General features: G+C 44.1%; 4 protein-coding genes across 8 annotated transcripts in view; 1 reads left to right on the forward strand and 3 right to left on the reverse strand.

Moving 5' to 3' along the window:
- Positions 1-6,692: 6,692 nt before the first annotated feature.
- BLK (BLK proto-oncogene, Src family tyrosine kinase) lies at positions 6,693-104,615 on the reverse strand. Of its 3 annotated transcripts, none has more exons than XM_046655714.1 (15): positions 104,509-104,615; positions 97,484-97,619; positions 95,325-95,448; positions 25,513-25,621; positions 24,591-24,642; positions 22,614-22,707; positions 21,480-21,578; positions 20,183-20,286; positions 15,774-15,920; positions 15,146-15,298; positions 13,768-13,947; positions 12,550-12,626; positions 9,582-9,732; positions 8,214-8,345; positions 6,693-7,490 (listed from the first exon to the last, which is right to left on the reverse strand). In XM_046655714.1, exons 4-15 carry the CDS (start codon positions 25,618-25,620, stop codon positions 7,285-7,287), a joined length of 1,503 nt encoding a protein of 500 aa, XP_046511670.1. In that variant the 5' UTR covers position 25,621; positions 95,325-95,448; positions 97,484-97,619; positions 104,509-104,615; the 3' UTR covers positions 6,693-7,284. The 3 variants fall into 3 exon arrangements, with proteins under 3 accessions (XP_046511670.1, XP_046511668.1, XP_046511669.1); XM_046655712.1 differs by having other exon boundaries at positions 22,614-22,734; XM_046655713.1 differs by lacking the exons at positions 95,325-95,448; positions 97,484-97,619; positions 104,509-104,615 and adding an exon at positions 29,860-29,945 and having other exon boundaries at positions 22,614-22,734.
- A 2,043-nt stretch (positions 104,616-106,658) lies between these two features.
- FAM167A (family with sequence similarity 167 member A) lies at positions 106,659-147,651 on the forward strand. Its single transcript, XM_046657132.1, has 4 exons — positions 106,659-106,791; positions 112,832-112,931; positions 125,483-126,250; positions 144,488-147,651. The coding sequence occupies exons 3-4, from the start codon at positions 125,903-125,905 to the stop codon at positions 144,749-144,751; spliced, it is 612 nt and encodes a 203-aa protein (XP_046513088.1). The 5' UTR covers positions 106,659-106,791; positions 112,832-112,931; positions 125,483-125,902; the 3' UTR covers positions 144,752-147,651.
- Positions 147,652-207,545: 59,894 nt separating this feature from the next.
- Positions 207,546-222,188, reverse strand: LOC124236710 (L-threonine 3-dehydrogenase, mitochondrial). 2 transcript variants are annotated; one of them, XM_046655667.1, is made up of 10 exons: positions 221,947-222,188; positions 214,588-214,787; positions 212,720-212,762; positions 211,988-212,058; positions 210,678-210,827; positions 210,415-210,587; positions 209,527-209,617; positions 208,859-209,128; positions 208,092-208,253; positions 207,546-207,706 (listed from the first exon to the last, which is right to left on the reverse strand). In XM_046655667.1, the coding sequence occupies exons 1-9, from the start codon at positions 222,171-222,173 to the stop codon at positions 208,114-208,116; spliced, it is 1,365 nt and encodes a 454-aa protein (XP_046511623.1). In that variant the 5' UTR covers positions 222,174-222,188; the 3' UTR covers positions 207,546-207,706; positions 208,092-208,113. The 2 variants fall into 2 exon arrangements, with proteins under 2 accessions (XP_046511623.1, XP_046511622.1); XM_046655666.1 differs by lacking the exon at positions 207,546-207,706 and having other exon boundaries at positions 207,746-208,253.
- A 35,649-nt stretch (positions 222,189-257,837) lies between these two features.
- MTMR9 (myotubularin related protein 9) overlaps positions 257,838-288,358 on the reverse strand; it is a 58,672-nt gene continuing 28,151 nt past the window's right edge. For both annotated transcript variants that reach the window (XM_046656742.1, XM_046656743.1), the window contains 7 exons: positions 285,932-286,105; positions 284,156-284,373; positions 283,107-283,268; positions 280,324-280,465; positions 278,036-278,256; positions 266,078-266,229; positions 257,838-262,360 (listed from right to left, as the gene is read on the reverse strand). In XM_046656742.1, coding sequence (XP_046512698.1) covers positions 262,197-262,360; positions 266,078-266,229; positions 278,036-278,256; positions 280,324-280,465; positions 283,107-283,268; positions 284,156-284,373; positions 285,932-286,105 — 1,233 coding nt within the window. In that variant the 3' untranslated portion in view covers positions 257,838-262,196. The remainder of the gene's footprint in view (positions 262,361-266,077; positions 266,230-278,035; positions 278,257-280,323; positions 280,466-283,106; positions 283,269-284,155; positions 284,374-285,931; positions 286,106-288,358) is intronic.

Below are 288,358 nucleotides of genomic sequence, written 5' to 3' on the forward strand. Positions count from 1 at the left end.
TTGGCATCAGGCCCCTTCCCCTCTCTAGTGATGCGATGTGAGTGACTGGCTCAGCATCTCTGCCTGCCTCCTGTCCAGAAGGAAGACAAATGAAGTCGGCCACACATCTGAGAGGTTGCTGAGACGAGCACCCAGGTGACACCAAGCAGGGGAAACCCCTTTGTAAACTGTCGAGTGCTGTGCCTTTGTATGTCCCTGTTCTTACGAGTAACTGTTTTCAAATCTCTACAGTCTGTTCCATTAAATAAATAGCTATTCTGGCATGGTTAAGCAATGCGGTTTTCCAGGGAATCAACTAATCTGATTAATATAAATATAAATAAATATAAAGATTTCTATTTTTGGAAAAATCTGGAGTAAACTAACATCTGATCACTAGGAAACCCAAGTGAGTCAGGGCGGACAGAGAAAGGACATGGCCAAGCGCCTGGAGGGCTGGGCCTGGTGTGTGGACTCTGTGAGGCTGTGGGTCCTGATCCAGGCCTCAGTTTCCCATTTGTGAGGTGGAGAGGGTGGAGAGAGCATTAGACTAGAGGACTGATTTTCAAAACAATTTTAAAGCCATACTCTGTTCAAATAACCCTTGTGAGGCAGCTGAAGAAGTGAAACAGACGCGAGAGAGGCCACTGGGGTTTGAAGCAGGTGGGGACTTCTCCTGTCCCACCCCCATCCCACTGTGAGCTTCCTGCGCCTGAGACCCCGCCGGAGAGGCCCAAGGCCCAGAGGAGCACAGTTTGAAACATCTGGACCAGAATCTCTCTGGAAGAATAATCAAGAACGGTGAGTCCTCACTCTACCACTTACCGGCTGTGTGGCCTTGGGCCAATTACCCTCTCTGTGCCCCAGTCTCCTCATCTGTAAGATGAGGATCGTGGGACTACCTCTCTGGGTGGTTGTTGGCACTTTATACTCACTGAATGCTGACTGATCGTGAAGGTCCCGTTCAGCCCTCTAGGATTCTAAACATGCTATCAAGGTTGGCTCTTCTTTAACCCAGAAGAATTTAGGAGCTCAGCTTGGCCGTGGGGTGCCGACAAGCCTATGTCAGAGGTCTGCTGCTGTCTCTGATCTGCCTGTGGGTCACAGTGGCCACTGCCTTCTGCTCTCTCTCTTTGTCACCTCTGCGGCCGAGTGCTCCAAAGTGGACACCATTCTTTCCTGTGATGACTGAGATGCTATGTGTCAAGGAAATCTTTGGGAACATTTTGAGACCGAGGTCTGAGCACCTGATCTCCAGGACGCAGACCCACCTGGTGACATCTTTTGAGAGTCTTGGGCAAGTTCCAGGACACACTGAGCAGTGCCGGGGCATACACACCCAGGGGGAAAACGGAAAGGCTTCTGCCCAGGGTGGAGTTCTGCCCCCGCCCCAGGCACCTCCAGCCCGCAGGGCCCTCTCAGCCAGGCCTATGAAGCCCCTTACCCCAGTGTCCAGTGGGAAAGAGCGGAACTTCAGAGGCATCCATCAGGAGAGGGTTGTCATGAGCACCGACGGGACAAAAACCCTGGAAACTTAGACTCACCTGAAGGTATTTCAAAGAAGGCTGTGGCCCTGTTGGGCCCAAAGTTGAAGAAATGTGGGGTATTACTATTAAAAGGACACTATACCTCACACTCATTAGGATGGCTACTATCCAAAACATAGGCGACATCAGGTGTTGGCGAGCATGTGGAGGAATCAGAGCCCTTGTGCACGGTCGGTGGGAACGTGAAATAGTGCAGTTGCTCTGGAAAACAGTATGGCAGCTCCCTAAAAACGTAAAACTATAATACTATATGATTCAGCAACAGGTCTTGAAGAGATATTTGTACACCCATGTTCACGGCAGCATTATTCCCAACAGCCAAAAGATGGGAACATCCCAAATGTCCATCGACAGATGAATGGATAAACGAAACGTGATATATAAAATAAAAAATGGAATATCATTCAGCCTTAAAAAGGAAGGAAATTCTGACACGTGTTACAACATAGATGAATCTTGAAGACATTGTGCTAAGTAAAACAAGCCAGTCACCAAAGGACAGTGTACGATTCCACTTACATGAGGTTCCCAGAGTAGTCAGATTCACAGGGACAGAAAGGAGGGTGGGGGTTGCCAGGGGCTGAGGGCAAAGGGCACCAGGGAACTGTTTAATGGGCCAGAGCTTCAGTTTGAGGAGATGAAAAAGTCCTGCACATGGATGGTAGTAACGGTTGCACAACAATGTGAATGTCCTTGACACTACTGAACACTTAAAAAGTGCCTAAGATGGGGGCTGGCCCCCTGGCCGAGTGGTTAAGTTCGCGCGCTCCGCTGCAGGCGGCCCAGTGTTTCGTTGGTTCGAATCCTGGGCGCGGACATGGCACTGCTCGTCAGACCACGCTGAGGCAGCGTCCCACATGCCACAACTAGAGGAACCCACAACGAAGAATACACAACTATGTACCGGGGGGCTTTGGGGAGAAAAAGGAAAAAATAAAATCTTTAAAAAAAAAAAAAAAGTGCCTAAGATGGTAAATTTTATGCTATGCATATTTTACCACAATTTAAAAAAAACAACAGCATGAAGCCCTGGGAAACTTGAATACTACTTTTAAAGAACCTGAAGGATTATGTGGCAGGGCCTTTTATAAAACAAATTATTAGAGACAGTTTTGTCTTTTGTGTAAATCTGGATTTTCCCACGTAAGTGTGCTTAAAGCTGGTCCACCGGTGTCCCAGCTCAGTTCCGCATCATTCTTATTTGTAGATGGGAAGTTTATTCACGTCAAGTTTTCTTGTTTTTGAAACAAGAATGGACTGACCCCTGCCGTGTGCCTAGCACTGGGCAGGTACAGTGGAAGATACAGAAGAAGAAATAATTATCACGTTTAGGTGTTACTATTTGTCACGGGTTGAATTGCCTCTCCCCCAAATTCCTCTGTTGCAACTGAGAAAATTGAGGCTCAGAGGACTTGAGTTACTGACCCAAGGTCACACAGCTGAGAAGTGCTGGGGGAACCTGGGTCCTTGACTTCAAACCCCATGTGTTCTTTTGGCAGTTCTGCCCCCGGGGAGGAGGCAGTAAGAAAGTAGACAAAGAAAACTCACAGCCACAAATACAGAACAAACGCTGAGCGGACAACTAGAAACCCAAGCAGAAGACACAGCACAGAGGACACGGGAAACCCAGGTAAGAGTGTTGGAGGCTAGAGATCGGGGTCTTTGAAGGCCTTTCTTTGGGGGCTGTAATAACAATAATAAGAGCTGACACTTCTGAGCATTCACCGTAAGACAGGCGCTGTGAGAAACGCCTCACATGTACTCTTTTTCTAAACCTTGAAACAAGCCTATCATGTAGGTGTCATTAGTATGCCCATTTTACAGATGAAGAAACTGAGGCTCAGAGAAGTCAAGCAAAGTGTTCAAGGTCAAACATTCCGGAGAGGAACTGCTTAAATTCGAACCCAGGTCTATCTGACTCCAAAGATCTTGCTGTTACTCATTTTAGAGTAACACTGCAAATGTGTTCTGGCTGTGGGGAGGGAGAGCGAAGGGACAGCAGAATCGCCCTCGCAGGCAGGCAGGCAACTGGAGTCCGAGGCTGGGTGCCTGCCTCATCAGGGTTCTGGGTGAGGGGGCAGCAATTGTAGCTCCAGGGGTCTCAGGCCTGGACCACCTTTCCAGCATCCTCACACGGGCAGATTCTGGTCAGGAGAACACGCCCTCCACAGCCCTGAATAACCTCCCCTCCCACTTGGGAGACAAATGTTGCTTTTGCCCATTCATACTCTCTGTCTCTGTTTTTCTCTGTCTCTATCCCTGTGTCTCTCTGTGTCTCTGCATATCTGTGTGTCTCTGTATATCTGTCTGTCTTGCTGCGTCTCTGTCTCCATGTCCTCTCACACTTCGCTTTCTGGCTGGGAACTGGAAGGCTCCTGTCCTTTATAAACTTTACTGGCAGCAGGACCCTCCCGCTCAGCTCTGGGCACCGCTAAGGCAAGTGCGCCTCTTCGTGGGGAAAAGTCTCACTCACGGGGCCGTTAAGCTTTGGCTCCAGCCTCACCTTCCCCGGGAAACCTCCAGGGGGAGCTGGAGGTGGAGGAGGGAAAGTGCCTGCCTTGCCTGACAATGTTCCTCCGAGTGCGCCGGGTCTGGTGGGTTTCTTTTCTAGTTCCCCCAGTTGTCAGTTGCATGTCAGAACCGGGAAAGCTACAGGCATGAGCTGGTTCTGCAATTCCAGGACCTGGGTATCAGACTGGCCCCCAGGTGACTTGCGGCCAGCCTTCCTGGGAAGGGTACTTCCGAACCCCACAGAGCCTGGCAAGGAGTTCCCAGTCCTGGCTGGGGACATTTACAATGTGCTGAATTCCAGGGCCCACCTGAAATCCTGGTGCAGGTATTTTTAAACGTGCTCCCACCCCATCATCTCTCCACTTCCATCCCACCGTGATTCCAATGTGCATCCAGGGTTGAGAACCACGAGTATCACTTAGGATGCTGACAAAAGATGAAGTTTCCAGATCCTGCCTTAGACCTGTTGGATCAGAATCTCAGAGGGAGAGGTCTACAAACCTGTGTTTTAAAACCAGGAGCAGAGGTGATTTTCATGAATAGTGAGGTTGGTGAAGCACTGGGTGAGCCCTTTATCTTTACGGGAAGGCAGTGGGGTCCAGGGAAGTGATGAGCCAGCCCAGGTCTTGCAGCTCATGGGCAGCCAGGGCCCAAGTCCTGGAAACCACCTCAGAGGGGTTGTGGGAGGTGGGAGGTGGTGGCCAGGCCGGGAGTCAGGTGGCTGAGCCGGAAGGAGGCACTCATTCCTCATCCTACTGATAGCAGCTCCCTCCCCAGCCCCACCTCCACAGGCACCCTCAGGTGGTCTCAGGGCCCTTCTCAGCCATGGGCCCCACAGGCTCAGATTTCTCTCTGCCTGCTTTTCCTGGCACGGGTTTTCCAGCTTAGTTCCCACCAGCAGTGCCCCTCACCCCAGATTCTGAGCCAGGCAGCTCCAATTCCCGGAGATGTCTTTCTTCCAGCACCTGGTCTGACCAGGAGATGGGAGGAGACTGGGGGCATGGGGTGGGGGCACTAAGACCCCGGGGCAGTGGGGGAGGCGGCTGAGCTGCGTTTTTTGCCTGAGACACTCAGCAGCCAGCTCCTCCAAAGAGCCCTGAGGCCCTGGGGGAGGTCAGAGGCAACACTCTGGAGGCTCCTTGCGCCCGGATGGACCCGGTTCCCTGCCCAGGGGGCCCTCCACCCCTGCATCCTGGACCACAGGGTGGGGAGGAGATCTGCTCAAGCCCCAACTTGACCACATGCCCCCACCCCCCCCGCACCCCCAGGTTCCACCGGCGAGCCAGCCTAGCCTCCCCGTGCAGACACCCCCTGCTCCTGAGAGAGCTCTGCTCCCCATGCAGCACTTACGGCAAGGGTCTGGGGGTAAGGAGCCAGCTCAAAGCCCAGGTCCAGAACTGGCCAGTTAAGAGCTTCTGGAGAAGCCTGGGGATCTGCAATCTGCAGATTTCCTCATTCGTGGAAAAGAATGTAGGCATGAAAATAATGGCGACGCCTCCCTCCCTCCCACGGCTGTCTGAGAGCCCGAAGTACTGAATGTGCTCTGGAAACAGCAAGTGCCTACAGACCTGCGTCCCTCTCTGTCAGTCATCTCGGTTCCCCTGCAGAGACCGCTCCTCTATGAGGTTCTCCCAGCCCAGACCCCTTTCCGTGCTGCCACAGTCCGGCAGCTCTGCTGGGCCCACACCTCCATCCCCATCCTTAGGAGCAGGGAGACCTCGGGAACACCACGGAAGCCCTCTGTGCCCCGGTTTCTTCCTCGGTTCATGGGGTGGTCATATTCCTACCTCCTTGGGTCATCACAGGATCAGAGTCAAAACATGGCAAGTTGGTGGCCAGAGGTTGAGAGAGAGGGAAGGAAGGATGGCCAGGTGGAGCACAGGGGATTTTTCGGGCACTGACACTATTCTGCACGACATTGTAATGGTGGACACACGTCATTACACATTTGTCCAAACCCACAGAATGTACCACACAAAGGGTGAATCCTAATGTAAACTACGGGCTTCAGTTAACAATAATGTGTCCACAGTGGCTCATGAATTGTAATAAATGTGCACTATTGCAAGATGTTAATAATAGGGGAAATGGGGGGGGGCAGGAGTGAGGAGTAAACGGGGATTCTCTGTACCTTCCGCTTATTTTTCTGTAAACCTTACTGCTCAAAAATTTAAAATCTATTATAAACAAAACAAAACAAAAAACATGACAAATGGGGAGCCTCCACGAATGGGGAGCCTCGAATATTCCTTGGTGTTACCATCCCGTGGTCATCCGCTCACTGTTGGTGTGCCGGGTCCCCGGACACGGCGCCCAGGACGCTGTCCCTCTGCCTGCACCTGCGCCCAGCAGGCTCTCCAACATGGTCCGCTCAGGCGCCTGGTGAGCGAAGGACCCCCGGGCTCGGACCCGAGGCCGAGGATGTCTGAGGGCAGGGCGCCACCTGCTGGCCCTGCTGGAGCCTCCCCGGAAAGGTCTGCGCAGTGCCCCGGGGCTGGGGGCTTGGTCTCCCCGGGAAACCCGGTGCCATCCGCGAGTCCCTGGCGGCGCCACTCAGGCAACCGCGTACGTCAGGGATGCGATGTCCAGCCTTGTCACCAGTAACGACGCGGAAAACTCAGATCTCGTGACTTTATTACGGTAGAGTCCCAAAGTGCTGGAGCGCAGTCTAGGTCTGGGCCCCGCCCAGAGCGTCTCTGCGCGGCCGTCTCGGGGGACCCAGGCCCGCCTCGGGGGACGCGGCCCGCGCAGGTGGGAGCCGCGGGACCCCGGGCCCCTGCGGCCGACCTCTCGCTTTTGGCGCCAGCATAGGGAAGCCTTATATGATGACAAACACTTAAGAGTGTCTCTTATTTGGAACACTCTGAACATCTTACGCCGGTTAACTAATGTAATCTTCATGAAAAACATCCGAGGTAAGTACTATGATGGCTCCTCCCTGTCGTACAGATGAGGAAGCGGAGGCACAGAGAGGCGAAGTAACTTGCCCAAGGGTACTCAGCAGAGAAGAGTGGGACTGCGATTGAATCCGCTCTGGGGTCCGTGCTGTGACCAACCGGCCAGGCTGCCTCTATCTCTAGTTTTCTCATCTGAGAAATGGGCGTCCCTGTCCCTCCCTGCCTGGAACAACACCCGCGAGGTGGACATCCCTCGTGGGTTCTAAGGTCGGGCCACAGGAGTGAGCCGTCCCCGTCCGCGAGGCTTGGCCGGCTGAGCCCCGGGCGACGGAGCGCGTCCCCGAGGGGCCCTAGGGCTGCGGCTCGTACTGCCGCTCGGTGGCCGTGTAGAAGTCCCCCAGCACCGACTGCAGGAAGTCGAAGGTGGGCCGCTCCTCGGGCCGACTGCGCCAGCACTCGGCGATGACGCCGCGGTACAGCTCCGGCGGGCACGAGTCGGGCCGCGGCATGCGGTAGCCGCGCTCCAGGCTGCGCACGACCTCGGGGTTGCTCATTCCTGGGGCGGGGGGAGGGACGCAGGGCGCGGCTGAGGGGCGCAGATCCCGGAGGCACGGACCACTGTCTCCTCCCTGGCGGACGCCCTGCCCGCCCGGGCCACCTTCAAACACCCCGCGATTTGCTTTTCATTGCTCCGTGATCGGCTGTGAACGAGGCTGCAGATTTTCGCCTTAGGGCGGGGCCGTCCCTCCGTGGATGGGACTCGATCTCGCTTACCTGTGGCTGCGGGGCGTGCATCCCTGACTGGGCAGGTGCTCCGTGAAAAGGCACCAGCCCGCGGAGAGAGACCGCTAATCTGCCCAAGCCCCTTCTGACACGGTGTGTGTGTTGGGGGCGGGGGGGGGGGGGGGGGGGGAGATTACCATCAGATGGGGCTCTCCCGAGGTGTAAGGCCAAGGGAGGGACAGCCTGGCCTCAGCTGAGAACAAACCAGTTGGGAGTAAACTTGAGTTCAGACCCGGACCTTTTCTTAATTCGAGGTTTGGGGGCTCACTGATCTCTGCTGGGTAAAGGGGACACAGCCTGTTGCCAAGAGCAATGTTGAGAGGGGAGGTAGAACCACCCCGCCCCCAGAGTGGCATGCCTGCTCTCTGTCCCCACCGTGGGGGCTCCATTCTGCCACTATGCAGGCAGCGCAGGCACCGAGGATGGGATATCTGCCACCACAGCCATCTCAGGACAGCAGGGAGCCTGAGAGCCACTGCAGGAGGAAGCCACCTACCTGGGTAGGGGACACGCCCATAAGTGACGATTTCCATCAGCAGGATTCCAAATGACCACACATCTGCTTTGATAGTGAACACTCCAAAATGGATGGCCTCGGGGGCAGTCCACTTGATGGGGAACTTGGCCCCTGTGAGACAAGTCCAGAGCAGCTTTGTGAGGCCATGACTGACTGCCCCTACACCCCCCACTCCCTGCTTCCAGCTCCCTACCCCCTTTCCCTACTTGGCAGGACTTGGCGAGATGTGTCCAGGGAGTCACTAAGACCCACTAGGACACCAGACCAGGCATGTGCAGACTCTGGGGGTCCGCAGCACGAAAGAAAGGACAGTATGGACACAAATACCACGCCCGTCACCCTTTCTGGGGCTTTGCCCAGTGGGCTCCCTGGGCAACCAGCATGTGCTTCCATCTGGGGGAGAAGAGTCCTTTCCACCTCCCAGGGGCCTCGGTTAATAACAGGAACCCATGGCCTGGGCAGTCACTCTCGCTTGTCCCTGCCTCAGTTAAACCCTTCCTGCAAGAAGGAAATGATGATGCATGACTTCTGTACCTCCTAGGGTCACAGTGAGGAAGGAGTCAGACCCTGCTGCCCCCAAAGCCCTGAGGGTGGCTGCAGCCCTGCTCGGCAGACGGAGGGAGTAAAGCTCAGCCCTTGCTGACCTGCCTTGCCTGACATTCTCGGTCTCCCCAGCCAGCCTGGAGTTCCGTCAGGGAACCGGCTGCACTGATCCTTCGGTTGTATCAATGGACTATTGGGCTCAGCTAACACTGCTTGCCAGGTTGCTTGATAATGCACCTGTGCACTTCCAATCCTCCTGTGAAGAGGGTTTCCACCTCGGTTATACTAACAAAGTAAAGCAGAGCAGAAGCGCTGTGGAAACCCTAATTCAGGTATAACGTTTTGCTGCTCACGCGTTAGAACAGTATTTTCCAAAGTTTGTTCTGTGCAACTCTAGCTTGGGAGGTTAACAGAAGCTAAGTGGGAAAAGTATTTGGGGTCAAATTAGTTTGGGAGATGCCAGGTGAAGTCAATTGTACACTGTTTCTTTGCTGCAGGACTTCTCAGTGCCTTTAACGTGCTGGTGTGCATTGGGAATCTCCAAGGGGGCCTGGATGGACTATGCAGTATCTCTAAACCTACTTCATCACAAAGCCATTCCTCATGAGGCACCAGTGCTCTGCAGAGCACATTTAGGCAAATGCTGATGGAGCAGCGGGTGAGGCCAGATTTGTGGAAATAACACAGCTCCCCATCTCTTCACACACGGCTCTGCTAGGTAGTGACAAGGGGAAGTCCGAGGGGGTTGGGGAGTCGGTGAAGGTAAGGCCCATGGTCTCCCTTGTGGTTGGGGGCTCTGCTCACCCTCCTGGGCAGTGTATTCATTGTCGATGATCCGGGCCAAGCCGAAGTCAGCGATTTTGCAGCACAAGGTCTCAGAAACCAGGATGTTGGCCGCCCTCAGGTCGCGGTGGATGGAATTCATTTGCTCGATATACGCCATTCCTTCGGCAATCTGAAGGGACAGACCACACAGTGAAGGACAGCACGGGGACCTCCATGCAAGGATTGAGCCAGCCCAGCATGCCCTGCACAGCCCCTATGCGGGACAGGAAGGCCCTGCCAGCCCTTGCCGCCAGCCTGCTGTGGACACAGGCTTCCTCCTCTCCCAGCCGGGAGGGAAGGCTCGGGTTTGCTTTGTGTTTCTTTTGGTAGGTGCATGGGGGTGGGGCGGTGCTGCCGGGGAAGGAGCAGATTCTCGGGTGGAGCGGAGAGATGCTTCAGCTGCTCCTCACCTGAATAAGCTCTAAACCCCATAGAGTCCTCTAAGAGCCCAGAAAAGCAGAGACACTGTCATCAGAGCCGGGGCCACCTGTTCCCCTCACCCACCCCTCCTCTCCTCCGAGTGTCCCAGGGGAGGAAGACAGCAGAAGGAAGGCAGGAGAAAAGCAAGTCTCTCAAGAGGGGAGGAAAGGCTTTCACGTCCTTGGCAAGTTGGAAGCATTGCTCCTGGAGCAGGAAGCCCTGGATTGACGGCCCTGGCCCCTGGCATGTCGTTCAAGCTCCCTGAGGGGTCACTGTCCTGACCAGGAGCATGAGGGAAGGGGTCCCCAGGGCACGGAGTTGAGGGGAGCCTTAGATGAGACATGTGGCCAAGGGCCTAAGCCAGCACGGCTGCGTGGCGGGTGCTCAGGGAGCGTGCACAGAATCCCCATGGAACAGAGGCGGTAAAAGAAGAGGAGACCTCATTTCTGTCCCCAATCACCAGCTCTGGGCCAGGAATAGCTGTTTGTGCTGTTCTCATGCCTTTTAGCAGAGAAAACTAACCCAGGCTTTCTTCGCTGCACTCCCAGTTAATGGATGAAGAAACTGAGGCAGAGAATAGAAAGCCAGTTTACCTCCTCAGACCTGTTACGGCAAGAAGCCAGGACTGGAACTGATGCTACGTCTCCTTACATTTCCATCCTTTGGTTAATTCATGAATCCATTCACTCGTTCACTCATTTTATTTACTCCTTCGCTAAGTCATTCCATCAATATACATTTATTGGTCTGGTACTGTGGGGACTATAAAGCCGAATACCAAATATCTTATATCTGCACAGCATTTAGCCGTACTCATCCTGTTAACAAATATGTAGCAAGCAGTACTAGAAATACAGGGAAAAAAATGTTGAGTAGGACCTAGATCTGCTTTCAAGAAGAACCTACGGCACACGATGCTAATGAGGACACACGGGCCAAGTGCTCTCAAGCACTTTCCTGTCTAGGGAAAATTTAATAGAAATGACGCTTGTCTGGGGTCAGGGACGTTGATTAGGACTCTCCCAGGTGAGAAGAGAGTCCAAGGCAGAGGGGACAGCCGGGCAAAGGCTCCTAGGTGTGCAGGACATTGGAGAGCTGCAGTGTGGCTGCAGAGTAGGGCACATGGGGCTGTGGTTGGAGCGGAGCTTTGCATTTCATCCTGAGAGCAGGACGAGGGGCTCCCAGAAGGACGCTGAGAGTGTGTGCGTCGTGTGTGGGTGTGTGAGTGTGCATGCAGCGAGTTGTTAGCTTGATCAGCATGTGCTTTAGAGCTGTTCACCTGGGAGGTTCTGATTTTCCCGTTTCCTAATCCTCAGATTCTCGACCGTAATACCTAGATATAAACTCAGGTGATTTTTCACATCCTTTGCTCCTGGGTGACCCAAGATTTCTCAAGAGATTGAATAAGAGACAGAGAAGAGGGAGAGAGGGAAAAGAAAGCAAGGAAGAAAAGCAGTGGGCAGGCTCATCACTGTCAGGTGGTTTGAAACCGGTCACAGCGTTAATTTTCCGAGACCACCTCGCCAGCCTGGTCTGTGCTCACCTCAGCGGAAAAAAGTCGTCAGGACAGAGTTCCTGCACTGATACTAAGAGCAGATACGCTGGCCGAGGCGGGCAGGGGGTGTGCGGGGCGTGGGGAGGCTTCCTCTCTGCAGCCGGATGTGTGTGTGTTCCTGTGTCTCACAGGCTGACCACAAACCAGAGCTTTTCTGCTGAGAGCTCCAATTTTAACAGATATGTGTTCTTGGGGCCACCAGACATGTTTTCCTGCCAGTTAGAGCCCTCAGCTCAAATCCCTGGGGAGGAAAGCTCCCTCCTCTCCATTTTGCTCTTCGCCTCACGATGTCTCGTGAGTCACCTGCTCCAGAAGGCATTTGTGGGCACCATCTGAGGAAGAGATGAGGTTGCCTCAGAGCACTTGCCTACGTGTTAAATGGAATTCGTGTGAACCCTCTGGTTTTCCTGTCCCATCCTGTCTCCTTCTTAGTCTGTAATAGAACCTACCTAGTGCCATCATGGCTGCTCAGAAGAAAGACTACATTTCCCAAGATCCCCTGCAGCTAGGTGTGGTCAGGTGACATGATGGCTGAGGGTGTGGGGATGTAAGAGCAAGTGTGGTGGATGATTTCAGGGACAGGTCTCTAAAGAGGGGAAGGTGGGCTTTCGTCCCGCCTTACTTCTTCCTGCTGGCTGAGAAGAGGACACGGTGGTAAAGTGTGAGGAGCCATCTTGGTCAATAAGATGACATGCTAAGAGACCCTGCAAATGGCAGAAACCTGGGGCCCTGTGACTCTGAGCGGCAGACCCACCTACAGGCCCCAGACTGCCCACCTCTGGATGTTTGCACAGTGAAGCCATTATTACTTTGGGTTTTCTGTTCTTCACAGCCCAGCCTAAATCTAACAGATACCACTGCTAAATAGTTGATTCTGGTAAGCCGCAGGGCATGGACGAGAGGGCCTGGGGGCCGGGGCCTGCAGGATGGCATGGGTACTCTCGAGCCCCGTGCACTTGGCAGCTCACAAACCTGGGCCGACATGTCGATCAGTCGTGGGAGGGACAATTTGCTACCTTCGTCTGTCTTCAAGAAATCCAGCAAGCATCCTAAGGAAAGAGAAGTTGCAACTGCACTTCTGCAAAGTGACCGGACCCTGGCCTGGCAAGCCTCTCCCAAGTGTGGCTGCTCCCCACCTAGGGGCAGGGAGGAGGTGGCGCTCTCTGGTGCACAGAGAAGAACCCCACCCCCAACTGCAGAGCCTGCTGCTTTACAGATATTCCCATCTCAGTCCTCACAGCACCCCAGGAGGCAGCTAATCTGCTCCCAGCTGTTCAGAGGAAGTAAGGTTTCAGCCAGGGTCCGAGGTCGCACAGCCAGGGAGCGGGGAGCAGATCTGCTCCTCTGACGCTAAGTTGAGTGCTGTTCCAGCACGACATTCCAGAGTGTCCTCTTGCCCCTTCACCCTCTGTTGCTCTGCCTCGGAGGACCAAGGGTGCAAGAAAGTACCAGAATGGAGGGACTCATCCCCTAGGGTTTGATGCAGGGGACAAATGCAGCTCCTCCGTGGCATCTAAGAGCTGGGAGGGACACTCACATGAGGTGTGGCTAAGAGGTGAGCAGGAGAGCCGTTGTGCCCCCCTTCAAGGTGGGGCCCTCTTCATGGCGACTTTTAAGGAACTAAATTAGTATGGCACATTAGGATCCTGCAGGAAGCAGGGTCACAGGAAGAGTGAGGAGGTCAAAGGCTGAGGCCCGACCCCAGACCACACCATGGACCTCAGAGGCCACCTTGCCCAACATCTCTTTTCCTCCATGTTGTAAATATTCAGACGGCTGTGAAAGGTCCTGTGGCTTGTAAGTGGGAGAACTGGGACTGGACCCCATCTCTGGGTGCCCAGCCTACTGCTCTTTCGACTTTGCAATGCTCTGTCCTCCCCAGGGGCCCTCAAACTGTGCTGGACACAGAAGATGCACTCCAAAAATGTTGGTTGCAATGCTCCTGAACTGAAGACACAGCCCTACAAGAGCCATCTACCTGTCTTGTTTCTCACCATCCTTCCCTCCTGCCCCCTGTGCACATGGAACACCCTAGATCTGCAGGATGTCGGCTAACGGCTCCAGCCCACGGCTCAGTGACCCCCTGCCAGGCAAACCCACTGCAGCAGATGAGCTTCCTCAGCCCCCTAAACCTGGACCCCCCCCCCCGCCCCCTTCTGTCTGAGGGACCAGCCCTGCGCAGGGTACCACCTCTGGCCATGTACTCCGTCACAATGTAGATGGGCTCCTTAGTGACCACGGCGTAGAGACGGACCAGCCTCTCATGCTGCAGAGTTTTCATCAGGTTGGCCTCGCCCAGGAAGGCCTCCGGAGACATGGTTCCCTCCTTCAAGGTCTTGATGGCCACTTTCACGTTGTTTTTGTAATAACCTGAGCTCAGGGTGACGGGGAGAAAATGAAGAAGCCATTCGGAAGACCCAGAGGCTGTGGGAGGTGATCTCTTAACCAGAGTCTACATAAGCTTCCAGGAGCCTCTAGGATCCCAGAATCTCTATTCTGTAGGTGGGCCTAGGAAATGGCCCTGGGCTGCAATGGACGGCTCCTGAGAGGGGTGGACATGCCTGCTTATCTTGCAGGATGCCAGCCTGTCTCAGCCTACCCGATAGCCCGGAGCCTCAGGCAGCTGGGAAGGGTCCATTTCACCTCCTTGCCCCCACATTCGGGGGCTGGGTTGCATCCCTTTGTCCTTCATATAGCCTGCCTCCTATCCCTACATGGCAGCTTCAGTATGGAAATGAGCATCACAGCCCGTGGCATAATGGTAGAAGAGGCAGAGGTGCTCGGGGGCCTCTTACCCTCCTTTCTACGCCCTGTGATGTTCTCTTCCCAGTCCTTAAGCACCTGTGCCTCCACACTCTCCCCTGGCTCCATTAGGCCCCCCATTCACACTGAAGGGTAAAAAACGAACAATAACTCAGACTCATCCTTCTCAGGGGAGCTGAGCAGGGACCTCAGGTATCAGCCCTGGGCCCCGGGGATTCGGGAGGCAGCAGGATGCCACCTTGAACTCATGCCGCAGAGACATGGATCATTCCAGGGATAAAATGAAGCACCATCTTCTATTCTGATAGTGCCTGGTAAGCAGGGGAGTGGTCACCAACTGCAATTGAAAGGGAAGGACAGGGAAGTTAAGTGACTTAGGCAGAGTCACACAGCTGCAAGCAGTGGCCTTGGTCTGTCATCAGGCTCCTGGAGCTCCTGGTTCATCACTCACCATACTGTTTCCATCTGGTGAGCCAAAGCTAAGGAAAATTAGCAAGATGTTCAAGATCACACCTGAGTCAGTGGCAAAGCCAGCACTGGGCAAGAACGAAGGAGAGAACCGAATAAGGGTGGGGAGAGCTGGATTCTATTCCTTTCCACCACCATGATGTCATAACAACAGAGGGCAAGTCACTTCAATGTTCTGTGTCTCCACTACCTCATCTGTAAAATGAGTGAATAGCCTCTGTCCCTTCTCCCTCACTAGCCTTTATGGGGAAGCATGAGGCACTGTGCAGATCCTGAGCTTCTGTGCTCCAGGACGCAGGGCAGGGAGAGAGGGGCTCCCAGCATGCCTCATACTCACCCATCCAGACTTCGCCAAACTGTCCAGACCCGAGTTTCCTGACCAACTTGAGAGACTGCCGGGGGATTTCCCATTCATCCTGGGCCCAGGGGTTCTGAGGAGCCAGGCTCACAGAGGGTTGGGTCAGCCTCTGGCATAAACCATCCCCTTTCTCTGCATTAGGGAAGAAGAGATGGGGCTGGAGGTTACCAGAGCAGCTAGACTCACCTCTCTCCCTTGGGAGCTGCAATAATGCCCCGCTGTGCCCCCTCCCCTTCTTGCCAGGCTCACTCCCAGCCCCAAATGCATATGTGCGAGTGCACACATACACTACACACACACACTCAGCTCTTTGCATTTGTTTTGCATAAAGCAAGGCATGCTATCATTAATCTGCTCTCTCTAAGACTGAAAATACTTGTTCCTCTCCAAGTGGTCACATGCCGAGCCAGTGGAGGGGACCAGGGACACAGACTTTGAATCGTTATGTTGACAATTGTCAACTCCTTAGGTCTAGCCTTTGGATAATTCCCCCGCTTCCCCCTGCAAGACGGCAGCAACGATTCACACAATCTTGAGATCTCAGCAATAGAGAGATACAAGGGTTCCTCTGGCCTAAGAGCCCACCCTCCTTGGACACCCCTCTTACTAGAATAGTGCTGCACCAGCGCCTGGAGAGTGGGGAAGGTGATGCGGGGGGTGATATAGTAGCCTCCTTCGTCCAGGGAACGGATCTTATAGTGTTTGATCACCTCCCCTTGGGCGGTCACATCCTTCACAGACAGGGAGAGGGTACCTAGAGGTTCATAGAGACACAGGCAGGAGAAGTGAGGCAAACAGAGGGAAAATCAGGAGTGGATTTGGGCTTCATTTCAATGCCTTGCAAAACGTTCCCCAAATTCTGCTATTTTGACCACTTCCATCGTAAGTTACCTTTTCCTTCATCTCAACCTCAAGCCTCCTGGAAGCCTTCTCTATCAGCTCCATCTGACTCGGTCCTTGATGTTCTTCCCCAGATCTACCGAAACTCAGCCAGGGAATCCCAGAACTCTGGAGCAGCTGGACGTCCTCTTAGCAGTCTCACTGTCCCCCCACTCGGAACCTGGTCACTCCATTCATCATTCTGGCTGAAAGGCTGGACCTACCCACAGGCAATAGCTAATTGCAACCTCAAGCACTCCTGTCCCTGGAGGAGAACATCATAAGCCATTTCCCAGGGGTTCTGTTCCATTTCATGCACACATATATGTATTTTGTCATCTATGTTAATATCTGCAGACAAGCGGTAGCGGATGCTAAGGGTTAAGAGCAATTTAGCAGACAAGAGTTTCCAGCTGAGAAACTTCTATCTATAAACTTGATGTTTTTATAAAACGCCTCTGTCCAGCTCTCTGGGTACCATGCCCCGACTTGTTTTTGAAAGATGAGGAAGCTGAGGCCCAGAATGGAGATGTCGCTTGCCCTAGGTCAGCCCGCTAATACAGCCGCAGGCTTGGGGGCTCCGGGGTCCTCCCTGAGGCTGTGCCTACCGGGAGCAGAACCATCCTCCCCCACCAGGTGTCAGGCTCGCACCTCTTTTTCTGGATGTGGAAGCTTGATTTTCCTCGTGCTGTTTGTCTTCAGGCATCTTTCCTCTCCTGTCAGACCGTCACCCCATCTTACCCCTCTTTTCTCCTCCTATCTCCCTTAGCCACTGTGCCTCTCTCATGACCCAATTGCAAAAGGATCCTGAGAGGCCATGCACCCAGCTGGCGCGCCTTCCGCAGCCACAGCCCCAGCTGCAGGCTCCCCCGCCTCGCCCCGAGTAGGTGCCCCTGTGCTCCAGTATCTAAGGAACCAGAGAGTGGCTCTAGGGAGTTCATTCATCCTCGCACCACTGTAGTGAGGAGAAGGGCTTTTCTCCCTATTTCCTTGGCTGTACCCTGCGTAGGGTGCCTTGCAATAAGCCAGGGAGACCCTGTTCTCCACGCAGCGCTGCTGCGGAATCTCAAGATTTAGGGTCCCTCACTTGCCGGGGCTCAACTAACAGCCTATCCTTGATATCTTCTTACAATTTGGTATTCTTCTTAAAGGAGACCTCCAAATCTTATCTGCTTCAGGTTCACAAAACCTGGATCCGCTGCCCTACTGCGCACGCAGGGCTGGGCTCCCAGAGATGGAGATTTCTTAACACCGGAGGGACCACCTGCCTTCAACTATGAAACTAGTCAGCTGTCACATAGATGCCAACAAACTGAGGCTTAGACATTCAAGGATGTTCTGGAGGCCACATGGGGCTAGAGCTCGCTCCGCCTGCTTCGGAGGGCACCTTTCCTTGCCTGTCTTGTGTCCACTGGCCGTGGCTTCCAGCTGCAGACCAAGGGGTCTTTCTTTTGAGTTCAGAGGATCACGTGTGCAGGTGTGGATACTGTGTATACATATATGTGAGGGGGTGATGATGATGACAGTCCTGCAGCCCCACCTCCATCTGGCCAATTCCCAGCTCGGACTAGCTTCCCAGGGTGGGCAAGGACAGGAGGAGACACCTCCACCCCTAGAGAACCCCTACCTCCTCCCCACTGAGGTCGGGGTCCCTTTCCATCCAGAGGGCACCTTAGCAATAGGTGATGATTAAAACATCATTTCTGGGGTGAAATGATATGATATCTGGGATTTGCTTCAAAATAATAGGAGTGGGTAGGGATATACATGAAACAAGATTGGCTGAGTTGATCATTGTTGAAGCTGGGTGTTGGGTATGAGAGGTTCCGTTATATGATTCTCTGTACTTCAGAAGTACAACAAGAAAACTGTTGTCATCAGTGATTCCCACATTGTGTCTTGGACATAGGTAATCTGCTGTTAAAATGGAATAATGGCAATATCCCAATATGTGTATATATATATAATTTAATGCATCCATTGGTGCATTTCAGGAAATTCTGCACAGAGCTCCCCAACTTATCTATGCACCCCTCTGCCTCCCCAGCCTGGCCTTGCCCCTCTGAGGGGCCGTGAGGCCAAGGGTCTCCCCTGAGCCCCACAGTGTGTTATAAGCAGCTCTCTGTCCTGCTTCTGCTGCTCTGCTGTTTCCGCTCTCTGCAGTCCCCCAGCCGTGAATGGAGCTGAGGCACAAGCCCAGAGGGGTGATCTTACCAGGCAAAACCCGGCCATTCTCATTGTCTCAACCACAGGGAACCAAAGTCACAGTCCAGTCGCCCTCTCTCCTTCTCCTCCTCTGATGTCACTGTCACTACCTCCTCTCTAGTTAAAAATTGGCCACAAGGATATAACAGGTCCCTATGTACAGTGTCCTGATAAGCAAGGGCTTTCTCCACACTGCTTGGGAAACTCCCCTCCATCACCCCAGGTTAGGCCAGCCTGACACACTTTAGGGCTTATGAAGGTATTTGGAGCCTCTTAGCTGATATGGGCTCTGACATTTGTTCACTGTTGGCCTCATATGACTCACTTCTTCCCTCAGGGGCTCAGTTTCCTCATCTTTCAAATGGGGGTATTGGCCCAGTATGTCAAAGATGGAAGACTAGTGGCAAATGTGTACCAGGACATGTATATAATAGGGTTTGTAGCAGTTCAAACATTCCCATGTCCACCAAGATTAGAATGGAGAAATGGCTTATTGATAGCTTCAGTATATTCATATCCTGGGTTCTGGATAGCAATGAAACTGAACAGACTGTTGCCGTACTCGACAACATGAGCGAATCTGTTATGGGCTGACTTGTGTTCCCCTCCCCTCCAAATTCCCGTGTTGAAGTCCTAACCCTCAGTCCATCACAATGTGACTCTATTTGGAGATAGGGGCTTTAAAGAGGTGATTACGTTAAAGTGAGGTCGTGGGGGTGGGTCCCAGTCCAACCTGACTGTGTCCTTATAAGAAAAAGAGATGAGGACACAGACACACAGAGGGAAGACCATGTGAGGACACAGGAGGAAGACGGCCGTCTACAAGCCAAGGAGAGAGGCCTCTGGAGAAACCAACCCTGCCGACACCTTGATGTCAGACTTCTAACCCCTAAAATGTGAGAAAATCCATTTCTGTTCTTTAAGGCCCTCTGGTCTGTGGCATTTTGTTACAGCAGGCCTAGCAAACCAATGCAGAATCTCACCAACAATGTTGAGTGAAAGGAACAAGACCCACGAAAAATAACAATAGTATGATTCCATTTGTATAAAGCTGAGAAACAGACAAAACGTGCTGGTAAAACTATAAAGAAAAACAAGAAAGGATTTCCCTAAAGTCAGGATGGCGGTGACCTCTCTGGGGGGTGGGGAGATTGAATCAGAGTGGGGCACAGGTGGAGGAGTGGGAGGGGCTCTGGACATCTGGAATGCTCTCTCTTGTGATTGCACAGGTGTTTACTTATTATTACTCTATATTTATAATTATGCACATTTATAATTTATGCAATTTTATATGTGTTTTAGATTTTATAACACAAAGAAGTTTAAGAAGGAAAGAAGAGAAAACTAAATAAAAGAGAAACAGAAACCCCAGTGGCCTGGGGGTGGCAGCAGAAATGTTTTGCTCAGTTGGTGGGTTTGAATCTGTGAGGCCCCTACTTCTCCATAGCTGGCACCGCTTCTTTTATATCCAGCCACAGGCCATCCCCCAGACTTCTGTTAGCTTCCAGGCTCCTGTAAGGGTCCGAGCTCACAGGCTCTGGCTGAGATTATCTCTAATGATTCTTTCAGCTCCCAAATCCTTTGATTCTAAAATGTGGCTCTGGTCACACCCCCTCTTCTGACCCTGCCAGCCTCAGGGCTCCTGCTATCCTAGAGAGGATGCGTAGCCAGCCCTGGACAGCAGCAGCTCTCCAACGGCCTCTCCTACCTGTGCCCTGGGCACATTTCCAGCCTGGGCCTTGGGACAACTGTTTGCGCCTACAGCCTCAACCCCAACGTCTGGGCACTAGCCAGGCCGTCCAGGTCCGGCCTTAATTGGGAGGGAGGCCTGGGCCAGGAAGCTGCCAGGTTCTCCTCGCTGGCGTTCCCCTCCCACTCCACCCCCAGAAGCGAGGCCTCAGGAGGGAGGGAGGTCAGGCCGCCCATGCTTACCTTTGCTGGTTTCGCTCTCTCTAATCAGAAAGGAGCCCACCTTATTGACTGGGGCCAGCAGCTGCCTCTCAGCATCTTTCCGGCTAATTGATCTAAAGAACCACCTGGAAAAGGGCAAAGGCAGGCAGACTTCAGAGAGTGGCCAGGCTCTTCGGATTATTCTTACCCAAACCTCCCTCCTGAGCTATACCTCCTTCCAAGAAATAAAATATCTCGTTCTGGTGCCCAACTCAACCCTGAGCAAACGGTCCTCGCTTCCCAATGAATGAAACGCCCCTCGGCCCCTATGCTTCCTTATTCCCACTTCCCACCAGCGGATGGACTTACTGTTTTTTTGGAATGAAACAAGAATATTATTTGGGTGCCCTTTGTTAATTTTGCTCTGGGAAAATGCACCCAACCACCTTCCCTTAAAGTACAGCCTCCTGGGGGTCAGGTTTCCGAATTAGACCAATTGCTGAGACGCTCAGAGGGCAGATTCCCACCATGTTCCCCTTGATCCTGGCTGGTCAGTGTGGAAGTGCCCCATGGTCCACATGCTGTTCCAGGGAAAGGCACAGAGCTGGGAGCGCCAGACAAGGAACCCTCCCAAGGGCGATCATCGCTGGATGAAGGACACCAGGTGAGGTCGCTAACCTGGTTCCAGCACTTTGCTCATGGGTTTGACAGACTCTGAGCTCTTTCAGGGGAAGAGCCACGTCTTACTCAGTTTACATCTTCCCCAGTCCTTGGCAGAGCCCGGCTCTGGGTACCTTGTGCTCAATGCACACTGTGTGAGTGTGTTAATGACTGAAGCCCTGCCTGGCCAAGGCAGACCTTCCTGGTGCTGTGTGGAAGTGGGTTATGAGGATGCCGGGGTGCTGCTCTCCTGTAAGCCACTTCTGAAGGAGACCACCGTCTTGTGAGTGCCCGCGAGGTCCCAGGTCCAAGCCCCTGGGTCCTGCCCACTGGGGGCACTAGAGGAGGGGAAGCTGATCATAGGGCCTCACTGTAAGCTCGCAAGGTCATATGGGGTTTGGGGGTGTTTCTATCCAGGTAAGCCATGAAAGGGATGGCTCTCAGTTCACAGATGGGAAGAGTGAGGTGAGCACGGAGCAGCGACCTCCTCAGTTGTCTGGGACGGTGGATAAGCCTTTCCCAGCAGTTGCAATTCCCTGCCCCTTCTCTGCTCCCTCCGTGCTGGCCTCACACGGGCACCCTTTTTACCCACTTTCTGGCTCCGCCCTGCACAGCAGCCCACCCAGCGTAAGCAGCGAGCTCGCCTCTGTTCTGAGGGCCCTTCCGTTCATCTACCTACTTTTCCACTTCCACAGTCTCTACTCGGGCCACGAAGTTGCTGGGCACGTAGCCTTCTCTTCCTGTGACGAGAGACTTGGCCAGCCACCAGTCTCCAGCTCTAAGATGGAGAAGGGAAAAATAAAGATGGGATAGTGGCCTTTATGGGCCTCTCTCTGGGCGGCTCACAGCCCTCTGCCACATGATCTCATCTGTGGGAGGCAGAGGGTTCATGGAGGCAGACAGTCTGGCAGATGAGAGGGAGCTTGTGCAAGGTGCTCAGTGATGCGGGGGCTCTCTGGGTTATTTCTCAGTCACCGAGCATCTGACAGGCCCAGGGTTCTCCTGGTCCAGGGGAGGGAGGGAGATGACACAGCCTCCGGGGGAAGAGTTTGTCCAGACGGCCTGATCAACCCACGAGGGCCCTGTCTTCTAGTGAGTAGCTTTCCTCTTGATTAATGGGACTCATTTAGAATTCAATGTGTGAGTTGGGACCGGACAGGAAAGACAAAAACATGAGGATGGCTGTTGACGAAAGAGGAACCGGGAAGCCCACCCACGGTCAACAGGTCAGGGCTTTCATACTTTTGGCTCAAGCCCATTGCAAAACTTCCAGAACAAAAGCAGGCCTTTGGGGCTCCACAGGACAAGCCAGAGGTTTGAGAGAGAGCAGACTTTGGAGGAGTTTCTGAGAAGGAACACTGGAAATAAACAAAAGCTGATTTCATGAGTAGAATCCCATGCAAGATCTTATCTGGCAAGGGAGACAAACAAGGACACAAGTGACTCCAATACAAGCTGTGATGGAGCAGTTGGTCAAGTGACGTGAGTGTCAGGAGGGCTACATGGAGGAGAGGACATTAGAGGTGGGTTTTGAAGAAACGGTAGGATTCTGACAGTGGAGCAGGAGGTAGTGAATGGGAACCACCTCACCAGAAAGAGTTTGGGAAGATAGGTGAAGGGAGATGATTGGGTCAAGTTTAAGAAAATGCTGGGTGACTAGGCTGGGGGGCAGGGCAAGGGAGAAGATATTCTGGAGGGAGCTATGGAGGGCATGGTGGGGGTGGGCCGAGGTAGATGGACGGATGGGTGGGAGTCCTGCTGTGACAGGGAGCCGTAGAGACCTCTGACCACGGATGGCATTCCAGAAACTTACTCCTTCAGGATCTGCAGCTTCTCCCCCTTCAGCATCTGCAGGTCCCGGTCGTTCCCTGCCGTGTAGTCATACAGGGCCACCACGAAATGCTCCTCTAGAGTGAACAAGGAAGAGATGGCCACTGCTCGGCCCACTACAGTGGTAGTAGGGGCTGGAATAAGTCTGTGCTACGAGCCGTCTTCTGGGTACTAAGAGGGTCAGGAAGGGGCAGGGACGGAGGAGAAGCCATAGTGAGCCATCTCACTCACCAGTGCGGAAGAGGAAATTCCTGTCTGGCAGACTGACCTCCCTATCTGCTGCCAGGAACAGGGACCGGCTGCCCCTCAGAGCCCATCTTGTCTTCCCTTCAAGACCCCACGTAGAAGCCCTAAGGCCTGGACAGGGCTATTGTGTAAGGGAATTGATAGCCTGAAGATCTAGGGAGATTGGCTGCATGGACTTGATGGCTGCAGACCCAAGTTTGGGAACCAGTGTTGGCTGATTCCTCATCACCTCGGAGGCGCACGAGCTTCTCCTTTTCTCTCCTTCCCCACCTGCACCTTCCTGCCTCTATTCCAAAGTGGCTAGAGGTCTTGAAACATGGCAGCTATAACTTTGACCTGTAACCGTGCCCAGGCCCCATCACAGTGCTTCTGGCTGGCAGTACCCCGAGTTGCTGGTGGTCCCTGGAACGGAGGTGGAGAGAGGGCTCCTGAGCTTGGCATATCGTCTTTCAAATGATCGCTGCTAGTGATGAGGGCTTTTTTGCACAGCTCGGGAGAGCCAAGACCAACCCAGAAAAAAATTACCTAGAGACCACTTCGGTTGCCCCGGTGTAGATGATTCATTCAGCTCTGTCACTAATGCATGGCGTGACCTTGAGCTGGTCACCTCCCCTTGGCAGGAAGAGGGGATTAGAATAGATGACAGTGGCCCCGTTCGTTTCTGATTCTGGTGTGAACATAGTTTATTTCCTTCCCCTGGGCTTTCTTCCTGGAAATGTGAACCCCCCCGGCAGGAAGTGAAGGACCACCCCTGATGGTAACTAATAGTGATCCCCAGCAGGATATGGAACACCAGGTGAGGTCACTAAACTGCTTCCAGCACTTTGCTCATGAGTGTGAAAGACTGAGCTCTTTCAAGGGAGGAGCCACATCTCACTATTTGCATCTTCCCCAGTCCTTGGATGGAGCCAGGCGCTGGGTCCCATTTGCTCAATGTGTACTGTGTGAGTGAATTAATGACTGAGGCCCTGGCTGGCCGAGGCACACCTTCCTGGGTGCTGTGGGGAAGTGGGTTATGAGGATGCTGGGGGATTAAAAGGCGGAGATTCTGCTCTCCTGTAAGCCAGTTCTGAATAAGGCTGCCATCCTGTGGGTCCCCCTCAAGGTCAGCCCCCAACCCAAGAAGGCCAAGGTCATTTGTTCTGTCACCTCCACAGTCCTGCCCATCAGAGTAAAATGGAGGCTGGGGCAAGGGAGGGTGGCGCGGGTGGTTAGACGGTGGCAGGGGGACTTTTGAAAGTGGGCTGGGAAAGAGGGAGATCAGATAGTGCTCCTACACGGAACAGACTGAGGGCTGGAGGGAAGACGCAGAGCCACTGGTCCTGCCCTTTGAGGTTGGCGGTTAGAATCTTTGAAAGCCTGGGTTTCATGATGCTATCTGTATTTACGGTAACTCTTGCCTTTTGGTGCTCATTTATAGTATGTAAAGTCATTTTTTTCTAAAATCCCACCCAGGCTCAGGGACACTAAGGGAGCTGGTGCTTGGTTCCGGGAGAGGCCCCCGATGGCAGGTGAAGCCTGGGACAGAGCTGGGCCACACACCTCGCTGCTCCTCACTCAGCACCCCTAACCTTCTCCTCTCCTGCCCTATCGGGCCCGCACCCCGACTTCTCCAGGGAGCTGCTCCTGACTGAGCCCCTGTTCTAACTGCACAAAGTCGGGGCCTGGGGTAGAGGGCCATGGAGCCTCAGTTTCCAAAACAGCCCTTTCTTACCTTGGCCTGGGTGTGTGTCAGGAGGTGCAGGAGGCAGGTGGTTAAACACGACCTGGAGCAGAAACACATGCACTGTGTTAGTTCCGCACCCAGAGGCTGGGGCAGGACCAGCAGGATGTCCGAGGGCAGCTGCTCTGTGGGCACAGGTGTCGCGCAGGGAGATTCTACACATGCTGCTGCAACTCCCCGGGTACCAGCGCCACCTCGCACAACTCCAGGCCCACCTGCCGTCTTTGCCCTGCCCACACACACAGTTGGAGAAGGGCTATGTGGGGATGCCCCACCTTTGTAAAAGGCAGCTGTGCCATGCAGGGAATGCCAGGTCCCCCAGGTTACAATCCTGGCTCTGCTATTAAAAGATGAATTTGCAAAAGAGTATTTGTTCTCAAGAAAAATTATTTAAAAAGCATATTTCCCTAAGACTCAGCAAATATATTCCTAAGTGTACACTCTGTAGAGAAACCTTTGCATATGTGTATCGGGAAACATGTACAAGAATGCTCCCAACAAAATTAACAAGAATCCATAAAAATTGTCACAGCATGGAAATCACCCTTATGACCAATGACAGAAGAATAGACAAACTGCGGCACAGCCATGCCGTGAAATCCTACACAACTGTGGGAGTCAGTGAGCTATGCATCGACGTGGATGAAGCTCACAAAAGGAGAGCAGGTCTGAACCCCAAGTCTCAGAGGAACATAAGCTGTTTGATCCCGGCCATCTGGCTGCTAAACATTGAACTATACTTCCATACCGACGTGAGTTGAGGGCAGGGAGAGGGGGCTTATTTGTCGGAGCCAGGAATTATCTAGAGATGGTGCTGAGGCTGGCTGGAGACAAGCAGCAGCCCCCAGGGAGCCACACGTGCTCTGTGCTTTTCCCCTCCCCGTCCCTCTCCAGCTGGGGACAGCTCACTCACCAGGGGCGGCAGCGGTGGGGGATCTTTGCTCTGGGTGCTGACCTTCACAGGGCTCCACTGGCCCTTCTCCTTCTCTTTCACCTGCTTTTTGCTGCTCACCACTCCCATCCTGTCGGAGAGCACACAGCAGACTGGCGATGTGAGTAGGTCTTCAGAGCTTCTGTGCAGAAGAGCTCCCCCAAACCCCTTCCGGGCAGCCGATTAGAAAGGTGGGGTGGAAGTGGGGGGCAGTGAAGGTCAAAGTCAGAACACAAAGTCAGAAGGGGGTTGGACGGGCTAAGCTTGTATCCATCTTTTTTCCCAGAGTAGGAAGAGGCAGCCCAGAATGAAGAAATGACTGGGTATAGGAGAGAAAGAGATCATCTGGCCTAAGGAAACCACCAGAAACTGGTGGGGTGGCTCCCAGTCGCCTGGAGACAGGAGCCCTGGCAGTGAGGCCACATGGTGTTCTACAAAAAGTCTGACCAATGTATCTGGGTTTTAGTCTTCATTTAGTCACTGGGTGCGTCACTTGGGAAAGTCACATTTCCTCTCTCGGCCCATGCTAGAACATTCCGGGGTTTGTTCCAGCTCAGACTTGCGGGTAAGATGCTATAAATTTAGGGCACAAGATAGTACAGGCATCTAAGGCCAAGTGCAGCTTCCCAGGAATATTGGGGAATCTTTAGAGGGGAGAGAAATATGGTCAAGATTTTTCTTGGGTACTGAATTTTGGGATGACAGATGTGGGAAAGACCCTGGAGACCACGGCCACCATCACCACCACCATCATTCCACAGGGCAGCTATTTAGAGAGGGCTTCCTCTTGACTAAGAGTTTCACAAACCCTATCTCGTATCATCCTTTCAGCTCTCTAAAGAAGTCTAAGTAGGTATCATCACTGTCCAGGACTGAGGTTTGAGACATTGAATGGCTGGTTCATGGTTAAACAACTAACCAGTGCAGAGACAACCCTGACCGAAGACCACCCCACATACCTCACATCTGGCCCATCCCCAAGAGGCACACGTTTAGAAGAAAGGGCTTGAGTTCCTGCACTCGTCTGATGATCCGTGGGGCTGGTGGAGAGTTCCTGATCGCCTTTGGATGTATGCACTGTATTTCATCGATTCTAAGATGTATCTTTTTTCGCATTTCAATATCTCTGAGACTGGGATGTGTCTTACATTTGATGATGATTCATAGAGTAATTAGCAGCATCTTTTTTTCTTTTAGTGCTACATAAAATAAATGCTGGCCTTCCCCGCAGTGGTGTCTTAGATTCAGTGAGGCACAGTAATGCTTTTCTTCCAGAGAGTTGAAAGTACATGCCTCATATTATTTCTCCTTAAACTCACTTTGAGAAAAAGAAAAGACTATAATAATTTTGAATATGACAGAGTAACAAATAATCCACAAGTATTTTTTTGAATATGTCTTGCATACAGAACATGTAATACTTCACATTTGTAAAGAACAATACTTTTTGTATTTAAGTAGTTTCTTTATGTCAGTTCAGATCAACTTTAGCATCAAATGAATCATAATGCCAAAGTTACAGGCTAACATTTCAGTTTTCAGCGATTTTGGGGTATAAGAATTTTGGATAAAGGATTACAGTTTTGTATTAAGAATGGCTACTGAATTTTATCAGGTGCCTATTTACTATCTATTAATATAATAATTTTTCTTCTTTAATTTGTTGACGTACTATGTTGATAAATTTTCTGCTGTCGGGCCATGCTTGCATTCTGGAATAAAAGCTATTGGGTTACAGTGTGTTAGTCTTTTTTGTTACATGGATGGATCCTATTTGTTAATATTTTATTTAGAGTGAGAATCTACATTCCTAAGTGGAATTTGTCTATGAGGTGGTAGCATTGAGATGATGCCGGCTTCATAGCACATACCGGGGGGCTTCCCATCTTTTTTCCCATGTTCTTGAATAGTTTAATAACATTGGGACTATTTCTTCTTTAAAGACTAGATAGAACTCAGCCGTAAGAGATCTGTTCCTTGGTCCCTTTTAAATAGTCGATCTTTAAGGACATTTCCAATTTCTTCTAGTGGAATTGGTCTGTCCCCATTTTTTCCTCCTCCTTACGCCATTTTGGTGATTTATATGGTTTACAGGAGATCTTTGATTTACTCTATGTTTTCCAATTTGTTGCGGGAAAGTTTTACATTTTACTGTCTTGTAATTATTTTAATCTCTTCTCTTTCTTGATTATACTTCTTTCTTGTTCCTAATACAAATTGTGTGCTTTCAATAATAATTACAATTTTTATTAGATAAAATTATCTGAGTAAAGTTTTAACTCATCTTTAAAATTATGAAAAACAAGACTGCAATCAAAACAGCATGAAATTGGAATAGGAATAGACACGTAATCAATGGAGCAGAATGATAAGCATGCAAATAGATTCCGCTACATTTGGGAACTATGTATATGAAAAAGTTGGCATTTTAATTCAGTGGCGAACTGATGGTTTATTTTAATAAATGGTATTGGGAAAATGGCTATCTATCTAGCAGAAGATATTTTTCCCAGAAAAATTAGAACTCTACCTTACATCATATTAAAAAATAAATTCTAAGTATATTAAAAATATTTTAAAAAATTAATTGGAAAAGGATTAAGGAGACTATACAAATGACCCAGAGTTTGGAGATAACAATTAACAAAGATAGAATAGCCAGAAGCTAAGAGAGGCTAAAAAGACAAATTCATAAACATTAAAGGTATTTCATGGTAAAAGAAACCATCATGAATTCAACAGACAAGCAATAGATTGGGAGAAAGGATTTCAAAGCATACAGCAGATAAAAGCCTATTTATAATATACACAGAGTTCATGAAAATTGACAAGAAGTATGGGTCTAGCATGCAACCACTTGATAGAAAAATGAGTAATAAATAAGCAAATCATCCAACACAAATCCAAATAGCTAAATAAACATGTGAAAAATATTAAATTTACTTGCAAATTGGAAAATGCAAATTAAGATAAAGCATCACATTACATCGATAAGATTGGGAGAAAAGAAAAGGAATGATATACCAATTGTTGATAGTAAAGCCAGGGAAAATTGCATGTTCACACTCTGGTGCAAAAGCATTTATTATAGTTATTATTTCATCTGCTCTTCCCCACTCCATTTCTAGGATGAAAGCCCTATAAGGACTGGGATCTTCATTTTATTCATCGTTGAACCCAAATTGATAAAACAGTGTCTGGCACGGAGTAAGTGCTTAATAAATACTTATTGAACAAATAAAATAGAAATATGACCAATCTTTTAGAAAGCAATCTTTCAAGTTCTATTAAAATTTAAAAATACACATACCTTTTGATTTACAATCCCACTTCTGGGACTCTCACGGAGTAATAAAACATCATTATATAGGAATTTGAGAGAGATAAAAATGTTTATTGCAGCAATAGTTGTAGCAACAAAAAACAAAACAAAATGAAAGTTTGTAACTGCCCACCGATTGGGGAATTGTTGAGTAAAGCTGCACTTTAAAATTCTCTAAAATACGAAGCTATTACAAAGAACGCGTTAGATGTTTGCCAGTGAGGCTAAGAGGAATTTCTACAACATGCCATTAGGTGAGAAAAGCAAGAAGCAAAGAAGAGCATGAGGCCATCCTATATTTGGAAACACCAAAGAATGAGAAAGGAAACCCCCACGTAGGCACATGCATGTGAATTTCCATGGAGAGAGGTTGGGGAGGGTGGAGACCAAGTTGTTTACTTTGTTATTGGTGGGGGAAGAGAGACAGAAAAGAGAGGTGGAAGGTGAAAAATAAACAAAAGCAAATTAAAAATATTGTGTGTGGGTGGTGTTCATGCAAAGCAGTACCCCCAAAAGAAATTCCCTAAAATGTTAATATCGTTTCTCTCAGGTCATAGGACTTCATGTAACTTTTACCTTCTTCCTTATAATTTTATATATTCCTCGAATTCTTTCACAGTAAGCATATATTATTGGTACAAGCAGAAAACCAGAAAGAGAATGTGAATGACTTGCCCGGCAACAGAGAGGGCATACGGCCTGGTGCCAGGGCCTGCTCTCGTTCTAGAAACCGAGTGGTCAGCCAGAGCTGCCTGAGTCTCAGGCCTTTCCTGACCTCTCCCAGCCTCATGGCTCAATGAAGAGTCAGCAGGCAGCAGCTTCTAGAATTTTCCCACTTGACATCTGCTTCTGTGCCTGCCCAAATGACCAGCCCTATCTGGTTGGCCACATTGCATCAATTTTAAACTTCCTGGGCAAACAGTTACGTCAACTTAAACAACATAATTAAACATTTCAATAACTTGACAGAAAGTAAAGTTCCTAAAATTAAATCACCCGCTACTTACACTTCTTTGTCCTCAGACTCCTTAGCAGTGTGCGTGTATACAGATGATTTTCCATGGGTGTTATAAAAACATAGGTTCTCTATGGGTCCCTCCACCCCAAGGGCTCTGACTGGAGAGTAGAGTTACTCAGGAGGCCATGTGACCACCAGAGCAGCGGCTGGTGCTCGGGGGCTGCCACCTGCTGTGATATTTTTGCAGTTTCAGGCTGGGTGGAGCCAGGAAATGCAGAAGTCCGTGCAAAAGCACAGTGCAACAAGTGCGTGCCCTGGGCGGCTCCCGCGGCTCTGCTGCACCAAGACGACACTGGCCTCCTTTCCAGTGGGGAAGGGTGGATGGGAGAATGGTGTGAGTTTGAGTGTGAGTGAGTGAGTGTGTGTGTGTGTGTGTGTGTGTGTGAGAGAGAGAGAGAGAGAGAGCACGCAAGCACATGTACCCATATGCTTATGTGTCTATGTGTATGTGTGTGTATGTACGTGTGTGAGAGAGAGAGAGAGCAAGCACATGCACCCATATGCTTATGTGTGTATGTGTGTGTGTGTGTGTGTGTGTGTGTGTGTGTGTACTGGGCGGGGCTAGCAAGAGGAGGAGAAGGTGGGGGAGGGACTTCTGTTTGTTTATTGGGAATGGATTAGACCCCACACAGACTTTGACCAGAGCCGAGAGGTCAATGTTTGCCCCGGGGGAGATGCTCAAAGCCTGAAGCAGCCTCAGCCTGGGAGGGGATGTGGTGGAGGCAGCAACTAAAAATAGAGAAACTAGAAAGCCTCTATTTACACTGGTCCAGCATTGCACAGGTTGAAAAGCACTTGACATATGTGATTTATTTGGTATTCATGATAGCATCGACAGGTTGGTTACAATTATCCTCACTTTACAGTTGACCACAGAGCAGTGAGGTGGCTTGCTAAGGTCACACTGCAGGTGGCAGAGCCAGGAGCTGGAGGGTGTTTTCTGCCCCAATCCTGCCCTGACCTAAGTGCCCAAAGCAGGTGCATGGGTGGTCCTGCCTGGGGCTCCATCCGTCTTGGCCCACAGTTCGGGTGCAGGTTCAGATACCCTGTCTTTCTTTGTAGGGGCTGGGGCCACCTGCCTCCACAGCCTGCCCATCCAGAGGAGAAACCTCCAGGGGAGCCGCTGGAACAGAGGTCTGGGGGCTGGGTGTCACTCTGGAATTTCAGGCAGAGACTCAGACAGCCTGGCCCCTCCTTCCTGGTCCAGCGGGGGGAGTGAGAGGTTCAAGGAACCCTGATTCGACAAGCTACCTATTGGCTGTGTGAACTTGAACTTGGGCAAAGCACTTAATCTTTCTGAGTCTCAGTTTCCTTATTTATAAAATGGGGAGGTATGAAACCATTCCTGGTTTCCTGCGTAAAGGTTTCCTGAAAAAGCATGCTGCAGGATGAATGCTGAAAAAATGCTCAAACAACTTTCCTCTTTTGAGGAGAGGGGCAGTTCTGTTTCTGCAGAATTAAACTGCGTTATGAAAAATTCAATTCCGTCTTGCCTATTTGGCAAATCTTCACAATCTCTTTTCAGTCTTTCACAGATGCCTTTTAATTATGCGCTTATCCAGGATTATGGGCATAACTTCAATGACTGTTTGACTATTCGTGTAAAATTTGGGAAAAATGCACAGAAATATTAGAACAATTGTGCAAACACTACTACCCAGATGAAATGGTTGTCCTGCCAAGATGGAGCTGCGAGCAGGCGGAGGGCAGCCCCCGTGATGGTCAGGAATGTTCCTTCACCAGCTGACATGCTCAAGTCCAAATTCAACATATAGAAAATGTTTTGGGATATTGACACATAATGAGCAAATATGCAGGTTTTATAGAGACCAAGGACCAACAGACTGTACATAATCTACATGGTTGTCATGAGAACCAAACAAAATGAGGGTGAGAAAGAAATGAGAGCATGCAGAGTGCTAAATAAATATTAGCTAGAGGATGACTAGGGGAGCTTGGGTGACACCTTCCCTCCCTAGAGCTTGGCGATGCTCAAGGTGGCCCTGGGATCCGGTGGGATTTCCTACCTTTCCTTTGAGGCTGAGGGCCTGGTGTTGGGAGCAACGGCGTTTGGTGGTGGTGGGTGGGGAGGCAAAGGCCAATGTGGATGGCGGGCTGCTGTGTGGCTCAAGAAGCGTCGATGGCTCTGAGTCCCTCCACCTCCTCTGGCTGCTCCAGAAGCCCAAACATGTCATTTCAGAGGCAGGGGATGATTTGGTTGAAAAAGACGTCAGGTATGAAGTCAACCCTGGAATGCGTATGGCTTCTTGACAGAAAAATCAGTTTGACTCTGGTTTACGGTTTGTAATAGCAGGCATCATCATGTGTTAAGTATTTCCCATGTGCTGGACACTGAGCCAGACCCCTACGGACACTGTCCTGTTTGAGAGAGTCCACATAGCACCATAGAAAAGGATGCTGAGGTCTGAATCCTAGTTTCACTATTTTCTCCCTGTGTGTCCTCGGGTAAGTTGCTTATTAACATTTCTGTCTCTTAGACTCGGGATAATAACGCTTTCTAACTCCAAATGTTGTAAGGATTAAATTAATTATTACATGCTATTAGCACATCTTAGAACAGTGCATGGCCCTTGGTAAGTGTTTAATAAATATTTTACTATTATTCCATATATGCAAATAATAATAATTCCTTTAGTAACAGTCTGAGGTAGGCAGTATTACCTTCTCTCTACAGAGGAAACAGACTTGAGACAAGAAGCAATCCCCCAAGTCAAGCAGCTAGTAAGCTGTGGGGCTGGCCTGACATGCAGTTCTCACTGCTTCCTAATCTGTGATCCGGAAACCTCGCCATGTTATCAGCTGAAACCTTGCCTTTCTGACTTGATCTGCCAGACATGGGCGGGCAGCAAGGAGGTGGAACAGGTGAGCTTATCGGCAAAGCCGGGGTTCATCCTGGGTGTTGGCGGCCATGATGAGATGCCAGCTTCTCATTGGTGAGTTCCCTCTTCCCTCACGAACGTCTGCCAACATCCAGGCATTCCAAATCCTGCCCCTACGAATCCACTAATGCTGTGACCAATTCCTGGATGAGAAAAGTATAGCCATGGGCCTATGACTCTGGATTAAAGAAGAGGCCAAAGAACTTGAATAGAAACCCATTTTTAGAGTACCGACTTCAGGATAACTCACTTGAATGAGACCACGTCACATTTGCCCCCATATTGATGTCTCCGCTTGTGAACGTGAAATAGTCACAGTGTTGGCTGTGCTCTTTCAGTCACTGTCAACCATGGACTGTGTCAGGCATAGCAAAGACAGAGATGAAACAAGGAAGGGGTCTGCCCTCATGGTACGACGAAGAGGTGAGACGTATACCCAAATCATGACAGTTCAAGGTAGGCAGGATTACATATGAAAGAGAGGTTTTGTGAGCTCAGCAAGAATAAATCACTTCCACCTGGGAGAAAACACTAGCTGGATCTTAAACAATGGTTCACACATAATTTTTTAGATTAAAACTATTTTTAATGAAAATTTTCAAAATATAAAAAGATGAAGAGTGTAATGAACACCTAAAAATTCATCACTCAGATTCAGCAATTTCCTTTAAAAATTATTTTCTTGATTGAAGTATTTTAAGACAAATCGTTTTATAAATAAAGGATTGAAATTGAAATGGAATGAGACAAATGTCTTAAAACACACTATGCCACCTCCACATCTTTTGTGTGCATCTCTAAAATATGGCGACATTTTCTCACAGAACCCCAATGTCATTGTCACACCTAAGAAAATTAGCAATAATTCCACGGTGTTATCTAACATCCAACCCATAATCAAATTTCCCCAGTTGTCTCAAAAATGGCTTCTTACTGTTGGTTTGTCCTATTCAGGATTCAAACAAGCTTTAGACATTACATAGGATTGTTATGTCTCTTAAATCCCTTTTACTGGTGGTGCCCCTGCCCCCGACTTTGGTTTGTTTTATGCCATCGATTTGTGAAAATCAGGTTGGTGATGCTATAGAATGCTCTGCATTCTGCAGTTTGCTTCTTTGTGATGGCTCATAACTTGTGCCTCCATCTCCCTGGTTCTCGCACATGGAGTTAACTCTATAGACTCCGTTAGATTCAGGTTCACCTTTTCCCAGTAGGGAGGCCTTATTGGAGTGACACGTGCTGCTTGTCACATAATATCAGGAGGCTCACGCTGTCTGGCTGCATCACTCTAGTGATGCTAAGATAGATCTAGGTTCAGGTGATGCTGGTCTGATCACTCCGTTGGAAACCTCCTCATCAACATGGTTTCATTAGGGGTTACTAAATACTGATGCTCTCCTTCCATCATTGCTCCCACATTTGTTAGTTGGGAGTTGAGAGAGAGTAAAGGATGAGAATGAGAGAACAAAACAAAAAGTGCCGTGTGTGATTCCCCCAGGGTTGAAAAGTGTTTGGATATAGAGGAATAGCGCTTTCCCTAAGACATAGAGACAGGAACCTTGTTCAGAAAACTGAGTTTTTCCACCGGCTGGATTGTAGAGCGTATGATAAAATTATTCAAGAAACCACAGTTTGTGCCTTTTGTGATACTTTTAAATACCAGTAGAATATCCGCCCAGGACTAGCATAGGACCTGATAAAGAGTTGTAATTCCTGGCTAAGTGCGTGAGGGCCGCTGTGTACCTGTGGCCACCCCCCACCAAGGGCTGAGCAGCGGTGACGACTTGTGACTTGTGTGTGCCTTTGGTCAGAGTGGCTGCCAGCTTAGGCACAGTGAGGAGGAGACACACATGTTGCTTTTTCAGTTTTGTAAAGTGAAAATATATCCGCAGTGGAAAGTCACTCCCGCAATGGTAAAGTGGACGGAAAAGATTTTCAGGGGGTAAAAAGTTTGAGGGAGTGGAGCAAAACTTGAGAAAGGAAGACAGCATTCCGGTGAAGCTGCGTTCAGTGAAAACAGACACTTGTTTACTGAGTCACCTACGTTTGATGCTGCTGACGCGGAGAAGCTTGAAAGTTGTGAGGCAATTATGCAGAAAAGTGGCACCGTGTTGATATTTAAATTCTTGCGATAATTACTAGCCTGGGAATAAAATTACTTTATTGGGAGACATCATATAAATATATATGTATGGTTTTAAAACCCCACAACAGTGATAATTAAAACATGCTACTGAAATGTATTTTGTATTGATGGGTCTATGGACCTTAATCTGCTTTTCAGTTTCTAACAGCTCTCAAATCTCAGTTTGCATAACAACCAGCCGAGATCTGCAGATCCCTGAGGCCCAGCCCCAGCAGTTCTGAGGTCCGGGGTGGGACCCCAAGATCTGCATTTGTAACAAGTGCCCTCGATGATGCTGATGCAGACGGGTTCACCAACCCCACTTCACGAAGTCCGTTTCTTTTATTTGGCTGCGCTTCTGAAGTATAACTTGTAAAAAGGATTAAAAGACAGTCCTGCAGACATTGAGTGTTTCTTCATGTGAGTCCCTCATAAATAATGCTTGAGTCTCCCTGCTAGGGATTCTCTTGTCTTTAAATGAAATGAATTTTTTCTGTCCTCCATTCACACACTCCTTACATATTAACATATTTCTGCATGGTTTTGTTTTCTTTCCTTCATTATTTATTTTTGAATTTATTTTCGAAGAAGATTAGTCCTGAGCTGACATCTGTGCCCATCTTCCTCTACTTTATATGTGGGACATCTGCCACAGCATGGCTTGATAAGCGGTGCATAGGTCTGCGCCCAGGATCCGAACTGGCGAACCTCGGGCCACCGAAGCGGAGTGCGTGAACTGAACGGCTCAGCCACCAGGCCAGCCCTCCTGCATACTTTTTTGACACAGGGGAAGTAACTTCCCTTTCTATAATAACAAGGAGTACCTCTCTGATACTTGTCAATTCACAAAACATTTTCACACACTGCAGCTAGGGAGCCTCAAAATGACCCTGTGAACTAGACAGCGTCGTCATCAGCATCCTCATCCTCGGAGAGAACACTGAGGACAGAGAGGTGAAGAAACTGAAGTGAGGAACGGGGATTTCAGTCACATCTTCGACCTCAAAGCCTTGTTCTCTCACACTCAGGCTCACAGCTGTCTTCCCAGATAACACATCTGTTCACGACTTGAATTTCTTTAAAAAGAAATCCAGTCCTTTTGAGCCACCTCTCCAATGTTTACTAAGCACAGCTCAGAGACAGAATTTGTAAACAAGGGGAGGCCGGTGCAGAGAAGCACCTCTGCCAGGCTTGAGGGGCCTGGGGACCATTTGGATGGAAAAAGCTGGCTCTACTTTATGCTTTCAAACACGAAGCTGTAAAAGGTTAAAGACAGGAAAAAAAAGGTCTTAGGCCCCTGACGTCGTTCAGTTAACTGTGATTCTTGAGGGGATCTAGAGACAAGGATGTCCAGCTAGGGACACAGAGATTTAAGATTACCTTATAAAACCCTTTGTTGTAGGATTTGCCTCCTATCACGTGAAAACATAAACACTAATGATTGCTAGCTCAGCGCCTAGTACTCCTTCCTACTTGAGACCAGATGCTACGCTATGTTCTTTTCTAGCCCTGACAGCAGACATATTCCTTCCCATTTTACAGATGAAGAAACTGAGGCTCAGTCAGGTTTAAGGACTTGCTCAAGACCATACCTGAGTCACAGACTGATATTTAAAAACCAATTCTATCTGGCTTCAAAGTCTGGCTGATTCCACTCTGTTCCAAAGTATGTGGGGTGATGAAAATAAAACCCTGGGGATGACATCTGTGAAGAATGTGAAACTGATCAGAAAATTATTCTAAGTGATAAATAAGTAAAAATGGATTATAGCAGGATTTTAGAATAGGATGAAGGTCTTGGAGATTTTCAGGTGATTCATTTATTTATAATTACTGCTGGAATTCTCATTCTGGACCAGTTTTTTTATCCCAGGTTCAGGCAAGCTCATCTAAGTGAGCCACCTTACCGAGTGGTGCGAAACAATAGACTAACCTCACATGGAGGAAGCCCCGTGCTGTGTGCTTTAGGGCTCTGCCTTCAACCTCTCTTAGTCAATATTTTATCAGCAGTTTGTACGTGAACATAAAAAATCTTGCTGGTTAGAATTTCAGAAGATTTAAAATGAGGGGAAACTAGTAGAGCCAGGATTAAAGAAAAAAACTCCCTCAACTAACAAGTTCAATTAAAATAAGAGCAGAAAAGCTTGCAATTGAGGCTCAAAAAACCACAGTGAGGCCCCATAGCAGAGAGGTCGGACTCAACAGCGGCGTGTGAGAGTGCATCCATTACACGCATAGGTGCGATGGAGACAGTGCCTCTTGCCTTTGGGAGCTCACAGAAACGGGCTGAATCTTGGCTGTGCTGCTTAATAGCTGTTCGACAAAGATAATGTGATTTATTCACTCCAACCTCTGTTTCCTCATCTGCATGACGGAAATAGAATGCTTACCTTGCATAATTGTTATAAGAAATAAAGATAGTGTATATAACAGGCAGGCATATAGTTTATGTTTTTTAAAAGTAGTAATTTTGTCTGGAAAAGACTTAGAAGCGCCAGTGCAGCCACCATCTGTACAAATCTGGGCACAGCTACTATCACAAGCACCGTGGACAATCATGGCAGCGAACAAGACTATTGGTGGCAGGCACTACAAGTAGCATTATGCACTCTGTTTTGCTTTTTTAGAAAGCCAATCTTGTTACCTTCTGACCTCTTTCTCACACCTTCAGAAGAGCCCACAAGTCTTACACAAGATGCACGGTCTGGGAGCCAGCCCGGTGGCGCCGCAGTTAAGTTCGCATGTTCCACCTCAGCAGCCCAGGGTTCGCCAGTTCAGATCCTGGGTCCAGACCTATGCACCGCTTGTCAAGCCATGTTGTGGCATGCATCCCACATATAAGGTGGAGGAGGATGGAAATGGATGTTGGCTCAGGGCCAGTCTTCCGCAGTGAAAGGAGGAGGATTGGCATCAGAAGTTAGCTAAGGGCTAATCTTCCTCAAAAAAGAAAAAAAAAAGAGCACAGTCTGTCCTTCCACTCAGGGAAGGGGCCTGTGGGGAAACAGTCTGCACAACTGCAGAGGAAATCTATAGCAGCTATCAATACAGAACAGTGTAGTCCTCTAGCTATGAATACAAACTGTCAAGCACGTGTCATAAGAATCAGAAGAAAATGAGCAATATGAAAAACAGGATGAAAGATAAACAAACAGAATAATTCAGGAGGAAGCAGAGATAGAGCGCAGAAAATAACTTTTAATAAAACCTCTAATTAGTGTCCTCAGAGAAATACTACGGGATATTATATAAATGTAAAAGGAACGGGTTGATGCGAAAAAAGAATAATCAGAAAAAAGGGAGTTCTTGTATGGGGAAGGAGGGTGAAAGGGGCGATGAGCACACGTGCACAGCGATGGATGGTGTTAGTCTTTGGTGGTGAACAGGACATATTCTACACAGAAATCGAAACATAATGATGTACAGTTTAAATTTACATAATGTTATAAACTACCGTTACCTCAATAAAAATAAATAAATAAGTAGAACAAAAGGAATTCTTGTAAATTAAAAGTGTGATTGAAAAATGATAAGGTGGATGTAGCTGAAGTTCAAGCTCATGATCTGGAATATAAAGTCAAGAAATACCCTAGGAAATAGGATAAAAAGACTGAAATATAATATCAGGAGCAGGCAAGGATGTTCGCTGTTACCTCTCCTAATCAACGTACTGGAAGTCTTAGCTAATGCAAAAAAAAAACAAGAAAAGGAAACAAAACGTATACAGAATGGGAAGGAAGAAATAAAACCATCTTTGTTCACAGATGACATGATTGTCTACATAGAAAATCCCAGAGAATCAACAGAAAATCCTCCTGTAACTAATAAGTGGTTATAGCAGGGTTGCAGGATAAAAGGTTAATATACAGAACTCAATTGCTTTCTTATATACTGACAATAAACAATTGGAATTTAAAACACAGTACAATTGGCATTAGTACCAAACAAATGAAATACTAAGGTACAAATTGCACAAAATATGTACACGATCTATATGAGGAAATCTGCAAAACTCTGATGAAAGAAATTTTAAAAACCCTAAATTGAGAGATATTTCATGTACGTTGATAGGAAGACTCAACATTATTAAGATGTCAGTTCTTCCCAACTTGATCTACAGATTCAAAGCAATCTAAATCAAAATTCCAGCAGCTATTTTGTGGACATTGAGGAACCAGTCCTAAAATTTATTTAGAGAGGCAAAAGACCCAGGACAGCCAATGAAAAATTAAAGAAGTACAAAGTCAGAAGACTGACACTACTTGGCTTTATGACTTACTCTAAAGCTACAGTGATCAAGACGTTGTGGTATTAGTGCAAGAAGAGACAAAGAGATCCATGCAACAGAACAGAGAGCCCGGAAATAGATCCCCACAAATACAGTTAACCAATCTTTGACAAAGGAGCGAAGGCAGTTCAGTGAAGAAAGTATTGTCTCTTCAACAAACAGTGCTGGAACAGCTGGACATCTACATGCCAAAAAAAAAAAATAAAAAAAGAATCTATACACAGACCTTACACTTTTCACAAAAATTTACTAAAAGTGGATCTTAGACCTAACTGTAAAACTCAAAACTATAAAACTCCTGGAAGATAATATAGGAGAAAATCTAGTTGATCTTGAGTTTGGTGATGACTTTTTTTCTGGTTCAAATTAATGTTTTTATTTCCATCTTTAATGCTAACAGAGGAGTCCAAAACAGACTGATGGATATGGATATAATTTAAATGAAACAAAAAAAATGGAACTATGTACACCAAAGAAGGAAAAGGGATTCTTTCATATCAACTTTTTCCTTTTTTGCAGTTTCTGAATAAGTAGAAAATGAACACACATTTTCCCCAACTTAATTTAGGGTGAAATAATACAACTTTTTTGATCAACTACTTAAGTTGTCTTTAAGCATAAAACTTAAGAGACTTTGAAACGGGAGTCACCATGTATTTTAGTCAACTGAACGAATGGTCTCCCTGGCTCTTGAAGTCTGAATATCATCACAATGTTCTTTTTTAAAGATTGGCCCTGAGCTAACATCTGTTGCCAATCTTCTTCTTCTTCTTTTTTCTTGCTTCTTCTCCCCAAAGACCCCTAGTACATAGTTGTATATTCTAGTTGTAGGTCCTTCTGGTTCTTCTATGTGGGATGCTGCCTCAGCATGACCTGATGAGCAGTGCTATGTCCGTGCACAGGATACGAACTGGCAAAACCCCCAGCTGCCGAAGTGGAGCACGCAAACTTGACCACTAGGCCATGGGGCCAGCCTCTGTAAAGATCTCTTTAAGTCTTTCCGTAAAGCTCAGAAGGAACTTAACGGCAACGATGTCCATTTAGAGGGTGGACGTTCTACATATCACACTGATGAAATGAGATGCTTCTGTCCTCCTTGACACCAGGCAGAAAACTATTACTTTTATCCAAACTAACAGGAAGTGAGCCAAACAGTTTAAAAAGTCACCATGAAGAATACAATTACTCCCTTTTCACAAATAAAAGGGAACTCCTTCAGTCCCATTTAAAGTGAATTCTGTGCCGAGTCCCCGCTCCTTCAGAAGGATAAACTGAAGGTCCGTTATTGCCAGGAAAGCCAGAGGTGGCCCCTTTTCTTGAAGATGATTCACAGGAAAAATCTGTTGGTTTGACCTGAAGCCCTCTGAAGAGGCACCGGATTTTTAGATACAATACCAATAGCACAATCCATGAAAGAAAAAATTGATAAGTTGGGTTTCATTAAAATGAACAGTTTCTGCTCTGTGAAAGACGCTGTTCAGAGAATGAAATGACAAGGCACATTCTGGAAGAAAATATTTGCAAAACATACTTGATAAAGAACTAGTATTCAAAGTACCCAAAGAACTCTGAAAACTCAACAATAAGAAAACAATCCAATTTAAAAATGGGCAAAATATCTGAACAGACACCTCACCAAAAAAGATATGCAGATGATAAAAAAGCTTATGAAAGGATGTTCAACATCATATGCTGTTAGGGGATTGCAAGTTAAAACAACAATGAGATACCACTACACACCTAATGTATGCCTAATGAATGGCTAAAATCCAGAACACTCGCAACACTAAATGCTGGCAAGGATGTGGAACAAGAGGAACTCTCATTCATTGCTGGCGGGAATGCAGGTGGTACAGCCACTTTGGAAGACAGATTGGCAGTTTCTTAGAAAGCTAAAGACACTCTTACCATATGATCCAGCAAGCAAACTCTTTGGTATTTACTCAAGGGAATTAAAAACGTTTGTCCACAGAAAAACCTGCACATGCATGTTTATAACAGATTTATTCATAATTGCCCAAGCTTGAAAGCAACCAAGATGTCCGTCAGTAGGTAAATGGATAAACAAACATCCAGACAATGGAATATTCAGCACTAAAAAGAAATGAGCTCTCAAGCCGTGAAAAGACATGGAGGAATCTTGAATGTATATTACCAAGTGAAAGAACTCAATCTGAAGGGCTACATACTGTATGATTCCAACTGTAAGATTCTTGAAAAGGCAAAACTATGGAGATAGTAAAAAGATCAGTGGTGGCCAGAGGTTCAGGAGCAGAAGGGAGGGATGAATAGGTGGAGTACAGAGCATTTTTAGGGCAGTGAAACTGTTATGTATGATATTATAATGATGCATACACATTATACATTTGTCAAAACCCATAGAAGCACGACACCAAGAGTGGACCCTAATGAAAACTATAGACTTTAGATAATAATAGTGTATCAATGTTGGGTCATCAAATGTAACAAATGTATCACACTAAGGCAGGATGCTAATAATAAGGGAAAATGGGGAGAGTGAACTGTCTGTACTTTTTTTTTTGAGGAAGATTAGCCCTGAGCTAACATCCGCTGCCAACTCTCCTCTTTTTGCTGAGGAAGATTGGCTCTGAGCTAACATCTGTGCCCATCTTCCTCTATTTTATATGTAGGACACCTGCTACAGCATGGCTTGATACGTGGTGCGTAGGTCCCTGCCTGGGATCTGAACCGGCGAACCCTGGGCTGCTGAAGCAGAGCACACTAACCCAACCACTATGCTACCGGGCTGGCCCCAAGTCTCTGTACTTTCCATTCATCTTTCTGTAAACCTAAGTCTGCTCTTAAAAAAAAATCCAGTAATTAAAAAAGCTAATATATGATCACTTCATATAAGAGGAATTAAGAGATAATCATTAGGAAAATAGCACTAAGAGTTAACAGTCCATACAATGAGCATACCAGAAAAAGAAAATAAGGACCATAGAAAAAAAACCCCAATATTTTAAATAATATAAAAATTTTCCAAGAATTAAAAAAGTAAGTCTTAAAACCGAAAGTCTCTAATACCAGAACAGATTTTTAAAAAATATAAACATATTTAATAAAATTTCAGAGTTCCAAGAATACATAAGAAATCCTAAAATTTCCTATAGAAAAAAAAGTTTTCCAACAAGGGAATGTTCATTAAATGATCATTAGATTTGATGTTAGAGATGAAGCCATGTTTTAAAAGTTCCTAGTGGGTAGTATTTCAAACATAGAATTCCATAGCTAGTAAAATGATCAATCCAGTTTCAGGGGAAGGACGGTTTTGAATACACAAGAATTCAGAAAATTCACCAAGAATATGTTGCCTACCTTTTAAAAGATTTCATCCTCCATTTTTGAGTATTCAACTCTACGGGAAATGCCCTACTCACCAAAACAACCAGAAAATTGGACAGAAAACCATTTCCAGATATTGGACAACTGGCAGTACAGGACTATGATCCCTGGGAAAAGGCAAATGCATGAGATGAGCCTGTGTCACGGAAATGGCAACTGAAGTCATCATGAGATAGCCCTCCACAGACACTAGAAAAGGCTAAAATTAAAAGACTGATGATACCAAATGTTGACAAGGCTATGGAGAAACTGCAACTCTCATATAATGTAATGTTGATGGTGAGCTGAAATGGAACAGAAACTTTGGGAAACAATTTGGGAGCTTCTCATCCTATGACCCAGAGATTTCATTTCTAGTTATTTATCAAAGAGAAATGAGAACATATGGCCACAAAAAGACACATATGTACACATATGTACACATATATTCTTAGCAGCTTTACTCATCTTAGCTCCCAACTGGAAACAACCAAAACAGCCATTGACTGATGAATGGATAAAAGAATTGTGGTTGTAACAGACTACTGATATGTACAACAACATGGGTGAATCTCAAGAGCATTGTGCTAAGAGAAAGGAGCTACACGCAAAGAATACATATTGTACAATTCCATAGATATGAAATTCTGGATAAGGCAAAACCATAGTAACAGAAAGCAGGTCAGTGGTTCCCAGCAACTGGCGGATAAGGTGAGGGGATTGAATATAAAGGGCTTAAGGAAACCTTTGGGAGTGATGGAAATATTCTACATTTTGATGGTGGTGGAGGTTCATAGTGGAAATCAGTATAATTAGCCCAGAGATGTATCTAAAACAAAGGTATTTATCAAGATTGTAAAGGTAACAAAAAGGAGACTTAAAAACAAAAACTATTACCATTGCTTGCTTCTAGAAGAGGGGCTCAGGGGGTGGCAGGGGAGAGAAACTTTTATTTTTCAGTTTAGACCCTTTGGGGCTGCCCACATTTAAAAAAAATATTCATAGATAACTTTTTTTGGGGGGGGGGCAGGTGAGGAAATTGTCCCTGAGCTACCATCTGTTGCCAAACTCTCACTGTGCTTGGGGAAGATTGTCACTGACCTAACATCTGTGCCAATCCTGCTCTATTTTGTATGTGGGACACTGCCACAGCATGGCTTGATGAGTGGTGTGTAGGTCTACGCCCAGGATCCAAACCCAAGAATCCAGGCTGCCAATGCGGAGCATGGGAACTTAGACACTATGCCACTGGGCCAGCCTCTACAGATAATTTTTTAAATTAAATTTTGATTGAAGTAACATTGGTTTATAACATTATATCAATTTCAGGTGTACATTATTATATTGTGATTTCTGTGTAGACTACATTTCACCACCCAAAGTCTAGTTTCCATCCATCACTGTTCACGTATGCCCCTTTACCTCTTTCGCCCTTCTCCCACCCCCTTCCCTTCTGGTAACCACCAATGTATTCTCTGTGTCTATGTGTTTCTTCATTGTTGTTGTTTTTATCGTTTACACATGAGTGAAATCACATGGTATTTGTCTTTCTCTGTCTGATTTATTTCACTTAGCATAATACCCTCAAGGTCCATCCACGTTGTTGCAAATGGCAAGATTTCATGTTTGCCTATGGTTGAGTAGTATTCTATTGTATACGTATATCAGATCTTCTTAACTTATATAACAATAAAATCTAACTCAGTAAATGAATGGGTGGATAAACAAATTAGTAAAAGAATAAAAGTGATCTGAACCGACAAAGAAAAAAGTCTGGAATATATTACCATTAAGTAGAAAGAGTAAATTGCAGAAAGCTTGTATAATATGATCCTTGTTGCGTAAAAGAAAAAAAAGGGGGGGCCGGCCCCGTGGCCGAGTGGTTAAGTTCACACGCTCTGCTTCGGCGGCCCACGGTTCGGATCCTGGGCGCGGACATGGCACCGCTCATTAGGCCATGTTGAGGCGGCATCCCACATGCCACAACTAGAAGGATTCACAGCTAAAATATACAACTATGTACTGGGGGGAATTTGGGAAGAAAAAAGCAGGAAAAAAGAAGATTGGCAACAGTTGTTAGCTCAGGTGCCAATCTTTTAAAAAAAGAAAAGAAAAGAAAAGAAAGGAGTGTATAAATATATTTGCAAATCAAAAGAAAACGTCTGGAAGCCCTTAGTATAAATGAAGCTGCTTCCAGGGCCGCTTCTGGAGAATGAAATTTGCAAGCGAATGGACTAGAGGACTTAAGATTTTTACTTTACACACTTCTGTGCAATTTGGATTAAACACAAGGCAATACACTTAAATACGTAATACCCTTAAATACCATTTTCAAACGTGAAGTTTAAAAAAAGAAAATTTTTTAAGGTAATTGTAGAAAATTACCTAAAAAAATATGGGAACGTGTGCCCCTGAGCAACATTAGAAAGGATGAATGGGGTGACAGAGTTCTCTCCTTTGTGTGTTCAGGCCGTGCTTGGAGGCCTCGGCCTCCTCTCAAGAAACACATTAAATATACTTTCCTCTTTACATAAGTAATTTGCTTTTGTTACAGGAAATTCAGAAAGTAGAGAGGAAGATAAAAATTACCTACAACCATCACCCAGAGATAACCACTGTTGACACTCTGGTATGTAATTTTCCATTGCCAGTTTTTAAAAAGCACAACTGGGATCCTTATCTACATCCTGTCTTGTGACCTGCTTTTAAAAGAGAGTGGCATGGCCCTCCTGTCCTGTCATTACCTGTTTGCCTGCAGCATCACACGGAAGGCCGCAGGGCATTTTATCGCAAGGTTGTACCACACTTATTTACCCATTCCTTTTGTTACACATCCAAGCTGTTCCCAGCTTTTTAGTATCAGAAATAATGCTGCAAAGATGTCCTTTGCTCATGTACTTTACCCTTGTCCCCGTGGCCCATCAATCCAGAAGTGGAATTGCTGGGCCCAGGAGCATAACATGGGTAAGTCTTCCGATGCATTTTGCCAAATTGTTCTTGAGGCATTTCACACAGCATGAGGACATGAGTATGTGAGGACATGTTTCCCCTCACTGTCTCTAATAAAGGGCATTATTCTTTCTATACTTACTAAGTTAACTTATTTAAAAAGTTCTCTCTTACTTTTTAACCTAATTTTTTGTTAAGCAAGAAATACACGCATGTTGAAAATCAGAAAATTTAGATATACGCAAAGAAAAAAATAAAAATTGTTTGGAATCTCACCACACATGGAGAAACACTATGAACACTTCGGTGATGAATTTCCAGAGTTTTATATCTGCATATACACTTTAAAAAATGGGGCCAAAGTATTATACAGTGTCCTAATGTGGTTATTCCAGAAAACAGTACAGTATAAACCGTGTATAAGTAAATACAATTTTGGAACCAGTATTATTAACTGCATGCTATTGTACAGACTTAACATTAATTTATTTAACCACTATTGGACAAACATGTTATTTTCAAGAACTTGTAATAAACTTCCTTGTAAAATATGTATTTTAGTTGTTGGTCCAATATTTTTAAAGCTATATTTTTATAAGCGGAATTACTAAGTCAAGGATCTTGATCTCTGATGCTAAATTGATTTCTACGAAGGTCACACTGATTTACATTCTCACAGTGATGAAGAAGCGCATTTCCCTGGTCCTCATCAATGACTTTTATCAAGTTTTAAAAAAATCTTTGTCAATCTGCTAAATGAAAAGTGATAAACAACATAGTTTTAATTTCATTTTCTATTAATATTTATTGTGTATTTATCAACCGCTTGTGTTTCTCAAGTGATGAATTGATGGTGCATGTCGTCTACTCATTTTCAGTTTGAGGTGTTTATCATTTTCTTACTGATACATAGGACCTCTTTATATGACAGATATATTTAATTTATACATTAATTTGTCATATATGTCATAAATATTTTTCTCCATTTATCTTTTGCTTACTAATTTTGTTTATGGTATTTATCGTGCACAAAAGGTTATCATCTCTATCTAGCCAATTTATTAATCTTTCTTACCCATCTTTGCCTTGTGTTCACACTTAGAAATATCTTCCTCACCCCAAGATTATAGAAATATACAACTAGTTTAAAACTTTTTTCACTGTTAATTATGAATATATGTATAAAAAGCACAGATATTAATGTAACAGCACTCATATCAAACAGATATTACTATTTTGTCACACTCAGTTCTCTTTCTCTTCCTTCCTCTCTCCCTTTTTATGTCACAGAAAAAACTAAATCTTGATCAGTGTTTTTTCCTCTTTTTGTTTCCCAAAGTGATCATTATTTTGAAGTTAGTGGGCATTATTACCATGTATGATTTTGTACATTTATGACATATGTATAAGCAGCCACAAGAAATATGTACTTTTGCTTTGTATATTTTGCAAAAATGTCTTTATAATGCAAGTAATCTTTTTGCAATTTGCACGTTGTTTTTACCAGAAATTGTGTTTTCGAGATTTGTTCATTTTGCTACATAAATCTCTAGTTCTTCTGTTTTTTTGTTTTATCCTATTCCATTAAGTTATTCAACCTCATTTTGTTTATCCATCTATTCATTTTTTACTTAGGAGCAACTGTCTCCCCTTTTTCACAGTGACAAACTGCACCGTGATGAGCACGTGTCCTTGTGCCCATATGTGAGAATCTCTCTGAACCACGCAGCTTTACTTTAGTTTGTGGACCTACAGGGCAGTGGCGCGAGCTCCTTCAGCTCTGTTACCAATTCCCAAAATGGTCCAAAGTTACCAATTTATACTCCCACCGCAATACCTAAGAGTTCTCATTTTCCCCATATCCTCGCCAGATCTGGTGTTATCAGACATTACTTTTCACTAATTGGATGAGCGATAAATGGAATCTTTTTGTTTTAATTTATTTTTCCTTGATCACTTTTGAGATGTTTATTGGTTGTATGGGTTTTTCCCTCTGTGTATGGCCTATTCATATCCTTTGACCATTTAGAAAAATGTAGTTTTTTTTAAAAAGTACTCATTTCTAATACCAACTAAAAATAAAATTGCCTAGAAATATATCCTACAAAAATGTGTGAACTTGTATGAAGATATGAACTTTACTGAAAGACATAAAAGAAGTAGCTACACAAAAGGAGAAGCACACTGATCATGATTAGGACTCACGTCTTAAAGATGCATATTTTCCTCGCATCATTCAAAAACCAAATGTGCTTTCAATCAATATTCCAAGGGGTATTTTTGAGGAATTTTATAAGCTGGTTCTAAATTTTTACGGATGAGCAAAGGCCTAAGAACAGAAAAGATATCCCTGAAGAAAAAAATAAGATAGAGGGGAGACCCCTACGAGATCCCGACATTTATTAAAAGCTGTAGCAATTATGAGTGGAGTTGGCAAAGGAATGCACAGATAGAACAGGGAATGGCATGGGGGGTACCGAAACAGACCCTCACACATGGAAAATGGAACATTCTAGGAGAGACCCTGAAGATCACCAGGGAAATGATGCCATTCAACACATGATGCTGGGACAACTGGTTTTCCACATGGAAAAAACACGAAACTGTACCCTTACCTCACAATCACTCTCAATTATCCAATCCAAATGGATTAAAGACTTAAAGGTCAAAGGCAAAATTTAAAACCTATTGAAAAAAGTGTAAAATACCTCTAGAATAAAGAGAAATATTTATTGAATTGACAAATCAAATATTATATAATAAAATTTTTCTAAAAACTTATCTTTCTCACTGATTTGAGATGCCTCGCTTATGACGTACTGAATTCCCACATATTCATGGGCCTATTTCTCAATTCTCTAATTGTTCCCAGATAGAACCACATATATTAATTACTCCAGTTTAATAACACAGTTTAATGTCTTCTTTTCAAGACTTTCTTTCTTATTCTCTCTCACTCATTTTTCTAACATAATTTAAGAATAATTTTGACGAGTTAAAAATAACTACTTTAATTTTAATTGGTATTGCACTTAGATCCATTTATTGCTTTTGGAAAATTGGTTTGCTAATGTTATTATTGGAAAAAGAAAGCTATTGTGTGTTGTATATTTGAGTTATTTTATTAGTTCTAATAGTTTTTCAGTTACTTGTCTTAGATTTCCCAGGAAGACAAATATATCATCTGTTATGTCTTTTCCTTAAATATGTAGAAGTTTTACGAATTCTTCTTGTTACATTATACTGGCTAAAATTTCTAAAACTAAGTCAAATAATATCAGTGTTAGCAGGCATGTCTGGCTTATTTTGAACTGGCTCTTGGTTTTGATAGATATCTGGAAAGTCTCCTTTTTCCTAGGTTACAAGAAGCTTTCATAAAAATGTTGTATTCTGTTGAATGTCTTTTAAACTACCTATCAGGACAGTCAACAATTACATTTCTACTTTGAGTTTCTGATGTGACAAATTGCACTAATATTTTTCTTAATTTGAATTCTTTTATGATGGAATAAACCCTACTTAGTTACAATATATTAACTACCATGTTTGACTCAAACTGCTTTTTTTTAAAAAAATTTTTGCTTCTACATCAATAAGCCAAATTTATCTATAGTTTTGTGTGTGACAACTTATTTTTAATAAAACTCACAACTTTGTGTGAAAATAATATGTGCTCATATGGAAAAAAAATTAAATATAGGAGGTTATAAAGAAGAAGACTGCCCATGATCCCAACATCCAGCGGCAACCTCTGTTAATATTTTGGTGTATTTCTTCTTAGTCTTTTTTGGGGGCAGAATATGAACATTTAAAAAAGTTTTACAAAGCTGAAATCAGTCTGGAGCCTCGTTTAAAATGGTCTTTGGAGTGAATTGAAATCCTGACTTTATGATTTATAAACTACACCACATTCGTCAACTTCCTTGACCTCTTGAAGTCTCATTTTTCCCAGTCAGTAAAATAGTAATAATTGCCTCGAGGGGTTGTTGAGAGAATTAGGAAGTGTACGCAGAGCCCTTGGCATGGTCCCCGGCACAGATAGCCTCTAAATACACATTAGCTGTTGTTACTCCATGTGTTCTCTTTAGTATTCCTCTCATCACTTAATACTACATCATAGGCCTTTTCCATGTCATTCAGACTTATAATAAACATAATTCAAAAATTTTCCCCTACCATATGCATACACACACATACACTCGTAGCTTTATCTAATACTTGTGTATAAATTGCTACCTGCATTTCAGACTTTTTCCTCCTTTGTTTAGGCTCTCAGAAGGAAAACTGCTTAGGGCCAATATCATGGAACTGTTTCAGAATTCCTGATCCAAACTGTCAACTTGCTTCCAGAAAGGCTGTGACAGTGTGGGCTCTCGGCAGCTGCATGTGAGAGCGAGTCCCAGCTGACGCAGTGTGGTCCTCTAGCACCCTGGACAGTCCAGAACAGTCTCATTCCTCCCTGTGAGGAGCTCATTCTCCCCTCATATGTGCCTTTGAGCACAGACCCTGGGCCAGGCTGTGGGTGGGTGCTGGGCATGCAGCGGGGAACGGGACAGATCAGGTTCCCCCTCTGCAGCTCACCTGCCAATGAAGGGGAAGCTGGAGGAGAGCAAATAAGCAAAGCAAATGGCCAAGGGTTTCCAGAAGGGGTGAGTGCTGTGAAGAAAGCAGAGGACGGTGTGAGAGAATTACCGCAGAGGCACTGGGGTATTCGGATGACCGGGAAAGACCTCTCCCAGGCAGTGAGACTTTGAAGCTGGAGTCTGAATGACAAGGAGGCAGCTCTGCAGGTCTGGAAGGGCAGGGGGAACAGCAGGAGGGAAGGCCCCAAGGAGGGCATGCACTTGGCACATTCTAGGAGCAGGAGGGTCAGTGTGCTTGGAGCAGAGCGAGCAGGGAGGCGGGAGGAGCTGAGATCGAAGAAGGAAGGCAGGTGAAGGAGCTGGGCTTTTTTCCAAAACACAATGTTAAATTATGGGTTGGTTTTAGCAGGCCTCACTTACCTTCTAAAAAGATTACTGTAGCTGTTGTGTGGAGAGGATTGCGGGTGCGAGCCCGGAAGCAGGGTCACTAGGTAGAAGACCACTGCAGGCAGGATGGGGAGAGGTAGTGGGCCGAGGGGGTTCTGGGTGGAAATGGCGGAAGTGAGAGGAAATGGTGAGATGCCAACAACAAGCTGACGATGACCTTCAGACATGGGAGGGGCTGTCTGTGGAGGCGAAAGAGACACTCCTCAATCTCCCGGAAGAATTAGAATCTTCGGCCTGCACCCCTGACCCCCTGCTGTGGGGTGTCTGCATTCAGAACTAGAAAGTAGTAGTATTCCGTGTTACTGCCATGGGCTCCTTTGGGCAATGAGAACGCAGGGGCTGGAGCATGTCCCTGTTCCATGGGCATTCTTGGCGGCTCTGAGCAGAGTTCAGGTTACCACCTAGACACTGCTGTTCCTCTGCGCCTCCATGAACCTGCAGTGGAATCGTGAGCCCACCAAATGTTAGGGCTGGGGGCCACGTGGAGGTTATCCACCCAAGGCCCTCGAGACAGAGCAAAGAGGTGAAGTGACTTGCCTGAGACTGCACCACTCGAGAGGGAAGGAAGGAAGGAAAGAAGGAAGGAAGGAACAAGGATGGATGTGGTCCAGATGTCTCAGACTTGAAGATTTCATAAATATAATATAAACCCTTCGTAACCTCAGGAAGCTAAGAGGCTCATTGGAAGCCTTTTGAGGGCTTGAACAGGGTCTGGACATCTCAGGCCTGCTCTGCAGAAGTGACAGGGAAAAGCACTCCATGCTGCTGGGCCTTCGGGAGTGCACACTAGCTCTCCTCCGTGGGGAGGAGAAGTGGCTACGAACTGCCCTACAAGTATGCCCAACGGGAGACATTTTTTCTCTCTGACAGTTTTGGAGGGGAATCTATTGAAAGTGAAAGTATGGGGTGCGTGTCTAACAAAGCAGCTACCATTAGCTCCTGGTCTGTAACTTCCCTACAGTGCTGCACATGAGATGCTGTGAGCGCCTCACAGTGGCTCCCAGATGGGAAGAGGGGAGCTCAGCTAAGAAGAGGCAGAGCTATAACTTAAATGCATTCGTCGTGATTTAAAGTCCCGACTCTTCCTGTGATCCTGGCAAAAGCGCTAACAATTGTTCTGGGCCATGAGGTGAAGTGAAAAAGGCAATGGACTAAAATGAGGGGGTGGGATCTTCATCCTGACACATCGTTTGATAACCCTGGAGCTCAGTACCCTCCCCTCCAAAACCTCTCAGAGCTGTTGCAAGGACCAAATTTGATGACACATCCAATTACCGCAACAGAAATGAGGATGGACACCATGTTAGAAGGGGCGCCATCCATCCGTTCATTCAAAAATATTTGTGCACTTTTCCTAGAGGCACTAGAATTACCTCCACGGACAAAACAGAGGCCTATCCTCATGGGGCTTACCTTCCAGCCGGGTAAGACCTACTACACAAGTTAGTAAATGAATAGTGTCAGGTGGCGAGCAGGACAGTGAAGTGTCTGGGATGGGGGCACAGGGGCTGTGTTATTTTCAAAGGTCAGGGAAGGAACAATTCTCTGGTTTCTCTTGCCCTCTCAGCTCCCTCTCTGCCTTCATCACAGTCCATGAATCACCAGTCTTCATTTCTGCAGCTTTCAGCTCCATTCCCCTGCCTTTGTCATCTCCACCTCCCAGCCTATTGACACTCTCTTTGAGATTCAGGGTCCCGGTTCCTGAGCCAACCACACTGTGTCATCAGCAGCCGCAGCCAGGCCCAGGGTGTGGACGTGCCCTGGGACGCAGGCAGCTCTGCTGACCTTCAACACCAGTGGCCAATCCAGGTGGTGGGCGTGCAGGTGAGGGACTGGGTAAATTGTGATAAAGAATGAGAAAATAATTCTATCAAGGGCAAAAAATTTTGAGAGAATCTCGCTTCACCCTTTATCAATTAATTAATAATTAAATTAATTAATGAATGATTAATAATCTTTAAGAAAAGCAATTATGCTATGCTGCCCATAAAACCTTGAAAGCGAATAATCTGGACTCAACTATAAGAAGCAAGGGCAAAAAAAGCCAAAAATGCTTTTATTAAGCAAGTTCCTGAATGATTTTATGTTAAACAAGATAAAACATATAAAGTACTTAGAACAGTGCCCTAATATGTAGTAAATATTCAATACATGTCAGTTTTTATTATTATAGCATGGCACAATAATATATTATAGTAGTGACCCCAAAACAGCAAGAGACGATTATACTTATTTACTTAGAAGTCTGTGTGATTTGGGGCAAGATTTTTAAATTTCTCTGAGTCTCAATTGCCTTGTCTATAAAATGGGGTTAGGAATATATTTCCTGCTTGCCCAAAGGGTCAAAGGATGTCATTTAAGTAATTTGTAAACTATAAAGTGCCATATAACGAAGAACAAAATTATAAACCCAGAAGTGCAGAACCATTCGTCTTCCAGACCATCTACATCCCTGTCAGATAACTGACATGTCGTCAGCTGATTTCAGAGCAGTGTTTAGAACGAGAATTTTTCCATGTTAATGATGATATTGATTAGACTATGTTAATAAATGATAATAAGTTCCAGAAAAGAGCTAAAGAAACACCCAACAGGATTTTCTCGGGTGCCATTCCCTGGGTCTGATTGACGAACTAGTCTTCATTCAAGACACAGTCCAGGTATCGTCAGCTCAGGGAGCCTTTTGGGGCACCCTGGATCTATTGACTCACCCCTCCTCTGTGCCCACAGCACCAGTCACAGTGTGTTGGGCCATTTGTTTAACGTCTGCCTTCTCAAGCAGACTCCTCATGAGTGCCTCAACTGAAGCGGCTATTTTTTATTTCAATTTTTGTATCTTCAGGGCCCATCTCAGCATTGGGAACATATCAGCTATGTAGTAAATCTTCCTCTTCTTTTGAATCAATCAATCAATCAATCAATCAATCAATCCGTCAGGGAAAACCCAAACATAAGAAAATGCCTAATTATCCACCTCCCCCCAATACCCCACTGCCGAAAAGAGTAAACAGTTTAATTTACCAGGACAATGGCAGAAAGACGTCATTTATACCAAAGCCAGAGTTATTTTATATACTGATTTTTGATCATCAGTCAACACTTTGGGGCCAAGAAGGCACATGGATCTAACGTTTAACGTTGTATTTCATCTAAGGTGCCCAAGATAAAATTACAGTTTACTCTCTTTTATTGCATGATTATTTCTCATATTTCAGGAATTCTTTCCCCTTGAAGGGCTACCAATTTTGAGTAATAATAAGTGGTTAACTTAGCAGAGATTCCCAGAGGAAGCAAGGAGACATGAAATCGAATTATGCCCCATCTTCTTCACCTCCAGCTATGCACTTGAGTTTAGAGAGATTCAGGATGGGATTACTAAGAGAGAAAGGAAAGCAAAAACATTTGGGAAGCCAAAGTCGCTTACTGGTGCCAAATAGTTTGTTGTTAACAAAAACATCCATTCAAAAGGACACAAAATTCTTCAGGAAATCATGGGCTGAAGTCTCCCACCCATTGGGTTGAACTGTCAGGCTTGGTCTCTTTAATTTCAAAGTTTATTTGGCTCCATAAGCCTTGAGTGACAACATTTCAGTTTGATAAACACAGCTTACCTCCTGTGGTTCATGCTTGTAGCAGGAAAGAACGATTAACCAACCACAAATATTCCTGTGTCAGCCTGACTCCCTGGAGGGAAATGCAAGGCTTTAAACAAATGCCAAAGCATTTCCTTCAGTTAAGAACCATGGATGACCATAATCATGGCAGAATCCCTTACTTTAACACGTTAGCAATTAGCTTTGGTTAAAGAAGTAAAAATAGAGGCAACTCTCTTAACCATAAGGCACTTTAGTATAAAGGGTACGCGCACACAGACTTGGCAGCGAAACAGACCTGGGTTCAGTCCGGGGTTCCCCACATGCTGGCTGTGCGCCCTGAGAAGTACTTCTGAGCCTCAGTTTCTTCATTCTTAAAATGGGGATAATACGTTCCCCACCCCATGACTGGACGTCTATGTGTAGGCACAGGTCTTTAGGATTCTTTCATTTAAATCTCAGATTCCCAGAAGGAGTGAGGGGAAGTGGACAGGAGAAAGAGGGAGAGATCAGTTGCTTTTTGAGGCCACAACCTCCTGTGGGCCACAACGCTATCCCCCATAAATATGCTTATGCACATACACGTCAGATTTTGTGCCCAGATTCAGGAACCCTCCCCTCCAAGCCCCTACAACAATTCTTGGACCTCTGATTAAGAACCTTGGTTTAGACTATGGGACAAATGAGGCCAAAGCCTTGGGTTTTGTTTCCTTATGAGTCACTACATTTCACAAGGAGGAAAATCTGTTCTCTGGCCAAAGACCACATCAGTAACTCTGGCCGGCAAATATAGCCGCTGACAACAAGGGAGCTAGATGAGAGAGGATGCAAACCTCAGGCCACTGTCACCATGGCTTAAAATGCATTTGAAGTCCACCCCACTCCACCCCCAAAATGAGCCTTTTGTCTCCCTATGTAATTGTCGTTCCTTGGAGGGAATAGGGAAGAACAGCCTTCAGCTGCGCGATGTACTTCTGAATGGCTTTGCAAGCGGCGTGTTATTTTGTTTTTAATCATAGCTCTCTATAATGTTAAAAAAAAAAAAAGGCACAAACTAGATGTCCGGTTGAAATGGTGAAATAGAGTTAACACAATGAAATATTATGCAGCCTCAAAAATGACCATTGTGAAGATGTAACCATGGAAAGATGCTTATGTTATGAAGAAAAAAAGCAGACCCCAGAGTGCTCTGTACCTTATGATTCCAGTGATGAAAATCTGCATCCTCTGAACCAAGACAAGTAGCTCTTGGGTAGAAATGTGAGGTAGGTGGAATTATTGATGGCTCATATCTGTTTTCAATTTTTTTTGGTATTACATAATTTTTACAGTTTTAAAGAAAGGAAATAAATGACAAATCTGTACAAAATGAGCATGTCCTTCCAAATGGCTGGGGGCCTCTCCCGCTTCTAAGCAACCAGCTCTTTCTGTAATTTCCCTCCTGTGCAGGCTGAGAAGGCCGGCGGACGTCGCGGACAAGCAGACCCGGACAAGCGCTGAACGCAAGCCTGCGGCTGAAAGAGCAGTGAGAGTGCATCCATCACTCCCAGCGTCTGCCCTGGTCCCCAGCAGGCCCTGCATCCAAGTCTGGGCTGATGGGGAGACTGCTTCAAGCAAGCAGCGTGAGAGATTTTATGTCTAAATCTATGTGAGCCTCCGATTTTTAGATTCACACCATCCACAAGTAGGCCGAGCACAGAGCAGAAGTAAATGACTTCTCAAGGGTAAATGACTTATTTCTAGCGGGACAGCATTAGAGTCCCTCCCCGCCCAAGCGTGGGGCCTGGCCAGGCTTCCCGCTGCCATCTGCTGATGCTGGAGACACGGGGTCCCCACAGGGTCCCCACGTGTGCTGAGAGGTTAGCTACTCTCACAACAGCCACGAAGAGAAAATTACCGAAAAGCTTCCTCCAGTGCAACCTGCCAGCGGGGCTGCGGCTTCAGCAATCAGGGGGCTACTTGACCTTCTTAAGGGTCACGGTCAGTGCACTAGTCCTTAGCACAGAGCCTCCTAACAAAAAGCAGTGCCCACTGCAGCACAGCTCAGACCTCAAGGCCTGGCTCCTAACTGCCTCCCTCTCATCTGCGGCTGAGCCGGGGGATACAGCAGTGGGAGCAGCAATCGGTGGCACTCTGCTCTGGGGGCGTCTCCTTCCCAAAGCGCTCAGCCAAGGGCAGGGCTCCCCGAGCCCTGTGAAACCCCTCCTCCTGAAGCTCCTCCGTCAAGGCTCTTCTGGCCCCAGAGAAATGAGTGGCTCCCTCGTCCGATGGCCCCAAACCACATGGCAAGACCTCAGTGACAGCCCCATCACACACAGACTGGGGTGGGAAGGATGGGTGTACTTGTGCAATTTAACAGACTCATTTCTGAGCCCTCGGGGCCTTGCACGAGTCTGGCTGACCACATGTCACAATGAATAACAACTGACCGCTGACAATTCCAACACTATAAGGCAGGGGGAATTCTGGGAGAGGAGTGATCCCGAAGGGTAGACAGATGTAGGGAGCAATGGAGGAACGAAAGGTGCAGCAAGGAGGCTTGACCTGGTGGATAGGCAGGGGTGATGATCACCAAGAAAGGGCAAGGGAAGTTGCCAGGTACTGACCCAGCCCACAGGACAAGAGAGGCACTCCCTGGAGGGCCATGTCTTCAGGCAAGCTTGTGCCAGGTGCCTCCTAGCAGAAGAGAAGCTTCCTCAGGCAGAGGTTTCCCAGATGCTATGTGAGCACCACCCTGAGTTCCCCCGTCCTCGGCTCTCCATTTCCACTCAGTTGCTGCATGTGGCTCTGCAAGCTTTAACTTCACAGCCTGTGTTCAGCCCTCGCCTGGGTGTGGGTGATAAGCTGCTCTTGCCTTACTGTAGTGTACACAGTAGACAGTTGGTAGACTGACTACAGGAGAGTTAAGAGCACTGGTTTTGGAGTCACGCAGATCTGAGTCTGCACCTGGGCTCTGGCCTTCCAGCCCGGGGCCCTTGGCAGGTTCCTGATGACATCAGGGCTGTTGTGGGGATTAACTGAGCTCATGTGCACAAAGCACTTGGCACATTTCTTGGCACTCAAGGACTGGCAGCTCTTCCACATTTGACCAGAATGCATTACCTGCCAAATAGACCCATCAAAGGATTGACTGGAAGGAATACCCGGAGGCCGTTTAGTCCACACCCTTGTTTGGCAGAGTTGGAACCTGAAGTCCAGAGAGAGGAAGTCATCCAGTCAAGAGGGCAAGGCCAGCGCCCAGTTGTAGATATGCAGTCTTGGGAACAGAACTAGCTTGGCATGGGCTGGCACTCTTGGGCACTCTCTTCCAAGCTCTTCTGGTTTCAGGCTCCTCCTCTTGTCCCAATTTGAGGTCACCATCCTGACTTGCTAAAGCCACCTGCACCCCTATGTCTGGTTGATCTTCGGCACCCTCTCAGCTTTATCTCCACGTGGATGCTTTTATCCCCCAAGCCCAAGTCCATCCACTGGAATTCTCTGATTAGCCACTCCTGGATCCCAAGCACTTGCTGGTCTCCTTAGCTGGACCTTTTATCTTTACTGGGGTCACTAGGCTCTTGTCCTGTTAAAGTTCCTTAAGAGCATTGACTTCCTTTCCTCTGACAGCTCTCAGCAGCTGGGGTGATGTCTTCACTTCCAATCAGAGCAGCCTGCCCTCTTCAGAGGCAGTGACAGGCCCCCAGGCCCTGCAGGATACATTAGTGCCCACCCGCGTTTTGACATTCTCCCGGTGGTCCAGGTCAGACCCACCAGATCTGGGCTCATTCCGGGGGGCAGGGTCTATTGTAGGTAGGAAAGTGGAACATTCTGCTTTCTTCTTTCAAAATCCTTGTGTCCATCCTTCCCTCAACATGAACTAGTTGTCAAGCTGTCCTTCCTCCCTAATCCTGCCTCAAACCCCTTCCCCCTTCACTCTTCCCATTCCACGGCTGCTTACACAGCTCCCCAACTTTGTCGACACAGTTCATAAACAAAGTTCACATTGGTACTCTATGTTAGAAAAAATATTAAAGCAACAAGCCCAATGTTGCTTAGACTCTGCTTCTGTCAGCAGGTGGAGCAGACATGTGTTTTTTGAGATATTAATGGATGTTCTTTCTTCTACTGGTTTACCATTTTGCTCCTCACCCACATTCAAGCCATTGCCACAGGGAAGCAGAAAGTAGAAACAAGAGAACTTGCTTGGCTTAGACTAGATGACGTGGACTGACTGGGAGAAATGCTGTGAGTCAGTCTGGGTAGACGGGGGCTCAGGTGGTCTCATCGAGAGCTTGCAGCCCAGGGTGGCCCCAAGGGAGTGCTGCATGATTCCTGCAGCCTGTGATGTGGCACAGAAGTCCTGAGAGAAGGCTTGACCTGGGTCAGAGGCTGGAACGAGACATCTTAGCAGCAGATTGATAATGAAGACCAGATGGGCCACCCCCAAAGTCCTGAGCCCCATGAGCCCCCCCAGAACTTGGACCAAACCCTGGAGAAAGGGAGAGAGTTCCGAGCTCACTGGGGTTATTTTCCACCACCCAGCAGAAACTAAGATGCTCAGACCAGGTGTTCTATTTTTGCACACAGTGTGCACTGAGATTTATCCTCACCCCACATAGACCTGCTCTGTCATGACCTCCCTGAGCCTGGCAGACCCTCTTCCAGAGGTAGGAACGCCTTTGTAATTAACTTGCTCAACCCACTCTACCTTCTATGAAGCTGGTGTCATGTCAACAACTTCAAAGATTCCCCTTAGCATCATTCTTCCTGCAAACAGCACATTCTTTTGGAGCAGGGATGATAAATGAGCCAAATACGTGTTTCTGAGTGTCCCCGGGCTGTGTGACCTTGGGAAGGTAAAAGGGAATACAGCAAGGAGACAAATTCAGCACCGCGTTGTCCTCCCCTTCGGTTTGCATGTGGGACATGGGAGAGCTTCAAGGCAGTTTCAAGGACACCTTAGAGAGGAACCCCGTGGTGTGGCCAGACAGACTGAAGGGAGGAGTGTGGACCTCCAGCCCAAGTGCCAGACTGGTCACTAATTGTGTGACCTCATGCAAAGAACGCTGCTCTCTGGGTGTGCAAGTGGGGACTGGCAATACAACCAGGTTCTCTAAATGGGGAACTGGGATGGAGAGCTGTGTCCACCTGGAACAAAACCCAAGGCCCTTTCTGCTCCAGCTCCTTGCTGGGCCCAGGGGAAGAAGCCATTAGACCTGGTGGTGCCTGGGTCAGGGTGGAGAGGAAGGGCCATGAAGCCTCACGGAGGCTGAGACTTTAGGACTGGATGTTCAGGTATACACAGGAGCTCTCCTAAGGGAGATGGACACTTCAGACAGAAAGGAGGGCTCGGCAAAAGCTCTGAGATGTGATGGGCACCAGGGCATCCTCGAGGACAGGACCACTGGGCCTGGCATGCCTGGAGAAGGACGCCAGGAGAGAAGCTGGGAGAGGAGACCCAGACTGTCTGGTCTCGGGAGGCCTGGGCTCTGTTCTCAGGCACCGAGGAGTCAACAGAGATCGTACCCAGAGCATGACAGGGCCACAGCTGAGCTTTAGAAAGGTGTTGCCAGCCACGTGCAGGATGGATTAGAGTGGAAGAAGCTGACGGCGGAGACACGAGCTCGGAGGAAGCAGCAATCGTCTAGTCTACAGGTAGGGAGCACTTGGATCAAAGTGATGGGGAGCTGGGGACACATTTGAGAGAGGAGGGGACAGATGCTATCCCAGCATTGCCCTCACACAGGGACACCTGTGAGCGTTCCAGCTGTCCCCTGGCCTTTGCTAAGGCTCCTACTTCCCCAATTCAGGTTTCTTCTGCAGGGAACAAGCCTTCTCCCGGGGATGCCAGGGGAGTTAGTCTCCCTTGGCAGGAGGTCAAGGACAGGAAGGGACCCCAAAGGTTTCATACCCACCTCTTCCATGCAGAGGCCGGAAAGGGATGCCAACCCCGGGGAGAGGGGCAGACCTGGCACCTCCTCCCTCTCCCTCGTCCACTGCTCTGTGGCCCCTCCTCTGACTCTGTCCCCCCTCCCCCCGCCCTCGTGGGGACCATCACACCAGGCTGAGCTCTGTGCCGAGTGGAATAGGGGTTGGGTGCTCTCTGCCTTCTCAAGACCTGCTCAGAGTAGAAGACAGAGATTTCTTACCATTTGACATCAAAAAACTTTGCACGATAGAAAGTACAAAGAATGAGAACTTTGGGGAGGATGGTGCTCCAGTGACTAGATTTTTACAAAACGGATGAGGTGTGGGAATCTCCTTATGGGGTAGAATTTCTTCATTCACTTTTGTTGCAATGGTGTTTGTTGTGGTGAGTGGTTTTGTTGTTGTTGTTGTTTTTTGGTGAGGAAGATTGGCCCTGAGCTAACATCTGTGCCAATCTTCCTCTATTTTTTTGTATGTGTGATTCCGCCACAACATAGCTTGCTGAGCAGTGCTAGGTCCACACCTGGGATCCAAACCTGCAAACCCCGGGCCACCGTGGCAAAGCACGTGAACTTAACCGTTATGCCACCAGGCTGGCCCCTGTTGCTGTTTTTGGTGAATATATGTGTGTGTCTGTATATCCATGTGTATTATGAACCTGTGTGTCTGTGCACGTATGTTTCTGTGTGCGCTTATGTCTGTGTGTGTCCATGTGTGTGCGTGTGTGTGAGCTTATCCTCTATCAATAACCCCCTTGCCTGTAGAGATGTCCTCTTTTTTGTCTTTCTAGTTACAAAATCCTTAAAACAAAGTCCAAGATGGAGGCCTCACTCCAAACCTCGCATGCCAGAGAGCTCGGAGATACCCAGGGCTCAAACTCCAAGTGCTCCTTTCTCAGGTAATCTCATGGGGTGGGAGGTGGGGGCGCACTTGTCAGTCACTCAGACCGACCTCGAACACGAAGACCCACGTCGGAAACACTTTTTGACCACCTGCTCGGTGGAGACTGGCTCGCAGCCACTCCCACCTGCAATGAACTAAAAGTATTTAACCATGAAGAGTCATTAAAGATCTTAGATATAAAACTTATGACAACATTACAGTAGCGCCCCCCCCCCCCCACCGCCCCCTGTCCCTTATTCATGGTTTCACTTTCTGCGGTTTCAGCTAATCACGGCCAACCATGGTCCAAAAAATATTAAAGAGAAAATTCCAGAAATAAACGATACATAAATTTGAAATTGCACGCTGTTCTGATAGCATAATGAAATCTTGTGCTGCTCTGCTCTGCTCCACCTGCGATGCCACGTGGCCATCACCTCACTGCATCTCAGCGGGCAGGCGCTGTGTCACCTCACATCACCACAAGAAGAAGGGCGCGCACAGTGCAACAAGATGCTTTGGGAGAGAGCAAGCCCACATTCACAGAACTTTTATTACAGTATGTTGTTGTCATTGTTCTATTTTATTATTGTTGTTAACCTCTTACTGTGCCTAATTTATAAATTAAACTTTATCATAGATACGTATGTATAGGACAAAACATAGTATATAATGGGTTCAGTACTATCCTCAGTTTCAGATATCCGCTGGGGGTCTTGAAATGTATCCCCTGTGGGTACGGGGGACTGCTGTATACATGTGGACAAAACCAGCTCCTTAAGGCCCATATTTCGCCCCCATTCTTTTTTATGCTTTTTTCTTCACTCAGTTGTCAACGAGTTTTCAATCAATAGGAAAAGAAAGACCAAACATGGAGATGTCCATTTTCTTACATACGGGCAGTCTCTCCATGGCAGTTTCGACAGCACACAGCTAAATGAGAGGAGGGGTCTGGGGAGGAGGGCAGAAGGCGCGTCGTCAGAGAGCGGCTCTGTGCGCAGGCAGCCATCAGGGGAACCTGCTTTAACACAGAAGGCTCGGAGCACTGAGACTAATGCTGCAGAGTCATTTTGCACGCATGCAATGAATGCTGCGGGCACCCATGCAATCCATGCTCACCCTCATCAAGGGGCCTCATGGAGAAAGGTTTCAAACCCTTTTTTCTATGCCACAAAGGAGTGTGACCTTTCTGTGAGAAAACTATTATGCAAGCAAATGAGATCTTCCTAAGGGCCAGGACCCCAGCTGCGAGGGAGACATCAGTCACTGGGACTGTCCCCTGACCTCTGAGCTAGGAGCCCCTCTGGGGGTATTATTTTCGCTTCCCCTTTGCTAGTCCTCAGAGGGCACTTGTCTTGGTGACAATGTGGAGTGAAGGAGCCTGGGGAGATTCATTTGACCAGGAGGGGAGCGTGGGAGTTGGCCCCTGTCACTGAGGCGAGGCCCCTGCAGAAACATGGACCCAGTGACCCCCTTCCCTCCCCTGCACCTGTGATAGGACCACTGGGCCTGCTTGTCAAGAGAAAAGCGAGCAGATCTCCCTGCCAATCAGCCTCAGACAGTTGCCAACAGGAGCGCTCTGTACTGCACTGAGCCCTGGTCCACTCGAGGAAACATCTCTGCCTCGTTCCTCAGCTGACACGGGGGGCAAAGGCCTCCCAGGTGAGGGCTGCCCTGCGTGGTTCTTGGAGCAGGAAGAGAAGCCCACATTGACCCAGGAGCGCAAGGAAAAGCCACCTTCTGCCCTCGGGGGTAAACCAGAGGCCAATCCTTCCCATGCCAGCGCCCCAGACCTCCCTCATTTGATGGCATCTGACCAAAGCCATAAATGTTCTTTCTGCAAAAGATTGCATGTAAGTTCAGGGATCTCAGAGCCTCCATGAAACTCATCAAAAGTCCATGGTCTCCAAGAGTTAGGTTGCCAGCTCAGCAACTGGTGCAGGGTCCCTGCGACAGTAGGAAGAAGGTCTCTATCCAGGGCCGTGTATCCCCCAATCTTTCCTGCCACCGAACACACAGCAGGACCACCTGGGTACCTGGGCCTCTTCTGCCAGACTCAGGACTCAGGGAAGCCCAGGAGGCAGGTTATTCTCCACTTATCCCTGCTCAGCAAAGCCAGATACAGACAGGATGTTGATCTGCAGATTGGCATTGAAATATTCCGGCTCTTAGCAGTGCACCAGGGGGGGCTTGTCCCAATTTGTAAGAGCCAGTTGTTAAATTGGGGGGAATTTTGTGAGCCATTTTCTAAGCACATCATTATTCAAAATTAAATCATATAAAATTAACATTAAATTATATAAAATATAATTAAATGAATTATATTGAAAACAAAGGGAATAAACACTCAAAACGTCACTTCCTGGTTACTTCCCTACATTTTCCTATCATCTCTGCTCTTGAGGTTACTTACATCAATTCCACGCACGTGGTGGAAACACTATGTAATGGTGCGCTGCTGCGGGTCTTTCCCCAGCCTCACGTTCAGCCAGTCGTGTCGGCAGCTTGACAGTGGCTGGGGTGGGAGTATATACACCACAGGAATAGGCAAGTGCTACAAAGCTGGGGTTGATCTGTTTTGTGGATTTTCCAGACTTAACACAGTGATGGGGAAAATGTTGATAATGTAGGTTAAACTTAAAAATGTGTCCTGCTTGCAGCTGTAAATAGCACCCAAAAAATTGAGGAAACGTTTTCTTGAGTAATTAAAAACTGTTATCCGATTTAGCAAAGAATTGGTCACACCACTGACTAATGAGTGCAGTGCCAACATGTCCTTGTTGTCTCACTTTGGTCTTACTTCTTAACATAAATGAAAGTATCAACGAACATTCATGCCAATACCACGCTTGTGCATAGATTGCAACCCTAGCTTGACTACGGATACAAGAGTTTGGCAAAAGTCAGCAAAAGCATTCTATGGAGAATCAATTGGCTATATGGAATTTATAATACTGGACATCGTATACTTTGTTATTATTTGTAAATTATGTGTTACGTATCCTTTAAACCAGTAAACTCTATAATAAACTTACATATGTATATATGTGTACATTTATTTCTTGGAGAGCTGGTTGTGAAACATTTACCAGCACATCCCTGATTTCATTGAGAAGATACTTATCTATCTTAACCTAACACTTCCCCCACTGCACTGACGGGTGCCAGGAAGAACCTCAGACAGGCTGACAGATACCACAAAATGCAGAAGAGTGCTTTTCCATGTTAATGTGTAGGAAAAGGAGAGTTCAGCCTTTCCCATAAAGCCACCCAAATAAAACCATGAAATGGGTTTACTACCTTTTTTTTTGCTGAGGAAGATTAGCCCTGAGCTAATGTCTGTACCAGTCTTCCTCCACTTTATATGTGGGTTGCCACCACTGCATGGCTGGTGAGTGGTGTAGGTCTGCACTCAGGATCCAAACCCATGAACCTGGGCCACTGGAGCAGAGTGTGCTGAACTTAACCTCTAAGGCATGGGGCTGGCCCCTGGGTTTATTACTTTTGACCCTATCTTCAAGTGAAATACTTTAAAAAAATAAATTTATTATTTATTTACTTATTTAAAAAATCCTATTGTACTATAGAAATGGCAGGGATAAAAGGAATCTTTATATGAAATAATTATATATAATCTTTGTAAAAATACAACATAAAATATCTGTAAAAATAGTTGAAACTTAGGCTATTTTATATAACTGCAACAGACTCACAGCTGAATCTTTCACCATAAATTGGCCCCCTTGGTAAAAAATAATAATAATAAGGAATTCTATGTTTTGTACACAGAAAGGGAACAAATTCTTACTGGGCACCCACACCACGCATCAAGCTCTTTCAAAAATGCTGTCCTGTTTTTGTTTATTTGTTCATTTCCTGGTGTTTCCAAAAAGATTTGAGGCCACTTGTAAAGATAAATATGAAACAATAGGAGAGAAAAATAGACAAAGAAATCAGACCAAAGGGTAAGTGAGGGCAGCAAAGCAAATTTTGAGGGTACAGCTGGTACACAGAAATACAGACCATGAGATGGGGCTGCCCAGCTGCTGATGAATAGATGCAAATTTGGCTCTAAGGGTCCTGGAGTCCAGGGCAGCAGGGGCCCTGGAAGGCGTGCTCTCGCGGAGAGAGCGTGCCCTCGCCTGATTCAGGGATGAGACTCCTGGACACGTCCAGCACCGAGGTCCAGACACGCAGCTTTCACACCGACTCGCGTGATACAAAAGAAGACCGAAAATATCTAGATTCACATTTTTCCATCTTATTAAACTCATTTCCTCTTTTGAGAAACATAAAATCACGCTCTCCCTTTTCAAGATTTCAAAATAAATATTGTGCGTAAAAATAAGTCCAAGAAGCTACAATGTGAAATGCGCCTTTTCACGGAGAACTGAGTGGAATCTAGACGGAAATATTGTGTACTCTTCAGTTTCAACTCACCTAAGAATTAGGGCTTGGGGGTTTAATTCTTCTGCCCCTGCGATGTGCTATTATCAACAAATAAAGCCATGAGACTTGGGGTAGAAGTAATCTACCTCAGGTAGGTGAGGCTGCCAGGACAGAGTGAGGTCAAACACTTGCTGTTTCATGAAGACATTTGGTGAGCTGCCCAAGGTGGCACAGCCAGGAAGTGGCAGGACGCAACCTTGAACTCAGGCCCTCTGGTCCACAAGGCCAGGTGTCCAACCTCCATGCCACGGGAGCTCTCAGCCACAGAAGCTGCTTTACTCCTATGTCCAGGTTCTTTCCACATCCTCATATCCACAACACGCTGAGAGATAAAATTAAATTATTCTTATTAAAAATTAGATCTGGTGATTCCAAATATTTGGGGCTTGGCAGATCCTTTGGGAATCCGATGAAAGCCATAAATGCTCTTTGCAGGAGAGTGCATATGTCCACAAAAGCTTGCATACAAGCTCAGGGAGCTCATAGGCCCCATGAAACTCCTCAGGGGCCCGTGGTTTCAGAGATCAGAACTCCTGACTTAATCTGTTCAGCACAAGATCATCTCATACCTCATACCCTTGCAGACACTACCCGAACGTACACAAACACTCCCTGCACTTAAGCAAACCTGAGAGTGAGGGCCTCCTTAAATTTTGCACCCCTGGTGCCTCACTTGCCTCACCCTGGTCCTGGCCCAGCAGCCCAGGAGATGTGTAAAGAAGCCAGCAGAGAGAGGGGATGACGAGGCACCCAAGAGAACTTCCTTCCACCACATGGTCTTGGAAGCATCAGCCTTTCGGTGAGGGAGCACCCGTGAGCCACACAGTGGCCCATGGGGAGTAGGGGTCACCCAGGGGCAGCAGGGGCCACGGCAGAGCCTCTTCTACACCTCAGGATCCATGCTCCCATCGTCTTGTTCAATTTAGTTCTAACATCTGTGCTTGGAGCTGTGTGCACCTGTTCCCATTTTACAGAGAGCTCGGGCATCTGCTCACCCTCCCCCAGCTGGCAAGTGGCAGAGCCAGGTCCTAGTGCAGAACTGGCTGGCCCCAAGGCCCAGCACTGTCCCCTGGCCCACACCACCTTGTGGGGAGCAGAACACACCCATTTCCTTCTACAAGGAACCCTGTTAAAACCCCAGTGTGGTGATGGCACTGGAGCTCATTGTGGCTAAGGGTGATCTCTAAATCTTACATGCTTTTCCTTCCTCGAGCTTTCTTCCTCATGTCTTAATCTTCACTTGCATTCAAGAATTTGTCCTTCTTTCTTTTACTCAAGAGCCATTTCTTAGGGTACCCACCCTGTTCCAGGCACTATTCCGGGTGCTGGGACCCAGAGGGGAAGGGAGGGAGGGCCTGGTCCCTGTCCTGAAGGAGCTCGGGTCCAGAGGGGCAGCAGACCTGCAAACAAATAGCCCTGAACACGTGCTGGAGGATCATGGGGACGGGGGGGGGGGGGGGGGGGGGGGGGGGGGGGGGGGGGGGATTTGGGCACTGGTGACAGAAGAGAAGACATTAGCACTGGTCCTGAGAATTAGAACAAGGGGGATTTGCCTAGACGAGACAGTGGGGAAGGGATCCTGGCAAGAGGGACTGGCAGGAGCAGGGCCTGGTGCCTTCCAGGAGCAGTGCATGGCTGGAGTAGTCAAAGCGTGAGGGCCGGCAGAGGGGGGGAGCAGGAGATGTGACAGGAAGGTACATTAGGCCCAGTGATAATCGCTGCTCTTTAGTTTTGATCTTCATCTAAACAGTGTGATGTTTATCAAAGAACTGTCTTCCTACGGCTTCATAATTCTTTCTTCTTTCTCACCTGCTTCTGAGCGTTTCTCTAATCTGGCTGAGACATCACCCTTGAACAAGCACACCTGCTTTTCGGGGCCTGTGGGGTGTGTGGTGGGGGTGGGGGGTGGGTATCAAGCTTCTCCTGCCACCTATACCTCCCAAGCAAGGATGCTGGCCCCTGGTGGCCTCCTCTGGCTGTAGATTCTAGGGTAACAGAGTGGGCTCCTGGCAAGGTGGTTACTCAAGCAGGAGCTGGAGTCCCACTCTGCATCCCTCAGGCCGCAGCTTCACTCACAGGAAAGTATTTTCCGGCACAGCTCACAGCTGCTTGGCCGGCTGCCTGGCCGATTGGGGATGGTTGAGTCCAGAGGACGGCAGATTCCATTTGGTTATTCCAGGCAGGGTCTGGGTCCTCACCTGCCTCCATTCTTGGCCCTCTGCTTCCTGACCGGGGAGGGGTCAGGTTTGGGTAGCTGGGCATGCCCTTGAGGCCCAAGATCCTGAACCAGCACAGTGAGCTCTGCTGGGCAGACAGAGGGCGGGGTACTTAGCCTTAAATGCCCTGACACAGAGTAAGGGCTCAGAAAGTGCATGCTGAGTGAAAAAATAAACGAATGATGAGAAATACCATGAGCAGAGAGAAATATAGAGCTTCTCTATAAGCTGGGGGTTGAGAGAGAGAATGGTAAAAAAATGCAAAAGACCTGCTATGTTCCAGATTGTTCAGAGAGGGTGGGGACCACTGGGTCATGGATGCTAGCTGTCCCAAGCACACTCAGATTTTGACCACTTCTGCTGTAAGGTAGGATGAGTATAATTTTTTTAGCTCTTTATTTTGGAATAACTTTAGGTTTACAGGAAAATTATGCAGATAGTATACAGACTTTCCATATCCCCTCCCTCACCTTCCCCTAACGTTAACCTTACCTAATATGGTGCATTTGCCAGAACTGAGAAAATCATGTTTGTACAATGATGATAAACTCTAGACTTCATTTAGATTTCACCTATTTTTCACTAACGACTTTTTTTGGTTGTTGTTCTAGGATCCAATCCAGTCCAGGGCGTGAATTCTGGATTTAGTTGTCGTGTTTCCTTACTCTCCTCTGATGTGTGATAGTTTCCCCATCTTTCCTCGCTTTGCATATTCTGCAGACTGTCCCTCAGTTTGCGTTTGTCTGGTGACTAGCCTGGGTTATGGGTTGGGGGGAGACTAGCGCTGAGGTGAAGGGCTTTCCTCTTCGCACACTAATGAAGTTGCACAATCCTGCATGACTTACCCCTCCGGGAGTCGACCTGGTCACCTGCTGCAGGTGGAGCCCGCTGGGATTCTCCACTGTGGACTCACCGTTTCTCCCTTTCCATACACTAGCCTAAGGCCGCTCCTCACTCGAGGTGAGGGGGTGGGAGGCAAAGCTCCCTTCCAGGAAGGAGGAGCGTCTATGTGTATCACGCGGAATTCTTCCCTATAACTATGGAAGCAGCATGATAACAATCCTTTAGTTCCTTGGTAATGTGGACAGTTGAGGACGAAAGCAGTGCACAATTAGAAAATGACTAGAAAGTTGTCAAAACCCTAGAATTCAGAAAAATCTTCTCAAAATATATGATCAACTGTTCTTTCCTTTTCAAAGGTGGCCAAAATAGAGCTCTTAGCCAAAAAGATCATCGTTAAATCTATTCCGTCACCCCACCCCCAAACGTCTGAAAAATGAAAACACTTGTCCAAAAACACACAAAATAAAACAAAAGCAACACCAATCATTGAGCTTGAACCAGTCACTCCTCATCCATCCCTGCCAGCTCCACCAGCTCTGCACCACAGACGTCAGTACCCCAGCTTATGGAGAGGCTGAGGAACTTGACTGGAGCCCCACAGCTGCCACGTGTGTACCCACCCATCTCCCCACCGCACAGCCTTCTCCTGTCTTTTCTCTGTGGCACATTCACTGCCTTTTCCAGCTGAGAAAGTCCAAGAAGCAGAGTCTACCCTGGATGGATGAACTTTTATACACCAAAAATCTCTCTAAAATAGAAACAAAACAAACAACAGGACAATCTATGCACAGCTGTGGCTCAGATCATATTGTCTTCTCTCTCCGTCTATCCCATCCACGGCGATGTTCCTGCCCGCTCTCCCAACTACAGGCCTCAGAGCACTGTTGGCACAGTTTAAGGAAATGAGATGGTCAAGAAGGTGGAAGATGCAAAGTCTTACCTTGGCAATGCTCAGTGGCTTTTCACCATAGTTCTTCAAATCCCAGCACACCTGTGGTGAGGTGGCCTTCTAGCTATAACCAGCAACTTCTGATGTAACCTAAAGAAAAAGCCCATCCCAGTCGTCTCAATCAGTTCCCATAGCTCGTGGCTTCCTGCCGACAGCAAGCACCAGGCAGAGGTGGCAGGTTCCCCGGTTTGTGATCAGAGCCTCACCAGCCGCCCTCAAGGAGCCCCGCCCCTCCAGCCAAGCACTTCAAAAAGTTTCCACGGGCTCACTGGGTCCAGTGGGCACCGCTGCCCCAGAAAAGCCCCTAAGGAAGGGCTCTGAGCAGTTGGTTTTTCTCCCATCCCGGGCCACGTTAGTCGTAATGCCCCTCTGCCACCAGAAAGTTTTCTCATGGGGTTTTGGTTTAACAACACAGGTGGTGTTTTTCTTGTACTGAGCCTGGCAGGGTTAGTAAACCTCCAAGCTAACCCTGCAAGGTATTTTGCTCTGCCTGGCAGCATCTGTCTGCAACATACGAAAGAGCTTGGGCTCTGCCACCTTGTGCTGTCTGCGGGAGCCAGGGCAGCCATTCCCTCAGCCTTGTTAGTTTTGTTTTGTCTTCCAAATAGTGCTGATAATACCTAGCCCATAAAATCCTATGAGTGCAAATGACAGAATGAGCATGAGGGACAGGCACAGAATTGGCTTTCAATAAATGAATACTAATTTCCTGTTGTTTTTTTAAGGCACTCTAGCCCACTGTTGCTTCTGATCTCAGAGCTTCTTTAATGGTGCTACTTTACTTGGCTATGAAAACTCAGAAGAACAGAGAACGATAGAGGAGATGAGGAGAGGACCCTAACATCTGGAGCAGTGAGATGCTGTCCTGCACTACACCAGCCAAGGGACCAACAGGACCAAGAAGGTTGCTGAGATGACCCCGGGAGACTTATTGGTCCACCCAGACATGATGAGCCACTGGTCACCTGCTTTCTGATCCATTGATCAAAGGGAGCCACTGGGTGGGCTCCTCACCTGCCTCTAGGTCTGGGAACCTTGGGAGGGCTGGAATTCAGACAGGCCTCTTCTGCTCCTAGCCTGGGACCACAGTCCAGAATCTCAGTTTCCTCATGGAGTTTCTTTCCTCAGATTTTAGGACTAAGACAATAATTTGCTGTCAGTTCCTGAGCTTTTCCCCAGATGTTCATGGCAACAGCAGCAGCAACATAGAGTTCTCGGGATCCAAGTCTCCTTGGAAACTATGTGCTTCATTTCCCCAAAAGGTTTCTGTGAGAATAAGTGGATTAACGTACAAAAAGTATCTATTACAGTATTTAGCACATAGGAATGTCAAATAACTGGTAGCTGGTGTGAATATGTCTAATCTAAGTCCCAAATCTTATCTTTAAAATTGCTTGGTTGTCTTCTATCCTTGGTGGCAAAGGGCCCAGAACCCTGTTCAGAACCAGCTGTGCTCAGTGAATCATACCTATTATTAATTTATTATTATATACAACTCCTGACCCCTGAGAGTTGGATCTAAGCATTAAACACAAGTTGAAAAAAATCCCAAATTCCTTAAACTTACGATGTAAAAAGTTACTTATTTGAGATGAGATTATTTTCTTGTTATTTCAGTTCAACTAACACAACAAACTTTTGGGAATGTTTGCTGTGTAGTAAGCAGGCACGAGAGGCTGGGGGTGGAGATAGAAATAGGCGTGACCCTCCTTTGAGGGTCATGCGAAGGGGTCTGGTAGACAGACAATTATAATGGGGTGCAGGGTACCGTCAGTGCAGCCATGTAAGCCTCAACAAGGCACAATACGGGAACAGAGGCAGGAGCAATAACTCCATCAGGGGTCATTGGGGGAAGTTACCAAGGAGACGGCTTTGACCATGATTTGTGACTAAGAATCCTACAGAATCTCAGAGGCAGATGCTTAGGTTGAAGCTTTTACTGAACAAGGATCCAGTGATGCTGTCTGAATTACGTCTAATGCCTTTATCAGTGGGGACCACATAAGTGACTTTTGAACAACTTTTATATTCTTGGACCTGAGGCTATAGAGAATATAGTCAGGAACAGGAAATCTTTCCTAGGGAGAAAGTCCATTTTCCTCTGACTCACCCATTCAAGGTTGGAGTGAGAGGGGACATGAGAGTTTGCAAGGAGGGGAGGTTCAGGGTAAGCTGGCCTTTGTGTGGTCTGGAAAAAAACGTCACCTCTCTGTCCGCCTCCAACAGACAGGGGTCGAAAAAACAAAAACAAAAATGGCTTCCAGCAGTTACTCAGAAAAGAACAAGGAAATGACCTTGCTCTTGGGTTTCAGATGTCTGAGCAGAAGTGAAAGTTAATTTCAGCCATTTTCACCTTCACAGAGTCATAGAATCCATGAGAAAGGCGGAGCGGAGGTGGGGGAAGGACCCAGGGGAGAAGATGAGAAGCAGCCAGACGTGTGAGGTGAGGCCAGGGGTGTCCTTTTCAGACACTTGTGTCAGAGAAGCTCAGCCAGGGCCCTCAGGGCTGCACCGAGACCAGACCCCAGCGCTGAAGTGCCCAGTTCACTGTTCAGCCTCACTGGCTGCCCCTTTTATTTTTGCACATTTGAGGTGACATGCAAAATTTGGAGCTCTCCTTCCATTTGTCGACACCAGCCTCCTGACACCAGCACATTTCCGATCAAGATCAAAATCTGTGGGCAATAGGATTGCTTAAGTGGAAGAAACATTAAAATAATCCAGTTCAAAACTCACTTCGGGAATGGTGGCATGAGAAGATGGGAAATTTCCCTCTGAAGAAAAAAAGTACAAAACTAGACAAAATTGTCAAAACCAACTATTTCAGTGGACTCAAAAGATGACCAAAGGCAGACAACAAATTAAGTGTTTAATCTTGAAAAACTGCTACTGCCTCCGAATGGCCATGAGTCTGTGCTCTTCTTGCTTGGAGGGTCTACATCCCCCCACCTCCACCCCTTAGCTTGGGTGATAAGAGTCACAGCTTTACCAGTGGGAATGGGGGGGGGGCGTGGTTTGAGGGCTGATAGTGAAGACCAGCAGCTTTACCAGCCGGAAGTGACAGATTCCGTCTGGGATGGGGAGGTGAAAATCTGCAGTTTTATGGGTTAAAGTCATGGAATCAGACAAGAAGTGAAAAGCTGCAGCTTTACCAGCTTGAAGTTGTAACCTCTGTTCAGAGTGGGCAGAAGATCACCCAGAAATGTAATGGGAGAAATCCTGGAAGTAAGAGACCCATGAAAGGCCTGAGATAATAAACTTCCCATGCATCCCTGACTGACTGCTAAAATATGCATGAGTCAGGGAGACCGGAGAGAGTGCAGCAAAAAGTGAAAGCCAGGGCAGATTGAGAACTTACTGTAGACGGGAATTTGTTCCTCCAACCACACACAGCTTGGGCAGCAGAAGGTGGAAGGTTTACAGGTTCGAGGTGTCTGAACATAAACTCTGTCCAAATAATTGCCTGATCTTCCCTTGGCAAAAAAACAAAACCAAACAAAAAACCAAACCAAAACAAAAAAAACTGCACAGTGATATCAGTGGCTGCACACCATGGAGGACACCAACTTCATGATTCAAAGTCCAATTTTCAACTAGAAATTCCTGGATATGCAAATAAAAATGAAACCATGACCACACACACACACAAATCAATAGACTCTGATTCCAAATGGGCCCAGATGTTGGATTTAGCAAAGATTTCAAAACAGCTGCTATAGTTATGTTCTAGGAATTAAAGGAAAATATGCTCAAAGAATTAAAGGAATTTGTGCTAACAATGAATCAATAAAAAGAGAGTATCAACAGAGAAATGGAAATTATAAAAAAGGATCAAATGGAATTCTTAGAGCTGAAAACTACAAGAAATAATATTGAAAATTCACTAGATGTGCTCAACAGCAGATCTGAGATGGCAGAAAAAAGAAGCAGTGAATTTGAAGATAGAGCAATAAAAGTTATCAAATCTGAAGAAAGAGAGCTGAAAGAATTAAGAAAAATGAACAGAGCCTTAGAGACCTGCCAGACAATGTAAAGTGTTCAAATATAAATGTAATAGGTGTCCGAAAAGGAGAGGAAAGATAAAAAGGCACAGAAAAATTATTTGAAGAAAAAATAGCTGAAAACTCCCCAAAGTTAGTAAATGACATTGACTTAAAGAATCAATATTATGGCCTGAATATTTGCATCCCCCTAAAATTCACATGGTGAAATCTAATGCCCAATGTCATGGTATTAGGAGGTGGAGCCTTTGGGATACGATTAGGACATAAAAGTGGAACCTCATGTAAGGTGTATAGAAACAAATTCTCTCAGTTTTATTTATCTGAAAAAGAAAGAGAATTAGTGTCCTTATAAAACAGGCCTGAGAGAGCTGCTTCTTCCCTTCTACCTTGAGAGTTTTCAGTGAAAAGATGGCCATGTATGAAGCGGGTCCTCACCAGACACCAAATCTGCTGGCACCTCGATCTGGGATTCCCAGAATTCAGAACAGTGGGAAATAAATTCCTGTTCTTCATAAGCCACTCACTGTATGGTATTTTGTTATAACAGCCCAAAGGGATTAGGATAGCCAAGAAACTGAATGAACCCAACATAACATAAACACAAAGAGAATCACACCTAGACGTCATGGTCAAAACACTGAAAACCAAAGAAAACCGATGATCTTGCACAGCAAGAGAAAAAATGATGAATTGCATTTATGGTAACAATAATACAATCAATGTTTGACTTCTTATCAAAAACGAACAATGGCTGGAAGGCAGTGGAGTGACATATTTAAAGTGCTAGAGGAAAAAAAGAACTGTCACCTAAGAATTCACTATCCAATAAAATTATCCTTCAAAAATGAAGGTGAAAAAAATACTTTTTCAGATAAACAAAGCTGAGAGAATTTATCTCTATCTGCCTTACACTACAGGAAAAACTAAAGGAAGTCCTTCTGGTTGAAAGAAAATGATACCAGACAGTTACCAGTTCACAAAAAGGAATAAAAATCACTGAGAACGGCAAGCAAGTAGGTAAATAAAGCAATATATATTATAATATAAACATATATCATCTTTTATTCTCTTAACTTTTTAAAAACACCTATGTGTTTTCTGTTCAAAGCAGAAATTATAACATCATAGTGTGGGTTTATAACATATATAAATATATATGACGTTAATAGCACAGAGGAGGGAGCATGAGAAATGGAGCTATATCAGTGCAAAGTTTCTTTTTTTCACCAAAAATCAATATCAATTTAAAGCAGATTGTGATAAATTGAAGATGCACATGGTAATCCCTAGAGCAGACCCTAAGGAAAAAACTCAAAGAAATTTAGTTAAAAAGTAAAGGAGAGAGGTGATCTCAGCAAGTTAGCACAATAGGAGTCCCTTCCACAAAAAAACAACAACAGTAATGAATAAGGAACTACAAACAGATGAAAATAGCGCTGGGAGGGCTCTGGAATACAATGAAGAACTTGCAGCAACTTACTGGAGCCCAAAACCAGAGGATGGCTGCAAAGAAAACCACAGGAAGTATCTTACCTGGTTCACCCCGTCCCTCAGTCCAGCACAGCTCACTGCCGAGAGGGATTACCTTGGTATGACCTCCCGACAATTCCCATGGGGCAAAGGAAGATCAGATGGACCCCAGCAACCCTTGCCACTGCTGTGGACATCCAAAGTTTTCACACTGAAGACTCCCACAGTATTTGCTGATACTGACCCCAGCTGACGGAGCTGCCTGGAGTCCATGCTGCTGTGCCTTCCTAGAGAAGAAGCCACCGAGATGTCCCCTTCAACCCCAGGGAACCAATGCTGTGCTCCCTACCCTGAGAAGGAGCCGCCACTGCACTCCCCCAGAGCCGGAGCTGCCATGCCCCCACTCTTTTCCCCACATTAACAATTGCATGAATGCCCTGGACCCTAGCTCAGCAGCTGTTCTCTGTACACTCATGCCTCAGACCCTGGCACCACCGCCACAGCAGGCATACCTGTTTCCTGGATCCCAGAGTCACAGTCACTCCACATGTGCCTACACCTTGGACACCAGTGCCATTGCCACAGCAAGTATTCCTGCACCCCAGACCCTGGAACTACAGTTGCCCTGCATATGCCTGCTCATCAGACCTGGCCCTATAACCACTCCACTGCATCTCAGACACTGGTGCCACCACTGTTGTGAGCATACCTGCATGCCAAACCCAGAAGCAAGAGGGACCTTCTTGGCCTTGACATCCCCCTGTGGGGAATAAAGAGAACAGAAGGACCCAACAGCTTTTGCTGACAAGGACTCCAACAGCCCTCACTGACACTGTGAACACCCACAGTCTTAGCCACCAAGGACCTCCGCAATCTTCGGTGATGCTGACTTCAGCTGATGGAGATGCACAGAGACCATGCCATTGTGCCCTCCTCAGAGCTGGAGTTGAAACTGTGTCCCCCAGAGCTGGAGCAACAACACCTCACCAAGCCAGTGCCCTAGAATCCATCTCTAGGTGAAGCTCTTCTCCCATCCAAAGCCAGTTTGTAAAGTCTTGTGGAGGTTACTGCTCTCTCAAATGTGCAGACATCAACACAAGACTACATAGAAAATAAAACATTAAGGAAACATGATACCACCAAAGGAACAAAAAAATATTCCAATAACTGACCCCACAGAAATGGAGATCTATGAATTGCCAGTCAAAGAATTGAAAATAATTGATTTTAAAAAGCTTAGCAAGCTACAAGAGAACACAAATAGACAACTCAGTGAAATCAGGAAAACAATATACAAATAAAATGAGAGGTTTAACAAAGAGATAGAAATCATTACAAAGAACCAAACAGCTGAAGAATGCAATTAATAAAATTAAAAAATGCAATAGAGAGCTTCAACAGCAGACTTGATCAAGCAGAAGAAAGAATCTGTAAACTCAAAGACTTGATGATTTGAAATTATCCAGTTAGAGGAGAAAAAAGAAAGAAAAAGAGTGAAGAAAGCTTACAGGACTTATGGAATAGCATCAAATAAACCAATATATACATTATGGGGTTTCTGGAAGGAGGAGAGAGAGAGAGAAAGAACTTATTTAAAAAAATAATGGCTGAAAACTTCCCAAATCTTGGGAGGAAAAAGGACATCCAGATTCATGAAGCTCAAATGTCCCTAAAAAAGTTGACATCAAGACATGTTATAATCAAATTGTCAAGAGTCAAGGGCAAACAGAATTTTGAAAGCAGAAAGAGAAAAATAAGCATCATATATAAAGACATATCAGTGAATAAAGCTATCAGTGAATTTCACAGCAGAAACCTTACATCCAGAAGACAGTGGGACAATATGTTTAGGATACTGAAAGAAAAATCTGCCAACCAGAAATAATATAACCAGCAAAATTGTTCATTAAAAGGGTAGGCAAGAGGGGCTGGCCCCGTGGCCGAGTGGTTGGGTTTGCGCACTCTGCTGCAGGCGGCCCAGTGTTTCATTGGTTTGGATCCTAGGCGCGGACATGGCGCTGCTCATCAGGCCACGCTGAGGTGGCCTCCCACGTGCCACAACTGGAAGGACCCACAAGGAAGAATATATACAACTATGTACCAGGGGGCTTTGGGGAGAAAAAGAAAAAAAAAATAATAAAATCTTTAAAAAAACCCCCAAAACTGTAGGCAAGAGAAAGTTTTTCCCAGACAAACAAAAACTGAAACAATCCGTCGCCACTAGACATGCCTCACAAGAATGCTCAAGGGAGTTCTTCAGATCGAAACAAAACACGCTAAACAGCAACAGAAAGCACATGAAAGCATAAATCTTACTGATGAAGGTAAAAACATAGCCACATACAGATTAACATAACACTACATTGGCGGTGCATAAATTACTTTTAACCATAATATAAAAGTTAAAAGTTAAAAATTTATGAATGAATATGCAATATAAAAAGAAGGGAACTCTGACTGCAAAAACACCAAGTGTGTGTGGGAGGGGAGTAAAAGTGTAGTGTTTTTGTATGGAATTGAAGTTAAGTTGTTATCAACTTAAAATAGAAGGTTATAACTACCAAATATTTTATGCAAGCCTTGAACTAACCACAAAGAAAAAAATCTATAATATACATATGAAAAATAAAGAGAAAAGAAACAAAGCAAATCACTACAAAAAATCATCAAATGACAAAGGAAGACAGTAAGAGAAGAAGAGAGGAACAAAACAACTGTAGAACAGACAAAAAATAATCAACAAAATAGCAATAGTAAGTCCTCATCAATAATTACCTTAAAAGTAAACAGATTAAACTCAGCAATTAAAAGGCATAGAGTGGCTGGATAGATAAAAAAACAAAATGCAATGATATGTGGCCTACAAGAGACATATGTTGGATTTAAAGACACACATAGGCTGAAAGTGAAGGAATAGGAAAAGATATTTCATGCAAATGGTAATCAAAAGAAAGCAGGAGTGGTTATATTTATATCAGACAAAATAGACCTTAATTCTAAAACTCTCTCTAGAGACAAAGAAGGATAACATATAATGATAAAAGGATCAATTCAGCAGGAAGATATAACAATTATAAATATACATATGCAACCAACATCAGAGCACTTAAATACATAAAACAAACATTGACAGATCTGAAGGCAGAAATTGACAGCAACACAGTAATAGTAAGGGACTTCAATACTTCACTGACAAAAGTGGATAGACTATCCTGACAGAAAATCAATAAAGAAACAGCTGACTTGAAAAACACTATAGACCAAATGGATCTAACAGACATATATGGAACTTTCACCCAATAGCTTCTCCAACACACACACACATTTTCCATGATAGATCACAAAATGGGTCTTAAAAAATTTAAGAAGATCATCCAAGCATCTTTTCTGACCACAATGGAATGAAACTAGAAATCAGTAACAGTGAGAAAACTGGAAAATTCACAAGTAAGTGAAAACTAAACAATGCATTCTTGAACAACATTGGGTGAAAGAGGAAACTGAAAGAGAATTTAAAAAGTATCTCAAGACAAGTGAAAATGAACACACAACGTATCAAAACCCATGGGACACAGCAAAAGCAGTACTAAGCAGGAAGTTTATAATGATAAATGCCTACATTAAAAAAGAAGAAAGATCTCAAATAACTTGACTTTACATCTCAAGGAATTAGAAAAAGAAAAATATGCTCAAAGTTAGCAGAAGGAAGGAAATGATGAAGATTAGAGCAGAAATAAATCAAATAGAAAATAAAAACAACAGAAAAAATCAACAAAACTAAGAGCTAGTTTTCTGAAATAACAAACAAAATTGACAAATCCCTAGCTACATTAAGAAAAAAGAAGATTCAAATAAATCAAACCAGAAATGAAAGAGAAGACATTACAAAGGATGCCTCAGAAATGAAAAAACATCATGAGACTACAATGAACAATTATATACCAACAAACTGGATAACCTACAAGAAATGGATAAGTTCCTAGAAACAATCAAATCACCAAAACTGAATCAACAAGAAAGAGAAAGCCTAAACAGACTACCACTAACTAAGGAAATTGAATTAGTAATTTTCCAAGAAAGAAAAGCCCAGGACCAGATGGCTTCACAGGTGAATTCTACCAAACATTCAAAGAAGAATTAACACAAATCTTTCTTAAATGCTTCAAGAAAATAGACGAGAGAACACTTCTAAGCTCATTTTATGAGGCCAACATTACCTTGATATCACCAGACAAGAAGCTACAAGAAAAGAAACTACAGACCAATATCCCTGAAGAATACAGACGTAAAAATCCTCAATGCAATACCACCAAACTGGATTCAAGAGCACATTAAAAGGATCATACACCTGAGACTTATCCCTGGGATACAAGGATGGTTCAACATACGCAAATCAATCAATGATTGACACAACACATCGACAAAATGAAAGAAAAACACCACATGATCATCTCAATGGACAGAGAAAACGCATTTGACAAAGTTCAACATCCATTCATGATTAAAGCTCTCAACAAAATAGGAACTTACTTTGACACAAGAAAGGCCAGATATGAAAAGCTCACAGCTGACATAATCAATGCAGAAAACTGAAAGCTTTCCCTCTAAGATCTGGTACAAAGTAAGGATGTTCAGCTTCACCCCTTCTTTTCAACATAGTACTGGAAGTCCTAGCCAGAGCAAGTAGACAAGAAAAAGAAATAAAGGCATAAAATTGGAAAGAAAGAAGTAAAATTATCTTTGCAGATGACATGATCATATCCATAGAAAACCCCAAAGACTCCACATCAAAAAACTGTGAGAGCTAATAAACAAATGCGGTAAAGCTGCAGGATACAAAATCGACATAGAAAAATCAACCACATTTCTATATGCAAACAACAAACTATCTGAAAAGGAACTTAAGAAAACAATCCCATCCGTAATTGCAACAAAAAGAATGAAATACTCAGGGATAGATGTAACCAAAGAAATGAAAGACTTGTACACTGAAAATTACAAAACATTAACGAAGGAAATTAAAGATGACACAAATAAATGAAAAGACATCCTGTGTTCATGGATTGGAAAAATTAATATTATAAAATGTCCATACTATCTAAAGTGATCTACAGATTCAATGCAAGCCCTATCAAAATCCCAACGGCATTCTTTACAGGAACAGAAAAAAAATCCTAAAATTAACATGGAACCACAAAAGACCTCAAATAGCAAAAGCGATCTTGAGAAAGAACAAAGCAGGAGACATTACATTTCCTGATGTCAAAATATATTACAAAGCTACAGGAATCAAAACAGTATAATATTGGCATAAAAACAGACGTATAGACAAATGGAACAGAATAGAGAGCCCAGAAATAAATCTATGCATCTACAGTCAGCTGATCTTCAATAAGAATGTCAAGAACATGCAATGAGAAAGGACAGTCTTTTCAAAGAACAGTGTTGGGAAAACTGGATATTCACATGCAGAAGAACAAAATTGAACCTTTATCTCATACCATATACAATAATCAACTGAAAATGGATTAAAGAATTAAATGTAAGGCCTGAAAGCATAAAACTACTAGAAGAAACCATAACGGAAAAGTTTTTTTTCTTTTTTTTTTTTTGAGGACGGTTAGCCCTGAGCTAACTTCTGCCACCAGTCCTCCTCTTTTTGCTGAGGAAGACTGGCGCTGAGCTAATGTCCGTGCCCATCTTCCTCTATTTTATATGTGGGATACCTGCCACAGCATGGCTTGACAAGTGGTACATAGATCTGCACCCGGGATCTGAACTGGTGAACCTCAAGCCGCCAAAGCGGAATGTGTGAACCTAACCACTGCGCCACCAAGCCGGCCCCAGGGACAAGCTTCTTGACAATGATCTGTACAATGAATTTTTGGATACAACACCAAAAGCTCAGGTAACAAAAGCAAAAATAGATAAAAGGGATTGCATCAAACTAAAAAGCTTATGTACAGCAAAGGAAAAAAGTCAACGGAGCAAAAAAGCAACCTGTAGAATGGGAGAAAATATTTTTCCTCTACTTTATATGTGGCAGGTGTTCCACAAATAAAGTAGAGGAAGATGGGCATGGAAGTCAGCTCAGTGCCAGTCTTCCTCAGCAAAAAGAGGAGGATTGGCGGCAGATGGTAGCTCAGGGTTAATCTTCCTCAAAAACAAAAAAAAAACAAAAAAAAAACCCAGAAGTTTATCCCCTATGGTTTTTTTCTGGTAGTTTTATGCTTTCATATCTTATATTTAACCATGTGTCTGATAAGGTGCTAATATCCAAAATATGTAAGGAACTCGTACAACTCAATCGCAAAAAAAAAAAAAAACCAAGAGAAGAGAAAAGCGATTGAAAAATGGGCAAAGACCTGAATAGACGTTTCACAAAAGAAGGCATACAAATGGCCAATAGGTATATGAAAAGATGCTCAACTTCAATATTCATCAGGAAAATGCAAATCAAAACAGCAATGAAATATCACTTCATACCTCTTAAAATGGCTATTATCAGAAAGATAAAAAGTATTGGCAAGAATGTGGAGAAAAGGGAATCTTTGTACACTGTTGGTGAGAATGTAAACTGGTACGGCCATTATGGAAAATGGTCTGGAGGTTCCTCAAAAAATAAAAAATAAAACTACATTATAATCCCATTTCTGGGTATACAGCCAAAGGAAATGAAATCAGTATCTCAAAGCGATATCTGCACCCTCATGTTCATTTCATCATGATTCACAATAGCCATGACATGGAAACAACCTAAGTGTTTATCAAACAGATGAATTGATAAAGAAAAGAAAATATATATGTGTATACATTTATACATATATATGCATGTGTATATATACACACACACAAAATAGAATATTATTCAGCGTTTAAAAAGAAGAAAGTCCTGCCATTTGTGACAACATGGATGAACCTGGATGATATTACATTAAGTGAAACAAGCCAGATACAGAAAAACAAATACTGGGTGATCTAATTTATATGTGAAATCTAAAATATTCAAATTCGTAGGAACAAAGAGTAGAACGATGGTACCAGGGGCTGGGGGAAGAGGGAAATGGAGAAATAGTGGTCAAGAGGTACAAAGTTTCTGTTATGCAAAAAGAATGAGTTCTGAAGAACAGCTGTACAGCAATGTGACTATAGTGGACAATATCATATTGTGTATTTTAATTTCGCTAAGAGGGTAGATCTCGGGTGTTCTCACCACAAAAAGGGAAAAAGAAGGAAATGGTAAACATGTGAAGTGATGGAAATGTTGATTGGCTTGTTGGTGGTCAATATTTCACAACGTATACATGTATCAAGTCATCACTTGTACAACTTAACTCTATACAATTTTTGGTAGTCAATTATACCTAAATAAAGCTGAGGGAAAGAAGTAAAGAGGAATTAAAATGGCATACTAAAAATAGTTTTTTAATACAAAATCAGGCAATAAAGGGGAACAGAAGAACAAAAAAGAGATGAGACAAGTAGAAAACAAATAGAAAAATGGTAGATCTAAATCCAAACGTAAATAATTACATAAATATAAATAGATTAAACACTCCAATCAAAAGGTAAAGATTGACAGACTGAAAAAAAAACCAAGATCCAACTCTATATTGGCTAGAAAAGATGCACTTTAAATTCAGATTGACATTAACGCTAGACCAACAAATAGGTTGAAAGCAAAAGATAGGAAAAATATATATGATACATACGGTACAAATATAACTGGAGTGCCAACATTAACATCAGACAAAATAGACTTTAAGACAGGAAATATTACTGAGAAAAGAAGGTGATTTCATAGTAACAAAAGGGTCAATAAAGCTAGAAGATGGAAAAAATTATAAATGTGTATGTACCTAAAAGAAAAAAACTTGAAACATATGAAGAAAAATTGATGAAATTAAAAGGTGAAATTTATAATCCAACAATTACAGTTGAAGATTTTGACACTCCTCTCTCTGGAATTGATAGAACAAGCAGAAAGAAAATCGGGAGGGATAAAGAACTGAAGAATGCTGTCAATTAATTTGATTTAACTGACGTGTATAAACACTCCACGTAGCAACATCAGAATACCCGTTCTTTTCAAGTCTGCATGGAACATTGACCAGGATAGACCCTATCTTAGGCCGTAAAACAAGTCTCGATTACTGTGAAAGGAACAAAATCACACAAAGTATATTCTCCAACCACGATGAATATTACATTAGAAATCAATAATAGAAATAAATCTGATAAATCTCCAAATATGTGGAAATTAAACGACACACCTCTAAACAACCTCAAAGATGAGGAGTTAGAAGGGAAATTAGGAAATATCTTAACGTAAATCAAAATTTAAAAAAGCATATTAAATTGTATGGTAACAGCAAAAGTAGTACTTGGAGGGGAATTTATAGTTTTAAACACCAAGATTAGAAAACAAGAAAAGAAATATGTAAAATCAATGAAACAGAAGAGCAAATCAAATCTAATACAAGCAGAAGGGAGGAAATAGTAAAGATCAGAATAGGAATCAATGAAACAGAAGGCAAACAAACAAATAAAAGAGATAATCAATGAAACCAAAAGATGGTTTGATGAACCTCTAGCTAGACCAATCGATAAAGACTCAATTTCAGTAAGGACAAGAGAAGACCCCATTTTCATCACAGAATCTCCTGAAGGTTCAGGAATTAGAAATGAGGGAAAAGGTGTGTTAAAAACAAAATGATTGATGAAAGCTTACTTAGGAAGCAGTCAGACTCCACCCCCTTGCTTTTCCTCCCTACTCAGCACACCTTGCCCTTTGCCCCTCCACACCCCAGCAGAAGACTGGAGATTTGTTCTCTGTTGAGTCTATTGAGGTTACAACAGAGGGACTCTGAACTGGGAGACTCCAGGCACAATTGAGGACACAGCCCCCATCCTGAAGTCAGAGGGAATAAGTGAAAATTTGCCTACTGAAGATTGAGAACTGCCAACCGCAGCCTTCCTCCCCAATACGCATCCAAAACATAGGCATCCGGCCTTAGGCCTTCAAGCAGGAGGGTAGGAAAGTCTACTTTGGGGACTCTGACCAGCCCAGAGTCTAAAAATGCTAAGCGTTTCCATGGACACAGCCCAAGCCATATCACCCTACAGTGAGAACAGTTGACAATCCTCACCCATGGGCTCAGAATGTCAAACAATCTTTTGAGTGCACCACTCTGAAATACGAACGACCAGTCAAGAATAAGTAAGCATTTAGCATCTGATATGTCAGATAGAGACAAAACACACAGGAGGAAAAAGGAAAAGTTCGGAGGAAACAGAGTCTGCGCAGGGAAAGGACAGCTTCACAAAGACTATTATTGGTATTCTTACAGAGTTAGTAGATAATATTGAACAATGAAACAAGAAAAACAGGATGCTTAAAAAAGAAGAAACATTCAGAAACGACAAGAACAAGGAGCCTCAGGGATTAATAGAAAAATGGAAAGGTTGAAAGATAAAAAGGAAGAAATCTCAAAGAAATAGAGAAAAAGAGAAAGCAGACAGAAACAGAAGGGATAATTAAAGAACCATTAGAGAAGGTCCAACTTTTAAATAACAAAAAATTCCACAAAGAGAGAAAAGAGAAAACAGAACAGAATTATCAAAGCACTAGTTAGGAAAATTTCTTGGAGTTGAAAGAGTTAAGTTTCCAGATTGAAAAGGTCCCTTGAATGTTTAGCACAATGGATAAAAACCAACCTATCCCAAGGCACTGCATCATCAGATTTCAGAACAATGAAGCAAAGAGAATATCCACAGGCTTCCAGAATGAAAACAGGGAACAGAGGACCAATGACCAAAATAGTTTTGAATTACTCAAAGTAACCCTGGAAGCCAGAAAATAATGGAACAATGTCTTCAAAATTCTAAGGGGATGTTATTTCCAACTTAGAATTCTATCTTGAGCCTAATGATTAATTGGGAGTGGGAGTACAATAAAGACATTTTCGGGCAAGCAAAGTCTCAAAACATTGATTCCATGCCCCCTTTCTAAAGAAGAGACTCAATGATGTACACTATAAAAATGAAGAACTAAACCAAGGAAGAAAAAAACCTGGGATCCAAGAAACAGAGCAGCCAATATGAGAGAGGTGAAAGAGATCCCCAAGAAGATGGTGAAGAGAAATCTCAAGAAAACAGCTGTGAAGTGGGACATTTTGGAGCAGGTCAGTGTCCCGGGGGATTTCTTCATTAAGGCGATATTACCATATTGCCTGATGTGTTTGAATGTACTGAGAAGAGATTTACAAAACTAAGGACAACTACTTTGGCGGATTGAATTAATGACCAACACATAGATAATTAAGCAAATGAGAAATCAAGTCAATTACATCGAGGAAAAACTTAATATTGTGTTTGGAAAAAAATAAGCATAGTATAGTATATGGTTCAGCTGTGGGTAGAGTTTGTATAATCATAACAGAAACATTGAATACTTAGCGAATAAAAATTAATATATAGCTATACTGGAAAGATGGGGAGATAAGAAGAGTATGTTGGAGAGACTGAAAAAGAGCTAAATTTATCTCATAGTAAGAAGTAAAAGGATCATGTCTAAAACTGAAATATCATGAAATGGCAATCTAAGCATGTTATTTGGTGAAATGGAGGTAAATGTCACAATCATCAGTTGAAAATGCTGAAAGTGTGCATTCTGGGGAGCAGAAAACAGTAGTTGGCAGGGGCAAAGGAGCCCACGGTTTTTTCATAGCAAGCCTCTCTGAGTCTCTAAACCACATACATGTATGACCCTGATACACACTAAACTAGATTTAAAAAAAATCAAGAGAGAGAAGGAGATGACCAAGATTACGGAGAGTTGAGCTTCTGTACTCACAGGTGGAATATTGCCCGGAAACCAAGGGAGATTCTGGGAATGTGGTCCTGAGAAAAGTCTCAGAACACTGAACAGAAGAGGCAGCAACAAAATGTGATTCTTAGCAGCCATCCCAACGTTCACGAAATTAGCAGTCTTTTCTCTAATCCTTGGGAACTCCAATAGGAAATGGACTTGTTTTCTCAGAATAGCTCAGTTCAAAACTAGAGAGCGTACAGGGCCTATCATTAAGGTTGTGGATATCACAAGCCCTGGACCCTAGAGGAGATGCTTGCAGACAAAGGACAGGAAAGCACAGAGCAGTGGCTTCCAATTTTTTTTATTGTGACCCACAGTTTACACTACAACCCAGTATACACATGTGAATAACTAACGCACAGTTTCACCAAAAAATAACTATCCTCACCTTTTATACATTCTGTTGTGTTTTACCCCTCTCTCTTCTCCTTTCTTCTGTGGGCTTTATTCATTTCAGTTCTATTTCATTTTTTAAATGCTGGTTTTGACCTACTAAATTGATTTTCACTACCACTCAGCCATCAAGCCCCACAGAGCCAAAAACCCTGGTGAGAAGCATCCCAAAGGGACTGTGGCGAGCCTGGGAAGCAGCTGGAACCAGTGGGAAGAGCGCGGGCTTTACCACCACGCAGCTCAGAGTTGAAATCCCACTTTCATAATCCCGCTTACTGGCTGTGAGATTCTGGCTGTGTTACCTAATCACCTCAACTTCCTTGTCTCTAAAACTAAGATAACAAAACCCAGCTCTTCAGATTCTTGAGACAGCAGGTCTGTAAAGTGCTTGGCTCTCAAAAGGCACTCAGAAAATGTTCATTACCATTTCTTTTAAGTTGAAGGCGGAAGCCCCAAAAATGTGGGTCCTTACAAGTGAGTCCGCATGTGTCCCTGAAGTAGTTTAGTGGTTAAGACCTTGGAGTCTGGAGCAAGACTGCCTGGGTCAAGCCCTGCCGCAGAACAGCCCTGAGGACTTGGGCAAGTTGCCCAACCTAGCTGGGGTCTGTTTCCTTACCTTAGAGTGGGGATGATAATAATACCTGTCTCTCAGGGTTTTGTGAGGATTCAATGACATTTAGAACAGTTCCTGACACATGAATGTAGTGTAGACCTTTACCATCACCACTGTAATGACACATGAATACCATGTAGTTTACCACCATGACTGTAATGACTCACAAACGCCGTGTAGACATTTACCAACATCACTGTAATCGTGTCGGCTGGACACGAAACAAGTGACAGTGAGGCAGGATCCAAGGCTCCCAGGGAAGGTAGGGAGCACTAAACATTTGGCCTGTCTACACTGGCACAGCTGCAGTGGTGATTTTCAGCCAGAGACTATGCTGACTTGTCAGTGTTAAACCTTTGGAACAGCACCATACTTGTACCTCATTTTCTTAGCATTGTCCCCGTGGCACCCTCCAACTGCCCCTCCCCCGCTGCTACCAAGGAGAGAGCTAAACACGAGGTAGAATCCAATTTGGAGTAATATGCAAAGGCAGGGTTGGGCAGCAGCCTCAATGTGGTTGTTTAGAATTTTCTGAGCACTTAGAATGTCCTAGGATCTGAACTGTAGTCTGGACCGACTCCCCCATCAGATTCAGGCAAGAATTGTGTGCGAGGTGTGGAGTGCATGCAAGAAACTCATCAAAGACGTTTGCTAGGGAGAACCGAGAAGGGTTTGGAGCAAAGTTTGCCCTTGTACCTTCCTCACACCCAAGGGACAGGGATGAGGACTCCTACCCTTGCCTGACCACCAGGAGTGGGCAGCTGAGAGGGTTGGAAAATGTCATAGGATCTGTGGTTGCCTAGCTAAAATCCACTCCCCCTCCTCCTTCTAATAAAACTCAGATTTTCTTTTGGGGATGCTCTCCTCTCCCTCAAGTTCAAGTGGTTTGAGGCAATCTGGCCCAACCCTACTCCCATGAACCAATCAGCACATCCCATCCCTGAGACTGTAGTCATTGGTTCAAGGGTAGAAATTGTTCTAAGTGGGTCCAACCAGGGTAAATAAGATGGCTCTCACTTATTTTATAAGACAGGAGGGCTTGATTCAAACTTCTATTCTAAGTCCCCTGTTTCTGCAATGTGGCCTGGGAGCTCTTCATAGCTACCAAGATCATACAGGAGCAGACTTAGGATGAAGCCAACACTGCAGATGGAAGAGCAGAGAAATGGAAAGGAACTAGTCCTTGGGGATGTTGTTGACCTGCTGGATTAAACTAATGCCGAAGTCTGCCCTACTTCTAGACTTTCCAATTATAGGAAACTATAAATTCCCTTCCAAGCTGGGTTTTCAGTTATGCAGCAGAAAGGGTCCTAATTGATGAACAAAACAAGCCTAAATGTTGGGATTGTTTGGGGAATAGAGCAGGGTAAAGATGGCTGGTAAATGTTCACATGTTCATATGATATTTATTGTGAAATATATATTTGGTCTTTGTCCAGTTTTCTGACACAGAGCTCCTAAAATACTTAGAATTTCCTAAGTGCTGAGAGCAATAATGGTGTCTTTTGTTGTGTTAATGAGGTGACTTTTGGAAAGCATCTGGGTAACCCAAGGATGAGGGCTGATTGCCAAGGGAACCAACCATGTGTTTAGAGGGTTGAAACTTTCAGTCCCACTTGACTTCAGGGAGGGGAGAGGGGATAAAGAATGAGTTAAATTACCAACAGTCAATGATTTAACTGGTCATGCCTATGTCATGTAGCCTCCATAAAAACTCAGAAGGATGGGGTTCAGTGAACACATAGACATTTGGGAGAGTGGGGCTCCTGGGAGGGCATGGGAGCTCCCAGCTCTTACCCCATACCTTGCCCTTGTCCTACGCTCTCTTCCATCTCGCTGTTCCTGAGTTATATCCTTTTATAATAAACCAGTGTCTAGTTAGTAAAATGTTTCTCTGAGTTTTGTGAGCTGCTGTAGCAAATTAATGGAACCCAAAGAGGGGGTCATGGGAATCTCCGATCTATGGGTCATCTGTCAGAAGCACAGGTGACAACCTGGACTTGTGATCTGAAGTGAGGGTGGGGCATAGGCTTGTAGGACCGAGCCCTTAACCTATGGGATCTCATGCTATCTCCAGGCAGATAGTGTCAAAATTGAGTCAAATTGTTGGACACCCAGCTTGTCTCAGAGAATTGTTTAAAGAATGGTAAAAACCCCACACACATTGTAATTGGTGTTCGGAAATGTACTTCCAAATTCCCAAATCCATGCCATTCTGGTGCTTTCTACGGTGGTCATCCACACTCTCAGGCAGCAGGCCTTAGATGTGCCCAATCCAGAGATCTCCAATTGTCGGCCCAGGACACAGACCCACAGAAGTCTCTCTTTTTCCCCTTTCCATCCAGCATTAGCCCATTTATGTTAGGTTTAAAGTTTGTTGACAGCAATTAGAAACCAGGAGATAGTATTTGAAATCCCATATTCCTGTCTTATTTCGAAAAGTCCTCAGGACAGCATTCCCACAGGGTCACGATCAGGTGAGCCGGGTGGTGGCTGCTCCTCAGCTGGAGCCGTGCCACAGTCTCCCACCACTCGAGGACTTTCAGTTGACATTTATCCCTGTGCTGTATTGCTGCTTTATTTGCTACAGTTGGGCTAACAGAAAGGCAAGATTTGTCTTGTCCCCATCCTTCTATCACAAGTGTGACAGCGAATGACAGAGAGGCCATCGCTTTTGCTGGATCTGTCTCCCTCACTCAAGCCACCTTTGTGTTTTCCACTTCTTATCTAGTCCAGCCTCCTCCTGAGGAAAACTCAAGCCCAGAGAGGGAAAGAGGTTTACACAGGGTAACTCAGCACAATATGGAACCCCTAAGTCCTAATTCCTCATCCACATTTTTGTCGTATCCAGTGCCTCCCAGATAAATATCATATGTCACAGGAAACCTCTCTATGTACTTCTGAATACAGCCAGGAATCTGAGAGCATGTTGGCTTTTAAAGGTTCCATTCTTGGCTAAGGCCTTTCCCCAGATCCCTGGCCTCCACCCTGGTGGAGAGCAGAAAGAGCACGGGCTACGTCAGAAAAACTTAGCGTTGGCTCTACCACTCACTAGATGTGACCTTGGGCAAGTTACTCAAGTCCTCTGATTCTTAGGTTTCTCCTTTGCAAAATAGTGTAGCAACCTCTAGACTGAAGTAGAGCTGTTGTTAGGAATAAATGTGAACCTTTGTACGAGGGCTGGCGCACAGTCAGCAAGCCCACTCCCTCTCTGCATTCTGAGTAAGGAGCGCATTCAGAAACCAAGAGCCTCTATTATCACGACCCTCCCCTGCCTGTCCAAACGCTGAGGCATCCCTGGGTGCTGGCTTGGCTGTTTACGAAGCATGTTTGTGAGCGGGATCATACTTGGACTTCTTGACAGCCAGCCCAGTGCAAGAGGACTCCTCAGCCGCTCCTTACAGAAGAGGGCGGTGACTGCCCCAAGCCACACAGCTGAGCAGGGCAGCCCTGGGACTCTGACCACAGCTCTGTGCTCACTTATTCTGTAACTCCAGAAAAGCGGCTCTAGGACTCTGGAAAAGTGGCTGCAGGACTCCCAGCTTCACCTACGAAACGCAGGGAATGGACCTGGTGACTTCTGAAGTCCTCCTAAAGTCTCTGTGTTCTGTACGTCTCAGAATTCTGTGGCTGAATCATGTCCCCCCAAACTTTATATGTTGAAGCCCTAATGCCCCGTATCTCACAATGTGACTGGAGACAGGGTCTTTAAAGAGGGGAATAAGTTAAGGTGAGGCTTTCAGGGTGGGCCCTAGTCCAATATGACTGGTGTCCTCATAAGACGTGGAAATTTGGACACACAAAAGGGACACGAGACATGCACATGCACAGAAGAAAGGCCACGTGAGGACACAGGGGAAGGCAGCCACCTGCACACCAAGAAGAGAGGCCTCAGAAGGAACCAACCCCACTGACACCTTGATCTTGAACTTCCAACGTCCAGAACTTGAGAAAATAAATGTCTGTTGTTTAAGCTACCCAGTCTGTGGTCTTTCGTTAGGGCAGCCTGAGCAGGCTCGTCCAGAGTTCCATGTCACTCCACTATGAAGAGCCACAGGCTTGGTGCTGCTGAGGTACCCATTGAAGTAGGATGCCACTCTCTCAGACAGTACACAAAACAGTTGGGGGCAATCTGAGGGAGATTTTGGAAGTAGTTGTTTTTAGTTTTGCTTTAGTTTTTGTTTTATTTTGTTGGCTTTTTCTATCTGCCTCTCCAAATTTCCCATCCCCCTTCCTCTGTTAAGAGATGTGCTCCCTGGTCACAGGGGAGGACGATGACCCAGGGCCTGACCAGCCATAATAGCCCACCTCTCTGACAACAGGGATTGGCCCATGGAGTGGTCTTGGACGTCAGCATGGCCCGCGAGAGCCCCTCCCGGGATTGCCACAAGGATTACAGTAACAACAGCTAACTTTGACTGCATCTTACTATGGCTGCCTCCTGTTTTAAGCCCTTCATAGGTATTATCTCCTTTAATTCTCAAGCAACTCCATGAGATGGTTTCTTTTGCTGTTTCCTGAGAGGTTAAGTGACTTGTCTAAAGTCACCAGGTTAGTGAAAGGCTAAGCCAGGATGGATACCCAGAAAGTCTGGCTCCAGCACCCATGCTTTCTGCTGAGGACACTAAGCTGGAGCTGCTGGTGGATGTTTTACCCACCACACAGAGGAGGCCTGTTTGTACTCTGAGATAAAGAGGCAGGTCACTCGGGGTGATAGTGCCCAAAGAACGAGGCAGCAGACGCGCCCTCCATGGGTTAACACCAGCATCCTCTACTCCCAACTGGCCTCCTTTGGCAGCACTGGGGTGGGGCTGGCCCCTGGGTCCCAACTCAGTCCCTGAGAATGAGCTGTTCTCTGCTGGACCCTAGGGAAGTTCAGAGCACACCCGTCCGCTGCAAAGATCCCAGGTCCTGTCCTGGGGCTGAGGTAAAGATCCCAACTTGGCCGACAGCCCCAGGCCCCTCCATAACCAGCCATCCTGCCCCTCAATTGCAAATGGAGATACTAATATTTACCAGACAGTGACTGTGGGCGTTAACAATGAGCTGATATGGGAAAGGACCTCATATTGGGCAAGGAGCAGGTGCTCACTGGGGACCCTATCATTTTAGGACAACTTGGAGACAATGGAGCTCATCTCTAGAATTGCTAAGGTGGTTCTTTATCCTAGAGTTCACTGACCCTGGCTGCAATCACCAGAACACAAACCTATAATTTTCACTCCTGATGCAAAGGCAACAGCTGCCATGAGGGTCTTTGGGCACCGGTTTCCCAGGAGCCAGCATCCTCTTTGTCTTCTAAAGCTCCCTCAGGAAAATAGGGCTGCCCCTGCCCCAGGGAGCTCCTCACACCAAGATCCAAGGCCTCAAAGGGTTGTGAACTGCTCAAAGCCAGACCCAATCTGAACAGCCCAACAACTCCATCAATAAAGCCTTTGGATTGGGGCATTGTTCCTTTGCCCCTACACGACCTACACACCCAACTCCCATAAAAAGAGGGAAGAACACCCTACCAGTCAGAAAATAAGATGCCCAGTGTCACTGATCCCTCAGTGAAAGGTAGTCTTCAGTTGATTTCCTATTTGTCAGCTAACTGGGAGCCAGGCCTGTGAGCCCAGGATGTAACGGGTGTGGATTTCATGCTGAGAAGTGGTAACAGCTCCAGAGCCACCTGCAGGGGAAGTTTGGGGCCAGCACTGGGGTACTTGAGGCACTGGTGGTGGAGGGGAGCAGTGTGAGGGCACTTGAAAGGGGATAGGGCAGGTGAGAGATGTGTAAAGAGCCCTAGAAACCTGCATCTACACCTCTGGGCCCTTCACTATGTGTGTGCCCTTCGTATCTGCTCTACAGCTCGGCACCATGCTCCAATATGGGGTGCCTGACTGCCTTCATCTCATCCCTCTTTTGTGTCAACTTTAGGGTCTCAGAATTAACATGTCCAAGACCAATCTCTTGATTTTTCCCTCCCAAACCCACTTTTTCCTTGATTCAATGAATCAACACCATCACCGACTCTGTTGTTCAATCCAAAATGCCTAGCAGTCATTGTCTCAGTCCCTTTCCCCCAATCAGCAAATCCTAGGAGCTCTACCTCCAACATGATCTAGAATCTGCCCACTTATCTCCACCTGCATCGCTGTCACCCCAGTACAAGGCATCATTGGCCTCGACAACGGCTTTCTCTGGCCGCTTTTAATTCCCCTCTCCCCAGTATTCTCCCTTGTGTCATCTCGCTTTATTTTCTGGAGGTACTTATCAGTAGCTGAACTTACCTTGTTGGCCGGTTTATTTCATTGTTATGGCCTGTCTTCTTCGCTCACTAGCACACAGGTAAGCCACACAAGAAGGGGCCTTACTGTTCTTGTCCATCACTGTACCCCAGCCCCTTGCACAGCTCTTAGCACATCGGAGGTGGAGGTGCTCCATCACAGTTATTGAAAGATTGACGGAATCTTTATCTGGATCTTGTTGTCTCTGTCTTACAGGGTTAAGAGAAGGAAGGCGATTTGGTCAAGGCTGCAAGCTGGCGATCAGTAACACCAGGACTGGATCCCAGGTCTCCTGACCACAGTCCAGTCCTCTCTTCTCTCCAGCACTTGGCCCCTTAGAAAATTCTTCCCAGACTTCCATTCCACAATCCCACTAATGACTGGTTTGAGTTGAGAGCAGATGTTCTGGGAGCTTCAAACCCTGAAGGCTGAGCTGCCACAAATCAGATTTTCTCAGTGGTTTAAAGAGAGGTCAGCAACGTCTGCAGCCTGGCAACTCTAGGCTCCCTGCCCTCCGGTCCCCTGAGGGGCCACCCCAGCCGGCTGGGGCCCACGCCTGGTGAGTCGTGGCTGAGTCAGCGGAAGCTCTTTCAGGGCTGAGTGCCCAGGAGGGTCCTGGCCTCAAGCAGGGCAGTAGCAGAAGCTGAGACCCAGCTGGGTCATTCAATGGAACACAGACCAAGCCCCAGGAGCATGAAGAGACAGGCCGGGGCTGGGGCTGCGGCTGAGGAAGCTCAGTGGCTGCAGAGGTTGGGATCAGGAGAATTCTCCCCAACGAGATGGAGAAGGCCCCCAGAAGCCCTTGGAACCTCCTAAGTCACTGGGATCAGGCCCCGAAGGGCTCCCATCTCTACCTGAAATACTTGACTTTAACTTTTCACTTATAGATCACCTTGTTACCTTGTTCCAAAAAGGACTGCAGTCTAACCAAAAAGATACACAACTACAATACACCAAAAGAAAACATTTTTAGAGTGGATAGGGAAAAATGAGTCAAAGGGGAGAATAAGAATAGAAAAGTAAGACGGAGCCGGGGATGAGGATAGTAGGCCCAAAGCCTGCTGTGAGGTCCTCTCCACTCACTAAGGAGGACACACACTTGGCTGAGTTTTCTAGAAGCCAGAGTGAAGAGCACAGCAGCACAGCTCAAGAATGGCAGCAACCAAAAGAGAAGAACAAACCAGCTGCTCCAAGAAGCCCTGTTCTGAGGCTGACGTCACAAAAAAGAACATCCTGTGCTCAAGTTGTCTGGTGGGCCCTCTTAGAGGGGATGCTGCATGATGCAGGACACAACCTCCCCAACGCTCCTCACAAGAGCTCGGGGACGAGGCTCACTGTTGTGATCTGCAGTGCATCACGGTCGGTTAAGGTCACGCCAAAGGGGGGCCAGGCCTGGGGAACCCAGAGCAGGCAGAACCCCTTTGAAGCCCCTTTAGGCCTTGGGTACTGGGTCAAACAGGCCGTGGACAAATCATTCTAACTCTCCGGGCTTCAGTTTCCTCATGTATAAAAAGGCAATAATTCTTACTCTCACAGAATTTCTATAAGGATTAGCAAAATTATATTTGCACTGTTATGGGCGAAATGTTTGTGTCCCCCCAAGATTCATATGTTGAAACCTAATCCTCAAAGTGATTGTATTAGGAGATGGGGCCTTTGGGAGGCGATTAGTCCTGAGGGTGGAGCCCTCACAAATGGGATTAGTGCCCTTGTAATAAGAAACACAGAGAGATGATTTCTCCCTCCTCCATGTGAGGACACAACGAGAAGGTGGTTGTCTGCAAACCAGACAGATGTGGAGCACTTTGATCTTGGACCTCCCAGCCCCGAGAACTGTAAGAAATAAGTATTTGTTGTTTGAGCCACCCAGACTATGGTATTCTGTTACAGCAGCCCAAAATGACTAAGACAGGTTCCAATATATTATAAAGCTATAGTAATTAAAACAGTGTGCTATTGATTGATTCAGGAATTGGCAACTAGATCAATAGACTTGAATAGAATGATCTGTGCATATACGAAAATAAACTGTGTTAAAATGGCATTTTAAGTCAGTGGAAAAAGGATAAATGAATCAATAAATGATACTGGAGTACTTGGGCAATCATATAGAAAAAAATAAATTATATACTCATCCTCAGTGGTAACCAGAGAAACGAAAAGTAACTGTGAGATATCATTCTCCTCCATCACACACACATAAATAGTCGGACAATATCGGGAGTTGGCTTGGCTAATGGGTAAACGGTCCTACTGGATGGGATGGAGATGTTTATACTGCAATATGGAGGGAAATCTGTCACTATCCAGCAAAAAGGAAAAGGCCCAGTCACCCACAATGTCACCTGCAGGAAGGTACACTGGAGATGCACAGGTAGACGAGGATGGTACTGCACCACTGTGACAGGAACGATGGAAGCGTCCATGGGGAAGGGAGTGGGTCAGTGAAGTGGCTCAGATCCACGTGTATCAACATCAAATGCCTATTGAGGAGGAAAAAGGCAAGTTGCGTAGCAATACTTACAGGATTATACCATTAGGAAAAAATACAAACAGACAAAATGAAACTGTGTTTGTGTTTGCGCTTTATATACGCGTGTGTATAAAAGTAAAGCCAAGAATAAGGAAAACGTCCCCCAAACTCATAGTGACGATGCTTTCTGGGAGGAGGAAAGAGAAGTCATACAGGGGAGGGGCAGGCGGCAGGGGCTGGTCAGAGGGACTTAGCCTCACCTGTAATGCCCTCATGTTTTATAAAGAAGAATCACTTTCCTTACAACTAGTATACTTTTTAAGATAGCATACAGTATGGAAAAATAATATAGTATACCGTATAGAAGCTAATATGCTGAAATATTAATAATTGTTAACTATGGGTGGAAGGAATATGAATGAATGTTTTCTCTTCTTTTTGAACTTTTTGATTTTTCATTATTCTTCAAATTTCCCACCTCTGCAGAGAAAGGGGACCAAAACTAAAACTGAAGGCCCCCAAACCTTTGTCTCTGGACTACCCCAGGAAAAGGGCTCTATGGTGAGCAAATAGGCTGGGGTTTGGCAGGGCCAGGCCCAGAGTGAGCAGTGAGAAGACCCAGGCTGCCTTGGCCTCCTCTCAGGCCTCCAGGAGGCTGGTTGCCACTGCTTTGCCTCACAGCAGCCTCCCACTTGGCCCATTTCTTTCAGGCCTCGCCTCCGCCCTGGCCCCCATACTCCAGCCCAAAACAGTCTCCCAAATAGAACACACACGAGAGAGTTTCCAGTCTACACAGGGCCTAAATCCAATGGGGGCCTGAATTCTCCCTCCCTTGCTTCAGCCACCAGGAGGGACCACCCGTGACAGGAATGAATTCAAGGCCTAGAAATGCACTGAGGCCCTTCTTCCCCAGCTCTGCCCCCGCTGGGCTCACACACATTCCAGACATCCAGGTGCAAACACCTCAGCTGCCTGGGCCTTAGGGGAAGGTGGGGCAAGTTGTGGAATTTTCCCAAGTGATAACTACTGAATGGAAAACATTTTGATGAGTCTTGCTCCTGAGCTCAGGGCTGAAGGGGAGTGACAAGTCCCCAGCTAGCAGCCAGCTTTGCATGTGAGCTGTGGGAGCACGCTGGGAAGTGAGCTCTCTCTAGCCTCAGCCTCTCCATCTGCAGAAAGGACATAGCAAAATTCGCCCCTTGCTGATTTACTGAAAAAGAGGATGGAATAATCTGCTACCCTCTTTTAGCTTCTTAGAAAAGAGGAGAAATCACACAGACCCATTAAAAACAGGGGAGAGACCCCTTCCTGTCTTTCTGTAAGTCAGCGCTGGGGAGGCCAGTGGCGGCCTGACTACGTGTGAGGAGAACTCAGGGAGGCCCATTGAGCTTGTTGCTAGGATGGGAGAGGACAAATGGCCCAGTGCTCATACCACTCACCCCATCGCCAGCTGCCCATCCAGAACATTCCTGGTGATGTGGATTAAGGCTGCCCCAGGTAGAGAAGCCCAAGGTGACCTGGCCTACATGCCGATCTATATGACCTGGTGGATTTTTATGGTATGAATTAGGGCTGCCCCAGGGAGAGAAGCCCAGGGCATCCTCACCTACATGCCAATCTATATGACCAGATTCGTATCTAAAGTTATACCGCACAATAACCAGACCCTATCTGCACTGAAACCATTTAATGACTTTTTACCTCATCTTTTCTCTTTTCCAGTAAAAAGAAGTCACGTACCCGTGCCTTATAAATTTAGCTCTAACCCTCAACTCAGAGCAGCAGCAGGAGCTCTGACTGCCCATGGGTCCTGTCCCCATGCAGCAGCTCTTTACTGCCCATGGGTCCTGTCCCCATGCTATTCCGTACTATTCTCTAAATAAAAGAGCACCACTGCCAGACCTTGAGAGTCCAAGAAATCTTTCTTTCGACTCTTCGGCTCACCATCCCTGCATCACTGGCACACTTGGCTTAGCTTGTTTCCCTCCCCTTCCTTCTTTAGCAGAGGGAACTACACACAAGGGTTTATAAGAACGCATGCTCACCCATTCATTCATTTGTTCACGTACACGAGCATCACTGATCAGGTGCGCTCCATGTTGCAGCCCTGTGCTGGGCACTGGGAACACTTCTGGGAATGGAATGAGTAAGGCACCATCCCTGACCTTGAAGGCTTGGAATCTATTAGGAGAGACGGACAAGAGATCAGTGACCTCAGGGTGAACTGTTGGAGCGGCAGTTTGCCTGGGTGATAGGGAAGCATAGATGAAGGGCACCAGTTCAAGTCAGAGGAGTGGATACGGAGCGGGAGCGGGAGTGGGGGAGGAGCGGGGCGCGGGGGTGCGGCAGGGCGGGTTAGGGGGATAGAATCAATACATCTAGGGAAAGCTTAGAGAATCCATGTATTCTAGGACCTGCATATAGGTACATCAGACCAGATTTACTAAACATTTCTCTACTCCCTTCTAACGCTTAAGTCAGATCACAAAAATATAAGTATCCAGCCCAGAGCCTAGTATTCTGCGGGTAGTGGATGTATTTGCATGGGCATGTTTGTATGTGAGCAGGTTTTAAAAATCTAATGGTTCTTCTGATGGCAAGAAATCTTTTGTAAGGATATACTTCAGAAGGACTATGATGTTTTAGAGTTTGAATCTTAACTATTTTAAACTTGCTTCTGTCTGATTTCTTTTTGGTTCCATCTGATGTCTTGTAGACTCTGAGATCCCACAGGCCTGATCTGTTCGCACGGCTGGACTCAGGAGCATGAAGAGCCGATGGGGAGTGGGGTGGGCACGGGCTGGTAGGATTTTATCCAGTCATTCTGAGGTGCTCTGCCTCCCAACTGCCAACAGGTCATTTTTCCCCCTTGGAAAATGTCAAAGATCATCCTATGCCTCAGTGCCATAAGCCCTGACTTGCAAGGATACAGAAATAAACTGGCCCAAAAAGTTGAGTTCAGGTCCAGGGAGAACAGAGTGGGTCTTACAGAGAGAAGGCATGATGAGGCTGCTCTGAGGTGGGGGTGCACCACGGGTAGGGCTCTGCTGCAGAACTCTCAGCCCAGGCCTGCAGGGACCAAGGCCTTCCTGAGTGGGGCCGGGGAGAGTCAGGCCATTAGTTCATTCTGGCAGCATCTTGTTCATTTAGGCAGGCTCCTGACTCCAGGCCACTGAGGAAGAAATGTATCCCACTGCCTTAGTCCCTTTGAGCTGCTCTAACAAAATACCACAGGTTGAGTGGCGTATAAACAACAGAAATTTGCTTCTCACAGTTCTGGAGGCTGGAAGTCCAAGATCAGGGTGTTGGCCAATTCAGTATCTGGTGAGAACCCGCTTCCTGGTTCATAGCGGGTACCTTCTCAATGGTCCTCACATGGCAGAAGCCGAGGGGAAGCTCCGTGGGTTCTCTTCATCAGGGCACTAATCCCATTCATGAGGGCTCCATTCTCATGACCTAATTACCTCCCAAAGGCCCCACCTTCTAATACCACCACCTTGGGGGTTAGGATTTCAACAGACGAATTTTGAGGGGACGCATTCAGACCTTAGCACCATTCTGAAAATTTCCCTTCCCTTCTCTTTTCCTTCTTTCCTCCTCCTCCTCTTCCTCCTTCTCTTCTTCTTCTTTCTCTTTCTCTCTCTCTCCCTCCTCCTTTTCTCTCGCTGTCTCTCTCTCCCTTTCTCTTTCCTTCTCATAAGCATCATCACAAACAACCATTTCCAAGGAGGGCTGATTCCTTTTGCTGAACATTTTGATCTGATCATGAAACATTAACCTGAAAGTGATTCATCAGGGGGTCCTCCAGAAGTGGTTTCTCTGTGTGTTCATCAGTCTGTCCTCTGTCCCTTGGTTTCTCTCCTCCTTGACCACAGTAAGTCAGTCTATCTCCGTGTGCCTGCATCTATTTTTCTCTCCCTGCCTGCTGCCAGTTCTCTCTGTGAACCAGCAACAGTCCTGGTCATAAGACATTAGTCAGTAGAATGGCAGCTGACCTTACTGAAGTGGCTTGCTGCCTCCCTGCCAGGAAGTGCTTGGAGTCTGTGCCTGAAAACTGTGGCTGAACCGCGGGGTATGTTTGTCTGCTCCATGCTCCACCCTGTTTTCCTGGTGTCAGATTCCAAACAGAGCTACCTCATGTTCAAAGAAGATGAACAGGACAGCTAAGATGTTCAGGAATCTCACCAGCTTGATTGTTTAATATTTGTTCATGCTGTGCATTAGACGAGAATGAGCAACGGGCATGGCCCTTTTCAGGTGGGGCACCATCGAGGAATCAGTTGGTGCACAGACATGATAAGAAACATCATTCATTGGATGCCTACTCTGTGCCAAACCTTATGTCAGGCATTTTATAGGCATTAATTCCAATCCTCACAACCACCCATAGTGGCAGATATTGTTAACTCGATGTGTAGATGAGGAAACTGAGGCTCAAAAGGGTTAGATATTTGCCCAAAGCACCCCATCAGCAAGTGACAGACCCAAGGTCCCCGAAGCCCAAACTGTGCACTACAATATACTTGTTCCCCACCTGGGTGGGCAGGATGGGGTGAGAGAGAAAGTGTGCATCCCATTCGTTTTAACATCTCGGGGGGCAGTTGGTTTGAGTTGGTTTTGGGAGAGTAGATAAATACAAGGGAGATTCTGTCCCCAGTTAGGGAGTTCCATACTCAGGGTGGAATTCCTGGAAAGGAGCTGAATAGGGAGATCCACAGACCAGCTTCCCACAGAATCTGTCCCCAGTGCTCTGCATGGCAGATGACAAGCACTCCATTATCTTTGGGGACCTGGTCTTGATCCTGCCTCCAAGGCTGGTGCTTGTGGTCTGGGTTTTCTCAGTGATAGAATGATTAAGTTCGACTTTATCTCTGTGTGGAACAACTCCTCCTTCTGACACCCGCTTCTGGCCTCCAGTACCATCAGAGATTGGCTGGCGGAAATGAAAAGAACAAACTCCTTAGCTGCAGCTGTTGGCTTGGCCACTAGGGGCGCGGTTGAGTACATGAAGCAATTGGGCACCTCTGGCCTTGCTTCCATAGGCACAGAGTTCTACTGCAGGCCCCACGCTTCCTCATCCTGCCTTCCAGTCTGGGACCACCTTCCCCCACCCCCGAGTTTAAAGTAGGGCAGAGAACAAGCAGGCTATCCCCAGAATTTGGGGGTGTGGCCTTGTTCATGAGTGTCTCACCTGCCAGCTCTCATCCAGCCTCAGAGAAAGCCCACCTGCTCTTTCTCTCCATCTAGCTGGTGTCAACCTCTTGCTGGCCCAGACTTGTAGTATCTGCCAGAACTTCCCACTTTGCAGTTTCTGGTCCTCCCTCCTGCCACTGCCCGCCAAGATAGATCCTCTTCAGTGACTGCAGAGTATCCTGGAATTGTGAGTCAGAAGATGCCAGAGCTTGAACCCCTTGTTCCAGTAGGGAGGAAAACATCCAACGGGGGGAAAGTGATTTGACAAAGGTCTGATTAGTAACAGAGCCGGGACTGGAACCAGGATCTCCTCATACCTATCCAGGGCTCTTTCCATTGTTCAAAGGAGCCAGGCCCCTTGGATGAGATGAGGCATATAAGAATCTAGAAGGCTCTCCCCTGCCCATCAGGGCTGCTGCCCCACTGTCATTAGTGGCATCACTTCTGGTTTCCTTCAAATATTACACATGCCTGAGGAGGCCCTGGTTGTCATCCAAGTTGTCACTAGGATGTGCTGGTGCTGGGCCTGGAAACATTCTCTGCAGCATCTTCTAGATGGTGATTCTTACAAGTGTCCACAGGATAAAAGGGCCAACTCTGCAGGAGATGCTGAGATGCCAGGATGGAGAGGAGAGTGATCTTAAACAAACCACAAGCCAGGCCTGTAATCAGGCCCACCCCTAACATTTGAGAGGTCCAAAGCAAACGCATAAATGGAGGCCCACATGCCATGTGTCTAAGTATCTGAGTTATAAACCAAGTTAACAAACTGTTAGACAATGTTTGTTCTTTCCCCTTGCCTTGACAAATATATCCTTATAACAACCTCAAAGGCAAGTGCCAATTGCGCATCCTTGGACTTCTGGAACACTGAGGAGCAGGGGGAGTGAGGCCAGCAGGAGACACCCCAGCTTGAGAGTCTAGCCTTCACGCACACTCCACAGATGAGGAAAGAGGCCTGCATGGGCCCAAACATGGGCTATTTGGGCAGGAACTTCCTGAGTCCTGGATACTTAGAGCCCAGAGTAGAAGGGAAGGAATAGACTATGAGCGGGCACCTTACCTGGAGGAGGCCCAGAGCAGGGCTCTTTAAAGCATGGGGTCCAAGGCAGGCCCCCTTCCCCATGTATAAGGACAGTGCTATTAAAATTATTTCCATTTCATGGATGAAGTAACTGCAGCTCAGAAGACTTGAGTGACTTCTTACAGGCACACGCCAGTGTCAGAAGAGCCAGGACTTGACCTGAGTCTGCCTGCCTCCACATCCCCCGTGCTTCCCCTTCACCATGCCACGTCCCCACCGTCCTTCATCACCTGGGAAATGCGGTGAGCCACTCCCCGCCATGGGTATGGACTTCCATCGCCTCTCACCGTCAGTAAAATGGAAACAATCTCTTTATTGGTCTTGCCGCCTATTCTGTCCCCGCATCCTTCTAGTTTCTCTGAGATACAAAAGCCATGATACCCTCCCTTCTTAATCCCTCGACTTCAGGATCATGTCCAAAGACCTTACCCTGGCCCATCACGCCCTGTTGTATCCAGCCTCTTGAGTCTAGCTCCTAAATAGCCATCCAATCCTTCCACTTCTTGCCATGCCTCTGCCACTGCCCTGGCCGCACTGTACCCCCATGCCTAGCACTGAGTGACACCAAGTGAGGCGCCCATAAATGCTCATTGAACTAATGGGTTCCTTATAAGACAGGAGGTTGGCCCCATCTCCCTTCTGTGCTTCAGCCTGAATCAACCCCTTCTGAGAGATAAGGGCAGAGAAGAGCCATTGCTGTTGCCAGCATCAAAGCCATATGACAAACACTTCCTGGATCATCTTGAAACACTGGGCCCCGGGTGGAAAAGCCCCTCCCAAAGGCAGATGGTAGAAGCTAGCCGACTGGGGCCCAAGGCTGCGAGATCTAATTGCTCCCTGGAGCAGGGGAGGGTGTCACTACCCGTCATGTCCTCTGTGCAATAGAGCCAAACAGAAATTTCTTCCTTCCTTCTCTCATTCAACGAATAGAGACAAAATTGTAATCACCATAATGAATACACAGGAGCCTTAGACAATGGAGTTTGTCTTTGTGTAGCTTAAAAACTCCTGTGGGAACAAGTGAGACTAATTGAGGGAATGCTTTGTGCTGGGGGAGTGCCAAGAAGGCAGAGACCCAACCCAGCTGAGCATTCTGTGCGTTTCCTTGCGGAAAAGGCAAGTCCTTACAACGGCCCGCCATGTCCACAGGATCTGCCCCAGCACCCCGCGCTGTCACCTCTCTGGCATCATCTCCCACAGCTCTCATCTCCCCCCTGCTTGCTGCACTCCAGTGTGAGGCCCCTTCGTTCTTCCTTGATTTTATCAGGTTTGTTTGCTCACAAGGTTCCTTTGCACTAGCTGTTTCTTCTGCCGGCAACACCCTTCCCACAGATACCTCATGACCAACTCCCTTATCTCCTTCAAATCTTTACTTGAAACTCACCTTATTAACGAGGTCATCCCTGCCCACCATGCATGGGTCAAGCATGTTGTGGTCACTGAGGCTGCCTTGCCCAAGGCTTGGAGGGACTGCAGGGTCAGTGTGGTGCAGTATGGAGTGTCCTAGACTTAGCGTCAGACAGTCCTAGGAGCCCTGCCACTACCAGGAGTATGACTTCGGGTGAGCCCCTCAACCTCGCCAAGTTTGATGTCTCTTAAGTAAGATAGGGAGAATATTTCTTGACTTCTCTATTTCACAGAATTTCTCTAGGATCAAAAGAGATGATGTCTCACTCATCTTGGGACCACCAGAAAGGAAACCACTCTGTAACCTGTAAAGTGGTGTGCTAACGTCAGTGAGGCTGCTGTTGGCCGACATATGCACTCACTAAGATGGTCCAGGTACCTGGGCCGGCCCTCTCACACATCAGTACATCTTGCCTCTTGAAAGTCAAACTAGATCGATAGGAATGATCCAACAGGCAGCTCTAGAATCAGGGTGCTGTCACCGAGTGCAGACTCACCCTCATGGACTCAGCCCAATGTTCTCTGGTCCAAAGGGCCAACTAGCAGGGAAGAGCCCTCAGGTGGCCCTGCTGCTCTGAGCCATGGGGACCCCCCTCCCCATTAGTGGGCTCCAGCCTAGCCTTACAGCATCTCATATAAAAGGCAGCTTCATCCAAAGCAGGAGGCATCAGGTACCCCAAGCACGGGGACGTCTGTTCTTTGTAGTAGTGTTTCCTGACATTGCTACTTACAAAAACCATGCATTGCAGAAAATTAATGCAAGCCTATAGAAAAAATGCTAAATCCTCTGTTACCCTGCCACCGAGAAAAAAATCACAGCTAATATATGCATATACCCTCCCAATCTTTTTTTACATATATAAAAGAATTGGATATTAGATCCTAGAATTAAACGTTTCATAATGTCTTATTTACTTAGACATTTGGTGTTCCAGTCTTGTTTACTTAGCATGAAATCATTAGCATTTTCCTATGTCATCAAATATATTTTGGAAATATTATTTGTATGGCTACATACCATCCAATGCTGGAGCTCTAACTATAACTCGTTTGACCACTGCATATGGTTAGACATTAACAACGAAACTGTTCCAACAGACACCTGGCTTTTCCTCCTCCTCTTCCCTCCCTCACTGACTCTCCTGGTCCTCGTCACTGACCACCCTCCTGTCCAGGCATACACCAGGCAGAATGGGAGGTGTAAGGGTGAGGCCTCCATCCCTGCCCTGGACAGGCTGCCTGTCTATGAGAAGATAGAGGACAGTGTACCCACAAGAAAGCAGAAACAGGAGCCCCAGGCCAAATGAGGGGCTGAGGGTGAAGATGGGAAAAAGCATTTCCAGATGAGGTAGGACAGCTCCACCAAGAAGACAATAGAGCACTTACCACATGCTGAGGCTGGAATACACTGGTGAGCAGTGAGGGGGGCACTCAGTATTCAGTACCGGCATGTGGCCAGGGACAGGCAGCCAGGAGGATGCTGAGTCCCCGAATCCAGACTGAGTCTTCTGGCAGCAAACATGGTTCCTGCCCCTCAGAGCCTACAGCCTGAGAGGGAGACAGATACTAATCAAATAACCTCACAAATGAAGATAAAATTACAAGTGGTCCATGAAGGAGAAGTAGGTGAGGTTAGGAGGCTGTGTAACCTGGGGTCCCCTCAGGAGGCAGATGTGCTGTCAGCGCCGTAAGGGAGGAACAGGTGTGTAGAAGGACCTGGAAGAGAGTCTGTCTGGAGAGCAGAGTATCAGTGCAAGGCGAGACCCAAAAGGCGGGCAGAGCCAGACCATGCAGGCCTGGTGGCCGTGCTGGGTTTTCATCCTGGGAGGACTGAGAGCTGTCGGAGGGCTTTAAAGCTGGGAGAAGCAAGGATCGGATTTCCATTCTGAAGAGTTTGCTCTCCCTGTGGGGGAATAACTTTCTCGGGGGGAGAGGGTCGGTTGGGGGCCCAGAGTGGGTGCAGGGCCATCAGTAAGAGGCTGTTGCTGGAGGGGAGCAAGCCGATGGTGACTTGAGCCAGGGTAGTGGCAGAGGTGATGGGAAGAAGTGGAAGGATTGGACGGATATTTAGGAGCTAGACCCAGGAGGTTGGGTTGATGCTGTGACTCCCCGGAAGACCCCTGTTCAAGTACACTTGCTGGCTTAGAAGCATTAACCCCTTAGCATGATGGGGTGCTCCCAGGAGCAGGATTTCTTCTTAGACAAAGTCCCTTAAGGGCATCCTAGAGAGAGGGGCAAGGAAGGAAGTGGGACAGGGCCCAGAGAGGGAGTTTCGGTGAAGGACATGGGCAGCAGGGGGCAGCACAAAGGTCTTGGGCATCTGTGGGGCTGAGTAGCCATAGAAAACAAGGCCAGCTACTTGCCCGGAATGGAACTTGTGGCAGGTTACTTTGCAGCCCCGTGGCCTCAGTGTGTACATCTGTTCATGGAGATAACAACACCTGCCCAGCCCCCCCAGTGCTGTTGTGAGGATGGTAGATGAGATAAGTTCGAAGGACCCTGCCAACCCAAAATGTCTAGGAGGGGAACTTGGCCATGTCTCAGGCTGCCCTGAGAATGAGGTCAACGTTTAGGAATCAGCTCTGGGGTCAGGGGTCCCAGGAGGAGGTGGAGCCCCAGGATCTGGACTGGAGCCCCCTGTCTGCAGTGAGGGTTGGTTCTAAAGGCCAGAATGGGGCAGCCTTGGCTGCTGTCCTGTGTAATGTCTTAGGTGCCTGGAGCTCTAGGCTCTGGTGGAGCAGGGACTGGATATAGATCAGAACTATCTCTAGTGAGCGGTTGACACAGCACAGAGTATTATAGCCCAGGAGGTACCTTGTGGTTAGCGGGGAAACACCTGCGCAGGGACAGGTCCACCTCGACTCCTCCCAGCTGGTCTGGGAGACAGACCTGGAAGAACACCTGTTTCTAGTTAACCTCTGGTTTCTACCTGGCCTCTCTGAGCCTCAGTTTCCTCATCTGAAAGAGGAGATACCCACGTCTGCCTTGCTGAGTCGCTGTTGGCACATGTTAGGCGCTGGGTAACGGGAGTTGCTGCTGGTCGTTTGAACTCAGCCTGCTTGTGGGTGGAGTGCAGGCTCTGGGCTTGCCGACGCAGGAAGGGGGTTCTCCTGCCCCCTCCACGAAGGCAAACTGCTGACAGTGGCAAAGCCACGTTGCCATGCTTGGGGGAAAACTGCCTGGGTTTCGGGTTTAATAAAAAAAAAATGGGTATTTGGGTTTGGTTTCGTCTAGGGTTTGGCAAACGCGTGTAGTTCGCTTCTGCTTGCGGCGGGGCGGCTGCTTGGGTTCAGGTCCTGGCCGGGAACGCGCAACTAGAAGGGCTTTAGGACCCGGCTGCGCGGCTCCCGGACCCTGCGCGTCCCAGGTCCCCAGCCTCGGGCGGAGCGGCATGAATGAGATGCTGGAGGGGATGGGACTCAAAGGGCTCGCGGTGGAATAGCTCTGCCGTCGCCAGGCAACCGCCCTGACGCAACGCAAAAAAAAAAAAAAAAAAAAAAAAAAAAGAATAGTACTGAGAATTCACTGGAGCACGAGAGAAAGGGCGGCAGAAGCCGGCTCAGCCCCCGAGGCCGTGGCCAGAGGCTGCGGAGCCGGGAGCCCGCGTCGGGAGGAGGAGGCGGGGACCCTGCTGACACCCCTGGAAGGGGCCGCGGAGCGCCGGCGAAGGTGGGTTCGCGGAGGGGTGGGGACGTTCCCAGGGCTGGGGGCCGGGCTGGGGGTGATGTGGCTGGGGAAGGGACTCAGAGCGCCGCAGGTCCCCAGGGCAGACAGTGGCGGGGAGCAGCCCTGCCCGGGGCAGGGGGAGTATCGATTCCAAAGCGCCCTGGAGGGGGCACCCCGCGCCCGCCCGCGGGAGAGCGGGGTCCTGCCTCACCCGCTCCTGAGGGCTCACTTCCTGCAGGGGGAGTGGGACAGTGGTGGCTGGATTCCATCTCCCATCTCCCTCCTGGCCTCTTCCAGCCTTAATATCTAGGTGGAGATTTGGGGTTCGCGGTCTGAGAGGGAGGAGCCCCACTCAGTCTCTCCAGGTCTGCTCCCAAACCGCTGGTCATCTCCAAGCCCGCCGTATCCCCTCTGTCTACTTCAGGCTGGGTGACATGGAAGTTCCTGGCCCCAGCATGCAATCCCCAACTCAGGAGAAGTGACCCAGGGCACTTGGGCCCAAGGGTGCTCTGAAGGGCTGAAGCCAGTGTGGGCAGAGGGAACTGCCCAGCCCAAGGGCCCTCCAGGAGTGAGCAGGGCAGAGTGAGGCTGGGCACCCCTGGTCACTGGGAGACAGCAGGAAGGTCTGTGGTTCCAGGCAACGGGGCGGGTGTCTCTTTCCACCAAGTCAGGTTGGATGTGTTCTGCTTTTTAAAAAATCTCTTTCCATCAACTTAGGTTGGATGTTCTGCTTTTTAAAAAACCTCTTACTGCCTGTGTCTGGTTTTCATTCTCCATGGTGTGTGGTTCCTCCTGAGAGGTCTGGAAGGTGGGATGGTCCTAAGTTGGTGGTCCACGGCTGCTGTCTTAAATCCACAGGCAGGTTGTCCCAAATTGTTTCCACCAACTCCCAGCCGTTCCTGGTGAGCGCCGGATGAGGTGAACCCAGGTCCTCATCAACAGGGTGATCCCTAAAGTGCCCAAGGGAGACAAGGCTCTAAACCAGCTGCCCCTCTGATGCCCTGGAGACAGTCCTGCTGCCCACCAGGCAGGGGATGGAGTGTAGAAAGTGCTGGGCAAAGTGCTGAGAGAGCAGAGGTGGCCGAGGCGTGTCTAGCTGGACTGCATCCACAGGATGGGAGCTTCTGCCAGCGTGTGTTTAAGGGGCTTGGCAAAGCAGCCACAAACTGTATAGTGGATGAAGATGACAGCTCTTCCCTGAGCACATTTACCCATCAGGCACTGTGCGAGAAGCCTTCGCATCCACTGATCCTTTTATCCACACAATTGCCCTTTGAGGGGACATTACATCCCCATGTTGCCAACACAACTCCAAGAAATTCAGTAACTTGGTGCAGCTCACATGGCTGGTGAAAGAGCGAGTCAGCCTCACATGCCTGACTCCTAAGACAGTGCTCTCAAAGGAAGGCTGCTTTAGGAGATCCGAGGAGAGGGGCCCAGAGAGGGGGAAGAAGCAGTCACACCCAGACAAAATGAGAGCTGTGTGTCGGGGTCGTCCTGTGACCTGGGAAGGTCCCTTGCCATCTCAAGGGACCCGGTGGAGCCAAGAAAGCCATTTCTTGCATCAGGAGCCTGAACAGCTCTGCAGTGGGGGATGGCTTGCTTCAACCCTGCTCCCTGGAAGCAGAGAGAAGGGTCCTCCCTTGCCTCTCTTTTCCTCCTTGCCCAAAGACCCCCAACTTCTCATGCACTTGTTCCCGTATTGTCCTCCCAATTACATGCATGGATTTCCACTAAATTAACAGTCTCACTTCCATATCTACCAGCTTGGCCTCCCTCCAAGAGGGACTCTGGCAGGCAAGTAAATTAAGGCAGTGCCTAACTATTTGCTGAGAGAGATCCACAGAGCCCCAGGCCAACAAGGGAGAACTGCTTGGCAGGCTCCTCACACACTCGGGCGGTTTTCTCTAGGTAAATTTTGCTAGTGGAAATCTCCCTTGGCCCTGCAAGAGTGTCTGGAATTCCCAGAACCCTCTGGGAGCTGTGTTCTCTCTGGCAATGGCTCTCTGCTTGATTGGGGTGTTGAGCTACTTGCAAAGGTGGCAGATGAATGATAATCTGAGCAGTTTACTGCCTGGTTTACAGACTAGGGGTGGGGGAGTTCTCATTCACTAACTGGAAATCCTTTAGGATTAACCAGCATGGCTCTTAATGAGCAAAGGTACCCTGGGTTTGGATTGGGGTGAGGAGAAAGGAAGGAAAGGCAAATTCTCACGCAGACCTTGAAGGTCTGAGGGTGGGCTAAATAGAGAGCAGTGGGCTGTGGGAGCAGGAGGAGAGACTGGAGGTGAGAAAGGGTTTAGAAGGAACTCTGCGATCATCCTGTAGAGTTTGAGCTGCCACGGAGGGTCAAGTTGCCAACACGAGTTTGGAAGGCTGCAAATGTCAGCTTGTCTGCGGTCAGGACAGTAGCCCTGGTGCGTGAAAGCCCAGCGCTTCCCCACCCTGACTCTCCCCGCCATTCTCTCTGGAGAGGTGTGGGAGAGGAAGGAAAGATAAAAAGAGAGAAGATGAGCAAGAGGAGAATTTAGAGGCTTGTGCTGGCCCACACCCATCTCCTTTCCTCTTAAACACTACCCCCGTACCCACCGCCACCCCACAGTGCTCACCCATGACAAACTCCTCAGAGAAGGGAATGCAGAGAGCAGCAGCCCGTTTCCCTGCGGGTGGGCTCTCGTCTTTCGTGGGAGAGCGTAGTGAGCGCCCCAGCACCAAGGGCCTTCACACCAGGTCCCCTGCCCAGCAGCCTTTGCAGAGCCCCAGGAAGAGGTGGGGGGTTCAGCTTCTCCAGGGCACAGAGGCCCCCTTTCTTCAAGGTGATCTCTTTAGTACAGCCAGAAATTCCCCTCGGTGTCCTGATCCAAATGTAGGAGCTGGTAATGGGTCCCCAAAGACTTCCTCATAGGGCTTGTCCCTTGGGACCTCGAAGGGAAAGTCCAGCTGGTTTTCCAGGTATGTAATGGCCCGGACAGTGACCTTGGCCATGACCAAAGCTTATTGAGGGCTGAGCAGCATTTCCTCATTCCAGGAAGCCAGCAGAGCCTCTGCGGGTGCATTTACAGGTGTGAGGCCCCGGGGACACTGTGGTACTCTGAACTGACCTAAACTGGTTTGGGCATGACTCCCCGGTTTTGTCATGTTGTGTTCTTTTGTATATTGTCTGACGGCAGCCACTGAAATAAAACTTTGAAGAAGGAGAAGGCAAACCTCATTGTCAGGTAGAATGAAAGCAAGCCTCACACCAAATTCTGCCACATGTGTAGAGATTTTATGAACAACTATTTATTAGCAAACAGGTCCACCAGAGTCCATACCACCTGTTCTGGGGCTGGTTGAAGTCACGACCATCTGTCTCTTTAGGCGCCCTGACCACACCTCCCCCGAGATCTCACTAGATCCCTTCACCTTGCTCTTTCAAGAGTCAAGAGTGGTTCGGGGGCCACCCACGTAACCGAGTAGTTAAGTTCGCGCGCTTCGCTTCGGCAGCCCAGGGTTTTGCCAGTTCAGATCCTGGGCGCAGACATGGCACCGTTCATCAAGCCATGCTGAGGAGGCGTCCCACATGCCACAACTAGAAGGACCCACAACTAAAAATATGCAACTATGTACTGGGGGGTGTTAGGGCAAAAAAGGAAAAATAAAATCTTTGGGAAAAAAGAAAAGAATGCCTCAAAGTTTGCCTGGCCGGCCTATATATCTTGAATACCTCTGTTTTCACCAAGGAGAATGCATTTCTAATATTTACTCTACTAGTTATCAAATGCCTGGTGTTGAGCAGAGAGAAAGACAGCCAAAGCACTTGCCATAGCCCCTCTGGACTGGGGACCCCCTGCACGAGGGGGCCAGCCTGGGAGTGGGGAGTCCCGATTAGAATGCACCCTTGTTGAATGCAGCTGGTTGCAACTAGCCGGAAGATAGCACAGAGAACGTCTCACCATCTCTGTGAAGGGTTTTAAGATCAGTAATAGACATCCTACCAAGGAGGCATAAGACAAGGGTCCTGCCCTCAAGGAGTGTGGAGTCTGGTTAGGATTGCAGACGAGAGAAGACGATCTGTGCAGCCCAGATCCTGGGCTGACAGTAAAATGATCTTCTGCACATTCTGGAGCACACAGATACACAAGACCTATCTTTAAGGGTTTGACAGCCATCCCCCCTTTCGATAGGCCAAGGAGAGGTCCAGCCGAGCACTGTCATGGGTGGAGGTGACAGTCCTGTTAGAGGCATAACTGAGAATTCACATATACTCACTGGATCCTTCCAAGGCTTTGAGGTGGGTTCCGTTATGATCCCCATTTCATGGATGAGGCACCTGAGGCCTAGGGAGTTAAACTGATTACCCAAGTTCACAGAATTAGCGTCAGGACTGGGCTGTCCACCCGCGTCCACCAACACCCAGCCCTGCCACTACCAACCCGTCTCTCTCTCTTTCTCCTGCTCCCAGTTCCTTCCCTCTCTGAGTTAGGAACTCAGGCAGCTCAGCAGCCCAGCCAAGCTGACAGTCAAGCTGACACAAGTGGGGAGCAGGGTCACACATCCCACTTTCTGTTCTGCCTGTGCGGTGCCTGAGCCAAATGTCCCCTCCAAGCCCCACTGCGGGTGCTGTGCTGCACCTTGGGTTAGCTGCAGGCAGAGCTGGACATGCTGGGAACCACCTCCTCCACCCGAGTCCTTGGGAAGCTCCCCCCACAAACACAGGGAAACGCTAAGACCCTTCCACCCTGAGAGGTCAGCACGCCCCGCCGGAATCTGAAGGTGGAGGGGCTTGCATAAGCACGGAGCACACCATGAAACTTCTTAGGAAGTCCTTGCAAAACCAATGGGCTTTGGGACTTGCAAAGCAGAGTGAAATAGAAAGCAAAGCGTCAGAACAAATCCCATTTGAGTGGGACTTGGTTGATTCTATTTATTTGAAGTTGGAGCCAATTATCCTGTGGATTTGGATAGCCTTAAATCTGCTTTGTCTGGGCACTGAAACAAATGCCAGTTGGGGCATCCTTTGGTGGGCCACACCCTACGGGGGGAGGAGGTACCTCCCCAGTGTCCTTAGCTGTGAAACGGTACCCGGAGTTTCAGTCAGCTGTGAAATGTTGCCTGTTCTTGTAGCCGGAAAACCCAGTCGAACTGCGTTCTGCTTTGATCTCTGCAAATTGCTTTAAAGGCCATTCTGTGTCTGCTTTCTGCCCCCTAATCCCTGCTGCCATGGCCTTTGGCCAGAAAAATCCTGTGGTCACATGCAGCGGTCGGCAGGCTGCCTCAGCCCCCTCCTGGACATCTCTGCCTGGTCAGGCGTTTTCGTGGAAGGAGCCTCTGCTTCAGACTCTGCGTTTCCCATGGCTAATTCTGCCTTCCTTCCTCCCCCATTGCACTGCTGGATTCTCAGGCACCTTTCTCCCTGCCTGTCACAGCACAGCAGCCCTTTCCCAGGGCCTCGCAGCCCTGGAAGGGACACAGTGGTGGCAACTCTGGGTGGCCCAGCAGCAGTCCCGAGTTTTCACCTCTCTTTCGGTGAGGCAATAAATTAGATTGATGGCTCCCAGGAGCTAGGGCCTCTCTCCCCACCAACAGGCAAGCACAACTCTTTCTTGGCGATTTTCTCAGCAACTTCTTTCACCGGGCAAAATGATAAAGGTTTCCCCATTCCCAGCCTTACAGCAGGAGGCCTGTGTGTCTGATCTCAGCAGCCAGGAACAGAGCCCATCAATTATTCAGCATGGACTGAGCACTTTGAATGTGCAAAGGTCTTAACGAGAATTTTTATAGATTCTTGTCTCACAATATCCCAGGGAGGCAAAGCAAGGTTTCCTCATATTCTAAACAACGGAAGCTCAACTTGGAATCAGAAGATGTTGGTCCAAGCCCAGCCAGTCCCCCAAACAGTGCTGTGTGACCCTGGGCAAGTCTTGTGACTTCTCTGGTTTGTGGTTTCTCTGTGGTATAACTCTCAGGAAGGCCTCTCCAGCCTGGTCCATCGTGTGTGTGAAAAACATGTGTAAACCGCAGTGTGATTTCAAAATGTTTGTGATCGCTCTTGCTCTTCCAGGGGTGGAAACAGAAGCCTTGAATGATAAGTTGAGGTGCAATCATTAGCAGAGCACATTGCAAACTGAGCTTCGCTGGGAAACACACCTGGAAGAACGCAGGTAAGTGGGTCTCTCTGCCCCCCACCCCCGTGTGTGCAGCTCCGGGACATGGCGACAACCCCCCTGGCTGCTGTGGTCTAGACTCTGCGCGTGTTTGTCAGGGTAGAAGGAAGTGTGGAGGCCATTGCACTCAAACTGTGCATTTCTCAGGGGAGAAGCAGAAGCCCTGAGAGGGAAGTGAGGGGCCGCAGTCACTCAGGGTGGGATGGGCCCTGAGCTGACTCCCAGGCCAGGGGCTCTTTTCTCTCCCACCAGGGCCGGGTCTGTCCAAAATGGTTGCCTCATACCCATCCCCAGCAGCAGTGCTGGGACCTCCCTTGGGGAGTGGCCTGAGGCTGCCTGGAGCAGGAAAGTGAAGGGGAGAGAGGATCACAGCCCATCGAGGCTCCCTGCCCCTTCTGGGGTCCCGCACTGGGCCTCACACCCATCTGCCCATCCTCCACACTGGCAGCCTCAGGTCTAGGCATGAAGCTGCCCCTGGGACTGGCTTGGGAGCCCCCCACCCAACAGAAACACCATGGACAGATCAAATGAGGTCTGTCCCATGCCAAGCACGCCGCTCTAGTTCCAAGAAATCACATGACTTTTATGAGGAGGGGGTTCGCGTTGTGAATGGGGGAACCTTCCTTAGGCTCAGGTCTTCCTGCAGTCTGCTCCTGCCCTGAGAGAAAGGCTCCTGCCTCGGAGAGAAATCCTCACGCTGCAGTGGCTTCGCTTGCCAGTGTCAGCAGAGAGGGACTCCATTCTAGGTGCTTGAGTCCCATTCTCCTCACCTGCCCAGATCAATTTTACAGGAAAACAAAGCATTGCCATAAGAATATTTAAATGCTATATTTGCCCCTGGGAGTTGTAAGAATGCTGGGCTTTAAGATATGGAAACACTGAAAGGACTTGTTCCTGTCACTTTTCTACTTATGAAGCCATTTGGGGACATGGTCACAATGGTGGAGTTGAGAAGACTGGGGCCAAAATGGTGATTCCTTCACTTGCCTTCGTCTGACCTGTAAAGTCGGGATAATTCTAGTCCTATCTCAGGGTCATTTCAAGGGCTCAACTAGACATTTGCACAGTGCCTGGCACACAGTAGCCACTGGTTCTCGTCCCCTCTTCCTCTTGATTCTAAGAATTTTCATTTATCTCCATCTTCGGATAGAGAGAAAATGGCCATTTATATATTTCTTTTATTTATATAGAAAATATACATTAAAGTTGAGCTGGTTATACCAAGAAAATAGCTATGAGAAGTATGGGGAAGAACTGGAGACAGACTGCCTCGAGGACCTCACAATCCAGTGAAGCTGGGTTACACAGGCCTTTTTGATGGCAAAGGACAGAAGCCCAGCTTAAATCAGCTCAAGCGAAGGAGTGAAGGTGTTAGTGCATAGAATTGGGAAGTTTAGGTCTTTGGGCACGGCTGGGTCCAATGGATCAAAAGATGTTGTCAGGTCTCTCTCTCTTTCTTCTTCCCGAAGGCTTATTCCTTCTTCCTGCAAATGGGCTTTCTCCATGAGGCTGAGAAAAATGGACCCTGGAAACTCCAGGTTTCTATCCTCCCAGCTGAGCTGTTGCAGCTGAAAAGATACCCTATTTCTCCAAGTGTCTATATTTAAATCCCATGACAGTATTCAGATTGGCCTTGTGCATATCCATTGGACCAGTCACTATTGCCAGGGTAAGGGCTAACTGATGTCTAAGCCTGGATCATGTGAGCATTCCTAGGGGTGGGGGTGATGGGCAGAGACTGACCACAGTCCCTTCAGAACCACCTGGAATGATGCAGGGGTGGTCCCCACAGAAGGGGGGGCTCAACTAAGACATATCTGTCCACCTAACAGGTTCATCAGAGATGTAACTAGATGATAGGATTCAAGGAGATAAATGGTCAGTCCATCAGACTGGTGCAGAAAAGTGCTAAAAAATATATTTGGAGAGGAAGTGCTCAGTTCCATTCAGAAAGAGCACAGAAGACTGGAGAATGAGCTGGTGTTTGAACTAGGGTGGAAGACTTAGTCAAAGGCAACCATGTGGTTATGGGGAAAGGATAAAACGTAAAGTTGAGATCAGCCTCCCAAACCACCCCTGCCCCCCAATTCAGACTCACTAGAAACATTCTGACCTTGAAAGCCTTACCCACGACCCCTCAGGAGGTCTCCTGTAGGCAGGAGACCATCTAGAGGTGGGAAAACTCTGGCTAGAATCTGTTCACTGATTCACAGCATCACCATCCTCAGCATTTATTGAGCATTTGCAGAGCCTTGTGCTCAGGACACAACAGAGGAAGTAATCCCCTCCCCATGGAGGAACTAGACATCTGGTCAGGGAGAGAGGACACTCCCACGGCTCCAGGTTGTACACTGTGCAGTGGGCGTGATGGAAGCCAGTGCTGGCGAGAACATTCAGAGAGGAATGGCCTGGAAGGTGGAGTGTCCTCGAGAGCTTTGGGGGCAGGCAGCCCTCAGCTGAGCTCTGAGCCAGAGCTGTAGACTCAGTGAGGGGGAGCAAGTTCCCAGGTGGGCCAGTGATGGACAAAGGGATAAAACAGACTACCCAGGAAGTCCTTCCCTCATTCATTCAATGAGTTGACTCAACACTTACTGTGTGTTGGGCACTGCTTGAGCGCTAGAGTCACGGTTGTGAAGAAGAGAAAGTCACTGCCCTACAGGGGTGAGACACATGACAAACAAGTAAACAAATCTCCGTATAACATCATAGCTAAGAGTGATAAGAGCTATGAGGAAAAATGAAGCGGGGACATCTTGATAGGATGGTCTGAGCTGGTCTCTGTGTGGAGGTGACACCTGAGCAGACTTGAGTGACATGGGTGCATGAGAGCAGGGAGAAGTCAGTTGATGGAGCCGAGGCTCGAAGGCAAGGAGCACAGCCTCAGACTCTTAGAAGAAATGGCTGGATTCTTCACAATGGTTTGCTGCTTGGCAGAGTAATCCACGTAGCAAAGGGATGGCTTCCAGGAATTGGAAAATGGGGATTCTCCTGGGTGGGCAGTATGCAGCCCCTGTGGTGCACTCTGCCCTGGGGTGTAGATCATGGGTGCATTTGAGGAAGACGCCACTGTCACGCACAACCCTGATACCTCCCCGCTTCCCTTACTAGCGTCCCCCACCACACACGCAGAGCACACATGCAACAATATAACCCACCCCTACACCCCCACACACATACACACATATATATAATGTCCCAACACAATTCGCCCCCACCACGCACACACAATTGGTGTCAAGGGTCGGGTCCCTGCATGATGTCATTCCCCCGTCTCAGGCACTTCCAACACCGGCTCCAACCAAGACCGAGACCTCGAATAAAGATGAGCCTGGAAAGATGATCTGTCTATCTGTGTAGGGCCAACCAGCGGGTGTCCCCTCCTGCTTCAGTCACCATGGCAACGTCTGACAGGAGGGAAAACACGCTCTCTGGCAGCTCCTCCCAGCTCCCTGGCTCCTGTGAGCAGCTGCTCTGTGGGGCGCAGAGCTGTGTCCCCCAGCCTCTCAGCCCCAGTCATTAGCGCTCCCAAAAGTTTGCTGAGCACAGAAGGGATTCCACAGCTTCCATCGGCCACCGGAGGTCAGTCCTGAGTCCCGCCCTGGGCTCTCCAGTTAAGATAAGCATCGCGGTTTTATGATTAAACCTGGACCAAAGAGCCTGCCTTGTCACAGCTCTGCCTCTGCGCCCCAGACCTACTGACCCCTCACCCACCTGGAAAAAAAGGGATTAGCTGCTTTAGAAAAGGAAAGAAAAAGATTCAGGTGTGAGTTCTGGCCTGAGCCACGCTGAATCTTTTTTTAAGTTTATAAAAAGCATTATAGTCTGCACCCAAGCCCTTTCCCCTCACTCTCGTTTCACCCTTGCTATGGCTTTGCAGAGTGGAACAAATGGAGGCTGGAATGAGCCCATTTTCAAAACAGGGGCCCGAGACCCAGGCAGGTGGGGCGAGGTGACTCTTCAAGTCTCACAGCTCCCGTGGGAGTTGGGCTCCGGCCTCAGAGTGCAGACCCACAGCCCGGGGAGCTGGGGCCCCCTGGGCCTTGCTTTCGCCTTGGGTAGAAGGTGGGGCTCTGTGGCTCTGCTGAGAGGTGGGAGGTGGACCTGACTTGGCTTCCAGTCACTGCTGTGCACACTGTCTGAGGCCCTGCCCACTGTCCAGGCTGGCCCTGGCCTCCAGCAGCAGAGCAGTGAGTAACAGACAGTTGCAGGGGTGGGTGGTGGTGTGAAGGCAGGAATGGACCCTTAAGACGTCCTGTCCCCCAAGACCTGCCTTGCTGAGGAAACTCAGATCCTGTTGGGGCCTAAGCCACGGTGTAGCCAATTCTTCACTGCAGAAATGTCCCCGCAGGAGACAGACCACAGCAGTGGCGCCCACTGCCAGTCGCTCTGTGTCCCTCACTGTGTCTTCTGCCACCTCTCTGCTCATTCACCTCCTCCCTCCGGTGGCCGTCGCGCTCCTGAGGCAGGCCAGGGGGTCACTCCCTGAAAGAGAGCGGCTCTGTTGAGTGTGCTGCATGTGTCACCAAGCCTAAAGCCAGAGCATGCCAATTTATGCACAAGGACCCGTGGGTGGCACTTCTGCTAGAAGGAGCAGTGTAAGTGTAAATTTACACATATGGAAAATTGTCACTACGTCCTCATCAGGTGTTGCCCGTAATAGATGGTAAATTAGGAAACATATGAACTATGAAGGCAGATGGACTGTCAGTAAAACTTCTTTAAGAGGACAGTGGTCATCACCCTGTGGTTCTCAACTGGGGGTGGCACCACTCCCACTCAAGGGACACATGAAAACATGGGGAGGGGAGCCTTTTTTCGTTGTCATACTATCTTATGACACTACTTAGCCCTCAGTTATGTATTTTGTCTTTCCAAATAAATTGTACGTCCACCCTCATTTCGGTGAGGGTTCTTGGTTGTAAGCAACACAAAATGACCATATTGTACGGTGTTCACAGAAGTGGGAGGAGGTAAAGACCCAAGGGAGAAGACAGGCAGAACCCGGGGCACCTCCAAAAAACAGAGAGGTGGAAGGCCGAGTAAATTAAATGCTCTGAGACCAGCTCAGTGGAGTGCTAGGTTTTTACTCACACGACACTCTCAGAACACTTCTGACACCAAAGGTGTGAGTTTTCCACACCAAACAATTCTCCAGTTCTCTGCAGACACCAACTGGGTGTCCTACAATTTAAGGTAATTTTGACACTATCTACCTTAATTTAGTGTCGGATCTCACAAGTTAAGGGCTCAGTCCCACAGACTGCCCCACACCTGAGATGCCAATTGCTAATCCCAGGTTGTCATCTGTATTTCTGACCTACTGGCTATAAATTGGGACTTGCCCATAACCCCCTCCTCAGATTTAGTAATTTGCTAGCATGGCTCACAAAACTCAGGGAAACACTGACTTACATTTACTGGCCAGAGGGAAGGGGTGTCTATGGCAAGGTATGAGGACCGGGTGCAGACCCTCCATGCCCTCTCCAGGCCCCACCCTCCCAGCACGTCCACCTATTTACCAACCTGGAAGCTCTCTGGACTCCTTCGGTTAGCGTTTTTATGGAGGTTTCATTATGTGGGCAAGATTAATTAAATCATTGGCCACTGGCAATTGATCTCAACTTCCAGGCCCTCTTCCCTCCCCAGAGGTCGGAGATGGGGCTGAAAGTTCCAACCCTCTGATCACGGGGCTGGTTCCCCTGGCAACCAGCCCCCACCTTAGGGGCTTTCCAAAAGTCACCTCATTAACATAAACTCAGTGGGGTCGAAAGGGGCTTGTTATGAATAACAAAAGATGCCTCTTTCACCTTTGTTGCTCTGGAGCTGTTTCAAGGACTGGGGGAGAAAAACAGTGTAATAAGAAACACTCCTATCCCTCTCATCAGTTAGGAAATTACAAGGGTTTTAGGAGCTCTGTGTTGAGAACTGGGGACAGAGACCAAATACATATTTCCTGTTATATCGCAATACCGTACCCTCCAACAGTCCTTAGCGACAGGATTTGGCTAAGATGCTGCTACCTCCCCTGCACTTCACGTCTGCCTCCGAGGCTCGCCATGGCCGCAATGAACCCTAACCGGCCCTCCTTCCTGGCCCCACGCCTACCAGATTGAGGGGCCTGGCCCTGGGCATCTGATTGGCTAAACTCGAGTCACAAGCTCGCACCTGGTGGCCAGAGCACTACACAGCCAGGGAGGAGGGGGTCATGATCCTCTGGTTTCAGAGAAGAGGGGTGCCCAGCCTGTCCGCTGTCCGCACAAAATGAGGAGCTGCCTACAAACAGGATATGGAGAACAGACAAAAGACAAATATCAACAAATATCTGCCGTGTTATTTTATATTCTTTGTCCAACGCCTGCTTATGTTGGTTACAAACGGCAGAAACCCAGTTCCAAGTGTAAGCGAGAGGAAACCACAGGCTATATAATCAAGGTCAGGTGACGTGGCTTCCAGTAGGGCCGAACTGAGGGCCTCAAATGATCTCATCTGCTTGGTTTCGTTCCTCAGGCAGACCCTCTCCCTCTGGTGAGCAAGATGGCCCCCACAGCCCTGGCCGGCATGGAGCACAGAGGGCTTCCGGATGGTTCTGGCACAGAAACCCAGGAGGGTTCTTGTTGGCTCAGCTTGCGTCATGTGACCACCCTGAGTCGAGAGAGGGAACGTCAGTCCCACAGGAAGCACACAGAGGGGCTCCCCACAAGAAAGATAAATGCTCTTTCCGGAGGAGGGAGGGGATGCTGGGTGGAAATTGCCTCACGATACTGGACCCAGAGGAGGTGCTCGAGCTGGACCTGTGGTGCTGGTTGCCCTCTCCCAGTCCTGGTACCCAGTGCAGGGCAAGGCTATTCCTGTCTTCCCAGGGCCTGCTAGCCTGTGTCCAGGACTCTAAGGTCAGCGCAGGTCCCATGAGGACAGGTGGTGAGGGAGTCATCACAGGAACCCCTGGTCTCCTCTGATTCTCTGAGTCTGTCCAGACCGGCTCAGACTTGAGCAGGTATAGGCCGCAGCGAGTGGGGCGGGGTGGGGGGAATCTGTTCCGTTTACTCATTCATTCCACAACCATTTAGGGTGAGCAGCACGCCGCTAAGTGCTGGAGTTTCCAGGGTACAAAGTCCGGTTCTCACCTTCACGAAGCTCGGAGTCTGGGCAGAGGAGACCATAATGAAAGTCCCCAATAGAAGTGCTATGGCTTGGAAGGGCTAGTAAGCCCAGTGGTTATGGGCCGGGCTGGAGCCAAGGGCTTCAGGTCCCAGCCTCCCCCCTTATTCTTCCTGTGACCTCGGGCAAGCTCCCTGACAGTCTGTGCTTCAGTTTCCTCATCTGTGCAATGGAGACAATGATAACGCTTGTCTCGTGGGCTTGGTCTGAGGATTCAATGCGTTCGTACATGTACAGCTCTTACAACAATGCCTGGCTCGGTGCGCTCTGAGTAAGCCTTAGCTCGTATTGTTGTGATGACATAATTGTTTGTCCCGTGTGCTCTCGTTGCATCCCAGGCACACACAGCTTGGACGAGTCAAGGAAAACTTCCTGAAGGGGAAAACCCCTGAGAACTGAGGTGTAGAAGGGAGGGAAGGGTGTTCCAGGCTGAGGGAACAGCTTGTGCAAAGTCACAGGGGGTGTGAAGAATGTGGAATTCAGTGGGATGGGTTGGTTGGAGAGACTGTGTATTATGAAGAAGAAAGGGAAGGGTTCTAGGGAGGAACCCCAGACTGGAAGGAGCAGGCACGAGCCTGTGGGTCCAAACAGAGAGAGGTAGCTTTCGAGTATCTCAGGAGAACGTAGGGCAATAGGGAGGGAGGCAGCGCTGCCGGGCATGGCCTCCCACCTCCTTCCCCCTTGAGAGAGACAGAGAGAATGAGTCTCCTGCTCCCTGCCTCCTTCCCTGACTTAGGAGCCAATCCAGAAGGTGGGTTTGAAAGTTGTCCAAGTGAACAGATTAGGTCCTAATGAGACGAGTTGTTGGCTGAATGACTGAGCTGCACCCACCTGGCTCCCCAGGCAGCAGAGGAATTAGCTCATGGCTGGCACAGGCTCTGCTGTGGCAGCCACCGTGGGCCGGAGCGGGCCAGGCAGCATGTTTGAACAGCCGTCCCTCTGCGCAGCGTAGGTCCCCAGGCTCTGTCAGGTGACTGCTGCAAAAAGGCTGACAGGCTCTGGGGCTTGTCCTCTGCTGCAGGAATTTCGGGTTCCCCTGCAGCCCAGGGGCCTGCCTGGTGGGACACCCCTGAACCTAGTGGGACTACAGGCTGATCTTGTTTTTCCTGAGGCCCCTCGTCCTCCCAGGTGTGGCAGGGTCCTTGGTTTTCCTCGTTGGGCTCTCCACATTTACAAAGCCCAGGGGGAGAGAATAAGTGATGCTCCGCAGCAGAAAGGATGTGGGTCAGATGAGAAGAAAGCCTGTTGGCCCAGGTGTTGCAGGGCTCTTCCTCCCACGGCCTGTGCCCTGAAGTCCCTTGTTTGTTCAGAGGAAGGGGAAGTCCCTCCTGCCCTTCCAGCCCAGGAAGCTGTCCAGTGCTGGCCTCTGCTCCCCTGCACCCAGCCAGCACCTCTCCACCACCTCAGTCTGGGTCCAGCTCTGTGCCCACTAAGTGCCCCCATCCCTGGGTAGCATTCTGGCTCAGCTCCCCGGCCCAGCTGGAGGGAAGGGAAGAACCCCATGGGGCCTCTCGGGCACAGAGGCATCCAGTGCTCTCTGGGACACGTGTGATAACCAGAACAGATCCTGTTTCAGCAAATCCTCGCCACCCGAGTGTGCTGGGGGCACCAGGAGGCAGTCTGGGGCTCGGTCCTGCCTGTCACTTGTGACTGTGCACCTTAAAGTGGTGAGTCCCTGACTCAGGACTCTCCATGTCCCACACACGCCTTGATGATAATAATCATCCTCAGGTGGGCACAGCTTTTTACAGTTTGCAGAGGGCTTTCACATACAAGATTCCAGCTGGTCCTCGCAGCATCCTTATGAGGCAGATGGGGGTGGGGAGCACCATTGCACAGATTAGGAAACTGAGGCCAAGATGTTTGTGGGTAGCACATCTGGGACCATAACCGAGATATTCAACCCCTGGCCCTTGATCTCACCATATGGGTGTTACAGTGTCAAACCTGGGTCACCACAGGGGCCCTGAGCTGTGGGAAGGGGTGTTAAAATGTGAGCAGGGAGAGAAGAGATTGGGGTGTACAGTGGTGTTTTTGTAAACTGAACCTTTTTCTCCTTCCTGTGGCAGACCTGCTGGTCCCACCACGGTGAAAATACAATTGAGATCTGAAAGTTTAGCGGGGAGTGGGGTCAACTGACTTCATCTCACTTGGCTTCCAGGGAAGGACAGAAGGGTACGGAGATTGGCACAGGCCACCCAGCAGGTGAGGGACCAATATGATGACTGCCCAGCACAGCCCACAGGGGTCCATCTGGTGACATGAGGTGTAGAAGGGAGGGAAGGGTGTTCCAGGCTGAGGGAACAGCTTGTGCAAAGTCACAGGGGGTGTGAAGAATGTGGAATTCAGTAGCCCTGACAGGTCTCGGCATCTCAAGAACAATGGTTTTTGAAGTGTAACTTTGTCTAGGACTTCCCGTACACCAGACACCAGGGTACAGGCTCAGCATTTATGACTATCTAGTCTTCGCGATGACCTGTGAAGTCGATATTATTATCCCCAGGGCCGGCTTCATGAGCGAGGAAGCCAGGCAGTCCCACAGGGTCCTGCACTTGGTTAATGCACTGCTGTCCCCCGTCTTGAAATCCCTTAGTACTTTTTAACAAGGAGCCGTGCATTTTCATTTTGCACTGAGCCCAGCAAATTATGTGAGCGGTCCTGGTCATCCCCACTTCTCAGAAGAGGACACAGAAGCACAGAGTGGTCGTGAAGCGACATACCCAAGATGGCAGAACTGGGTGCTTGGCGGGGGGGGTCTCACCACAAGGCCCATGCCCTCTGGAGAAGAAAGAGGCTGACTCCAGGTCAGAGGACTCTGGGTCCAAGTCCCACTGCCCGCACCTGCCCGTGGCCAGGGGTGAGTCACGTCACCCCTCTTAGCCTCAATTTTATCATTTGTGAAGCAAGGTGATCCTGCATGCTCCTCAGGGCTCCTGTGAGGCTCACACGGGACAGTGTGCACACAAGTGCTTTCATACACTCCCTAAAGCTCAGCAGATCAAAGGATCATCATGAGCTGACTCACAGTGCGCTGATGCTCTTGTTAATGCCTCCAAGTCATCCTGACACCTGATGTTTTCTCAGGCCTCTCTGAATTGATTTAGACACTGCTAATTAAAATAAACTCCCCCTACCCAGGGAGGCAGCCACACAAAGTCATCAAGTCATGGCTGTTTCCCACCCCAATGGGAAGAAGACCCTTCCGTCTCAGGTTCTCCCTCCAGCCGTCGGTGGCCCTGCCCTCTGCAGTGAGTGCACAGCGGTGGGAGAGGAGACTTCCTATCCGATTCATCTGCTTACAGAACTATGGTCGAGAGGGCGCTGCTCATGGTTTTTCTGCAATTAGATCCTCTCCAAAAAGCTTCGCTGGAAATGATCAGAGCTCCCCTGTCGGTGGGAAGAAGCCCTAAGATAAAGCCGCCTCAAGGCACTCTCAAAACAGATTCTGGCACCTCAGCAGAGAGGCAGACAGCGCCTGGGAGGGGCCTCAGAAGGTGGCTAATGGGTCTTTAGATTTGGAGAGATGCTTAAGGAGCCTGTGTGATGGTGAGACTGCACAGAAAGGCCCCCAGGAGAACACCCCACATTTGCAGAGCATGCTAAAGCTACAGAGAGTGCCTACACACCTTAGTTCTGCCAATCCCCAAAGCCTAGGAGGTTGGTATTATCACCCCCATTTTACAGACAAGGAAACTGAGGCTCGGCAAGTCTGACAAAACCTACAGCTAGGCCATCTGATCCCAAGTCTAACCTTTCTGTCTCAAGACAGGGGTTCTCAACCCTGGCCGCTCACTGGGATCACCTGGGGAGCTTTAAAAATATGCTGATGCCTGAGTCTCACCCCAGATCAGTCTATTCAGGACCACCTGGCAGTGGGGCCTGGGAATCCATGTTTGTCAAGGTTCCTTGGGGATTCTCACCTGCATAGCTCTGCTCGAGGTGAGGACTCGAGGTGAGAACTAGGTTTCTCTGCCATCAGTTGGGGTGGAATATTCCTCCTCATTTCTCAGGGATGCCCCAAAGCAGGGGTCGGGCTCAGAGCGTGGGAAAGGTGGGGAGGGTGCAGAGGGCAGCTGGAGTTCTCTGGTCACATCCCACTGCAGGCGGGATTGTAGTAACCATCCGGAGCAGACAGAAAGCTCTGCTCTTCTTGGTCCTCTCCCCACTCGGGTTGGATAGGACGGACGGTCCAGCCTGTGGGGTTTTTTCTCCCGCCTCCATTCTCTGCCCCTTCTTGTACCTGCCCATCATCACCCCATGCTCAGTTCTCATCACCCCAGACAAGCAATCACCACTCTTAGTTTCATTTTCTCTCCTTGTAGAGGTGTTTTTAGGCACATACAAGTCAATAAAAACCTCTCTTCCTTCCCCTCCTTTTCTGCATCAAGCGTGGTGTCCTCTTCAGGCTGCAAATGTCTCGTTTTTTTTCATATAAGCTTTATCTTGGACATCATTCCATAGCAATTCATTCGTTTTCACAGCTGCATGCCCTCAGCACAGATTTTTAAAACACCCTGAAAACCGAGGGCTTCTCTCCCCAGTCCAAGTCAGATGTCTCCTACCCTGACATACCGTCTCCACTTGCCTGGACCCTGTGGGCACAGGGACATGGAGGCCTGATTCTAAGAGTTACTTCTCTTCCCTGCACTCCAACATCATGGTGTGGGAGCCTGGACTGACCCCTCTCTCCAGAGGTGGGAAAGCCAAATCAGATCAGAGAGCTGCAGCCCTCGCCCCGGAGGCCCTGCTGTGTGGGCATTTTAGGTGAATGTGAGAACCGTCTTTCTAGAACGGTGAGTCACAAGCTTTGCGCGGGTTGACCATCCACCTTGAGTGCAGTCCGCTCTTCCTCCGCTGCTGCAGGTGCATGCGCTTCCTCCTCTGAGGGGGGAGGTGAGGCGTTGTTCTTGGGGAGGAGGAAGCTGAGAGTATGCAGTAAGACTTGCCTTGAAGGGCCAGTGCCTGAGGCAGGGCGGGGTCTGCATGGTGACCCGTGGGCAGCTGCGCTCAGAGGAGAGACCTGTGCCCTCAGAACCAGGCCACTGGGCCTTGTCCTTGCTAACCACTGAGAGCTCCTGGGTGAGTCATTTAACCTCTCTGAGACTCAGCTTCCTCAAGTGTAAAATGGGGACAGAAACAAGCACCTACAGACTTGCAGTGAGCATTAAATGAGATAATAGAGGTAGAATCATTTCATAAATGGTGAAACACTGTACAAAGTATTGATTTATTGTTAACTTCTCTGCATGGAGTTAAGGTGTTAAAATTACCTCGCTTCTAGTCCTGAACTAGCAGTTAGCAGCCCCGTCACTGAGCCTCTCTGAGCCTCAGTTTTCTCTCGTGGGCAAGAGGAGGGATTAGTTCTGAAGTCATTTCCATCCTTCCTGCAGGGCCTCACACCAGCCAGCAGCTTCTCACCACCTGCCAACAGGAGGGAGCTCGCCCCGCTTCCCCGCCAGCCTCTGATCCGCCTGCACCTCCTCCAAGACTGATAGATCTTCTTGGCAAAGCTGCCCCCAAAGATTCCTGCTAACACTTGTCTGTTCCTGCCTCTTGCGAAGCATGGCACCCACAGGACTCTGGGAAGAATCTTAAACCTGAGCCTCCGCAGCTGCTCCAGAGGGCGCTCCGTGTGGCTCATTTACCGTCCCACTCGGCTCCAGGAGCTGCTCTTATCCTAGCGATGCCCTCGGGAGCCTTAGCCCCAGCTGGGTGAGACCATTCCAGAGCGGGACACAACCTTGCCACCGCCGAGACTCCCACACCGCCCCCACCACCTCCCATGCCTGGCTGCCCCGGCAGACTCTAGAATGTCCGTGCCCCAGATCCAAGTAGAAGAAGTGGTGGGTGAGGAAGATGGGCTGGCAGGAGCAGCCCCACCCCCCGATGACCACCTCCGGAGCCTGAAGGCCCTCACCGAGAAACTGAGGCTGGAGACCCGCAGGCCATCCTACCTGGAATGGCAGGCCAGGCTGGAGGAGCAGACATGGCCCTTCCCGAGGCCGGCTGCTGAGCAGGGAGAGCGTGAGGAGGAAGAGCCCAGGCAGCATCCCCCACCTAACAGGAGGACCAGCAGGGACCCTGGCCCTGGGGCCACTGGCAAGCTGGAGGGCTTCGAGAGCGTTGATGAAGCCATAGCCTGGCTCAGGAAGGAACTGGTAAGTGGCAGCCCCTCCAAGGATCCCCAGAGACGATTCCATTCTCCTTCTGTGTGTCTCTCTCTGGCCCTATGTGTCTCGCCTCCATGTCTCTATCTTTATCTTCCTCTCCCCTACCCCTCCCTCTCCCAACTGCACATCTGTTGTCTTCCTATTAAATCAAGGGTAGACCTCATGACTACGTAGTTACCTGAGATCCACCTGCCAATCAGCAGCTAATCACAGGTACTTATGGAGGAAGGAAGTGTTGCCCATGAGAACCGGAGCCCATGTTCTGAAGGTGTCCCCACACTTCCCCAGTGGTCGCTCCCGGCATCAAAGTCTCACGCTTTCATTCCTGAGGACTGCTTAGGGGGCTCCTGGAGTGTGCCTACCCCTCCTTCTCTCCGTCATCCACCCAAGCTGCCAGCCGGCTCCTGTGACCACTTGTTCAGCAAGCGTGAGTGGCCACTCTCCTCCTGGCGCTGTGCTGTTCAGCAGGGCTGTGTGGGGCGAGCTGGAGACGGAGTTGTGTGGGGACAGAGCTGTGCAGGGACTGCTGTACGAAGCTGAGGCTCAGCCCTGCTGTGCTCTACTAATATTGAGCGATGTGCAAAGCGCTCCCCAGAGGGAGGCGTGGCTGACCAGGCCTAGGGTGAAGGCTTTGGGCTGGACCTCCGGAAACAGTAGCAATCTGGCCTGAAGTCAGGCCTGGGGGGCATCCAGGTGGAATGAATGTGAGCAACTGGCGTGCATTTGGGAGCTGGGGCCAGCAGCTTGAACTTTCTTCTGTCCATGGCATCTATCAGCCATAAGAAAGGGGGTGGGTGTGCAGAGCTGTGAGCTTGTTGCCCAGGGAGAATCACTGGTCCCAGGCATGGTGGCCTCTCAGCAGAGCCAGGCATGATGCTAACCCTCCCTGTGCTCTCGACTCTTGCCCTGCCCCATCACCTGTGGTCACACCTGCCCCGTCAGGCCACTCTGGCCACAGATGAGCTAGCAATCAAGGGCCAACTGCCTTCCAGAGTAACTAGTAACTCCTGGGTCAACAGGGTAGGCAGAGGTCGGCTTGGTTTGTTCTGCAGAATCCTGAAAAATAACTGCACCAGGGCCTGAAATTCCTCTTGAGTTGAAATAAATAATTGGGGCTGGGGTGGTTGGCTCAGGCATCTGATTAACTGGAAATCTTTTTTGGTTTTAATCTTTGGTGTTAAGACTGCTTCTCAAAACACACTGTTCCGTTATATGTGTCTTGAGTAACTGGCGTGTAAGCTGGCTTGCGTGGAAGACAGGGCACCTGTGGATTCCTGGGGTGTCTCCACTGCTCCGTGGCTACTGGGTATTCGTGGGGGTGTAAGAGGTGAGGAAAGATGGACACAAGGGGGCCAGGGTGGACCCTGGAAGCTGCCTTGAATTCCTGAGGCCGAACTGCTTTGATTTGTTTTCATAAAGAGGGACAAAAAATATTCCCATTAATCCAGGATTCGATTTGTTGACTTGGGTTCATGTGAGGTTTTATTGCTTCTGGAGGCTTTTACTTTCTGAATAAGTTAGCCTTGCCCATTGGCCCCCTGTAGGGTGGGGATCAGAGAAGGGATTCCTGCATGCAAACAGTGGGAGATCTCTGGAGCTTGTCCTCCTCACCCTCGAGATGAGAAAGGCACCTCCCAACCCCGGCTGCAGATTAGAATCACCTGGAAGCCTTGATCCCTCCCAAATCCTGGACCACAATGCAGACCAGTCTAATGAACGCCTGTGCTTGGGCCCAGGCTTCAGTAGTTTTTTAAAGCTCCCCAGGGGCTTCCAATGGGCAGCCTAGGTTGAGAGCCATTGCCATAGATCTGCAGACTCTGCTTGTTTTTCTCGCCAAGCCACTGCCAGCCAAGCAAGGGAGATGCCCTGGCCAGAGTACGGTGGCTGAGAGGAGGAAGGTGGGTCAGATCAAGGACAACACTGGGTGATGTATAGAGTAATACTCTGTGGGCAGAGAGAGGAGCGGTAACTGTCAGGACTAACTTGGCTGCCAAAGGCTGTCTTAAGTAAGTATAGGGACTGTCAGCATTATTAATAATGCTTTATATTTGTGTATTTGCTACCCTCCTCACCACTTCCCTGTGCTTCTAGGGGTATGAAATAATAATAATACTGGGATTTGTCACTAATTGAGTTTTTACTGTGTGCCGGGTACTTCGCATGCATTGCTTACCTCCTCTGATTGTTACATCACCTTCCTGTTACCCTCACTTTACAGATGAGGAAACTGAGGCTCAGAGAGGAACATGGCAATAAGTGAGAGAGTAGAAATTTGACCAGTGGCCTATCTGGTTGCATCGCCCATGCTCTTCTTAGCCACCATACTACGTGGTATCTTCTGGAGGCAGTTGATTTTGCCATGTGAATCCTAAAAGTGTAAATTCACAAAGATGTCATCAGTCAACAGAATGCATGAGGTTGGGGGCAGCGGGAGAAACAAGACTGAATGAGGGAGTCCCAGCCCTCACCTGACTATCTCTTTGATTCTTACAAGGGACCTGTGCAATTGCTAATCTCCATTTTACGGATGAGTAAACCAAGGCTCATAGTAGTCAGACGACCTGCCTAGGATTATTTGACTAGTAAGTGACAGAGCCAGAGCTTGAATTCAGCCTTCCCCTGGGATTACAGCAAGCTTTGGGGAGAGAGGCAGGAGACAAGGCAGGGGAGGCCCGGTCGGACATGCCTACTCCGTGCAGGGCAAGAATCTCTCAGAGCGGTGACTCTCTCACTCTAATGTGCACGCACATCTCCCAGCTCTCCCGTTACAACGACGGTTCTGATCCTACAGGTCTAGGATGGGAGTCCACAACTCCAAATTTCCCATAAGCCCCAAAGTAATGCTCTATGCTGGTCTGTGGACCACACTTTAAGAATCACAGACTGGGGGCCGGCCCGGTGGCGCAGTGGTTAAGTGCGCATGTTCTGCTTAGGCGGCCTGGGGTTCGCCGGTTCGGATCCCAGGCGCGGACATGGCACCAATTGGCATGCCGTGCTGTGGTAGGCGCCCCACATATAAAGTAGAGGAAGATGGGCACGGATGTTAGCTCAGGGCCAATCTTCCTCAGCAGAAAGAGTATTGGCAGCAGATGTTAGCTCAGGGCTAATCTTCCTCAAAAAAAAAAAAAAAATCACAGACTGAAAGGCAGGCAAGTCTGGGACCAGGGGACCAAGAAGGGGCCTTGGAGGGAAACCCCAGGCATACCCAAGCCTGTGCCCCAAGCCCTGTCCCTGAGCTCGGGGCTCAGCCAGTGAATACGCCTCTGAGAATGAAGTCAAAGCATCCTGCACTGAGTTGTCCAAGAAGCAGATTCCTTCCGAAGAGTGTATGTCTGAGGTCAAAAGCAGCCCAAATACAGGCTGGCAGGCAGGCCAACTTGAACGTGCAGTTCTGCCCGCTTCGGAGATTAAACAAAGGTGACTTGGAAAATCCTTTGCTTGAATGGAAATGGAGACTTCAACATTTGAACAAACCCATTCTCACATTTTTAAGTCTCAATCAAAGAATTAAACTTCATGTCATGGTTTTTCTGATTCACAATCTGTGAACTCATTGAAGGAGTCATTAAAAATTAACCTATTTTTTTAACCCAATGAAAGCGGTTTCAGGTAACCTTTGTTTTATTTTAAGCCCCGAATCAAGTTTTCTCTATACCTGGGCAGGCTCTCTCTGCTGATTTGTCAGGCTCATGAGCAAATTCGTCTTTTCTCTTGATGTGGCCAAGGAAACATTAACAATCTGTAATTCAGTCAGTCCTGTGGCCGTGTTCCCTATGCAATGCCAAAGTCTCCCATTTGATAGAAGTTTGGGCTCAGTCGTGGGTTTGTGCCCAGCAGAGGGCAGGCCCTGAGCCGTTCCCTGACCATCGCAAGACTGTCTCAGGAGCCGTTCATGCCACCAGCAAGGCATTTGCTGCCATTGTTGGCCCTTTGAGAGGCAGGCGATGTGGGGTCTGGAAGGATGACTAGTCCACCACCTGCCTCCTAGGAGGCCAGCTTGAAGGCCGAGAGTGACCCCCTGAATCCAAGGCAAGAAAGGGTCCTAACAGCTCCAGCAGGCCTCCTCTCTGCCTCTCAGCTTTCACTGCAGGAAAGATGACGATCCCTCCCGTCACCTCCAGGGGCTTCCCAGGAGACTGGGTTCTCCGTCTTACACCTGCGTTGGGAAATACAGAAAGGCGGAGATCCTCTAACCCTGTTGGCCTTACTCTGTGTCGCCATCTGGCTGTGGCAGGCAGGACTGCTGCCTCTGTGCTAGGCAGCTTCTGGCCACCTGACTCTTCCAGGCAGAGGTCCAGCCTGGCTGTTCTCAGGACCGACTCAGAGCCGGGTTAGTGGCCCTTGTGCCTCTCTGCTTGCTCCAGGCTGCTCATGTGGCCAGGAGGTCACAGCCTCCAGCTTTCCACCTTTGGGGCGGCCTCATTAGGTGGCCGAGTGGCCTGGGGTGGGTGGGGGCGTTGCTTCAGGAAGGGGTGAGCTAGCAGAAGCACGACCCTGAAGCTGTGGGACTCAGCCGTCTAGCTGAGTCTGGAATTCAGAACATTTTGCAAGCGCTGTGACCACGCTAGGTCCCAGAGCTCGCAGCACAAGGGAAGAAGGACGCACCCTTCTGTCTTCTCCATTCAGTCCTGCTGGAGTGTTCCCCTTGCCAACCTGAAAGATAAAGGAAAGGGAGAAATCTTTTACTTGGCCTGTGTGGTGCCAAAACTAGAAACAAAACGAAACATTCCAGCTTCCTGAGGGTTGTCTTTGTGGCGAGAATCCTTTGGCGTCAACAGGTAATTTTCTTTTAGCCTCACACGGGTGTTTGATCCCTGCAGACAGAGCCCTCTAAAAGTGTTTATGGTTGTTAGAAAAAGAGAAAAGAAACCTGACAAGTTTTAATAATGCTAGGGCCTTCCGCGGCAGGAGGCCTGAGGACCTGGACCCAGCTGGCCCCTCTGTGGCCAGCAGCTTGACTTCAGCCTCTCCCGGTTAACCCTCCTGCCCTGGGCTGCCTGCTTGGCAAGCACATAACTAGTGTGTCCAGGCACAGCCCTCTGAGGCCAATGTTATCTCTTTCTGCTGAATGGTATGGCTGAATGATAGTGCAAATCACTGAGCATCTTCTGATGGGGATGGAGGTGAGAAATGTGAAGGCGATCACCATGTCACTACCTCCCATCTAGGGAGCAGTTTATGGTCCCCAAAGCACTTTTAAATACAGGAGCCTATGAGAAGGCTTGGAGGTATTTGCTATTCTCATTTTACAGCTGAGAAGATAGAGGCTCAGACAGATAATGAGCCTGAGGGTCAGAGAGGTTGAGTGACTTGCCCAAGTTCACATGCAAGGATGTGGCTAAACCAAGACATTGACCCGCATCTCCTGACTCTGGATCCAGATCTCTAGCCTTTGTACTACGTATGCATACTCACCTCAAATGTTCAAGTCAGCGGGGCCATGAGTTGTCGGAAAGCTTGAGTTTAAAACCCTGATTTCAGAACGGACATGTGTGAAGAGTTACAGAGAGTTTTCGGCCATGCCTCGTAACAACCCTTTAGCAGCGACTGGGACGGCCACGCCTGTTCCATGATGAGGATGGTAACTTGCTCAGAGTGCCCGGGTTGGTGCTGGCTGAGCTGGAGTTTGAATCGCAAGAGTTTCTAGTCCAGGTGTCCCTTTGCCCGAGCTGTCATCTCCGTGTACCTGGGGGCCTTCAGCCTGTCCCCACCAGCCACCTGCAGGGGGCAGACTCTCTTCTGTTAATCTGGTCAGATACTGGCCCTTTAGTGGTTACTGAAGAATTTATAAGCAAAGGTAGCAGCAAAGGAAATACTCCAAAGTGTCAATGATCTTTATTTCTGGGTGCTAATATTACTCTTTGGACTTTTCGGTAGTTTCTGAAATTTCTAAAATAGGAATATATGTGATTAGGAAGAAAACAGATTATGCAAGACAAAAGAAAGAAAAGAACTAAGCTCCTCTCTGTCTTGCCAATGTAATTGCTACACATTCCTCACCTAATGGTCCACAGATTTAAAAAAAAAAAAAGGCTTGGAATCTCCTAGAATAAGATAAGAAAAATGAAGCCTGACATCCCCAGAAATTCCCCACCTGGAGTGAGGGCTGATGAGGTGGAGCCTGTTGACCAAGGAGACGAAGCCAACTCCAGATCAGGCGTTCTTGACCCTTTCTTTTCTTGGCTGTCTTGCAGTGCAAAGGAGAAGAAGGAAGGAGATGAGGCCTGACAGCCGTACTTGACCAGAGTAACAGCACCAGGCAGACCTGGGGCTGTGGGAGACAGGCCAGGGTCCTTTGATCCAACCCTCTGTTCATTCAATACAACCAGCGTTCAGCCAAGGTGAATGGGGCAGTGTTCTTGTCTTTATGGAGAGTCCCTTGTAGAGGAAACAGTTGTAAACACAGTGACATGGCATGAGGAGAGCTATACCAGAGGTACAATAAATATAGTTCCAAAATGCTTTGGGGAGCTGAGGTCCGATGTGCCATGGTGAGTGGTCGCATGTGCCAGGCACGGTAGACAATGAAATTAACCAGAGAAGAAACACAAATTCCTCACTTCCTCAGCAACCAAATCCCTATCTTTAAGCGGGATTAACAGTAGGCTTCTCCTTACTTCCCTTTCACATTTCTCCTGTAATAGTTAAAACATAATTCCTCTGATGGGTACCTCCCAGTTATAAGAACTACACTCCACGCTCTCGTGTGTAGTGACTATTGAACGAGGCGCCTAGGGCATTTGTTAAAAATACAGATCCCTCCCGGGCCCTCTGTGGAAATTCAGATTCCTTAAATCTGGGGTGGTGTCAGGAATTTGACAAGTGCCTGCCAATGATTCTAACGCAATGGGCCCATTAACGTTGGTCACAGCTGGAGTGGGAAAAGCATAAGATGCGTAACTAGACTAGACTTCCAATCAAGTTCTACCTCATCCTAACTGCGTGACTTTAGGAAAACCAATTAACCATAGTCCTGGTTTTTGTAGCTCTAAAGTGGGGATAATAAATACCTTTCTGGCAGGATGTCATAAAGGGAGGATGAGGAGGGCAGGAGCAGAAGGCAGGGAGCACTTGCTGAGTCCCTGGAACAATCAGGTACTAGATTATGCATGATTGCATGCATCACTTCATTTCATACTCTCAGTATTCTTTTAGGCTCGGCACTACTACCATCCCCATTTTACAGATGAGAAAATGGAGGTCAAGTAACCTGCCCAAGAGGAACCAGCAGAACCGGGATTTGAACCAAGATCTCCCCAACTGTAGAACCCTTGCTTTGAACGGCCGCTGACAGCCAGTTGCTCTCGCTATCCGATGAGCATGAATGCACTTTGTAGTTCATGAAGTTTTATGCTCATTCAACACACTCTCTCACTTCCTGGAACTTTGGGGTGTTATTCTCCAAAGAATAATTTACTCACCTTGCACTCTTTCCAAGAACTCCCCTGTCTCTGAGAAGGATGCTCATTATTCTAAGACAAAGGCCAGGTGTGGTGGCACATAGGTTCAGAAGGGACTGTTCAAGCCTGAGGCGCGCCTCTGTGCTAGACAATGCCTTTCTGGGGGATGTGTTATTTTATAAGCTCCTGGACCCACCCCCTGTCCCCAGGCTGCTGCCAGGGGCTGAAAATCCAGGTACTGCCCATTGGCTGTTGGTCGTGTCCCTCGGCGCAGGCCTTAGCCAGACACAGCCAATGAGTAGCCAAAAGCCAGGGAAAGGTCAGAGAGAAGCTCATTCAAGGTGGTTAAGCTGTTGGCCATGTGGGGATGGTCTGCATCAAGTCTGCACCATGGGCCTGGCACTCGGGAGCCATGGTTCTCAACCACCAGGCCAGGTTGGAGCCCACAGGCAGCTCAAGAGGCAGGGGAGAAGGATGGTCGCAGGTGGGTGAAGAAGCCTGACTTCTCTGCTTCCCACACAGCTCCCACCCAGGGCAGGGACTGTGACTGAGGAGGACAAAAGCTCCTCTTTCTAATGCTGCTAATTCTAATAGTGCTAGTTAGAATTTTGAATGAAATCATCAAATGCTAGAGCAGGAAGGAACCAAAGCAATGATCAACCATTACTTTTCAGTGAGAGAAGGAGATGTGTGGAGAGATTCCACGAGTGTCCATCAGACTGCTATTCACAGGCTCCAGCCCAGCCCTCTCCATCCCACACCCTTTCTCATCTCACACCCATGTCAGCAGCCCCACGGTCTGTGCTGGCCACATTTCACGGTACTCAACAGTTCCAGAGAGCTTCTTGAGCACCCAGGGTGTGTGTGTGGGGAGAGAGCCCATCTCTGACTCATCCCCTAACTCTGGAATGTGAGCGGGGACCGGAGTCACAGACACTCCACAGGCACAACAAATACTCCGCTGAGAAGGGTTCTTAGTTCACCACAGGACTGTAGGCTGCTGTGAGGCCCCTCCTGTAGCTGAAGCCCAAACCATCTGTTCTTCCTGAGGAGGCAGGTTCCAGGGTAATGGAGTGTGAAATGACTTTAGAGAGCAAAATGGCCTCAATCAATCCTGGAAGGTGGGGCAGAGAATAGATTTGCTTCACCTCCTTTTGGAAGCACAGGTGGGAATCTATATATAGAAACTACAGGTGCACAGGAGCCTTAATTACTCATGCAAGACCCACGTCCGCGGAGGACTCATCCCACCAGCAGCTCTTCCTCACTCTTGGTCAGCTAATGTTACTGGCTTGTTCTGGGCTCCCTCAGCATCAGATGTGAAACTCCCACTCCATCAGTTTCTGGGCTGGGAAGCCCAGAACCCAAGAAAAGTCTAGAATTCCCAACATTGGTGCTCCAGGGGTCTTCTGAGGGCTCTCTAAGGATGCCAGGGCACCTCAGCACCTTTTGTTCACATTTAACAACGGCCCTGGCCAACTGATCTCAAGGCAATCACTTAAGGAAGTACAGTGAAGCCTGGGATGGTCAGTACTTCCTGCACGTGGAAGTTCAGAAGGCAATGCAAGGAGCTCACAGCAGAGCAGGCAGATGGTCTCTGCCAGGGATGTCTTCTCACTGTCCGCTCTTTTGCCCAGAGACACCCAGCAGGGTGGAGAGGTGAAGGGGCCAGACTTCCCTGCCATCTTGCTGGGGGCCCAGTGGTAATAGCCATGCGATGGGCCCCACTCCAGTAGCCTGGCATGAGCGGCACAGTCCCAGGACTGGCTGTTGGCCCAACAAGGCCCCCACTTTCTGTCCAGGGCAGTGGCAGGGAAGTTAGGGAAGGCCCTGGCCCCACCCTGGTGGGCCTGGACCTCATCATGTCCAAGCTAAAGACATCTGTGCTTGGGAGGGTCCCCTGCCTCCATTTCAAATCCTCAGGTGCTTTGGCATTACTAGCTCTGTGATGCTGGACCAGACACTTGATGATGGAGATGCTAACACTGCTCTACCAACCCCACTGGCAGTGCTTGGTAAAGAGTGAAGAGCGACACAGGTGTCGTGTCAGTAAGCATCCAGGAAGTGTTTGCAAAGCTTGGGTTGGTGACTAGCTCTACTCCGGGCACTGTTGGGGAGTCAGGAAGAATCAGGGCCTCCGCACGGAAGAACTCATATAATCTAGAAGAGATGGGAATGTCACATGGGAAGTAATAACAAAAATTGAATGCTTAGCTCTGTGGTTCTTATTATAAAGAAGGAAAAAGTAGAACTAAAATATACGGAACCCCATGTATGGTACCAAGTGTCTTAGATATGTTTTATTTATTTAGTTCCCAGACTGGGTATTATTACTATGCCCATTTCGCAAATGAGGAAATTGAGGCTCAGACAGCTTGAGCAACTTGCCCAGTCACCCCACCAGTGGGGGGTAGAGAGGGACTTTGAACCCACTACCTGATGCTTTGCTCATTCTACTCGCTGCCTCTCCACAGTGGTGGGGAGACAGATGATGAAACAAGCACAACGCCGTGTGTAGGTGCTGTGCAAGGAGACACTCTTGGTGGGGGTGTCACCCAACCTGCAGGGATCGGGGGCAAAGGCTAAGCTGAGCCTGAAGAATGATGGGGTGGGAAGAGTGGTTCTAGGGGAGGGGACAAAGACCCAATGTGGCTGCCATGGGGGCGAGAGGCTCAGAATGGGAGAGCAAGGGTGGGGAGAGCAGGAGCCAAGAGTTTCCTGTTGTGCCTTTGAAAGGTTTGAAGAAGGGGCGAGACCTGCCCATCGGCCTCTTGCATGTGGGACCAGGTGTAGAGTGGGAGGGGAGACAGGGAGGAGGCTGGCCAAGAGGCCGAGCTGTGGGGTGAGAGGTGACTTTGGGCATGCTAATCCAGGCCTGTCTTTCCAGGCCTGTCTCTTCTGCTCTTGCTTTCGGGCACAGAATTCCTTTCTTCCTTTCCTGAGTGTAGTTTCCAAGCCCCGCTCACATCTGGGATGCAGTTTATGAGGTGTGGGGGGTGATCAGCCTCTCCTTCCACAAAGTGCCCAGAGGCACTCATCTCTTCAGGGGCTGAACTGGAACTGCATCTTAGTCTGTCCAGGCTACGACAACAAAGTACCACAGCCTAGGTGGCCTAAACTATAGACATTTAATTCTTACAGTCTGGAGGCTAGAAGTCTGGGTACGGGCACGGCCAGGAGAGGGCCCTCTTCCAGGTCACAGATTTCTCACTATGTCCTCACATGGTGGAAGGGACAAAGGAGCTCTCTGGGGTCTCTCTTATAAGAGCACAAATCCCATCACAAGGGCTCCACCCTCATGACCTAATCACCTCCCGAAGGCCCACTTCCTAATACCATCACATTAGGGGTTAGGATTTCAAAATATGAATTTGCAGGGGGACACAAACATTCAGACCCGAGCAGGTTAGAACCCAGAGCCTCTGAGGACAGATCTGGGGGCCCTTCAGAATGCACCACCTGGTCCTTCCCAAAGGCCAGCCTTCCCAGTGAAGATGGCACTTGGGCCTAGGACCTTCCAAGTTTGAAAATCAAAGACTGTTTCATATATGTAGAAGTTGACGCTTGCTGTAGAAGACGGATTGTCCCTGGTGGGGCCTGAAGTGCCTCCTCCTCTCTGCCCTAGCTCTGGGGCTCTACTCTGATTTTCCCTCCCAGCAGACGGGGGCTCCAAGGAGACCATAAGAGCCCCTTGGAGGAGCCCAGACAGACAGACAAATCATCTCCTGCCCAGGGGATGGAAGCCATGGTGCCCTCTCACCCACCCACACGCCAGGCTGGGGGCATCCAAGAGAACCCTGAACCAGCCTGGCACCTACACTGGCCCAAGGCTAGAGGCTGCAGAGCACATGACAGCCATGAATGTGGCCTCTGCTTTCCAGACACTGACCTGCTGCCTCCACAGTAGAGACCTCCAAGAAACATGTTCCAGCCTCATCTGAGTCGACAGCTTTCCCTGGAAATCAATTCACAAACACAGTTTGGTTTTAGGGGTGTTTGAAAAGATTTTTTAAAATATTTTCCCCAGAATCTAAAGTTACCATCCAGCAGCACATTTCAATGACACCGCTCGCTTTCTTTCCTATCAGCATTTTTCTGGCTCTCTCTCAGAGGCCAAACCCAAGATCAAATAATGAATAGTATTTTATCCAGGCTTCTAATCAGTGTTATGTTCCTATATGACACTGATTAAAACAATAAGCTGGACCTTTCAGTTCAGTTGAATAAATCATGTGACATGTTACAAAAACTATTTCCAAGGTCCAAGAATTAAGTCTCACAGAGAACGGACCGTCTTCTGTCCCTTCACGCACGGCTGAGAAAATGGCCTGGATTGGGTACCCGGTCTCTCTCCAACGTCAGTCAGAGATAATTGTAGTTGTTGGGCTGGGCTAGCTTCGAGACAAGCCTCAGAAATAGAGACGAGACAAAATGTCCTTGATCACCTTGGGATTTTTTCCGTCTGCCCTGATCTGTGCTGATGAGGACACTCTCCAATTCCGCTCCTTCGTTCCTCTCTGGTTGGTCCCTGGGCGCTGGGATTTCTCTTCGGCAAGCTTTAAAGACACATTCGGAAATCTCTGCGGCACATATGCTTTCAGATTTTCACAGGGTCATGTCTCAAGCCACTGTCACTGTCTTGTTTCTCCCAACTAAGAGAATAGAAGTTTTCACAGGCAGAATCCTCCAGAAAACGAAGAGCTAGAGAATAGAAGGAAAGCGGATCAGGCATTGGGCTCTGGGGAAGACTTTGGTGGGAAGAGAAGGGTCTGTGTGACAGCCCATGCGTCTGCGCTCAGCCTCGGAGGCAGAGGCTGCAGCGGGTAAAGGTGGCACCTGTGGAAGAGCTGCTCCTTGTGCTCCTGATGGTCTCATATTTATATGTCCTTCATTTTTTTTTAACTCCTAAAATCTTCAGGACATTTTTGACCCGTAGATATCAGACTCCAGAAAGTATTCAAGCAAATCCCATTGGCAGCTAGGAAGAAAGGCATTTGCCGCCCTGGAAAGCCAAGAGATCATTCAGTATCTCGGACGGAGCAGGTGAACACAGAGCATGAGGACAAAGGATGCTGAGGAAAGAAATCAAGTTCTCCAGGTTTCCACAGGAATGCTGCTTCTCCCAAATGCTGCAGGGGTTATGGCAAAGGACACAGTGCTCGCTCTCCTTGCCAGTTGGTCTGAGCCCCTCCTTCTGTGGCCGCTGTTCCTCTAACCCTCCTCGGAGATGCCTTCAGCCTCCCAGACCACTCCGCCTCCTTCAGGATCTAGTCAGTTCCCAGTGCTACTCAAGTAAAGAACGTATCACACAGATCCCTGATGGTCCAGGATGGGTCCCCAGTAGCCAATGCCTGCAGCCACACTTGCTGCAGTAGGGTGACCAACCATCCCTGTTTGCCTGGGACTGAAGAGCTTTCCAGGATGTGGGACTTTGAGGGGTAAAACCAGGAAGGTCCTGGGCAAACCAGGTTTGGGTGATCACCCCAAATTTGCAGCTTTTGTCGTTTTTAAATTGTGGTAAAATACACATACGATAAAATTTACCATTTTAGCCATTTTGAAGTGTATAATTCATTAAGTACATTCACGTTATTGTGCAACTATCACTGCCATCCATCTCCAGAACTTTCTCATCTTCCCAAACTGAAACTCTGTCCCCACACTCACTCCCCACTCCCCCTCCCCCTGCCCCTGGCAACCACCATTCTACTTTCTGTCTCTATGAGTTTGACCCCTCCAGGAGCCTCAAATACATGGAATCATACAGTATTTGTCCTTTTGAGACTGGCTTATTTCACTTAGCATAATGCACTCAAGCTTCATCCATGTTGTAGGATGTGTCAGAATTTCCTTCCTTTTTAAGGCTATAATAATATTGCATTGTGTGGATATACCACATTGTTTATCCATTCATCCATCAGCGGACGCTGGGGTTGCTTCCACCTTTTGGCTGTTGTGAATACGGCTGCTATGAACAGGGGTGTGCAAGTATCTGTTCAGGTCCCTGATTACAATTCTTGTGGATATAGGCCCACAAATGGGATTGCTAGATCATATCGTAATTCTGTGTTTAATTTTTTGAGGAACCACCATACTGTCCTCCACATCATTTTACTGCAGCCTTGTTTTTATTCCACTCTGCCCAGAGGGAGGAGTCAGCCCCTTTTCCAGCTCCCCAGGAGATCTCTAGTGCCCCAGGAGACCCGGCTAAAGAGACCCCACAGCAAACCCCTGACACAGTCATAGTAACTGTTTCTGTCCTCTGAATTTCCTCGGCTCTCCATCCTCCCGGGTTTCCTCCCTTACCCCTCCCCCCAGAGCCTCCTGTGTCCTCTCCCCCAGGGTCCTCACCACCCCCCATCTTGCCAAGCAAAGCTGAGGAAACCTCCTCCTCTTGCAGAGCAGTTTAATTACTTCCTTGAATTACTTAATCCCGCCCTTGGGGATTCACCTTCTACCTTAAGAAACAACCGGACTCTCCTAAGAGGCGTTCTTGTCTGATTCAACCAAACTCAAAGAAACAAACTACAGCCAAGCACAGACCACAAGCACAGCTACTGCAATGAGGCCCTGATGTCTGCTACCCCCTTCGTGTGCTCCTCACCCCGTGGGAACACGCCCTTCTCTACAATGCTGAGTCTCCCCCTTCACCAAACACTCTGCCCTAATTACAGGATTGCCGGAATTACAGGCCGCACCTCTGAGAACCTGCAAACGCTTTTATCCCACAAGGGCAACAGGCCACCCTGGGAGGGAGGATTGGGAATCCGCACGTCCTACATTTGAGCCTTTGCCAGGGGGAGCATTAAACTCCTGTTGATAGCTGAGTCCCTGGGCCAGGTTTTAGGGCCAGCGTCCCTGTCTCTAATAAAAGCTTAAAAGTGGGAGGACCTGGCCAGTTTCCCCACTCGGAACCCTGGCTTGAAGAGAAAGAACGTAAATGGTGAACTTCTTCCCTTTATTTGACCAGCATTGTTCAGCTTGTATGGCATATTACTTATTATCTAATTTGCTTCTCACAGTCCTTAGAATAGGCCTTTTCTGTGGAAGAAGAGACAGCAGTTCTAGGAGTGTGAGTGACTTGCCCAAAGCTGCACGCCTAGCAAGGAGTGGCGTTCGGCTTGAACTCACATTCTAACTCCAAAGCAGTGGCTTTCCCACTTCTGCTGCCTCGGGGACCCACCCCACTTCCGGGTAGATAGGAGCTATGGAGAAGCCACCAGCTCTGGGCTGTCAGACCCCAGGTGTGACCCAAGTGCCCCCAGCACAAGCTGGCTGATCCTGGGTAGTTCTTTAACTTCTCTGGGTCAGTTTCCTCATCCATAAAACAGATCAAGATACATATCATCTAGAGTTGTGGAAGATGCAGTGAAACATTGTGTGTAAAGTGCATCTGACAGGGTGTGCCAGATGACAGGAGTGTGTTGTCATCGCCGCCCCAGTGTCCTCGTGGCAGAAAAAAGAGAAGAGGGAAGGAGGAACTCCCTGTCCAAGCGGGACTCTCCTCTCCTAACCGCATCACAGCCCTCTGCGGGAACCGCGTTTTTCTGACTTACTCTAAACACGCTCAGCAAAGACAGACCTTCATTCAAACTTCCCAAAAAGGTTCCACTTATAAAAAGCCTCTTAGCTGTATGAACCTTGAGGACATTGTGCAAAGTGACATAAACCAGGCACAAAAAGACAAATACTGTATGATTCCACTTCGATGAGGTATCTAGAGTAGTCAGAGTCATAGAGGCGGAGTAGACTGGAGGTGGCCGGGGGCTCGGGGAGGAGGGAACAGGGAGCTGGTGTTCAATGGGGACAGCATTTCAGTTTGGGAAGATACCTAAGTTCGGGGGATGGATGGTGGTGACGGTTGCGCAACAGTGTGATTGCGTTTAATGCCATTCAACTGTGCACTTCCAAATGGTTAAGACGGCAAATTTTAGGTTAAATGTGTTGTACCACAACTGAAAAAAAAATCTGTGAAAAAAAAGCCTCTTAGCCCTGCGCATTTTGCTCAGGTTTCTTTGGAGGCTGTGAGAACTCGTTCCTATATGGATTTGACTTAATTATAGCAGAGTTACCTATTAAGCAAGGACTCAAATTAAGGTATAAGGTGTAAAGTCACCCTTGGAAATCCCTGTGTGGCCCACAGAGTAGGTGAGAATAGAGCCAACACCGCTGGTTTTCCTTGTAGCGCTGTAACAAACACTGTTTTCTTTGAGTGTCAGATGAAGTAGTTGATTCAGGGCTCAGAACAAAATATATATTCCTAGGGAGTCCTAAGGCAGGATGCTCACACTATGAGATGCCCTCAGAGCCAAGGCCTTCTGAGGAAGCAGCGGGGTCCCAGCCCCCTGCTCATGTTCCTTTGGGGCAGGAACAAATAGAATGACCAGCATCACCATCCCTATGGAAAATGTGGTTTTACTTCTTTTGCAGAGTTGAATGCATCCAACAAGCAGGGTGAGAGGTGGCTCCACCGAGGTAGCCTGTGTCCAGTCAAAGGAAACTGGACATGGGCCTCACTCTCACCACTTCCAGCTGGCTCTGATGGCCGTCAAAGCCTAAATTGTTCTCTGACATTTGAGTGGGTCTATTGGCATAGAAAAATAGCCCCCTCTCCACACCAAGTACCCACTGTAGGCTGCATCTCACAGATACTCCCAGACACCTTCTCAAACCTGCAATTCGCCAACTTTAAAGGACTTTCTTGAGACCTGAGATCCAATTCCTGAGGCCAAAGTTCAAATCTAAACCATAGGGTGACTAGCTTTCAAAGAGATCTATCTTCAAATTACAGAATACTCCAAAGGGAGGTAGTTTGAGCAAAACTCCCAGAAAACCATATTAAATAAAGCAGTGGGTGTGAGCTGCATTGCCTTTCAGACAAATTTGACCCTTATCTCCTTTAAAATGGCTTTGGCAGCACCCAGCCCAGTTCCAGGCATGACCAGGGACTCCAAATAAATGAATGAATGACTAACTGCCCTGTGGCTAGCCTGCCATCATTAATTTGGCGCTATTCTCAATCAATAGAATTTCTGATTGCCAGTAAAGTAACATTATGTCCAAGCGTTGAGAAGCAAACTAATGAACTCGAGGCTGTGAATTTTCATCCCAATTTTTCCCTTAAATACTTTGCTCATCCCCAAGCAAGACTTTCTATCATGATTTTTCTCATCTGTAAAATTGGGATAAAAGACATCTGTAGAAGCACATAAAAAATAAGAGAGGAAAAAAAGAACAACGAAATGCTTCCTGGTGAAGTTGCTTATTTCTCCACCCTGCAATGCACTCCATTCCATACCTGAATGGCGGGAGGGGAGCGGGGAGTGAGAACATTTGCATTAATTTTCATAACCACATGGAGGGGCCCTCTGGGATCTCATGGTTGACTTTTTCTAAATCAGTTTGGCTCCAAGCACCAGGTGAATGACACAGCCGAGCATGAAGACACAAAAATACTAAAACAATGACCACTTGCAAGCATCGGCAGAGTAAACGGCAAGGAGAAATTGGATCTCGTGTCTGGTAGGGCCAGCTGGTGTCCTGTCTTAGTGACGAAGCGTTGTTATTGGAAAATGCTCTGCACTAGGAGCCTGAAGAGATTCCGTGAGCTCTGAAGCCCATGTCTGCCACAGCAACTCATTGAAACTCTTCCAGCTTGTAAAACATTCAACCAAACTGCCCTGCTGGTAACTCAGGGCGAGCTGTGCAGGTCCGACAAGGTTAACATGCAGATGGATTTTGGAAACTGTAAATGTTAGACCAGGTGAGGCATTATTACCACATCCCTTCTTCAACAGGAAACATTGAGGCACTAAAAGTATCATGAACCTTCTAGTAGGTCCCTGAGCACAGAGCTAGCTCCATACCCCACATTCCAACTCTACCCAAAGAGGGAGAAGAACTTAGTTGTCAGTAGTTTGGGTTCTGGAGTCTCATTTTCTGGGTTCCTAATCCCGGCTCTGCCGTGTATGAGCTTTGTGACTTGACACAGTGACTTGCTTTGCTGTGTCTCCATCTCTTCATCTATAAATTGTGGATGATGGTAATGTTACTTCACAGAGTTGTAGCAGAGATAGACTGTTGCATGTTAATATGGACTGAATGTTTGTGAAACCTTAACCCCCAATATGATGGTATTTGGAAGTGGGGTCTTTGGGAGGGGATTAGATTTTGAGGTCATGAGGGTTGGGCACCCATGATGGGATTAGTGTCCTTTTAAAAAGAGAGAGAGACCAGAGCTTTCTCTCTCTATCCTATGAGGACACAGTGAAAAGGTGGCTGTCTGCAAGTCAGAAAGAGGGAACTGAATCGGCCTTGATCTTGGACTTCCTAACCTCCAGAACTGTGAAAAATATCCCTTATTTAAGCCACCTTGTCTGCAGTATTTTGTGTGGCAACCCAAACCCCTTCCCCAATCACATTTCTTCCATCCTGCACAGAGGTTTGGTATTTGTTTGGTATTTGGTATCTGAGTTTGGTATTTGTCATTCCCATGCATTCTTTATACTCTTACTCCATCTGTGTACAATGAGACTGAGCTGGAAATACCTGAGAGCCAGGACTGACTGCACCTCTTCCAGAGGATTTAGACAGTGTCCAGCCTAGCACAAAGTATAGTTTGGCAAGCACGTCCTCATTTGTCACCTCACTGTGTTTCTTTTCACCTCTTTGAGCTGGGAACCTGCTGATATCTCCAGGTGGGTCAATCGATGAGGCAAGCCGTTAGTTAGGTCTCCTATTAACAGGTCTGTGCTTATCAGGGAGTATGGAGCTGCAGCCCCCCTCAGCCAGCTTGGCGCTGATGCCTCCTCCTCCTCCCTTCCAGACGGAGATGCGGCTGCAGGACCAGCAGCTGGCCAGACAGCTCATGCGCCTGCGCAGTGACATCAACAAGCTGAAGATCGAGCAGACGTGCGACCTCCACAGGAGGATGCTCAATGACGCCACCTACGAGCTGGAGGAGCGGGACGAGCTATCTGACCTCTTCTGCGACTCCCCACTTGCCTCCTCCTTCAGTCTCTCCACGCCGCTCAAGCTCATTGGAGTCACCAAGATGAACATCAACTCCCGGAGGTTCTCTCTCTGCTGAGAAGCCCTAGAAGGGGCAGAGGAGCCAGAACAGAGGGTTTGGGAGGTGGGGAGGGGGCATGGGAAGGGTGTTGAGGCCGAGTTATCCCAAGTGGGTCTCCCCAGAGGCAGGGCTTCCCTGCAACTGTGAACCGTGGGCCCCCAGGACCCGTCAGCAGGTGCTCTCTCAGGGGCCCCAGCTGTGGAGCTCGATGCCCCCATGACTGGCTCTTGCTTAATCCCCAAAGTGTTCTGCAGAAGGGCCACTCCACCCAGATGTTCGGTGAGGCCTGTGTTCCCAGCACAACACGTCGGTCCTCCCCTCAGTGATCCACATTCCTGTTTCCCGGAGACACTGGTGCTATGAACTGGGATCCCACGGGGCCCCCCCAAAAGCTGTGATTTTTGCAGAAGGCTTCCTTAAGGGCACTGAGCCCCCAGGAAGAGGTGATTAGATATGTCTGACAGGGACCCACCAGAAAAGGAATAACAAAGTGCAGCTTAGGGACACAGGCCCCACAGCTGGCAGGCAGTGCCCCGCTGAGTGGGAGGTCCGGGCTGCCATCAGTCTTTACCTTGGCACTCCAGGTGCTGTGTAAATGGTTTCTAGCGTGTGCCAGGACACACCAGTGTAGCGTGGGTGGAGCAAGCACAGATGCGCTCTGTTGCCTGCCCTGGCCACATGCACCAGTCCAGTCTCCAAAGAGCCCCTCTGCCGCCACCCCAAAACCCCGGGGAGTGCCTAGGAGACCATGGGCGACTGAACGAGGCAGGTCGTCAGTGAGTTTCCCATGACAGGATGCCCCCAGGGGGCCAGCAGAGGCCTCCTGGTGGACTCCAACTGTGTCACCTACATCAACTTCTTGCCCTCCCCAGAAAGACTCCAGGGAGCCAAGATGCTGGCCCTGAGCCTCCTCTGAGATTCTGTGCCTGACTTCACAGACTAATTTTAACTGAGTCAGACTGTTACTAACCTGTTGCTAACTTGTTAATAACTTTGATTTTTGTCCAAATGGTGAACCAGTTGGGTAGGTCAAGTACAAAGGTTCAGGATTTGGTTTTAAAAGTTTCTTCCTAATGACAAGTGTGACATCAGCAAGGTGAGGACTGAGGCCTCCACAGCTTAGGGAAGTTAAACTGGTAGAAGGCTATGTGGAAGAGGATCCCCCGCCAGCTGGGGAGTTTGACCTTTGACGTCATCTAGTCAAGCCTCCCATTCATAAAGGAGTAAAGTGAAGCCAGGGAAGGAGAATGACTTCCCTCAGGTTACACAGCTCTTTAGTAGCTGTAGAAGATTGATGTGTGGAATCATTACTAATAATGCCTAGACAGATCATGTATCAGTGAACTTGAACCTCAAAGATGGTCCTACTCTTTTGCCAAATCCACAAACTGCCAACCCCTCTTCTCTCCACTTTATTCAGCCCTTGTGCACACCTCCCACTTTGCAATTCAGAATATTGGGGCCAAACTCAGAGCAATGCCTGGCCGGCGGGCCCACAGCATGTGTATTGCCAATCACAAGCCTGTGGGGCAAGGAAGGCATCCTGCTGCTCTGCCTTTCATGGTTCATCTTCCTGTGTAACCTCAGTGGGACCCACGCACACTCACATTCACACCATGACCCACCTTGGGAAACGTTGCTTTTCTTTTGTGGGCCGGAAGTGGGAGGATGCAAATGAATGGTCCCTCGTCAGACAGAAAAGAACTGGTCTCTCCCTTGTGATTTCAAAGAGCCAGGGATTTATGCTTCCTTCAAAGGAAGTATAACCACATAGCCAAGATTTGTTTTCAGCCCGACTCTGACCAGTGACAGAAGTCTGAGGCCCACAGGACTCTTCCACAGAGAAGAGCTCCATGGAAGGCCAGGCCCCTCAGGCCTCTTCCCCCTCAGGCAGGAGAGGAGGGAGCTTTTCTCTACCCGGTGACATCCCTCCTCAGGGATTAGGTACAGCGCCGCCAAGTCCTGCTGAGGCTCCTTCCAGACGTGTCATCGAGGCTGTGGGATATCAGGCTGCCCTACTACGCACGCTCACCACTCACTCTATAGAGACACATGCGTACACATACTCAAACCCTCACAGGAAAGCTCACTCCATATTCTGACAGAGATGCCAAACTGATTTTTTTCTTTTCTAGAAATTATTACAGTAACTGAAAAAGTTGGATTCACCTAAAGCTGAATGATTTAGTTGAATTTCGTCAACCCAATTGAATTGGAGTCAACTGGGCGATTTAGTTGTTCAGTTAACCTAATGCTTCCTTCCTTTCTCTGTGTTCTGAAAGGAAAGTGAGGTCAAGACACACCTTTTTGGGCAGGTTAGATGTCTCAGCTATTTTGCTTAGTCCATCCTAAGAGAATTTTATTTGGGGATAAGGAAGGAGGAGAAAGAGGAGGGGATCCAAGAAGAGCATAGGAGGGGAGAGAGAGCTGTGTTTTCTTACTCGTCGTCTAGTGTCTGTTAGCTCCCTTGTCTCCACAGTGAACACAAACAACTAACCAAGTCGATTCAGCTTTGTGAAGTCCCTGCTTTGTGTGGGTCAAGAGATGTCTGTGAGTTGGCTGCAACCTAACCCTCCTTGCCAGCTCCCCAGGGCAACCTTCTGGCTTACCACATGTATACAATACTGTTTCCAGTTTTACTCATTATCTACCCCTCTCTCTGCCATCCCCAAGGTCCCCTGGGTGTAAAGCGTGAAGTCTCCATTGACACTGCTGCCGCGTAATGTCTGATGCCTTCGTGGGCTCGGCAGTGATCACAGAGGCCCGGAGAGCTGGGCAGGCTTCACACGGCCTGACCAACCCCTCGCCTCCTCCCTGTAGCAATACCAAGTGCTATTACATAATCGATAAACAGTTTATAATTTTATTTTTTATGATTATTTGTTTCTATATTGCTGTTAGAAAAAGTGAAATAAAAATGTTTCAAAAGATATCTATATAAAGAGAAGTTTATTTCCTTTTACCTTGTTCTTGTGACAGCTCACACAGGGCCAAGCACTTAATGGAAAGAAAGAGAGAGGGAAGGAGGGGAGGAGGGTGGGAGGAGAGGAAGAGAGAAGAGGATGGAAGGAAAGGAGGAAGGGAGGGAGGGAGAAAGACAGACAGAAAAGGAAAGAAAGACTTGAGCAATCAACCCTCGAATGGAGGTGTGGGAGGAAGGCATGGACTCACTCTAGTCACGCTTCCTCCTTTATCGAGGCTTCCTCCAAGGAGGGCTGCTTGGTGGTGGCTGCCATCAGGAGCTTCCCACCGTGGGCTAAGTGAGCTCAAGATGCAGAGTGAAGAGACGCAGCCATTATTCCTGTAAATCCATTCTCTCCTACAACAGCCCCTTCCAAAGGTGGCTCTGACTGGATTCAGGATATCTGGGCCCACCTCAAGCAACGCCTGGACAGTGGACCCACAGGACATGTCTGTCACGTCACAATTCCCTCGTGGAAGGATGGTGCTTAGCACTACCGCGCTCTGAGCAGAGCTAGTGCCTTAAACTTTTTCAGCCTCAGCATCCAGTCTGAGTGAGAATCACCTGGGCACCCATTGCAAGTGCATGTGCCCAGGAAAACCCCTGGGCTCCACCTCAGGGACTGGGTGTGTAGCTGTGACATGGGTCCCAGGAATCTACCCCGGGAGACTGACACGGTGGTTCCAGACACTTCCAGAAATCTTCAAGAGGACAAAGCGGGCAAGGGAAGGCATTGTTTTGAGCGCTTCTATCAGTGTTATCAGGAGAGGCCCATTCGGAGGATCAAAACACATGTTAGAAATTCCATCTTGTGGAAGAACGGATGAAGAGGGGCTCCCTGGCAGTCCCTTGAGGTTATATCACCTGCCTACACCCAGAGGATGAGTGACGAGGATCTGTTTCCTGCGAAGAGCCCATGGTGTAAACTGGCCACATGGAGTCTGTGTTATGAGGTGAGGGGTGGAATGGGCACGTGGAAACCCGCCATCGCCATAGGCCGTGTGGTTCAGAGGGACTGAGGAAGCATGGGGCCTTCCCACCCCTGCAGATGGGACCACACAGACACTTTTTTAGCCCAAAGGGAAACTGCTCTAATTCGGCCTCCAAACAAATAATTTTAAGTGCCACAGAGAATATAAAATGTGACAACAGCCTCGTGTGTGGGAGGGGCTGCTTTTACCCCCGGTCAGGGAAGGCTGCTCCGAGAAGGTGCTATTTCAGCTGAAACTGCAGCCATGCAATCAGGAGAAAGTGTGTTCCGGATAGATAACCGAGGCCCCAGATTCTGAGGCAGGAAGGAGCATGATCTGCAGGGCAGCAGGAGGGCAGGGATGCGGTGGGAGGGGAGCTGCAGAGACGGGCCAATCATGTCAGCCTCGTGGGTCAGAGTAGGGAGTCTGGGTTTTATTTAGGTTGTGCACAAAGTGTCTTGAGCTTTTTGACCAGGGGAATGATATAGGATCTGATTTAAATGTTAGCAAGACCTATGTAGAAAGTACAGGGGAGTGGGGTGAGAGTGGGTGGAGTCCACAAGAGGAATTAGGAGGCCATTACAGTGGACATGGGAGTGATGTGGATGTGGATAGCAACTGTGGAGGGGGCAACAAATAGTCTGATTTGGGATTTACTTTGGGATGTACTTTGGAGGTCAAGCCAACAGGACACACTGATAGGTTGGATGTAGGGTGGGAAGGAAATGGAAGAATTAAGGATGGGCTTCTGGCCAGCAGCGGGATGGAGAGGGGACCATTTACTGAGATGGAGAGAGTTTGAGGGGAGCATGATTAGGGGCAGAGGGGCAGCATGAGCAGTTCTGTCTTAGCCATGTTACATTTAAACGTCTATTAGACATCCAAGTCGGGGTGAGTAGGTGCTTGGATAAAAGGACCTGGACTCCAGGGAAGGGCCGATGTTGGAGACATATATTTGGGTGTTTGGATGATATTAAAAGCACTGTACTTGGATAAACTCCTCTCGGAGTAGGGTGTAGACATAGAAGAGAAGGATGCTCCAACATCTGGAGGTTTGATAGAGAAGGAGGAACCGTCAGAGGAGACTGAGAAAGAACAGCTAGGAAAGCAGAAGGGAAACCAGATGAGGGGTGTCGGGGAGTCTTAAGAAAAGAGAGTCGTCAGTATCAAATGCTGCTGAGAAATCGAGGAGGAAACAGACAGGGAGATAATGGGCTTCAGCACGGTGGAGCTCATTCGGTCATTCCTTTCACTGTAATAGCCATTTCAGTCCAGAGGTGAGGACAGAAGGCCAGTTGTGTGGGTCAAGAGGAAAATGGAAGGTGAAGAAATGCAGGTGGCAAAGAGAGACCACTCTTTCAGGTCAGCTTGCCATAAAGGGAGCAGAGAAATAGGAGCTGGACAAAGACACAAAGTCGAGAAAAAGATTTTTTGTTTTCTTGAAACAACATGTAATAAAATAAATGTATAATAAAGTAGCATTTATAGTAATAATGTTAATAATAAAAATATACAATAAAGGTATTGGCATCTAAGATATGCCAATGGGAGTGATCTGTTAGAGAGGGAGAATTTGACAGTGCAGGAGAGAGAAGAGCGTGATTCCTGTGAAGTTCTGGGGAAGGAGAGAGGGCACCGGAGCCAAACTGTAAGTGGAGAGGTTGGGCTGGGCGAGGAGCAAGGACCCTTCTTCCACCGAAGCAAGAGGGAAGGCAGGGGTTTGGCTGAAGATGCGTGAGTTAGGGCAATCTCTGGTGGGAAGAGGAGGAGAGTCCAAGTGGATGCTTCCTGTTTTTTCTATGAAATAGGAGAGTGACTTGGTGGGGGTGGAATATTGGAGGTTTGAGAAGAAAGAAGTTTTGAAATAATTATCTCAGAGAATGGGCATGTTAATTTATTAGCAAAGGGTAGTCGAATCTTCTGACGGTGTCGGTTGCCCATTTGAAGCTTGTGGGCATACATGTGAAGCGAATCTGGTGAATGCGATTGAGTGTCTTTTTTCCCCAGCAATGGTTGGCTGTCCCAGTGCAGACACAGGCCAGGCAGAGAGTGGAGAGGGCATGTGCCAGGCAGGGTCGCTGGAGGATGGGGAAGGCAAAAGTCAAAGTGTTTTGCAAAGGAGCAATCATAGTGTTGGACCAAGGAATCCAAGTGGAGTAACGAGGGAAGAGGGGACATAGGGAAATGGGGTTGGGGGTGACAGCAGTGTTAGAGTGGGGGGGGGGGGTCTGTGGCTGGAGTTAGTGCCATCTGGGAACTGCTGGGTGAGAGTCCAGAGGAAGAGAGAGTAAGTAGAAGGCGATGATCAGAGTTTGAGGGGAGTGGAAGTGACATTTTGAAGTCAGTGCAGGTTCTTTGTTCAGAGACACAGCCTGATGCTACATTCACTGCCTAGTGGCCCCAGCCAAGTGTGTGCCTCATGGACTGGTGACGTCAGTCACAACTGTGGTCTCCAGGGCCTCCCGCAGATCTTATCTATCTTATTTAGAAAGGGGTTTGAACTCAGTTGACTAGATTCCCTTTGGCTTCTCAGCAAGAGCAGAAGCATCTCCCCCTTCCTGATTCGTTCTGTCAGCTCCCCAAAGTCTGCGGTCTCGATGGTGGGGGAAGAAGGCTGTGGTGGGGGGAGCGGAGGAGAAAGATGACAGTGCGGCCGAAGGCGGCCGGGCAGGCACAAACAGTCCTAGCATAACCGCGAACCCTATCTGATGGGAACCGCTCAGACTTGGCTATTTTTAAATACCCTGTTCACAGGCTCAAAGCAAACAGTGATGGAGACAGCGAGGCGGTCTCCAAAGGAAATCGATTCAGGAAGAGAAGCCTCAGACGTTGGAGGGCTCTGGAAAGCAGTCATCCACCACTCACTGCCGGGAGATAAGCTCACTGGAGACATTTCCCCGACCGGCAGGGGCAGGCCAGGAGCGCGTGGAAACTCCCTGGAAAAGAACCTGGCGAGGCTGGTTCCGATTTGCAGGACCGTACTGTATTTCCTAAACCAGTTTGTTAAGCTTGATCGCTCTTCTTCCTGCCCCCTTCTCCACGGAGGGACGACCGAGGGACTAAGAAAGGACGACTTGCCAAAAAACGTCTAGAGTCCCACGAGAAATCTGAGTTAGAAACCACAAGCCAACCTCCTGTCTCCCTCCAGGAGACTCAGCTCCCCAGGTGGCCGGCCCAGCCACGGAAGCGGGGGCTCCTACCCCCTGCACTGTCGGCCTCACCTGGAAGGGTGCTGCATTTGGGGTAGCACAAGGCTGGGGGAGGACAGATGCTCCCTCCCCTGTCCCAGCTGCACCAGGCAGGGTTTGGTGGGAAAGCGGAAGTAGTTCTCCGCATTCCAAGAGGGGAAAGAGCGGGGATACAGGGAATTAGGGGCCTACACAACCATTGGAGGAGCCAGGGAAGTGGCTGCTGGAAGAGAGATTCACAGAGCTCATCCTGAAACTGCGCTGGATTTCAGCAAGCTCGGCAGGCACCCTCTGGGGCTGCCGGCAGCACCTAAGTGGGCAATTCTCAAGAGGTCTTCCGTCTGCACCTCTGCCTGCCACTGCTGCCTGGAGATAACAGCTTCACGTGCTGTCACGGACTGAATTGTGTCCCCTCAACATTCAAATATTGAAGCCCAGCCCTCCGTACCTCAGAATGTGACTATATTTGGAGATAAGGCCTTGAAGAGGTGATTAAGGTAAAATGAGCTCATTGGGGTGGACCCTAATCAATCTGACTGGTGTCCTTATAGGAAGATATTAGGACACACACACACAGAGACCACCTGAAGACACAGGGAGAAGACGGCCATCTGCAAGACAAGGAGAGGGGCCCAGAAATCACCCCACTGCCACGTTGATCTCAGACCTCCAGCCTCCAGAGCTGTGAGAATATAATGCCTGTTTAAGCCACTCAGTCCGTGGGACTTTATATGGCAGCCCAGGCCAACTGAGACACTTGCTTTTCCTCTTTGTCCCCCTCTTCTTCCACCCTGGCTCTTGGAGCATCCACCTAGCAGTGCTCACGTCTCTTCTGCTCTCATTTCTTACATGGCCAAACTGAATCTCCAGGCGTGAGGGCTTACCCTGTACCCACGAGCAGAGGAGATACTAATGACCACCCACCACTCTTCCCCTCCTCACTAGGGGGGCCTGCAAAACCCCATCGGCTTGTAGCCCCACGGATACCTGGGCCAGCAGACTCCAGGTGTGGTCCAGGCACCTGGGAGTGCCCACGTTGACGCAGTAGGGCCTGAGAAGAAAAGATGAGAACTTCCATTTATCCCTAATCTTGTCTCCTCTACTTTTAATACACTTTAAATGTGCATAATGTATTCGTTCAGTAATAGATTACATGAAGTATAAATCTGTGTGTGGGAGTCACGTGTAAACCTTTTTACAGATGGAGTGCAACATCGAACAAGTGGGAGACCTGGCCTTTGCCTGCAGAGACATGGAAGGGACCCCTGCTGCCAGACCCCAGGAGGGGCCAGACGGACCGCGAGATGGGTGCTTCTTTCTCCCGAGAGGTCACACAGGCACGTCCTGTGTCAAATGTCCCCCTGCCCCTCTGTGGCCACCAGAGGTCGGTCGCTGCACTTTAGTCTTTCGGTTAAAGGCGCAACATTCCGGCCAGTCTGCCCTGGGCTCTGCTCCCCTCAACCATGGAGCAGAAAACAGAAGGTAGGAGAGGGAGAGGGAGGAAGGGAGAGAGAAAAGGGGAGGAGCCTAAGAAAGAAAGACGACACAAGAAAAAGCAAAAGGGGGGAGGAGTGTTCAAGTGTGAGTTTGCACCAAGTTGGAGAACATGAAATAGACTCGCCTTCCTGCGCTGCAGCCCCCACTTTTTTTATAATGCCCTGGTCGATCCTTAAAACAGGGCCCAGAAATCATAGTTTCTGAGTCCGAGACTCAGAGAGCAGGAACGGGTCCAAGGCCCAGGAGGCAGGAGACCTGCTGGTCACCCCACAGCCCATCTGAGCCCACACCCCAGCTTGAGGAAAGCCTGCTGATCTTGTGCCCACCCATCCCTTCCACCCGCCTGTGGCAGGCCACCTCAGGGGGGCCTGCCAAATGACCAGAGCTCAGCCCACAGAGGGAGGGGCACATGGAAACCCCGGAGAGTCTGGAGGCTGGATGCAGGGAGGGAGGAGGTCCCCATTGCCTGCTTCTTGCAGGAGACAAAGGGACACAAAACGTCATCTCCTGTCCCCTGCTCCCGTTCCCCCCCAGCCTGAAGTTGCCTCCAAGCTCTGCTATCTTTAAGGAAAGACAAGGCTGAATGGAACATCAGAAAAATGTTGCAGGGGAGGAGGAACTGGATTTTCTGAAAGCAAGTTCCTGTTCAAAGTTTCCAGCCACTTCTATTTCTAGCAGCGGAGACAGTGAGTGTCCCTGAGAAAAACCGCCTGAGTGGTCCCTTTCAGGGAAGGAGATGAAGGTCAAGTCAGCAACCGATCCTCTGGGAGAGAGTGAGCCAGGACTCTTGGCCTCGGCAGACCGTCATCGCCTCGCCCTCTACATGGCCCGATTGCTAAGGAGGGGTGAACAAATTGCATCAGGGCCAAGAAGCCTTGCAGAAGGACGGGATCTGGACTCCTTCACAGATTCAAAGCTATTGCAGCGTCTCTGAAGCACTCGTGGTGCTGGCCGCCTGACTCCTTCAGGGGGAGGCTGGATGCGATCACAGACTGTGCAGAGACATGCGATCACAGACTGCAATCGAGACATGCGTGAATTTCATTACAGGGACTGTGACCCTGGGAGCCCAGACCCCAGAGGAGGTGACAGCCTCCACTTCAAGGGGCAAAGCAGAGTGCAAGGAGCAGCCCTGGGGAGTGATGAGTCTCACGGAAGAAGGGAGAGGAGAGGAATAGACTTGCCACAATGAAATGGGGCTCAGAATTACATCACATAAAATATTAAAGGAGCTGCCCATGTGGGACATATCATATGCTGTCAGTCAGAGGGCTTTACCAATTGGAGCACGATTTTTTCCTAAAACAGACAAAGCAGCAGGTCCAGGAGCTGGAGTGGCTGGCCAGGGTCACTGCCCAGTTGGTGCAGAGCTGGGTATGCCCCGGGTTTCTTAACTCTTCGTGCCAGCTCTTCCCAACACCCTGTCTTCACTGCAGCCCTTCCACCTGCGCCTTCTCCTTGCCAGAATCACACAGAGGAGGAGGTCTGAGAACAGGAATCCGTGAAGTTCTTCCCCTTGGAGGGTAAACAAATGGTTTTGTCAGATTTATAATTCAGACCCAGTGTGTAAGGGAAATCCTAAAGTGCCCCTTGCTGGAGAAACAGGGGAATCTCTTCACATATGGGTTTCTGTCAAATAGTTCAGCAACACCAATAATTTACACCTTGATATTTGCTGGATTTCCTGGAGTTTGTGATTGTCATCGCTTTCCATGTTTGCTGGAAAATTGAAAGTTCAGATGCTACTTCCACCACTCAAAACTGGAAATCTCTAGTTGGACTATTCTGTCACAATGTAGTTACGACCTACAAATGCTTTTTAATATTTAGTATGTGCCAAGCACTGTGCCATCTCTAGGAAAGCAAGATGACTAAAAACTGAAGATACACAACACTTTGGTTTCATTCATGCCATCTAAACAAATGCATGTTTTATCTCAGTTCTGGAAAGCGATCTTTTATAAAGAAAATAAAATGACTATTATCCTGAAAATAGTGTGCTAAGTTTTTAATTTTATTGTTTAATCTGGTGCTTTCCTTTACATTTTGAAAAGCTACAATTCCTAATTAATGTCACTATTTTCTCATTACAACTGCAAATCGAGAAACTTCCATCTTTCTATCACTTGCTCTCTCGTGTCAGAACGTCTGGATTGCTCCAGATGTCCCCCTCGTGGCTTCACTCAGTTTCAGAGCTCTAGCGGTCTTTTTCAGCTTGCAGCTAAAATCTCGCTTTCTCTTCCAGAGGGACAACTTTCTAGGAGAGTGACTCAGGTAATTCAATTCACCTCTTCAAAGTCTCGCTGTCCATCTCTGTGTCTGAATTTTCTCCCGTGAGTCAGAAACAAAAGGATGACATTTACAAAATGCTTCCTGTTCCTTGTAATATAAGTGTCCTCATGACTAATTGTCCTCAACTGGATGTGTCTCAATTCATTTTGTTCTTATAGTCTTGCTTGCATTTTTTTTTTTTTTACCTTTAAGAGAAGATGCCTCTTTTTTTTATTTTTTTCTCCCCAAAGCCCCCCAGTACATAGCTGTATATTCTTCGTTGTGGGTCCTTCTAGTTGTGGCATGTGGGACGCTGCCTCAGCGTGGTTTGATGAGCAGTGCCATGACTGCGCCGAGGATTCGAACCAACGAAACACTGGGCCACCTGCAGCGGAGCGCGTGAACTTAACCACTCGGCCACGGGGCCAGCCCCGAGAAGATGCCTCTCTGAGCTGCTCCCCTCTCTCCAGAGGGCCACCCTCCTTTCCAACAACCAGTATATCTTGGCCTTAACTTTTCCTGGCAGCATATTCAGATGTCAATTAGCACGGCAACAAAGCGCATGAGATCATTACTAACAGAGTTTGTGGGGAAAAGAAGAAAAAAAGGTGGGGAGGGCTTTCTTGAGCTTAATCTTAGCTTGAGTTCAAGAAACAATGCAATTTATACCTGTAATTTTTTCTCAAAACCTGAATGGAAAAATGATTGTAAGGAAAGAATGAACAACCAAAACCATCCCAACAACCTGTATCACCCCAGGATTTGGATGTGTGATTCTCTATTTCTGGACCAGCCCAAATTCCGACTTGAAGTTTGTCACCAAAATTTAAATTGTTAAGTGTGAACATATTAAGCATTCAAACTATACAATAACCCATAACATCAGAATATTTCTGACCTACTGTTTAGGTCAATGATTTTTAAAAATGTGTATATATATGTGTGGTTGTGTGTATATGTATACATTTATATATATAATTTTGTCTCTGCCCTTTTGAGCGTCTGGTCCTCTTTTCCTGCATTTGTCCCGACTCCACAATTAGCTTGTGAATTTCATCTTTAAACTCCTAGGACCTAACTCAATAACCAGAACAGTCAGCGTCCTCAATAAATATGAGGAAAATGAGTAGCTCCATAATTATTTTAAGAGTCTCATCTACCTCAAGTGTTTACAGAAAGTGACTCTTTGCATCCCGCGGAAGAACAGCACTGTTCCACAGTTGCAATTAAGCTGAGCCGGCCGTGGGCATTCTGGGGTTGGACAGCCACTTTCCACAGCCTGAGTAGGTGGCGCCCTCTGCTGGTGCTCTTTCCAATTGTCCATGAATCAGGCAAGTCACCTGCAAATCAAGACTGGGCCTTTCTGGGCATGGCCAACCCCAAAGTGTCCTTGGTACGAAGACATCACACCTGGATCTCAGAAAAAACTCAGGCTTAGAAAACATTAGTGATAGCGGAGGAAAGGAAAAGTCCTGAGCACCCCAAGTCCTAGAGCGGAGCCAGAGGCATGAGAGGCTCCCTTCTCTAGACTGAGTCCCTGAAAAATCCCCAAACAATTGGAAATTAAGCAACATACTGCTGAACAACCCATGAGCCAAAGAAGAAATAAGAAAGGAAATTAGAAAATGTTTTAAGCCAATTGAAATGGATACGTGATGTATCAGAATTTATGATATTCCAGTTAATGCAATGCTTAGAGGGAAATTTACTTTAAATATCTATATTAGAATGAAAGAAAAGTTTAAATTAAATTTTATAATCCTTCTAACTTAAGAACTTAGAAAAAAGAGCAAATTAAACCTGAAGTAGCAGAGGGAAGAAAACAATAAATATTAGCACAAAAATCAATTAAATAGAAACAGGAAAACAATAGAGAAAACCAACGACACTGAAACTAGGTTAATTGAATCAATCAACAAAATTGATAAACCTCTAGCTGGCCTGAAAAAGTAAAGAGAGAGAAGAGAATACACACATATTACCAATAGCAGGAGTGAAGAGGAACAGCACACAGATCCTATAGAAACAATGATAAAGGAATGTTATGAAAAATTTTATACCTAAATTTGACAATGCAGATGAAGTGAAAAAACTCCCTGAAACACACAGATCATCAAAACTGACTACAGTAAAATAGAAAATCTAAGTAACTCCATAACTACTATAGAAATTGAATTTTTAATTAAAAGCCATCCCACAAAGAAAGCTGCAGGCCCAACTGGTCTCACTGTTGAGTTCTATGAAATATTTAGGGAGAAAAAGAATACCAATCCAATGCAAACTCTTTCAGAAAATAAAGGAGGGGACATACATGGGGCCGGCCTGGTGGCACAGCAGTTAAGTTTCCATGTGCCACTTTGGCAGCCCGGGGTTCACCAGTTTGGATCCCAGATGTGGACTTTGGCAAGCCATACTGTCGCAGGCATCCCACATACAAAGTGAAGGAATATGGGCATGGATGTTAGTTCAGGGCCAGTCTTCCTCAGCAAAAAGAGGAGGATTGGCAGCAGATGTTAGCTCAGGGCTAAGTTCCTCAAAAAAAAATAATAAAAAAATAAAGGAGGGGGCACTTTCCCTCTCATTTTATGAAGTCTTCATTCCTATGATACCAAAACCTGATAAAGACATTATAAAAAAGAAATAAAAGTACAGATTAATATCTCTCAGGGAAAAAGTACTAGCAAATTCTACTTAGCAATACATAGAAAGTAAGATTTATCCCAGCTATTCAAGGTTGGTTAAAATTAAAAAATCAATTAATGTAGGTCACCATAACAGAATAAATGGAAAAAAAAGATTATCTCCATAGATGTAGAAAAAAATATTTGAAAAGATTCTATCCTCATTGATTTTAAAAACTCTTAGCAAAATAAGAATAGAAGACAAGACTTCCCCACCTTGATAAAGAGATCTATGAAAAACCTAGAACTGACATCAAGTTTAATGGCAAAATACTGAACACCTTTCATCCTCAGTTTGGGAACAAGGCAAATAGGTGGGTCAGTGGGAGCAAGTGGCAGTAACTCAGAACCCCCATGTGATTGTTCCCACAGTTGGCGGGAGACCCCACAGGGCCACTACGATCCCAAGGAGTGGCCCAGGCTTGGTCAGGAACAGCTGATAGGGCTCCTGCTGGGCACAGATTACACAGCTCCTGCCCCCTCCCCTCAGTGGCAGCAAGTGGAAGCTGTAACCAAATCCTATCTTTATGTGGAGGAACAAATCCATGCCATCAAGCAATATGAAAAAATATATTAAATCTCCAGAACAGAAGGAAAATGACAAGTACCCAGAAATCGATCCTGAAGACACAGAAATCTGTAACCTAAATGACAAAGAATTCAAAATAGCTATCATTAAAAAACTCAACAAGTTAAAAGAGAATACAGGTAGACAACTCAACGAGCTCAGGAGCTACGTCACAAAAGAGCTTGAAACAATAAAGAAGGGCCAATCAGAAATGTTGGAGATGAAAAACACAATGGATGAGATAAAGAAAATTCTGGACTCCCAAACAGTAGGGCTGATATTATGGAGGAGAGAATCAGCAGTCTGGAGGACAGGAATATAGAAATGATTCAGACAGAGGAGGAGAGAGAATTAAGACTAAAAAGAAATGAAGAAACTCTCCAAGAAATATCTGACTCAATTAGGAAATGCAACATAAGGATTATAGGTATCCAAGAGAGAGAAGAGAAGGAGAATGGAGCAGAAAGCTTGTTCAAAGAAATAATAGCTGAGAACTTCCCAAACCTGGGGACGGAGCTGGAAATCCATGTGACAGAAGCCAATAGATCTCCAAACTTTATCAATGTAAAAAGACCAACTCCAAGGCATATAGTAGTAAAACTGGCAAAAGTAAATGACAAAGAAAAATATTAAGGGCAGCAGGGCAGAAGAAAATAACCTACAAAGGAACTCCTATCAGGCCATAAACAGATTTCTCAGCAGAAACCTTACAGGCTAGGAGAGAGTGGAATGATATATTCAAAATCCTGAAAGAAAAACTTTCAGCCAAGCATACTCTATCCAGTGAAAATATCCTTCAGGTATGATGGAGAAATACAAACTTTCCCAGATAAGCAAAAGTTAAGGGAGTTCATCACCACAAGACGCTCCCCTCCCCGACAAGAAATCCTCAGGAAGGCCTTCATACCTGAGAAAAAAAAAGAAAGGAAAGGGGTTACAAAACTCTGAGCAAGGAGATAAGTAGATAGACAAAATCAGAAAATTGCAGCTCTCAATCAGAACAGGTTAGCAAATGCTTAATTATAACATTAAAGATAAAGGGGAAGGAAACACCAAAAATAAACATAATCTTGTCATTTTAATCACAAACTCACAACACAAGATGAAATAAGATGTGACAATAACAATGTAGAACAGGAAGAGGAAAGGGATGGAACTGGCTTAGTCTAAGGAAATAAGAGGCTATCAGAAAATGAGTTATCTTACCTATGAGATTTTTTAATACAAACCACAGGTAACCACTAAACAAATAATTAGAACAGAGACAAAAATTATAAATAAGGAGAAAACTAAGAAAACCAGCATAGAAAACTACCTGACTGAATTGGTAGTCTGAAATACATGGGACGAGAAACAAAGAAAATGCAGGAGAACTGGAAAACAAGGGATAAAATGGCAGCATTAGGTCCTCACATATCAATAATCACTCTAAAAGTAAATGGATTGAATTCTCCAATCAAAAGACAGAGTGGCTGGATGGATTGAAAAATAAGACCCAACAATATGCTGCCTCCAGGAAACACATCTCAGCCCCAAAGACAAAGACTCAGACAGACCCAAAGACAGACGCAGAGTGAAGGGATGGAAGACGATACTCCAAGCTAATGGCATAGAAAAGAAGAAAAACAAAAGAAAGCAGATGTCGCCATCCTTGTATCAGACAAAGTAGACTTCAAGACAAAACAGGTAAAGAGAGACAAAGGGGGGCAGTATATAATGATAAAAGGGACACTCCACCAAGAAGACATAACACTTATAAACATATATGCACCCCACACAGGAGCACCAAAGTACATGAAGCAACGATTAACAAACCTAAAAGGAGATATCAACAACAATACAATAATAGTAGGGACCTCAACACCACACTTACACCAATGGATAGATCATCCAGACAGAAAGTCAACAGGGAAATTGTAGAATTAAATGAAAAACTAGACCAGATGGACTTAACAGATATATATAGAACACTCCATCCAAAAACAGTAGGTTACACATTCTTCTCAAGTGCGCATGGAACATTCTCAAGGATACACCATATGTTGGGAAATGAAGCAAGTCTCAATAAATTTAAGAGGATTTAAATAATATCAAGCATCTTTTCTGACCATAATGCTATGAAACTAGAAATCAATTAGAAGAAAAAAGCTGGGAAAGGGGCAAAGATGTGGAGATTAAACAACATGCTACTGCATGACCAATTGATCATTGAAGAAATCAAAGGAGAAATCAAATATTATCTGGAGACAAATAAAAATGAACACACACCAAACCAACTCATTTGGAATACAGCAAAAGCAGTCCTAAGAAGGAAATTCATTACAATACAGGCTTACCTCAACAAATAAGAAAAATCCCACATAAGCAATCTCAAACTACACCTAAAAGAACTAGAAAAAGAACAAATAAAGCCCAAAGTCAGTAGAAGGAGGGAAATAATAAAAATTAGAGCAGAAATAAATGAAATTGAAACAAAAAAGACAGTGGAATGGATCGATGAGACAAAGAGCTGGTTCTTTGAGAAAATAAATAAAATTGACAAACCCTTAGCCAGGCTCACTAAGAAAAAAAGAGAGAAGACTCAAATAAATAAAATTAGAAATGAAAGAGGATAAATTACAACAGATACCACAGAAATACAAACGATTATTAGAGAATACTATGAAAAACTATATGCCAACAAACTGGACAACCTAGAAGAAACGGATAAATTCTTAGACTTTTACAACCCTCCAAAACTTAAGAAGAAATAAAGAATCTGAATAGATCACAAGTAAAGAGATTGAAAGAGTAATCAAAAACCTGCCCAAAAATAAAATTCCAGGCCCAGACATATTCTCTGGAGAATTCTACCAAACATTCAAAGAAGATTTAATACCTATCCTTTCAAACTATTCCAGAAAATTGAGGAAGATGGAACACTTCTTAACTCATTCTATGAGGCCAACATCACCCTGATCCCAAGCCAGACAAGGACAACACAAAGAAGGAAAATTACAGGCCAATGTCGCTGATGAACATAGATGCAAAAATCCTCAACAAAATATTGGCTAACTGAACACAGCAATACACTAAAAAGATCATACACCATGATGAAGTGGGATTTATACCAGCAACACAGGGAAGGTTCAACATCCACAAGTCAATCAATGTAATACACCACATTAACAAAATGAGGAACAAAAACTACCTGATCATCTCAATAGATGCAGAGAAAGCCTTCAACAAGATCCGACATCCATTTAAGATAAAAATGCTCAATAAAATGGGTATAGAAGGAAACTACCTCCACATAAGAAAGACCGTATATGACAACCCCACAGCCAACATCATACTCAAAGGGGATACACTGAAAGCCATCCTTCTGAAAACAGGAACAAGACAAGGATGCCCACTCTCACCACTTTTATTCAACATAGTACTAGAGGTCTTAGCCAGAGCAACTAGGCAAGAAAAAGAAATAAAAGGAATCCAAATAGGCAACGAAGAAGTGAAACTGTCTCTGTTTGCAGACGACATGATTTTATATATAGAAAACCCTAAAAAAATCCATTGAAAAGCTACTAGAAATAATCAACAATTACAGCAAAGTTTCAGGGTACGAAATCAACTTACATAAATCAATTGCATTTCCATACTCTAATAAGGAAGTAACAGAAAGAGAACTCAAGAACACAATCCCATTCATAATTGCATCAGAAAGAATAAAATATCTTGGAATAAATTTAATCAAGGAAGTGAAAGACCTATAACATGAAAACTACAAGATTTTTCTGAAAGAAATTGATGACAGCATAAAGAAATGGAAAGACATTCCATGCACGTGGATTGAAAGAATAAACATAGTTAAAATGTCCATAGTACCTAAAGCAATCTACAGACTCAATGCAATCCCAATCAGAATCCCAATGACATTCTTCACAGAAATAGAACAAAAAATCCTAAAATCCACTCATATGCAGAAGATAAGCAAACAAAGGGACAAAGAGAACTATTTAGCGGTTACCAGGGGGGCGAGGGGCAGGAGGTGGGCACAAAAGGTGAAGGGGTGCACCTATAAGATGACTGACAAATAGTAATGTATGACTGAAATTTCACAATGTTGTAAACTATCATAACCTCAATTTTAAAAAAATCTCAAAAAAAATACAATCCCATTTACAATTACAACAAAAAGAATAAAATACCTAGGAATAAATTTAACCAAAGAGGTGAAAGACCTATACACTGAAAACTATAAAGCATTGTTGAAAGAAATCGAAGTGGACAAAAGAAATGGAAAAATATTCCATGCTCTTAGATTGGAATAATTAACATAATTAAAATGTCCATACTTCCTAAAGAAACCTATAGATTCAATGCAATCCCTATCAAAGTCCCAAGCACATTTTTCACAGAAATAGAACAAAGAATCCTAAAATTTATATGGAACAAAAAAAGACCCCAAATAGCCACAGCAATCCTGAGAAAAAAGAACAAAGCTGGAGGTATCACACCCCTGTTTTCAAAACATGCTGCAAAGCCATAGTAACCAAAACAGCATGGTACTGGCACAAAAATAGACACACAGAGCAAGGAAACAGAATCGAGAGCCCAGAAATAAACCCACACATTTATGGACAGCTAATATTCAACAAGAGAGCCAAGAACATACAATGGAGAAAGAAAAGTCTCTTCCTTAAATCGTGTTGGGAAAACTGGACAGCCACATGCAAAAGAATGAAAGTAGACCATTATCTTTCACCATACACAAAAATTAATTCAAAATGGATTCAAAGTTTGAATGTAAGACCTGAAACCATAAAACTCCTAGAAGAAGACATAGCCAGCACGTTCTTTGACATCAGTCTTAGCAGCATATTTTCAAATACCATGTCTGAATGGGCAAGGGAAACAACAGAAAAAATAAACAAATGGGATTACATCAAACTAAAAAGCTTGTGTACAGCAAAGGAAACCATCAACAAAACGAAAAGACAACCTAACAATTGGGAGAAGATATTTACAAACCATATATCTGGTAAGGGGTTAATGTCCAAAATATATAAAGAACTCATACATCTCAACAGCAGAAAAACAACCCAATTAAAAAATGGGCAAAAGATCCAGCAACTGATGATTGGATAAAGAAGTTGTGGTATATATATACAATGGAATACTACTCAGCCATAAAAAAGGACAAAGTTGTCCCATTCAAACAACATGGATAGGCCTTGAGAGTATTATGTTGAGTGAAATAAGCCAGACAGAGAAAGACAAACTCTGTATGACTCCACTCATAGGTGGTAGTTAACATATGGACAAAGAGAACTGATTGGTGGTTGCCAGGGGAAAGGGGGGTGGGGGGAGGGCACTAGGGGTGAAGTGGTGTACCTACAACATGACTAATAATAATGTACAACTGTAATTTCACAAGGATGTTAACTTTTATAACCTTAATTAAAAAAAATGGGCAAAAGAGGGGGCTGGCACAGTGGTGTAGCAGTTAAGTTCACGTGTTCTGCTTGGGTGGCCCGGTGTTCACTGGTTCGGATCCCAGGAGCAGGCATAGGCACCACTTATCAAGCCATGCTGTGGCAGGCATACTACACATAAAAAATGGAGGAAGATGGGCACAGATGTTAGCCCCGGGCCACTCTTCCTCAGCAAAAAGAGGATTGGCAGCGGATGTTAGCTCAGGGCTAATCCTCCTCAAAAAAAAAGAAAAAATGGGCAAAAGATCTGAACAGACATTTCTCCAAAGAAGATATACAGATGGCCAATAAGCACATGAAAAGATATTAAACATCACTAATTATTAGAAATGCAAATCAAAACTACAATGCTATATCACCTCATGCCCACCAGAATGGCCATTATTAACAAGACAAGAAATGACAAGTGTTGGAGGGCATGTGGAGAAGAGGGAACTCTCATACACTGTTGATGGGAATGCAAACTGGTGCAGCCACTATGGAAAGTAGTATGCAGAGTCCTCAAAAAAATAAGAATAGAACTACCATAAGATCCAGCTATTCCACTGCTGGGTATTTATCCAAAGAACATGAAAACATGAACATGTAAAGCTATATGCACCCCTGTATTCATTGCAGCATCATTCACAAAAGCTGGAACTTGGTAACAACCTAAGTGCCCATCAAGGGATGAATGGATAAAGACGATGTGGCATGTAAACAATGGAATACTACTCAGCCATAAAAAAGGATGAAATCTGGCCATTTGTGACAACATGGATAGGTCTTGAGGGTATTAGGCTAAGCGAAATAAGTCAGACGAAGAAACTCAAATATTGTATAATCTCCTCATAAATAGAAGATAAAAACAGCAACAGCAAACACACACATAGATTAGATTGGTGGTTACCAGGGGAGAAGGGGAAGGGAGAAGGGTGAAAGGGGCGACAGGGCACATGTGTGTGGGTGATGGATGGTAGTTAGTCTTTGGGTGGCAAGCATGATGTAATCTACACAGAAATCAAAATACAATGATGTACACCTGAAATTTATATAATGTTATAAACCAGTGTTACCTCAATAAAAAAAAGAATTGGTAGTGTTACTTTAGAGTTTTGGGTTATTTTTTAAGAAAATTGCCAAACCTGATAAGTCAAGCAAGCACAAATTTTAAAACACCTCTTTTACATACACCACAAATCACAAAATTTCTCTGGGAAAGGAGGTGGTGTAGGGAGGGGCACTTTGTGCATCTCAGTCCTTTTTAAAGTTTTGACACATTTGCATGTCATTCTCTAACGCCTTCACACATATTCATTCAAAGAATTAAAGTAAACTAAGCCAATTTTTCTCATGACATAACATATAAAAGTAATAACTTTCATTGCAATTTGTTCGTGTGGAACAGAAAGGGTAACACAAACCTGCTTCGTGGCCCCCTCCAAAGGCAACCTTTTGCGAGGCACCCAGAATAACCTTTGCCTGCCCTCTCACAGCCAAGTTCAGCAAACACCAACCCATAAAATGCTCTCTCCCGTTGAGTCTATCTGGTCAATACTGGGCGCCCCCTGGTGGCAGAGATTTGTACAACTTTCAAAACCACAATTCTTCACTTTTAAAAAAATCACTCTGTACTTGATTATGTCTTCCTCCACGAAGTAAGGTCCATGAAAGACTGGATCTTTATCTTTTTAGCTCCCCAGCAGTTAAAACAGTGCCTAGCACACAGTAAGTTTCCTGTAAATATTTGTTGAATGAATGACAGAAATAACCGGGAAGCACTACCTGCTCACTCTTGGCTGTCTAGGGAGCCGTCTGTATCGGGCTCTTTCCTGTGTCTCGGCTCATGTTCACGTGCAATGTGTAGCTGAAGCCCCTTTCCCAACTTATCAATTGAAACTCACCTCCAGCCTCCGCTCCATGAAGTGAGCTCCCTGTACGGTTGTGATCTGAAAATACTTAACAGTAGGAATGGTAATAGAAACTATATGCAAATTAAGTCGGCAATAATATATTCTATTTCATACCTAAATAAACTGAGTTTTATGGATACTGCAATGGCTTATCAAGTGATACAAATTATTGGGAAAATAAATTGTCAAACCATTCTAGTAGTTTCCACATCATGTACGGATTTTGGGAAGGTTTTGCAGTAATTCATTTTTTTTTTTTTTTGGCTAGCTCTCACCTGCTGGCTGGTACCCTTGCCCGAGCCATAATCTGACTTAGGGAATCACGTCAAACTCTTTTCAACAACTTCCCCAATAGGCTGATATTTGGTAGGTGGCTTCTTGTCTTAATAAGTAAGTTTCTCTTCGCATCAACAATTTGGGTTTTGTTGCAAATCCTCTCTTGGCTTCTACCGAACTAACAGGAATTTCACTAAAGAATTTCTTAGCCCATATAATACTGTTTGATATTTCTATTTATTTAATATTTCTATTATCAATTAAATCATGAAAATGTTTATTGACATGTCATGTTAAAGAATTGGTTTAATTTGATCAACTTACGTTCATCTACAATCCTTTGTGAATATCAGTCAGCCACATTGAAGGAACTTAAAATTCGTTATTCTTTTTACTTTCATCATTAAAGAAATGCATTTATATACAACTTATTTAAAAATTAATAATTTTTCTCTTGTGATTAGTTTATTTTAAAATGATATATTTCTTCTTTATTTCCTCATTTCTTAATATCTTCTGCTTCTCTTATTTTTCGTATTTAGATTTATAAGTTTAATGATTTTTATCCTTCACCAAAATAAGTTATCAGCTTTAATAACTGAAATATTTCTTTCTTGTAAAGCTAAACAAAGTTTTGAGGTCTCTTGGAAATTACTTACTTAAGCCAATCTCTAATTAAAAATTTTTCTCCGAAACATTTAACCACTTCCATTTCACAGTTTCTACGTAAGTGACTGTGTGTAAGTCTTGGTCTGATTTCCAACCTGCTCTCCAACACCAGCAATTCAGGTTATCATTTACGGTTATTAAACATTTTTAATATCCCCTCTGCTTATATTCTTGGGGAATCTAAGCTCATTATCTGTAGGTCCCTGCACTGGAAAAGATTTCTGCTCTATGAAAATTGTGTAAGTTTCACATTTAGATCTAAAGTCCTCAACTATTTAAACCAAAACCCCTTTCCTTCCATGGATCATCTAATCACCAAGCAATACTCAGAAACATGGGCTCAGGCCACTGTACCTTTTGCCCTTGCAGTGGGTGTCACAATAATGGACCAATGCTAGCTACCCAGTGCCTGGATGTGCCAGTCCTGGGCGTGGTTGCCCTCAGATCTGCTCCTCATCCTTTCCCTGTTCTGCTGTGTGCTAAAGGAGGATCCTGCAGCCTGCAAGCCCCCTTCTCAGCTGTCAGCTGAGTTCAGCCCAGTGGGAGGCGGGGAGGAGAAGTGAGAGGAGAAGAGAAGCCAGGGTATTTCTCTCCCTCCCTCTCTGCCTCTGGCAGCATCTCCAGCAGCATCTAGATCTCATCGGTGGTTTCAGCCACAACTGTACATCCCCTCTCTGGCTCAGGTTCTTCCAGGGGACCCCAGCCCCTGACTCCAGCAACCACCATCACCTCCTCACTCTTCTCTCAGCCTAGGGATGGCGTGCCTTTCTGCTGCTCCTCATCTTGCGTCGTCCCTGTTTGGTTCTGAGCCCCTCCATCACCTGCATAACCAATTCCCTGCGTTAAATTTGCTTTACTATAAATACATTTTCCCTGGTTAATCTTTGGTGGATGTGTTGCAGTTTTAAAGCCAAATAATAACATCCCATGAGGAGGCTCTGCCCCCTCCCCCATTGGCCTCAGGATCTCCTTTCAAAACCTTCCACAGCCTTGGCTTTGCCCATCGCCATCTCTTCCTAACTCTGCTTTCAGCAACATCATGTTTGTGTCTGGAAATCACCCATTTACGTCATGGAAATCGGCAAACATTACAAACCAAGCCCACCCTGCCCACCCCCCACTCCACCAAGAGCCAGTTGTTAAACATTTACCAGCACAGCACTGGTCCAGATCTTGGTGAGTTGTGTAACGGACGTTTGTCCGTTTAACCACTGACGGAGCAAAGGGCTTCTCTGCGGAGTGGGTTTCTGGCTCGCCCCTAGTCTTAAAGGAGCACTGGTCCAGTGGGAAGACAATCATCGGCCCTAGAGAGCCTCAGCTCACTGCTGTCGCTGGAGTAGGTCTGGTACTAGGGTGAGGTGAGAGAGGAACTCAACTCAGGGGCAAAATTTTAGGGGGCATCAAAAAACTCAGTGATCAAGACGACTAGTATTTTAATGGAATATTTTAAAAGATCAAATTTACTGCCTCCCAAACCCCACAATGAACAAAATATCAAAATTTTAAGTAAAGACAGGATTGGACAGGGCCGAGATTAGGGTGAGGTAAGAAGGTGAGTTGGGCCAAGTGCTGGTCGGATCCTGTCCTGGTTAGATTTTGATAGTTTGTTCATGCAGGGTTTTTTGCATTAATTTTGATTTTTTTAAAAAAGGCTGATGACTTTGCATTTGGCAATAATTTCTTGGCTTTGACACCAAAAGCCCAGAAAACAAAAGGAAAAAAGATAAATTAGATTTGATCTAAACACAAAACTAGTGCATCAAAGGACACTGTCAACAGAGTGAAAACAGCAAGCAAAAGGGGAGAGAATATTTTCAAATTACATATCTGATAGGAGATTAATATCCAGAATATATAAAGAGCTCCCAAAACTTAACAACAAGAGAACAAACAAGCAACAACTACAAAGGAGCAAAAGACTTGAATAGACTTTTCTCCAAAGAAGACATACAAATGGCTCATAAGATGATGAAAGATTTTCACATATTGAGGTATATGGGGTAACTATTCAGGTTCAAAGCCCATTGGCTTGAACTAAAAAGCCTGACTTATGGCCTATCAAACATACATTGTACATCTGCTTAACCATTAAAGTAAAGAATGCACTCGCTTAAGATAAGAATGCACTTTTCTCCTCCTACGCCCTATTGGTAACGCCTGGATTAGTCCCTTTGTCGACATCAGGATCATGTTGACCTGCTAATTCACAAGTGAAAATGTCTCTTAGAAACTTTGAGGAAAATGTATCCTGGGTGTGTTTAATGTATGTTCTTTGTTCTAAAAAGATATAAGACTGCATGGAAAATCATGCTTCTCTGGAACGCTTTTGAAGGCCTTCCTGGGTCATCATCCTCACTGTGCCTCAAGTAAAACTCACCTTCCTTCTCTGATCTGTAGAATGTGTATCAGTTATTTTGCATGGACAAAGCACACGAAAAGATGCTCAACACCACTAATCATTAGGAAAATGCAACTCAAAACCACTATGAGATACCACCTCACACCTATTAGGATGGCTACTACCAAAAAACCAGAAAATAACAATTGTTGGAGAGAATGTGGAGAAAATGGAACTCACGCATTGCTGGTAGGAATGTGACATGGTGCAGCTGCTGTGGAAAACAGTACGGTGGTTCCCCCCAAAATTAACCGTGGAATGACACCACTACCATGTGATTCAGCAATTCCACTTCTGGGTATACAGCCAAAAGAAGTGAAAGCTGGGACTCAAACAGATATTTGTACATCCATGTTCACAGCAGCGTTAGTTACAATAGCCAAAAGGTGGAAACAACCCAAGTATCCATTGATGGATAGACGGAAAAACAAAAGGTGGTACATCCATACAAGTGAATATTATTCAGCTTTAAAGAGGAAGGGCATTCTGACACTTGCCACATGAAGGAACCTTGAGAACATTATGCTGAGTGAAATAAGCCAGTTGCAAAGAGAAAATACTGGGTGATTTCACTTATACAAGGTTCCTAAAGTAGTCAAATTCTTGGACAGAAAGTAGAATAGTGGCTGCCAGGGAGTGGGGAGTTAATGCTTAATGGTGTCAACGCAAAATAACGGATAACCGTTCTACAGATCAGAGAAAGAAGGGGAGACTTCCTTGAGGCACAGTGAGGATGATGACCCGGAAAGGCCTTCGAAAGCGTTCCAGAGAAGCATGGTTTTCAGCGCAGTCTTATCTTTTCAGATGTAAGTCTGTTTTAGATATAGTCTTATCATTTAGTAGAGGATAGTCTTATATCTATCTTTTTAGAACAAAAATCATACAGTAAACACACCTAGGATACATTTTCCTCAAAGCTTCGAAGAGACATTTTCAGTTGCAAATTAGCAGGTCAACATGACCCTGATGTCGACAAAGGGACTAATCCAGGTGTTACTAATAGGGCGTAGGAGGGGAGTCTGCATGCTTGTCTTAGGAGAGTGCGTTCTTTAATGCTTAAAGCAGATGGACAATGTGTGTTTGACAGGCCATAAGTCAGGCGTCTTTAGTTCAAGCCGAATCAGTTTTGAACCTGAATGATTACCCCATATACCTCAATATGTGAAAATCTTTTGTCAGTGGGCACAGAGTTTCAGTTTTGGAAGTTTTGCAGGTGGATGAGGATGATGCTTGCACAGCAATATGAATGTACTTAAAGCCACTGAACTTAAAAATGGCTAAAATGATAAATTTTATGTTATGTATGTTTTACCACAATTTCTAAATTCTGTATTAACATATTATTTATCTTGACTATTAAGTTTTCCTGGCACCTCCTTAAATTCTGCACCTGAGAACAGTGCCTCACTTGCCTCACCTTGGTCCCAGGCCTGCTCTGGAACATTCCTCAGGCAAATGTAAACAACTTCCTGGTTTCCTTATCAGGAGAATGACACTTCTTCCCTACATGAGCATGGCCAGTGGCTGTTGGTGACCTTCCACTCCAGGGTCAGGCCGGTGGGCAGGTAAGGACCCGGTTTGGGGCAGGGGTAGGGAGGCAGAGAGCAGCTGACTGTTGATCTGGAATGCCGCAGTGATGAGCCAGCTACGGAGAGATCTTTGAGAAGAGATATAAGGTGCCAAGAAGAGAGTGGGTTTATGGGAAGTGGCCTGTTTACAAATAGCTGCAGAAAAGAGGTCTTCAAGGTGTAAGTATGCTTACCACACAGTGTGAGCAGGACTTTCTCTCAACTCCAACCTGCTCCAGGGGGGCTGGGAGAGACACCGGAGAGCTCATAGGATTGAAGGACGGGCTCAGGAACATGGCCTCAGGGACCGGGAAGGCCTGAGAGCTTCCAGGCGTCTCCCTCTCCATCCTCTCACCTCTGTCTGCGTGGCTCAGTCCTGAGGATGGCTTCTCTTCCCACAACTGGGAACGGAGCTTCCAGCACCCAATTCGCATTCTCCCAGCTCAGCAAGTTTGGCAACAAAGAGTTCCTTTTTTCCATTGTCCATTTGCCAATTCCAAAAAAGGACCCATATTAGTTAGCTCAGGCTGCTGTAACAAAGTTCCACAAACTGAGGGCCTGAAACCAGAGAAATGTATTCTCTCACAGTTCTGGAGGCCGGAGGTCCGAGATCAAAGTGTCGGCAGGGTCAGTTCCTTCTGAGGGTTGTGAGGGAAGGGTCTGCTCCAGGCCTGTCCCCCTGGCTTGTAGAGGCCATCTTCTCCCTGTGTCTTCGTATTGTCTTCCCTCTATGAGTGTGTCTGTCCAAGCTTCCCCTTCTTATGAGGACATCAATCATGTTGGATTAAGCCCAGCCTGATGACCACATTTTGATTTGATTACCTCTAGAAAGACTCGATCTCTAAATAAGGTCACATTCTGAGGTCCTGGGGATTAGGACTTCAACACGTGAATTTGGGGGGCTGGGGGTGGCACAAAATTCAATCCATAACAGACCTTATTGGACACCACATTGCCAAGCAGACTGGACAGTGTGTTTGGCTACGTGGCAGTCCTACTAAGCAGGAGATGAGGTACCATGAGGATGTGCCCTCCCTGCCATGAGAGAGGACCTTTTCCCAAAGAAGGAATGTTGTGAAGATAATGAAAACTTGGGCCACTACATCGAATTATAGACCTTTTGAGCAAACCTTCCATCTATATTAAGTTAAGGAAATTTTGTGCTTTGATATCTATGGTACATTATGATACGAAATGCACGTAAATTCTGAGGGCTTGTTCAGTCCATTATGTGTGAATTTATAGCCACTTACGTCAACATCATTGTTGGGTGGATGTGCAAGGAGCAAAAGGGAACGCAGCTCTGAGGCGGGAACCGCATTCCAAATTTCCTCGTTTTTACTTATTCATAGATTGGTAGTTCTGGGCCCTGAACTTGTGGACTAGTATTAATTTTGGTATCAAGAATGCTAGGAAAAAGTAATAGATTAGAAAAAGCACTGGTCTAGGAGTAGGAAGCCTGTCTGGAGACCCAGTTCCAGTTTCAACAAAATTCTCCTCTCTGGGACCCAGTTTTTTCATGTATAAAATGAGTCTTCTACCAGTTGGGAAATATCTCTAAGATACTGTTAAGTAAAAACAGCAGGGTTCATGTATACCAAAAGACTTGAAAATAGGGACTCAGACAAATATTTGTACACCCGTGTTCACAGCAACGTTATTTATAATAGCTACAATGTGGAAGCAATTGCAGTGTCCATCAATGGAGGAATGGATAAACAAAACATGGCCTTTATATATAATAGAATATTATTTAGCCTTAAAAAGGAAGGAAATTCTGACAAATGCTACAACATGGATGAACCTTGAGGACATTATGCTAAGTGAAATAAGCCAGGCACAATAGGACAAATACAGTATGTTTCCACTGACCTGAGGTACCTAGAGTAGACAAACTCACAGAGACCAAGGAGAATGGTGGTGGCCACGGGTTGCGGGGAGAGAGGAACGGGGAGTTAGTGTTCAGTGGGGACAGAGTTTCAGTTTTGAAAGATGAAAAGAGCTAGGAAATGGATGGTGGTGATGATTGCACAACAATATAAATGTACCTAACGCTATTGAATTGTACACTTAGAAAATGGTTAAAATGGTACATTTTATGTTGTGTGGATTTCACTAAAGTTTTTAAAAATTGGGGGAAAAAATCAAGGTGCAAACCATTATGTGTAATAGGCTGCTTTTATGTTAAAAGTTGGGCAGGAATAATAATCTAGCATTTGATTTGCTTGGATATGCATTTTTAAAGCTCTGGAAAGGTGCCTAAGAAACTAAGAATAGCGTTTACCTGGGATGGAAGGGGTGGGAACTGGGCAGCTGAAGGACATGGGCGGGTGTGACACTTGTCAGATTTCCTTTATTAGATGTTCTAATTCCACATAAACAGGTTTCAGAAGTTCCCAGCTGCTTATGGAACAGCAGAGATGTCCCTATGTGGGGGAGTTACATGAGTCACGTGACTCCCTCAGAATGATGACTCTGTCTAGCAGGGTTTACCTTGACCTGCCATGGACCAGTGCCATTTTTCCTGTCTTATCTTGCTTGAAACCCAGCATGCACCCTCAGGCTAACCCAGCAGAGCATTTTCCTCTGCAAATAGTCTCACTCCCTGAGAGTGCTGGGCCCAGGGGGCACTGAGCTAGCTCAGCTGGGAACTTTCCCTCTGGGGGTGGTTCCATCTTTCTGCTTGGCTTTCTGCCATCTCCATGGACATTCTTTCATTCGGTGCTCCTGCAACTGGCCTGTTCCCAGACCTGCCTGCCAGGCTCTGTCTAATAGAAAGCTTCAAGTGCATTTTCTCCCAAGCCTTCCTGAGGGTTGACCACCCCTGGCACTGTCAGGCAGAGATGAGGAGAAGCCTGGGTGAGGCCAGACACCTCCGGGACATGCTCCCTCTTCACTCCAGAGGAACTGCTCTTCACCTCTCCTCTCATCCTTCCCTGCTCAGAAGAGTTAACCCAAGGCCCCAAGTCCGTTTCCTCCCTGCCCACCTCCTCTGGGTCCTGGCCCTCCAGTCTTGCCCTCCCCATCCTATGCAGGGGCCCCACCCCCTTAGCACCATCCTGCAGTCAGACACACATGGGTTTGAATTCTGGCTTTGCAGCTTAGGAGCTATGTGACCCTGGGGGAGATAGTTAACCAACCTGAGTCTCAGCTTCCTCGTAGGTAAAATAGGGACATTAATAAAGTAATATGCATGTGCAATGTGCTGCAAGGGACTCCGTCCTCCGCACTTGCTTCTGGGCACTGGCAAGATTCTGTTTCTTGAGCTAGTTGGTGGCTACGCAAGACTTTGCTTTATAATTATCTGTTAAACTGTACATTTTTGTTTTACGTACTTTTCTAAATGTATACTGTATTATACAGTTTCCAAAGGAAAAAAAACAAACCTATAGAAGAAAATGTTAGATGCTGAATAAATGCTTGTTTAGTTAACCCTCCATGATGCCATTGCAGTTCTCTCTCTTTCTTCAAAGTCCCTTTGATTCTCTGTCGCAAACCTCTTTCTTTTCTCAGCCAAGCTCCTAAAATGGCTTGTCTAAACCCGCGCCTCCACTTCTCTCTCCCCTGTCCTTTTGGTGAGTGTCCTGGGTGTTGGGTTGTGCCTTGGCAAATCTGATCTTCTGCCGTGTTCCTGAAGGGCTGGACCATTGCCCCCTGCCATGGCCGTGGGCCATCTCCTCTTCCCACCACAGGGCATTTCACCTTCCAACCTTAGTCAGCCTCTTCCCAGGCACCAGGGCGCTGTCCAGGCAAAATTCCAAGTAGCAGGTTCTGTAAATGACATGAAGCATTGTCACCTGCCCTTGCATCAGAATTACCTGGAAGCTTTTAAAGATGCCCATTCCTCAGCCCCATCCCTGAAGAATCAGCCAGGAAAGAGGCTCCAGAAACAGAATTGTCAGCCACCAGGCACCTATGTGCACCAGGCACTTCCCATCCATCAGCCGATTTAGCTCTCCCCCTGGTCCCATGAGGTGGGTGCTGTGATTGTCCTCATTTTGCAGGTGAGGAAACTGAGGCTCAGAGAAGATGAATAACTTGCAGGGGGTCACATGGGCAGGAGCAGTAGGATTGGAGTTTGAAACCACGACTGTGTGGCTCCCTCCACCACACTTTTCCCCGAGACCACACTTTTCCATACATCACTAACTTAGTGTCTGGTAAAGCAGCATTTCTTAAAAACATTCATGTGCACTCGAATCGCCTGGGATTTTCTTAATTCTGACTCATTAGGCAGGTCTGGAGGGGGGCCTGAGAGTCTGCATTCCTAACAAGCTCCCAGGTGATGGTGCTGCCATAGGTGGACCTCGCTTTGAGCAGCAAGACAGGAGAGGAGACAGAAGTGTGCAGAAATGTGACTCACACAATCCCTGGGTGTCCCTGCTTTAAGGGTGGGTCAGCTAAGGCGCTATATATTGAATGTGTCCCCCCAAAATTCATATGTTGAGAACCTAACCCAAAATGTGATGGCATTAGGAGGTGATGCCTCTGAGAGGTGATTAGGTCACAAGGGTGGAGCCCTCATGAACGGGATTAATCCCCTGATAAAAGAGGCCCAGAGAGCTCCCTCGCCATGTGAAGACGCAGCGAGAAGACAGCCACCTATGAACCATGAAGAAGGATCTCAACAGACGCTGGTGCCTTGATCTTGGACTTCCAGCCTCCGGAGCTGTGAGGAATAACTGTTTATTCTAAGGGTTCCCAAGGGCCCAGGGCATCAGGGTCTGTGCACACTTGTGTTGTGCTCACAGCACCCTGGCCAAGAAGCCCTGGATGGAGATTCTTCCCTCCTCTTCAGGAAGCTCATTTCCCACACGTTCTACTGACACCATCTGTCCTTGTGTCTCTGTGTCCGGTAGAGTCATCGGAAGAGCCTGGGGAGACTATGAACAGGCAAGTGTCACTGGAGGGACCTGAGCATCTTTAGGGTTTTAAGATGACCTGGAGATGAAGCTGAATTCTGAGCTGGTCTTCAGAGCACAAGCCCACGGTATCACTGAGAGGGTGCCCTGCCGGCACTCGCCCCACTCCTGGGGTGTAGCCTCTGACAGGGAATGGTGAGCTCTCCTCTTCTCTCTCTCTCTCTCTCTCTTTCTATGCCAGAATTGTTCATCACTCTGGCCTCTCCCTTCTACCCCGAACTGAGGCCTAGGAGAAAGTTCTCTGCATTGGTGCAACCTGCCATGAGATACCACACTGCAATAGTGGGAGTTTTTGCCTCCGAGTCACAGGCAGCCTGTGTTTCTAAATCTGCCCCATGTGGACCAGGGTCTGCTGAATGCCGGGGGGTGAACCTGTGCTCATTTGTTCTGCTCGCAGGCACATTTGCAGGCACAGCCAACACAGAAGCGGCAGACTGGTTCAGAGTTTGGGCTGCTTTCTGACCAGAGGTGAGGACCTGCTGATCCAGCTCCCTGGGACTCTGCCTGTTCCATCTGACACCGAGGAGCTGAGTCACATTCATTGCACCTGCCCCCATCCAGTCTGAACTGGTGCCACCCATTCCAACCTGGTTATTTCATCTCGTTTCCCAAGAACAACCAGTGTGGCCTCCCTCTCTCCTTATGAAGTTAGCTTCACAAAGAATGAGAAGTCAGGGCTCTCTAAGTTCCTTAGGTATGATTTTGCCATAAATCACTCCTGTGATACTTGCCCATCCGACCTGATGTAGTGTTCAGAATGCATAGTGGACGCTTCTTGTCAGGTGCCTTTCTAGTCTTAACCATACGCAGAACTTGCTTTTTCCTTCTGGTGGTGTGTGGTAGGAACCCTAGTGTGGAATCCTTGCAACTCTCCATAGCCTGACACGGAACCTGACTGGAGGCCTCTGTGACTTTGATGCCATGTGGAATTCCTGAGCCTGCAAATGCTCAGCTGGTCGCCATTTCTTCCCCACCTCTCAGCCTGCCCCTGGCACGATCCGGGAGCATTTGCCAACCATAGGTTCAAAGCTTCCTACCCAGGTGTTGATGCCTCGTTTCTGCGTGTGTGGTTTCTGGAAGCACAGGGCCATGAGAGGGTTCCTGCCAGTAAGATGAAATGTCTGTGGGGGCAAGATCTGAACAACGGTGGATCTTACTTGACAGCAGATCCCAGAGAGCCCTAGACAGGGGCGAGATGCTGCCCTTACATCCATGGTCCCAAATAAGCACTGTGGGGCCTTGGGCAGAGGGAATACAAGGAGAGAAGCCAAGCAGCCTGTCAAGAAGAAGGCTGAACACACATGCCACCTTAGGACAACTTGGCCTTCAACCCCCTCTCTAGGAGCCAACACCAGATTCCCAGGCCCCTGCAGTGTGGACTCTGGCAGGAAGGGAGGATGCTATCAGCTCCCAAGGCCTGTGCTTCAAGGCAAGGACAGAGCAGGTGATAAGCTAAGTGGGGCCTGGGAACTGCTCCAGGTTCAGGCACACGACCTACCGAGCTGCTTTTCCCTGGCTGATCACAGCTGAGGCTACAGGGGATGGCCCAGCTCAGGCCTGGCACCCTGGGGAGAGGAAGGGAGGAGAAGACAGCCAGACCACGCCCCCAAACGTGAGCTGTCTGCATTTTCTTCCAAATGTGCTGGTGAAGATCCCCTAACACTGTGGTTCTTTACCTTTTGGGGTAAAGAGAATCTGACAGGCTAGCACCTTCTGTCCTGAAGAATGAGCATCTAGTGTGCAGCTGAGAGTTTGGTTTTAGACCCGCCTGAGACCTGGTTGATACACAGACAGGATCAGAGGATGGGAAAGCTACTTGGGGCGAGAAGCTGGCAAAAGGTCTCTGGGGCCCTGGAGGAAGAGGAGTGGGATGGGGAGAAGTGTGAACTAAGGTTAAACCCTGAGGAGAAAGGAAAGATGGGAAGCACTATCTCTCAGAGTGGCCGATGGAGTGAAGAAAGGATGCCAGATCCCAAAATGGTGGAGTCAGGTGTGAGCAGGGCATTTTCAGGTGGTCCTGACCTGATCACTTGGCCAGGGACGAGTTCAGCAGGAGACATAATTCATGAAAGGTTTTGGGAGTACCCTGGGAGTATCTCCTTACCCCCTTTTCTCTTTGGGTGTTAGCAAATAATTTTAACATGGCATGATGAATTCTGTGCTTGGCCTTCAGGGGGCTGGACAACTGCCAAATTTGGCCACTGTGATGGATGGACTCTAAGGTGACCCCACAGTCCCTGCCTTCTGCTGTTCATTTCTTTTTGGAACCCCCCTCACCTTAGCTGTTGCAAGAGAATTCCTTCCTAGAGGCAAGACTTGGCCCCTAACCAATAGAATATGGCGAAGGTGATGGAGTGTCACCTCCTCGATTAGGTGATGTTATATAAGACTCCACCTTGCTAGAAGACTCACTCCAGAGACTCTCCTTGCTGGCTGAATGGAATAAGTGGCCATGTTGGAAAAGCCTATGTGGCAAGAAACTTCCAGAGGCCTCTAGCAGCTGAGAGTGGCCTCTAGGAGCTGAGGATGACCTTTAGTCAACAGCTTGCAAAAAGCCAGGGTCCTCAGTGATATAACGACAAGGAAATGAATTCTGCCAGTGACCTGAATGAGCTTAGAAGCAGATTCTTCCCCAGTCAAGCTTCCAGATGAGAACCCAGCCCTGGATGACACCTTGATTGCAGCCTTTGGAGACCCTAAGCAGAGAACCGAGCTAAGCTGTACCTGGACTCCTGATCCACTGATACTGCGAGATAATTGATGTGTGTTGTTTTAAGCCACTAAGTTACACAGCAGTAGATAACTAACATGGCCATGGACCAGGAAAGTAGGTAAATGGCTTTCTGTACCTGTGTTGTGGTGGTTAGGAGTGTCCATATTAGTAGACAAAAGCAGAGAGATCCAGGACATGGATAATGTTCCCTCAATTGTGTCTCAGGAATCATTGTGCTTGCTTTGAGTTTAGCATTTATAAAGTCCTGGACGTTATGTTGGAAGGGAATTCTTTTTGTTCTGTGAATTCATTCTATATCTAAACCTTATCCTGGGAAACTGTTACTGTGAGCCACCACCTAGACTTTAGGGGACTCAAATTTGCTTCATCCTCAAAAGAACCCAAGATAGAGACAAGGAATGTGTGTTATTACTGATGGTTGCAAGAGCAGAGCTAGGAAAACCTGTCCAGGTGATTCAGTGATGTCTGAGTTGTCCAGGCTGAGTAACTCTACTCATTTGGAGAGCTGTCATATGACTTTAGATTACTTGTGTCAACCTGATTTTTGATTACCAAATCTCTCTCTGGTTTTGCAGTTCTCCACCTACTTTTGATGCATGTCTTATTAATTGTTACATAATGCTAACGTTTGTATAATACTCGATGATATATTTTTACTCTTCTATTCAACTAGGATTTATTAGGTGCCAACCGTAATGCCAGGGACCATGACAGTTGACAGATTATGAAAATGAGCTCAGGTTGGTTAAGCAACTTGCTCAGTAACGTAGGTCACAAATGATGGGACCAAGACTGGAATCCTGTCTTCTGGCTGCAGAACGCTTTTGGCCATAATGTGATATTGCGGGAATCTCCCTAACCCCTTTACCTCAAGGCTATCCTTAATCTTTCAAAGAACATCTGTCCTTGCTCCTATTCAATTTGGTCCAACATACACCCATTACACACCTAACATCACAGTCTCAGAGACAAATGCTGGGCTGGATGGACCATTTAAGGAATCTCTTAAGCCTGAACAGAAGGCTTTCAAAAGGCTCTAAAGATGACAAATGGGGGCTCATGTCCTTACCTATACCCTGTCTGGTCTTCAGGGCTATCTGTGGGAATGGGAGACCCCATCCCTGGATGTCCCCAAGCTCTGTTGATCAAGATTATGTCTTCTATGACAAGTTCCTGAAAGCAAAGACCCTGTGATTGACCTGGTTTATACAAGAGCCATCCAAGGAGAGCTAGGACTCTGTGGCAGGCACCCAGGACGTATTTCCTGGGCCCAGGGGAGGGCAGTGCGATACTGTGATACAATAAGAAATATATATTTTGACCTTCATCCTCAGCTCCTAGCTGGAGCTACTAAAATCTCTATAATTTCCTAAGTGATAAGAATGATAGGAGCATTTTTTTTGTTTATAATATTTGATTTTTGTCCCTAGCTCCTGAGACAGCTCTAGACTGATAAAGGTGAAAGGAGCATCTTTTGTTATACATAATAAGCCCCTTTCAACCCCACCTGAGTTTATGTTAATGAGGTGACTTGGAAAGCCCCTAAGGATGAGGGGCTGGTTGCCAAGGGGGCCAACTATGTGATCAGAGGGTTGGAACTTTCAGCCCCACCCTTGACCTCTGGGGAGAGAAGGGGCTGGAGGTTGAATGGATAACCAATGGTCAATGATTTAATCAATCATGCCTATGTAATGAGGCCTTCATAAAAACCCTAAGTGAATGGGTTTGGAGAGCTTCCAGGTTGGTGAACACAGAGAGGTGCTGGGAGGGTGGCACACCTAGAAAGGGCATAGAGGCTTGCACCCCTTCTGCATACCTTGCTTTATGTATCCCTTCCATTTAGCTGTGCCTGAGTTGTATCCTTTATCACAAATTGGTAACAGTAAATATAGCACTTTCTTGAGTTTTGTGAGCCATTCTAGCAGATATCAAACCTGAGGACGGGGTGTGGGAACCCCTGATTTAAAGCCTGTTGGCCAGAAGGACAGGAGGTCTGTACTTACAGTTGGCGTCTGAAGTGAGGGCAGTTTTGTGGGCGTGAGCCCTTAACCTGTGAGCACTAACTCTGTAGTTGGTGTCAGAATTGAATTAAATTCTGACACCTGATGTCCGCAGGGAACTGCAGAATTGCTTGGTGTAGAAAAGTCATGCATCTGGTGTCAGAGAGTAAAGAAAACAATGTTTTCCTTTGTTGGATGTTTTTCTTTTAGGCAGGCGTTCTTCCACCATCCCTACCCCGCCCAGGCCCAGCTTGCTCTCCTAGAGCTCAGTCCACCAGGGAACGCTGTCCACGACAGAGTGTCAGGGATCCTGAAGGGCTATTGGGGTTTGAGTCCCTGGGGCCACGTCTCCCTTCCCTGTTCCCCGAGCTCCCCCAAGTCCTCCCGAGTCTCCTTTCCTCTGTCTGCGCAGGCCCCTCTCCTCCTGCCTGGCTCCCAGCTCCTCCGTGTCCATTCCTTGTGCCTCCTGATGCCAGTCCCCGCTTAGCAGCTCTCTCCTTTCTCTTTCCTCCATGAGCATGTTGTTGACAACAACAACATGCTCTTCTGAGCTGCTCTCCTTGGCCATTTATCAGGTTGTTGCCTGCATCCCTCTTTCCTCCTGGACGGCTCCTAAAGAGACTTAGCACAGGTTCCAGATTCTGGGGACAGACCTGTAGGACTTCATCTGGGCGCTCTCTCCTTCTCCTGAATGTCCTCTTCCCTTCCCAGTGTTCCCCAATCCCCGCCCTCCGTCACCTGCCCCAGGGCTATCCCCAGTCCAGACAACCTAGACTAGGGATGGGTACTTCTAAGACCCACATTCACCTTCATATGGGATTCCTCAGCAGCATTTGCAGCCCAGGCCCTGCACATGCTGGCTGCTATGGGAGGTGGGAGCAAGTTTCTCCGCCTTTCTTAAGGGATCCTGGTATCTTGATTCCTGTAGCGCTAAGTCAAGTCAGCTGTTCCTGAGTGACGGAGGTGGATAGAGCATCAGCACGTGGCCAAGGCTGAAAGCCCTCAGTGAGCTGGTACCCGGATGGACTTGTTTCCAGGGGATGGAGGCTTGCACTGATGAGAGTCTGACAACCTGTTCCCTGAGGTTGGACAGGAAGAAAGGCATCCAGTCTCTGCTGCATCTGCTCTAGGCAGGGCTGGCCCTCCAGGCCACTGAATGCATCCTTTTCAACCCAGCTGTATTAGGTTCCTTTGGAGGCAAAAGAGACATGCCACTTTTGGATCCTGCCCTCAGAGTTTTCCTGGCTTCACTGGGAGGCTGGTGAGCAACCAGACTTCAAAAGAGCCAACACTTACATGCATCCACTCTGTTCTAGGCACTGTGCTTTTGCGACACCATTTCATTTCTTTCTCACAGCAACCCTTTAAAAAGAAATCCTACACAATTTTCATATAGCATGCTTGTTTTCTGGGCACCTATTCCAGTAATGAATAAATGTGTCTGGGGTAGAACTGAGCATGCTCAGCCATCAGAGAGCTCTCAGTTCAACAGAGGCACATGTGGAATGATGACCACGCACTGATCTTCGAAGAAGGGCCCAGGGGAGTCCGGGTCCTTTGAGCATCGGAAGCTAAGATGGGATGAGATGTGTAGGAGACGTACTTGGGGAAAGTGCCTGTGAGGAAGACGGGGGCTCCTGCTTTCTGGTCTGCAGGACCTGCCGAAAAGTTTGAGAACCACTGCTTTAGGGAAAAAACAAAAGCCCAAGCGCGGTTGTATTTCTCTGTCACACTTTCTCCTCGGACAACCTCAACCATCATATTAATTGTATAACTTTAACTGAAGTGCCTTCTATTTAGAGAGAAAACTAGCAGGTGGACAAGGGAGAACTGTCTGTCTAACGCAAGCATTTTAGCAGAATAGCAAAACTCACAACCACACACGATAACACAACGTTCTACAGCCACACACGTCCCTTTTACATCTTCTTAAAGTGGCAAAAATGAACACAAGCATTAATGTGACCCAAAGATATAGAGTCTATAGCATAAAAATAAGAAGCAATAGCATATAAACCTAAAATTATGTTAGTAATCAATGTTTTGGTATTTTATAGTGTTTAGACATTGTGTAAATATCCAATGATTATCTACTAACTAACTCAACAATATCAAGTTTTAGATCACCATAACATCTTGTAAGTTATCTTCCCGCTACAAAAACATAATTACTGGTACCAGCCCAGTGGTGTAGTGATTGGGTTCACGTGCTCAGCTTTGGCGGCCTAGGGTTCACAGGTTTGGATACTGGGTGCAGACCTACACATCACTCATCAAGCCATGCTATGGCAGCAGCCCAGGTACAAAATACAAGAAGATTGGCACAGATGTTAGCTCAGCAACAATCTTCCTCAAGCAAAAAGAGGAATGTTGGCAACAGATGTTAGCTCAGGGCCAATCTTGCTCACCAAAAGAAAGCCACAAAAAAACTGTTGAAAGAAAAAGTTTTTCAGAATAATGATTAAATTTAGTTAAACACAAACTTACATACGTAATAATCCTAAATATTATGTAACATTGTGTTAGCATTTTTTATTAGTAAGCCTGTCTACATTTGGGAAGGATAAAGTAAGTAAAATATATGCTTGTAAAATAATAAAATATATGCTTGTGTTATACACTGATAAGTGAAGTGACATGCTATGTTTTAAATCAAAATGATTAAACTAGTCTCATTTGCCAAAGATTAATTTTAATTATATAAACTTAGATTCTAAAAAAGTTTCTGAATTGGTATTAGATGTTTAATTTCCTTATTTTCTGGGATTGTAGGAATATTCAGTTTATATGGACACTTAATTATCTCTAAAGCCAATCAGAAGAGGGCTCTGAAGTAAGTGAAGGCACATGCTAATCTAGTGTATGAGTACCCTCAGAGACAGAGGAACATGTCCCACTCATGCAGCGACAGACAGACAGATTATAGTTCTTTCTGTCTGCACAGTTTCAGCTATAAGTCAAGAACAAGTTGCAGAAACAAGAGTCATGAGTCAAACTTGCACAAGGTATTAAAGAGCTCTTCTTCCCAATGGTCTCAGAATTCTCACTTGATTTGAGCTAAAAATAGACAGAAAAACAAAAAAAAGATGAACAAACCAGATTCCTGACTGTCTTTCACTCAAGAGAGAATAGATTAAAAAACCCAGAAAACCAAATTGCCTCATTGCTGCTACCCTGGGAAGATTGACCATAGGCCACATGGGAGCCAGAAATAAAAACAAAACATAAAATCATTAGAGAGGGAAAAATTAAACCAGAGAAACGGAGAATCCACAAAGGTAAAGTTCTATTGCTGCTTGGATTCTCTCTGGAAATCAAAAAAGAAAAAAAGAAAGATGCGCCCGAGCTTATGTCAGAAGAGAGGCGCCCTTCGCCGCAAGACAGTTGACCTGCTCCGTCAGGTGGGTTCACTGGACAGCTCAGTGCATGGCCTCCAATACCGTTAAAATTTTTTTTGAAAAAGTTTAAATCACGACTATCATACAAATATAAAATAAAGATCATGTTTAACTCATTAATGAATGAGGGAACCAGTAAAATGCTACAGTTAACTCAAATAAGAATTCAAAGAACACGCACACACACATATGCAATGAAGAACGCCAAAATGAATTTGTTAATAGATGCAAAACTGGCCTCTTGGAGATGGGGCTCAACTGTACCTCCACCAAATAAAATTCATTTACATTTATATGGACAAGAACCATCTGCATTAATTTCAGTTAATTTACAGTTTTGAAATAACTCAAAGATAATGAAAGGCACAGATAACCCAGAAGAGTGTGCTAATGATTTTTTTGCCCATTTCAAACTCTTTCACAAATTTTCCTGACAGGAGCAAGAGATCTACCGTGGACAAGTCAAGTGTGAGACGCCATTTGTATGTATAGTTGCAGAATTAAAAAGTCAGCTGGTTGTACTCGTCTGGAGCACAGAAGGTCCATGCTCAGGTTTCACTTCCTTATGAAAATGCTTCTGATCAACATCCAAGACTTTGTGCTTCTTCTCAGAAATCATATGCTAGCTTTTCTTTTTATTTAGCATCTACCACAGTGTATTATACTTGCCTTTTTACTTTTCTATTTCTCCCCCACTAAACTCTTAGCCACTGAGAGGTGGGGCTATTTCTTTTTTAGTATAGGATGGTCAGCACCCAGCAGAGACCCTTGCCAAGGGAAAAATTAGGATAGGTAGGGTTGCAACTACACCGTTCTACCATTCTGAGATCTGCCTGAGCGTTTGATAAAGAACTTGATAATCTCATACTGACGTCATGGTCCTGTGCGTGATATGGTGGAAGCTGGAGAGGCAGGTTGGAATGAGCCAAGGATCTAATGAACTGTATCCACCTCCAGTCATGAGTAAGATGAGTTAAATAATTAATTTAACTACATAAATTAATAAAGTTTAATTAATTAATTTCTTGGAAAATCAGTGAAGCATTTACCTAGAAGACTAAGCCGAAACTTTCAGAAGTAGGAATGTCAACGCAGGAAAAGATGCTTCAGGAAAAAGAGAAAGTAAATATAATGATTCGGAGACAAAAGAACAGGAAACATTTGGGGAACCACAAATTGGGCAGCGTTACTTGAGCCGAAAGCTAGGGAGCTGGTGGGAAGAAATGAGGCTGGAGAGTAAACAGGAACTGAAACATGGAGGGGTCTACAAGCCACGCAAAGGCTGTTAGATTTGATGCTGCAGCCAATGAGAAGTTAACTGAAGAATTCCGATCAGGAGTGTGGTACAGACTTAACATGCCTATCAGGGCAAAGAATTTATTAGAGAAATGTGAAACTAGGAACAGAATGACCAAGAAGACAGCCTGATTAATCTCATTTCCTGCAACCTAGCTAAAATTACTTATTAGTGCTAATAGCTGTTTGGGGCATTCTATTCAATTTTTTACTAGCCTATCATGTTGTCTGCTACTAAAGACAATTTTATTTCTTCCTTTCCAATCTGAATATTTTTAATCCTTTTTCTTACTTTTATTGTACTGGCTAGAACTTCCAGTACAGTGTGAAATAGTAGTGGTGAGAGCAGACATCCTTGTCTTATTCCTGATCTTAGAAGGAAAGTTACCAGTCTTTCATCATTAAATATGATGTTAGCTGCAGATTTATTCTGTAGATGTTCTTTATCAGGTTGAGGAAGTTCCTACATATTCCTAATTATTGAGAACTTTTTTGAAGAGTGGATACTGCATTGAGTCAAATACTTTTTCTGCGTCTCTTAAGATGCTATTGTAGTATAAATTTCATTTTGGACTGTTCATTGCTAGTGTGTAGAAAGGCAATTGATTCTTGTATATTGATCGTGTATCTTGTAACCTTCCTAAATTTCTTTCTTAGTGCTAAGAGGTTTTGTGTGTGTGTGTGTATCACTCTTTTACTCTTATTTGTGTCCTTATATGTAAAATGTGTTTTTTTCTAGACCCAACTATAGTTGAGTCTTGCTGTTCCATATTATTTTATTGGGTTTTTAAATACACATTAATTCATGTGTTGGGGGAAGGGAGGTGGAAGGCAATAGGTTTTTAATTTTTTAAAAAGCAATCCAAGACTTCCAGGAAAATCAAGTGGACTTACCTTTCTCCATTCCTCCCTCTAAATACAACTAAAAATGCTGGATATTACATATAAAACAAATATTAGAAGACATTAAAATGTGGAGAGAAGGCAGACTGGCTGAGGATCTTGGGACCTAAAGAAAAACCCAGTAATGAGTTCTCTGAGTTTTCTTTTTGCCTCATCTATCCCATAGTGAGTGCTGGAGAAGCTGGCAATCTGAAACTGCCAGTGGGTACAGGAAAAAAAAGCCCTCCAAAAGTCGGGTCTCTCTAGACAACGAGTCAGGGAATAGGCAACCTAATAAGACAGAAAGTTTTAGGAAATACCCACTCTACTGCAACCAAACAGCAGGAAAAAACTGTGGACCCATGACACCCACACCAGCTAACATCAAGTGGGGAGCCCATACTTCCATCCTTGCCAGACTGTAAGGAGGTGCCCAACTACCCTGCTAGGGTGGCGTCAGAGAGGGTCAAATAGCAGAGGAGGTAGGAGATTGGTAAAAAGCAATTAAGTAAATACCCCTAAAGGGAAATTGAGTTTACTGTACGTACTATGACTTGGACTACTTTTGTTTTTTAATTTTTTATTTTGAAATAATTGTGATTCGTATGTTGTTGTCATAACAGAGAGATCCCCTGAACCCTTTAGCCAGTTTCCCCAAAATTGTAACATCTTGTAAGACTATAGTCTAATGTCACAACCTCCATATTGATGTTGATAGAGTCAGAACACATCCATCACAAGGATCCCACATGTTGTCCTTTATAGCCACATCTTTTTCCTCCCACTCTACCTTCCTGTCTTAACCTCCAGCAACTACTAATCTGTTCTCTATTACTATAAGTTTGTCATTTTCAAGAATATTACATAAATGAAATTATACAGTATGTAAACTTTTGGGTTTGGAAATTTTCACTCAACCTAATTGCCTGGAGACTCATCCAGGCTGTTACATGTATCAATAATTTGCTCCTTTTCATTCATGAGTAGTATTTCATGGTATGGTTGCACTGCAGTTTGTTTAACCATTCACCTGTTGAAGGACATCTGGGTTGTTTCCTGTTTGTGGTTATTACAAATAAAAACAGTATCAACATTCATGTACAGTTTTTTGTGGGGATGTAAGTTTTCATTTCTCAAGGATAAATGGCCAGGAGTGTGATTTCTGGGTTGTACAATAGTTGCTTATTTAGCTTTTTAAGAAACTGCCAAAGTGTATTCCAGAGTGACTGCACCCTTCTACACTCCCACCAGCAGGGTGTGAGCGATCTGGTTTCCATGTATCCTCATGAGCATTTGGTGTTGTCACTATTTTTCTATTTTAGCCATTCTGATAGCTATGTAGTAATATCTCATTGTGGCTTCAATTTACATCTTCCTGGTGGCTCAGGATGTTGAACGTCTCTTCAAGTGCTAAATTGCCATCTGTATATCTTCTATGGTGAAATGCCTCTCTGTGTCTTTGCCTACTTTCTCATTGAGTTGTTTTTATCCCCGTTGAGTTTGCAGAGTTCTTTATCTAGTTTAGATGTTAGTCTTTGGTCAAGTATGTGATTTGCAAATATTCTCCCCTGGTTTGTGGCTTATCTTTTCATCCTTATAATATGAGTCATTTGCAAAATAAGTATTTTTAATTTTGATGAAATCAAATTTATCAATTTGTCTTTTCACAGATCACACTTTTGGTGTCAAGTCTAAGAACTCTTCGCCTAGACCTGGATCCTGAAGATTTTCTCCTATTTTTTTCCTAAAAGTTTTATAGTTCTATGTTTAAGTTCATGATTTATTATGAGTTAGTTTTTGTATAAATTGTGAGACCCAGTTAGAAGTTCATTTCTTTTGCCCATCGGTGTCAAATTGCTCCAGCACCAATGGAGGGTATCTTGCCCCCAGTGAACTGTGTTTTCATCTTTGTCAAAAATAATTGGGACTAAATGTGGGGGGTCTGTTTATAAGTTCCCTATCCTGTTTCCTTGATCCATGTGTCTATCCCTCTGCCGGTACTAAACAATCTTGATTCCTGCAGCCAGAGTAAGTCTTGAAATCAAGTAGACTGAATTTCTCCCACTTAACACTTCTTTTGCAAAATTGTTTTAGCTATTCTAGTTTCTGTGACTTTTCACATAATTTCCGAATAGTCTTGTCTTGATCTACAAAATATCTTACTGGAATTTTTAGAGAAATTGTGTTAAACCTGTATAGCAATTTGGGGAGAATTGACATTTTTACTGTGTTGATTCTTCTAATCCATGAACACGGTATAGATTTCCTTTTATTTAGATGTTCTTCGATTTCTTTCATTATTTTGCAGTTTTCAGCATACAAATCCTGTACACATTTTGTTAAATTTACATCTAAGAACTTTTTGAGAATCATATATGATATTGCATTTTCAATTCCAATGTCCATGTGTTCATTGATAGTACATAGAAATACAATTTATTTTGCATATTTATCCCATATTCAGTAACCTTGATATAGTAACTTATTAGTTCTAAGAAGCTTGATGTGTGTTTATGTCATCTGTAAATAGAAAAGTTCTATTTCTTCCTTTTTGATCTGTATTTCCTTTCTTGCATTATTTTACTGGCTAGAATTGTGCTGAATGAGAGCAAACATCCTTGCCTTGTTCCTGATCTTAAGGAAGAAAGCATTCAGGTTTTCCCCAATAAGTATAATGTTAGCTGTAGAATTTTTGTAAATGCTCTGTGTCACATTGAGAAAGTTCTTCTCTATTCCTGTTTTTTTGGAGAGATTTTATCATGAGTGGGTGTTGAATTTTGTCAAAGGCTTTTTTTTGCATGGTGACTAAGTCTCCCTGAAGATTTTAACTCTCCGATTTGTCCATGCTGAGCCTACTGCAATTCATCAATTACAGTTCAGGTTTCCCTATGTTGGCACTAGTTCCCACAGAAGTTCACCCTCCTGGGTTTCTGCTCTCATAAGCTGTGATTCTCTACACAGTCATGTGTCACTTAATGATTGGGATACATTCTAAGAAATGCATCGTTAGGTGATTTAGTCATTGTGCAAACATCATAGAGTATACTTACACAAACCAAATGGTATAGCCTACTGCCTAGGCCATATGGTACTAATCTTATGTGACCAGATCACAAAGAGTTTCAATTTGTAGCCTGCAACATTGCCCCCAAGCAAGACTGTTATTCTGTCTTTAAAAGCCATGAAATCTGGTATTGACTTGGCCTCTTTATGGGTGAAAGTCCTTTCAGGCATCTGTTTACAGAATAGGGAGGTTTCATCTATATTGAATATTTGCTCTGGCAAGTAATTTTCCTCCACAATCAGCTTATCTAGAGTTTCAAAAGATTCTTCAGCTGCCTTCACCTCAACACATGCAGGCTCACCACTCACTTTCACATTATGTAATGAGAGTAATGATTTTTGAATTGTTTAAACCACCCAGAGCTGGCAGTAAATTCAACATCATATTTGGGTCCAGACTTTTCTTTCAGCATTGCAAACGAACTTTTTGCTTTGGTGGTGATCATCATGGTGGTGAGAGGGATATGTTTCTGTGTCTGGTCTTCAATCCAGGTCATTAGAAGTTTCTCCAGGTCTGATATAGGACCTTCTAGAATTTTTGTTAGTCCTGTTGCTTTCAGTGAAGTAGACAGGAATTTTTCAGCTCCATTATACTCTTACAGGACCATAATCATATCTGCAGTTTGTTGTTGAATGAAACGTTGTCATGCAGTGTGTGACTGTATTTACCTGTCAGTGCCTCCAGTTCTGAAGGCAACAATTTGCCCCGTGACCTCACTTCTCTGACAGACCTATGAGGAGTTGTTGATTTTTCAGTTTGTTCAACATTTTACTTGTTGTTAGGACAGAGTGATAACTTCCAGCTTCTTACATGTGGAACCAGAAACCAGAAGTCTTTATGGGAATTTTAAAATGATGCATTCAATTTCCTTAATGGTTATAAGGTTATTCAAATTATCTATTTCATGTTGCATGAAATGTCATAGTTTGTGTATTTCAAGAAATTAGTCCATTTCATCTAATTTGCCAAATTTATGTTTGTAGAGCTGTTTCTAGTATTTCCTTATTATCCTTTTGATGTCTATAGGATCCATAGTGATGTCTCCTGCTTCATTCCCGATATTGGCTATTTGTGTCTTCTCTCTCTCTTTTTAAATTTCTTAGTCTTCCTAGAGGGTTGTCAACTTTATTGATCTTTTCAAATAACCAGCCTTTAGTTTCATTTATTTTCTCTATTTTTTTCTGTTTTTGATTTCATTGATTCCTGCTCTTATTTGTTTCCTTTCTTCTACTGGCTTTGTGTTTATTTTGCTCTTCTTCTAGGTTCTTGAGGTGTTACCTTAGATTATTGATTTAAGACTTTTCTTCTTTTCTAATTATGCATTTAGTGCTATAAATCCCCTCTCAGCACAGTTTTAGCTGTTTCCCACAAATTTTGAGATGTTGTATTTTCATTCAGTTAAATGCGTTTTTAAAATGTCTTTAGAAGCTCCTCTTTGATCCACAGATTTTTTTTTTTATAATTGTGTTGTTTAGTTTCAAAGTGTTTAGACAGTTTCCTGCTATCTTTTTTTAAATTGATTCTTAGTTTGACTCTACTGTGGTTGGAGAACGCATTTTGTGTGATTTTAATCTTTTCAAATTTGTTGAGGTTTGCTTTATGTCCCAGGGTATGGTCTATCATGCTATGGGTTCCATGGACATTTGAAAAAAGAAGGTTTTCTGCTGGTATTGGGTGGAGTGGAATGTTGATCACTTCCTGTTGGTTAATGCTGTTGCTGAGCTCTTCAATATAGCCTGGCAAGTGTGGAAGTCTAGGCTCCACTTGATACTTGTTGGGATGGGTGCATGTGGGCCCACAATTTTATCTGTTTGCCTTCAGTAGAGTGATTATTTTCTAAAATTTTTCTGTCAAAAGAGGCAAATAGGTTGCTTCTCTCCTGGTTCTTTGGCTAGAGAGAGCAGACTTTTTTGGGGCCTGTTTTGTCTGTACCCATTGGCATTCCCAGGTTGCCAGCTTCTCTAGCACCCAGCCTAGGATATACGAGGAAAAAGAAAACCCAGGGAGATCACTGCCATGTCATTCCTTGGGTCATGAGGTCCCTAGTCAATCTGGCTTCTCTATGTTTTTCAAAGTTGGCTTATGTTTGTTTTATATATAATGTCCAGGGATTTTAGTTGTACTAGCAGAAGGAATTGAGAAAAGTGTGTCTATTCCATCTCCTGGGAAACCAAAGTCCTCATATATTTTATTTTATTTTTTAGGAAGATTAGCCCTGAGCTAACATCCGCTGCCAATCCTCTTCTTTTTTTGCTGGGGAAGACCAACCCTGAGCTAACATCCGTGCCATCTTCCTCTGTTTTATATGTGGGACACCTGCCACAGCATGGCTTGATAATCGATGCAAGGTCCACGCCTAGGGTCCAAACCAGTGACCCTCAGGCTACCAAAGCAGAGTGTGTGAACTAAACCACTACGCCACCAGGCCAGCCTCCTTCATGTAATTTAATACCACTTTAACACAGTGGAGAAAATGACTGTTGAGGCGTTCCAATGCCATATATAAAGTACTGTCATATGACCTCTTGTTTTATTTGCCAGTAACTCATACCTCACCTATTTCTATGAAAGAATTCTCTTAACTGCTATGTTGAAAGCTTCTAGTCACATCCATTAATATAGATCCAAAAGATCAATTGTATAATATTATAATAGGTACATTGTCTTTTATGATGATTCATATCTACTCTTACAGATATTGTCTGTTGAAGATGTCTCCACTGGATGGCCAATCCCATGAACTCGAAGACTGCCTACTAATCTGCCAACATATATTTTATCATCCTCTTTCCACAGTAGGCATAAAATAAATATTTAATAAGTTGAATTCCCTCTTTTTGTACAACCACAAAATCTATGAACTTCAGAATTGTCCTATAATTCATTTATCTGAACTTCCAATGAGTTTCTCCCTTTGAGCTTTAATAGGAGAAAAACTGACTTCCTCTCAGAAAACAGTCTAACACATATTTAAAGGAGAAAGAAAATAAAATATTCTTTGGTTCAGTGATTAAAAGAATATTGAACTTACTTTTTAAAAATTACCTTTCTGAGATCACAATAGTTAATTTGAATAATGTTCAAACCAAAGTATATAACTTCACCTTCCTCGAACCTAGCCCCATTTGTGATTCCCTTTTTTTATTATGATCTAATACTACCTTAGTTCTAAGCAACAGAAATTAACTTTGGTTTACTTAAGCTGAAAAGAACTTATTAAAATAAGTTTGACCCACAAAGAAAACAATGGCTTCATTGAGAATTCCTCTAATATTTAAGAAAAAAAAAATAACACCAGCCTTACATAAACTCTTTCAGAGAATAGAAAAGTATCAAACATTCTTCAATTCATCTTGTGAGGCCAGCATAATTTTGATAACAAAACACAATTACGTACAAAGAAAGAAAATTATATAGACTAATGTCCCTCATCAACATGGATGCAAATATCCTAAATAAAATATTAGCAAAATCAAATCCAATTAATGTAGTAAAAACTAGTATCTCCAGGAACGCAAGTTGATTTAACATTCAAAAATTAATCAATGTAATTTGCCACATCAACAGAATAAATGAGAAAAATCATGCGATTATTTTAATAGATGCAGAAAAAGCATTTCATAAAATTCATGATAAAAACACTTCCAGCAAAATAAAAATAGAAGGGACTTCCCTTAATCTAATAAAGGATATCTATAAGACACCTACAGCAATTGTTATGCACATATGTCCAAGAGATTGTGGATTCCGTTCGAGACCACTGCAATAAAGCGAGTCATATTAATTTCCTGCTTTCTCAGTGCATATAAAAGCTATGTATAGACTAAACTGCAGTCTAAGTGTGCAATAGCATTATGTCTAAAAAACAATGTGTATACCTTGATTAAAAAATACTCTATTTCTAAAAAATACTAACCATCATCTGAGCCTTCAGCGAGTCATAGTCTTTTTGCTGGTGGAGGGTCTTGCCTCAATGTTGATGGCTGCCAATTGATCAGGGTGGTGGTTGATGAAGGTTGGGGTGACTGTGGCAATTTCTTAAAATAAGACAATAAAGTTTGCTGCATCGATTGACTCTTCCTTTTACGAATGATTTCTCTGTAGCATGCAATGCTGTTCGATAGCATTTTACCCACAGTAGAACTTTTTTCAAAATTGGAGTCAATCCTCTCAAATCCTGCCTCTGCTTTATCAACTAAGTTTATGTCATATTCCGAATCCTTTGTTGTCATTTCAACAGTCTTCACAGCATCTTCGCCATGAGTAGATTCCATCTCAAGAACCACTTTCTTTGCTCATCCATAAGAAGCAACTCCTCATCTGTTAAAGTTTATTGTGAGATGGCAACCATTCAGTCACATCTTCAGGCTCCACTTCTAACTCCACTTCTCTTGCTGTTTCCAGCACATCTGTAGTTACTTTCTCCACTGAAGTCTTGAACCCCTCAAAGTCATCCACGAGAGCTGGAATCAACTTCTTCCAAACTCCTGTTAATATTGACATTTTGAGCTTTTCCCATGAATCACAAATGTTCTTAATGGCATCTAGAATGGTGAATCCTTTACAGATGGTTTTCAATGGACTTGGCCCAGATCCATCAGAGGAATCACTATCCATGGCAGCTATAGCCTTATGAAATGTATTTGTCAAATAATAAGACTTGAAAGTCAAAATTACTTTTTCATCCATAGGCTGCAGAATGGATGTTGTGTTATCAGGCATGAAAACAACATGTTAATCTTGTCAAACATCCCCATGAGAGTTCTTGGATGACCAGGTACATCGTCAATGAGCAGCAGTATTTGGAAAGAAATCTTTTTTTCTGAGCAGTAGATCTCAACAGTGGGCTTAAAATATTCAGTAAACCATGTTATAAACAGATGTGCTGTCATCCAGGCTTTGTTGTTCCATTTCTAGAGCACAGGCAGTGTAGATTTAACGTAATTCTTAAGGGCCCTAGGATTTTTGGAATGGTAAATGAGCATTGGCTTTGACTTAAAGTCGCCAGCTGCATTAACCCCTAACACGAGAGTCAGCCTGTCCTTTGAAGCTTTGAAGTCAGGCCTTGACGTCTCTCTAGCTATGAGAGTCCTAGATGACATCTTTTTTCAATATAAGGCTGCTCGTCTACATTAAAAATCTGTTGTTTAGTGTGGCCCCTTCATTAATTATCTCAGCTAGATTTCTGGATAACTTGCTGCAGCTTCTCCATCAGCACTTGCTGCTTCACCTGGCACTTTTATGTTATGGAGACGGCTTCTTTTCTTAAACCTCAGGAACCGACCTCTGCCAGCTTCAAACTCTTCTTCTGCAGCTTCCTCCTCTCTCAGCCATCATAGAATTGAAAAGAGTTAGTGCCTTGTCCTGGATAAGCTTTGGCTTAAGGAAATGTTGTGGCTGGTTTGATCCTCTCCAGACCACTAAAATTTTCTTTATATCAGCAATAAGGCTGTTTCACTTTCTTATCATTTGTATGTTCACTGGAGTGGCACTTTTAATTTACTTCAAGGACCTTTCATTTGCATTCATAACTTAGCTAACTGATGCAAGAGGCCTAGCTTTTAGCCTCTCTTGGCTTTTGACATGCCTTCCTCACTAGGCTTAATCATTTCTAGCTTTTGATTTAAAATGAGAGACACGCTACTCTTCCTTTCACTTGAACACTAGAAGGCCATTGCTGGGTTATTAATTGGCCTAATTTCAATACTGTTGTGTCTCAGGGAATAGGAGACCTGAGGAGAGGGCAAGAGACAGGGAACAGACAGTCAGGACAGTGAGGAGAGCAGTCAGAACACACACAACATTTATCAGTTAAGTTTGCTGTCTTATATGGGTGTGGTTCGTGGCATCCCAAAACAATTACAATAGTATCATCAAGGATCACTGATCACCGGTCACCATAACAAGTATAATAATAATAAAAAAGCTTGGAATATTGTGAGACTTACCAAAATGTGACACAGAGACATGAAGTGAGCAAATGCTGTTGTAAAATGGCACTGATAGACTGGCTCAAAGCAGAGTTGCCACAAGCCTTCAATTTGTAAAAAAAATGCAATATCTGTGAAGCACAATAAAGTGAAGCGCAATAAAATGAGGTCTGCCTTACTTAGTGGTGATGGACTGAAAGCCTTCCCACCAAGGTGGGAACAAGCAAAAATACTCACGAGGATCACTTCCATTCAGCCTCATGCTCAAAGTCCTACCCAGTGCTAAATTGCAAGCTAAACAAATAGAAGAAATAGATGGGAAAGGAAGAGAGAAAATTGTCAAGATTCACAGATGGCATGATTGTTTTATAGAAAATCCAAAAGAATCTAGAAGCAAACTCTGAAAATTAATAAGGAATTTAGGCAGACCAATGTACAAAAGTTAGACGTATTTCCAGAAAAAACAAAACAAAAAATTTTAGAGATACAATTTAAATAGCATTGAAAAAAACTAAATACCTGACTAAACCCAACAAGAGATATGCAAGTTTTCTCTGTGCAGAAAAGAAGAAGATATTACTGAGAAAATTTGCAGAAGATGTAAAGAAGTTGCGAGATGGGCCTTGATTGTGGATTTAAAGACTCAATTGTAAAGATGTCAATTCTCTCCAAATTGATCTGTAGACCCAATGCAATCCCAATAAAAATTCCAGCAGATATTTTGAAGAAACTGATCAGATGATTTTTTAAATGTTATGTAAATTCAAAGAGCCAAGAATAACCAAAGCATCTTTGAAGAGGAAATACAAAGTGGGAGGTTTTGCCTACAAGATATCAAGACTTCTTATAAAGCTAAAGTAAGATAGTGGCATTAGTGTAAGAATAGACAGACTAGTAAAAAAAAATGCAGATTCCAGGAACAGATCCACACATAGACACTCACTTGATTTACGATCATAGTGACAGTGCAGTGTAGTGGGGAATGAGAGAACCTTCAGGAGGTGGTGTTGGGTCAATTGGAAACCCATACAGAACAAAAAGTGAGTGTTGAGTTCTACCTCACACCACTCACATCAGTTCCAGGTAGATTGTAAATCTAAACGTGAAAGATGAAACACAAAGCTTGTAATAGATAACAGATTATCTTCATGACCTTGGAGTAGGTAGAGAATTTCTCAGAGGCCACAATCAGCCTTAACCACAAAGGGGATGTTTGAAGAATTAGATTTCATTAAATTCAAGAACCTCTGCTAATCAAAAGATATCATCGAGAGTAAAAAGTCAATCCACAGAGTAGGGGAAGACACTTGAAATTCATATACCTGACAAAGGTCTTACATCCAGAATATCTAAATAGCTCCTAAAAATGATAAGAAAAACATAAACAACTCAATAAGAAAAAAGTGGGCAAATTGAACAGATATTTCACAAAAGAAGATATCTCAAAAGGCCAATAATCATATGAAAAATTGTTCCACTGCATCAGGCATATGAAAATTAAAATCACAATGCAGTACCAGTACATACCCACCAGAATGGCTAAAATGAAAAAAAAAAAGAGGAAAACACCAAGCACTAGCAAAAATATGGAGCATCTGGAACTCTCAGACTCTGCTGATCAGAAGGTAAATTCATACAACCACTTTGGAAATTGGTTTGGCTCTATCTACTAAACCTAAACATATTCACTCCCCGTGTCCCAGTGATTCCACACAATACAGAGCCATAAAAATGCTCCCATGTGTGTATTAAAGGACACGACAAGGATGTTCATAGCAGCGTTATTCATAATGGCCCCAAACTGGAAAAAACCAAATGTCCGCCTAAAAGCAAATGGATTGTGATATATGCTTATAAGGCAATATTACTCAGCAATAAAAAAAGAGAACATTTTGTTGCACAAAAGAAGCCAGGTGCAAATTGTATGTATTGTATTATTCCATTTATGTGAAACTGAAAAACAGGCAAAACTAATCCACGATGATAAATCGCAGAAGAGCGGAGTACCTTTGCGGGTGCGGGCAGAAGGGGTCTGCAGGGGTGCTGGGGATATTCTATATCTTGATCTGGGTGCTGGCTCAACAGGATATACGTATGTAAGATTTTATTAATTGATACGCTAGTCTTCACTAAAATCAAAAACTCTACTCTGCAAAAGACAATGTGAAGAGAATGAGAAGACAAGCCCCAGACTGGGAGACAGTATTCACAGAAGAAATACCTGAAAAAGGATCATTATCCAAAATATATGAAAAAAATGCCCACTTAAAACTCAACAATAAGAAAATTAAAAACCCAATTAAAAAATGGGCAAAAGACCAAAACAGGCATCTCATCAAAGAAGATACACAGATGGCAAATAAGGATCTGAAAAAGATGTTCAGCATCATATGTCATTAGGGAATTGGAAACTAAAACAAAATACCCCCATACACTTCTTAGAATGGCCAGTTCTCAAACACTGGCAACACCAAATGCTGGTAAGGATGTGGAGCAACAGGAACTCTCACTCAGCGCTGGTGGGATGCAAAATGGCACAGCCACTGTGGAAGACAGTTTGGCAGTTTCTTAAAAAACTAAACATACTCTTACCATATGATCCAGGAATCCCACTCCTTGCTATTTACCCAAAGGAGTTGAAAACTTATGTCCACACAAAAACCTGCACATGGATATTTATAGCATCTTTACTCATAATTGCCAAAGCTCGGAAGCAAGCAAGATGTCCTTCAGCAGGTGAATGGATAAACTGTGGTCCATCCAGACAATGGAAGATTATTCAGCACTAAAAAGAAATGAACTATCAAGCCACGAGAAGACATGGAGGAAACTTAAGTGCATATTACTGCGTGAAAGAAGTGTCTGACAAGGTTGCCTACTGTATGATTCCACCTATATGACATTCTGGGAAAGGCAAAACTACAGAGACAGTAAAAAATCAGTGGTTGCCAGGAGGGAAGGAGGGCTGAACAGGTGGAGCACAGAGGATTTTTATGGAAGTGAAACTATTCTGTTGGGACTATAATGTCATATGCTTGTCATTATACATTTGTACAAACCCATAGAATGTACAACACTAGGACTGAACCCCAATATAAACTATGGACTTCGGGTGATTATGACTTGTCACTGTTGGTTCACCAATTGTAACATATGTACCACTCTGGTGGGAGATGTTGATAGTGGCGGAGGTTGTGCATGTGCCGGGGGAGGGGGTATATGGGAACTCAGTATTTTCTATTCCGTTTTGCTGTGAACCTAAAACCACTCTAAATAATAAATTCTATTAAAGTCTTAAAAAATTCTATTAAGCTCAAAAAAAATTTAGCCAAGCTCTGCCTGGGATTTGTGTACTCTTGTACATACATATCTCAATGGAACTTAAACAAATAAATAAAAACCACAATGAGATCCTACTACTCACTCACCAGAATAACTGAAAGACCCTGATAATACCAAATGTTGGGAAAGACACGGAGCACTCGTGTACTGCTTGTGAAGAGCTGCTAGACAGGATATCCTAAAGCTGAACTTATGCTATGACCCAGCGTATGCTACAGACCCTAGGTCTATCTATACTCAATAGAAATGCAAATCTTCATTCACCAAAACACACATAAGAGAAGGCTCGTGGCGCCCCTATTTATAGTAGCCCCTAACTGTAGCGGTTACATGGATGTGCATATCTATAAAAATGCACCCATCTGTACACATAAGATTTGTATGCCATATTATACTTTCATAAAAAATGTTTAAGAATATTGGGATCGAGTAAAATTTCTTATGCATTCACCCGCACTAGAGTCAATAACAACATCTGGCATACAACTCAATAAAATGTAGAAAGTGAAATAAGATTGTAAATATGCATGCATCTTTTAAATGAAAAGGGGGAAAATACCAAAATCAGTGTTTTAAAATTTCTATTGGGGATAGGAGAGGTATAAGTGATGTATTTTTCAAATTATGAAGTCACTCTAGGTTCCCTGATACCTATTGTGAAAAATGATAGCAAAACAGAAGCACTTACTAAATTAAGTATTAAAACGTAATAAAATGAAAACCATTTTTTATTGGTGCAAAGGAGGCTTTCCAGGAAATCGTAAATTGTCCTTACTTAACAGAAGTGTTGAAAACAGTTTCCACACAATATGAACTACCACATGACCAAAATTCAATATTTAGGGATAGTTTTTGAATCTTTCATTAAAACAGAAAGATTCTTAAAAACCATTCATTTCTCCCCTTCAAACAGAATCCCATCTGTTTCAAGACTGAATGAATATGTCAGCACAGCAGTTCACTTCCAGAATTTAGTAAACATTGCAAAATTAGTTTCAAAGCATATGGCAGATATTTAGCAAAATTTTTTTGTTGAATGACTTTGTGACTTAAGGGGAAAACTAGGAATTTTCAAACTGTTGCCTCAGTGAGCCAAGGAGTTGCAGGCTCAGTGAGTCAAGGAGTTGAAAGTAGGATTTCTTGGACTCTCCGGGTCTGGTGGTAGTGCTCCTCTATTCAGAGAATAGCATGGAGCAGCATGGGGACAGGACCCATGGGCAGTAAAAGCTGCAATGGGTGGAGGGCAGGGCTACATTTATAAGGCATAGGTATGTGAGTTATCTCTTTACAAGAGAAAGGAAACATTATGTTCAAAAGTCATTAAAACGGTATCAGAGCATGTGGGGCCTGGTTATCGGGTGGTCCTATAGCTTTGGATACGAATCAGTTCGGATCAGGTCAGGACGTCCTATGCTTCCTGGAGGATGATATAGATCAGTATGTAGGCCAGGAGCCTTGGGCTTCTCTCCCTGGGGCAGCCTTGATCCTCATCGTTTATGTTCTCCTTATTTCACGGAATGGAAATCCCTAAGTCAGCCAATCTATATTCCTCAGCAAGACAACTGAATAATTTCGTGGCAGCTCCCCACATAGTGGCAACTTCATTAATGGAAAATTGAAATTTTACCTGAAATTTTATGGAACAAAAGAGATGCATCACATCAGGGACCATGCCCGTAAGGTGACTTAGACCCCATCGGACAATCTGTTCTTTTAGTGAAATTCTCTGCCGGCAGCTCACACCTCTTCCATGGGTTTACACATCTTGACATTTAGCTATTATCCTTAGCAACTCCCCTAGTGCCCATCTTATCTGTTAACCCTCCCAGCAACGTACACGACAGGTAGTTAGCCCAACAGTGGCCCACTGTTGCAGAGTTTCCCTTTCATCTCCTCGGCCCTCAAATGGTGGCCTGAGCAGGGCGGGGGCTGCCCTTGGACTCCAGTGGATACAAATGCAACCGTATCTAGCTATCTGTGCTAAGACACATTTTCTTCCACACTCTAACATGTTTGAAATCAGGCTGTACCTTACAATTGCTATTGACCAGGTGGTGATTGTAAAAGTGCTGGCGTTGCCCACACAGTTACCATCAAAAGCACAGCACCAAAACCTGCAAGGTGGATGTCAGCTTTTTAACCCCTAGCAACCAAAGAGTTGCAGGTTTGGGGTAAGTCAGATCTATTTAGCCACAATCCAAACCAAGTATCAAAAGTAGATTAATTTGATATAACTGTAAAGCTGGTTTATAGCACCAATGATTTTTAGTTTTTATGAATTTTAAGAATTGCTCTGTTATCAACACTCTTATGGGCACAGAGAATAACACTGGGTGGAAAAAAAGAGACATCACCCCTGAGTCAAAAAATAAATCAGGAAAGCCAGACCTGAACTTTTAGGTATAAAAATAGATAAAAATCTATGTCTAGTAAAGTCTAAAGGAGTCCTTCAGTAAGATATAAAATGAAAATTCTAAGTAATGTGAAAGAATTATCTGTTTAATTGAAAAGACTTTTTTTTCTTAATGGAACATAAAAATAATGGTGTATTTTACAAATAATGGTATATTCTAATGACATATTTTTAAGCCATTTCTTAATGATATACTTTCTAGGTGCCTTAAATGTGAAAAAATGGGGAAAGCACATTGTTGGGGGAGGAGGGGCTTACTCTGGTTAATCCTTGCACACTACAAGTTATCTGGAAACTTCTCTAGATAATTTATATATTTTAGATTCCTGAAGTTACAGGAGAATTACACCTAAATTTAAAGAAAGAACTGGGCAAAGTGAAAATTTCAAATTGTCTCATTAACAAATCAAAAAAGAAAAAAAATTCTACAAAGACTGGGACTTCATCAGACTAAAGAGCTTCTGCAAGGCAAAGGAAACCAGGAACAAAATGAAAAGGCAACCCACCAACTGGGAGAACATATTTGCAAATCATATATCCAATAAGGGGTTAATCTCCAAAATATATAAAGAACTCATACAACTCAACAACAAAAAGACAAACACCCGATCAAAAAATGGGCAGAAGATACGAAGAGACATATTTCCAAAGAAGATACACAGATGGCCAATGGGCACATGAAAAGATACTTAATTTCACTAATCATCAGGGAAATGTAAATCAAAACTATACTAAGATACCACCTTACACCCGTTAGAATGGCTGTAATTACCAAGACAAAAAAATAACAAATGTTGGGGAGGATGTGGAGAAAAGGGAACGCTCATACAGTGCTGGTGAAAATGCAAACTGGGGTAGACACTATGGAAAACAGAATGGAGATTTTTCAAAAAATTAAAAATAGAAATACCATAGCACTCAGCTATCCCACTACTGGGTATTTATCCAAAGAACTTGAAATCAACAATTCAAAGAAACTCATGCACTCCTATGTTCACTGCAACATTATTCTCTATAGCCAGGCAGTGGAAGCAACCCAAGTGCCCATCAACTGATGAATGGATGAAGAAGATGTGGTATATACAATGGAATACTACTCAGTCATAAAAAAGATAAAATCATCCCATTTGCAACAACATGGAGGGACCTTGAGGGTATTATGTTAAGCGAAATAAGCCAGACAGAGAAAGACAAACACCATATGATTTCACTCATTTGTAGAAGAGAAACTAACACACAAAGAGAACAGTTTAGTGGTTACCAGGGGGAAGGGGGGTGGGGGGTGGGCACATGCGATAAAGGGGCACATTTACATGGTGACTGACAAATAACGTATAACTGAAATTTCACAATGTTATAAACTAATATGACCTCAATAAAAAAAAAAAGAAAGCAATTTTCTTAAGGACTTACTTCAAACAAATGTATCAATAGGGACTATATCACACATGCCCCAACATGAGGCAAAATCTTCTTCCAAAACTATCCCTTAGGGAGGTTCACCTTACAGACGACACATCACCATCTTTTATAATACCTTAAGCACGGTCAACACCTGAACTGAACGCTGTTTGTGGAAACATATTATTAACCTCAGACAACCTTAAACAATGCTAATACTGGTGCTGGTAGAACAGACCGTAAAGAAGGAGGCAAATTAACAGATTTGCTAAAGCTCCCTGAGGTCATAAAGCTACGATTTCAAGCATTGGGTACCATTGTTTAAAAATCACTGAAAGCAATGCTGTAAGTGCTGGTGGGGCAACCACAGGATGGACTTTGAATGCTCTAGTATTAGGCACAGAGGTACCTGTGGTTTGGGATAAAATTCCCATTGACAGCATCATACATGGTTTCAAAAAATGCTGCATCTCAAACAAATTGGAAGAAAAGATCATTTGGGTTTTTTTTTTTTTAACATTTTGTTTTGTTCTGTTTTTTGGTGTGGAAGATCAGCCCTGAGCTAACATCCGTTACCAATCTTCTCAATCTTCCTTTTTGCTTGAGGACGATTGTCCCTGAGCTAACATCAGTGCTAATCATCCTCTGTTTTCTATGTGGGATGCCACCACAGCATGGCTTCATGAGCCATATGTAGCGCTGTGCCTGGGAGCTGAACCTGCAAACCCTGTGCTGCTGAAGTGGAGCTCACGAACTTAACCACTGTACCACTGCCCGCCCAAGATCATGTGCTCTTATTGTGTTAGATGACTGCAAAAGTCCACGTCAAAAGTGAATTTGAAGTTTGAATAACGTTCATGAAACGTGAAGGTAATGGGGGAAAGGCTCCTTTCTTGGCTAATAAGTGAACAAATTTAAAACATGTAACTAATATTAAAGGTATACATTTTACCATCTCATCTACAACCCTAAAAGCTATATATTTACGTTGGGCAGAAAGATTTTGGGTAGATCTTCACATTGGAAGAAGCATTGTCTGTTCAATTCAATCCCCTTATAGTCAAGCATACATGATATTAAAGTCATACAAATTGACATTAGATAATTCTATTGTCAAAAAACCAAGTACCCTAATTTATCTTAATGAACCGTGGTTAAAAAATAGGATTACTACCTCATGGGTGGCTTATGGAACTAATGTGCTGATTTAGAAGCAGTTACGATTATATTAGTCTGAGATCTAGTATTTTTTTCACGTTAGTTCAAATCTCTTTCAATTAGAATCTTAAGATTCTCCAGCAAAAAAAAAAAAGTCTGTATTCCCAAAACCTTTTAAAGTACAAAACTTTTAAATAAATGCAAACCATATCTTGGTAAATAATATGTACTACGAGAAGGAGTGTGGACGGTAGAGAAAACTTTCATCGTAAATTAATGCAATTCTTTTTCAGTAGAAATTGGACTATGTAAAATTAAGAGGCAAATATTTATACCCTTTGACCTTCTAATCATACTTCTGGGTTTTGAAGTAAAGCAATTAAATAGTGGAATGATTACATAATTATGATATTTCGTTCACTGATTATGCAGCTATTTTTAAAGGGTAAATATTGAAACAACATTTTTCTTTCCTTGAGCTAACAACTGTTGCCAATCTTTCTTTTTTGTTTTTTTCTTTTTCTGCTTTATCTCCCCAATCCCCTGATACATAGTTGTATATCTTAGTTGCAGGTCCTCCTAGTTGTGGCACATGGGACACCCCCTCAATGTGGCCTGACGAGCCATGCCACGTCCCCACCCAGGATCCGAACCGGTGAAACCCTGGGCCGCCCCAGCAGAGTGCACCAACCTAACCACTCGGCCGCAGGGGTCGGCCCCTGAAACTACATTTAAGTTACTTGTAACACATATGAGAGGACTAGATGGGAATATTAAAAAACAGCTAGTGTGTTGGGTGGCAAAAATTGCAAGTGTTTCTTTTTCAAAACTTTTGGCAATGTTGTCTTAGCACTACTTTGATAGTCTGAAAAAAAAGGTTTGACCATCTGATACTATTGTATAAGCATGGGGGGAAAGTACAGATATACACTAGACTGTTAAAATCAGTTACTGATTGGGTTTAAAGGAGAAAACTTTTCATTATATATCTTTCAATTGCTTGAATTCTTAATAGAAACATATTTTTAAATAAAAAAATTTTAAATGTTTTTTGAAAACACTCATGCCCTCACCATAAAATACAATAACAAATTGGCGATCTGGCCTGGGCGAGGTAGAAAATCCTATCAGCATCCACCACCTTCTACAGTAAATGTCCAAAGCAGCACAAAGTATTCATTGCCCAGAGCCTGTTTCTCGATTTTAAACAGTGCACCTTGGTGGCAGCCATCAGGCTGTGCTGCATGTGGAAGGACACAATGGCACATGACGGCCACGCCACACAGAAACATGGTAGCAGGACTAACAACCACATTGGTGGTCTGTGGAAATCTTCAAGATGAAAAACATCAGAGCAAAATTAACCTTTGTATTCCTTTTCTTATTTAAAATAAAAACACTACTTTTGTGTTAAACTCACGCTTTCCCCTTCCAAGTAGCTCTTCATATCATTCCCAAATTAGCCATAAAAACCCCTTTCTCCCAACAGAAAGAAAAGCTTTTTATAGTAAAACCTTGAGTCATTTCCTGGCATCCCAAGACGTGGGCCAGATACTGAATGTTTACAGAGAAAGGGTGACTCTAATTTTAGTCTTAATCGGAGTGCGAAGATGTCAGTGAATAACCATCCACGCAATTTGAAGCTTTCATTGTTCTTTTACGCTTCTTTGAGCTTCTCCCAGAGGTGCATTTATAGATTTAGAAAGATTAAGGGAAGCCATTCTAGAAGAAATCCCTCCAAAGGGCGCCAATTACAAGGTCATCTAAGAAACTTGGTGGAAACGCTGGACGACCAGGATCTAAGGGACAAAGGGTCACTCAAATCAGTTGTGTCTCTCCTTCTCATTGAAGGAAAGAATTTCTGTTCCTTTAAGATAGCTGAGAAAAAATTAGGAGAGCTTAAGAACTGTTTTTCAGGGGCCAGCTTGGTGGCCCAGTGGCGTAGTGGTTAAGTTTGTGTGCTCCACCTCAGTGGCCCGGGGTCCACAGGTTCGGATCGCAGGCACAGACCTACAGACCGCTCATCAAGCCATGCCTTGGCAGCACCCTGCCTACAAAACAGAGGAAGATGGGCATAGATGTTAGCTCAGGCCCAATTTTCCTCATCCAAAAAAACAAACTGTTTTTCAAACTATGAACAGTAAGAAACAAATGAGCTTGGAAACCCAATTATCTACACAAATATTCATAACACCATTATTCATAGTAACTAAAAAGTACAAACAACTTAAACAGCCCTCAACTGACGAACAGGCAAACAAAACGTGTTATATCCATAAACAGAAGACTGTTTAATGGTGAAATGAATGAAGTACTGACACATGCTGCGACATGGACCATCCTTGAAAACATCATGCTTAAAGAAGCCACTCACAGAAGACCACATACTGTATGCTTCCGCTTAGGTGGAATGTCCAGAATAGTAAATCCACAGACACGGAAACTAGATAAGTGGTTGTCTGGGGTTAGGAGGGCTAATATGCGGTTTCTTCGTGAGATGTTGAAATGGGCTGAAATTAGATTATAGTGATGGCTGCACAACTCTGTGAATATACTGAGAAATCACTGAACAATAAACTTTAAATGAGTGAATTTTATGGTATGTGAAATATATCTCAGTAAAGTTGTAAAAAAAGGAACTCATCACGAGCCGTTTGGTTTTAGAAAATAAAATGCACAAATGTAAGATTATTTCTACTAAGTAGGGAAAAAACAATATCAACATAACTATTGAACAATTCAATTATCAAAAGTTCTCCAGTTAAAAGTTAAACAGATTTTAAATCCAGTTATGTCTCCAAACATATTCACTTTTCTACCTAGCAGTTACAAATTCCAGGTGCATAACATTGTCATTAAGTGCATAGAATAAATAGGTTTTAACCCTTGACAGCTGTTGTCCAATAAACCCAGAGTTTCACTTTCTAGTGATTCCACACACAGCACCTCCTGAGGTAGCTAGGAAAAGTGACTCTGTACATATTTACGCAGTAACTGCTTGAGAGGATTTGGTGTCACTCTTCTGAAGGTTCAATCTAAGAGTGTACAAAAAAAAGCTATAACAAGAAAGTTCTCTCTAAAAAAAATGTATTTGGAATTGGTCTAAACTAGGGGGCCATAGCTGGAATAGAATGACCGGTGACACTTCGAGATTCCCATTTCCATTTATTGTTAAAAGGGGTGGAGCCCAGAAGCCTAGATATTTGGACAAGCTCCTCTGGAAGACTGACAAGCTCACTAACAGTAATCAAAATAAGAGAGGTGCTCCCCTTTACTAGTTAGATCATCTCGGACATTCCTAATTTCCTACAGATATATCTTCTTACAGAAAAATAAATTAGAAGTGATCATTTTTGAAGAAGTGTTAAAATCTCTTGAACATTATGATCACGGGATTACTATATCAAGCATTTTCTTTTTTTTTAATTTATTTTTTATTTATTTTTTTTGAGGAAGATTAGCCCTGAGCTAACTACTGCCAGTCCTCCTCTTTTTTGCTGAGGAAGCCTGGCCCTGAGCTAACATCGTGCCCATCTTCCTCTACTTTATACATGGGACGCCTACTACAGCATGGCGTGCCAAGCGGTGCCATGTCCGCACCCGGGATCCAAACCGGTGAACCCCGGGCCTCCAAGAGGCAGAACGTGTGCACTTACCGGCTGTGCCACTGGGCTGGCACCCCCTCCCCCCCCCATATCAAGCATTTTCTATGTTCTGATGGGACAGTAAAAAATACTTTTAAATTAGGAGACCATCTTTTTTTTTTTAAAGATTTTATTTTTTTCCTTTTTCTCCCCAAAGCCCCCCGGTACATAGTTGTATATTTTTCGTTGTGGGTCCTTCTAGTTGTGGCATGTGGGATGCTGCCTCAGTGTGGTTTGATGAGCAGTGCCATGTCCGTGCCCAGGATTCGAACCAACAAAACATTGGGCCACCTACAGCGGAGCACGTGAACCCAACCACTTGACCACGGGGCCAGCTCCTAGGAGATCATCTTTGATAGTCTTCAAAACGTAATCTTTGGTCTCTAGTCAAGAGAATAACCGAGTCTTAAGGGTGTTATTTAAACTAATTTTAATTACATACAAACGTCACATACTTTCACCTTCCCAGAAATGGTGCCTTCATCTTAATTAAGGAAATGAAAACTATTATGACTTAAGTCTTCATTCTGTGATGCATGTGTTTAGACAAGTTTAGGCAAACAGCAAAGATTTAGAATTCCTACCACTGAGCCTACAGCATTTTGAAAATGCTAAAGCCAACTCAATTCTCCATGTGGCAGTTCAATATGGCTGCAAAAATTTAGTCCAATTAGTCCTTCAAGCCCAGATAACTGAGACTTCTTGGGGTATAAACCCTCGGGGTTGTTATGCTTTTCCCTTGACAGCTGTCCAGGATACACGAGCTCTTCCTCTGGTTCCTTCAGTTCGCTTGGGCAATTCTGGTATCAGAACCATGGAAGTTCAACATTGTCGTCACCAGCTCTGGAAGATCAAAATCATGTTTCCACTTCCAGTCCTTCCGAGCATTGCTGTCATCAAGGCTCACTGGCCAGCCATCCGCTAGGAAAAGATACGGAAGAGTAGCGTAAGTTAGTCAGGTTCTAGATTTGCAAAAAGGTCCAGAAGATTTTATATAAGGTCCATCATACAAGGTACCACAAAAGAAAGTCCCTCTTGGAATTGTCCCTCTGAGCAGACCAGAGCAGCTATTACGTGCACACACCCTCTTAGATTAGAAGACTATTACATGTCTACCATCAGGCACTGAATTGTCACATACTATTAAAATCTCACGCAAACTTCTAGGGTAGGAATCTTCTACCCAGATGGTGCTCAGGGCCACAGAGCAGCAGGCACAGTCACGGCATTTGAAAACCCAGAATTGTTTTCACATTCTGTTTGTTTTACGTTAAACTGTAAAATGGTGAAATGCTGACAACCTGTTTATTTGGAATGGAACTATTCCACCCACTTTAGATTTCATTTCCCAAAGTTGCAGCCTCTGCTGGCTTTGGCTCAACTACAGCTCCTTTGCCAGAACGTGCCAGGACCCTCGGGAAGGCGCTGCGCTCTCCTTATCTTCCATGGTTTAGGTCCTCAGGAGACTCACAGTGCAGACTGAAGCTTAATTTTCATTTTGAGGGGATTTGCAACCATGTACCAACCTATGGCCTGTCGAGCAGAATCCACGTTGTATGTGATCTGGAATTCTGGTATGTGCTTGTGAACCTCCTGGGCCAGCTCCTCTGGGGTGAAGCTCATGGCGTTGATGTTGTAGGTCCTCATGGAGAGGGACTCTGCTGGGGCCTCCATGACCTCCAGGGTGGCCCTGAGGCAGTCATCAATGTACATCATCGGGAGCCTCGTGCTGGGTTTCAGGTTGCACTCAAATTTGCCATTCTTTACAGCATCGTGGAAAATCTGGACTGCATAGTCTGAAAGAGAATCCTGCCTGTGAGTCTTCTTATCGCAAAATGATGAACGAGCCTCTTGGATGAAGGCAGCGGTTCTCAAACGCCTTGGTCTGAGAACCTCTGTATGCTCTTAAACAACACTGAGGACCCCGGAGGGGTTCTACTCGTGTCAGTTGTGTCAATATTTACTATATCAGAAACTGAGAATTTTAAAAAATGTTACTGCGTTTTAAGATGATAATAAATCCATCACATATTTGTATGCATGATATTTTATATGAAAAAGAACATATTTTCCATACAAAAGAAAACTTAGTGAGAAGAATGGCATGTTTCACATTTTGAAAATCTCTTTACTGTCTGGCTTAACAGGGGGCAGCTGGAGTCTCCTGTGTGCTTCTGCATCCAGAAACACTCACCAGTCGTTCCTCCTCCAGGTTGGGAGTCAGCTGAAATGATTCCAGGATACCTCAGGCATCGGAAATCTAACCCATACCGGTAATGATAATACTACGGAAAAAGAAAACTTACTTTAAAAAGCATCTTTTAAATCAGAGCAGTGCCAAGAAATAACAGCTTTTTTTGGAGATATCATTCCATGCAATTAGATTAAAATATTCCTAAAGGAAATGAAGATGCTGGAATTTCTAAGTCACTCATTTTTTTGAATAAATAATCCTTAAGTTTTTATCTTCAAAGAATCATCATTCTGGGGATACATTAACGAGGTAAATAATCAGCCCACAGTAGCATTTCCAACATTTCTTTGGAAGGGAGTCACTGCTTGTTGTCCCAAACAATTGTCCAGGAGCACGATCCTCTAGTGCAGCACCGGAGAGAGTAAAGGAGGATGGAGGGAGATGAGAGAGCAACGACTGTGATATGATGCATCAGCTGGAAGGATCAGACAGCAGCTAAAACATGCCAGCACTATAAAGACAAAGAGCATCAAAAAACGCAAACCAAAAAGTCATTCGACATTTCCCATAATAAGAAATTCTAAAATTCCCTCCGATAGCTCCCAATATTGGGAGTGTGAAAGAATGGGCCAGTACAAATAAGATGGGCAGCAAATGAAGGAGGGGGTGCCATGTGGGGGGCCTCAGGAAGTGTTGAGTGTTATCATATGGCTGAGGAGTTCTTGTGGAGCTACCGGTCCTGCCACAGGGCAAACAACAAGTTTATGAGCGTTTTGGGGGCTGGAATGAGGTGAAGGGGAAAGTCCCCTCCTAGGATGAATCAGCAGGTGTTTGACGAAGAAAGACCAGAAAAGGAAACAGTGAGTCAGCTTGCCAAGCAATGCTTACTTCTCCCATGAGCTCTGCGTGGACCTTGGACACCCCGTAGATAGTCCTGGGCCTCTGGACGCAGAGATCAGGGGTTGGGTCCTGGGGAGAAGTAGGTCCAAAGGCTCCAATCGTGCTGGGCACAAACAGTCGCAAACCGTGTTCCACTGCAACGTCTAGAACATTGTGCAATCCTGAAACAAACAGACCTCATCACAACCCGAAAAGTCTCTTACTGGAAAAAGTGGCGCACAGAGCATTCTGGGCAAGATCCAGAGACCCACCAGTGATGTTTACGGCTTTGGCCAAGGAAACGTTCGCTTCCCCAACTGCACTGAGCAAAGCGCTGTAATGAAACAGCCAGGTGATGCCGTTGTTCACCACAATCTCCCGGAGATTCTTGTAATCCAGAATGTCCGAATAAATACACGGGCCTGCGAGAAACACGGTGAAAGCACAGAAGTGAAAGTGTTCGAGCTGTGAAACGCTAAAGGGACCTTCCCCTGTCCCCGAATGACTTGTGAATTCCATCATATCAACTTGGAAACTAAACCATTTGGACACTATGCAGCATTTTTCTTACGGAAGAATAACAAACCCCAACCACCCCCCACAGCTGATGCCTATATAGGACTTACACTTGCCAGGCACTGTCCTCTGGGCTAGCTGTATATTTAGCTCTCATACAGCCTTGGAGGCAGAGACATTTTACTGCACAGAGAGGTTAAGTAAGCTGCCAGGATCAAACAGAGAACAGTGGAAGAAGTGGGGTCACAACCAGGCAGATGCCTGCAGGGTCGATGCTGTTAATGTCACTACATGCACCCAGTGATTTCACTCTGCTTAAAAGTTGCATATTTTAAAAGGAATAGAGAAGTGGGTTTTTAAAAAAGCCCCACAGCTTGGTATAGAAGAACCACAAAGCATGAGTTCATCACACTCGGCTAGGCTGGAGGTAGAGCCGACGTTGCTCGATGCCAATTTTCCCTCTTAGAGCAAATTACTGCTCTTCCCCACAGTGAGCAGCAAAAGGCTAACACTGAAGGCAGGAAGGCCCAGGAGACATTATCAAAACGTTTTTGAGGTAGAAGGAAACTCGACTAGAGGAGTTGGAGATTTGTGTGTGTGTGTGTGTGCGTGTGCACAACAGTTTAAGCGCAAGTCTGCACTGAAATATGAGGATTAATTTCTCCAAATTTTTAAAGCACCTTTTCCTCCACAAAACTTGATTTTCATTTGGAGCAAGCCAACAAGTGAACTAAAAACTCCAAAATACCGGAATCAAAGGTTTTATCCCAAAGAGACTACTCCAAATAATGTTCAAGGACATTATTCCAAAACTTTAAGTTCAGAAGAACTCGCCTGTTCTCGTGACATCAGAACAAGCAGCAGCATTACTGCAGACATTCTACAGAACTACCGAGGACAAAAATATGAAATATCTCTAAGTGACACAACGGTGCCTCAATAACTCCTTCCTCTAATTCACAAGCCTGGTTATAAGCTGTCGCACATATTGATTCCATGAGCTGCCTCTCCAATTACACTTTGAAAGTTAAAGATAAAAATACAAGAAGTCATATCGCTCTCTTACCACTCTGAAAGATGTGATCGGGGGGTTTCCTTATGTCAGACAAAATCACATTGTCCTTCCCAAATCGTTTTCTAAAGGGAAAATCAAAACACAGGAGTTGGTACATCTAGGATAGAAAATGTGTGAAAATACCCTTTCAAATACAAACTGTAATTTCCCATCAGCCTCTGAATCCCTCTTTTTCACACCTTTCCTCCCTCTTCTTCCCAAACACACACACTATTCTCAGGCCTCCCGCTTGCTACTCACGGCCCCACCTTCTGTTTCTCTTCCACCCCCTAGCATCCCCATATTTATCACCAATTTCTTCCCAGGACCCTTATGTTTTTACATCTCCCTCCTCATTCTTCTCTTCTCTCTTCTTATCCTTTTATCCTGCTCTCTCCAAATCCCACACTGTTGCCTTTCAGTTTCTAGCTGTACTTCCCTCTGCCCCCAAACATCTAAAAAATCGAGTGAGTCATTTGGAGTGACGTGTTTTCTTTCACGTAACTTAGAAAAGAGAGAGGGCGAAGGGCCCGTGTGGGAGATGCTGAGTCAAAGAGCTGCGACAATGTCTATGCTATTAAGAGGCAAATGAAATGTATTCTAGATAGACACTTAGATACAATATCTTAAAAATCGTAAGGGGCAAGAGGGGACAGAAAACATTAAATGGTATAAATGGTGCCAAAGGCAAGCTTCACAATCTGAAGAATTCAGATTTTATATTTCAACTTTTAGCGCTCTTACCTCAAAAAGTTGGCAAGTCCCACTCCAAGCTGGCCAAGACCCCCTAGATGAAGAAGGAAAAAGGGAAACTTTAATCCAAATCTAACCAACTCAATTATTCCCAGAATGTAATAATGGAATAAGACCATATTGACAGTCTTAGCTAATTAGGGAAAGCCCCAGGTCAGCCTGATAGAACTGAATTACCTCCTCCGAGCCAGGATAGAGATCAATGCAGGTGACACTAATTTCAGAGACAGCGCTCTCTCCAGCATGGAGTGGCTGAGGGGATGCAAGGGAGGAGGGAGAGAAAAATCACAAGAAAGCTGGACAACCTCCTGACTCCTTGGGCCAGGAATTCACTCTCAGCTCTGCCTCCGTTATATGATAGGCTCTGAAGCTGCCAAAACACCCAAAGCCAAATGTAATAGTTTGATATCAACCTCTGGTGGGATCATCCAGAACTCCATCCTCCATTAGAACTGGAATGGGATATGAAAGGAGAAAGAGGAGGGACAAACCAAGAATCCATCTGAGAAAAGGGCTGATAACTGAATCGATAAGGAGCCACTAAGAAAATTTAAAACGAACATTAGAGCTTCCTGATTTGGAGGCTAAAAAATGCTATTGATAGGGGCCGGCCTGGTGGCATGGTGGTTAAATTCATATGCTCTGCTTTGGCAGCCCAGGGTCGCAGGTTTGGATCCTGTGCGTGGACCCACACACCGCTCATCAAGCCACACTGTGGCAGCGACCCATATACAAAGTGGAGGAAGACTGGCACAGATGTTAGCTCGGGGACAATCTTCCCCACCAAAAAAAAAAAAAAAAGCCATTGATAGAAATGGGAGAGCTGGGGGGCTGGGAGCATACTTGGGGGAATACAACCATAAATTTCATTTGGGGAAATTAACGAGGTAGGAAGATACAGAAAGTGGGATTTCCTGTAAGCATCTGTTAACATGGGACTAAAACCATGCCCACTGAGATTCTAACATTGGGCGCTGGAAGATGCTTCATGAGTGGAGGTTGGGGGGAATAAAACCACACACAGACAACGAGCTGCGTGATCGGGGAGAAAGTGCAGAGGGGAACCAACCACACTTGAAACCCACTTCTAGCAGGAGAAGAGGAGGAGGCAGTGAAAGAAAGGTACACACACACAAACTGTCAGGAATGGAAGGAGGATGCCGACGGGAAACCAAGGGAAGAAAACCTGGCAAGAAGAAGAAGTAAATAAAACGTGTCAATCAAATCACAGATGGCTTGGGTTGGCTCGAAGTACATGCAGAGGAACAGAGAAGTTTGCAGAGAGGAGGGTACAGAATCAGGTGCGGGGTGTACACAAGGTGAGAAGGATGAGGGAGCAAGTCTGGGGACAATGAGCTCGACACCAACACGAGATGATGGCGATGAACTTGTCGGGGCAGGTCCCAATGCATCTTCTCTGCCTCCAACACACCAACATGCAATAACTGCTTGTGATGAATGACACCGAGTTAGGTTGAGGAGTTTGGCCAAGAAAAGATGTGTCTGGTTCCAGAATCCAAGCTCTCGTCCCTGCACAGCCTCTCCACGAGCCTTCGCTCCCCGGCGGCCCTAACAGGGAAGGCCAACTGAGTTCCACGGAGGCTTTTTGGCCCCCAGGTTCCTAGGTCCTCCCTTCAAAAAATTATGTCAGGGAAACCAAGTGCTAGCAATAGTGACGAAATAAGGATTTGGGACTTGCAATATTCTGGAGGAAGCCAATAGTGGAAAAGGTAGTTTCTGATTAATAAATGTTAGCTGGTGTCATGTTAGACATTCCAAAAAGATACACAACCACACAGAGGCTGCACAGAAACGAAAATAATCAAGCCCTAAACGTGGAAAAAAGGAAAAAACCCAACCTGTAATTAAGACGCGTGGCTGGTCTGTTTCAGAGAAAGAGGCCGAGTGGAAGTTGGCATTGGCTGGAATTTGCCAAGGGGAGGCGCCCAGAGACCGGGCGGGCAGGGCAGACGTCCGACAGCCACAGGCTGGGCCCAGCAGCAGCTGGCCCACGACGTGCTGCAGCATCCTAACAGCCGGCATTTTCTCCTCAAATTCCCTGTAATAAAAGAGGAGCAGTGTTCATTATGTAATCTTTTATTCTCCCAATCCCCCAAACCATACACTTTCTAACCAAAAGTAACACTAAGATTGGTAGCTCATGAGCAAAGCCATGTTTTGGATTCATGAACTGAACAAGTGACTGCTGAGTGCATGGATAGGCAGCTACGGCGGGCTGGGCCGGGCCCTGTGAAAGCAGATCAAACATTGCTCATGCAACGTGCAGGCGAACAAAGGTCAGAGGGAGATTTAGGGTCGGATTCGCACAGTGTTGACATCAACCAGATCTAACGTCACAGCGAAGGTCACTGCATACAGAGCCAGAAACACCACATCAACAGATCCTCGCGAAGGCTGCACATCTTTACAACTGTCATCAATCTGTCCACGCACCATCGGAGGGCACAAACAGGTCCCAGGTTAAATAACGTAGTGCCCTGTAAATCTTGTGTTAACACTCAGATGTTTAGAATGAACCAGACTAGAAAAGCAAACCGTAAAGATAAAAAGGGCCCCCCAGCAATATTTAGTAAGCTGTGACTAATTTGTTTTATTGCCATCTCTTTAGCAAGGATCATTTAGAAAAGTCATTTCTCCTTTCTTCCCAGATCACGCATATTTTGTTTTCGCCTCGCCCCTCTTCCTTCCTTACTGGCTGACAGACCATGAAATCAGTTCTGGCCTCAAGAGGTCAAGATGGTCCAATTGCATATGGCTTGAAACTGGACACACACGCAGGGCCTCCATTTTCCCCATTCCATCCCTAAGACCCAGGCAAGCATGTCACAACAGTCAATCAGAGCTGCCCAGCTTGCTCTGCTGGTTCTAACAGCAAACATCCCGCCATCTAAAGTCAGGCCTATCGACTGCACACAGCTCGTAGCTTCCACCTCCGTCAGTTGTTAAATTTCCAACAGAACTGGCGGATGAACCTTCAGACTCTGGTGCCCCACTCCCTCACAAAGAGATAATCAGATCTCAACCATCTTATATTTTGCATCATCAAAGGAGAAAAGGTACGCCACAGTTGAAGACCTCTCCAGTTTAAGATCTGCACTTCACCTGTCATACTCAACTCAGTGCCTTGAGCAGATAATAGTAATTCTAAGTTAAAATGCCAGAGGTGCAGGAACTTTCCTACAATCCCTAAAGTCCAGATTAAGGAAAAGACAATTTTCGGAAAATATATGCTTTAACACTGTTTGGTGAGCCATGGCAGTTTTGTTCTTTAGGACATAGAAATAAGGCGGGTGGAGTCCCCATGGCCTCTGTTGGGTCAGTGGCTTGGCCCACCAGGTCCACAGCATCAGACACAGCCCTACAAAGCTCCGGAGGCCCCGTATCCTGGCTAACTTTCCCCAACAAGCAGAAGAGAGCCCTGGGCTGGCGCATCTCTGGCTTCGGGTTCAGGGTTAGGACTGGAAGGGGGCGTCCAGGGTGGGCTATGTTACAGGAAAGCCCCGAGCTTTTCGTCAAGTATCCCTCAGAGGAACTATGGGGAAATCATCCTTGCAGTCATTGTCTACACCTGAGACCAGGTATGAACTCTGATTCTCAAAGTCACTTATTTCAGCAAGTTCAGGGAGATGGTGAGGAAGCCAAGAAGCAGCGAGATTTACCAGAATATCTGAAACTCATAGACAATTCTCAATTCCCAAAAGCAAAATAATAGATGGGCACTGTTGAAAAAATAACTTTTTCTGTTAAAGGTTGATGGGACTGGAGTCAGGGAAAAGGCAAACCCTGAAGACAGGAAATAGATACAGCTCATCTTCTCTTTCCCCAAAAGGGGAAGGCACGAAGGGGACACAAATTCTTAATTGAATTAAAGCGTTTTAGTGTAACAGTGTTGACAGTTCATAACTGAGTTGGTTCTTCTTATGTCACCACTATTAACAGCTAACATTTGACGCTCACCACATGCCACAGGCCAGTGAGTACTACCAAACTTAACCATGGCCACCACCCCTCTGAACCCAGTTCTTTCTTTTTTTCTTGTTGAGGAATATTGTCCCTAAGCTAATATCTGTACCTGTCTCCCTCTATTTTATATGTGGGGTGCTGCCACAGCTTGAGGAGCAGTGTTTAGGTCTGTGCCCAGGATCCGAGCCCGTGAACCCCAGGATGCTGAAGCAGAGGGCACAAACTTAACCAATATGCTACTGGACCAGCCCTGACCCCAGTTCTTAACCACCAAACAGCACTATTGTCCCCATTACAGGATTGCTTTGATTAACAATGCACAGACAATTAAAAACAAAACAAAACTCTCCAGGGGCTGCCCGCTTAGGCAGCCCAGGTTCGTGGGTTTGGATCCTGGGCACGGACCTGCTCTACTCATCAGCCATGTTGTGGCAGTGACCCACATACAAAATAGCAGAAGACTGGTACCAATGTTAGCTCAGGGCTAATTTTCCTCAAGCAAAAAAAGAGGAAGACTGCAACGGATGTTAGCTCAGGGTGAATCTTCCTTGCCCACCCCCCCCCCAAAAGTACACTTCTACTGCTAAGATACTAACTCAGTCTCCATATTTGCAGCTAAATGTTTAATTTGACAGCTTTCTGTATTATTAGAAGGTGGCAGTGCCATGACTTCTTCCAATGCTTTTTCATCTGAAAAAGCTCTATTGTGTGTTTCTCCAGCCACTGCAGTTTGATAACTTATCCTGTTAGATGCTTCAATAGCTCGTCCATTTTTGGTTTGAAAAGCTGGAACAAATAATTTTTGGCTTTTAAAGAGCTCATCATATCTTCATTTAAGCCATTCACTTCATTTTTCTGAAATGACTCTAAATGGTTGGTCCCAGAATAATGCCTCTGGTCCCATAATATTATTCAAAAAACTTCTGTAGCATAAGACACATAAGAGAAATTTCTAACATCTGTAAAGCTGAAGAAAGCTTTCATATTTTTAGGTTTTACTTAGTTTTGCCCGTTTCTCTGGAATAAATTCCTCTCTTCTGTTAAAAAACAAAATTCAACCGAGAAAATTTGAAGATCTAATTGGCTTTATTCAATGATTCATGAATGGGGCAGCATCCCATACAGCCAACAGAAAGGGGCTCTGAGGAGCTGTACAAAACGGAAGACTTTTATAGGCAGAATGGGGAGAAAAAGGAAGATTGTAGCAAAGAGTGGATTGTTTCGAGCAAGGTCGCCCTTCTTTGGGGAAAGGCGGTGGTCCATCACGCAGATGACCCCTTTGGGGCTGACCAGGTAATTCCAGACTGACTGGTTAAAGGCCACATTCCTGGGAGAGGCTGAAAATGCAGTTGGGTTAGGTGTGCTGACATGGGGCTCAGCCCAAGTGACTCCATTTGGGGCCTGCTGTTTCTTTTTTAACATTTCCATGAGTCAGGGAACTCTGATATGTCATTTTATTTTTTTCAGCATTTATAAACACGTATGGTGTAGCTTTCAGTAAAAAAAAATCAAGTCTTCTAACATCCCCCTTTTAAAATTATAATCTATCCTTAAATATAAAAAATATAAAAATTAATATCCTTTTATTTTACAATAAAACATTACATTGGAAAGAATTTTTATATTATTTAAAAATTTAGGAAAGTTTTCAAATCAAGACTACAAAGTATACTTACTTTTTGTTGTTTTTCCATAACAGCAGAAGGACAACTTTGGGATTTCAAAGTAATGATTTATTAAAAGAAAATGAGGTCACAGAGATGATAACAGATATAACCGAAGGGGGCTAGTAAGTGCACAGAAGTACTAAGAACAAACTGAGCTCATCTCTGAAAACGCACATATTTATACTCTAAGCCTACAACTCTTAGAAGATTCCAGAAACACAAGAATACACAAGCACACATTTCACTAGCCATCAGAGGAAAAGCTCATCGTAGGTCATGTAGCCTCTGGAAAACTCCACCAGACACTTGTGAGAGAAAAAATGAAAAGGGCAAATAGTATCTTCGTATTATTTAAAAATTGTTTTGACCTCACGGACCCTCAAAAAGGGCTCAGGGGAACCCAAGGGTTCCCCAGATCACACTTTGAGAACAGCTGTTCTAAAGTAACACTTGCTTTGCCAAGCCAGTGTAAATTTATATAGGGAAACCGTCAAAGAAGATTCTTAGTCCTCCTTCTTAAAGGTCGGATGAGAGGCCATTGACTTTCCCTCCCAAGCCCCTTGTTTCCTTTAACTACATGGCATGAAAAAGCAACAGGTCAGCAGACTTTCCTCCATAAATAACCAAGCACCTCCCCAACCCAGGCCTCTCTAGGTGGTTATGATACAACCTCTGCCACCTGCCGGCATTATCTTATCTGCATTAAGCACAGCAGAGCTCTGAGGCAGCAGGGGCTTCAAGAAGTGGGTGGGGGTGATAAAGAGACAGACCCAGAGCTCAGCTGGCTTTAGAGATTGTTTGGCTGTGGGGGGATGGTAAAGGGCTCAGGAGCACAATACCGAGATCTCTCACTTGGGCTACTGCAAGAATGGTCTTCCGGGGGAAGAGGTCAGGTGAGAAGACGAATGAGCTGGGTTTTGGTTGTGTAGGTTTAGGTCCCAGGAGACAATATGACTGCATCTCCCACAAAGCTGTGAGGTCCACTGAGCAGCTCCTAGCAGCGCCCCATACATCTCAGTACTCACCAAACATGGCGTCGAACAGGCAGACAGGAAGGAGAAACCAAGACATGTCAGAGGGTTGCCCACACCACAACAAAAAGAAGGCCCCTGTTCTCAGAAAAAATTACTTGAGTTTCTTGGGGGAAAAAACTTAATTCAATCATGATTGCTCTGAAGGTAGATAATTCTATTTCAGGAATACTAAAAGCAATTCCAATTTGAAGACCAACAAAACAGGCCTTTCTCCTGAGAATACACCATCAATTTCCCTTAATGTTCTTGCTGTCTTCCCATCTCCCCAAATTTCCAGCTGTAACCATTCTCAGCCTTGGAGATAGTAAATAAGGATGTATGAAATAATGTCTCAGGCATATTAAGCATGAAGTTAAAAATATCCAGAGCCCAACAGATGAACAGATTTTAAAATTTGCTATATGTACAATGGACTATTATTCAGCCTTGAAAAAGGAGATCCTGTCACAGGGTACAACAAGGATGAACCTCATGGACAATATGCAAGTGAAATATGCCAGTCACAAAAGGCCAAATACAGTATGATTCCATTCATGAGTTATATGAGTTATGTAAACATATCAAAATCATAGAAACAGGAAGTAGAAAGGTAGTTGCCAAGGGGTAGGAGAAAGGGTAGGCGATGTTAGTGTTTGTTTAAGAGCCACAGAGTTTCAGTTTTGCAAGATGAAAAGTTCTAGAGATCTGTTGTACCACACTGTGGATATACTTACCACTGCTGAACTATACACTTAAAAATGGTCAATTTTATGTTATGTGATTGAAACCACAATTTAAAATTAAAAAAATATCTATCTTGCTCCGAGAAATGGTCTGTGCATCCATATATTGGGGAGGAGCTGGAATCTAGGATTCTCCCAATGGAGATCCATGCTGCCCCCAGACACCTTTCGATTCAATTTGGTGCCTACTGAACCCCAGTTCCGTCCAAACCGCTAACCCTTGTGCCAATGAACTCCCTAAGTGGTTCTTTTCCCTCTGCTTATAGACCTGCTGAAGCCTACTGTTCTCTTACTGCCTTCACCTTTCCTTCCAGTCTCAGGGTCTCCAGTGTTCCTGCTGCCCCAAACCTTCGTTCCTCACCCCTCAGAGTGGGTTTTTTGCTCTGCGCTCAATGAAACGCTTTCACAAAAGCTCAGCCATTGCTGTTGACAACTTCCTGGGCCTGGCACCCTCTCCCACTGCTAAAGGACACTGCTGACCACACCCACCTTCACCTGCCCCTGGGCCTCCCACCTCTTATTCTGCCTTAAGGACCAAGAGAGCTTCTAAGACACATTTGAAAGGCAGTCAGCTTTAAATCCTCCAGTTCATTAAAATATAATAATAAATGTGTCCTCTTAATAGTAACGATCCAGGGAAAAATCAGGCACCTCATAACTACCGAGCGTTGACAAGCACCTGCTCTCCTGAACGCTTATTTAACCCTCACAGTAATCCTGAAGCTGGGATCTTCTCTCCCGTTTGCAGGATGAATTGACCCGCCCAAGGTCAGGCAGAGACTAATTACGAAGAAAAGGGGGGAGGAAACCAGGTCCGTCGATCTCAAACCCTCCTTCCACCACCTCCACTCTTCTCCCTCAAGAAAGGTGACATGATCAGGTACCTAAGGGAGAAGACCAATAGGAAACACGCCCGTGGTCGCTCAGGGGGCACCTCTCCGGCTCCCTCTCCTCCAGCGCGGCCGCCCTTCCTCGACCCTCCCCAGGAGGAGAGCACTGGACGAGCCTGGAGGGGAGGGGTGCAAGGCCAGACACCACCAATCCCTCGCTGTGTGAGCCGGCATACACTACCTTGCCAAACCTCAAGTTTTCTCATGCTTACAAAGGAGACGATGATAGGACCATCACATTAGACTGTCGAGAGGATTTAACTAAAGCAATCTGTGAGAAGTGCTTAGCAAGCTGCTCAATGTAAAGACTCCATCAACTAGCCGGGAAAGTCTAGACTTAACGTGGAGATGATCCAAAAGTCTGAATGGGTGGAGGGAAAAAAATTCTGGCGCCCTAAGCGTGAGCTACAGAGGGTCTCAGAGGGAGGTCTGGCTCTGCGGAGTGGGCATCTCCTTCCTTCCTCTGGTGCACACTAGCCCAGGAGAGGAAACCCAAGAGACGCGGGCGACTCGAGCTGCACAGGGGTCTCCAGCCTCAGCCTGGCTCCTTGTGGAAAGAGTGTGAGGTCTCACCCTTGGCGGGAAATGACTGGATAAACGGGTTTTATAAGAACAGCCGCGCCTATCCCTACTCCCTATCTCCCTATCGGAGAGGGGTGGGGAGGACGCCCTTCTGAAAAGTCACCGGGCCCGGTGTCGGGTCCTGCCGACCCCAGCAGCGCCCCGGCCCTCCTCCGGTCCCCGCGCTGACCTCCCAGCTCCGCGGTGACTACTGGGGACCTGAGAGCGCAGAATCAGCGGTGCCAGGCCCGGGTCACACTGATCCGGCCAGGGTCCCCGCGGGGTCGGCCTCCGTTCCCAAAGGGGGCTCAGCTCCCCAGGACAGCCGCCGGGGGAACGTCCATCCACCTCCACACTTACCTTCCGACGCAGCCGCCCAGAGATGCTGCGCTGCGGCGCCGAGCCGGAGGAGCACGTGGCGGGAGCCGCAGCGCGTTGAGCCGAAACCCAGATGGTGCCGGACGCGCGGGGCTCTTATCCTCTCCAGCCCCAAACCCGCCCCTTGACGCACCAATCCCCTTCTTTGGCCGGGGCCGGCCAGGCGTCAGCACCAGGTCACCGGAGGGGGGTAGGGCGCCGGTTGCCATGGCAACCCTCTCCCCGCGGGCCTGGGCCGCGTCCAGGGCAGAGGGCTCCCCTCTCGCCGGCCTGTGCCTGGGGCCGACGGGGTGGAGAACCGGGGACCCGGAGCGGCGCGTTAGAGTCCCTGGCGCGCAGCGTCCCGGCTGCGGCGGTGCCAGCTGCCCATCTTCGCGTGCGCTCAGCACTAAGGGCTGCTCTGCAAGGGCCTCCACTAAAAGGAAGTCGGCCCCTCTGGACCTCCAGAGAACCGGCTCATGCTGGCGTTCAGCGGCGCCGCAATGGACGTGGGAAACAATGCGGCACGCGGAAGAGAAAGCTGGAAAAATTGGCTGAGGACATAGCCAAGACCGGGAGTTAGGAGATCTGATATGCAGAGACCTCCAGCAGTCCCTTCATGACCTCCAAGGCCACCGACCAGCAGAGTCAGTATCACCTGGGAGCTTGTTAGAAAAGATTTGTATGAGTTCTTTATATATTTCGGATATTAACCCCATATCAGATATATGATTTGCAAATATTGTCTCTCAATTGATAGGTTGTCTTTTTATTTTGTTGATGGTTTCCTGCACTGTGCAGAGGCTTTTTAGTTTGATGTAGTCTAATTTGTTTATTTTTTTGTTTCCCTTGCCTGGTGAGAAAGGTTATTCAAAAAGATGCTGCTAAGACCGATGTCAAAGAGCATATTGCGTAAGTTTTCTTCTAGAATTTTTATGGTTTCAGGTTTTACATTCAAGTCTTTAATCCATTTTGAGTTAATTTTTGTGTATGGTGGCAAGTAACAGTCTACTTTCATTCTTTTGCATGTGGCTGTGCAGTTTTCCCAACACCATTTATTGGAGAGACTGTCCTTTCTCTATTGTATGTTCTGGCAGTCACTATAGAGAACAATATGGAGAGTCCTCAAAAAATTAACAATAGGACTACCATTTAATCCAGCTAGTCCATTTCTGGGTATTTGTCCAAAGAATACGAAAACACCAAAGTGTAAAGGTATTTGCACCCTGTGGTTATTGCAGCATTATTTGCAATAGCCAAGACGCAGAAACAATCTAAAGGCCCATCAATGGATGAATGTGATGGGGTTCAAGGCAGGCCACCCTCTGATATGCCACTCTGATATGCGGATTATTTCAAGCTAAAGACAACAGAGGCTCAGAAGACTCTGGAAGAATGTTTGGCCACCCTCCTCCCTCCTCCCCCCTCGCCCCCTCCCCCCCTCCCCGCAATTGCCTAGAAGAATTTAAGATAGAAGGACCTATAAGATATAGTTACCAGAAGATAACTATAGTATAGTGTAAAATAGGTGTGATAAGAAAGGCACCAACAAGCCCATTTTATCACACTTCTGCCTCTCAGGCCACATTCTCTACAGGTGGCTCAGCAAACAATTGTCTAACAAATGTGCTTTTCCATCTCCATGTGAATTGCCTTCCTCCCCTCTGAAGTCCCAACCCACTACCCCCAACATTCTCCTTTGTCTTCAGCTGAAGATGGTATTTAAGATGGTGACTTTGGCCGTTGTGGCAAGTTGCTCAGTTTCCTTGGGTTTCTCACATGTATACATGTTATTAAAGTTTGTTCTGTTTTCTCCTACTAACCTGCCTTATGTTATTTAGTTATTTGACCATCCCTAAGAAGCTTAGGGAAAAGGGGAGGAGAATTCTCCCTTTTCCCCTGTAAATGGATAAAGAAGATGTGGTATAAATACACAATGGAATACCACTCAGCCATAAAAAAAAGGTGACATCTTTACATTTATGACAACATGGATGGACCTTGAGGTTATTATGCTAAGTGAAATAAGTCAGATGGAGAAAGTCAAATACCACATGATTTCACTTGTAAGTAGACGAGAAAAACAACAAATAAACATATAGGTACAGAGATTAGATTGATGATTACCAGAGGAGAAGGGGGCAGGGAGGAAAGAGAAAGGGGTGACAGGGCACATGTGGGTGGTGATGGATGGTAATTAGTCTTTGGGTGGTGAACATGATGTAATCTACACAGAAATTGAAATATGATGATGAACACTTGAAATTTATATAATGTTATAAACCAATGTTTCCTCAATGAAAAAAAAAAAACAAAGGAGGAAAAGAAAGGCAGATTTGAGGCAGCGCCCCAGACCTGCTGAGTCAGAATCTCTGGGGGTGGGGCCTAGAGAGCTGTGGTTTAACAAGCGCTTGCGGGAGGATCGCTAGTTAGAAAAGGGCTGGTCTAGGACAGTGCTTCCCAGTCTTTGCCGAATATTAGAATCACTGGGGAGTTTTTGAGCCTCCCAATGCCCAAGACCAAATGAATCAATCTCCTTGGGGGACTGAGGCGGGAGGGGAGCCCAGGCGTAAGTACTGTATTTTTTTAAAGTTCTTCAAGCGATTCCGGTGTACTGTCAAGGCTGAGAACCGCCGATCTCCCCTAGAGGCTTGGTACTCAAAGTGTGGTCCCTGGACGAGGCAGCCCCCACCCAGATCTGCTGAATCACGGTCTACATTTCAACAAGGTACCCAGGTGATAGTCTTGCACATTAGGGTTCTGGAAAACAGTTCTAAGGCCTTCTCTAATACTAAGAATCTGTGATTTTATGAAATAAGTCTAGTTTTCTGTTTTACAGGCTCTTAGAAGGCCTCATTTCTTCAACAATTTCTCATATGACATGATCCTTATCCTGGGCCTTCCCTTCCTCTGGGGCACTTGAATTTTGAAATCTTAATTACAGACTTTCAGCCTCTCAAGAGACCTTAGAGATCATCAAGGCCACTATATACCCACTTCACAGTGGAAGAGATGAAGCCCCACCCAGAGAGGTGAAGACTTCCACTCAAGACCAAGGGCGATGCCGGCTCAGCGAGTTGAGGAGTTGAAAGAAAGATTTCTTGGGCACTCAAGGTCTGGTAGTAGTGCTCTTTAATTCAGAGAATAGCATGGGGACAGGATCCACAGGCAGTGAAGGGCTGCAGTCACGGGGACAGGACCCATGGGCAGTGAAGGGCTGCAATGTGTTGAGGGTTAGGGCTACATTTATAAGGCATGGGTAGATGACTTATTTTTACGAGACAAAGGGAAAGATGATGTAAAAAGTCATTAAATGGTATCAGTGCAGGTGGGGTCTGGTTACTGTGTGGTCGTATAACTTTAGATATGAATCAGGTCATATAGATCGGCATGTAGACCAGGACGCCTTGGGCTTCTCTCCCTGGGGCAGCCTTGATCCACATCAAGGGGACCAGAATGCTGATCCAGGAGACACCACGTCATGTCATGAGGAGTTATTTTTTGTTTTCCTCAAACCTTGGGGTCGGTTGGAGGTGACACTGAGCTTGCTTTGAATGGGGTTACAGGCTGGGATGTTGCAGAATGGAGCAACCCCCTGATGTTGCTGCTGGTCTGGATGGGGAGGGGCGTGGGGGGAAAGCATGGCTTCAACCTTTGTTCCTGAAAACAGGGAAAGGAGAAGGGTTGATCTCTAAGGGACTAAAAGGAAGGTGGTTTCTGGCCACCTAGTGCGTATTTCCTCTCTCCCTTATGGAAACAGTGTGGTATGAATGTTATCAGTACCACCCCCCTCCCCCCCCCCCCCGCCCCGCCCCAGCATCCCTCAGCCAAGGGACATATGCTCCCTCCGGCTTCGAATCTGGATCAGAGTCACTGAGAGGCTGAAGACAGCAGGTGCTGTCCCCACCAGCAGAGGCCCTCTGAGAAGGTCAGTCCTGCTTGGGGCCACTGTCTGTGGGCTTCCTGGCTCTGGGATCACCTTGGGGTGGGGGGTTCCCGTCTCTTTCCAGGCTGGTTCTCTAGCCTTCCCAGTGAGTCTGTGTCTTCTTCATATCCTTTGGCTTAAGTCAGCAAAGTAGGTTTCTGTTACCTTAAGTTAGTGATAATAAAAAGACTTTCCCTCCATTTTCAGGGTTGAGGTTTTGGCTCTCAGATCACAAAGCCAAATAATAAAAAATAAAATAAATATCCCTTAGTCCATATTGAGATATATATATATATATATAAGTGAATTAATGAATACGTAAATGAGGGAGAAGGGATAACTCTTTCTTACAGAAGAATTCTAAGTGATAAATGTGGAAGAATGAGAGAAATAGACATTCCCCATAAGAACACCCAGCAGTAATTGCTGCAGGCAAGATCCACAGACAGATGCTAAAGTTAGTGGGTGAACGCTTAAGGAGGCGCAGGATATTTGCATCATCTCAAGGTCTGTCTCCAAAAATAGATGTTTATTAATAACAAAGGGAAAAATAGTAACTTCACGCTGAAGAAAATTGGCAGTCACTACCTTCACCCCGTGACCAAGGTTTACACCATCAGAAACAAGACATGTTGATGTCACGTACCCCATGATGTGGCGCACTGGGAAGAGCGTATCAGACCTCTGTGGTCCTTCCCAGGACACATAACCTCAATGTAATCATGATAAAACATCAGACAATACAAACAGAGGAACATTTTACAAAATAACTGACTCTTTAAAAGTCTCAAAGTCATGAGACAGGAACTGTCAAAGATTAAAGGAGAATAAGGAGATGTGGTGGCTAAGTGTAAGGTGAGATCCTGCATTCGCTCCTGGAATAGGAAAAAACATTGGTGGAAGAACTGGTGAAACCCAGTGAAGTTTGAGTTTGGTTCATATTATTGTCTCAATGTTACTTCCTTAGTTTGGAGAGTCGTACTCTAGAGATATAAGATGTTAATATTGGGGGAAGCTGGGTGAACAGTATAAAGGAACCCACTGTACTATTTTTGCTACTCTGTAAGTTTAAAATGATCTTAAAATAAAAAGGTTACTGCCTATGTTTTCTTCTAGGTGTTTTATGGTTTCAGGTCTTACATTCAAGTATTTAATCCATTTTGAGTTAATTTCTGTGTGTTGTGTAAGATAATGGGCTACTTTCATTCTCTTGCATGTGGCTGTTCAGTTTCCCAACACCATTTACTGCAGAGACTTTCCTTTCTCCATTGTATTTTCTTGGCTCCTTTGTCAAATATTAGCTGTCTGTAGATGCGTGGGTTTATTTCCGCGCTTTCAATTCTGTTCCACTGATTTGTGTGTCTGTTTCTGCCAGTACCATACTGTTTTGATTACTGTAGCTTTGTAGTATATTTTGAAGTCAGGGATTGTGATGCCTCCAGCTTTGTTCTTTTTGTTCAGGATTCCTTTGGGTATTTGGGGTCTTTTTTTTTTTCATACAAATTTTAGGATTCTTTGCTCTATTTCCATGAAGAATGTTATTGGGATTTGGATTCGGATTGCATTGAATCTGTAGAAAATATGGACATTTTAACTATGTTTATTTATTCTTCTAATCCATGAGCATGGAAGATCTTTCCATTTGGTTACATCTTCTTCAATTTCTTCCAATAATGTCTTATGGTTTTCAATGTATGAGTCTTTCACCTCCTTGGTTAAATTTATTCCTAGGTATTTTATTCTTTTCATTGTGATTATAAATGGGATTATATTCTTGATTTCTTTTCCTGCTAGTCCATTGTTAGTGTATAGAAATGCAACTGATTTTTGTATGTTGATTTTGTACTCTGCTACTTTACTGTATTTGTTCATTATTTATAATAGCTTTTTGGTGGATTCTTTAGGGTTTTTTTATATAGAATCATGTCATGCAAATAGTGACAGTTGTACTTCTTCCTTTCCTATTTGGATCTCTTTTATTTCTTTTTATTGCCTAATTGCTCTTGCTAAAACTTCCATTACTATGTTGAATAGGAGTGGCAAGAGTGGACATCCTTGTCTTGTTCCTCTTCTCAGAGGAATAGCTTTCAGTTTTTCACCATTGAATATGATTTTGGCTGTGAGTTTGTCATATATGGCCTTTATTATATTGAAGTACTTTCCTACTATACCCATTTTATTGAGGGTTTTTATCATAAATGGTAGTTGGATCTTGTCAAATGCTTTCTCTGCAGCTATGGAGATGATCATGCAATTTTTATTCTTTATTTTTTTAATGTGCTGTACCACATTGATTGATCTGTGGATGTTGAACCATCCCTTCATCCCTGGAATACATCACACTTGATCGTGGTGTATATTCCTTTTAATGTATTGTTGTACTCAATTTGCTAATATTTTGTTGAGGATTTTTGCATCTATGTTCAACAGCAACATTGGCCTATCATTTTCCTTTTTTGTGTTCTCCCTGTCTGGTTTTGGTATTAGGGTAATGTTGGCCTCATAAAATGAGTTAGGAAGAATCCCATCCTCTTCACTATTTCTGAATGGTTTGAGAAGGACAGGTATTAAATATTCTATGAATGTTTGTAAAATTCACCAGACAAGCCATCTGGTCCTGGACTTTTGTCTTTTGGGAGGTTTTTGATTACTGTTTCAATCTCTTTACTTGTGATAGATCTATTAACTTTCTCTATTTCTTCTTGATTCAGTTTTGGGAGGTTGTATGATTATAAGAATTTATCAATTTCTTCTAAGTTATCCAATTTGTTGGTATATAGCTGTTCATAGTATTCTCTTATAATATTTGTATTTCTGAGGTGTCTGTTGTAATTTCTCCTCTTTCATTTCTGATTTTATTTATTTGAGTCTTCTCTCTTTTTTTCTTAGTAAGTCTGGCTAAGGGTTTGTTGATTTTGTTTATCTTCTCAAAGAACCAGCTCTTAGTTTCATTGATCCTTTCTATTGTTTTTTTAGTCTCTATTTCATTTATTTCTGATCTGATTTTTATTATTTCCCTCCTCCTACTTACTTTGGGCTTTATTTGTTCTTTTTCTGCTTCTTTTAGGTGTAGTGTTAGATTGTTTATTTGAGATTTTTCCTGTTTGTTGAGGTAGACTTCAATTGCTATAAATTTCCCTGTTAGTACTGCTTTTGCTGCATCTCATAAGAGTTCGTATGTTCTGTTTTCATTTTCATTTGTCTCCAGGTAGTTTTTGGTTTCTCCTTTGATTTCTTCATTGATCAAATGGTTGTTCAGTAGCATGCTGTTTAGTCTCCACATATTTGTAACTTTCCCAGCTTTTTCTTGTAGTTGATTTCTAGTTTCATATCACTGTGATCAGAAAAGATGCTTGATATTATTTCAATCTTCTTAAATTTATTGAGGCTTGCTTTGTTTTTCAATACATGATCTACCTTTGAGAATGTTCCATGTGCACTTGAGAAGAATGTGTATTCTGCTGCTTTTGGATGGAATGTTCTATATATATTTATTGAGTCCATTTGATCTAGGGTTTCATTTAAGTCCACTGTTTCCTGGTCAACTTTCTGTCTGGATGATATATCCATTGACATAAGCGGGGTGTTAAGTTCCCCTACTATTATTGTGTTCCTGTCAATTTCTCCTTTCAGGTCTGTTAAGAGTTGCTTCATATACTCTGGTGCTCCCGTTGACATCAGTCTTAGCAGTATCTTTTCAAATACTGTGTCTACTCAGGTGAGGGAAACAAAAGAAAAAACAAACAAATGGGACTATATCAAACTAAAAAGCTTCAGCAAGGCAAAGGAAACCAGCAACAAAACAAAAAGATAGCCCACCAACTGGGAGAAAATATTTGCAAGTCATATATCTGGTAAGGGGTTAATTTCCAAAATACATAAAGAATTCATACAACTCAACAACAAAAATATGAACAACCCAATAAAAAAAGTGGGAAGAGGATATGACCAGGCATTTTTCCAAAGAAGATATACAGATGGCCAACAGACACATGAAAAGATGTTCAACATCACTAATTATTAGAAAAATGCAAATCAAAACTGCAATGTGATGTCACCTCACACCCATCAGAATGGCTATAATTAACAAGACAAAAAATAACAAGTGTTGGAGGGGATGTGAAGCAAAGGGAATCCTCATACACTGCTGGTGGGAATGCAAACTGGTGCAGCCACTATGGAAAACAGTATGGAAATTTATCAAAAAATTAAAAATAGAAATACTATATGATCCAGCTATTCCAGTACTGGATATTTTTCCAAAGAGCATCAAATCAATAATTCAAAAAGATATATGCACCCCTATGTTCATCGTAGCTTTATTCACAACAGCCAAGACATAGAAGCAATCTAGGTGCCCATCAATGGATGAATGGATAAAGATGGAATACTACTCAGCCATAAAAAAGGTCCCATTTGCAGGAACATGGATGAACCTTGATGGTATTACTCTGGGCAAAATAAGTCAGGCAGAGAAAGACAAATAATGTATAATTTCACTCATATGTGTAAGATAAACAAAAAAACACAGTTACGGTGAGTTACAGTGAGTAGATTAGTGGTTCAGAGGAGAAGTGGGTAGAGGGAGGGCAAAAGGGGAAAAGGGGCACATATGTATGGTGACGGATAAAAACTGGACCGTTGGTGGTGAACATGATGCAGTCTATACAGAAACTGAAATATAGTGATGTCCACCTGAAATGTACACAATGTTCTAAGCCAATATGATCCCAAGAGAAAAATTTATTTAAAATTAGAAGTATTTTTAAAAGTAAAAAAAAAAATTGCATGCAGGGGCTGGCCTTGTGGCCTAGTGGTTAAGTTCGATGTGGTGCACCTTGGTGGCCCTGTCACTTAATAAAAATGACTAAATATCTTCCTAACAAAATTCAAATATGTAAAATTTCACTTGGGAAAAAAAGACTTTGTAGAAATAATAACCACAAAAGGAGATTCACAATGGGGGAAACTGTATCTATTTAAAATAACCAAGTGATGAATCAAATCTTTGTTGTAAAATCTAATGGAAGGTGTAATTCCAAATATAAGTCAGTCAAGTAAAGTTGAAAAGGAGGGAAAATGAAATCATTTATAGAAAACTGATTACAGGCTTATGTTGACTTAATGAAAACATATTTTTCTTTCTGTGCCATTAGAGAATGTGAAAAAGTTTATGACCATAAATTCCTAAACAGAGCATGTCCAAAGGTAGTGGTTTTTTTGTTTGTTTAAGATATCTGCATATATAATTGAGGAAGAATGAACAACACATGCAAATTCCACTCTTTTGTTTCAGGATCCCCCAGGGCTTTCATGTGAAACATGAAGGGAGGGCGTTTATTTCTGTGTAAAGTCTAGTGGGATTACCTGGACAGGGACTTGTGCTCAGAGGGAATATTAGAATTAAGCCCCAGGGAACAAGTGACTAAATGACATCAGCAGGTGACAAGTCTTGCTCCCAGGTTTTGAAAAAAGCACCAGGGCTCCCCTTCTGGTTGCAGGAGATGGTCTAGAATACACTGTCCACAGCCACTGCCCACTGTGTGGCTACTCAGCACTTGCCATGTGACTAGTCGGAACTGAGATGTGCTGTAAGTATAAAGCACACATTTCGAAGATATAGTATGAAGAAAAGTAACTGGAAATAGTATGTCATTAATGAATTTTATATTCATTACATGTTACATGGATAATAGCTTGAATATGTTGGGTTGAATAAAACATATTACAATTAATTTCACCTGTTTCTTTTTGCTCTTTTGATTGTAGTTAGTAGAAACTTTTAAATTACACAGGTGGCTCATATTGGTGGCTCGTGTTATATTTCCATGGCACAGCCTAGAACAGTCTAGAACATGGAACATGGAACAGCCTAGAAGTTCCCAGAAAAGGCTCTGCAGGCCATGGGGACCCTCATTCTTTCTCTTTTGTAAAAGGCTCATGATTGCTTACACCTTTGAAGTTTTCCACCTTCCAGCAGAAGAGATGGAATCAATTGTGGTAATATCTAAAAAAGAAAAAGAAAAATCATCCAAGACATGTTCCATAATTCATAACCTCTTACTAGAAAGAAATTAGTATTTCTGAAAAAAATACTTAAGGAATTCTCTGATTAAGACTTGCTCTGACAAGCTAGTTACCCACCCACCTCCACCTGCCCATTCACTGTCTGCTGGCAGTCAAGAGGCTAGTGACGTTGAACCAGACTTTTTCTTTAAGCATCTAGTCTAACAATTATTATCAAATCCAGTGCTTCTCAAACTTTTGGGTGCAATAGAGTCATCTGGGGAACTTGTTAAAATGTGTATTTCTGGTCCCCATCCCAGGATTTCTGATTTAGTAGGAATGGGATCGGGTCTGAGAGTGTATTTCTAGCAAGCTCCAGGTGAGGCTCAGGCTGCTGGCCCAGGGACCACACTTTGGAGACCACTGCTCTAATAATTTACTTTTCCCGTAAAATGTCCCTATTTAGAGCAAATCTTTGAGTTGACCTGTTAGACACCTTTCCTCAGCATACGAGATTATAATTAAATGTTGACACATGCTCATGATCAAATTGACAAAATTCTTTAACATAAGTTGGTCTGGCCACAGCATTTAATAAGACACAGCCCAGTCTCTGTCTCTTGGTTGCTGAAATTTCTGTCTCATTGTCATTATGATGGTTAATTTTATTTGTCAACTTGACTGGTCCATGTGGTGCCCAGATATTTGATTAAACGTTATTCTGGGGTGTGTCTGTGAAGGTGTTTCTGGAGGAGATTAACAGTTGAATCAGCAGACCGAATAGAGCAGATTGCCCTTCCCAGTTTAGGTGGGGCTCATCCGATATGTTGGAGGCCTGAATAGAGCAAAAGTCTGAGTGAGGGAGAATTTGTTCTCTCTCTCTGGCAGTCTTCAAGCTGGGACACGGGTCTTCTCCTGCCTTTGGACTCAGACTTAGACTGGAGATTACACTATTAGCTCTCCTGGGTCTCCAGCTTGCAGATCTTGGAATTTCTCAGCCTTCATAACCGGTGAGACAATTTCTTGTAATAAATCAATAGATAGATAGATAGAGATAAAAATATTATATTTTCAAATATTGAAGTATATGGGGAAGTCATTCTTGTTTAAATCTGATTTGGCCTAAAGCTTGTTTTTCCCAGAGCAGCCTGACTTATGGCCCACCAAGCATGCGTTGTCCATCTGCTTCAAACGTTTTCCCAAAGGAAAGAATGCACTCTTTAAAGATAGGGATGTGTGTCTGCATCTCTCTGATGCTGATGCCAGTACTTCTTTGAAGATAAGCTTTTCTTCCCAGAGAACTAAGGTAAAGTTGACCTGCTGTATATGTGCTAAACTCTGGCGAAACATCTCCTTGTGACTTGGGGAAAAAAATTTCACGCTTGATGGATGTTCTTTGTTCTCAAACGGCATATAACCATGCTGTAAACCACGCTTCCCCGAGTGCTTCTTTCCTTGTGAAAGAGAGTGCCTCTGGACTAGTCCTCACATTAGGCTCCATAAATCTCACTCTATCTTTCTTACCTATAGACTGGTTCTTGATTATTTGCATTGACAATAAATAGATAGATCGGCATAACCCCTTGGTCCTGTTTCTCTGGAGAACCCTGGCTAACACAGTCGTTATCAGATGGATCTGCAGTTCTGGCAGATAGGGAATCACCTTGATCTGAGGCAAATCTCAAAAAAGAGGTAGCACCAGAAAATACTTTCCCTATGAAAAAACTTAATATTTGCATGATTTTTATTGAAAATATTTGTATTTATGAATAGAGTCGAAACATCCATCAGGTCAAAGTATGGAACAAAGAGCCCTGGACCCACGCTTAACATCTTAGCCCTTTAGCTACTGTAGCACAGGAAGTCCCCTTTTTTATTAAGGGAAAGGATCTCTGTTGAGTGTGTGTGTCAGAACACAGTCTGTAAAAGAAATGAATCTTTGACATAGTTTATTTACACAGTAATTGTGAATACTGTGCACCTTTATGGAAATAAATTTAAGAATAATTTAGAATGAATCAAAACATAAAATTGTCATTTGGATAACTGCATTTAAAAAAGGTACAGCATGAACAAAGACTGGATAGGAACAGCAAAATAACTGTTGGAAACAATAAATGTTTATAAAAGTTTCCTCTGACTTTGTTTTGAACAACACGCAGCAATTTTAAAACATAAAGAGACTTTGGGGTAAATGTGGAGTATTGAAACAAAGCTTTGACTTCTACTCCCTACAAATTCTCTAAAATGACTGTAAAGGAATAAAAGGGGTATAAATAGATCATAATGAGAAGAGGAGAAGAGATTTGGGCAGACAAGAAAAAACAACATTTTGGAAACTGGATGCCCTGTTTATCAGACCGAAGACAACTTTCCCCAGGTCAGTCAGGCTCTGCTAAAACCCCAGCAGGTTAGGCTCTGCCCAAATAGTTTCTCCTTGTTAAGAAGAACAGAAAGCTCTGGCGTATTTCAAGTTGGTTCCTTTTCCCCTCTTTCTACCAGAAGCACGAGGGGATTTTTCTCCAATTGTTCACTGTGAGAACCCAGCCAAGCTCCTGGGTAAAATTTACGGAATCATGGGGGCCCCTGATGACCAAGTCTCACTGGAGTTTTTACCTCTCAGACTTGTCCCTGCTGAGCCTTTTAGTAATTCATCATTTACAGTCCAGGTTTCCCTACCTCGGCGCTAGTTCCCACAGATGTTTGTTCTCCTGGGTCTCTGCTCTGGTAATTTGTGGTTCTCTGTACACACTTTCACAACTACTCAACTCTGCATTATAGGGCAAAAGCAGCCATACACAATATATAAACAAAAGAGTGTAGCTGTTTTCCAATAAGACTTTATTTACAAAAACCAGCAGTGGCCCAAATTTGGCCAAATTTGGCCTTAATTTGCTGATCCCTGTTCTACGCAATAGCCAAACCACCAAGGTCCCTTCAGGCTGTATTTTCCCAGAGAGTGAAAAATTAACATAGACCTGGGGCAAGATCATGAAAGAATGCTGCTAACTGTATCAAGGGAATGCAGACTGCTTCCTGCTCTCCTTCCTGAGAGGGACTAAAATGAGTAAATTTGCCAGGTAAATATTAGTACACCAATTGTCAGAGGCTGTATTGGTCTGTTCTGGTAAAGATACAACCTCTGGGTCTACCAGCTATGATTGGAGCTCCCACTTGGTTAAGTTGACTGACAATAATTCACCACCATCCACCATAACTCACCTGTATTTGTGGGGGTCAGACCCATGAATTAAATGGAAATATGAAGAGGATTGACACCTCTGAATCTTTTAGTCCTTGAGGTCTGTACTAATCTCTGCCATTATGACCTCATTTATCACCTGGACTCACATGACCTGACTCTAATAGGTCACGATGGTGTTGAGGATCCCATGATATCATTATCCATTCGGATGTTATATTTAACAGCCCTCAAAAAAGCAGGAGATACCCTTTCCTCCAGCAGACAATTGTTCTGGCAAATTGCCACATGTTCCTTTGGGAAAGGACTGAGGAAAATTGCTACTGTGTAAACTTGTCATGGTGTTGCAGAGTTATTCCTTAAGGGGAACCAGCCTCCCCTCGATTGATAGACTCTGGGTGTTAGAATAGCTCAGATTTGAAAACTGAGCAAGGACATGTGATTTTCCATTGTGCCGGCTGGCATCAGTCTTCAACACACCCATTATTGCTCCTATCTTTTATAGGGTTAAGCAGTACCCACACTGGCTACATATCTTCTCCACAGGAACACTATGGTCAATTAGCCATTGCCACAGATCCCTGTGAAAAAGGGCGCCCTGGTCACCATTCTAGCTTTGCCTCCCATTACAGTAATTATGTCTACCTTCCTACTGAAGATTAATTGTTGATATTTGTCCTCTGCTAGTCTGAAACTCTACCCTCCCCAGTGACACTATGGAGCCCAATTCCAAGAGCCACCTCCTTTATAATGAACCCTGACCTACAAAGGACAACCACCACTGAGCCTCCCAACAATGACAGTGCTACCTCTGTAGCACATTTCTTATTGCTTCTGTGAAGGGAGTGTCCCACCCAGTGAACAAAGTGAGCTGGTCCATATAATGAACTTACTCTGTCATGCCCACCTTGGTGTGGCATTATGAGTCATTCCTCAATGCTCTGCCAAGGAAGTTCTGGCACCCCCACTTCATTTACTAAAGGCCATCATTTTTTTAAGCATCAGCTTCAAATGTCCTTTCCAGGATGCTAAATTCTGAGTGATGAGAGTGTGTCCCTAGATCATTACTTCTCCTTACTCAATCTTGTCTTCCACAGCTCCCAGGACAGCAACCTCAAGATCCGTTCCCAGATGTGGTCTACCCAAACATATTAGCCAGGTCCTACAGGTCTTGTGGTGAATATTTCTAGCCATGCTGAGATTCAACCTTGTTTATATTCATTGTCTTAGAAGCCTTGAGGAAAGGTGGCAGCAAATCCTAGGAGGGCAACTATTGTGAAGATTCAACCTCTAGAGTGACTTTAAGGAAAATGGCAGAATAGGAAGCTCCAGGAATCCGTCTTTCCCCTTTTATTGTAGCAAATGAATTCATCCATTGCTTCCTAGAATACAACTATCAAGCTGATGAATTTTTTTTTTTTTACTGCTCTGCACAAATTGCAAGGATCACCAGAAGTAGTTTGCTATTACCTAGCTGGCCCAAGAGCCCATTTTCACAGTCTTGCCTCAGAGATATGTCTACTCTCCTGCTTTCTGCCGTATATATTTGCCATATACACTTTTCAGAGACCTCGGTTTTTCGATGTTCTTACAATATTACAAGGTGACATCAGTATCATGGCAGAGTGAGTTGTGCCTTTTGTCTCTTCCCTCTAAGTTACAACCAGTAGGACATCCATAAATCAACAAAAGACTCTGCACAGCACACCGGAACACCTGAGATATCCATGCATCTATACTTCTGAAGGCAGGTGGATTGGACCTTCAGGAGGCAGTGGAACTAGAGGAGGAACCCCTGCCCTCTCCCCCAGTGGTGATGCAAAATGTGATTGTTCCTGGTAGTGGTGGTGGTGCCCTGACCTGAGGTTTCAAAAAGCACACTGGTGTGTGCCAGCAACCAGAGAGTGCTGGAGTAGCAATGGCACTTGCAGCTTAGCCCCTGTCCCTCCCCTAGAAATGACAGGTGGCACCTGAGACCTGAGGCTTCAAGAGCCACAGCAGAACCCATAACCCAACCCCCAGTGGCGGCACCCCCAACACCAGCTCTATCAGCAGCATACAAGACCTCATTCCTGGCAGTGAAAGTGACACCCAGGAAACCAGTGACCCTGGCAGCAGTGCTCCCTGCACCCCAAGATAGCCCAAGAGCAGCAATGCAGGTGGTGCATGGGGCAGCAGCACCTAAACCCATGGAGAACCAGTGGGGTAACATTCCAGGCAACCCTGGAAGTAATAGAACTGTTCACAATCTGATGACCCCAGTGGTGACACCTGAGACTGCAGCAACATTGTGTGCAGCAAGGCACTAGCAACCTTGGAGGCACAAGCAGCACAATGAGGGTACTGACGATGCCTCTGGCAGAGGCAGTGAAGAGCGGAAAGCAGTGAAGAGTGGAAAGCACAGGCTCTCAGATAGAACCAGAAGCAGCTCACAATCAAAGTAACCAAAGTGTTATCCAAATAAGAAAGGCGTTTCAAACGAATGCACTGGCAAAGGATCAACGCATCAAGCACCATGAAGAACTTCAGTAACATGGTAGAACAGAAAGAAAATGACAACTCTCCAGAAACCAAACTTGAAGTCACAGATTACAATCTAACTGACAGAGAATTCAAAATTGCTATCAGGAAGAAACTTAATGAATTACAAGAAAACTCAGAAAGACAGTTCAATAAACAAAGGAATGAAATTAATAAACAGAAGGAGTACTTCACCAAAGAGATTGAAACTCTAATAAGAAAAAAAAACAGAAATTCTGGAGATGAAGAATACAATTAGTGAGATGAAAAATACAGTAGAAAGCATTGGATATAGAGCAGACCACATGGAAGAGAGAATTACTGAGCTCAAAGATAGAAATCCAGAAATGATTCAGGTGGAAGAGGAGAAAGACTGAAGATTTTTTAAAAATGGAGAAATTCTACAAGAAATTTCTGACTCAGTTTGGAAAAGCAACATAAGGATAATGGGCTTCCCAGAAATAGAAGAGAGGGAGAAAGGAGCAGAGAGCTTATTCAAAGAAATAATAGCTGAGAACTTCCCAAACCTGGGGAAAGACCTGGATATACAAATACATGAAGCTAATAGCTCTCCTAATTATCTCAATGCAAAAAGACCTTCTGCAAGGCATATTATATTAAAACTGTCAAAGGTCAATGACAGAGCCAGCCCTGATGGCCTAGAAGTTAAACTTTGGCATGCTCTGCTTCAGTGGCCCAGGTTCAGTTTCTGGGTGCAGAGGCATACCACTCATCTGTCAGTAGTCATGCTGTGGTGGTGGCTTACAAAGAAGACCTAGAAGGACTTACAACTAGAGTATACAACTATGTACTGGGGCTGTGGGGAAGGAACAAAAAATGGAGAGGAAGACTGGCCACAGATGTTAGCTCAGGGTGAATCTTTCCCAGTAAAAAAAAAAAGAAATTCCCTTATTTAAAAAAAAAGGTCAATTTCAAAGACAGAAAATTAAGGGCAGCTAGAGAGAAGAAAATAACTTGCAAAGGAACTCCCATCAGGCTATCAGCAGATTTCTCAGCAGAAACTCTATGAGCTAGGAGAGAGTGGAATGATATAGTCAAAATATTAAAAGGCAAAAACTATCAGTCAAGAATACTCTATTCAGCAAAGTTATCTTTCAGATATGAAGGAGAAATAAAGCCTTTCCTACACAAACAAAAGCTGAGGGAGTTCATGGCCACTAGATCTGCCTCATAAGAGATGTTGAAGGGAGCCCTCCTACCTGAAACAAAAAAAAGCAAAGGTTTACAAAGCTTTGAGAAGGTGGTAAATAGACAGACAATATCAGAAAATTGCACTCTGTGTCAGAATAGGTTACTTAACACTTAATTATAACATAAAGGCTGAAAGGAAAGAAGGCATCAAAAATGATATAACCACTTCAATTTGGTCACAAACTCATAACACAAAAAAGGATAATTTCTGACAACAGAAATATAGAAGGGGAAGAGGAAAAGGATGGAACCTGCATAGGTTAATAGAGATAAGATGCTATCCACAGAAAATGGAGTACCACATCTATGAGATCTTTTATACAAACTTCATGGTAACCACAAAACAAAAAATCGGAGCAAAGTCCCAAATAATAAATAAAGAAGGAACTGAGAAAAATATCACAGAAAACCACCCAACTGAAATGGTAGACAAAAATAAACAATGAAAATATAGATCAACCAGAAAAGAAAAGATAAAATGGCAATATTCAGCCCTCATATATCAATAATCACTCTAAATATAAATGGATTGAATTCATCATTCAAGAAACAGAGTGGGTGGGTGGCTTAAAAAACAAGACCCAACAATATTCTTCCTCCAGGAGACCCATCTCAGCTCTAAAGACAAACCATAGGCTCAGAGTGAAGAGATGGAAGATGAAATTGTAAGCAAATAGCAACCAAAAGAAAGAGAATGTAGCCAAACTTATATCAGACAAAATAGACTTCAAGCCAAAAAAGATAATGAAACAAAGATGGACATTACATAATGATAAAAGGGACATTCCACCGAGAAGACATAACACTAATATACATGGACCTAACATAGGAGCACCAAAGTATATGAAGCAACTATTAACAAAGCTAAAGGGAGAAATTGACAGCATCAAAATAATAGTAGTGGACTTTTTAACAGCTCCCTTACATCAATGAACAGATCATCCAAACAGAAAATCAACAAGGAAATATTGGCCTTAAATGAAACAATAGACTGGATGGACTTAAGAGATATATATAGAACATTCCATCCAAAAGCAGCAGAATTCACATTCTTCTCAAGTGCACATGGAACATTCTCAAAGATAGACTATATGGGAAAAAATGATAACCTGAATAAACTTAAGAAGATTGAAATCCCATCAAGAATCTTTTCAATAACAATGGTAGGAAACTAGAAATCGACTATGAGAAGAATGCTGGGAAAGTCACAAATATGTAGAGACTAAACAACATGCTACTGAACAACTATTGGATCAATGAAGAAATCAAAAGAGGAATCAAAAAATATCTGGAGACAAATGAAAATGAAAACACAACATACCAAAACTTATGGATGCAGTAAAAGCAGTACTAAGAGGGAAATTTATAGCAATATGGCCTTACCTCAACAAACAGGAAAAATCTCAAATAAACAATCTAACACTATACCTAAAAGAACTACAAAAAATAAGAACAAACAAAGCCAAAACTCAGTAGAAGGAAGGAAATAATAAATTTCAGAGCTGAAATAAATGAAATAGAGACTAAAAAGACAATAGAAAGGATCAATCAAAGTAAGAGCTGGTTCTTCGAAAAGATAAACAAAATTGAAAAATCCTTAACTAGACTCACTAAAAAAAAAGACAGAAGGCTCAAATAAATAAAATCCGAAATGAAAGAGGAGAAATTATGATGGCTACCACAGAAATACAAAGGATTATAAGAGAATATTATGAACATATATATGCAACAAATTGGATAATCTAGAAAACATGGATAAATTCTGAGAATCATACAACTTCCCAAAGCTGAATTGAGAAGAAATAGAAAATCTGAATAGACCAATCACAAGTACAGAGATAAGAACCATAATCAAAAGCCTCCCTAAAAACAAAATTCCAAGACCAGATGGCTTCTTGGGTGAATTCTACAAACATTCAAAGAGGATTTAATACCTATCCTTCTCAAACTCCTCCAAAAAATTGAAGAGGATGGGACACTCCTCCTGTAACTCAGACAACACACAAAAGGAAAATTACAGGCCAACATGACTGATGAAAATAGATGCAAAAATCCTCAACAAAAATATTAGCAAATCGAATATGACAATATATTAAAAGGCCCATAGACCATGATCAAGTGGGATTTATTCCAGGGATGCAGGAATGGTTTAACACCCACAAATCAATCAACGTGATACACCATTAACAAAATGAAGAATAGCGATTACACAATCATCTCAATAGATGCAAAGAAAGCGTTTGACAAGATTCAACATCCATGGTCTGGAGCATGTCAGGATATCCCTCCAAGGTGAAAGACAACTTACTAAACTTTGCACTTCCTACCATTAAAAAGAGACACAATGCTTTGTGAGCCTTTTTGGATTTTGGAGGCAACATATATCACATTTGAGTGTACTACTTAGACCCATTTACTGTATAGTAACCCATCAGTCTGCTAGTCCCAAGTGGTTACCAGAACAAGAGAAGGCTCTGCAACAAGTCCAGGATGCAGTGCAAGCTGCATTGCCACTTAGAGATCTAGTGATACTTGAAGTGTCTATGGCAAACAGGAATGCAGTATGAAGTCTCTGACAAGTCTCACTAGGAGATCACAATCCATAACTCTAGAGTTTTGGGGCAAAGCAACGCCCTCTTCTTTAGACTACCATTCTCCCTTTGAGAAACAGCCTCTGGCTTGCTATTAAACTCTGGTCAAGATGAACCATGGACCATCAAGAACTCATGCAACCTGAGGTACCCATTATGCACTGGGAGTTATCTTCCTTACTACACTATAAGGTTGGGTGTGTATGGTAGTAATCCATCCTCAAGTGGAAGTGGTATTTGCGATGGAACCTGGGCAGGTTCAGAAGGCATTACAGAGTTGCGTGAGCAGGTGTTTCTGATCCCTTTGACACCTACTTCTGCTGCATCGCCTTAGCTCTTCTACAGCCTACTGAGGAATTCCATATGACAAGTTAACAGAGGAGAAAAAATATTGGACCCATGGGGAGAAATTCTCCTAGGTTGCAGAACTTCAAAGATATATTTGCCTACTTTTCTGGAATTATAGATGGCCAGAAGCACAGATTTACATTTAATAATGGGCAATGACTATTGATTTGGCTGGCTGGCTGGCTGGCAGGGACTTGTAAATAATACAGTTGAAACACTGAGATCAAGGAAATCTAGGGAAGAAGTATTTAAATAGACCTCTGAGAACGTGCACAGACTGTGAGGATATTATTGTCCCACATGAATGTTCACCAAAGGTCATCCATTGCAGAGCAGGTTTTCAATAATCAGGTGGACAAGTTGGCACATTCTATAGATCATAGAGTTTATGGATCAGTTAGCCTCTTTCTCCAGCAATCCTTGTTCTTGCCTAATGGAGGTAGACACAAAGTAGCCATGGTGGCATAGATGGAGGCCGTGCATAGGCTCAGCACCATGGACTTCCTCTGACCAAGGCCAATCTGGTACCTCCACTCTGACTACTAACCTGTCAACAGCAAAATCTTATGCAGATCTCTTGGTATGACACCCTTCTCTGGGGGAAATCAGCCAGCCACCTGGTAACAGGTTGATTACATTGGATCTCTTATCACGGAAGGGGAAGCAATTAGTCCTCACTGAAAAAGACATATATTCTGTATATAAATTTGCCTTCCTTGCCTGTAATACTTCTGACTGTCTCTGGGTAGAATATATTATTCACTGTCACAGTATTGGTTGTGTGTTAAATTGCATCCCCTCTCCCCCAGGCCCAAATTCACAAGCTCTGGTCCCAACCCTTAGAACGTGACCTTATTTGGAAGTAGGATTATTGCAGATGTAATTGGGTAAGATGAGGTCAATAGGGTGGAACCTAATCCAATATGACTGGTATCCTTATAAAAGGGGAAATTTGTAAACACACACACACACACACACACACACGCTTCTCATCCTCACAATTCTGAGGTCTGTTCATCAGAGGCCTTATTTACCAAGGGAGGAATGCATCCGCCGAAGGGCATAACAACGGCGTTTGATTTGGAAATGAAGGCTCCTACCTTCCCATTTCGGGCTCCTCACGCCACTAAACAGGCAAAGAGTATTTATTCCTCTATGGTTGAAATGACTGATCTTGATTACCAAGGTAAAACCGGGTTATTGGGACACAGTGAGAAGAGAGAGGATTATGTCTGCAAACCAGGGGGTGCTCTGGGCCATCTCTTAGTCTGAGCACATCTAATAATACAGCTGATTGAAAATTTACAACAAGAGCAACAAAAAGGCCACAGACCTGATGACAGAACTTTCAGAAATGAAGGTTTGAGTCACGTCACCAGCTAAAGAAGCACAGTAGGGTGGTGCTTTGGTTGAAGGTAAGGAAAACATGAAATGGGCTGTGGAAGAAGGAATTAGAAATATCAACTGCAGCCTCATGACCAGTAATAAAAGTGAGGATTGTAGCAAGCATGCCTATTTCCTTCATCGATGTGTGTGTGTATTCTCTCTCTTCCCCCTTTCCCCTTATTAGTTTATATAAGAATTGTTTATGGTGGTTAGATTTTCAATTTAGCTTTTAGGGTTATAGGTCAGACTATACTTAATTTTAAGGTTAATTAATATTTCTAAGAAATGAATACCAAGGATGTTGCCCAGAGAGGGATACAATGACTTATACAATGATTTTGTATCTCACCATTTTAGGCAGAAGCTAACAGCATCTTTGTCTGTTTGAAGAATAGTTAAATCTTTTTAGGTGAAAACGCAGAGTTGTTGTTATAGAATGGAAGGCCAACTACGTCTAGAAGGATGGGCACAGATGCAGAACAGCCAAGGAGTGGACTGTGTTAGTTTATAAGGTATTTGATATTTTCAGCTTTTAACCCCCTTGCGTTACCCAGGCTTCACCAGAGAAACAGAAAGAATGTTTATGAAGAGATTTATTGTAAGAAATTGGCTCACATGATTATGGAGGCTCAGAAGTCCTATGCTCGGTTATCTTTAAGCTGGAGACCCAAGAAAGCCAGGGTATAGTTCCAGTCTGAGCCTGAAGGCCTGAGAATGAGAGGAGCTGAAGGTGTAAGTTCCAGTGCGAGGCCTGGAGAAGACCGATGTCTTAGCTGAGGAAGTCAGGCAGAGAGAGTCAATTCTCCCTTCCCTCATCTTTTTGTTCCACTCAGGCCCTCAATGGGTTGGATGCTGTCCACCCACACTGGGAAGTCCAATCTGCTTTACTCAGTCTATTGACTCAAACACTAATCTTATCTGGAAACACCCTCGCAGACATACCCAGAAATATCTTTAACCAAATATCTGAGCACCCCATGGCCCTGTCGAGCTGACACATGAAACTAGCCATCACACACAGACACACACACACCCTTATATATTCTGCTTTGTGATGTGGGAGATAAAACTCTTCAAACTATGTTTCTGTCGATGGACACTTAGGTTGTTTCCACCTTTGGCTATTGTGAATAACACTGCAATGAAGATTGGTGTGGAAGTATCTATTTGAGTCCTCGCTTTCAATTCTTTTGGATATAAATCTAGGAGTGGAATTGCTGCATCATATGGTAGTTCTTCATTTAACTTATTTTGAAGAAGATTAGCCCTGAGCTAACATCAGCTGCCCATCCTCCTATTTTTTGCTGAGGAAGAGTGGTCCTGAACTAACATCCATGCCCATCTTCCTCTATTTTATATGTGGGACACCTACCACAGCATGGCTTAATAAGCAGTGTGTAGGTCCGCACCTGGGATCCAAACCGGCCAACCCCAGGCCATCAGAGGGGAGCACACAAATTTGACTGCTACACCACCAGTCAAGCCCCTTCACTTAACTTTTGAGAAACCTTCGAACTATTTTCCACAGGAGCAGCACCATTTTACATTCTAACCAGCAATGCACTAGGGTTTCAATTTCACCACACCTGTAATAACGCTTGTTATTTTGCATTTTTGTTTGTTGGTTTGGTTTGGTTTTTTACTATAGCCATGCTACGTGGATGTGAAATGGTATCTCATTGTAGTTTTAATTTGCATTTCTCTAATGACTAATGATTTTGAGCATCTTTCCATGTACTTGTTGGGCATTTGTATATCTTCTTTAGAGAAATGTCTATTCAAACCCTTTGCCCATATTTGAATCAGGTTGTTTGTTTTTTTGTTATTGAGTTGTATAAGTTCTTTATGTATTCTGGATATTAAACTCATCAGATTTGCAGATATTTTTTCTCATTCTGTGGATTGTCTTTTCACTCTCTTGATAGTGTCTTTTGACTCACAAAAGTTTTTAATTTTGATGCAGTTCACTTTGTTCTTTCTTTTGTTGTCTGTTCTTTTGGTGTCATGTCCAAGAAATTATTGCCAAATCAAATGTTATGAAGATTTTCCCGTATGTTTTCTTTTAAGAGTTTTATAGTTTTAGCTCTTAAGTTCAGATTTGATCCATCAAAGATCTAATTTCTGTGTACGGTGTAAGAGGAGGGTCAAATTGATTATTTTGTACGTGGATATTCAGTTTTTGCAGCACCATTTGCTGAAAAGACTGTCCTTTCCCCTCGCTGAATGGTCTTGGCACCCTTGTCAAAAACCATTTGCCATATTCGTGAGGCTTTATTTCTGGGCTCTGTATTCTGTTTGATTTGTCTGTCTATCTGTCTTTATGCCAGTATCATACTTTGTTGATTACTGCTATAGCTTTGTGATAATTTTTGAAATCTCGGAGTGTGAGTCCTCCATATTTGTTCTTTTTTAAGATTGTTTTTTCAATTTGGGGTCCCTTGAGATTCCGTATGAATTTTAAGATGGGTTTTTCTATTTCTGCAGAACCATGCCATTCAGATTTTGATAGAATTACATTGAATCTGTAGATAGTTTGGACAGTGTTTTCATCTTAACAATAGCAGGCCTTCCAATTCATGAACACAGGATGTCTTTCCACTTATTTATGTCTTTAATTACTTTCAGCGATGTTTTGTAGTTTTCAGTGTACAAATCTTTAGGCCTCTTGGTCAAACTTACTCCTAACTATTTTATTCTGTTTTATGCCATTGTGAATGGAATTGTTTTAATTTCCTTTTCAAAATTGTTCATTGCCAGAAATGCAACTAATTTTGGTGTTATCCTACCACTTTGCTGAATTCTTTTATTAGCTCTAACCATCTTTTTTTGTGGAATCCTTCCAGTTTCTACATATTAGTTCACGTCATCTGCAAACAGAGATAACGTTACTTCTTTTCCAATCTGAGTGTCTTTTACTTATCTGCTTACCCAATTGCTGTGGCTGGAATTTCCAGTAAAATAGTGAATAGTAGTGGTTGAAGTGGGCATCCTTTTCTTGTTCCTGGTATTAGAGAGAAAGCTTTCAGTCTTTGACCATTAAGTATGTTAGCTGTGGGTTTTTCACAAATGCCCTGTTGAGGAAATTCACCTTATTTCTAACTTGCTGAATGTTTTTATCATGAAACTGTGTTGGCTTTTGTCAGATGTCTTTTCTGTGTCAATTGAGATGATCATGTAATTTTTTTCCTTTGTTCTATTGATATGATGTATTTCATTGATTGATTTTCTTATGTTGAACAACGCTTGCATTCCTGGGATAAATCCCACTTAGTTGTGATGTATAATCCTTTTAATATGCTGTTGGATTCAGTTTGTTAGTATTTTTTGAGGGTTTTTGCATCTATATTCATAGGGGATATTTGTCTATAATTTTATTTTCTCATTATAACTTTATCTGGCTTGGTTTTCAGGGTAATGCAGACCTCATAGAATGAGTTAGGAAGTATTCCTTCCTTTTCTATTTTTTGGAAGAGTTTGGAAAGGATTTGTGTTAATTCTTTAAATGTTTAGAAGAATTTAACAGGAAAGCCATCTGCTGTTGGGCTTTTCTTTTGTTGGATGGTTTTTTATTACTAATTCAATGTCTTTTCTAGTTATAAGTCTATTCAGATTTTTTTTATTTCTTCATGAATGTGTATTGATAGATCGTGTGTTTCTAAAAACTTGTCCATTTCATCTAGGTTATCCAATTTGTTGGTGTGATTATTTCTGTGACCCATTGGTTGTTTAAGGATGTGTTGTTTTATTTCTGAATATTTGTGAATTTTCCAGTTTTCCTTCTGTCATTGATTTCTGATTTTATTCCATTGTGATTGGAATAGATACTTGATATAATTTATAGCTTTTTAAATTTAAGACTTGCTTTGTGGCCTAACACATGGTCTATCCTGGAGAATGTTCCATGAGCACTTGAGAAGAATGTGTATTCTGCTGTCGTGGGGTAGAGTGTTCTGTTTATGTCTGTTGGGTATAAATGGTTTATCACGCTGTTCACATTCTCTATTTCCTTACTGATCTTCTGTCTGGTTGTTCTATTCATTATTCAAAGTGGGTTATTGAAGACTCCAAATATTATTGTCAATGTTTACATCATATTTTGAGGCTCTGTTGTTTGATGCATATATATTTATAATTGTTCTATCTTCTGCATAAATGTTATCAATACAAAATATCCTTATATGTCTTTCTTTACTTCTTTATTTTTATTGTGATAAGAACGCTTAATATGAGATTTACCCTCTTAACAAATTTTTAAGCACATGGTTTGGTATTGTTAACTACGACAAAATGTTGTACAGCAGATGTCCAGTAACAGTTTTGACTTAAAGTCTATTTTTTTCTGATATTTTGGTTACAATTTGCATGGAATATCTTTTTCCACCCTTTCATCTTCTATGTATATGTGTCTTTAGATCTAAAGTGAGTCTCTTGTAGACAGCATATACTTGGATCATGGTTTTCATTTTTTTATAATAGACTTTATGTTTTACAGCAGCTTTGAGTTCACAGCAAAATTGAGCAGAAAGTTCTCACATACTCCCTGCCCCCATACATGCACAACCTCCCCCACTATCAACATCCTGAACAACATTGGTACATTTGTTACAATCAATGAACCTACATTGATACATCATTATCACCCAAAGTCCTTAGATTACGTTAGGCTTCACTCTTGGTGTTGTACATTCTTTGGGTTTTGAGAAATGTATAGTGACATGTATCCATCATTATAGTATCATAGAGAATAATTTCACTTCTCTAAAAATCCTCTATGCTATTCCTATTCATCCCTCTCTCCCCCTCCAAACTTTGACTACTTCTGATCTTTTACTGTCTCTGTATTAGAGTTCTCCAGAGAAACAGAACGAATAGAAAAAAATAGATATGATAGATAGAGATTTTTCTTTCTGCTTTATCTCCCCAAACCCCACCTTGTACACAGTTGTATAGTTGCAGGTCCTTGTAGTTGTGGGATGTGGGACTCTGCCTCAACGTGGCCTGACGAGCGGTGCCATGTCCGTTCCCAGGATCCGAACCCTGGGCCACCGCAGCGGAGTATGCGAACTTAACCACTCGGCCACGGAGCCGGCCCTGATAGATAGAGATTTATTATGAGGAATTGGCTCACATAAGATTATGGAGCTGAGAAACCCCACAATCTGCCATCTACAAGCTGGAGACCCAGGAAAGTCTGTGGTGTAATTCCAGTGCAAGTCTGAAGGCCTTACAACCAGGGAAGCCAAGGGTGCTAATCCCAGTCCAAGAGCAAGACTGATGTCCCAGCTCAGGCATGCAGGCAGGAAGGGAACAATCCTCCCTTCCTCTGCTTTATGTTCTCTTAGCCCCGTCATGGATTGAATGATAACCTCTCACATTGGGGAGGGCCATCTACTTTACTAAGACCACTGATTCAAATGCTGATTTCATCTGGAAACATCCTCACAGACACATCCAAAAATAATGTTTAATCTTGGCACCCATGGCCCAGTGAAGCTGACACATAACATTAACCATCATAGTCTCCATAGTTTTGCCTTTCCCAGAATATCATACAGCTGGAATCCTACAGTATGTAGCCTTTTCATATTGGCTTCTTTCACTTAAGAATGTGCATTTAAAATCTCCTCTATGTCTCTTGGCAGTTTGATAGCTCTGAAGAACATTCTATTTCTTTTTAGAACTGAAAAATATTCCCTTGTCTGGATATACCACAGTTTATGTAACCATTCACCTACTGAAGGGCCTCTCGTTTGCTTCCAAACTTTCTCAGTTACGAATAAAACTGCAATAAATATCCTTGTGCAAGTTTTCATGTAGACGTAAGTTTCCAATTCCTTTTGGGTAAATACAAGGAGCTCAGTTGATGGATTGTATGATAAGAATATGTTTAGTTTTGTAAGAAACTCCCAAACTGTCTTCCAAACTGGCTGTACCATTTTGCATTCCCACCAGCAGTGAATGAGAGTCTGTTGCTACACATCCTCACCAGCAATTGTCAGTGTTTTGGATTTTCACTATTCTAATAGGTACGTAGCGATAACTCACTGTTGTTTTAATTTGCAAATCCCTATTGACATAAGATTTTGAGCATCTTTTCACATGCTTATTTGGCATCTGTATATCTTCTTTGGTGTTGTATCTATATAGATCTTTTGCTTATCTTTAACTGGATTGTTCATTTCTTATTTTTGAGTTTTAAGAGTTCTTTGCATATTTTGAATAACAGTCCTTTATCAGATACATCTTTTGCAAATAATTCCTCCCCATCTGTGTCTTGTCTTCTCATTCTCTTGAAAATGTCTTTTACAGAGTAGAACCTTTTAATTTTAATGAAGTCCAGCTTACCAATGGTTTTCTTCATGGATTTTGCCTTTGGTGTTATAACTAAAAAGTCATCACCATCTTCATGGTTATCTGGGTTTTCTCCTATGTTATCTTCTAGGATTTTTATAGTTTTGCATTTTACATTTAGGTCTATGATCCATTTTGAGTTAATTTTTGTGAAAGGCATAGGTCTGTTCTAGATTATCTTTTTTTCTTTTTGAAAGTAGATGTCCAGTTGTTTCAGAACCGTTTATTGAAAAGACTATCTTTTCTTTATTGTGTTGCCTTTCCTCCTTTGTCAAAGATCAGTTGCCCACATTTGTATGAGTCTATTTCTGGGCTCGCTATTCTGTTCCATTGATCTATTTGTCTGTTCTTTCACCAGTACCAAATTGTCTTTATTGCTGTAGTTTTATAGTAAGTCTTGAAGTTGGGTAGCATCAGTTCTCTGACTTTGTTCTTCTCCTTTAATAATGTGCTGTCCATTCTGCTTATTTTGCCTCTCCAAATAAACTTTAGAATTATTTTGTTGATCTACAAAATAATTTGCTGGGATTTTGATTGGGATTGCATTGAATCTGTAGATCAATTTGGGGAGAACTGACATCCTGACAATATTGAATTTTCCTATCCATTAACATGGAATCTATTTGCTTAGTTCTTCTTTGATTCCTTTCATCAAAATTTTGTAGTTTTTGTCATATAGATCTTGTACATATTTTGTTAAATTTATACCTAATTATTTCATTTTGGGGAGGTGCTAATGTAAATGGTATTGTGTTTTTAATTTCATATCTCGCTTGTTCATTACTGGCATATAGGAAAATGATTGACTTTTGTATATTAATCTTGTATCCTGCGATCTTGCTATAATTGCTTATAAGTTCCAGTTTTTTTGGTCAAATCTTTCCAATTTTCTCCATAGATTAACATGTCAGCTGCAAACAAAGACAGTTTTACTTCTTCCTTCTCGATCTGTATACTTTTAATTTCATTTTCTTGTCTTATGGCATTAGCTAGGACTTCCACTACAATGTTGAAAAGGAGTGGTGAGAGGGAATATCCTTGCCTTGTTCCTGATCTTAGTGGGAGAACCAGTTTTTTACCAATAAGAATAATGTTAGCTACAAGCTTTTTGTAGGTGTTCTTTATCAAATTGAGGAAGTTCTCCTCTGTTCTTAGTTTGCTGAGAGTTTTTATCATAAATTCAAGCTGGCTTTTGTTAAATGCTTTTTTGGAATCCATTGATATGATTGTGTGATTTTTCTCTTTTAGCCTGTAATGTGATAGATTACATTAATTAATTTTTGAATATTGAACAAACCTTACCTACCCAGAGGATCATGGTGTTTTTTTTAATTGATTTGGCAATTACCTGCTTTTTATTGGAAAATGTAATCTATTTATGTGTAATTACTGATAAGGAAGGACTTACTTCTGCCATTTTGCTATTTGTTTTCTGTATGTCTTGTAGCTTTTTTCCCCTCATGTTCTCCATTACTGCTGTTTTTTGTGTTTAGTTGATTATCTGTAGTGACAATTTTTTATTTCCTTCTCATTTCCTTTTCTATGGATATTTTCTTTGTGGTTACTATAAGCATTACATATAGCAACCTAAAGTTATAACAATCTCATTTGAATTGCTATCAATAGCATACAAAATCTTAACTCCTATACAGCTCTGTCCCCCACCCTTTGTTATTGAGATCACAAATTACATCATTATACATTGTGTGCCAAATAACATTGATTTATAATTATTTTATGCTTTTGTCTTTTAAATCTTGTAGAAAATTAAAAGTGGAGATACAAATCAAAATTATAATAATATTGGTTTTTTTATTTGCCCATTTTTTACATTTACCAGAGATATTTATTTCTTCATATGAGTTTGAGTTATTTTCTAGTGTTCTTTCATTTCACCCTAAACAACTTTCTTTAGTATTTCTTGTAGACCAGGTCTAGTAGTAACAAACCCCTTGAGCTTTTGTTTATCTGGGAATATCTTAATTTCTTCACTGTTTTTGGAGGACAATTTTTCTGGATATAGAATTCTCAGTTGACCTTTTTTTTTTTTCTTCCAACATTTTAAATATATCATCCCACTGCCTTCTGGCCTCCTTGGATTCTGATGAGAGATCAGTTGATAATCTCACTGAGGATCCCTTGTGTGTGTTGATTCTCTCACTGTTTTCAAGATTTCCTCACTGTCTGTGACTTTCAATAATTTGATTATAATGTGTTTCAATGTGGATCTCTTTGAGTTTATACTATTTGAAGGTCATTGAGTTTCTTGGATTTGTAAATTCATGTCTTCTTTTCAAATTTGGAAGTTTTCAGCCCTTATTTCTTCAAACAATCTTTCTTCTCCTTTCTCCTTTTTCTCTTTCATTGACAACCGTATGTTGGTCCTCTTGATGGTGTCCCAAATTCTCTTAGGCTTATTGACTTCTCTTCATTCTTTTTCTTTCTGCTCCTCAGACTGGATAATTTCAATTTTCCTCTCTTCAAGTTTGCTGATTCTTTCTTCTGCCTGATCGAGTAATTTGTTGAACTCTTCTAGTGAATTTTTCATTTCAGTTGTTGCATTTTTAGCTCCAGAATTTGTTTCCTTTTAATAATTTTTTATTGATTATATTTGTTCATACATTTTTCTAATTTCCTTCAATTCTTTGTTTATATTTATCTTTAGCTCTTTATGCCCATTGAAGACAGTCATTTTAAACTCTTCTTCCAGTAAGTCTGACATCTGGAATTTCTCAGGGATAGTTTCTTTCAATTTATTTTGTTTGTTTGAATGGGCCATACTTTCCGTTTTTTTCCATGCCTTGTGATTTGTTGTTGAAAACTGGATATTTGAATGTTATAATGTGTTACTACTGGAAATTAGATTCTCACCCTTCTTCACAGTTTGCTGGGAACTTTTTTGGTTTATTTGTTTATTATTTTTGAAGGCTATAGGAGTCCATTTGTTTAGTTACTTTTTAAAACTATTTTTGCAAAGATTATATTCCCTGTCATGTGTGGTCACTAAGGTCTCTGTTCCTTCAGGTTGTGTTCATCTTATGTTTTGGCAGAGATTTCTTTGAATACCAGAAGTTTAACAAAAATAACTAAAAATGCAAACAAAAAACACCTTTTCCAGTCTTTGCAGATCAGTTCTGTGTTGGGGTTCTCCTTCAACACTAGGCTTGCATTGACCCTGGGAATCACTCCTACGTGAAAACTTAGGGTCTTCTCAACACTTTTCTAAGCATGCATCTTAACTTATGCATATTTGTGGCCCTCTAAATTACCCCATACACATGAGTTCTTTTGAATGTCTTAATTTCCCAAAGAATCTCCCCCAGCTTTTCCTCCCAGGCCTTAGGTATCTTGACTATTATATATCTTGACTATAATGTTTTGCCCAGCTGTTTGTCGGTTGTTAGTTCTCCTTGAAATATTTGCAATCAAAGTCCACTGCCTTTTCAGCCTGATCTCTGAGTTAGGTGAAACAGAGATAAACATCTTCTGTCAGTCCTTTAGGTATTCCTTAGACAGGTTACAACAAACATAAGCAATAATTTTTGACTAAGGTCTGCTCCACTCCTTTCAGAACCTCACACCATGGGTCCACAATGGTAACACTGGCTGGCACTGTTTAAACACCGTGACTGTGCTGGAGAAGGGGTAGGACAAAATGCCACAGGTGAAATACAGGTAAAAATGCCACAACGTTTTCCTATGGTTTTCAAGTTGCCTTTCAATTTATTCAGCATTTGCTTGGTTGCTGTAAACTTTGACTGTTTTCCAGAGTTCTGACAAACTTGGTTCTGAAGTTTGTTTTTTGATGTTTCTGTGTGTGGATAAGAGGTTGGATCTGCCTTTTTTATCAGTTTGCTGATGTCACTGTATATGCTTTTTCAATGGCTTATTTTTTCCTGAACATTACAGTAGTATAAAAAATATTTAAAAATTGGAAAGTAGGTGTATTAAACTCACATTATTTTATAATTATTTTTAATAGTGATGAAAAACATAAAATTTACCATCTTAACCATTTTTAAGTGTACAGTTAAGTATATTTGCATTGTTGTGAATATACTTAACAATATTGAACTTTTTCAAAATCTTGCAAAACTGAAACTCTATAGCCATTTGAACAATAATTCCCTATTTTCCCCTCCCCCCAGCCTCTGGAAACCACCATTCTACATTCTGTTTTTACACATTTGACTGCTTTAGATAGCTTAGGTAAGTGAAATCACAGTGCTTGTCTTTTTGTGACTGGCTTATTTCACTTAGCATAATGTCTTCAAGGTTCATCCATGTTGTGGCATATGGCAGGAATTCCTCTTTTTTCAAGGCTGAATAATATTCCATTATATGTATATACCACATTTTGTTTATCCATTCATCCATTGGTGGGTATCTAGGTTGCTTGGCTATTGTGAATATTGCTGAAATGAATATGGGTGTGCAAATATCTTTTTGAGATCTTGCTTTCAATTCTTTTCAATAAATACCCAAAAGTGGGATTGCTGGATCACATGGTAATTCTATTTTTAATTTTTTGAGGAACTGCCATGCTGTTTTGCATAGTGGCTTCATCATTTTGCATTCCCACCAACCGTACATAAGGGTTCCAGTTTCTCCATATACTCAACACTTATTTTTTGTTTTTCTGATAGTGGCCATCTTAATGGGTGTGAGATGATATCTCACTGTGGTTTTGATTTGTATTTCCCTAATGATTAGTAGTGTTAAATATCTTTTCATAGGCTTGTTAGCCATTTGTACATCTTCTTTGGAGAAATGTCTATTTAAGTCCTTTGCTCATTTTGAAATCTAGTTATTTGGATTTTTGTTGCTGAGTTGTAGGAGTTCTTTAAATATTCTGGATATTAACCCCTTGTTAAATATATCATTTACAAATCCTTTTTCTCATTGTGTACATTTCTGCTTCACTCTGTAGTTTCCTTTGATGTGCAGAAGTTTTTAAGTTTGATGTAATCTCGTTTGTCTCTTTTTGCTTTTGTTGCCTGTGCTTTTGGTGTGACATCCAAGAAATCATTGCCAAATCCGAGGACAGGAAGATTTTCCTCTATGTTTTCTTCTATGAGTTTTATTATTTTAGGTCTTATGTTACATCTTTAATCCATTCTGAGTTAATTTTGTATAGGTATAAGGTAATGCTCCAACTTCATTCCTTCACACGTGGCTATCTAGTTTTCTCTATATCATTTTTTGAAGGGATTGTCCTTTCCCCATTCTGTGGTCTTGGCACCCTTCTTGAAGATCATTTGATTAAATACACAAGGGTTTATTTCTGGGCTCTTTATTCTGTTCCATTGCTTTTTATGTCTGTGTTTATGGAAGTACTGCACTGCTTTGATTACTGTGGCTTTGTAATATATTAAACCCTGACTGGCATACTATTCTCTTTTTTTAACCTGAGTCACTTTGTTTTAATTTTCTCTGCAGTATACAGCACAGAGTTGAGTTTTGCTTTATAAGCCAATTTGAAGATCTTTCCTTTAAATAGATGAATCAACCCCATTCATATTTATTGATATGTCTGATGTTTGGTTTCAACTGTCATAGTTTTATTTACTGTGTGTATTATATTTACTGTATTTCTTTATGTTGTTCCTTTGGAGTTTTTATTTCATTGGATATAAAAAGATTTGGATTTTTTTCTAGTGGCATCTTTAAAACACTATTTATAAAGGTGAACATGGACACCTTTGTCCTCACTTAACATTCTATACAATTTATTAGGTTTAAATGATATCTTTGACTTGCATTACTTAAGTGACAGTCAATGAGCTATTCTTTTTTTCTCTTTTTAAAAATTACATTATATCTACTTTGTCAAAATATGTAATTTCTACATAATTTTCTTCCACTCTTGTCTCTACCTTCATCTTAGTCTTGGATCTACAGTTAAATATATTCAGAGTCCTAAGCTATAGTTTTCCCCATCATCTCTTAATTGGATGAAGCTCATCCTTTCACAGATTTCTCAGGAAGTGCTCTTGACTACAGCATTTGCTGAGTTCTTGCATGCTTAAAAACTTTTCACCAGCTTTGATTCCTAAAGTACGGGTTGGCTCGATATAAAATCCTTGACTCATACTTTTTTCTTTGTATTTCTTGAAAATGCTGTTCTCCTTATTCTTCCTTGGTTATGTCATTGTTCAGAATTCTAATGGCGACCTGATTTTAAGTGATTCTTTTTACCTAGAGGCCCTGGGGACTTTTTTGCTTTTCATACTTAAAGTCTAGGATTTTATTAGGACATGTCTTGGAATTGACCGATCTTGATCCAATTCCACTCAGGCTTTTATTTGTGGAAACTTTTCTTGGATTATAGGTTTAAATGTTAGTTCTCTTCCATTACTTTGTTGTTCTTCTTCAGAGACTCAAATTACTCATACATTGGCTCTTTTTTGTGTGTTCCTGGTGTGGATAACTTTCTCTGTGATCCTTTTGGCTTATTATCTTTATTTCCAGTCTTAGCCTTTCACGCTTTTCTTCAACACTCTTTAATAAATTTTCTGTTGCACATGTTCTCCCTTGAGTATCTTGTAATTTTATTCTCAAGATGACTTTGTCTTTATTCCTCATATTCTTTCCTTCCTCATATTCTTTCCTGAGTTCATTCAACTCTTTTCTACCTTCCTGTTTTATTTTTGGTCTATTTCTGTTGAGTTTTGTAATTTCTCATTTGAGATGTTTTTTTTTTTTTACATATCATTACCTGGAAGTTTTGTTTAAAGTTATTTATTCCTTTTGGAATGTTTGTTACAGTTTCTTCTGTTTAACGCTTCATTTATTGGGGGATAATTTTCATCAGCTGAAATATTTTGATTCTCATGTTAATTTTATAGCTTTGTATGGATGCCATCTGCTGTTTTCTGTTCACTTTGTGCTTTAAAAAATTTCCTGAGGGCCAGCCCCAGTTGCCTAGTGGTTAAGTTCAGCATGCTCCACTTCAGCAGCCTGGGTTGTTCCTGGGCGTGGACCTACACCACTTGTCTGTCAGTGGCCATGCTGTGGTGGCAGCTCACATACAAAAAGAGGAACATTGGCAATCAACGTTAGCTCAGGGTGAATGTTCCTCAGCAAAAAGAAATAAATAATTTCAAACCTAAAAAAGGTTGTCAGTCTTTCCTTTTCTTCTATAAGCTTCATTATTTCTCTAAAGAATACAGACCAGTTGTTTTGTAGACTGTCCCTCAATTTAAGTTTGCCAGATGCTTCCTTTAGATATAGGTTGTTTTTGCAAAAATGTTACAAAAGTGGCACTGTGTTCTCAGTGGATTATATCAGAAGGTACATGATGTTGCTATGTCCCATTACAAGTCATGCTAATTACGCTTGGATAAGGTAGTATCTACCAGGTTCCTTCACTGTAAAGTTACTGTTTTCCCCTTTGTAACTAAGAAGTATTTTATGGACAGATACTTTGAGACTATATGCTTTTCCTTACAAACTTTCATGCTAGTTTTAGTATCTGATGATGATTTAGTAAGTGATGATGACTCCTGGATCAATTATTACTGTGATTATTGCCAAATAGTGACTTTCTAATTTCATCGTTCTACATTTCATAGTTGGCAATCTACTCAAAAGAGGGGCTTTCCCTTTTCCTTCACTGATTTATTGATATCAATACATATTGAGTACACATTATGTATAATATATACTTGTAATTCTTGGGAGATACCTGTGAAATATTTAGGTGGAAAGTTTATGATGTCTGCAGCTTACCTCAAATGTTTCAGCAAAATAGCAGTAATAATACACACACACTCAAGAGTGTTAAGTCAAATGTGAAAAAATGTTAAGGATTACACAATCTAGGTGAACAGTATATAGGAGATCATTGCAGTATTTTGCAACTTTTTTGCTGACCTAAATTTATTCAAAATATATACAGCAGTTTTAATTGAGACACTGCCAAAACCTTCACAAATATTTGAAAAAATTAAAATCAGCCTACAGACTTACCAGCACTTGAATATATTCAAATTTTATCACCATTGTCTATAGAAATTTAACACTAGTATCTGTGCAACAGTCCTCTGAAGCAGAGGGGGAACACCACAGACAAATCTTACACACTAAGATAACAGTACCACGTTCGAGACGACTGTTCCTTCATTCAGTAAACCAAGCTTGACAAAGCAGCCAACTCAAGATGAATGATTCCAGTTTTAGGACAGAGGTGAACTAACCACTTAGGGAACATTACAAATAATATTAAAATGTTACATAGACTTTAAAAAGTTCAGAATTTTTCCCTAAGACTATATACAGACAGGTTCACAACACAGAAACCTGTACTTCCAGCACTCTGAGGTTTTAGCAAAGCATACATCACAGACACATCTGCCATACAGTGCAATTTTATTGTGTAAGACATGAATAATAGTGCACTTAAATCCAAGAGTCACATTCAAATATATCAAGAGTACAATCCAAATACCCAGCTATTGAAGAAATACATATTCTTTTTTTTCTTATACAACTAAGTTGTGCAAGTACAACATTTTTAGTGTAGATGGTAATTGATCTAAGAGGATTCTGAAGGATGAAACTCAGGGTGTACTTGTGTAGAATAATCCTCTCCAAAGACATGTGCATTTTACAAGTGAAGCAAGTGTCCTGGGCAGACAGACACAGGCAGTGTTGCACAACTTGTTTTTATTACAAATCACAAATACAGTTAATCTGTGTATCCACAGATAGTTCAACAGAATGGTCTAAAAGTCAGTAAGCTCTTAGCAGGAATTATTTTTCAGGATAATGTAGTGTCTACAGTGAGCCCCACTATCTTTCAGTAAATTAAGCAGAAACTACACTTCTGCAGGGTAGCTCAAAAACAGGAAGTTGGGTTTCTTGAAGGGAATTTGGATAACAAGTCTAGACTTTCTGAAACCTAGTCCTAGAGTTTCAGAGGGTCTCCTCTGGACTATTGGTTTAAAGGAAGAAGATGCTGTGGACACTAGATTATACAGACTGAGTGAAGGCAGAAGTAGTTTTATTCAAGAAAACAAAAATTAGAAAACTGATACTGCAAGAAAATTAGCATTTCATATCATCTGGAATAAACATTAATGGAGAAATCAGTCTTTTTAATGTTTTTTGTTAAGATGCTGAATTACATAAAAACACTATTTGATAATCACTTAAGATACCAGCTCTGGAGGGGGAAAAGATCTGACCCGTGTTAAAGAGAAAGCAATAAGGAATCTATGTTGTCTTGAGGTATAGCAGAAACCTGTATCAGACGTGCTGAATGACTTCATTCTCCGGTAGATTTCAAAGCTGCCAGAACAGGGGTCAACTATTCTAAAAAGTGCCCATTTTTTTTGTCCAGGAAATAACTTTCTGATAAAGAGTGCTCATAATATCCTCATGCAGTTTTCATTCATTAAAACTGGAGATGGGTAGATATCAAAACTTTTGCTTAGGTTAAAGTCTGATACTAAGTGACCCTGATGACCTAGTGAAGACTGACAATTCAAACAGCTAATCCTGAAACTAGATCACCTACAAGAGTCACACCTTTAAGCAGATTTTTTAAAATGCAGCAAAATGTTCCTCCTATTTTTCACTTCAAGAGACAACTACTGGTCAAATCTTTTCCATGATATTGATTTTTATTTACTATAAATTCTGACTGAATCAAAGACTAAAATCTCACTAAACTTCATCCTTTGAAATGAAAAGCAATGACATCACCTCTGTAAATCAGGCTTCAGAGTTCAAAGAAAGGTTTTTAAATTCCCCAGATAGGATCTGAAATGACTGTCTGTTGTCTTTCAAAGTTTTCCTGAAAAGTGCTTTAAAATCTTGCTTCAAAGGCCTAATTTTTCTTAGAAATAAAATACATTTACAGGTTGTTTTACACCTATTAAATTTTAGAATTTCTGCTGTTTTCTTCCCATTTAATGAAATCAAAATGAAAAATTTTGACCAATTAATTATTAAAAAGTATTACCACCCAAAAAGCTACAGCATTTTTATATAATCAACCAACTGTGTTCTTCTGATTCTTAAAAAATTATTAATTTAAATCTAAGGATCCTTGTATTGCTGATAGAGGACTGTAGTAATCCTTTTTATTTTTAAAATATTCTTTGTGGGGCCTACTTTTTGCATCCCAAAAGGTAAACCAGCCTTCACCATAAATGAATATGGAAGATGCCTAATATACATGAACTTGATTATTCTCACTTGATTATTATTGGCACCTATGGGGCAATTTACTTGCTCACTTTCTGCCACAATTTTCTTCATTAAAGTTTTTAAAGTCAATGGCAATTCTCCAAACGTAATGTTTAACAAGTATCTTCTCATGCGTACATCCATTGTATGTATTCTTCTCATCCAAGGGATGGGTAACTTAATAATATTAGTAAAAACCCTCTTCAAGTTATATTGATAGTGCACTTGTTTTTGACAGAGTTTTAGAGTTTGGGAAGACCCTAATATTTGCATTAGATGACTCCTTTAAAAGTGCATTGATACCAAAGTTTGTTTTTACAATCTATAAACAGAACTGACGTTTGGACAATCTCTAATTATAAATTAATACTAAAATGCAAACTTGTCCAAATAGCTTAAGACTGCTGTCCCAATAAGAGAAAGAAAAGAAACTGAAACACTATGCTACTATTGTACTCTGGCTCGCACAGAAAATGTTCATCAGGAAGATGGGGATAAACTGATGGCATATAGTCTCTCCATGACCACACCTATGAAAACACCCTCCAAAGTTCCCACCCAGGGAAGCCCTACGGCCAACCAACATCACCAGTGAGAGTCACTTCTAAAGAACCACGAAAGAAATCTCTAGATGGTTTTCCTTATGGGTCTGTTAACTGAGAAGAAAAAAGCTCCTTCTTCCTATCTAATCTTGAGACAAAAATAGGAGAAAATAAAAAGGTCAACTGCGTGAACAAATGCAGAACAATTTCGACAGGCCATAAAAAAGCTATGGTATTTCCCCTTTTAAAAAATTACTACAGATATTTCACATGACACAGAGATATCTATAGCAAGACAACGTCTCCTCTGCTCCTTGCTTACTAGCCTTCTGGTGAGGGCTTTAACGCCCTGAGATTCACAACCACAGTCCAGGCAAAAACCAAGCTTAGAGGAGAAGGCAGGCAAATGGACCAAAAGCGAGCTGACTGTGGATTGTTGTCTAGCCTTCTGCTACAAGTCGAGGAAACAGAAAAAAGATAAAGCGTAGGCAACTAGAGATGGAAAGTATTTGCCACTTTCCAAGGTTTCTTAATGTGGTCATAAATTTTGCTAGAGTCAATTTTTAAAAATTATATTTTTAGCTCAATACATAGCTCTAAAGCAGGGTTCAGTTTTGGTGTGCTTCACTCTGAAATGGTTATGTACAGATGGGGGGGAATGGTATTAAAGATTACTCTTCAACTATCCTTTTAAAGGAAAACTAGAATTGATAGTATTTGTTAAAATGAGAAGTGCCACAAAACAGAAACATACATGAAAAGCACTCAACCGCAACCTTTCAGAGTTGTGGGCATAAACCAGCATAGCGTAAATATAGTCATCACTGTTTCTCTAACGTCGAACCACTTCAAATCTGTTTCTGAAGTTTAAAACATAGCTGCATCATGTTCATAAACTTTCACCTCTGCTTAAATTATATTTGCCTAACATATAATAGACAAATCAGCAGAGTCAAGATAAATTTTCAAAAGGCTCAAGCCACCATGAAAGTTTTAACCTTAGTATTAGTAAACTCTTAGAATACTTAGAACACAGTATAACACACACATACTTACAGAAACCAGAGCAATAAGAACTTCAGACAAGGGGAGTGCATCTCTGGTTTAAGGAAACCATATTTGTAGCTTAAATGTAACAAATTAACATCTATTGTAAATGATGGTTTAATGTTATATCCAGCATTTGATACACATTTAATATTTATGGTCAAAAACCTGAAAAACCAATTCAACAGTAACGATATCATATCAGTAACAAATTCCTACTTGATTTCTATATTGCACATACTTTTAGTGTCTACTGTTAAAATAAATTTACCTCTTCTTAATGTAAATATCAGAAGACTATACCTGTTGCCCTTGTAAAAATAATTTACCTTGAATAAATATTCAGATTTTCCTTTCTTGACAAACCAGAATGAGAATGAATTCAGCTTCATTAGTCCAAGACTATTTTAAAGAGAATGACTATTTTATGTGGCAAAGATACTGGAAATGACATGTTAAAAAGGAAATTCTTGGTTTACCAACCATTTCAGTTTTGAAAAATATTTCTATATTCAGAATGGTTAAAAGTCTGATCGTGTTTTAACCAACAAATACTCCCTAAAGAGATTAATCATGTACCCTTGACTGGTGTGGAGCACTGTTTGGAAAGTGAACACAGAGAAAAGCTTATGATGAAATGGTGTATAACACGAATGGCATTAAACAGGTCATCTGTTTCACATAAAATAAAATGACTAGCACCTCCTTCCTGCTCCCAAAATGAAGAGGCCTAACAGGCCACGTGAAACATGAATAATTACAGTAAGTTTCTTTCATAAAGTATTGAGAAATCCATTACACTAGAGGTTCCCACATCCAAAGCCTTACGTTCAAGGCTATTGTGTAAAAGTGAACTGAAGGGCAAAAGGAGAAAGAGGTGGGATACAGGTCCGGGAAGGTCCTTCTGAAGAGTGTCAGGGGGCAATCTTTCAGGGACTCTCCTGCATCCCATCCTCAGTTTCCAATTCTGCCAACTGCCTCCTAAGGATATTTACTTTTGCTTGTAATTCCTTGTTATATTCAATGATGTTAACCATTTCTTCATATGCTTCATCCAAATACTTGGAGGATCTGTTCCAACGTAAGAAAATACCTATTGAACCCAGGAAAGGAGAAGAGGAGGGAGAAAGATACATACAATGGATTAATATTATACTTGTGGATAATATATAATTCCATGCATTATACGTTATTTTTTCTTTTGTTTCACAATGCACAATCTATGTTTTATTATGTGCTAAAATATATAGGAATCTTGAGGTACCAAAAGAGTGCAATTAAATACAGCATTCAGGGGACCAGCCCCAGTGGCCTAGTGGTTAAGTTTGGCAAGCTCTGCTTCAGCAGCCCGGGTCTGGTTCCTGGGCGCCAACTCACACCACTCATCTATCAGTGGCCACACTGTGGCGGTGGCTCACACACAAAATAGAGAAAGACTAACAGATGTTAGCTCAGGGTGAATCTTCTTCATCAAAAAGAGGAAGACTGGCAATAGATGTTAGCCCAGGGTGAACCTTCCTCAGCAAAACAAAACAAAAAACCAGTATTCAGTAAGTCCCTATTTCTATGTACATACTCATTAATTCTTTAAAAAACGCCACAAAATTATTAAATAGATCAAAACACTGTTCTGTGATATACTCAGGAAAACAAGCTAATTTATAATGCTAGTTTCACAATACATTTTTTTTCCACAATTATAGAACTTTAGCCAGATTGGTAAGACTTCCCACAGGTGTGAAATCATTTTCACTGGAAAAGTAACAGTGACTGTAAAAACAGAACCACATAAATTATTATGTAAAAGCCTAAACTTCAGCACTCTCCTCTCTCTTACTTAAGAGGCAGCCTTCCAATTCTCTAGGCAATTGCTTCTTTCCCCAAATAAAAACAATTATCCTTCTATGATGGCCTAACAGAGACATTTTCTCCTCTACACAGACCTGCATTAACTACATCATCCCAAAATAATTGCTTAAAGATATTCAAGTAAGGAAGTACAAAAACTTTTCAGGCTGCAACATGTCAGCAGCTGGCAAGTCCACAAAGGTTTTATGTTCATTAAAACACTTTCTAGAAACCAAACTGCCCTGGGCCCTAAAGAGTCCTTCTGTATACGCCCAAATGCTACTCTCTATCAGAAAAGGAAAACAGAAACATAAAGACTGACTGACCTGTGTTGATTTTGCTACTATGTGAACCTATTTTTAAAATCCTGTTCTTCAATACAAGAATTACCTAATATTAATGGTGAACTATGATGTAAATATGAACAGCAGAGAGACATTTTAAGCTAGAGAGTAGTATCACTGTGCAATCCATATACCTACGAGAATATTTTATCTAAGGTAGAATTTCTGCCAGTTCCAGTTCTCAGCTGAGGAGGCACTAAACAAACACGGACAGTCTGTTCCCGAGGGAATGGCAGGGGTTCATTCATGTAACCACAAAGATTTCCTTCTACCACTTAATCCCTGAACTCTCAATGAGGTTTGGTAAAAACTAGTTAAATCAGCCTTCAGGCCATCGAGCTCCCAAATGGGGCTTTTCCCTCAAGTAGCGAGTCTCTCATTTCAGCTATTAAACATGACAGTGGCTTTTAAGTGAACTGTCCCATAAGTCTTAAACAAGAAGCATAGCCATAATCTCTCATTTAAGAGACCATTTATCCTGTGCCTATGATCATCTACAACAATCAAGAAAGCAAGCAAGGAGAAGTTCTAAGCAGCCCAAAATTCCCACAGCACTAACGTGCAGGCTCAGAGAACCTCCAGACCATCCAAGGCTATTTTATTTTCCCACAATTCTAATGAAGGGACATCTCAGAAGAGAAGATTAAAGCATAACCTGAGGGAGAAGGAAGCAGCTAATGATAGATACACCAAGAGGAACAAGATGTGAGAGCCGACATCCAGAGAAGTGACAGAAACAGACTCAGTTTCAAACTGGGAAAGCAAAGCAATCTGAGACCCTTTTACACGTAAAGGGCAAACAGTTTTCCTCACGTGAGTTGCTCTTGAGGGATAACATATTAGAACACAGTAACATATTAGAAACTGACATTTGTGCTAATTCAGTTCAATTTACCAAACAGCTACCATTCCTGTGTGGATACATGACACTGTTTGATACAAAGATGAATAAAGATGTGCTGACTACCTTCAAAATGACTAAAATGAAATTAAATGATATTTATAGTCTTTGTTTAATGAATGGCTAGACTGTTTTAGATAGATTTTTGTTTTTCTTTTAAAAATCAAGCTTTGGGGGGCTGGCCCCGTGGCCGAGTGGTTAAGTTCGCGCGCTCCGTTGCAGGCGGCCCAGTGTTTCGTTGGTTCGAATCCTGGGCGTGGACATGGCACTGCGCATCAGACCACGCGGAGGCAGCGTCCCACATGCCACAACTAGAAGAACCCACAACGAAGAATACACAACTATGTACCGGGGGGCTTTGGGGAGAAAAAGGAAAAAATAAAATCTTTGGAAAAAAAAAAATCAAGCTTTGGTATTTAAGGAGATAAGCTTCAGGAGTGTGAAAATTTATTGCAGGTAAAACGCCTTCTTTAGAATAGATTTGAAAATTAAGCATGGATTATTGTTCCACATGAACAATGAGATATCTGCATTACTGCATTGATGGCTGGCATTTGTGCACATTTACAGAAGCTCACTAATGACTAGCTCATGTAATCCTTCAACAACATTTAACAGAAGAACTGATCCTAACGACCGTCTAGTAAAGGAAACAGATAAAAACCATCTCCTGGGAGCTTACAATTTATTCCTGTCCCAGGAACCTACCAACTTTCTCACACAAAAAGTAATGCACCTTCCCTCACACCCATTAAGACAGCCACTACCAAAGGGGAAAACCCAGAAATTAACAAGTGTCGGCAAGGACGTGGAGAAATCGAAACCCTGTGCACTGCTGATCGGATGGGAAAATGGTGCAACTGTTATGGAGAACAGCATGGAGGTTCCTCACAGAGTTAAACACAGAATTATCATATGACCCAGCAATCCCACTTCTGGGTACAGACCCAAAAGAATGAAAGACAGGATCTTGAAGAGATATTTGCACACCTATGTGCCAAAACGTAGAAGCAACCCAAGTGTACATCAGTGGATAAATGGGGAAACAAAACGTGCTATATCTATATAATGGAAAATCATTCAACCCTAAAAAGCAAGGAAATCCTGTCACATGCTACAATAGGAATAAACTCTGAGTACATTAAGAGATAGAAGCCAGTCACAAAACGACAAATACTATATGAGTCCACTCACATGAGGAACCTAGAGCAGTCAAACTCATAGAGGCAGAAAGCAGCATGTAGTTGCCCGGGGCTGGAGAGAGGAGCAATGGGAAGTTGTTTAACGAGTATACAGTTTCAGACTCACAGGATGAAAACTTCTGGAGATCTGTTTCACAACACTGTGAACATACTTAACAATACTGAATTGTACACTTAAAAATGGTTAAGTTGGTAAGTTTTTTTTTAATTGCAATAAAAAAAAGTAATGTTCCTTCTTATCTTCCCTTAATAGGGAAAATATCCAATATGAACAGCAGTATCCACTAAATAAGCACTGTTAATTTCTCAAATGGGGACTGAAAAAAAAGTGACTGGATAACTGATATGAAAGAGAAAACCATGCCTATATTGAGAAAAAAATAATAATTACACCCAGGTCTGAGGGTCAGGTCCACCTCACTATCTTTAAATATCAACAGCAGCATGTACTCACGGGCAGTCGAGAGAGCATCCTTGACTATTAATAAAAAGTTTGCCAAGGAGGCACGGCTTACCTTCCCATAGGTGAAGACTCTGTGGAGCAACTGACGGCCAGATGACAAGGTTGTTGGCTTCAAAGAGAGGACTGGTGAACTTCCTCAGCTCACTGGGCCGGTTGACCCAGGACCACAGAGACATCGTTTTCTGCTGTAGCTTCAACTTACATCTGATCAATAAAGAAAACTGCCATTAAAGCATACAATTTATAATCGCCACTATTAAATGCCTCCTCCTATTAGGACAATTTCTTCTCTCTGTATGTTAGAAGGCACAATACAAGACTTTTAGTAGAGGAACAAAACATTGTACAATAACAATATTTGTGGGGCCAGCCCACGGCCAAGTGGTTAAAGTTCCATGTGCTCCACTTTGGTGGCCTGGATTCCTGGGTGTGGACCTGCTCCACTCATCAGCCATGCTGTGGAGGCATCTCACACACAAAGTAGAGGAAGACTGGCACAGATGTTAGCTCAGGGCTACTCTTCTTCAAGCAAAAAAAAAAGAGGAGGATTGGCAATGGATGTTAGCTCAGGGTAAATCTCCCTCACAAAAAAATACATATATTTGTCAGAAAATTCAATGTGTATTATATAACTCTCAACAACCACAAAACAAACACTATTTTACAGGCTTCCAAAGCCAACAATAAGGATAAAATCAGAATCTGGTCATGTCAGGTTCACTGTTAAATATTAACCCAGGGAAAGGTACTATATGCAAAAGTCCATTAATTTATCTGGGAGTGTATTTTAATTTAAAATAGCTAAATACTAAAAAAAGTTTCTAACTTTTTTGTTTTGGAGAAGACTAAAATGTAAAGACACAAAAATCATACATATCATACGGAGATTGAGCCAAATTTCAAACAAAACAAAATTTTTAGAGACAGCTTTTAGAACAAATAAATTACATGTACATAAAATGGCTGTCAAAAATTAAAAATAAATATGTATCTTGATGTAAATACAGATTTAATCTACATTTATATAAAATGAACGGTTCTCATTAATAATCATGAAATTCTGTAACACTTTATCATGGAATAAATTGGTGGAGATGGAAAGTGAAATGGCATTATTTTAGAAAAAATAAATTTTAACAAGGATTTAAAGGTAACTTGTGGTAAACCTTACATTAAACAAATAGATGACACATTCAATTTTCACAGGAGTATGTTTAAGTTGAAATTTTACTGTAAACTTGGTTTTCTCTGAAACTACTTGATTACTTATAAGCTTCATGCAAGTTAATTATGTGCATTCTTTTTATGCTAGCAGTAAAAAGAAGGTACATAATCACAGAACCCATGCGGCACTAGAATTTAACTGCTAGGACAACAAGTCCCATACTGGGTCCCAGGAACCGGGCATGAAGACAAGAGACCACTGCACCCACTGCTCCTCCAGCCGCCTGCCCAACCCCATGGCCAGCCAATCACTGAAACTTTTCCCGCTGAGCCCGCCCCACACAGCTTCAGAATCTTTCTCAGTCAGTACTCCACCAAACAGGAGTCAGAATGTGAGATAAAATCTATTTGTGATCTCTTTACTGAAGGTTGGTTCTGAGGGATATGAACAGGAAATCACCAAAAAGAAGTCCATCGTCTAACGTAGCATTTAAATGCTGAGTTAAAGTGATACACGTTGCTTTATCAAAGGGTGTCTTAAAGCCTTTAATGATTGTTTCGTGACTCTCTGGGAGGGGACTATATTATGCCACATTCCCCAAATCTCCCTGACTATGTAAATCACCAGTTCCCCTCTCCCCCCATCAGAGCACAGTCCAGGGCTAAGTAGAATGTGCTTTAAGAAACGGTGGGATAGGATATTGGATTCCTGATCGATTCAAGTGCCATGAAAACAGCTGTCTCTGTGATGATTATTTGGATATAATCTTTGCTCTCCTAAAAAACAAACCAACCAACCCAAACCAAAATAAAAACAGTAAAGCCTCTTTTACACATACAACTTTGTTTTGTTCAGCATTTTAAAAGCATACCTGACCATGGAATCCTTTTTGGTGTAGTATCTTTTAACATCCCTTGGTACTAGTGTCTAACAAAGGAATGGTAAACAGGTTTCATCTCACATGCTGACTCCCACTTGCTAGAGGTTACCAATTATTTTTCCTTTTTTTGCATCAGATGACACAGAGCATGAATTACCTGCTGTCACATTCAGTAGAATCAAAGAGCCAGCCAGAGTAATTTTGTGGCTCTGAGTCAAAATGCCATCAGTGGTCTATTCTAGGCTGCTGGCTGAGCTGGTGACAGATTCAAGGAGGAATGGATGAATGAACCAACATTTTTTAAATGCCAATTAAGTGACAAGTATCAGGCTAGCAGTTTACACATGTTGATTTATTTGATCCTCACTAAAACCCAATATGGCAGATAGTAATTTTTGCCTTTAACATCAGAAGAAACAGATTCAGAGAAGTCACATGGCAACTAAGTGGCATAGTGGAGATTCAAACTCCAATATTCTAATTTCAGTCTTGAACTTCTTCCATTAAAGTACACTGGAGAGAATGAAAAAGGGCTGATGACAATGAAAAGAGAAAAGTGCCTAAAGTTTCTTGGGGCATAGTTTAAAATGTTGCATTTAGGAGTGGGACTTCAGGAGTGGCAGAAAAGGACCTCCATATATCGTCTCCAAAAAGTAATGAAAACAGTGGCAAAAATAGTCAAAATAAATATTTTCACAACTGAAAATTAACAAAAGGCTTGCAAGCATCTGAGAAGCATTCACCCAAGAAAAACTACTGAATCTCTGGAAGAACAGCAGGATTTGCGGCATCGGTCTACTGCCAACACCCTTTCCCCAGCTCTACAGTATCACTGAAAAACAGCAGCCTTGCAGCCACTGGAGGGGCAGACCAGGTTTGGAGCTCCTCAAAAAGTACCACCCCAGAACACTGTCACTACTTGATATACGTCTTGCAAGGTCCCTGGCCAAGCCTCCTCTGCAGAGTGTAGTAGTTATTTGACTTGACTCAGAGTTCTCTCTGAAGGAAAAGTCCTACCACCCAAGGTATTTGTCAAAAACAATGAGCAGAAACTATGTAGTAACACAGCTGCCTGAGGCTGCCATATCAGTTGGGGCAAATAAGAGGCTGGCCAAAATCATAAAAGAAAGATTTAGGAATAAGATCTCCAAAGGGGGGCTTTGAAAAGCTCTGACATATGCCTGAGAATTTAAAGGGGTGTGCATGTGTGCATGGCTGTGCACATGCCCAGAAAACACTTGAGACTGCTCCAGTTTTTCTCCTCTAGCTGAACTTGAGGCCCTGTTCAAGCTGAAGGCTAAAGCAGAGTTGCAAACCACCCAAGTGTTGAAGTCATGCCCAACACACACACAGAGCCCCTCAGCAAAGGGTGAAAGACTCCTTCATTCAAGACATTTAAAGAGGGCTCTGACTAATTGTTAGCTGACCACTAAGCTAGCTACCTGAGCAGAGACTTCAGTGGCCGCACACTATAGGAGATATAAATTTTACAGAATTAGTCCAGGAAAGTGATTAAACAGAAAGACAGACAAAAAAAGAAAAACAAACAAAAATGCAGCAACAACAACAAACCCTTGCAGGATAGGGGGATCTAATTTCCAGATTCTCCATATTATATTATCTAAAATATCAGTTTTCAAAAAAATTACAAGACACACAATAGACAGAAATGTACAGCCTATACACAGGGGAAAAAAACAGTCAAAAGGAACTGTCCTCAGGAAAGAAGGAAGATATATTGGATGTACCAGACAAAGACTTTACATCAGCTATCACAAATATGTTCAAAGAACTAAAGAAATAGTACCTTAAAAATTAAAAGAAAGTATGACAACAATGCCACAACAAACAGACAATATCAATAAAGAGACAGAAATTATAAAAAAGAACCAAATAGAAATCCTGATTTGAAAAGTATAATAACTGAAATGAAAAATTACCAGAGGAGCTCAACAGTAGATTTGAGCTGGCAGAAGAATGAGTGAACTTGAAGACAGGTCAATTGAGATTACCAATTTCTGAGGAAAAGAAAAAAAAAGAATGAAGAAAATTGAAGAGAACTCCAGAAACTTGTGAGATACTATCAAGCATACAACACATGCAGGCACAATGGGAGTCCCAGAAGGAGAGAAGAGAAAGAAGCAGAACAAATGTTTGGAAAATAATGTTTCTAAACTTCTCAAATGTGATGAAAAACACTGATCTACACATCCTAGAAGCTCAAAGAACTCCAACTGAGACAAATTCAAAGTAGTCCACACTTAGATACATCAAAATCAAAGTGCTAAAAGCCAAACAAAAAGAGAATTGTAAAAACAGAGAGAGAAAAATGATTCCTTACAGACCAGGGATCCTCAATAAAAATAACTGTCAGAGAGCAATGGTTGGAGATATTCAAAGTGATGCAAGATAAAGACTGTTGACCAACATGTCAATATCCAGCAAATTATGCTTCAAAAATGAAGGAGAAGAGTGACACCAGCAAAAACAGCAGAGCAGGGAGCAAAAAAGGCCCATCCCTCCACAGAAACATTGAAAAATCAAGCAGAAACTGTTAGAATGAATTTTGTCAGACCTCTGGGAAATGTCAAAAGCTTATAGCACACAGGTAAACACAGAATCAAGGAAATGGTAATTTAAAAACAACAGGAGAGCTTTACGGCATTTTCATTTGCTCTTGCGCCACCCACTGCCTAGCTCACGGAGGTCTTGAAGATGGCAGCCCATGTTCCCAGTATGGGACCCTGGTCCCTGGCTCCAGAGGGATGAGAGCAGTCCTCATTTACAAAGAATTGTGTCTGTCTGTTCTAATCTGTCCAGGGGCTACCTGAAGCACTTGTCTTTGTTACACCTAACTTGGAAATCACTCTGGGCAGAAAAGCCAGGCATTCCTAGAAAACATTATAATGCAAATGAACAACCTGCAGTCATGTGGAAGAAAAAACTATGGTCGAAGGATACAATAGGGCATCAAAAGCCTGGGGAAAAAGTTTGTTTGGGAAATCAGGGCACGCAAAGGTGCCTGCGTATACTGAGGAATTTAGAAAGCCACGTGCACTCCTAAGGCAGGAAACATACTCAGCAAAGACCTGAGAAGATCCCAAATTTTCAGCTCTGGCTGCTCTCTAGGCTTAGTGAGAGCAGGAAGTGAAGGCTAAGGCCTCACTAAGGACTGAAAGAATATTCCAGCACAAAGTCAATCTGTAAAGTCTGTGAGAGGACTTTTTTTCTTTGTCTTGAGTTGTTTTCCTTTTCTCTTTTCCCTCCCTCTTTTTCACACTCTCTCTCTTTTGGCTCCTGGAATTCGAGGAAATTGCTGTCAAGACACTAGCTGAACACAAACTAAAAGAAGAGATACTTCAGAGACCACACATGAGAAAGAAGACACATTTTACAAAAATAGTTTAGAAAATAAATAAACAAATAAACAGCTGCAGCCTACAGCAAGCAACAAAGACAAATTCCATGGAGTGGGAAGAATCTGATTTCTGGAGAACCACGTCATAATATTTTAAATGTCCAGATTTAAAATTACAAATGATGCAAAAAAAAACTAGGAAGTATAAGCCTATTCATAGAAAAAAATTAACAGAAATTGTCCCTGAGAAACCACTGACTTTGGACTTAATGGACGAAGACATTAAATCAACTGTCTCAAGAAATGCTCAAAGAGCTAAAGAAACTATGAGCAAAGAACTAAAGGAAACCAGGAGAATAATGTTTCAAAAAAGAGAATATATCAACAGAGACAAAAATTCTAAAATGGAACCAAACAGAAATTCTGGAGCTAAAAAATACAATATCTGAAATAGAAAACTCACTGGACAGTTTCAATAGCAGATCTGAGCAAACAAAGATGAAGATTAGTCAATGGAAATTACCCACTCTGAGGAGAAGAATGAAAAAAGAATGAAGAAAAATGAACAGAACCTAAGAACCTGTGGTACCAACATATGTAGGAGTTACAGAAAGAGAGGAGAGCAAGGGGCAGAAAGAATATATAAAGATAATGACTGTTTGTCAATTATACCTCAATACAGATGCAAACAAACAAAAAGAACCACACACGAAAAAATTAAGAACCGAAAACTTCTTAAATTTGATAAAAGACATGAATCTACAGATTCAAGAAGTTCAATGAACTCCAAGAAGGATAAAGGCAAAGACAGCCACACTGAGATACATGATAATCAAACTGTTTAAAGCCAAGGACAAAGAGAATCTTGAAAGCAGCAAAAGAGAAGCAACTCCTCATGTACAAGGGATCCTTGTTAAGATTAATAACAGATTTCTCATCAGGAATCATGGAGGCCAGAAGGAAAGCAAAGACATTTTTAAAGTGCTGAAAGAAAAAAACTACCTACCAAGAATTCCACATCCAGCAACATTATTCTTTAAAAATGCAGGAGAAATTAAGACATCCCCAGATAAATACAAACTGAGGGAGTTCATTGCTAGTATACTTGCTTTTACAAGAGAAATGCAAAAGGGAGTCCTTGAAGTTGAAATGAAAGGACACTAGGCAGTAATTTGACGTGATATGAAGAAATGACTCCTGTAAAGATAACAACGTAGGAAGGTAAAAAAGTAAGTCATTATTGTATTTCTGGTTTGTAACTCTTTTTATTTCCTACATAATTTAAAAGACATGAATAAAAACAATTATAAACCTATGATAATGGGCCTACAATGTATAAGGATGTAATCTGTAGGTAGAGCATATGGGGGGCAGAACTATATAGGAGCAGTTTTGTATGCCACTGAAATTAAGTTTGTATTCAAACTAGATTGTTACAAATTTAGGATGTTAACTGAAATCTGCCTGGTAACCACTGAAAAAGATTTTTAAGATATATACAAAAAGAAATGAGAAGGGAATCAAGATAGTACACTATTAAAAAATCAATTAAACACAAAGGAAGGCAAGTAATGGAGGAAACGAAGAAGAAAAGAAGTACAAGACATATGGAAAATAAATAGTGAAATGGCAGAGATAAGTCCTTCCTTATTAGTAATCACTTTAAATATAAATGAAGTAAACTTTCAAATCAAAAGGCAGAGATTAGCAGAATGGATTAAAATACATGATCCAACTATATATTATTTACAAAAGATTCAGTTTAGATTCAAAGACGCACAAGATTGAAACTGAAAGGATAGAAGATTTTCCATACAAACAGTAACCAAGAGAGAGCTGGGGTGGATATATTACATCAGACAAAATAAACTCTAAGAGAAAAACTCTTACAAGAGACAAAGAAAGACATTATATACTGAAAAAAAGGCCAATTCATCAAGAAGATATAATAAATTATATATGCTCCTTACACCAGAGCCACAAAAATATATGACGTGAAAACTGACATCACAGAATAGAGAGACAATTCTACAATATAGTTAAAAACATCAATATCTCACTTTTGATAATGTATAGAATAACCAGACAGATAAGGAAATAGAGGATTTGAACAAAATATAAGACAAATATAGAATACTCTACCCAACAGCAACAGAATACACATTCTTCTCAAAGGCACATGAAACACTCTCCAGAATAGACCACATTAGGCCACAAAACAAATCACACAAAGTATCTTCTCTAACCAAAACAGAATGAAATTAGAAATCAACAACAGAAGAAAGACTAGAAAATCCATAAATATGTGGAATTACATAACACACTTTTAAACAACCAATGGGTTAAAGGAGAAATTAGAAAATGCTTATAGATGAATGAAAAAAAAACCCCACAACATGCTAATACAACTCATATGGATCTAGTAAAAGCAGTGCTCAGAGGAAAATTTATAGCAGTAAACACCAACATTAAGAAAGAACAAAGGTCTTAAATCATTAACCTAACTTTATGCCCTAAGGAACCAGAAAAAGAAGAGCAAACTAAACCAATGCTAGCAGAAGGAAGGAAAAAATAAGATCAGAGAGGACACAGACAAAACAGAAAATAAAAAAACAACAGAGAGCATCAATGAAACCAAAAGTTGGTTCTTTGAAAAGACCAGCAAAAATTGTCCCTTTAGCTAGAATGACAAAAGGATTATAAGAGAATACTATGGATAATTGTACATCAACTAATTAGATAATCTAGATGAAACAGACAAATTCCCATAAATTACCTAAACTGACTCAAGAAATAGAAAATCTCAACAGACCTATAACAACAACAAAAAGAGACTGAATCAGTAATAAAAAATCTCTCAACAAGGAAAAATCCAGGAGCAACGGGCTTCACTGGTAAATTCTACCTAACATTAAAAAAAGAATGAACACCAATCCTTCTCAAACTCTCCAAAAAATAGAAAAGGAAGAATACTTCCTAACTCATTTTATGAAGCTATTATTACCCTGATGACAAAGCCAGACAAAGACGTCACAAGGAAAGGAAACTACTATAGTACGATATCCCTTATAAATGAAGATGCAAAAATCCTCAACAAACTACTAGCAAACCAAATACAACAGCATATTAAAAAAGATTATACACCATGACCAAGTAGGATTTATCCCAGGTATGCAAGAGTGGTTCAACATAAGGAAATCAATGTAATACAACATATAAATAGAATGAAGGGAAAAAAACACGTGATCATTGCAATTAATGCAGAAAAGGCATTTGACAAAATCCATCTTTTCATGATAAAAACACTCAACAAATTAGGAATAGAAGGGAACTTCCTCAAACAATAAAGGGCATTTATGAAAACACCACAGTTAACATCATACTCATTGGTGAAAGACTGAAAGCTTTCTCCCTAAGATCAGGAACAAGACAAGAGTGCCTGCTTTCACAGTGCTGTTCAACATTGTACTGGAAGATTATCTGAAAAGAAAAAGAAAGAAAAGGATCCAAATTGGAAAAGAAGAAGTACATCTATCTCTATTTGTAGATACCATGATCCTATACATAGAAAATCCCACAGAATCCACACAAACTACTAGAGCTAATAAACAAATTTGGCAAAATTGCAGGGTACAAGATAGACACAGGAAAAACAGTCATGTTTCTATTCACCAGCAGAGAATACTCCAAAAAAGATAAGAAAACAATTCCATTATAATAGCATCCAAAATAATAAAATACCAAGAATAAGTTAACCACAAAAATGAAATATTTGTATACTAAAAACTATCAAATACTGCCAAAAGAAATTAAAGAGCTAAATAAAAGGAAAGACATCTGTGTTCACGGATTGGGAGACTTAGTATCACTAAGGCAGCAATACTACCCAAAGCGATCTGCAGATTCAATGCAATCTCTATGAAAATTCTCTTACAACTCAACAATAAAAAGGCAAATAACCCAATTAAAAAACGGGCCAAGTATCTGAATAGATATTTTCCCGAAGAAGATACACAAATGGCCAACAAGCACATGCAAGACGATCCACATCATTAGTTGTTAAAGAAATGCAAATCAATATAATGAGATACCACTTTACACTCACTAGGATGACTAAACCAAAAAGGCAGACAATAAAAAACGGTGAAGATACAGAGAAACTGGAGCCCTCATACATTGCTAGTGGGAATGTAAGAGGGTGCTGCCACTTCGTTTCACAGTTCCTCAAAATGTTGGTTACTATATGACCCAGCAATTCCACTCCTAAGTTTACACCTAAGACAAATGAATACATCTTCACACAAAAACTTGTACACAAATGTTTGATGCATCATTATTTATGGTGGCCAAAAGGGGAAAACAACCCAAACGTGCATCAACTCATGAATGGATATATCTATACAATGGAGTATTTTTCAGTAATGGAAAGGAATGAAGTACCGATACATTCCACAACATGGATGAACCCCGGGACCGTTATACTCAGTGAAAGAAGCTAATCACAAAAGACCACATACTGCATGATTTCTTTTATATGAAATCTCCAAATAGGCAATGTATAGACAGCAGATTAGTGGTTACCAGGGGTTAGGAGGTAGAGGGAGGGAGAATGCATAGTGACTGCTAATGGATATGCGGTTTGTTTGGGGGGTGATGAAAACGTTCTAAAATTAGATTTGGTGACGGTTGCACAACTCTGAATACACTATGTACTAAAACCCACTGAACAACATACTTTAAATGAGTGAATATTATTGGAAAGTGAATTATATCTCAATAAAACTGTGTAAAAAGGGTTGCATTTTTCCTTTTAGTTGAAATCACCTTTCACCAAGAAGTTTCAGCGGTTTTTAAAGATTTTTTTTATAGGACCAGCTAATGTTCCAATGTCCCAAATTCAATAGGTTCAAGTAATTTTAGACTTTGTATTCATAAGAAACCTTAAAACTTCTATTCTTTCGGATATAATATTTAAAAGGAAAAAAGTATGGTCATTGCTTTCTCTTAGGTCATCTCTTCTAATTAAACTCTCTATTTTGACTAGCAAAATTCTCTATTTTAAAACAGAGGTGAACAGAACTATAAAGTCAGGAAGCATTAAACTTTCTACCTATTTTTAATAAGGAAGAAAATACAAAAAAATTATTAGTAAGTTATGCTTTATTTGGATTAACTGTGGAGTTACAGAATAGTCTCTGGAGTGGGAAAGTGAAATATTTATGACATCTCTGAGACAACTCAAATCCTACTTTTTAGAAGTAGACCTGTTCTGTTGGCATAAGTACTGAATGTAAGTGTAATAACATAAGTATAATCATTACCAGAAACTCAACTTAAAATGACATCAAAACACCAGAAGTAAATTTCACTAAGAGAAAAAAATGTGGTACAATGTTCGAAGATTCATTTAAGCCTAAACTGTTAATAAACACCCAAGGGAAAACCCTACTACCAACCCATCCGGATGTTTTTTACAAGGTTCAATTTTATAATACCACTATCAGACATTTCAGCTTGAACATGCCTACAAATAAGTGAATCCTGTCCCCATTCCATACTATTATCAAGAAAAGCACTCACAGCAAGTACCCTTGGGGGTAAAGAAGAAACAGTATAGATTATAAACACATCCATTAAATTACCTTTCTAATCACACTGATCACAGGAATCAAGTGTGGCTGCTGTAGCAGCTATAGCCAAAGCACAGTGAGAAAACTATGGTGACTGAGAACTTTCTAGAGCACTCAAATAGTTCTAAATTTCTTCCTACTTCTGAACACAGGATGCTGTAAGAGACTCTAATGTTCAAAAATTTGCCAATTCAGCTCTGAGCAAAAAACATATATTGCTCTAGGTGCTTAAATTTTAAATTGGTCAAGATGTAGTAATCCCATTCGTGAAAAACTGTTAATTGTTTAAATTTATTATTCAACTAAATGATGCCATCTACCAGCCAAGGAACAAATCCTATCTCCCACCCAGAGGAAGCCTTTTGAGTGTACCCAAATGAGAAGACTACCAATTAAGTCCCTTTAAAGATCATTGGGATGTGAATCTTCTAAATAAACCTATAAACTTGGTGTCTGAGCTGTGAAGTGAAATTGTCGCTCTGGGCCTGAGGACAGTTTCTAGGTGTAACAGAGAAAGTTGGAACAAGATTAGGAAGACCTGTACTATAGCTATACTTTTGGTGACCAACTGGCTGTGTGTCCCTGGACAAGTCATTTAACTTCTCTGGATATTATCTTCCTAATCCATAAAACTGGATAGAAAGTAGAGTTGGATTATATGTTATAGCTTCTTCCAGATGTTAGATACATGATCCTATATAAGAAAATTAACATTTAAAATGGTTGCCCAATTTACTCAAAGCTTTTTAATCAGTGTATGGACTAATTTTAATCTAACAGAAGGAAGTCTAGGATATGCTCTCAGCTAGCTAGTGATAGGCTCATAACAGGAATACACTTCATGTAATTTAATTTATACTAACTGTAACCTCTAACATCTTGTAAATAACATTAATGTAGAACCAAATCCAGGTCTCTTGTAGGAAGTGACCAAAACAACTAAAAATGAAATGGCCCCACATGAGCAATGTACCCACCTTTCACTTTCATTGTTGCCCAGAAATGTTCCAAACTGTGAGGCGTAAGCGTGCTCAAAGAGCATGATGAGGAAATTCTCGTTAAATTCAAAAGAACAAGGGAACTGACGAAGTATCTGCCACACACAGTCCAAGAAGAGAAGGAATACAGGCGACTCCCACTTCTGCTTACTATTACAATAGGCTGACTGTGCACAGCGCTGCTGGAATGGGTGACCAGCCTACGAGAAAAGATGGAAATGTGACAGTCATATCCTAGTGGGATCACATTACAGCACATTCTATTAATAGTGTTTCACAAAATTACAACAAAAGTCATTAAATGAAACTGTGTAATTCAGGTGGCTTGCTGTTTAGGTTAATGATTTCTTGATTTAAAACAATATTTAGCGGGGCTGGCCCCGTGGCCGAGTGGTTGAGTTTGCACGCTCCGCTGCAGGCGGCCCAGTGTTTCGTTGGTTCGGGTCCTGGGCGCGGACATGGCACCGCTTGTCGGGCCACGCTGAGGCAGCGTCCCACATGCCACACCTAGAAGGACCCACAGTGAAGAATATACAACTATGTACCAGGGGGCTTTGGGGAGAAAAAGGAAAAAAATAAAAAAATAAAAACATAAACAAACAAACAAAAAAATATTTAGCAGCTAATAAGGAAAAAGACACAATTTTCAAATACTTAATGAGGCTATGCAGTTAAGACATAAACATAAGAACAGCAATTGTCCTTGAAATACCAAATGGAAGAATAATGAACTTCAGTAATGAAAAACATAAATCTTTCTAGGTCTGAAATTTGGAGCACAGGCAAAGGATATAAGCTCTTCAGGTATAAAATGAAAGACAGCTATCAGCTTCGATCCATCCAAAGCATCACTGATTGTTGTAAGCTACATAAGCCTCACCACTGAATAGAGATAAAGATGGGGCTCTCCCACACAAACTGTATAAGGTCACTCCTGATATTAAATCTTTAACTACATATGAAAAAAGTTACCATCATGAAGAGGTCTTTATGAATATTTTTAGATTAGAGATAAAGCTGTCCTTAGTTTCCATGTTTTCCCAAAAAGAACTGGAAGAGTCTGCCATCTACTGACCAAAGGAAATTTAAGAATCATTTGGCTCTCTGGCCTGCCCAGAACCTGAGTACTGACCTTATCCCAAACCTGGTTTATCTTTGGGTCCTCATAGTACTGTATCTGACAAAGATAATGCCATGAACATATTCCAGTGGCTAATGGGATTTTGATCCCCACTAAAATGGTAATATATAAATAAGTAAATCATACTCGTTTGTTTGTTTGCTATGCATCATGAGCAATGTAGCTGAATAGATTTTCACCAAATGTTTAGGACGGTCTCACTTGAACAGAGAGAAAGGTCAGCTGTCAGGCAGGGTAGACATGGCAAGCACAACAGCACTGACACATAACATATCTGAACTGTAACCAGAAGGGCCAGAAACGATTTTCCTCCAGAGATACTTCCACTTTCAAGATACATCTACGCATTTATTTCCAATCACATTTATTTACTAAGTTACACACAGCATATAGACTCATAAATTAATCTCTGACTTGGAGGATTTCCATCTATTTTATGAGATCTTTATTTTAGTTGTCATTTGACATTAGGTGACAATACTGTGTTGTATCCTGGGGATAAACAGATGAATTGGACATGGTTCTCTGGCCTCAAAGAAGTCACTTTATTTGGGTCTAGTTCAGGAAACATGGCATGAAGAAAATGGATCAATTTCATCTGTGAAGGAGGTTAAGGTCCCAAAGACATCATGAAAGAAGTGACATTTAGCTGGATCTTAAGGGATGAGAAGGATTTCACCTGGCTCGGGAAGAGGACAGGAGGAAGCCAGACCAGCAAAAGGCAGAAAGCGCTAAAGCATACGCTTTGTGTTACAAGTCTCTAAGTCCCCTCGCCCCCAGCTTGTGTCTGTCATCTCTAATAAGACTAAGCTCTGCAAGACAGGACTGTGTTTTCCCTCGTTCGTATTTGCCCTGTGGGTAACAAAATACAACTAGTAAGGGTCTGCTAAGGGAATGAAGTGCCAAATGAGTAATATAAGCAAAGAGAGATCCAGAAATTGAGAGGGCAGTAAAGATTACAAACATTTATTGAGAGGAAGATGGATTAATTGTTCCCCAGAAAATTAAACACACAATTTAAACATTTTAATCGATTGAAATTTCATAGATTATATCTGCTCACACACACCAGAATCATAACATCAACTATTAGCAGTTGCTCTGCGCACCAAATAGCTTTTCTTACCTGCAGCCACTCTCTTTCTATCAGGGCCTCAAAACCACGGATGGTCCTGCTTCTTGGTTCCAAGATGATCTGGGCCAGGGAGGTGACCTGAAGTGTGGAATCGGTTCCTTCTGTTCCATGAATCAATATGGATGCTCCTTCCCTGACAGGAAAATCCAGAGTACAAATGAGATACTCCCAACATGGTCAATCAACTCTGTTAATAATAAACATTTACTGAGTACAATATTTCAAAGTCTTATGCATTCTGCACTGTCTAGTAAGGCTTAGAGTCTAAATAAGGCATATGAAGAAAGCTTCCCTTGGGAAAAAAATAAAACTATGAGTCCCAAATTTCACGTGGCAAGAACCCCTTAAGTTCTAACAAATTTCACAGAAACTGTTAGCTGAATTTTTTCTCCCTTTATAAAACTGAAAAGCAGTCCTTATCTCATACAGTAGGTGCTTACCTCTTCTGCTTTAATAGTTGATTAAAGCCTTTCCTCATCAAACCTAGAAACATACACTTAAAGCTATTTTTCTCTATCTATCTGACCTTGATTCTACCTTTCCACCATCAGCTGACTGTAAGGACGCCTTCATAAACTGCAGTGGATCTAGGAAACAAGTCCCAAACCACTCTTCGAGAAACATGAAAAGAAGAAGAAGCAAAAAAAAAAAAAAAAAACCCATAAAACTATTAATCTAGAAAGTCTGTGGCAATGATACCTCTATACCACAATACTTAGGAGCCATCTGAGACTACCTTATTCTAAAGAGAGTGAGAGAAAACACTAAAAACTAAATTAACTACATCTTCTCCCCTCCCCTTCTTCCACCTCTTTTTATTGAAAGGACAGAGAAGAAAATTTTGCAAAAAAGGAAAATAAGCTCACCTCTTTCACATAAAAGTTTCATGTTTGGTTTCTACTATTAATTCTTTCCCCATGTATGTATATACTTTACATAGCTATAACAAAAGGTAGATTTCTTATTATTTCTACTTTTGTTATAAACATTTTCCCATGTTTCTATGTCATCTTTAGAAGTATTGTATTAATGGATATATAATATTCTATTAAGTGATAAACGACCATTTACTTAATCCTCTGGCTGGACATTTAGGTTATTGCCAATTTCTGTTACACTGTAGATAATGTACTTAGCTTTTCTGTCTTTGAATTTTTCTTTGAATTCTGTCTTTCTGAATTATTTAAGAGTTCTTAATTTAAAAATAAGAATCCCTGATGTTCACGTATGGTTAGGTTAACAACCTCATTCTTAGGGTGAAATCTAATGATTAAGCTGAAGGGTATGAGCAAGTATTTTAAAGCTTCTGAATATACTGAATATGTATCTTAGTTATCTGTGATATATTCTGAATTCAATTCAATTAATTTAAGGTCTGTTTTTACATTTTGAGTAATTAATTTTAAGGGCAGACTTTTATGGAGGTATAAGTAATAAACTAATATGTATCAGAAAAGGGAACCCAAACATGGCAAAATAAACCAAAACCTTCAACTCTTCTAAGAGTGTGGAAGTCCCTGTTTGTTTAAGATGGCCAGCCCAAACTAAACAAAGGCAGAGATGGCAAACACTGTTCTGTACCTAAGGTTGCTTTGATCTGCATCATCTTGTTATTATGGCTGAAAACCATGACAACATGGTGTTAAGTGTCTATAACAATTCACGTTTTGTAAGAAAACAGAAGCCTCTGTACTCATCATGTAAGGGGAAACCTTTTTAACTTAGGTTAAAAAGAAACAAAACCTTTAATAGTAACACCTCATCATTCTGTATTATTCTTTTCTCTACCACAGAACTTTGGTCTCTAGCTCCCATATTTTATTAGATAAACGAGCTTTGCCTAAAATAAAGGTTATTGACAGCCTTGGAATCCTGACACCAAGAGTCTCTACCCATTTTTGGTTCTGTCACTATCTCACCACAGGATCTTAAGCAACCCATTCTATTATCAATTTCTCACTAACCACAAAAAAATTACATATATATTTCCCCAATTTGGAAGCATCAATAAAACAAATTGAAGTCTCAAAGAAAAGTGCCATCCAACTAGGTAGTGGCAATACTTATACCTACCTATTGTTTCAGTGGGAATCCCCTTCTTAAAAAGGGCATTCTAAGCTTCTGCAACAACTTATACCAATCCTTCTGCCTCTGTTCAAGTCTTCTGCCTCAAGTCTCAAGGATTGGCAACCTTCAACTGAGTGAATAAACTAAAATCACTTCATATACTCCACATCACTGCCATCAGGTTTTCCCAACTCGAGATCCTGATATCACTGTACATATCAAGTAGTTTGTAATAAGATGTCTGAGAGAGCAGAACCAGTTTACTGTGAAACAAAACTACATGTTTCCTTCCATTGGTATTTCAAAAGTAAGAAGGCAAGTTTGGCCCTCTGGGAAAAAATAAGAAAACTCCTTTTCATTCTTTTTCACAGTGTAAGAAAAGGAAAATTGGTAGATTCAATTTAATTTATAGAAAAAATAGGTCCTTTAGTACTTAAAATATTTGTGTCATTATAGATATATATTTGCTACATGGTTCACATTCATTCAACAAACATTAACTATCAATTCAATGTCAGAATCTATGCACATACTTCACTGATAACTGAATGGCACTGACTATCTTACATAGTAATTTATAAAATGATCTGAACATAGGACATACAATAGGCACAAACTTTAACATAATATATAAACATATGTCTGGATAAAAGCAAAGTGTAGTTAGCAGTGCATGTCCCATTCCAGAATGCTGAAATGCACTTTACCTGTCGATACACTGAGCCGCTAGACAGGCAGTTGTAAGAATCTCTTTGATGTGAGTCAGCCAGTTCGAGGCTTCCAATTTACTGAGCCATCGGTCCATATTATGTGTTTGGTCATTACAAGCTTCCACGAGTTTGATTAAGCTCTCCTGAAGAATGTGATACCTTTAAAAAACAAGGAAAAGTAAAAAAGAAAACAGAAAATAGAATGATGAAGGAAGAAACCAAACCAAAAATTCAGCCTCCAATATATCAAAGAGCAAAAGTAGCTCAAAATACTATAAAAAGATTTACCTTGCTATACAATAACTTGAGGATTAAAGACTGAAAAATGACATTTAAACATGGTTGCAAAGATGCTTAAAATGCCTATCATGGTAAACTGTTCCTCATCTGATCAGATTAAACCCAGTTTGCATAGCTGGATTATCTGACCAGGGAGACAGCCAGAGCACTGCATTGTATGACAGGCCACAAGACAGCACCACTGACATGTGCAATCCTGTTCCCACGGATCCAGCATGAGATACCTGGGACCGTTAGCACGATGCCCCAGGCCAGCTCAGACACCATTGTTTTATTAGCTCCAACTCCCACCTACCCACCCAGAAGCACGCCTAAGGCACCACTTGCAAGCATAGCCATGAGCTAATATAGGTGGAGGAAACAGGGTGTGAGAACAGGTAGGTATGTGGGAAACTGAAACTCTAAAGTCTTTTGACTTAGGAAAATCTAATTATCCTTAGCATACCTGTTCAGTAAGTTTGGTAACCACTGATCTACAAGTAGAGGAGCAGACCTTGTAGTGATGAAATTTCAGGGCTGACTTAGAGAAACAATGCTATTTGACTAAAACTCACCTGCGCGCATCCAAGATGCCCATTAAGTTTTCTGCTTATCATTTAAAACATAATGACAGGATATGCAGCCAATTTTTGACTCTAAGTTAGTGCGTAGGTTAGTTTAAAAACCTGTGATTTTTGAACAGGTAAGGGCTCACCCACTCTAATGAGCTTCAAATAAGAATCCATCTCTGTCTCCAGAATCTTTACCTCTCAATGGACTTATGAATCCGCCTCCACTGGGGATAGTGAGCTTCTTGTTCAAAGCCGCCTCCTTTGGCTCTAGCTTGCTGAGCTACAGTTAGAGATCGAGTGTCAATGATGTAGCCACGTTTTCCTGCCCTGAGGGTAGCATTTATCAGCTTCTCATCTTCTTTGCACCGTCTGCCATTTGTGCCAGTGAGTGGCTGACCACTTCGCATAATTACCTAGAAGCACAATGCATTTTAAAATTTAATAGTAGCTGTTTTTAACGTCTCTGAAAACAGAAATGAATTAGCTAGATTAAGAGTATCTCAAAAACAACTGTGTGACACTTTGGAGATGGATTTGATGCCAAAACAAATAAATATTTCTATATGCTGACAATAGTTAATAATTGTAAAACAAAAATAAGCCTTGCATTTTTACACAATTTTTCTTCCTAACTCAAAATACTTTCACATGATAAATTACAGTTTCTCTTTAAGATCAAATGTTACAATTCATTTAGTCAGTGAATTGATTACCCAGTGGACCTGGCCTTGTAATGAAGATAATAATAATGGCCTGTGTGCCAGCAAACTTTTACTTCAACTACATAAACTTAGGGTTGGCAGATTTTATCAAGAATTATAAAGAGAAAAGGCACCAATGGCAAAATAAAAAAGCCTATGAAGTATTCTTCTTGTTTGGGGAATCATTTTCAATATCTTGAAAGTTGCTTATCTATTATTCATTCTCCGGTGGCCTCCTTCCATCTTTTTGCTATTCCAGGATTAACCACTTGTCTCCAAAGACTACCTATGTTTTCAAAGGTTTGCTTTTGAAACTTTTCCAAAGAAATCATTCTCTCTTATACTGATCTCTTCCCTGGTGAATAGTTCAGAGTTACTTCAATTTCACCCCACAATATACACTGTTATCTTTACCTTGAAATTTAACATGATCAAGAAAGGTCAACCAGAGGATGACAATGGCTAACTCTCTGACTGTGTTTACCATGTAAATGGACAGCATATTCAGTATCATTTGTTAAAATGCGTTATAATGAACCCTACTAAACAGAAATACTACTGAGCAAGCAGGACAGATGATCTGATGCCCAAGGAGCAAATTTTTAGAATCTTTTCATCCTAAATATCCATGTTTTACTTGTTACCAGGGTTCAAAAGAAAATAGAAGATGGCTATAACTTATCCACTAATATACTATGGGTTTCAATATGAGAAGCAGAGTTTATTGACTGAGAGAAAATAAGAGGAGAGAAACAGATTTAGAAAATATTTAGAAAACAAATACACAGTGAGCACTTGCCTATTCCACTCCTGACTCCCGTGTTTACTTAAGTTGTGACTAATGACATGTGTCACTCTTCTCCCTTTTGAAAATAAAAACGTTTGCTCAATTTACCTTTCAAAGGGAAATTTGGTGAGAATAATTAAAATAAAGTATCTTACCATTATTCTGGTCAGATAAATTTATTTTTCTACCTAAGAGTGTTACTTTAAGAATCAAATGAACATTAGTTCCCTTTGTACTGAGTCCTGAAGATAAACCTAGCTTGGGTTTTTCTAAGGTTGAGCAGCATCATAGAAAGAATTCAAAGTCATATCCTTATCACAGAAAACACTCTACTCCTGATTCCCTAAAGTTTAAACGAAGGAAGTCCTAGCAGGAGAGACCAATCACTTCAGCAACCAAGTACACAGAAAGGGGGAAGATTTCTAAGGAAAGGTTCTCAAACCTAGTCTTTCAGTAGCTCAAGCAGCAGTACAGTACACTTACCATTCCGTTTTTTTTATGATAATAGCTGAGTACTGGGAAGCGTCCTCCATGTCGAAATGTAGCTACTTTCCGAAGAGCTTCATCATCAATGGATTTGGGCACTATGACAATTGGCGGGTACGAGGGGCAAAGAGCAAATTCCTTATTGACATAGCTTAACCTCCATTCACTGGTCTGAAAAACAGAAAAAAGTTCAAAGCTAAGGAAGTATCTCAATGTCACAAAATAATCTGAAAACTTTTGAAGGACCTTACAGATCAACTGTCACACAACGAAGACACCACCTCTCAGGAATTTAATAGAAGAATATCTAGCCCATACTTAACTACTGCCAGAGAAAAGGAGCTCCATTCTTCAGAGTCAGCTTCCTGCAATGCTAGGTACCCCTAGTTCCTAGAAAGTTCTTCCTCATATTGAGCAAAATACGTTGCTCTGTAATTTCCTCTATTGGTTTTTACCATTGTTTTCAGTACAAGTTCCCTATTTCACATGGCATCCTCTCAAACATGTGAAAGACAGTTGTTTCTCCCTTAGTCTTCTATTCTCCAAGTTAAATATATTAAGTATATCCTTGATTATCAGGGCCAACATCATCTCACTCATCCTTTTATGGGTACCATTTGTTAATGGTACTCTTCAAGTATAGCAACAGGAAAACTATAACATTCCAGATAATGCTTAACCAGAACAGATGAGAACAAAGCTACTACCTATTCTAAATCCCTTGTTCCTTTCTGTTACTTAAAAAGGAGAAAAATAAAGACAGACTCGTAACATCTTAAAACAACAGCGACTTAATACTAACAAAAATCACACTCAGAAGTTAATGAAATAATTTCTAACTCAGTATGCTAAGGACTAAATTATACAATATAAAACTATCAAATGACAACTTATTTCAAACATCAAAAATGAAAACCACTTGAAGACTGTAAAAAGCTTTTTACAGTAAAAGAATAAATAAAATTATGTATATGTAAATTTCAATATATTCCTGTAAATCAGAGTTGGCCTAACATATTGGCCACCAGGAGGATAAAACTAGATGTACTGTAGGACAAAGTATTCTTTTAAAAAACTCTTTTATACAAGATACAATATTGCATTTTTAAAAATTTTTTCAGTTTTCAAAATTATTCATTATCGGAGCACGTCTAGGTGGGCTGCAACAGTAGGCACCAGCAGCCTGAAGCCCCCCCGTGATGGCCCCCATGGCAGAAGAGGGAATCCAAAGGACCACTGTGACTACGAGGAGGGGCCCAGGCCCAGTTAGCAACTGCGGACAGGGTTCCTGGTTGGTGCAGTATAAACAGCTGCTCCCCCACCACACCAGCAGAAACAAGTGGAAGGAGCAACTAATCTCTATCTCTATGCGGAGGCACAAATCTACAACATCAAGCAATATGAAAAAATACATTAAATCTCCAGAACAGAAGGAAAATAACAAATACACAGACAACAATCCCAAAGAAAATGAAATATATAACCTAAATGACGATGACTTCAAAACAGCCATCATTAAAATACTCAATGAGTTAAGAGAGAATTCAGATAGACAACTCAACGAGTTCAGGAGCTATGTCACAAAAGAGTTTGATACGATAAAGAAGAACCAAACAGAAATACTGGAAATGAAGAACACAATAGAGGAGATTAAGAAAAATCTAGATGCACTGAACAGTGGGGCCGATAATATGGAGGAAAGAATTAGCAATTTGGAAGATGGGAATATAGAAATGCTGCAGGCAGAGGAGGAGAGAGAACTAAGACTAAAAAGAAATGCAGAAACTCTCCCAGAATTATCCGACTCAATTAGGGGATGCAACATGAGGATTATAGGTATACCAGAGGGAGAAGAGAAGGAGAAGGGGGCAGAAAGCCTATTCAAAGAAATAATGGCTGAGAACTTCCCAAATCTGGTGAGAGAGATGGATCTTCAGGTGACAGAAGCCAATAGATCTCCAAACTTTATCAATGCAAGAAGACCAACCCCACAGCATATAGTAGTGAAGCTAGCAAAAGTCAACGACAAGGAGAAAATACTAAGGACAGCCAGGCAAAAGAAACTAACCTACAAAGGAACCCCCATCAGGCTATCAGCAGATTTCTCAGCAGAAACTTTACAGGCTAGAAGAGAGTGGAATGATATATTCAAAAATTAGAAGGACAAAAACCTACAGCCGAGAATTCTCTACCCAGCGAAAATATCGTTCAAATACGATGGAGAAATAAAAACTTTCCCAGATAAACAAAAATTAAGGGAGTTCATTGCCACAAAACCTCCTCTTCAGGAAATCCTTAGGAAAACCCTCATTCCTGAAAAATCAAAAAAAGGAAAGGGGCTACAAAACCAAGAGCACAGGAGATAAGTAGAAGGACAACAACAGAGAGTAGCAGCTCTTCATCAGAACAGATTAAACCATGGGA

The sequence above is a fragment of the Equus quagga genome, chromosome 3 (genome assembly GCF_021613505.1).
Source record: "Equus quagga isolate Etosha38 chromosome 3, UCLA_HA_Equagga_1.0, whole genome shotgun sequence".
Taxonomy (NCBI): Eukaryota; Metazoa; Chordata; class Mammalia; order Perissodactyla; family Equidae; genus Equus; species Equus quagga.

What these genes read in the sequence shown, in the direction of transcription:
- BLK (XM_046655712.1), bottom strand. Translation starts at nt 25,620, where the DNA reads ATGGGAGTGGTGAGCAGCAAAAAGCAGGTGAAAGAGAAGGAGAAGGGC. An exon ending in GCTGGTGCAGCACTATTCTA is followed by an intron (nt 15,299 to 15,773) that starts GTAAGAGGGGTG and finishes TCCCTAATGCAG; the next exon opens with AGAAAGGGGATGGTTTATGC. An exon ending in TGATCGACATGTCGGCCCAG is followed by an intron (nt 9,733 to 12,549) that starts GTTTGTGAGCTG and finishes CTGTCCCTTCAG; the next exon opens with ATTGCCGAAGGAATGGCGTA.
- FAM167A (XM_046657132.1), top strand. Translation starts at nt 125,903, where the DNA reads ATGTCCGTGCCCCAGATCCAAGTAGAAGAAGTGGTGGGTGAGGAAGAT. An exon ending in CCTGGCTCAGGAAGGAACTG is followed by an intron (nt 126,251 to 144,487) that starts GTAAGTGGCAGC and finishes CCTCCCTTCCAG; the next exon opens with ACGGAGATGCGGCTGCAGGA.
- LOC124236710 (XM_046655667.1), bottom strand. Translation starts at nt 222,173, where the DNA reads ATGGCAACCGGCGCCCTACCCCCCTCCGGTGACCTGGTGCTGACGCCT. An exon ending in ACGCAGAGCTCATGGGAGAA is followed by an intron (nt 209,618 to 210,414) that starts GTAAGCATTGCT and finishes CTTTTTCCGTAG; the next exon opens with TATTATCATTACCGGTATGG. An exon ending in TTCTGCTCGACAGGCCATAG is followed by an intron (nt 208,254 to 208,858) that starts GTTGGTACATGG and finishes ATCTTTTCCTAG; the next exon opens with CGGATGGCTGGCCAGTGAGC.